Below are 287,671 nucleotides of genomic sequence, written 5' to 3' on the forward strand. Positions count from 1 at the left end.
TGCAGCCTAACATGGATTAGTCTACATGAAGACCCCCCCACCTTCGCTTCAACGATATTCTTCCATCTGGAAACAAGACTTCAAGCACAAATGCAAAAGCCCTGGCAAAGCTGCTTAGAATTTGGCATTCCCACAATTCCATTGTTTGGTCCAATCTGGGGAGGCCAGAGGAGGAGAGCTGAGAGGGGCAGAGGGTTCTGAGTTACAAAGCCCCCAGCTCCCATTGTTCCCAGCGTCGGCTCCCTCTCTCCTCTCTCTGAAGTGGCGGGTCCCCTGACACCCTCTGCACGCCCCTCCGTCTTTGAAAGGCTTGGGCATCCGCTCTGCATAATGTTGTGGGAGGGTTATTTAGGCTCACTGAGACAAAGGGCCGGGCAACTCGACGCCCTCTCTGCAGGACTGAACATCAGACAAGAAAAGAGCCAGCCTGTCCTGAAGCCCTCGCCCTGGTGGCAGACTTTTAAATAAAGTCCTCGGGTGTCTGCATCCCTTTGGACTCCGTCAAATGGGCTAAACGTTAGTGGTGTCTTTATTATTGGTCCCCGCTCCCCCAGACAGCAGCTTGGAGGGAAGCAGGGAGGAGACACAGACATTGATATCCTTTACCTCCCCTCTCGCCCAGAGCTGCAAATCCTGACAGTGGAAAAAGACAATTGGAAAAGAGGGCAGCGTTCTGCTTTGTCTCCCACAGCCATTCAGAGGTTGATAAGAGAAAGGTGGAGAGGCATTTGAATGGGGTGAGACCCAGCCTATGAATGGGAACCATTGCAAAGCCATAAAACCTTCTTTGGGGGTGCACGTCATAAAAAGTGGACATATTTGGGAGTCTTCTTGGAAAAGGCTTTCTGAAGGTCAATGCTGGGTTTGAGACAGATGTTGGCAGTTTGGCTGAGTGTTTATGAATTTTATAGTTGGAAATAGTCGATGGGGCCTGAAAGCATTCTAAACCCCACTGTTAACCAGGAATAAAAGCATTACTGATTCTCAAGAGTTCTCTCTCCTAGCAAAGAAGTCCTTTGTCAGAGGGAAAGATATATAGATAAATATATTTATCACTTGTCACATTACAAAATTCCTGCTGACTCTAAAGGAAAACTCGTCCACTTTCTTTGCCCAGTTAGCCAGAAAACTGATGCGCAAGGGGAGGGCTCATGGTAGGACCTATCAAAGGTTGGCTGACCTTGGCCAGAGATTCTTTAAGTATACCAACCCGTTTCTCTTTGTTTGGGACAGACCCCAAGGTAGTGACACTGGGGTGGCTCTGAGGGGTTTCCTGGGAAGTGAATAGACAGGAGTTTGTGACAGACCCCCAGGGGCCTTTTATCTGGACCTTCAGCTGCCTGTAACCAGCCAGCCTATGAATGACCCGGGAGGCCAGCTGACGGTACAGAAGCCAGCTAGAGGGTGAGCGGAGAGCCAGCGCCCGGGCTGTGCCGGCCGCTTCAGCCGCCACGGGGCAGCTGAAATTGAATACACGGTCCTGTAAATTGGTTACAGAAACACAGTTCAGAAGGAGAAAGCAAGTCAGAATGATCAAAAGCAGGAGGGCCTAATACCAATGGACACCTCAGTAAAACAATTGTAAAATTTGAGCCACTGCCAGGAGCACAGAGATGTCTCAGCATCTCAGTTTATACACAGGGCTGGAGTCTGGAGAGCGGGCCATGAGGATGGTTTTGTTTTTTGGGTTCTGGTTTTCAATCTGCCAGTGACAACACATTATTATTTTTTTTTTTTTAATTCTGGGGGGAAGCATCCAGCTTATAACATCTTCAAGACTCTCCAGATTCTTAATACCAGTTCCACATTTTTAATTAATAACAGTATAGCCCATCAGGTGTTTAAATTACAGAAGAGGAACGTGTGAGACAAACGTTTATTTAATTTTTAATTGTCAGAATATTTGGTGTTCTTCTCTGGCGGAGAGGAAGCCGGAGGGAGAGCCCGCTGTTGCCACCCCAAACCCTCACCCCCAGTGACAGTGAGGCCGACCCTGTTCTGAGACTGGGCAGGCACTTCCTGGGAAAGAACTGCTCAACCATGTGAGATGAATTAACTGTTTAGGGCAAAGGAATCTGATACTGTTAGTTTCTTCACACACCAGAGTGGGGCTGTCAAATTGGAGTTGAGGGCAAGGCAGTGACCCATATAATTTAGAGATGGTGGGGGAGGGAAAAGATTGTTTGGATGTATATTTTATAGCTAACTACCAAACAAAGGCTACCATCTAAGGCGGGATGGAACAACGAGCAGCTAATGAATTAAGAACGTTCTGGGGCACCCTTCTATTCTGAAAGATAATGATTTCTTTAAGGAAACTGGAATCTGTTGACGGTAGGCATCAGCACTTGAGAATGTTGACTCAGCCTGCTAAATTTAAGACTGTAATCTGTTTCTGGGAAGACAAACGGGTCTTCCCTTCCTTGTGATCACTATTGTCCTTAAAAAGAAGCCAAACAGCAAGTCAATCATTTCTTGGTTTCGCCAGAGCCAACACCATGGAAACAGAATGTTAGGTGTGCAGGGACCAGGCATCTTATTTTTCATTTCCTGGTGCACTAGTTCATGGGCCATATTTATTGCTGATCCACATACTTTACTGACTTTCCTGTTTGAAAGGAGAGTTGCGCCTTCTTGCCTCTGCTGGGAAGAAGTGCCAGAAAGCCTCTCCTCCCCCACCTCCTCTCTCCCTCCAGGTGCAATCTCCCTTACAGTTGTCACCTATGTTGAGGGGTCCTCCTTGACTACTTCTATATCCCTTCACCAACAGGATAAACCATACCCTCTCCGTACTTTCAAAGCACCCTTTATTAGTGGTAGATAAGTTACTTTATCTCTCAGAGCCTGTTTCTTCATCAGTAGGACAGAAATTATGCCTTGCAAAGGTGATATAAGAAAAAATACATCACACGGAAGACAATAAACACAGTAACGCGTGTATACTATTTATTAAATGTGGTTTCCTCTCTTCTATCTATATTACTATTATCAAATATATGTTTTACTGTGTTCTTTTTACCTGTTTCCCAGGATTAGTTTCTTGGGTGCAAAGAACATGTCTTTTGTTCATTTTTGTATGCCCAGAATTTCGCATAAATAGCCTGCAACACAGTAGGTTCACAATGTTGGATGAGTGGATTAAAGGATGATAATGAGCTAGTGAATTTATCTGATAAATATTTATTTCTCTCCTACTGTGTGCCGGGTAGTTTCCTAGGTATTGGGGACACAGTGGTGAACAAGACAGAGACAGCGTGTACTCTCACAGAAGTTAGCCTAAGGGATGTCTGGGGAGTGAGTAAGGACGATAAAGAAGCAGCATACAGTGACAATCTGAGGAGGGCATTCTTATATACAGTGTTCAGAGACGGATGGACGGATGGATGGGTAGATGGAGGGAGGAAAGGAAGGATCGAGGGACAGATGCTAAATGAGAATTTTTGAATGAAGTTTTAAAAGGACCTACCTAGTAATCTTATATGAGCCCAGGGAAACTAAACATTAAATCTGGATCTTCATGTGCCCCTCGCTGCCAATTACTGACACTATTACACTGCTGTCTTTAGGGACTCACGATTCATACAAAAGCCTTTCTGGAAACGAGGACAATGTGCCAGTCTTTCCTGGTCTTCCTGCTGCCACCACTAGTGGCAAGCCTCCCCCCTGCCCAGGCTCACGGTGGCCTTTAGTATGTCTGCTGGGTGCTCTTTCTTGCTTCTCTTACTCCAGAATCTTTCTTCCCTCTGCCCCAGGACCCTCTGTAGGATCAATGAACATCTTCACCACCCTGGCCAGTTTGAGTAAGGTGAGTAATATACTCCCCTCTCTGCCAGAAAAGGGTGTTTGAGATGAAATTTCCTGGGTGTCAACGTAGCTCTCCCCAACTTGGCTTTAAATCACCAGATGCTAGAGGGAAATTCACTGCCAGAGAATAGCTGACCGCTTTCAACTCACCATAGAATCACATCCCCAAATAAAACGAGAAACGCTTTGTTTTATTTTTAAATGAAAGAAGTGCCTTTTAAGTCCAAGATTTCTAAGTGCACTTAGAACATGTCCCATTTCTCCCTCCATGTAAGGGCTTTTGTTAGCAGAGAAGTACAGCAAAGTAGCTTGATCAAGGGAACAGTTAGTGTCCTTAGCAGACCCCACAAGAGAAAAAGACCCAGAACGCCCAGTCTGACAGACCCCTCCCAAAGTGATGCTCAGTTTCAATTTCTGTCTCATGATTCCATGGTCCAGCTCCACCCGCCGCTCTGTCTCCAGGTACCACTGTATCCCTACCTACCTGGTCTCATACCCGACTCTACTCTTTCAAGAACTCCACTTGAGTCAAATGAGAGCAGCCACATGGCTCAAGCAGACCTTAATCTCTCTGCCCACTCACCTCACTACTTGCATCCTTTGCTATGTGCCCCACATAAAATGCCCTCTCTCTCACTGCCTGTTGAATGGCCATCTATCCATCAAGGGCCAATGCCAAGGTCATTTTCCCTATGAAATCTTCTTAAATCTCCCCAGCAAGCAAGCATATTTTCCCTTTGTGTAGAATTTGTTGCACTAATTATATGGCATATTCCTACCTGCTTTGTATTAATGTTACTAATTTATGTGCCTTGAATGATCACTAAGAACGCTGGTGTCAAAAACGGTCTCAGATAGTCTTTGTATCAGTGGAGCTTAGCATGATGCAAGGCCGGTAGACACTGCACACAGTAAATGCTTTTTGACTGACTGAATGAATGAATTAATTAATGAGTCACTGTTTGGGAGGGCTCATCTCTGACACAGGTTCTCCTCCATCACAAATCTAGGAACTATAAAGATGAGGAAGTTAATTTTTTTTTTCACCTTTAGGGTTTAATTGTAAGTCTCTTGTGCTAAGTTTTCCTATTAAAACACCTTTCAAAAGTCCCCTAGGCTTTGTTAATAAGACTAATGGAAATTTCACTTCCACCATTGCTACCTGCTAATGGAATTTCTAAAAGTCCTTTTCTTCACTTTTTCCGACAAAAGACTATTTTTATTTTATATCAATATCTTTAAACTTTCAGAAACACTGATTCTAATGCATAACCAAAGCCAAAACTGTCATTTAAAAATCTTAAATCTCAGAGATAGTGAGAGAGAGAGCTTTAATGCCATTTCCCCGTAATTAGGAGATTTCCAATGAGCTAGCTATTTGGCAAGCTTTACAGAGATATGGGAATATATTTTACTTCTGAAAATGGAGGCCAGGTGAGCTAATTATTAATTTACATTCAGATTTTAATTCCCTGAGACTCTCTCTGGCCAACTTTATAGTCAATAACTCATTCCCTCACAAAATGAGTAATTAAAGAAACAGGGAGAGGTTTTATAAAGATGGACTCCTACAGGCAAGTCGGCAACATGGCCTCTGGGGGTCACCTTTATGTTAAACACCCCCCCTACTGTATTAAAATGCCGACACTTCCAGCTGTCTTTTTTATTTTATTTTGAGAAAACTAGATCTTATCTATTAGGAAGTCTCTTTGAAGAAAAATTAAATGCTATGAGATGTGTGCTATATCTAAATTTATCTGGGTAGTTACGAGGAAAGGAACTATCTACTGAAATCAAAGCTTTGATCTAGTTTCTTTTGTTTTCAAATGGAATCGGCTTGGCTTCTCAGATGGCCTGAACCAGATATGCTGAAATAGATGAAGAGGGTCCCTGTGATCCCCAGTAAGTTCTCTTATCTGCTTCCCTGAGCAATTACACATACCAGGTATTTTTTTTCCATTGAGGTAGAATGCAGGAAATTTATCGTCTTAACTGTTTTAAAACATACAATTCGCTGATATTTAGCACATTCGCAATGTTGTGCCTCCATCACCTCCCCCTATTACCAAAACATTGTGACTATCTCTAAATTAAGGAAACCCCATTCTTGTTAAGCAGTCACTCCCCATCCCCCCAACCCCCACAGCTCCTGGCAACCAGTAACCTACTTTCTGTCTTTCTATAGATTTGCCAATCCTGGATATTTCGTATAAATGGAATCATAAAATGTGTGACCCTTTTTGTCTGGCTTCTTTCACTTAGAATCATATTTCCAAGTTCATCCACGTTGTAGCAGGTATCAGAACTTCATTCCTTTTTATGGTTGAATAATAGTCCACTGTGTGCAAAGACTACATTGACTTTACCCATCACACCAGGCAAGTTCTCTTCTGTGACCTGTTAACCATGCGAAGGGACCCACACTTTTGGGCAATGGAATCATTCCTGGCTTGGAAAATGGGAAGAAGGACCTAAAAATGGTGTTCCAGGGCCTGAAGCAAGCTCACCAAATGACATGTTTACTCCCATCTAAGAACAAAGAGGTCAACAGTGGGCGCTGACAATTTGACATGGTGCACCAAAAGCCTAGAACATGTTTATACTGCTTCACTCCGTCAGTACACATCTAGAAATTCATCCTAAGGAAATAACAGGTGAAAACAAATATTATGTCCCAGAGTGTTTATCACTCAGTTATTCATATTAGCAAAAAATTGAAAGTAACATAAGTACCTAACGAAAGGAGATTGGCTAAGGAAACCAGGGCACATCCTTTCCATAGAATACTCTGCAGCCATTAAAACAATATTCTCAGAGAGCATTTCAGGCTATACAACAATGCTCACAATACATAATTAAATTAAAAAAAAACACAAAGAACTGTTTTTAGTACTACACATCCTTTTCCAAAAATTATGTGTGTAGCTATGTATAGATACACACATGCATGTGTAAATAAATATACTCAAATGTTATGCTAACAGAAGTCATCTCAGAAAGGCAGGATTATGAGCTATTCTTGTCCTTTATAATTTTTTTTGTTATTTCCCTATTCCTATATTGCACAGGCATGACTTTAAAAAAGTCAACAGACATGTGTGAAACCAAGGACATGACCCCTAATGTACCGATCCCTCCCTCCCCATCCAGATCATCTATTGGTTTCTCATCCACAGCAATCTATTCACTATCTACAGTATTCAACCCCTTATCTCAAAAAATCATTTTCCAAATAAAATACAGGCTCAGAAACATGACCATGGTTTCCCCCAAGCATCACCGTTCTCTACGGCTTCTCTACTCCTCTTTCCCAACCATGGTCCATTCCCCTCCTCCTTCCTTGTCTTCCTGTGACTGCTCACCTGACATCCAGGTCTACCCCTTCCCCCCTCCCCAATCCCCATTTCCAGATCCCCCTGCCCAAGGGATCTCCACCCCCTTGAATTCTGGTTCCCTTTTCTGTTGGAGCTATCAATGGGATAACTTCCTAACACTATTTTTGGGTGGAAATACTTGGGTTTTATGTCCTCATTAGATTGTAAGCTCTGAAAAGACAGGATGGAATCTTTTCTTGGGGAGGGTAAGTCCCTTAGAAAACCAGATCCAGTACATGGCACACAGCAAACATTCACTACATACTTGTCCGATGGACAAATGGAAAGCAGTTCTTCACAGCCAATTTTGTGTACCTTTAAACAGCACTTTGGAAGACAGCTTGGCAGGATAAAAATATTTTTTATCCCATCACATAGTAGACAACTCAGAGACTCAGGGTCAGACTGCTGCTTCACTCTTCATTTCGCAGTGATTTCTTCTCCTGGGGTGATCTGGCCAAGCTCCCTGTGGACCTGGGAAGTGGACCTGGTGATCTCCAGTGGACCTGGGAAGAGGTGGAAGAGATGCTTGTGAAGCTGCACTTTATTCCTAGTTCCTCATTTGGAATCTCTTGATAAGAGTCTCAATGAAGGCCTCTGTTTGAAAAGCTTGAGACTAGCATTTGGCTCAAGGACCTGAATGAGAACAACTATTTTTCCCCCTGAAATCTGTGTATTTACTAAAGAAATACGTATAGAGAATTTATTAACATGACAGAGATTTACTGACATGAGGAAGCATATGAAAACAAACTGAACAGATAGGCTGCAAATCTTTCCAAAAGATCTACTCTAACATGAGCCTTGTCCTTCAGGGGATTTATTTCAGCACAATAAACAGCAGACACAGGATGACTGAAACAATAAGACAGTAGTCTCCCACCCACCCACACTCTGCAAAGTGATTTATATCAGCAACAGATTTAGAATTCCTCTTTGGATTCCGTACAGAGAGGGATATTTTTATTAAATTGCCTTAAGGACATTTTATTTTCCAAAGTTGAATCAGAACCTTCATGGGAACCAAAAAGGAGGTTCCACTCCTCTCCTTGTGGAGGTAAGAAACAGCTCTCTCCGTGAGACAGGCTCACTGCTTCCAACACACCGCCTGTTATCCTGGCTTCAGTGTCTGGTTTCTCCACCCTGTCTCTCTGCATCTCTGCCTCTGGATCCAGCCAAGACCTTCAACAGATCAAGCTCTGTCTTATATCATGACCTCTGCATATACCCTTCCTTCAGCCTAGAAAGTTCCTCCCTCTCTCTTCTCTGAACAACTGTGGCTTCAGTTCTCAATTTAAATGTCACTTCCTGGGAGGGAGACATCCCTTGGTGTCCCCCCCAACTCTGACAATCTAAATAAGGTCCCCCAGCTTCACTCTCTTGAGCATCCTCTCCTTAATTGCAGGAGCAGTTATCACAGTCTGTAATTATATGTTTGTGTGGTTGTTTATGTAAAGTTTGTTACCCCCTCTAGAATGGGAAGTTTGTAAAAGTGGGAGTCTTCCTGTTTTGCTAATCCCAGCGGCTGGCAAGTATAAAGTGCTCAGTAAATATTTGTTAAGACCGAAGAATCAATGACGACCTCCCAAACCTGGACCCAAACACTCCCACTTGCCCTTTCCATAAGCCTGCTCTCTCTCTCTTCAGCCAGCAGGTAGCTCCTGACTATTTCCACTTCCTCACCCGCACATTTAATAGGAGGACAGACTTTGCCCACCTACCGGGGCGCTGCAGGACTCGCGCAGGTTGACTGGAAAACCCTGAGACACTGCAGAAAGGCTCAGTGATTATGAATGTGCTTTCCAAATTTCCAAAATAAAAATATGATCACTCAGAGGTGATGTCCTACAAATGTATGTACGTTGGAGCAGAAGTGCTCTCCCTGGTGTGTTTATTTCCTGAATGTTACGGTTCTTTCGGAAACGCAAACGAGCCGCGAAGGGGGGTGGGGGGGGGGGGGGTGGGAGGGGCTGATGCACCTGCATCCACCGCTGGGGGCGCGTGCGCCTGCGCAGTGAGCCCAGCGCCCGCGCGACGCCCTGGTGGTGTGTTTCCATTCGAGATGGCTGCCGCCGGGAAGGCCGGGCCGGAGCTGTTAGGCGTTTAAATGATGTGCTTTATACGGATGATCTGTGTTTCTAGCCCACTCTGTTTCACTAGATCTCCGGCAAATAATTCCTTGACGTCTGCTGACAGTTCAGTATGCCCTCTGATAGTGTGCTCTGGTGTCAGCAGACAGAGCCGGGAAGCTTTGATCTCAACGCGGTGATTGTCACCAGTGGCTGCACTTTGGAGATGTTCCCCCTTGGAAGCCCTTCAACAAACCGGAGCATTCACAGGGCGAGCGTTTCCAGTGTGGTCAGACTCTAAGGCCCCTGCCCGAAAATGGGCCTAAATGGCTTCCACTGAATAATGCCAGATTCCTGACAAAAAATAAATAAATTCTCCCCCACCCATTTGCCTCTCTCCTTCCCTAATCTGTACCCCTACCCCTCCAAAAAAAAAAAAAATAGAAGAAGAAAAGAAAAAGGAAAGCTTGCAGCTCTGCCAAAGCCTTTTAAGAACCATTCCAAGGAGCCTCGGACAACTCTGGCTCTCTAAAAGGATACCATTGTAAAGGCGAGCTCTCATATTTCAATGACATACGTATATGTCTCATAGAGACCAAGGTTTATGTGTCTCAGGCTTTCTCCTTAGTTAACCACAATTGCAGGGAAATGGCACCACATTCATAGAGTTAAATGTGGTAGCAATTAACTTTGCTGGCAAAGGAGAAGGAGGGTCGTGATGGCCTAAGTCCTACGAGTCAGGATTAAATAAACGTGTCTTTTAGAGTTACACTGATAACTTGGAACACTCTGTCTAGGCTGACTGTTCGATGCTGCAACTGCTTCAGGAACCAACATTTCTCATACACAAACCCATCCTGACTTGGCCAGAAGGCATGTGGGACAACTGCAGAATAAAAATCAGTTTAAAGAAAAAATTAATACACACATGATGTGCATATATACACAAACACATACACTGATTGAGAAAACAACTCCAAAATAATCCTCAACTTGTAGATTATTAAATACTTTTAGATATCAGGAAATAACTTGAAAATTGCTTTTCCTGTATCATATTTACTAAAATGGCACTATCGCATACTTTAGGGAAGGAAAGATATGGGTCGGGTAACCTGAGCATTGTTTAATGGTCACTGATTTTACTAATGGCCAGCCAGGCTCTTTTGGGTTTCATTAGAACACAAGAATGCGATAAGATTCCTGTGAGCATGATAAAACTAGATGGCCATTTTCAAATGCAATATGGTTTATGTTTAAGATCCCAGTTCCAGCTGGAACAGAAAATGATTCTCTTTCTGTCTTTCCCTCAGTGGTTAGAATACCCACACACGAATAATTTATACAAAGAGCTTCACAAGTCAACAAAACATAGAGGAAATATAGATCCCATCACTTCTACCAGTCAAATGCGTCAACTCTTGGACTGGAATGGAGAGGCTGTATATAATAGAACACAGCAAAAGAGCAAGTCTGGGAGGAAGCATTTTTCCAGCATGAGAAATGGTGGAGAAATCAGAAGTTTTCTCCAAACTGGGGACAGCAGAGATACTGAGTTCAGAACGCCAATAATCCCACAAACTCACCAGTATGTCTAATAGCCTTGGCCAGCCAGCCTAACGTTAAAAAGCAGTCCTCAAAAAGAATGCCACAAAGGAAATAGGTGAGGTGGCCACGAGGTGTTGTAAAGAGCAGAAAATTTTCTTAGAGGGGGAAAAAAATGTCCTAAAAGAGAAAGGTATTTTTAGATAGATAGGTAGGTAAATGGATGGATGGAAGACGGATGGATGGATGGATGGATGGATGGATGGATGGATGGATAGATACATAGATAATCTACCTATTTAGACAGATACATAGATAGAGCTGAAGATAAAAACAAAAGTTTTATTTATTTCCATTTTATCCCAGAGTCTAAGAAGTAGAAAAGTGTTTCTTTTCTATAGATTGACCAACTCTGGTTCCAAAGAACTGTTTTCTACAAATTCCTTTTGAGATCAAGTAGCTGTGACTGCCTTTAACATTTACAGAGCCCAGAATAAGCATAAATGCCGTAAACCTAAACACTGTAAAGGTATGTATTATGATCGCAAACTGTTAAAATCAGTTCTGTCCTCCTACGTTGACAAATACACCTTCCTAATGACTTGAAAGGCTGGGTTCAAATTTAGGATTCTCTGGAGTTTCTTGTGAGAATGTTGAGGAAGAGGCAGATGAGCCCATCAGCCTGGCTCTCTTCTCTTCTCCATCCCTTTGCACACCATGGGGGTCCCTGTGAGCACACATGTCCGCCCTAGCCCACACATCCAACTTCTACCCACAGCTTCAAGAACAGTCATCCCTTTAATATCCACAGACCCGCATTTGTTACCAGCAGCATAGTTCACCTTTGGAAGGTCAAGTCCAGGGATGATGCCTCCAAGTCCTGGAAGCAGGTCTGGGTTCCTTTGGGCAGAGAATCCCAGGTACCTGGATAGTTGCCCTGTGGAAATCGGGCAGTGAAGGCTGCATTCCTCTTGGCCCTGCAAATTCTTAGCCCTTTGAAAGAGACATGACTGAGCTCACTAAAGCATGGGGCCCAGCACAAGGCATCACTTGCCCAAATCAAAGACCAATGCCTCAAGCAGCCATGTTCTTGATTAGCTAATGTCATCTTTAGAGAGTAGGAACAGGGAAGCGATGAAGTTGAAGGAAGGTAGTCTTTATATTGGTCATCTATTACTGTATAAAAACTTAGCCCCCAATTTCACAAATTAAAATAATAAACATTTATTAGATCAGGTTTCTCTGGGTCAGGAATCTGGGAGCAGCTAAGCTGGATGCCCATGAGGCTTCAGTCAAGCTGCGGGCTGGGGCTGCAGTCTCACCTCCAGGCTTGACCAGGGATAGGTGGACCTTGCCTCTAGGCTCACTCATGGTGTGGTTGGCAGGCCTCAGTTCCTCACAAGGTTGTGGCTGGAAGCTTTCATTCCTCACCACGCAAACCTCTCCATAGACTGTGTGAGTGTTCTTGTGACATGGCAGCTCCTCCCCCAGAGTAAGTGATCCAGGAGTGTGAGGACACACTCATGATGGAAACTGGTCTTTTTATAACCTAATCTCAGAAGTACCATCACCTCTGCCACTTGTCACACAGACCAACCCGGGCAGAGTGTGGGAAGGGAGCACCTACAGATGGAATGCCAGAAGGCCGGCGCAGCGGCGCCAGCGGCCCCACGGTTTGGGGCTACCAACTTTGGCTAGAGAAGCCCGAGTAAATGCTTTTGGAAGAAAGGAGGGGAGGAAGTCAGTCTCCAGTGCTTAGACTTGGAGATGGAATGCCTTTTCCTACCCATCCCCGTATCCTTCAAACCACTGCTCACTCCTCAGTTCCAGCTCAAACATCCCACACCCCTGTCTGTGAACAGTTTCCTGCCTCCCCAGATCCCCTCTGGGCTCTGCCCTCCAGCTACCATGCGCCCTCTGTGGCACTTTCCATATTCTATTGTAATTGTTGGGGTTTGCTCTCTTATTAAATATCCAGCTCCAAGGCTCCGTGCTTGGGTGGCAGTGGGGCCCTTCCCAAATGAACGGGGATATTATCACAAATCCTGTGATGTCCTCTCCACGTGGGGACCTCTTCCACCCTACCCCCAGCCACTAGATCTCCAGTCCCTGTTTTGTGCAGGTCAGCCCTGCAGGGCACCAGCCCACTGCTCCCTCCCTGAGCCAGATCAGGGCTGCATAAAATCTCCAAAGCCCTGTGAGAGATTCCTGTGGAGGCAGGCCCAGCTCCAGCCCCAGCCCCACCCTAGTGCCACAAAGGAGATTTTAGCCTAAAGAGGAAACATCAACTTTCTCTTTTCTTCAAATTTCCTTCCGTCTGTCCCTGCAACTCTCTTCCCAAAATCACACTGGAGTACAACTTGCGAGCTTTCTGGGAGTCACACAGAAAATGGCACTGCCTGTCTGAGTTAAAAGCCATGCTCTGTGTAGCTTTGTACTGCCCCAACATCACAAAAACTTAGATTAATGCCTAGAAGTCGTTTTAAGACATTTCATTTCACTAGAGCCTTTAAAGATATAGTCACTTAAAAGCTTTTTTCTCTCTTAAAAGTATAGTCTTTCCCCCCGAGTATGACAGCTGACTGTGACAATATAAGTGATCCCTTACATAGGAAAAAACAGCCGGCAGAGTTATTGATTCTTTACTTACTCTCTACTTCATTACATTCATAAAATCTGTTATAATTTTTAATAAAATCTCAGGCAACTTATGCCACTACTGACTTACTTAGCAGTTAGTAAATCATTTCTGATTTCTAAGGGTTGCTCGGTGTAAGTGTCAGTTCAATGGAAGCAGAACTGTTTTAAGTTGCAGTTACGATCAAGTGTAACTATTGCTGTCTCTCCCATCCCAGCTGATGGGCAATAGAATGCAGACCTTCTGTTTCTAAGAGCTGAGACACATCTGGTTCAGGTTGCTAGTGATCTGCAGTGGCTCATGTTCATTACCATCTAACAGCCGCTTGGCCATTGTCAGGGCTGTCTAGAGTCCAGCCTGAGACCTGAGACCTGAGACCTGAGACCTGAGACCCACATCTGCTGCAGATCTTGGAATCCCTGTACTTGGGACCCTCTCGCTGGCTGCCACGGTGTCAAACGCACAGTACGTCAAACGACCAGTCTTCTGACTTAAAAGTCCCGGCCATCAGTGCTGAATGGGACCTCGGAGATCATGGAGTGAAGCTGCCGCTGGCAGTAGACAGGAGGGGTGGGGCCACCTGTCCCAGGGCTCCAAGTCTGTGGACAGAGAGTAGCTGGGAGGGTCTGTGCTGGGGGAGGGTCTGTCCTGGTGGAGGGCTGCAAAGTCTAGGGGGTGGGAGAGCAGACCCAGCCAGATAGCTTGGGCTACAACACCCTGATTCTTCTGCACCTCAGTTTCCCCATTCACCAAATGAAGACAATAGAGTACCTACCACAGGGTGGTAGTGAAGATTGAATGAGTTTATATTTGTAACACCCTTAGCATGGAGCCTGGCACCTTGGAAATGCTACAGGTGTTCGTTGAATGGATGAATGGATGGAGAATGAATAAGGAAAATGCTCTTTTAAATATACCAGTGGTTTTGAATTTTTGCTGAAGGCAAAGTATTATTTCTTAAAATGAAATCTTACACAGAAGCCATATATATGTACTTTACACACACTATTTACGTGTATACAACAGAGATCTTTATAATTATTAAAATCAGACATACTGTGTATGCTGGTACAGTATTATCTGAGATTTCTATACATTTCACTCTGCTTTGCCAGATGAAGGGAAGCTCCTTCAGCTATGGTGTTGGCCCAGGGCAGCTTCGGGGCTGAGGTCTGTGTACAGAAACCCTGGGCCACTATCCACCAAGTCTGAAAGCGCTGAGGATGAGGGCAGACCTCAGCAGAGAGGAGGGGTGCAAGGGCCCTGATCTGGCCAGTCCAGGAAAGTCCTAAGGGGAGTGACCGCTTTGCCGGATGCCCTTGGTCGTCTCTGAAGTTCCCACAGACACCACCGGAGGATGTGGCTTCTGTCCTGGAGCCTATGAGCCAATATGGCAGCCAGAGAGACTGAAAGGACAGTTTACCCTTTTGCTAAAAACCCAACATCAAGGCCACAACTGACCACGGAGGGTGTCTGGGCGAGGCTTGAATCAGCCTGTCACCCCGGTAACAGGAGTCTCAGGGCCAGGCAGTTGTCAGGTAGGGTGTCTGAGGAATTTCCTGGCAGACTTAGAAAAATAGCTCTGGGGGCTGGGGTGGAGGGGGGACTTTGATCTCAGAGGTGGTCAACACAGCACCTTAAGGAGCTACATATTCCTTCTTTCTCCTTTCTTGAATGTGATAATACAGGGGAAAAAATCAAATTAAATTTTTAAGCTAAAAAATTAAAAAAGAAAAAAATCTAGGGATCTGTTTTTTCTTTTGAAGATCAAGATTTTTTTTTCCTCCTCATCCCATGACAATTGGTTTTGTTCATTTGTTTGTTCAGCAATATGAACCTTCGGAGCCTACTTACTAAGAATCAGGTTAATTCAGACAGAAATGTGACAAATTAACTTAAGCATCACTCACTGAAAAAGGACCTGCTGTGCAGATGCAGGAATTGCTTCTAGGCCCATAATTCACACCATGGCTGGGGTTTTGTTGATTTCATGGAGGGTGGGGAGCTTTATGGATTGTGGTGATCTGTGTTGCGGACCACCCAATGTGAAAATAAACTCAACCACTCATTCTTTCAGCACACAGCCAAACTGAACGATACCAAAAATTACAGAGGGCAGGTCATCCTTCGCCACAGCTGAGAGGCAATATGTGTGTCGGGTCGCACAGCAGTTGATCTGCTGCCCCCACCAAGACCCACTGGGTCTGTGGACAAAGCCCACTCCTCAGAGGCAGCTGAAGCACTGGGTCCAGTGTGAGGTTTTGTCTTCTCAGTCGTTAAGATCATCCATCCTCTTAAGAGGTGACAATCTATTTATTCAACATCTGTTGGGACGATCACTCAACATTCATCCACTAACCATTTTCCAAGTACAGAAAAAGTCCAAAGTGAAGACAAAAAAGAAGGAGAAAAAGATAAGTTTCCTGCTCTGGAGAAGTCCTCAGGTCTAGGGAACACCCGACAAACTAAGAAGCCTGTACGGACTAGAACCTGCTAGAACCTGCTAGAACCTGCAGTAAAGACCATCTCAAAGAAGCACGCGGGAAGGGAACGTGACGCTTTCTCAGAGAAAGTGATGTTTATAAACGGGGCCTTAAGGGACAGGAAGAAATGCACTTAGAATTTAAGAATTTAAGAATTCTAAGTAGTTAAAGGAGAAAGTTCTAGATAGAGGAGACTGAGTAAACACTCCTCAGAGCACACAATAGGTGCCCAAAGCATCTGTAACTGAATAAATATTAAAGGGCTCATTCTTATCACCAAGGGAAGCAGCCAGTGTTCCAATGCTTAGAGAACCCGGAACACTCTTTGAAAGCAATAAATCAATATCTGAAAGAATATGACTCATTGAAACCTTATCAGAAAAGCTCTTTAAAGTGCTATCCACCAGGGGTGAAAACCTAATTTAGATTCCACTTTATCATTGTTTCACTATATCGTTGAAGTGAATATGTATCAGTGGAATCTTATCTCCAGACCCCAGAAAACATTCCCTTACTGTCCTGTCAGCCAAACTGAGATAAGGCTCACATGATAAACTGTGCCACCTTTAGATTTCCCGTAGACATTTCTTTCAAATAAACTTGATTAGGAGAGTTAAAAGATGGCTTTTTTTTTTTTTTAAGTACCAGGGAAAAGGCATTGTATCAGGAAAAATGCTGGAACATTCCCGGTAGAAATCAAAGGAGAAGGTAGTCTTTGCTCCACTCCAAAGGAAATAAAGAGTTCGTTTGGCCGAGCAGATTTCATTATAAAAAAAAATTAATATCTCACCGGTCCACAAATCTACTTATCTTAAAGGTCAGTGCTTAGCTCATTGAGCAAGTGCTGAACAAGAGGCAGGTATAAAGTTTGGAGTCAGTCACTTTCTAACCCAACTTCATGAGTGCGGTCTACACAGGTCTCCTTGAAGACATTCACTGGAAGTCCTAAAGGACTGGGAAACACAGGGATTTTACTTGGAAAACATGAGAGAGAGCCAGAGAACATTTCAAATCACCGTTGCGTGAAACAAGAGGCTTGACACGTGAAAAAGAAGGCTGCCTAACTCCCCAGGGATGAAGAGCACAGTCTGCCCGCCCCCTGGGAGCAGCAGGAGAACCAGCCCCATGACTCTGGACTCAAGTCTGAAATGAACCCAAACAGAAAATTTTGAAATTCGGAAAGTATCACTTCACTCTTTTTTGTATTATTCTTGAGTTCTGCACATCACTGCGTTTCCCTGTTCCGGCCAACCCTGGCCAAAATACACAGGGAAGGCTATTCTCACGGTGCTGCCGGGACCAGGAGCAGGAAGTTCCAGAAAGCCTTCTTGTGAAATCAAAGCTCCATTTGCAAACCCAAGAGATTTAGATAAAGGTCATGTGATGTCCTCAAGTTTTAGGTGCTTCTCAGAAGCCCAGATGTACATACCAGAGACTTAGCCCAGTTCTGTAAGTACCAGCCTGAGTCACTCCTTTCTCCCCAAGAAGCATCAAGAGCCCGTGAATAAGGCCCTGAACCCAGCCGACACAAGTTCTCCATTTACAGAACTTCCTGTATAGATATTGCTTGCATTTTAAAAGGGAGGGGTGTGTTGAATGAGACAAACAGCACCAGGCTGATAATAAAAACATGAATATTTTTCATCCCACACTCACCGCCGTGGCAGCGACAATGGTTCGCATGGATTTATCCTCCCATCACCCTATCCGACTGGTAGGATTATTACTGCCATTTTACAAACGAGAAAACTGAAGCTTAAAGAGGTTACAAATAACTTGGCAAAAATACGTAGTTAGCAGGTAAAGAAGCCGGGATTCAAAGGTATTTATCCAGAGACTGTCCACTTAGCTCCGCACAAGAGGGGTTGTGAGGTTTTATTTAAAAAGGCAACCCCTCGTCTCTCCAGTCTGTGTCTTACTCTGTCCACATTTACACAAACTACAGCAGGAGCTGAAATCCATGAGGTTAGAGGCAGGGCACGTCTTTTTTTAATCTCATTATGTTCATTACACTGTGCCATCAGGAAGGAGATTCTACCATCGTAAAGCCTTTTTCCAAAAAGAATGAAAGTTTCACAGGCTTCCTGGTTGACCCTCAGAAAGCTAGATTCTGGACAGTGCCCATGCCTGAACTCTCCCACTCAAGGACTGAGGACCTCTGGGGTGGACACTTCCCACTGCGCTGGGCATTTCCACGTGACTACATTTCACACACCAGCCAACAAAAGTCATCTGACCTCTGGCTCCAAGCAAGGACTTTTTCCCCTAACCATTAGCACTCCAGCAGAGGCACCTGAAATGCAATTACCCAGAGTGTAAACACATAAAGAGGATTTTCTATTTTATTGGACGTGAACTAGAAGACCCAGCTTTCCCAGGCCATCATGCTTTTTCTCTATGATCCAGGGTGCCATGTTCTCGTGTCACTGTGCGGAACCATGCTGGGGAGCCAGGGAAATCCAGCCCTGCATCCCAGCCAGGAGAATGAATCTCTTCCCAGCAAAATGAAATCCTCAACATGGGTACAGAGTACTGAGACAAGAACCACGGAGTGGTTAAGATGCGGGACCAAAAAAGATTTGGGGAGATCAGATCTCTCTCTTCCCCTCCCATGCTGTTCCCACCACGGAACTGACAGCACCAGGTGGGCTGCAGCAGAGAGGGGAGAGAAATGACCGCAACCTAGAACAGTCGGACAGGATGGGGTTTGCAGTCCATCTGGAATCTTCGGGCATCTGCCTATTGTTCACAACAGTCTTTTTCGTTGATGTTTATGTTGTAGAGGGCTTATTGAGGGCTCTTTGCTTACTGGAGTTTGTAATACTTGGGAGCCTTTTATACATGCGGAGGTTGTTAGAGATTTTAGCAGGAGTGAGGAGGTATCTTCCTATCCCTGGGGCTTTCTCAAACCTCTAAAAAAAATTCCAAACTTTCTTAAGTCCTTAAAAATAGCTCTTCATCTGGAGACACATACACGCGCGCGCGCACAGGGGCCACAATAAATGGGCATCTGCTTCAACTGAACAGCAGCGGGTGTGGCAGTGGAGGCTGACTCCACTATCAGAGGCATCTCATCTTTTGCTGAGTTGAAATTGGTCTCCCTCTAGCTTCCACCCACTTACCCTGTTTTCCCCACCTTTGGCACCACAGCAAATGTAAAAGTCTTGTTCTTTCGTCAGGATGATGGCTCTTGGTCTCTGTCCTCCACAATGCAGCCAGCCCAGCTGGGTTCAGAAGACATCTGATGTTCAAATCAGACAGAGGGACAGTTTTACAAATAAGCCATTGAGGAAGGAAAACCACTCACTCACCTGCCACAAATCACTCACCCTATTCTCCTACAGAATCTAGACTATCAGAAGACTTTGGTTTTTGTTTTTTTTTTTTAATTTTCTCATGTTTCTTAATGGTTGAGTTTTTCTTTGGCTAATCAGTGTATTCCTTAGGATGTTACAATGTCAGAGCAAAAAGGAGATATGATAGAGCCCATTTTACAGGGAGGGGAGACTGAGCAAAGACACCAAATGTCTTACCCAAAGTCACACTCTCTGGAGTCAGGAAAGGCAGGCAGCAAATCCAGACCTCTTATCTCCCAGACCTAGGCTCCTTCTATGCCTCGTGTTGCCTTCTGATCAATAAAAGTGGCATTGGTCCTGAGTTTTCTATGACGTCAGGTCTGGAGTTTTCCTAGTTACCTGTGATGACCGTATGTCTGCAACCAAAAGCAAGGGCATGTGGACAAAGGTGAGTGAGCTTGGGGAGGCAATGCAGAGTGTCTGGCACCGGGACTTTTCCAGGTAAAGTGAGCTGCTCACTCACGCTGCAGGTTAAGACAATAAACTACCTTCCCTCCGTATTTCACACGATCGGATGAGAAGTCCCGGAGAGAATACATATAAGAAAATGTGAGGGGATCTGCGAAGCATGAAGCATGTCCTGTATCTGACTGCCCAGTCCCTTTTCCCACTCTGTCCTTGCACTTAGAACAGCCTCCTCCTCTCCATCCTTTTTCACATAATCAGACAGATCATCAGAATTGAGACCAAATGCCATGGCAGTTTAGGAGTCCATCTAACACGGATTCAAATCTGAGCGCTACCTTTTAGTGGTTTCATGGCAAAGAGCAAATTACCTCTCTGAGACTTGGTTTTCTAGTTTATAATATGGGGATAATAATTGTTGCCTTTAAGAATTAAACTAGCAAATCCAAAATTCCAAAATTACAGGGGAATACACTGTAATTTCCTCCAAAGGACTATGTTCCTACTTAGTTAACAGTCCACACACAAATCACACCAGCATGCTGAGGGTAGCCTTTATTTTCTCAACTCTTTATCTGTAATTTTGCCTTAGGTCCTGCCCTCAGGCTGTCTTCTCTTTGGGCGGGTAGCACTGTCTGAGCCTGCGGTAAGGAGGATGGGCAGGCAGGAGAGAAGTGAAAGAAAACGTAGGAGATAATGAATTTATGGAAAAAAGCCAACTCTGTGTCCTGGGTGCCTGGCATACAGCAGTACTTAATAAGTGCTTCTTTTATTAACTAAAAAACCCTGAAAATTCAATAGGGGACTATAGGATGAGGGGGAGGCAGGTGGACCCAGAAAAGAGGCATTTTAGCTGAGTTTTGAAGGCTAAATGAGCCAATAGAATGTTTGGGGCAGAACGTAGGGGCTGGGAGTGTTGAGGATGGATCCTGGCAATTTCATACAGAGGTAAGGATGGATAATGAAAAAATATATATACAGGGCAGGCTTCGTGAATGTGGGATCCGTGAAGTCACGCAGGGCCTCGCACTCAGAAGGCCCCCCATACTTGGTTACACGCTCTGCTGTCGCCATCTTGAAAGTCTTACTACTTTTTGAACAAAGAATCCCATGTTGTCATTTCACACTGGACCCTGCGGGTTATGTAACTGGTTCTGAATACACAACAGTGTTTCTACCGCTTACCCCAGAAAAGCATATAAATTCCAGCCTCTGGAATATTTATACAGCCTAGTCACCCCCAGACTGAGTCAACTGATTGACGCTATGCTCAGAAATGAAATCATGACTACAAGGAGGAGAAGGGTCGTGGACAAGGGGAGGGAAAGCAAGTTGAATCTGATCTTCCTGGAGAGTCTCTCTGATGCAGGAAAACAGTCTGTACTAGGCGACAACTATCCCAGCTATTTACCATAAGCTGGGATAAAGCAGAAATCCCAGTCATGGGGTAAAAGCCACAGGGTTAGGTATTCAGTGACATTCCAAGAAGCATTATAAGGTAGCTCACTCACATGATCAGGATCTAAGGGGTTAACTTTTTTACATATGGAACAGCAGAGTCTCAAAGAAGTTTTACACTGAACAAAATACACGTATGTGCACTATGATAGCAAAGGGGACCAGCTTTCAAGTCCCTATGTAAACATCACGGCCGACTTTGGAGTTCTGGAACTCTTACTCCTAAAAATCTTTATATTTTATTTTCAAATGGCATCCCCCCTGCCAAGAAGTTACATTTTTTTCCCTTCTTTAAATAAGCAGCAAGGGTAATGGCATGATGAACAAATTTCATTTCTTCTGTTCAGCTTTTTCCATCCCGAACGCGGCCTCCGTGAGGCCAGATGGCACCACAGCAATTGCTGGTAAGTCAATACATCTGGCGACATTCCTGAAATGACACATCTGATGGAGCCACGTCCAGCGCCTACACGAAGCCTCTCTCCAGAGCATTTTCACTGGTGCTTGTCTGCTATAAGCAGAACCTAATGTGTGAGAACAAAGTAAAACTGAGCTCTTTCACTGCCCCGTGCTGAAGTTCCGCTCTCACTGCTTTTATTAACGCGGCTCTCCCTGCCCCTCCTGACACCCCAGCCTGAAACCGGCGAGCATCCTCTGTCCGACCAAGAGGGGCTGCCCACAGCCTCCAAACGCTGACTGCGCTGGACCCGCGCTGAGAGTTCAAAGCCGAATACAATGACCCCATTGGTCTTTGCGCTGTAAACTTCAAGCTCATTTAGGGAATTATCTGCTGAAAAGAACCACTGTGAGAGGTGAGCTTAGGAAGGAACTGGAACCCGCCCCCATGCCAATCTGTCACCAGTGGAGTTTATGAGTTAGGCCTTGTGCGTAACCTCTGACTTTCAGCAAGACAACAATCTGTTAGGGGGCTGCTGGTGTGACCACAAAAACTGATACGATATGAGAGTGGGGAAGTGTGAAGAAAGGAGGCCTGCAGAATTTAGAGGTTTGTAAAACTCAAAGTCACTTCCCAAAAAAATCATTCAGGCAAGTCCACCCCATTCAACCTATTTTCAGCATCATCCTCAGAGCAGCCTCCACTTGGTATGGAAGTGGTCATCTGGTCTACTTCTTTAGGCACTTTTTTCTCATAATTCCATTCAGCTAAAATTTATTGAGTACCAACTAGGTGTTAGACTCCAGGACAGAATAATAAGCAAGATAGACATGGTCTCTACTCCTGGAAGCTCACAATCTAGTCGGAGACAGATAATCAACAAGAAAGAAAAGGAGTATCTAGACCATTCCAGTAGAGACAAGCGTGATGAACAAAATAAACAGAGGGATGTAATAGGAGAGAGAGTGACAGGGGTGGAAAGGAGGAAGATCAGGAAGGCCTCTGACTCAAACCTAAAGGATAAGAAGCAGCCAGACAGCCATGCGAAGATCTGAGCCAAGCGCCTTCCAGCCTGAGCTGTCGGCCCTGAGTGGCGACCCTTAGGAGGGAAGGTGCTTGGCGCAAAGAACAGAAGGACGTCCTGAGCCAGGAGAGGCAACTGGAGGAGACATCAAAGAGGAACCAAGGCTGTGCTGGCCAAGCAAAGGAGTTAGATGTTACTCTAAGTCGGTGGTTCTCAACAAGAGGCAATTTTGTTCTCCAGGGGACATTTGGCAATGACTGGAGACAGTTCTGATTGTCATGGCTGTCATGAGATGGAGCGAGAGGAGCTGGTGCCACCAGCATCCAGTAGGTAAAGATCAGGACTATTGCTAACCATCCTACAATGCACAAGACAACCCTAAAGCAAAGAATTACCTGGCCCCTAATGTCAACAGTGCTGACATTCAGAAACCCTGCTATAAGTGTAGTAGGGAAACAATGGGAAGATTCAATGAGAGAAGTGGTGTGATGCTGCAGAAAGAAAACTCTGGAAAGCAAAAGATGATATGAAACTCATCCCCAATCACTTTGAAATGTTAACTTGCCGAAGAGTGCATTTGTTCTCCTTCTGGAAGAGAGCCTATAACATCTCGGTGCCACATTCCCACTCCCCCACATTCCCCAAGCACAGGCACCACCAACGACCAAACTTGCTGGAGTGGCTGCCAGCTTGGCCTCACTTTATTTCTTGGCCCCACTGGCCAGGTTCCTCTGGCAAATGTGCCTTTGCTTCTCAATTCTAAGTGACATTTGCGCTCTGTCTACACAGGTTGTCTCAAACTGGTGAAACTGTAAATGGCAGGATGCTCTTTTAGGTTTACAGCTTGGTTCCGGGGCTGGACTCAGAGGCCCTGGCAAAATTCACAGACAGGAAGCCTGTCCCCAGAGTTGAATGGTTAAGTTAAAAATTCTGGTTATCCCCGGCCATTGATTCCACTTGGTAGAAAAGAAGGCAAGAGTCACTTTGAAATGTCGTCCATGCCAGCAATATTCTATTTCCTTTCTTCAAGAAGGTACAGATTTAGAATCTTCCAGCATCGCCAGGACTTATTAATCAACTGAGGTGAAGATAATAAATGGCACCTCCTATCATACATGTGAGTTTCCTTCTACGACCATTAATTTCCTACCGGTCCTTCAAAGCGAACTCTACCCTGCTCCACATCTCTTATTCCTTATTTCCTCCATCATAAAATATAGAAAATGCACCCTCCATATACTTGCTAATATGTTGCTATGAAACTGTTGCTTAATCATTTTACGTCAAATAGTCCATCACTTACAACTAGATTATCAAGTCCTTAAAAGTAAAAACAATATCTGGCCATCTTCGAAATACTTTCCAGCTAGTTGTGCTCTGTAACATCCCCTTTCCTCTAGTTTTGCTGTGACATGGTAAACCCTTCCCATGGTTCAGACTTGTTTTAATAATACGAAGCATTTCTCTCTTTGAAGTAAAACACTGCAAGAATTTACTAAAATGTGTGGGGTATTTGGTGTCTGAGCAATAAATGAAAAACATATTCAAAAATCAGAGCAATGGGAGGTCTGGATGACAGGTCCAGCAAAACTGAAGCTATGCTTTAAAAATAAGGGCACACCTACACTGCATGTGACAATAAGTTAGGAGGCTGTCTGAAAGTCAAAACTGCGAGACTTGTACTGTTTCAGTTCAAATGTTGTTAAATGCATCTTTCCTCATTTCATTTCATCCATTTGACACAAATATTGACGGTGGTTTTTGAAAGCTACCACACTCCCAATCCAAAGGTACAAACTATGGAAAAGCTATTTTGGAGAATAATCTGTCAATACCTAATAAAGTTAAAGATGTGCTTCCTTACACAGTCTATATTCCAAGAATTCCGCTTGTATAGAGAGTCTCACACACACACACACACACACCCCACGTGCAGCGTGCAAGCGTGTTACGGCACTGCACAAGTAGAGAACCAAACTGTCCCTCAGGGGGTGTATGGGAAAATCAACTATGTTTTAGCCATGTAATGGAATTCCATTTAGCTATTAAAATAAACTAACTGGGGGCAGGGGTGGTGGTGGGCAGAGCTCAGTGGCAGAGAACATGCTCAGCATGCATGAGGTCCTGGGTTCAAACCCCAGTACCTCCATTAAAAAATAAAATAAAATAAAACAACTAGCTATATGTGTATCAACACCATTCAGATAAAATTTTAAAACACATTAACATTTATTGTTTATGGATATATACACATGTGGTTAAAAACATAGAGAAACAGATACAAGCACGATGTACACTGGACGTGAGGGCAATCTGGCTGTGACATCTGTCACCCCACTGATTGCCAGGGTTGGTTCAGCTGCTCCGGCTGCCTAGGCAGGTGTCCCCTTCCTCCCTCTCCACTCCATGTGTGTCCCACCCAAAGCTGCACGCTTGGTCAAAGAGGATGACCTTCCCCGATAGAGGAGGACTGGTCTTCGGTCAAGGGTATACCAGTAGCCGTGCTCCCCTGCTAAACCCTCCAAACAAGCTCTCAAGAATGACATCCATCAAATCCAAGAGGTAGAACTGTGAACTGTGCTCTGGAGGCGCTGAATAATAGCAGCAATAAGATTAATACTGAAAAGAAACAAGTGGCATTAACTTGGTTTTTTTTAACAAGTAAGCCTGTGACATCTCGACGTCACCTTTGAGAGAGAATGTGAGGGGGTGGGTGGATCAAGGACTTGACTGCAGCCACACCTGTGCTATGTTCTTTCCTTTTTTTCAATGGGATCTGAAGCTAATTGGATAATGTTCGCTTTTGATGTTGGTATAAAAGTAACTGTTTTGTTGTTTTCTGTGCTCTTATATGTTTTGAAAGGAACAATAAAGTTTTCAAGTGTTTTATAAAGCTCAAACAGAAGCCAAGTTTTGAAAGTTAGATGCTGCCTTTGTACCATCTGGGAGCAAAGAGAATAGCTCTACTGATTGCAATTTCTACTTCCCTAGCCTCCTCAGCCCCTGACTCCGTAAATGAGCATATTTACCCCAGCCCATCTCTTCTGCCTGAAACCTACGCTGGAACGCCCACATACCAGTTCAGAAGATGCTCCGTCTACAAAATAAGTGATTCATGGGGGAAGCCTCTGAGAAAACACAAAAGCTGGATTGCCTTTAGTCTTTTTAAAACCTGTGCTAGAGTGAGCACAAGTCCCTCCAAAGATGTGGAGCTGTGGTCCTGACGCCGTGGGGAATGGAGGTGCTGACAGCAATGTGAGTGACCGCCTCTGTCACGGTGAGCCCCAGCTGTGTGCCAGGACTTGACCCAAGTGCCTTCTAAGCACCTGAGCCACACACTAGATGGGGAAGGCTCTCTAATTATCCCTCCTTAAATGATGAGGAAACTGAGGCACAGAGAGGTTAAGTCACTGGTCCAGGGTCACACAGCCAGTAATGGTGGCAAATTCTATTGAAGATTCTATCAGATTAGCCACAGAATCTCTCCTCCCTTCCATTCACCCTGAGCTATAACCAAGTCGGTTAAACTGTTGACTGGGTCCTTTAGCACTTTATTTTTCAGGCTGCTACAGATAGTTGGCTGATACCAAGGATTTGAGTCTGGACACGCTGCTACTGACCTAACACTGACCTGTCTGCAGCACCAGCATTTGGAGCACAGGTCATTTTTCTCACGACCAGGTACAAGACTTTGGTCTAATCAACACCAGGGTCAGGTTCTATGGCTCAGCCCAGGGCAGGATGGAGGTCGGCTCCACTCCTAAGCACAGGAGAGAACAGTAACTGAAAGGGAAGGTGCCTCAGCTGTTAATCCAGGTGATGCCGCTGGAAATGCCCACATAGGAGTCATCTTGTGTCCATGTCCCGTGGCTCCACACTAGGACAGGGAAAAGGAGCAACCCCACACTTTGTCTGGCCTTAAATACAATAACAATAAGTGCTGTTAACTGGGCCCCTGCCGTGTCCCAGGCACTGTATGAGGTATACGCTTTACCTCGTCTCCCTGAATTGTACAAAAACCCTGTGAATTCGTCATCATCGTCTCCACGTCACAGATGAAAGACCGCAGCTCAGAAGCTTAAATAATTTGTAGAGCCTCCCAGGAGCAGAGCTGGGATCCGAATCAGTCACTCTAATCCCACATCCACGCTCTTTCCCCCACACCTTACTGCCTCTCCTTGGTGAGGGATCAGGCCGAATAGAGTTCCCCTCAAAAAGGTGTATTCAAGTCCTAACCCCTGGCACCTGTGAATATGACCTTTCCCGGAAATGAGTCTTTGCAGACGTAAGTAAGGACCTCCAGATGAGATCACCCTGGATGTAGGGTGAACCCTAAATCCAATGACTAATGTCCCTATAAGAGAAAGGAAAGGGAGATCTGACACCCACAGGCACAGAGGAGAAGGCATGGAAGGACCCACGTGAAGACGGAGGCAGAGACTGGGGTTAAGTTGCCACAAGTCAAGGAATGGGTCCACCGGAAGCTGGGAGGGAAGCATGGAACAGCTTCCCCCTCAGAGCCTCCAGAAGAAGCCAAGCCTGCTGACACCTTGACTTCAGACTTCTGGCCTCCAGAACTGGCAGCAAATACATTTCTGTGATTTTCAACCACCAGGTTTATGGTAACATGTTGTGGCAACCCTAGGAAACTCATACTCAGCTGTTACAGGATCCAGGGACTTCATAAGTTTCATCACGAAATCCCACAGACAACCATTGAAAGACGCATCCAGCTCAACAATTGAAGTCCCAGCTGGCTGTTAGCAAGATGCCCATCATTTTGCTCTGTAGACTCTCAAATGCGAGCGAGAACACAATGAAAGTGTGCGTTTCACAAAGAACTTGCAATTTCTGCACAAGAGATTTACAATTTGGTATAGTTTGGGGCTCTGCTTTCAAGAGTCGGACAACTGAGGTGGAGAGAGTCTGACTTATGAGGCTGTCTGCTAAGATGCATCATCGACACGCCCAGATCTCTCATGCCACTCCTCTCCAGACCAAAAGGGGAAGGGGGGGACCCAATTATTTGTCAGCACTGTGACACATTTTCCTCATGCTGCGTTCTAAAACCTTCGGTTATATTAGCAATACTATCAGATGGCCTTTGAATTCCAGCAAATCCACGTGGCTAAACATCATTGCTTTGTGCTGAGCTCCAAGCTGCCGAAAAAAAAGAAAATGTCGGAAGAGTTTGGTTTCCATGGTGGGACCACGTGGCCCACTTGGACTTCACTCTTACAAAAACAATTCAAGTCACCCCGAGCTCTCCCTCCGATGGGGCCTGGGCCATCACCACAATCACAACTGTCATCCTCACGTGGAATATGGGTCTTGTGGGGCCAGCCTGCACAGAAAAGTCAACAGAAGTGGGCTTGGTGGTGACTGTGGCCACTTGTCATAACAGCAGAGATTACGTTTTCATAGTCTAAACACTTTCAAAATTAGTGTCTTCTGGATATTTTCTCATACCCTTAACGAGGTGCTGGGTTATTAAGTGAGGGAATTTTTAATGACATTGTACCGACAAGCTGCGGACAATGTTTTCTGCACCCAAAATAGACTTCGGGTGAGGTTCCTAAACGAGAACTTCCCTGTTATTGAAAGATATTTAACTGACATCCCAGAGATGTAATAAGGCTTCTCTCTGAAACCCCACTTCACTAAAACTAATTCTTCTGTTTCAGTGTTACATGAATCTTTGTATTAAATGTTTGTGTCCGTATAGGATGCTCTACGTGTGACAGGACACTCCTAGAGATCCTCCTTGTCCCCCACCCATTAGGGCCTGCACAGTCGCCATGAGTTGTCCAAACTAATTCTAGTTACAGCCTGGCGCTCTCTCCTACAGGGCCCGCCCTCATTCCCACACAGACCCCGGCTGAATCCATCTTCCCACCATCTAAGATCAACCAAAAGGGAATGGTTACTGTTCTTGATTTTTCTGATTAATGCTGTGAGCAGTGATGGCAACCACTTCACTTCTCTGTCCCTGTTCCCACCCTCGAAGTCGAGAGAAAGGCATAGATTGACTGTGGGATTCCAGGGCATCTTAACCTGAGTTCACAGAATTCACGGGGTCCACCAACAGTATATCCGAACTACACTGACCTCTAGCTGAAATTTGGCACTCCCTGTAATCATGAAAGTCAGAAACAAACCACAGTAATATTAGCAAAACTGGATATCACAGATATTTCACATCACGTCAAAATATCGCAAAGATTTCATTTACACTCATCACTACTCCAAAATTATGTTGATAAGTAAACCTACCTTTAGTTTGTGTGATTCATTGTCCTAATTAAAAGTATATATATTGTGATTTTTAATTTTTTTATTTTGGTAGTTTTAATTTGGTCAGATCAGTTTCCCTTATGATTCTATGCACTCGGTTTCATGCTTTTAAGGCCATTATCCCAAGACTGCCAAGGGGTCGATGGCAAAAAAAAAAAGTAGGTTAAGGACCCCTTTACCAAACAGAGCTTTGGCCCAGTTTCAGCTGTGCAGGCATCATTCATCTCTCAGTGCTTTTCGTCAGCCCCACTGGGCTTCCTGTTAGAGTCACCCAGCACTTCTCTCTGGCCCACTCCCTTGCCCTCACATTTGCCCCTCCCTCTGCGGAACCCCCTCGTCCAGCCAGGAAGGCACACTCTTCCCCCTCCTCTGATCCCAGAAGGCCTTTAGTATTTGCTTCCTATTATTTATATCATCAAAACAATCTAACTTTTTTTTGTTTTCCAAATATAAAATATCATAACATTGAGTGTACTTTAAAAAAAAAATCATGGCCACTGTTACCCCCCAGGGATTCTGTTACAGCTCTCTGCTCCCCACTAACAGCAGGTCCTTCCAACCTACCACCACCCCTACCCTACCAGCTCCCCACCCTCACCCCACCTGGCGTCAAGCTGCCGCCCCTGCATCATAAACACTCCCTGCATGAACCACCAGTGTTTTGCCTCCACTGCAGGCCCACTGAGACGCCCACCACAGGAACCTCATAACTCCTGCCCCTTCCATCAAAGATCTGTGTCCTCACTCCAATGCTGCCTACACACTGAAGTGGAGACTGCTCAGGATGGTAGGAAGACCTTGTGAAAGGCACACAGCATCACCCACTACACCTTCCCACACTTTCCCACGCCTGCATCCCAGACACCTGAGTTAGCATCCTTTGTGCCTTCTCCTCCTGGGTCTCCAGGTCCCCACACACCACCTATGGAAGTCACACCTGTCCTTCGAGCCCCGACTCCCATCCCCACTGTTCCAAAAAGATGTCCCCCATCTCCTTGGTTGGAATTAATCCCTCCTGCCTCCAAATTCCCATAACCCTTTGGGCATAGCTTCCTTCCAGCACCTGGAAAGTCGGCCTGGCTTCATATAGCAGAATCCCAACACAGGTCAAATAACTTCTGTCAGCTCTGTGCCTCAAACCAAAAGTACCTGTGTGAATTCACGAGGCAAAGGATAAAGGGATGGTTCAGGGACTCCCCCACCCAGTCCACTCGCTAGGCCTCTCTGTCTCAGAGGGAACTTCAGGGAGACACAGCTGATCCCACGTGCCTCTTGTCCTGTGGACATCTTCCTGCTCTAGGAATCACTCTAGCATTTAAGGACCCGTACTTGGAGAACCACAAGGCCAAGCACAAGCCAACCTCTCCAGCAGGAGCATAAGTGAAAGAACAGTGGTCTCTTCCCAAGCGGGAAGACACGTGGGCTGAGCGGGACCTGCTGAAATGGCACATGGCTCTGTCGTGTTTTGACTCTGTACAGGTTTTGTCTGTGGACTAACTTTAGAACCTCACTTACGTCTGAGATATGGCTCCCTCTCTCATCTATTTGGTTCCTGCCCTGGACTTTGGGTCCCTAGAGCACAGAGAGATGTGCCTTCCATTTCTACACCCACAATGGTTCTCAGCATCTCGGAAGGGCATAACACACCCCAGGGTTCATAGCAGCACTATTTGCAATTGCCAAGACATGGAACAGCCTAAATATCCATCGACAGATGATTGAGTAAAGAAGATGTGGTATGTATAATAACACGGTGGACTACTACTCAGCCATAAAAAGTAAAATTGTGCTATTTGTAGCAACATTGATGGACCTAGAGATTATCATATTAAGTGAAGTAAGCCAGAAAGAGAAAGAAAAACAAAATATGATATCACTTACATGTGGAATTCTTTTTAAAAAGACACAAACGATCTTATTTACAAAACAGAAACAGACTCACAGACATAGAAAACAAACTTATGGTTACCAATGGGGAAAAGAGGTAAGAAGGGATAAATTGGGAGTTCAAGATTTGCAGATACTAACTACTGTATATAAATTAGATAAACAGCAAGATCCTACTGTATAGCACAGGGAATTATATTCAATACCTTATAATAGCCTATAGTTAAAAAGAATAGGAAAAGGAATATATATATCTATATCTGAGTCACCATGCTGTACACCAGAAATTAACTCAACATTGTAAACTGACCATACTTCAATAACAAAAAAAGAAAGAAAGAAAGTGTATTATGTTGGGTGCCTCCGAGAAAAGGGATCAAAATAAACACCAGCCCAGGCTTCATAAACTGTAATACTGTTTGACTCATCTTCTTTGATAAATATAGACCTCCTAAAAATGCTTTGGATGACATACATGCTGATCCACAAAGCTGTCAATTTTCTAAAATTCCCTAATCTGACATGGCATTTTTTTTTATCAGATCAAGAGTCCCAGTCTCTTGATAAATACACTGATTAAGACATCAACAATGACTCATCAGAAGTTTTGAATTTATTTTCAAACTAGGCTCTCATCTTCCCCGCCACCTGCCTTGGAAACAACAGGTCCTCCTTTATTTCACCCCTCTGGTCTAAAAGCAAAGCGAACCAAAAAACAGTTACAATGAAATATCACTACATTAACTGCAAAAGGAAATGAGCTTTAAACAAAGTGAATGCTGCAGGCGACGAGTTGCCCCCACTGTGTTCTGAGCGTTTCAAAGGACAAAATAGAAAATTGGAAAAGATCAATATCAAGGCAGCAGTGATCTGCAACAGGAATAAATAAAGACGTCTTTCAAGGCCCATTAGCCACTAATCACATCTTGGACCAAACCTAGGAGAACAGCTCCTGGCTGTTTGAAGGGGCTGCCATTGAGCTCATCCTGAAAATGAAACTGGGCGGTCTGTCCTGGGTTTGTTTCATGTGGATGAAACCACCACTGTTGTGGTTGCTGGTTAGGGGGATGGAGGATCTCCTAGAAGTCCTAAGCACATCCTCTGCAGGGTGGACTGGGTAGCTCCCTTCCAACCTGCAATTACACCATGTATACAGTGTAGATGCTGCAGAGAGAAATGACAAAAGCAAACAGGATAAATATCAGTCCTGAAAAGAGCTTACTGGTTGCAGCAGTATGGATTACAGAACTGAGTTACACCTTGCTAAGGAGCTGGATTTCACGGACTTAAGCGGTGGCCCCAGGCATCAGGGGCAAAGCCTCCCTCTGCTTTGGGGATGATAATAATAATAAATAATAAATAATAAATAATAATAATAATAAAATTAAAATAATAAAAAAAAAACAAAAAAGGCCTGGCTCTAGGGAAGGGTCCTTCAGCATCACGACAACCAGTCAGTCCTAACAGCTGAAACTATTCAACAAACACATCCACAGACTTACTCTCTGGGATGATCTAGCCTTGCTCTTCCAATTACGGTCCATGAATGAGCATCACCACCCTCATTTGGGAGGTGGTTAGAGGTGCAGACTCGCAGGTCTTCCCCCTCCCAGACCTACTGAGCCATAATCTGCATGTTGACAAGATTCCTGCGTAATTTGCAGACAGAATTTGAGAAATGTGATACAGTCCAGCTGTTCTCGCGGCCAGCCGTATATGAGAATCACCTGTGAAGTTTGGGTAGCAATTGTTTAATATTGTTGTCCAGGCTACAACCTCAGAGATTTGAAATGGACTCAGGTCAGGTGCAGTCATCAGTTCAAAAAAAAAAATTTTTTTTTTTAAAAAACCACAAAATTGCCTTGAAGATAAGTTCAGACAAATATTTGCTGAATGAGCTGCACAAATGACCTGACTGAATAATGCACTCAATCACCAAACCCCTGCCTGGACTTTCTAGTTGGATGAAGGAGGAAGCAGAAAATGATGAGACAATTGAGAAGGGTTTTAAAGAACAGTGGCTTCCAAGTGCTGAGGTCAGATTTTCTTTTCTTTTTCTTTTTAAAGAAAGAAAAGGTCAACATATATTCTTCAACAGAGTTATGACCCCAGACACAGAGACTGAAAGTTCAAAAAAAATTTTTTTTAATTCTCCCTGTCTTAAGACAGCTAATCCTCCCTTTGCCTCAGTGCATCACCTGCAGAGAAGAAAACATGTTTATCTACTCTGTAGACAAGCCTTAATAGCAAAGACTTAAGGTGCCTTCCTATTCAAGCGACGGGCTTAATGCCCGGCCTCGGAGCCTCTTGGTAAAGGAACATCTGTAGATCACACGCAGGTGCTCACAGGTATGTGAATATGAGATTGTTACAAAAATCATTTGTCAATAATAGGTGTGCGCTTCACCCCGCTGGCTAGACTATTGCAGGAATCCCATGAAACGGGGAGTAGTCAATCCATTTCCTAATCAGTGGCCTAATCCAGACAGTTGATTTCCACACCTGGAAATCTAAACTGAGATTAAACAGGGTTAATCGTGGTGTAGGACAAGGCTTTCTGTCTATGATCCAAACCTAGAGGCAATGAAAGAAAAATTTGACAGATTTGGATATATAAAAGTTTTTTTTTAATTATTTACGGCATTATTTGTTATGCAAAGTCAACTAACAAATTGGGGGGAAATATTCACAATATGTACCATAGACAAAGGGCTAATATCCTTAATATACAAAGACTATAAATGTAGGGCAAAGGAACAAAGCTCAATAGCAAAGAAAGGAAAAAGACATGAACAGAGAGTTCACCCAAAAAAGATCTAACAATCACCCTTAAACAAATGAAAAAAGGCTCAAACTCACTCATAATCAGAAAAATTCAAATTATAACATTCATGAGATAATATTTCTCACCTACCAGACTGGCAAAATTTTCAAAATATGACAACATATTCCATAGTTGAGATTGTGGGGAAATAGGCACCCTGTACATTTCTAGTAGGAATGCAAGTGGGTATGAGCCTTCTGGAGGGAAAGCTGGCAACACTCAACAAAACTGCATATGCACTCACTTTTCTACCCAGAAATTCCACTTCTAGAAATCTACCTTGAAGATAGGCTTCCAACAATACAGTAATACTTATGCACAAAGTCATACATCACAGCATCACTTGTAATTGCAAAAGATGGGAAATGACCTAAATCCTTACGCACAGGAGAGTAGTTGGATAAACGACGGTACATCCATGTACTGGAGTACAACATAGCTACTTCTTTTTTTTTTAAATGAGGAAGTGTCTTGGAACCCAGTCCATATGGAGATCTTCCCACAATTCTCCCAAAAGGTGTTCATTCTGATTCTGTACCACTTACCAAATTGTGTTCTATATGTCTGCTTGTTCTACGGGCTCCCCAGATAGGCTAAGCTCTGCAGAGACCAAGAAACTTATGAAACCAAACCTGAGTTGGGACAGGTAAGGCCTATGTCCTCCAGCCCATCATGCACAAAGCCAAGTTCACCATCAGGCTGACTTGGCACACAGAGTCCAAGGCCAATGTGTGGGCTTCCAATATCTCTGTCCCAGCCTCCTTCCTGGTCTCTCCATTCTGACCACAGAGACTTTGCTTTCTTCTCAGTCCAAGCTGCTCCAGTTTTCCAAGCCTTTATTCCAATAACACAGGGACTCTGGTTTGCTGTGCCCCACCTACCACCCAGGAACCAGAATCCAGCCCCAAGTCTTCAGTGGAAACTGCAGCCCTATTTTCTTACAGACACGGATTGAGGGTACCCAGGTACCTTCCACCTCTCCAGGTCTGCCCCTTGATGCACAGCACCCCTCCCTATCACCCCACTGCCTCCTACCCCTGCTGTCCCAAGGCCCCTGCCCTCCCATTCTTCTGGGATAAACTATCTAGAAATCTAGTTTTGTTAAAAACTTCATGGACTCACTGTTTCCCAGAGAGCAGGTAAGAGCTCTCATAAAACTTCTAAATGAATACAGTCAGGATATAAATGCTAGACACATTCACATCTTCAGCCCTGCCTTATTATTAATTCTCCACCATTATGTTTGCTTTGTTCCTGATTCCCAGTAAGAAAGTCCTAGACTCACATAGACAAATTGTAGAAAAATCTGCCACTGTCAACAACTTACAGCTTTTCACTCCTTCCTTTGCCCTCCCTGATAGGTGAGCCAAAGTGAAAAATACTGGTCCTTGTGAAAATGTGCAGTGTTTTGAAGTAGAAGAATGAAGGGAGGGAGGGAGGGGAGGAGAGAGGATGGGAAAGAGGATGCTGACTTTGTGAACAGACTCCAGCCTGGGCTGGCCCACCTGTCTGGTGGGCTCAGCCCAAGAACTGATTTCCTCTTCCTACGTATCTGCACTTTTTCACATCATTTTTTTTTTCTTACTGTTGAAAGTTACCAATTAAGGGATAATTGAGATTAATAAGCATTTTCTTTCACAAAGGTAAATGCACAAGGGGAGCTCGTCTCTGGGGAGCGCTCAGTCATATTTATATGAATTTGTGTGAATACATTAAACCAGGTTGCATTCTTCCTAAGCCCTAGCTAATTGAGATCACGGGCACTATGGGAATAGGAGTCTTACTGTGTGATGGGAGGAGAAGTAGCTGTAGTAATTTTAGTTCCGAGATCACTCGGGGGGCTACAGAAGGATGGATAAAATGCTATGACTATAGCATTTTATAATTAGGAGATTATGAAAGCAATGAGTGAAGGAACACAGACATGCCCAAAGGGTATAAAAATGGCATGGAGAGTTCAGACTTAGTGGGGAGCAAAGACCCACAGTGAACTTTGGGGGAGCTCCTTGGCCTAGAATCTACAAAAATACTCTGCTCAATATGTAAAATCAAGACACAATTTCACACGCGAGACAGAAGCCTAAGAACTGAAAACACGAAAAGCCCAGAACATACAGTGGACATATCCCAAGGTTACAGTCATGCAATTTTAGACAAGAAGAAAGGTTACAGATGATCTAGTCCAACAATCTTCGACTTTGAGTAAAGAGCCCATATTTTAACGTCAGAAAACTTCATAAATTCCCTTCATAACAGTATCGTCTCTTGATTGAAAAAAATGTACAATAGAAACTTACTATTCATTCAGAAACTGAGCTGATTCACACGTGTAATTCCAAAGGCATCTCCATAGATCTAACAACCAGAAGTACATATATGCATAAGCTCTGGTGCGCATATGAATTCAAAGATTCGTTTTACTATGAGATGCCCCCCCCACCCCCACCTCGCACCATCCCCAGGATGCCACCACTGCCACACGTGGGAACCACAGATCTTCATGGTCTGAATCAACAGAATTCACTCAGCCCAGCCTGGGAGGGGAGTGTCATCCACAAAGCAACACATCTGTAGTTCGACTTCTGATGCCTGCAGGTACCTTTCTTTGGAGAGAAAAATAAAGAGAGCAGATGCCTTGTTTTATCTTCCGTGAAAGAGGTGGTGGCCAGGGCAGTTTCAGTTTTGTCTGGAACAGCAGAGTAGAGAAGTACCTGATGCAATTTCTAAACAGTTTCTGATTTTTGGCACAGAAAATGAGATATTGCTTCCCTGAGACTGTAACATATGCTCCACTCTTCCCTCTGCGATATTTCCGTTTTTATTAACTATGCAATTTGCTACATGATTGCCAAAAGTGCTCCTTCTTTTGCAAACAGCTAAATGAGTCCTTTGAGAGCATCTGTTCCCTGGGATATGTGAGGTAGCGTGCCCTGTTCACAAGGGGCCCTGATCTCTGAACCTTATTAAATAAAACATTCTGGAGAGCATGCGCAGAAGAGAGATGAAAGCAACCGGAGCTGGCGGGGCGGGGGAGGGGGGTAGGGTACAGTTTGATGTCTGTGCCCTGAGCCAAAGCACCTTAGTCTCACCTGAAATGTCTGCAAACAGCCATTCAACCCTGTCTTCCGCTGGCTGGTGGGTACACAGACATTCTTAATTTCTTACACATTTTGTCAGTGTGTTTAATAACTGATGGTTAAATTTTTCTTTAAAAGGACTGAAAGAACAAAAACAAAAATAGTATAACCAAGAAAGGAAAAGATATCTCTAGATGGCAAAGTAACTGCCCAAGGGCAGAGTTAGTAAAACCCAGTAAATCATCATAACGAATAAAAATGATTCTGAAAGCAGCTGCCGGCTTTGTTCAACTATCAGAGTGAGTGCTTTGCAGATGGGTGATGATGTGGACTGTATGCCAACACTTCAGCAGGATTAGAAAACTGGTCTGAAGTAACTAAGGAAATTTTTTTCTTATCCTCCTTTCTTATCCTTCCATCCTTTCTTAAATTTCAGCTTCCTCTTCTGAGATACGCTAAGAACACCTTGACCAACAGTTTGTTACAAAAATGAAATTACACAAAATGTATAAAACAGGTAACATGGTGCATGCTTCATGGGAAATGCCTTATAAATAACTATTATCTGCATCTTATTTGGGAGGGGGTAGTATGTAAGAATCACTAGTGCAAAAAAAAAAAAATTACTAACCTTAGTTGTTTGCTATTGTCACTATTACTATGACTTTTGTTTTTTTCAGCTCGGCAACTTGAGAGCTCAATGCTCACCTCAGACCAACTAGTGAATCAAAATCTCCTGTCTAGGATCTGACAATGTACATCTTTTTAAAACTCTACAGATTTTCCAAGTAAGATGGAGTAACAGGAATTAGATTTACTCCCTCATCCGAAACAACCCAAAATCCAGACAAAATATATAAAGCAGTTATCACGACACTAGGCATTAGGCAATAAAGAAATATGATCCCCTAAAAATAGGAAACCAACAAGGTAAGCCCAACAATCGCCTTGAGAGGGTGTGCAGGGTGTAACAAAGAAGGCGAGACCAAGGCACGGCTGCACAGACTCTCTGAGTTCAGGAAACAGAGCTAAGAGTCCAAGAAGATGAAGGCAGCTAGAGGTCATAGGACAAACAGGAGGCAACTTCACAGAGAGAAAACTCCAGAGATCTGTAGAAGGTCCTTTTCAAAGATTCAGCCGAGTAATAATCAGTGCCTGTGTGAAAGAGAACTACCCCTGGGCAAGGGAAAAATCCACTCAAAATGACTAGAAGCAGCAGTTCCTGGACCAAGTACAGTGCTAGTTCTCACCAGCCAGACCGGAAAAGCTCAGAGTTCATGGAGTATTTTGTTGAATATTCAGGAGGTCTGGCCTCAGTGATGGGGAATAATCGGCCTGAGAGTGAGCACTGCCATGGATCAGCTTAATAAATCATAAAAAGCAAGACTCAAAGAATTAAACTGTTTCCAACTCACTTAACTGTACCCCAGGACCAAGGCCCAAAATATTTAGTTACATAAAAATTCTCAGCATCAAACAAAGTAAAAATCACAATGTCTGGCATCCAATTGAAGATTACCAGTCATGCAAAGAGGCAGAAAAACATGACCCATAATGAAGAAAATAATCAATTAATTGAAAGTGACCAAGAACTGACAGATGTTAGAATTAGTGAAGCAGGACACTGAGTCAGCTACTATAACTTTTTGAATGTATGAAATTCAGTTAGCTAGAGACGTGGAAGATATTTTTTAAATCCCCAAATTGAATGTCTATAAATGGAAAATACACTGGATGAGATTAATGGCAGATTAGACGCTGCAGAAGAAAGAAAATTAGTAAACTTGAAGGTACAAATAGTAAAGAAATTATCAAAAGTGAAACATTTTTTAACAAAAAATCCAAATAAACAGCACATCATAGGCTGTGGAACAATTTCAAGCCACCTAATACATGGATAACTGGAGTCCCTAAAGGAGAAGATACAGAGTGGGTGACAGAAAAAAATATTTTAAAAAGTAATGGCTAAAACTTCCCAAACCTAATGAAAAGGATAAATCCACACTCCTAGAATCCCAACAAACCCCAAGCAGAAGAAACATGGAGAGAGAAAAAAAAAAAAAAAAAAAAACTACACCAAGGCCCATCATAGTCAGATTACTTAAAATCAGGGAAAAAGAGAAAATCCTAAAAGCAGCCTGAGAAAAACAGATGTCACGTACACAGAATAGCAGATTCATCACTGGAAACAAAGTAAGCAAGAAGACACTGATGTGACATCTTTAAAGTACAAAAGGAAAATATCAGTCAACCTAGAATTCTATATCTGGCAAAAATATCTGTCAAAATAAAGGCAGCAACAGGCGGAGGGAATAGCTCAGTAGCAGAGTGCCTGCCTAGCATGCACAAGGTCCTGGGTTCAATGCCCAGTACCTCCATTAAAATGAATAAATAAATCTAATTACCCTCCTCCAAAAAAATTTTTTTTAAAAAGGGCAGCAACAAAATAAAAAACATTGTATTAGATTATAATCCAAAGCATAAAATAAACATCCATGAATCCATTGCTGATATAATAAAATGATTGGAGGCATAAATAAGTGGGGAATAATTTATGTAGAGGTCACCAGCCTAAGGAGGTGAAATACAATTCTCTGCTCCTTAAGTGTGGACTGCACATAGCAGCTGCCTTCCAAAGAGCCCAGTATGGAAGGGAAGGGGACAACTTCACAGTGGAAAACCCTGACAGAAACCAAACATCAGCAGTGATAAGTCATGTTAATAGTATGAAGCCTTGATATTATGTAATGAAAATGGTACTTTGCCTCTATGATCTTCCTCCCCAAACCCCGTAAATCCAATCTAATCATGAGACAAACATTAGAAAGATATATCATGGAGCATCCTAAAAGATGTCTGACCGGTATGTCTCAAAACTTTCAAGGTCATAAAGAACAAGGAAAGTCTGAGAAACTGTCACAGCCAAGAGGAGCCTGAGGAGACATGATCCAATGTAATGTGACATCTTGGAAGAGGAAAAAGAACACTAGGTAAAAACTAGCCAAGGACGTACAAATAAAGTATAGACTTTAATAATACTGGTTCATTACTTGTGATAAATCCACTACAGTAATGCAAGATGTTAACAAAAAGGGAAACTGGGTTTGAGGTATTTAGAAACTCTCTTTACTATCTTTGCAACTTTCCTGTAAGTCTAAAATTATTCTAAAATAAAAAATGCATTAAAAATAAAATGAAAGCAAAATAAAGACATTGTCAAATATACAAAAGTTAAAAGAATTTATTACCAACTCTATACTTTATAAGCTTTACTCTATAAGAAATGTTAAAAGATGTCCTTTCAGGCAGAAGGAAAATGACCTTATATGAAAATCTGAAGGTACACAAAGAAATTTGGATCCTTGGAAATTTGGGTCATTGGAAACGAGGTGTGTAAATATGTAAGATTTTTTTCCTTATTCTTAAAGTCGCTTTAAAAGATAACTGACTTTTCATTCCACTGATGTGGAGCAGCCCCACTGCTCCCTGATCCTCCTTCTTACAACTAAAGAACCCCGGACATAACTACAACTAGGAAATGAAGAGCGGAAGCAGCCCAAAGCAAGCGAAAGGAAATAACAAAGGTAAACACAGAAAACTGATAAAATTGAAAACAGAGAAACTATAACAAAATTCAATGATACAAAAAGCTGATTCTTAAAAATATAGATCAATAAAATAAATAAATCTCAAGCAGGACTGACAAAGATAAAAAGAGATAAAGTACAATCAATAATACCAGGAATGAAACAGAGGATGTGATTGTATATCCCTTACCAGGAAAACAGGGGAATACTATAGACAATTATGCCCATACATTTGACAAGTTGGAAGAAAGGGAACAATTCCTTGAAAATCACAAACTACAACAACTCAATCAAGATGAAATAGACAACCTGAATAGTCCTATAATCATTTAGAAAACAGAATTTGTAATTTTTAAAGCTTCCCCAAAAGAAATCTCCAAGCCCAGATGATTTCACTGGAGAATTCTACCAAGCCTTTTTAAAAAAATTAACTCTAATGAAAAACAACTTAACTCTTGAAAAAAAAAATAGAAGGAATATTTCTCAACTCATTCTATGAGACCAGTATTATCATCATACCAAAATCAGTCAAAAGTAGTAAAAAAAAAAAAAAAAAATTATAGACCAATTTTTCTCATGAACTTCAAAGCAAATATCCTCAGCAAAATGTTAGCAAATCAAATCTAGCAATATATAAAAATAATTATGCACCATGACCAAATGGGGTTTATTCCAAGTATGCAAATCTGGTTCAGCATTAAAAAACAATCAATCACTATATTTCAACATAAAAATGTGATAAAGAATAAAAATTATATGATCATATTAATTGACACCATAAAAGCATTTGAGAAAATTCAACACACAATCATGATAATTCATTAAAATTCTCAGCAAACTAAAAATAGAAACTTCCTCAACTTGAGAAACAGTACCTATAAAACAGCTTATAGCTAACATCACACTTAATGATGAAGGACTGAGTGCTTTCTCTGTAAGACTGGAAACAGGGCAAGGATGTCAGCTCTTATTTTTATTCAACATAGTTCTAGCCACAGCGATAAAGCAAGAAAAAAAGTAAATAAAAAGCTTACAGATTAGAAAGGAAGACATAAAATATCCCTCTCTGCAGATGACCTGAGTGTCTACATAAAAAAATCCCAAGGAATCTACAAAAAAAGACCCTTATAACTAATAAAGGATTTCAGCAAGATTGTAGGAAACTTCAATACACACCAAAAAACCAATCGCTTTTCTATATAGTAACAATGAACGTGTGGAAAACAAATTAAAGACACAATGCCACTCCAGATAAATCAATCCAAATAAGGTGTAATACTAGGTATAAACTTAGCAAAATATGTATAGGAGATGTGTGCTGGAAATTTCAAAATGCTGATTTTAAAATTCGAAGAAATAAATGGAGAGATATACCATATGTTCATGGTGTGGAAGACTCAACACAGTAAAAATGAAAATTCTTTCCAAATTGACCTTTAGGTTTAATATAATTCCTATCAAAATCCCAGCCAGTTTTTTGCAGGTATAGACAAAGTTATTTTTAAATTTATATGGACAGCCATAGAGCCTAGTATAGCTACAACAATCTTAAGAAAAATTAAGTTGGGAAAAATCACTCCATCCCATATTAAGGCTTATTATAAAGCTATAGTAATCAAGACAGTGCGGTACCGATGGAGGCGTACACAGATCAGTGAAACAGAATAGAGAATCCAGGAATAATCCACACAAATATGCCCACTTGATTTTTGACAAAGGTGTGAAGCATCTCAATGGAGGAAGGACAGCCCTTGCAACAAGTGGTGTTAAAGCAACTGGATATCCATAGGCCAAAAATTGAACTTTAACCTACACCTCACATATTTTATAACAATTAACTCAAAATGGATCACAAATTTAATGGTAAAACATACAACTATAGAACTTTTAGAAAACAACATAGGGTAAAGTCTTCAGGATCTATAACAAATTAAATCAGAATGAGATGTCACCGCATACCTATCAAAATGGCAAAAATAGAAAGTAGTGACACTACCAAATGCTGGCAAGAATGTGGAGAAACTGGGATCATACATACATTGTTGTTGGGAATGCAAAATGGTAGAGCCACTCTGGGAAATAATTTGACAGTTTTTACAAAACTAAACATGTAGCTACCACACAACCCTGCAATTGCACTCTTGGGCATTTATCCCCCAAAATAAAAACTTATGTTCCCATAAAAACCTGCACATAAATGTTCATAGTAGTAGTATTTATAATAAAGCTTTTCCACAGAAACTGGAACAACCCAGCTGTTCTTTAATGGACAAATGGTTAAATGAATTATGGTATATCCATTCCATGGACTACTACTCAGCAAGAAAAAGGAACAACATACTGATATACTCGATGATGTTTATGAATTTTCAGGGAATGAGGCTACATAAAAAAAAAAAAAAAAAGCCTGTCCCGAAAGGTTACATACTATTTTAGTCCATTTGTATAACATTCTTGAAATGGCAAAATTATAGAGATGGAGAACAAACTAATGGTTGTAAGGAGGAGGGAGGCAGAGAAAGGTGGGTGGGTGTGACCATAAATGAGCAATAGGAGGGGTCCTTGTGGTGATGGAGATGTTCTGTATTTTGACTGTATCTATGCCAGCATCCTTGATGTGACATTCTCCTGCAGTTTTGCAAGATGTTACCACTGAGGAAATTGGGTAAATGGTCTATAAGACTTCTTTGTGATATTTCTTAGAATTGCATGTAAGCCTACAATTATATCAAAATTGAAAGTTTAATTTAAAAAGTTAAATTTAAATGGGTCATGGTCCTAAACATTAAGACCTGAAACAACAAAACTTCAAGAAGAAAACATAGGAGAAAATCTTTGTAACCCTGAGCTAGGCAAATACTTCTGAGCTCAAACAGCAAAAGCAAACAGCAAAAGTATGACCCATGAAATAATAAATAGATAAAACGACTTCACCAAAAATAAAACAACTCTTCAAGTCATTGTTAATAGAATGAAAAGACAAGTCACAGGCTGGGAGGAAAACTTTGCAAAGCATTTTCTAATAAAGGACTTGTATCCAGAATATATATATATATATTTTTTTAAACTCTCAAAACTCAACAATAAAACACAATTTTTTAACGAGCAAAGTATTTAAATAGAAATTCCTCAAAAATGACAAACATGAAATTCATATAAAAGATGCACAATACCACTTGTTATCAGAGAATTGTGAATTAAATCCACAATGAGCTACCTATTAGAATGGCTAAAAGTTTAAAAGACTTATCATGCCAAGCGTTGGCAAGAACCCAGGAGAACTAGCGCTCTCATACTCTACTGGTGGAAATGGAAAATGGTACAACTACTTTGGAAAACCATTCGACGGTTTCCCAGAAAGTTAAAACACATGCCTACTATGTGATCAACTATTTCACTCCTACATGTTTACGCAAAAGAAAAGGAAGTGTATGGCCATATAGTTGTACATGAATATCTACAGCAGCTTTAAGAACCCCAAATTGGGAACAGCCTAAATGTTCAACAGATGAGTGAATAAATTGTGGTAGAGCCATAGAAGGGAATACTTCTCAGCAATAAAAAAAAAAATCCATGAATTACTGATGCACACAACAGCATGGGGTCGGGGGGCAGGCAGTGGGTCTAGCCCAATGGTTAGTGCATGCTTAGCATGCACGAGGTCCTGAATTCAATCCCCAGTACCTCCATTAAAAAGTAATATTAATAAAATAAACACATAATAGCATGGATGAATATCAGAATAATTACGCTGAGTGAAAGAAGCTGGGGGGGAATAAAGACTGCGGGCTGTATGATTCCATTTGTACAGATCCTACAGAAAACAGATCGGGGGGAAGTGGGGGGAGGGAAGGACTGAAGGAAAGCAGCACAAAGCCCCACAAGGAAGCTTTCTGGGGTGATGGACGTGCTGTGACAATTTCAAGGGTGTCCTTGGATGTCAAACATCTAATTATACACTTTGTGTACCGCTTACTGGATTACCAATTACGATTCAATAAAGCTGTTCAGAATAAAGATAATATAGTTTTCTCATTAGAATGTTTTTGTATGTTAACATATATTGGGCTTATTTTTTTAATGATTAAAAAATAAATATGGTTCAACATTTCTCTGCTTTGCATAACTGACAGATATAATCCTCAAACAACTGTTCTTACGGGGCCTCCGTTTTTAGGCGGATAAAGGGGCCTTTGACCAAAAACTGTGAGAACTGCTGTCCTAGGGGACAGCGATGTCTTTTCCTCTTTCTCAGCATCACCAGCACCTACAACAACCCTGGGCACTTGGGGGGCGCCCGACGGGTGTGTGCAGAGTGACGCAGTTGTCTGATCCTTCTCTTTCCTTCACTGGCTTCGCCGGGCAAATAGGTTTGAAGAGCATTGAACTCTATCTCTTCTCAGTGAAAAAGAGACGCTCTTTGAAGCCATTTCCCCCAAGCTCCAGCCTTCCTGGCAGCAACTGTGGGCCTGATTTCTGTTATGCTCTCCTCACTGCTTGCTCAGATGAACAGACCCTCCCACAGTAAAGCCAGACCCTGTGCCCAGGCCAGCACAGGTTGCCAGACACTGGCCATGGCAGCTTTAAGGGACACTGAGGCCCCAAAGGAAAAAACCTGAGCAGAACATCCCTGGTCTGGGAGTCCAGAGACACCCCAGTGTCCTCACCTGTCCCCTTTAGGGGAGCAGTTGACCACCTTGGCGTCCCCCCTCCACAGCCCCTCCCCCTCAAACAAAGCCCACCTCCTCAGCAGATAACTCCAGAAAGGTTCCAGGGCCCAGGCTTCCCTTGCCCAAGAAAAACAGGAGGAGTGGGTGTGCTGCCTTCAGATTGTGAGGTGCTCTCAGATAAGCCTGGCACTTAACAAAGAGGGCCTTCTATGCCATGGAGAGTGCAGCTTTCCATGTGTGCTGCTTTTGTCCCACGGGCTAATGGGGGGAGGATACTAGAGGCCACTATGATTACTACAGGGTCATGTCCTTTAAACTCAGTGGCTCCTGGGCCACAGATCTGGATGGGAAATTATCTGCTCTGGGGAGGAGGGAGACAAAAGAGGGCTCCTTCCTACAGCATGCAAGGCCCACCATAACCCCATCCCATCTCTTTTCCAGACTACATCACTATATATACGTGCAGAACGCCAGTGAATACAGGCATCCTGGGCTCCTGGTTTCCTGAAGTTCCCAGTTTGTAGCCTCTGGAGCCCAGAGCATCCCCCCCCCCACCTTCCCCCCGATTCCCGGTCAGCTGCCCATACCCGGGGAGCTTCTAAAGCACCCATTGCTGGGCCTCCCCCTGGACGTAAGGAATCAAACTCTCCAGGGTGGACTGAACATTCCTATTTCTAACAAGTGCCTTCTACCCATGTGACTCCAATGTCTTCACTGGTCTTGGGAAGCATTATTTTGGGAATTTGCCCAAAAGATTGGTTCTTCCGGGCTTTGCCAAACAGATCTAAACTTCTAACATAGCCCTGGACCCCATTCAACGTAACAAGCTGTTTGTCAGTCATCACATGACATCTTGAGTGACTACTGTGCCCCATGTACTGATCTCTAAAACGTACAAAAATAAGCAGTAAGAAAGTGCACGTTGGCCGTATTTTAAAATGGGAGAGCATGGGGTTGGGGGAAAAAAAAGAGTAGAAAGGAGAATGGATAAGGAAGAATTAAAGAGGTGACTTTTTTTTTTTAATACAATGGGGGAAATGAAATAAGGTGAGTCAATAAAGAATCTCTTTGGAAATACCCAGGAAGGCTTGCCCACAAGAATAATAAGTATGCTTCCCTTCCCACGCCACCCCTGGCCCACTTACTCCTGGGGGGGTTAAACAAACAATTTGTTTTGTCTTCTGAAAAGGGGTGTAGAAATCATCACCAAGGGAAAAAGTGAAATAGCAGTACGCCAGCTGAGACGCTTCCAGTAAAGATAAAGGCCAAAGCAGAGAGGAGACAAGGATGTGGATGAGCGTGATGACTGAGTTTAACCTGTAAGTTACCTGCCAAGCCCAGCCGCGGGGGCAGGAGGGTGAGGCCCGAGGAGCCAGCAGGGAGGGCAGGGAAGGTCTGGCTCCTTGAACCACAGGTAAACCAACAGCTCTGGAAGCATTGTTCTGGATGGAGTCCTGGGTGAGCACCAGCTTAATAAATAGGAGTATTGTAATTCCTTGTTTACCTGTCACTCTCCTCCGCTAGACCGTGGGCTCCTGAAGGGCTGGGACTGCTGTCACCTAGCCCCTGGCTCCCAGCATCTGGCCCAGATCAGCTGGCAGGAACTACCTCGCCAGTGGCTCTAGAAGACATTTTCTGAGGCCCTGTGTAAATAGCCTAGTCTTTAGAAGGGACTGAGAAAGTTACATAAAATGCTGGCTAAGTTAACACATGCCGGATGGCAGAGGGGGAACAGGGAAGTTCCATTCTCTGAAAAGCCTCTCACCGCACTATAAGCTGTGTAGTCAGCTGAGTGGCGTCCTTCAAAAATGCACGGCCACCAGGATCCTCAGAATGGGGCCTTATTTGACAATAGGGTCTTGGAAGATGAAAACATGTAAGGCTAGAGATAAGATCTTATTAGATTCGAGTATATTCCAACCCAATGAAGGTATCCTTATAAAAGAAAAGTTTCTTTAAAAACTAAAAATAAAACTACTATATGACCCACCAATTCCACTCCTGGGTATATATCTGAAATTAAAAAAAAAAAAAAAAAACACTAATTTGAAGAGATACATGTGCCCCAATGTTCATAGTGACAATAGCCAAGATATGGAAGCAACCTAAGTGTCCATCACCAGATGAATAGATAAAGATGTGTATATATACACACATAATGGAATACTACTCAGCCATTAAAACAATGAAATTTTTACCATTTGCAGCAACATGGATGGACCTGAAGGTCATTATACTAACTGGAATAAGTCAGATAGAGAAAGACAAATACTGTATGATATCACTTATATGTGGAATCTAAAGAGTACAACAAACTCATCAGTGTAACAACAAAGAAGCAGACCCACAGACAGAGAGAACAAACTAGTGGTTACCAGTTGAGGGGGAGCTGGCAATACAGGGATGGCGGAGTGGGAGGTACAAACTAATGGGTGTAAGACAGGCTTAAAGATGTATTGTACAACATGGGGAATATAGCCAATATTTTGTAATAAGTGTAAATACAAAGTAGCTTATAAAGTTGTAATAAAAACTTAAAAAAAATTTTTTTCTGTTAACTTTTTTTTAAACATTTTTTATTGATTTATAATCATTTTATAATGTTGTATCAAATTCCAGTGTAGAGCACAATTTTTCAGTTATACATGAACATATATATATTCATTGTCACATTTTTTTCTCTGTGAGCTACCATAAGATCTTGTGTGTATTTCCCTGTGCTATACAGTATAATCTTGTTTATCTAGTCTACAATTTTGAAATCCCGTCTATCCCTTCCCACCCTCTGCCCCCTTGGCAACCACAAGTTTGTATTCTATGTCTATAAGTCTGTTTCTGTTTTTATGCTTTGTTTGTTTTTGTTTTTGTTTAGATTCCACATATGAGCGATCTCATATGGTATTTTTCTTTCTCTTTCTGGCTTACTTCACTTAGAATGACATTCTCCCAGAGCATCCATGTTGCTGCAAATGGCGTTATGTTGTCAGTTTTTATGGCTGAGCAGTATTCGATACCACATCTTCTTTATCCAATCATCCGTTGATGGACATTTAGGCTGTCTCCATGTCTTGGCTATTGTAAATAGTGCTGCTATGAACATTGGGGTGCAGGTGTCATCCTGAAGTAGGGTTCCTTCTGGATATAAGACCAGGAGTGGGATTCCTGGGTCATACGGTAAGTCTATTCCTAGTCTTGATCTCCAGAATATATAAGCAGCTCATACGACTTAATAAGAAACAACCAAACAACACAATCCAAAAATGGGCAAAAGACCTAAACAAGCAATTCTCCAAGGAAGACATACAACTGATCAATAGGCACACGAAAAAATGGTCAATATCACTAATTATCAGAGAAATGCAAATCAAAACTACAATGAGGTATCACCTCACACCAGTCAGGATGGCCATCATTCAAAAGTCCACAAATGACAAATGCTGGAGAGGCTGTGGAGAAAAGGGAACCCTCCTACATTGCTGGTGGGAATGCAGTTTGGTGCAGCCACTGTGGAAAACAGTATGGAAATTCCTCAAAAAAAAATTTTTTAATGGAGAATATCTTGAAAAAGAGAGAGAGAGAAAGGACAGCCAGAGACAGAGAGGAGGCGGCCACGTGAAGACAGAAGCAGAGATTGGAGTGAATGTGTCACAAGCCAAGGAACACCCAGAGCCATCAGAAGCTAAAAGAGGCAGAGGAGGATCCTCCTCTAGAACCTTCCGAGGAAGCAGGACCCTGGTGACACCTTGATTTCAGACTTCTGGCTTCCAGAACTGGGACAGAATACATTTCTGTTGTTTGAAGGCACCAAGCTGGTAGCAATTCGTTGCCCTGGGAAACTCATGCAAGCTGTACCTGCACGTGGAGTTTAGTGCTTCCAACCAGCCTGAGAGGTGAAGGGTGCTACCCCCGCTTCACAGGTGGGCAAAGGAGGATGGCGAGTAGTGAGTGTCACTCAAGTCAACCTGGCCGGAGACAGGCATCAAAGAGTGGTGGCTTTCCTGCCCAGTCGAATACAATTCCAAACAAGGGGAAAAGGAACACCACGATGCAGCCAGGAGGGTGGATGGAACACAGCCTAGAGAGGGGAGCTCCCGAGACACCCGTCTGAAACACGCATCACTGATGGTTGTCAACCAGGTAGCGCCGGCAGCCATGCTTCTCCGGGCAACGCTGGCCAAGATATTTCTGCGGGGCCACAGTGTTTATAAGGGAAAGCCTCACCTTTTCAACTACAAAGACCTAGAGAGACAGAACACGTAATCAAAAGGAGCACATGAAAGAGAGAGACACATATGCTAACCATAACGTGCTATTTCTACTTAGAGAAGAAGAAATAGTCTACATTTTTCAGAGTAAATGTCTCATGATTCTGTTTCAAGATGATAGTAAAAAGCTATTTGCCTCTGACACAGGCATGTTAAGATCTTAAGAAGGCAAGAACGTAATAAGGGAGACATTTAAAAAAAAAAAACGCTTTTCTTCATTCTCATTCTTCTTGGCACTTCCTTTGAAGAGTATTTAAAGTGGCTGGAGCCCTGGAAAATATGGGCTTCCATATTCGGAATTCCTCTTTTTCTTTTACACAATAGAAAATGCTGAAAACTGTAAGTGACATCCTGCTTGCCCCTGAGGTTGTCATTAAAGGTTTTAAAGCTCCTGAAATATAATGGATGGAAAAGAGACAAAATAAGCCCAGTGTCAAAGAACCGGCTTCCCTGTCTCTCAATAGGGACATGAAATCAGAGAATCTCCCGTCTAGCATTCAGGATACTGGGGTGATGGAGTGCAGAACTGGTTACTTTAAATGCTAGCTCACTGGCATAGGCAACCGGGAAAGACTTTTGTTTTTAAATATCTATTTAAATCGCAACTTTGCATATTCTGAGCATTTCTTTCTCCTCGTCTCAGGTTTTATGCCATCTCCCATGTCCTTCACGGAACTTTCCTTGGATGGAGGACCATCACAGAAGAAAAGAAAGAACAGGGGTTTGGGGAAAGGGTTGCCAGATTTAGATTGTTACTTAAATTTGAATTTCATGTAAACAACAGAGAGTTTTAAGTAAAAGTACATACAGAATAATGCATAGGACAGACTTATACTTTAAAAGATTATTTCTTGTGTGTCTGAAATTCACATTTAACTGGGCATCCTCTATTTTTATTTGCTAAATCTGACAGTCTTAGTCGGGGATGGGCCAGACCTGGTTTTGCCTGCCAGTTCTGCTGCTAATTAACTATGCAAACTCGGGAGGTTAGCTCACTTCTAGGGGGTCTGTCTCCTTTGCTGTGTAATGTGGATAATGCCTCACCACCTCCAGGGTAACACCCCAATCATCAAACAGGGCTACCAGGGTCCCCATAATAATTCCTTCCAGCTGTATCTCTTACCACCCGCACTTTATGGGATGGCAATTACAGGATGCTTACAGAGCTCAAATATCATGCTTCTCTTCTCATGTTCTTGTTGATGGGGTTACATTTGCCTGGAACAGTTTCCCTGCCCCAGTGCATGCACACACACACACACACGCACGCACACCCCTACATTCCCACCCTTTGCTGGGCTAACCCTTTAAGACTGGGCTCTGGCATCAGTTCTTCCAGGGAGCCTCCTCAACTTCACTCTCCCACCCCCTTACCCACTGCGGGTAGAGGTGGGTCCTCCACGTTCCCACAGCCCCTGTGCTCACCACGTTGTTCTTTATTAGACTCCTCTTTGGGGGTCTTGGTCCCTCACTGAACCAAGGGCTCCTTGTGACTTCCCTTTGCTTCGCCCCGAATCAGCAATCCTGGGCAGGAAACCCCCAGGGCTTGTCTCCAGGCTCACAGAAACACGCCGGGCGTTTCTGCCATTACAGACACGAGCTCAGCTTTCGGGTTGTAACTGTGCTCAGCCTCCTTTATGTATTTTCCCCATTTTCCTCAGGCTGTTTACATGAATCCTGCAAGCCACTCAATCCAACTCTATGCAGGACAGACTATGTGATGTGCAAGTCCCAGTGTAAAATGAAAATGCAGGGTCCCTTGTTCAAAAATTATCAAGAATTTCAAGATGACAAGAGCAGAGACTGTAAGTATGAGCCTTTTCTAAGCATGAGGCAGCTGCACGGGTCACAAGGACACAAAGTCAGCCTGAATCCACACTTCGCAGTTCTGTCCCCCTGGGCTACTGATGTGTCCTGCAGGAACTGGTCTCCTGCCTCCATCCCAAGGGATTCCCTGAGAAATCTCTAGGGCCTGCCTGTCCCAGCACCCTGTGGGCCACGAGGGAGGCTGTCTCTATCCACATGGAAGGAGCGCTTGGTGTTTGAGGGTGCTCGTAAGCGGAGAAGCCAAACCTTTTGGTCAACAGTGTCAGGTTCTACTGAACAAATGAGAACACAGTCAGGTACAAATGCAGTGGTAAAAGGGACCAAGGGACAAACAGCTCATCTTCAGCCAGAACCCTCGGATCAAGGGCAGCAGATCCCAGTGTGAGTGGACCTCATCCAATCCATTAAGGCCTGAGCAGAGTGCAAGGCTGAGTGAGAGAGAATTCTTTCTTTCTGCCTGACTTCAAGCTGGGACACCTGTCTTCTCCTGCCTTTGGTCTCAGACTCCGACTGAAGTTATGCCACTGGTTCTTCTAAGTCTTTATTTCTCAGCCTCCGTGATCACCAAGAGGGGCGCTCCTAGTTAGAGATTTATCTGGATGTTTATACTCACCAGAAACACCCTCACAGACACACCCAGAATAATATTTAGCCAAGTGTCTGGGCACCCCCTGACACAGTCAAGTTGACAAAAAAATTAACCACCACAGGGAGAAAGCAAGGCAGAATTCCAGGCTAGCCCCCAGATTCCTGCCCCCTGCTGAACATACCCAGCCAAATCCCCTCCTTCTGGGGAAGAGGGGAGGTGACCAGTGAATCTGATGAGCTGTCGCTCCCTTGATTAGGTCATATTAGACCGCAAAGGTTATGGGATAGTCCCTCCTGTAATTAAATTACTCTATATAAGGCTCCTTCTTCGCAGCCTGGAGGGAGGGACTTTCTTTGGCTTGAAGATTGGCCTTAAAAGAAGTGAGCTGTCATGTCGTGGTCTGTCATGTCATGTCGAGGGGCCTCGCCCACACCGCAGGCGGCCTTTCGGATTCCAGCCGAAAGACAGCAAGAAAGTAGAGACCTCAATCCTGCAACCACAAGGCGCTGGATTCTCCCAGCGACCCCACGAGCTTGGGCGAGATCCCTGAGCTCAGGAAGAGAAGAAGCCTGGTGGACACTTTGACTGAAGCCCTGGGAGACCCAGTCAAGCTGCGTGCAGTGCCCTGCCCTACAGAAACTGTGAGATGGCTGTTGCCTTAGGCTGCTAAATGGATGGTGATTTGTTACACAGCAATAGAAAGTGATACAACAGCAAGCTTAACATGTTTCATGTGAGAGCACTTTGAAGAGTTCTATCTCCCAAACTTCAGCCATCTGCGGTCCGTCCTCCCAACCTCCGCCACGTGCCCCTCCTGCCTGGGCGCTGCCCCTGTTAATGAGGTCTGTGCGTTATGGACCCCAGAGAGCTTCTCGCTTCAGTCTCCATTTCTGCAGCAGCATCCACAAAATCAAAGCTATGTGAGTTTTCTCAACCGAATATTTATACTTGAGTAGCTATTAAAGTAAAGAAGTGCTTATTTGTGTCACCTCTAATGTCACCACCATTCTCCCCCCCCAACCCATGTGAGCCCCATTCTAGAAGACACAGTCATAGGTAACACCGTTGCCTTCAGTAACTCCTGGGAGGGTCTTCGGTGGCCTCCACTAGACACACCCTAGGCCTTGTCACAGCTGTCAAGGAAAGAGGTGTTCATTGTTTTAGCTAAATTGTGACACATGGAGTCACACACAGGGTCACTCCGCCATCTGTCCATCCTTCCAGGTCTTCTGTCACTTGCTGTAGAATGTTCGTCACTGCCGTTCTTTGTCACTTCACAAATGTATCCTTCCAACAACTTGAGAGCAAAACCAGAAGCTGCGCGCCCTGTGCTCATGTGCCCTGTGTAACTTTCCAAGGTGTGAATTTTCATTTTGTACACTGCGAGGCTGGCGAGGGTCTTAGCGGATCTCTGCACTCATATCTGTTTATGGCCTAAGTATTTTCTGCTTATCATATTAAAAACTTCTAGAAAAATGACCCTGAAAAGGAAGGTGGTTGCTAATGCTTATGATGGAGTTTTACAAAGTGTGTGTGTGTGTGTGTGTGTGTGTGTTTGTAAAAATGAGATTGTGGAAGAAACAGCAGAAGACAGAGTTTCTAAAGGATTTGAAGAGCAGGGTGGACAGCTCCAGTTTTTGCTGTCCTATTCCTGTTTGCCTTCTGATAACAGTCCCCATTTCTTCCAGAACTTCTGCCTTTCCCACTCTCAGCCTACGGACTGTCAGGTGAAGTTGATCCTGCCCATGACCTGGGCGGGTGACGAAGGCCTAAATCAAAGTTTCTCATTTCTCTGGGATCACACAGCTCAGTTAGAGCCAAAGGAAACAATGAATCTTGCTGGGACCTTTGAGGGAACTTCTCCTTTTACTGCTGGGCTCGAACAGTGGAGACTGTGGACCTGAAACTGGTGGCAGTCCTTTTGCTGTCTCTTGGAGCCTACACATGAAGTCAACTCTGAGCAGAGCAGACCTGAGTGATGGAGAGCAGCCAGGACTCAGTAACATCACTGAGCTCCGGGTCAAGCCGTATCTGAAGCTTACATTTCCTATCTTTTACTTACTAGGCCAATGGATTTTTTAACTGATTTTTTACAGTCATTTGCAACCAAAAATCACTTATTAGAATAAGAAGTCCCTTCAGTTTTTTAGTAATGCTTTGTTGCATTTTATGGGCCTATAATTGATCTATGAAACTGGGATTAATCAAAGTCTCAGAATGCATCTTTCATGAACATCAGAGCTGACTATTCTTCTGGAGAATTAGTCACTCTTCCCTTGTTTTGTTCTAATTAACAGTTAGAACAATTGTTCTAATTAACAGTTTTTCAGTTAGGAATGCTTTCAGCTACAAGAAACAGAATACCTAACTGTAAATGGCTTAAATTATTAGCCTCTCATAACAATTATGCTGGAGGTTAACCTTCCTGGAGTTGGTTAGATAGCTCAACAATGCTACCAAAGACCCCAGCTCTTTCTGTTCTTCCTCTGCCTGGCCATTCTCACATATTGGTGAGTCTCCCCTCATGGTTACAAGATGACTGCTGCAGCACCAGACATTGCTTCCTCATGTGGCACTGTCCCATGAGGCAAGAAGGAAGAGTGTGGGAGCAAAGGGCTTCTCCTCATAATTGCTCTCTGCCTCTTATTAGGAAATCACTCACAAACTCCCCATTATTGGCCAGGACTGGGTTACACGTCCCCCCCATAAACCACTCAGTAGCAAAGGATAGAATTTCCATGGCTGGCTTAGACCAAGCTTAATGGGTTTAAGCTTATGCAGGAGGAAGAGAGACTAGCTCTTGGGAGGCAACTACCACCAAGGTCTCATTAATCTACCTTCAGAGAACCAAGGCTAACTTTAACTTATAAGAAGAAAAAGCACCAGGCAGGTGAGTTCCAGTTTTGCCCAGCCAAGCTCAGCATTCTTCTTTGCCCTTAAAATGAGATCAGAATAAGCGGGAGGGAAAGGCACTAATGTTCATATCTATATTTGGATCCCCTAGAGCTGGAAGAGATGAGGGAAAGCCAGAGGGCTGGGCCTGGCCTGTGCACAATTTCATCTGTCCCCCGGCAATGAATTCTAAAAATATAGACATTTGACAGTCATGCATTTTAAATAGCAAACTCCACATATATAATCTCTACTCTTTCCTTGCTACAAATTAAATTTTCATGACGAGGAAGGAATGACAGATATGTTTTGCTCTAGTAGAACAAATGAAGGTGACATTTTGAATCTTGGAGGGTGCATTTCCTATCCATGTGGCCTCGGGCAAGCTAGTCCCCTTCTCTGTGCCTCAGTTTTCTCATCTGTACTACGGAGGTATTAGTAATCTTGACCTCAGGTGGGAGAGCTGCAAACAAGGAAGTTTGGTCTTTCCCAGTTATGAGGTTCTTCTGGGTAAATATCTGTAGTCTCCAACAATTAGATGTCAGTGGGGCTCCAGCCTCCTCCCCACAGCCTCCCTTCTAGGTTACAATGAAAGTTAGTTTCAGACCGATTGTGCCTCGGGTATAAACATTTATTAGCAAACTGGTACAAAAATGGTCACATACCTAGAGGTCTTGGCTGTTCTCCATTCACATGCTGCAGTTGCACTTGCATGAAAGGTCAATGTCACTCAAGGTTGATGCCCAAGGTCAATCCTTGGACACAGGCAATAAGAATCCTCCAAAGCACTAGCTGGATGGGGTCAGTTCTGAATCAAGCTTGGGATGTCATCCCAAAGGGCGCAGACTGCCTGTTGTACCCCTGGTACATTCCTCTCCCTGCTCATGTAGAGGGGAGATGTTGGTTTAACACCGCAGGCCAGTCCCCACACATCAAACGTATAACTCACCACTGGAAAGCAGCTTCACTCCTCCATCATGCTAGTAACAAAAGCCCCCAGTTTTGATTGTAGGTAAAGATGATTAAAGCCTGCAGTATCTACCTGCAAGGAGTGCCCTTAGGAATAACGTTTCAAATACTAACTGATCAACTCTGGGTGTTATCTGCCCAAGTAAACTGATCGATTGCCCCTAGGGTGTGGGTTATAACTATGTGGTCCACACGTTCCTACCTAATGGTCTAGGTTGAAGTATTTTAAATTACATTAAGACCACAAACTAGGAGATGACTAGATAAGGAATACGAGACTGCCGGCACATAGACAGGAAGAAAAGAAGGAGAGAGGCAGGACCAAAGCCACCCCTCTTCCTTCCCATCCTCCCACTCCCATCCCAGAATCTAGCTGAAGCCCTCATCTTCCAGCCACTGCATTATGTCTTGAACAGCAGCATTCATCACATGCTCCTCCTCCTCCTCAAAAACCATCTCAAGCTCCCTTAGATTCTCGTTCAAGACTCTCCACAATCTGATCCAATCCTGTCTCTCCAACTCTGCCTCCTGCTACCCACATCAACCGGAGAGCTACCTGTGCCTGTGCCAGCATCATGTCCTCTAACCAGAATGCCCTTTCCACTCCCACACCAGAAGGCTGCCCGGCTTTGGGGCGCCACCTCCTCCATGGAGCCCTCCCTGATCCTGCAGCCAAGGCAGTGTTGAGAGCACAGGGCCTGAAGGGAGACGGCCTGGGATTAATCCTGGTTCTAACACATACCTGCTGAAATGACACCTCTCTGGCCTTCAATTTATCTGTAAAATAGACGTGATGAAAATACCTGCTCCACAGAGTCACTGGGGGTTCCTATGAGATAATATCTGTGAAATGCTTAGCACTGTCACACAGCATTAAGAGCCCAGGGCATGGTCAGTATTACTGAAAACAAAAGGCAAAAGTGGATTCCTCTTCCTTCTCACGTGAGGGAACTGTCACTGCTGGCTTGTGCTCCTAACCCTCTCCTTTTCCCGTCTCTCTTTCTCAACTGATGAAATTCTTTGTCATCTTATTGATGTGAGTTTTTCTCAACTCTTGAGTAAATCAGAAATGAAACAGACAAACTCTCAGTTGCAAAATAAATGAGTCACAACATGAAATTTAATGAAGTTCCCCACAGTGTGGGGCATATAATCAATAACTATGTAGTATCTTTGTGTGGGCAACAGATTGGAACTAGACTTATCAAAAAAAAAGAAGGAAAGAAAGAAAACGTTTATTTATAAGTAGAAATAATCCTAATGGAATCATTAAGACTCTCATGATCAAAACACATTTTAGCCTTCTTCTCTTTTTATAACCCAGTAAAAATATAAACTTTGAAAATTTTCCTGTGCCCACTTCAAGAAGTGGCTTTCCACTTTTGTATCATTTTTGGGAGGTTAGGGGGAGGTAATTAGGTTTATTAGGCTTATTTATTTAATGGCGGTACTGGGGATTGAACCCAGGACCTCACACATGCTAAGCACGTGCTCCACTACTGCATTATGCCCTACGCTGCTTTCCACTTTCCACTTTGACCAGACTGAGGAAGTACAGGATGGTGGCTAAGGCCACAGATGCTGGACCCCTGTGCTGGGTGCAGATCCAGCACTGACCTTCCGTATGCCTCAGCTTCCTTGTCTCTAAGCTTGAGATAACAAGAGAAGAGGTTTAAATGTGATGGAAAGTGTTTGTGAAGCTCTTAGAAGCACCCCTGGCTGGAGGTGCAGAGTATTCCATGGTCTACTGCTATTATCATCCACAGAAGCATCTCTTACAGCCAAGCCAAGTACAACATGCAATGGTGGAGGAAGTTCTAGAGAAGGAATTGGGGGTACCAGGGGCCACGTCTTATCTTGGCCACCAACTTGCTCAATATCCCGGAACAAGTCACTTTGGTCTTCATTTTCCTCCTCTCTAACCCAAGAAAATTGAAATAAATGACAGGTAAAGTCTACCTAGACTGACATGTCTATTTCCACATGTCCAGAACTGCAGAGGGTCTGAGACTTTGCCCTACTCACAAGCAGACCCATTAGCCTGCTGCAGCTTTATGAGTGCTGGAAGAAGACACAAGACTCCTGAGTCAGAGACCAAGGAAGTTATCGCTCACCGCACAGCAGACAGTATGAGCTTCATTTTCATAACAGGCTACAAGTAAAGCTGCCTGACCTCTGAAGCAGACATTCTCTTTCCTTTGCTGGACAGCAAACTTACCTTCTGTTCCAGAGGAAAACATTATCTCATCTCCCAAGTCTGTTCACCAAACATCCTTGAGAAGAGAGTCTGCTCAGATGGGTAGAAATGGCAGAAACCCATGGAGAACATTTCAGTTTCTTCCTGCCTCCCCTCAAGCTTGACAGTTCAGTTGAGCTCATCCTCCTGCCCTCAGAATAGTTCCTCTTTACATTTATGTTTCTCTAGGTGAGACCACTCACCTCCATTCATCTCCTCTCTTCCCTCCCAACTACCTCCACCTGCATGGACAGTCGTGACATCTATCCTGAAACCCAGACCTGCATTTATCAGGTCTCTCTTCCCAACCCATCTTTGCCACCTGCTCTCCAAGAGCGCATCTCTGTGTCACGCCCCTGATCAAAAACTGCCTGTGCCTTCTCACTGCCTCCTGGCTTAAGTTCTTAACTCCTTCAAGATCCTACATTCCTTATTAAATAGTGAGTATCTCCTGTATAGCACAGAGAACTATATTCAATATCTTGTAGTAACCTATAATGAAAAAGAATATGAAAAGGAATATGTATGTACGTGGATGACTGAAACATTATGCAATACACCAGAAATTGACACAACATTGTGAACTGACTATACTTCAATTTAGAAAATGGAAAAAAAGTAGTATTTCCAGGAGAGGGAACTTAGGTCTTACCCGCTTTTCCAACACTTAGAAATAAATATACACAGAATAAACTGCCTGAGGGGCTTTCTAGCTTTCTAGTCTTCAGATTTAAAAGATGTTAAGTGTCTGCTAAGCATGGGATATATTAGAGGAAAATCACAAGCAAGAATAAGCCATTAAACAGCAGATTCTCCTTTTTATAAAAGTTTCTTTAGAGGTTTTTTTGGAGAGGGTGGAGGAAAGATGTGGGTGTTTGCATTTGAGGGTTTGGATCATTTATTTATTCATTAGCTACAGAAAACTTTGTTCAGTCAGAATCTGCCTCAAACACCCAGAAGGCAGGGCTGCTCCACAGGCGGGTCAATGGACTGGCACTTGGCACCCCCCTCCCCGTGGTTGGTGGAGCTGGGAGGTGGGGGGAGCTGCCCCTTAGGACTCCAAGGCCCAAAGAGGTGAAATCCTGCACTCCAAGGAAAGGTGCCTCCTAAGTGGATCTAAGTATCACCCTTGGTCTGACAAGCATGATTGTACTTTGCAGGGCAATGGGAGAAAGCATTTTAATTCAGGTCTGGTCTTTTAAAAAATGTCAGACATATGGAGCAGCGGTCAGGAGATCCAAGGGAAGCAACAGCCATTCCTTTCGAGCAATCTTCACCGGCTACGAGCAGGACGACCCCATGACCCCTGGTGATCCTGTTACTCGGGGTCAGCTCACACATCGTTAAAAAGAGTCCGTTTCAAATAATGGGCACTTTCCCCGAAAGACACAATATTTTTGTGCCATTCGTCTCTTGTGTTGTCCAGAGTCCTCCGGGCTTACTGGAATTTCTCTGAAACATTTCAGATTCCTCAGGAATCATTTTAAAACATTGGAATTTTAAATCCCAGCTTCAGGGGAGAGTGGCCTGTCTCTGGTTCTCCTCCCCCAGCCCAAGTCTCCTGCCACCTAAAACAGCGTGGCTGTCAGCTCCCATCTAGGGAAGGACAACCAGATCAGCTGCCCTGCCTCCCCTTTTCATCCCACATCAAAGCCACAGAAAGAGGGGGAGGGGAGAGCTCCGTGGTAGAGCGCATGCTTAGCACACATGAGGTCCTGGGTTCAATCCCCGGTACCTCCGTTAAAATAAATAAGTAAGTAAATAAATAAACCTAATTACCTCCCCACCCCACCCCCAACAAAATTAAAAAAAAAAGCCACAGAAATAACAGACTGGGTTGTTACAAGCAGGGCTAGGCTGGAGCTGGCTGATAAGGCTCATGAGAACCCATCCTGCCTCTCTCTTCCCAAATCTGTGTTCAGTGGTATCACATTGGAAGCCTAAAACCAGCCACAGTAGGAGTATTTACACCATGGAAATCAGCAAACACCAGGGCTCTCCTCCACCCATCCCCGGAGCTCCTTGTGAAACACTGACCAGCACACCACTGTTTATTTAACAACCAGCCACAGCCTTTTCTCATCTCTGCCTCATCAGCACCGATAAATAGAAACTCGAACAGCCCGTGATTTCTGCTGTGCTGCAGTTACAGTAAAACCTTCATGAATTCCACCAAATTAAAGAAGCATGACCTCTCCTGTTGAGAGCTTGGGCCGCCTTCCTTTTATCAAGCTCTGTCCTCTAGAACCATCTCTCATTTCACCCATTAAGGCACTTCCTAAGCCTTCCCCCTAGAAATGTGCAATAAAACAAACTGGGCTTTATTGCTGTCTCTCTCCAGGCCCCCTTGAAATTACATTTTCCAGTCTATAGCCATCTCCTCCACCCCGAGGAAGCCTGGGAGGGGAGTGCCAGGTTTGATCAAGTTTCACGCTGTATTTTCATTTGCAGTCTTGCATGGACTCCCATTCAAGAACTACTTTGCTCTCCTGCTCAGAAGCCTCCAGTTGTACGGGCTTGCGGCGGGCCCACCAGGAGGTTACGCTGCCTGATGGATTCCCGGTCTCTGCAGCTTCTTTCTGGTAATGAGGGAGGTGCTCTCTGGGCAAAGCAAGGACACTGAACAGGCTTTAGTGTGTCCCTAAAGGTCACGGCCTCTCCCTGGGACCTTGCCAATCTGAAACATGCTTCCTCTCCGCAGAGAAAGAGACACAGTAAGGAGTAAACAGGCAGGAAGCCTGAGGTGGGCACTCGCCTGATGGTCGTAACTCAAGCACACCTTCCAGGAAGCCCCAGTCCCTCTACCCATGAATTCCCAGCCTGCTGGGAGAGCACATTGATCTGTCATCGGTGCTTACCTGGAGCTGGAGTCTCCTTTTGCCTGTTGCAATGAATTCAGCAATCCACATGGCTGTTAAGAAGCAAAGCGGTCCTCAGCCCCCTGCTGCCCTGCTCCCCAGCCCCTCACTCGTGTTGTCTGATGGATCCTAGGTATTAGCTCATAACAGCTTGAACACATGCATCTTCCTAAGAAATTCTTGGTGACCAAAAATCTTTCAGAACCCACAGGAATGGAGCTAAGCAAGTGGACATCCGTCACCGTCAGGCAGGTGGGATGTAGGAGACGGGCCCTCCCAACTCCTCAAATCACGCTACGTAAGTAACCTCTCCAGCCTCACGTGACCCACCTGCCCCCACCCCACCCCGTGAAAGACGCCATGTGGTGAGAATTGTTTAAATCCCAGCAGGCAGGCAATGGACTGTGTACTTCAGCTCATCAGAGGTCCGGTTGCTCCGTGGTCAGGGGTCAGAAGGAAGCCTCAAGGATGGGCTTGACATTTCCCAACCAGCAGGTGTGAGTCAGACCAGCCTTGACCTCCCCCCTTCCTATGGGTGGGCAGAAGTGGAGGTTGCTGGAGTGGAGAGGCAGCACAGGCGGCCGGGGTAGGTGTGTGCGCACGCCTAGGTGTGGGGACGTGTGTGAGTATGTACGCAGATGCGCTGGGGGAGCTGCGGCAGGGAGATCCGACATGGGCTGAGCTGACGGGTGGACGAGGGGACACAAAGGTCACTCGCTCCCCAGTGAATCATCAGAAGTTCCAACTGCGTCACCAACTGAAAGAGGGTAGAAACCTCTAATACAGCGAAAGCCACAGTGAAATGATCCTTAGTCTTGCTGGAAACCAGCTTTTCAGTAAAACCTCATGTACTCATTTGTCTCTGAACAATATCCAGCCCGATTTTTTCCATTCAAAGAATTTTCAAATCCATTTCCTTTTGCAAAGATCATTTGAACGGGTGCATGGTGTAGATATTATACTGGTGGCCATGCTTTCTGGTGTGTGTGTGTGTTTAATCACAATGCTTGCCCTTTTCCTGTGCTTCAAACAACCTTTTACGGGCATATGTACACAAGCCAAGTCACAATTTGGCAGCCCCGAGGAACAGTTTAGCACCCTGATGTACCCACCCAGCTAAATTTTGCACCACCAGAAAAAAAAAAAATAGCTCTGTACTTGGTCCTGAGCTTTGGGATGAAAGCAGGAATTTTCTGACCCACAGTACAACCTCAGAACCACAGTGCCAAGTACACAGGGCAGAGAGCAGACATAGAGACTTGATTGATCATCCTCAGTTGGTAAAAAAAATTAGAATTCTGCTGGTCAGAAGAACAATCTGAGCCCTAAATCCCCATTGTTGCAAAACTATTTAAAAGAACTCAGGTATCACAGCTGCAGTTTTAACAGCCTTGGCCAGGGCTGTGGAGATCTTCTGTCCATGATGGTCATATCTAGAGCTGAAGGAGACTTCAGAACTGTGAAGACCACAGCAGTTACATCTGGGGGAAAAAAGGGGCAATTCAGGGGAGGGGTCAAAAGTGGCCTCTGGGTGTCAGCATTATTTGATGTCTTGACCTGGGTGATATTGACACCGTAAACCCCAGTGTTTGCTCTGTGGAAATTCATGTGTTCTGTGTGCATTCCTGCATCTATGTTATCTTTTTTCTAATTTTTTTTTCCTTGTTTAGTCCCATCTCTTCACATTGCAGAGGGGCAAACTGAGGCCCACACAACCAGGCAGGGAAGAAGGCGAAGAGTTAGATTTGAGCATTCTCATTACCAGTATAGTTCTCTGTCCACCATAATTTAGCACTTAATACATGGCCGTCCATGTTATATGGGTTCGTTGCATTTTTCCAAAAGTCTGAAGCTTCGTGTGGCACATAGATCCCTGCACATGCATGTGCGCGCACAAACACACACACACACACTGGGCTGAGATCACGGTAGATACTGTTATTTCATCCTGGCCTCTGCACCACGCTGAGTGCTCCCCACTCACTCTGGTGAGCATGTAGGGGCAATCCTGCTCTAGCCAAGACCCCTGGCTCTGCCCTTGAGATTGCTGCCTTCTTGTCTCCCTGACTAGTCTCCTGCCTTCGACATCTGCCCATGACTCCTTCGGTTTGGAGACCTACAAGTTCCCAATTTATCCGCACTCCACTGGCTCCTGTGGGCATCCTCGCTGCCTTGGATGAGAAACTGCTCACACCGGCCCAAGTCCCCTCACTCAGGTCCAGCCAAGACCCATCCATTTCCATGGGTGGGTGTGGATGAGGGCAGAGAAAAAAGATAGGACATTCAGTCAAGTGATGTATCAATAATTGGAAACCGATTAGATTCATAAGCTAGCTGGACAACTTCAAAACTAATTCAGTAAATGTCGAAGACGCTGGACCACTGGGAAAATCTTTTCAGGAAGCACAACACAGGCTGCTTAAGAAAGAAGGGGAGAAAAGGGGGGAAGGTGCAATGGGAGTGGGAAGGAACTGACTGGCAGAGCCTCAACCAGGAGGTGTGCTGAATGCACTGTTGGCTAAAGGGGTGGGGGGACCACGCAGGACTGACCATCGATGCCAGTCAGAATCCCCTCCGCTCCAAAACTTTCCTGCTTGACTTCATTCCCACCACCTGGGGAGTTGGGCTCGATGAACTTGAAGTTCCCCTCTTGCTCTCAGGATCTTCTTAACTCAGCTAAGAAAATAAACAGTGAATACCACAAGCAATCAAGAAAATGTGCATTCCTAGCAAAGAGCTTTGCCTGGTCTGGGGGGACTGCATGCCCCATAAAGGATGGATTTCTGGAGGCTTATTCGTGTAAAATGCAGGAAAACACTAACTGCTATACTTGGGATTTTCCACGTACATACTCTCATACAAATGCCCTGATCAGACTTTCATATACCTGGGCTTTCTTCAACCAGGGCTTGCCTCTACTTAGGAAGGTCACCTCGGATGCTAGGAGCTCTTAAACAGAAGCTAAATGTTGGCCCTTACACCCTAGTCTTTACATGCATATTCAGCTTTTTTAAGTGGCTCTAGTCCCTTGAAATGCCAGGTTAATAGAATCCAGGAATTCATGCCTGACCTCCATGGAGCCAAAGACCACAGCCCGATTTTGGCCTGGGTTCCAGCAGCGAAATTCAGCAACAATGTTGACATTCGAGATTGCTACTTCTGCTTTCTGTTTTCTTAGCAGTGAAATCCACAAACCTTCCATTTCTGAACCTTTGCCCAGGTCGGGAAGCTGAACGATCAAACTGAACTTTATCTTGTGAAGGTTAACCGGTTTGAATCCAAATATAGCCGTCCTATATACCTACCAAGATTTATTATCTATTTATGTCCACGTTTGCACTGACATAGTTTTAACAGCCTCTGTTTTACCAGAAACCATGCAGACCCAGATATTGTGGTTTTGACAACGTTGATATTGAAAAGAAATATGTTATTTCTCCAATGTTGTTCTGGAATGAAGTGACCACATGTGAGTCTGTTTCTTATAAATTTAGAGGTTGCTAAGGGTAAGAGGAGGCCTCAGCCGGCCCCTTCATTTACGAAAGAGGATGCATGCTCAATGTCACACCTTGTTACTGGGGAAGGGCGACCAGGACCTCCATCCAGAGTGCCTCGTGCCACGCCACCCTGCCCACTCCACCTAACACATAAAAAGCAGAGAAAGGTATTTGCCAGAGGGTGTGGTGCCCAGCAGTCATGCTCACAGCCCTGTGGAGGCAGAGGAGGGTCAGGGAGTTTGGCATCCAGCCATGTGCACACCCCACTCCTTACCTGAGCACCCAGCAATCTCACAGAGAATATCAATAGTTCTACCTAGAAGCTCCATTCAGCATCCCACAGAAAGCCCTGCCTACGGGGCAACCCTAATGCAGTAGATCAGTCCCCAACATCCATTGGTACCCAACACCCATTCTGTTCTCCTTCTGAGATGCCTACTTGAGTTGCAGAAACTAGAAAGCTAAAAACTACGCTTCCCAGACTCTCCTGCAACTGGGATGCCAGATGTGAGGTAGTCCCAGCCAATCAGAGGCAGGCAGGTATGTTAGGAAGATAGAAGGAGATGGAGGTAACACTTTGTTGACTCCCCCTGCTGATAAGCTGAGCCCTGGCGCCGCTGGGCTTCCAGCAGCAGTGCTAGGAGCTCTAGCGTCACAGGTGTCCAGAAGCAGGGTACGTTGCATCCATGTCGCTGGTGTGGCCTGGTTCTGGGCTGATGGAAGCAGCGACAGCCTCCTGGAAGGGCAGCTTCTGGACTGCAGGATCCAATGCCTTCCTTTTTATAGAAAAGCCCAGGTTGGTTGGCAGTCAGTTTTGCGCTGTAGATTTGAGACTTGTTTCGGATAGTCAACCTCGAGCCTGTTCCCTCAGCCTTCTCAATAATTCTGTAAGTCACTTAGTACTTTGCGGAAAACAAGGCAAAACACTACAGAGGTCCCCCATCCAAAGCGGGAAGCTGGATCCCACGAGGTGAGCGTAAACAGGTCTATCGATCCTTTCCAGACATGCCAATGTTCAGAATGAGATGTCAGACTGACCAGGACCCTGCCAGTACTGACAGGTTCGGATACCAGCTGCAGAGGTAGCCGCAGTGTGACAACAGAACCCTCAGCTTGGAGTCTCTGGGTCTAGATGTCACTCCCAGTTTTGTCCCTTCCTCTTGGGTGACCTTGATCCTTAGCCTCTTAAAATCTTTGTGCCTTCGTTTCTTCACTTGTAAAAGTTCACATTCCTGTCCTCACAGGCTGTTCTCAGATTAAATGAGAAGGAAGGACTCAGCACAGCTGCAGACAGAGCACTCCAGTCAGCAGGCTCCTCGTGGCTGAGGTGACAAAACCCCATTTAACGTGCGTCAGCAAAAGCTCGGTCCACTGGTGGCGGGGCTTTGAGGAGAGTCCCTACAGCGAGCCCAGGAAGTGCAGAGATGAGGCTGGTATCTCTCCATCTCCCTTCTCTGCCAGGGTTTTTTCCACATCAGCACTCTCTCTCACCCCAGACTAGCTTAGCACATCAGTCACACAGAGGAATTGGCTTTAATGCCCACTCCGGCCGCGAGTAGCCAACTGTCTCATTTTGCTGGGGACTGAGGGGTTTCCCAGGACCTGGATGTTTTAGTACTAAAACTGAGAAAGTCTTGGGCAAACTGAGAGAAGGTGATCACTCTCCTCCATTCTCACATTCAAAAGTAAGGGACTGATTGGCTCAGCTTGGGCGCAAGGCCACCCAATACCAACTGACAGTGGCCAGCAGTACAGGTCACACTGCAATGGCCATGTGAATTCAGGGGACAAAAGGTCTCCAGATAATAAGGGAGGGGGAGACACCAGGCAGAGAATTCCATAAATGTCCAGAGCAGAGACTCAGTGAATGAAGGGTCCTGCATTGTTTCATGTGTTTCATGCCATGCATTACAACAGCCTCATTCATGTATCTCTACAACACAACACTAAGGAGCCCAACGGAATCTTGACCCCAGAAAAAACGCAATGGATTTGCATTTGAGATTTGGGTTTCAAGGTCAGAGAAAAGGTAAAAGTCACACAGAGTCAAAACACCTCGCTACCTCTGAGCCCTGGCATCTCGCTCAGCACAATGAGGTGCTCCCTTCAGAGGGATGAGCAGGAAACAGGGCCAGATGAGGAACGGCAAAGTACCCACTGCAAAGTAAGGACACGGACCCACGGGACCACAGGTGGCAGACAGGCCTGCACAATTGAAACAGATGTTTCTCCTTTGCCCCGAAGATGCAGGCAACCTGGTGGTTTCAGATACTGGAAGGTTATGAAATGTATTTAAAAGATTAAGGCTCTTTGACCTGAGAAGGGCAGACAGGCAGAGTTAAATCGCACTCAGCCTTCAGAAATAAAAATCATTTAGATGGATGAAATGGAGCATTTATCCTCCACAAAAGAAAGAATTTTCTTTTTCGGTCTCTTCCTAAAGAAGAATTTCCAATGGCGATTTTACATTATTCATCAGAACAAGCCACCACAGCCAATAACCTGTACAAACAGAGACAGTGAAAAGCCTTTTTTGCCTCGTTGAAGGCACATCATTCATTCCTATCCAAACAGACCTTCGGGCAGCAGCACACACAGCAGATATTCAGGCTAACAAAGAGGATGCTTAAACAGCGGAATGCAGATTGGAACAGAAAAGCATCACCGACAATTGTAACTCCTTTCCTTACTGCAGCTGGGAAATCAGGCAATTCCCCAAGCTCTTTCAAACAGGGCTGAGCCACGAATTTTACAGAAACTTTTGAGGGCAGTTTACACTCGGGGTTGGCTTTTGCTCCTCATCCCAAGGTACCTGAACAGGTAGGAGGGAGGTGCCAGTGGGCTCCTGCCCATCCCCAGCTCTGATCTGCTGCCTTATCAGAAACCTATTTTCTAGCGAGACCCCTACTCCCTAAAGCCTCATCTCAAGTGAACTCTGGTCACCTTCCACGCTCAATGCAGCTTCCTCAGAGACCTCCTGGACCCTCTCCAGGTTTCCCGACCACCATCAGGTGAATAGCTTCGTTCCAGCTTTCACCTCTCCTGCCCAGTCCTACCATGAATCTGGTCATTCCATCACTCTCCCTCTCTAGCCCAACCCCACTCTTACCCTGGAAGAAGCTTCACTGGAGGGCACTGGAACAGCCCTCTTACACCTGCCATCTCAAATCCTTGACCTCTTATCTCCATTGACTTTATTCTTCACTCCTGCTCAGCCACCCATGGTCCCTCTGCAGAATGCTCCGCCTCTGAGATCACAGTTGGATATTCCTCTCTCAGATCCCGGCTCCCCTTCCTTTTAGCTTGCTCTTTCCACGACTTCCAATACCCCATCTATGTGCCCATTTATTGACGCCTGCCCCCCGCAACCTTTCTTCATCTCTTTATTTCCCTCTATATTCAACTTGGGTTCAATGATTTATTCAAACTTCCTGCTACCAGCCCCCTAACTTCCTTGCCCATTCCCCCAGTCGGTGCCACCAGGTGAAAGGTAAATGCCAGGTCCACTCAAGGCCATCTTCTTCCCACGGGCACCCGGACTGCTAAGCATTGCTGGAGTCAAGGGGATATCCAGACAGATTGGTGCCATCGGGAAGCCATGCTCACCAACAACGCCTGGGCCTCTCATTCTCCTGGACAATCCAGCTATGTCTCCTTGATCAGCTCAGCCTTCCCTTCCCCGTAACAATTAGTTCCAACTTGTCTTCTGCTCAAATTTCTTACCTACTCTCTACCCTCCTGACTCTCAGCAGGCGACAGAGAAACAACAGCCTTGGTAAGAGGAGAATGTCCTTGACATCCACCAGATCGCCAAACCTGCCTGTCCTTCCCATCTTTCTGCCTCCCATCCCAGGTGAGCCTCTGCCCCCAAGTTCTAGGTTCCAGCCTCTTCCCCACGCTATCAGCTCAGCTCATCACCCTGCACCTGCCCTGCATCCGCAACCTCTCCTCTGCTAATGCCTCTCCTTTCAGCACGTAAGCTTCTCAAGTCTCTTGTATCTTAAAACAAACAAGCCCTTCCCTCAGCCCTTTGTCACTACCAGCCACCACCATACTCGTAGCCTCACTCATGGCCACACTTCTTAAAGGCAAACTCACATCTCCCGGCCCTTGTCTTCAGACCACCTGAACCATAATTATCCAGGAAGTTTTAACAAATACATAGCAGAAGAGAAAGAAGCTAGAAACCAAAGACTAGATATTATATTGATTCCACATACACGAAATCTCTAGAAAAGGCAAAGCTGTAGAAACAGAAAGCAGATCAGTGGTAATCGGGGGTGGGGGCATGGGTGAGCAGGGACTGACTGTGAGCCGGCACAAGGAAACACTGGGGGGTGATGGAAATTTTCTAAACCTGGATTGCAGTGAAGGTTGCAAAACTATATAAATTTACTAAAACTCATCAAACTGTATACTTACAATGGTTGACTTCTATGGTATGTAAATTATACCTCAGTAAAGCTGTTGATGTGTGTGTGTGTGTGTGTGTGTAATTTTTTCACTCAGAAAGCAGAGGAAAATGAAGTCCTAAAACCTCAGGTCTGAGGGGACCAGGTTGAACCATAAACAGAGAGTTTGCATGAAAACAAGATGAGTCCTGCCCTCCATTCTGGATCAAGATCTCAAGCTGAGAGAAAAGGAGAGTCAGAAGGGACTCAGGCTAGGCAAAGAGTAGGGAGCCTGAAAGGAGACTGAATGTCCCAGGTCTGCATGTCCCAGTGAATCAAAGCCAAGAACTTTATTCTTCCTACAGTAACAGAAATGACATAGGAGCCTCTGAAAGCAAGAAGGACAGTCAATCCTTAGCACTGAGGGTCCTTCCTTCTCCTACCAAGTCAGGCTTTCTACTTACTGGGTGTCACAGAATGCGGGTGGCTGGGAGAGGAGAGCATTATCTAGGGGAGATAAGGCAGAGCCTGGGAAAGCAGAGATAGAACGGGCCCCGGAGACAGCGTGCAGGGAGCTGGCCTCTGAGGTCTGCCCTGGCCTCGGCTACAGTGGCAAGAGTCTTACCCTGAACCCAGGGCCCCCAGCCAGGAGGGATCCTGGCCCAACTTAACCCACAGCCAGTCTGAGAGCAGAGTTGCTTGGGTGAGAGCAAGGGTGAGCCAAAAGCACCGGTCACAAATGCAGCGGCCCGGCCCTCCCACCGCCGACCTCAAATGACATCCTGAGTCCTGAGCAGGTGGGACCTCAGGGTCCCAGGGCAGCAGGAAGAACCTGGGATGAGTTAAAGCAGGGAACCGGGGCGCGGCACTGATGGTCACATGACTCTGGGCAGGTTACATCCCCTCCCAGCCTCAGCTTCCTCCGCAGTTTCCCCACTGCTGGTAACGGCACCGGGGACAGGCATGGGTCATACATGCAGCTCCTTGGAGCTGAAGTTCCGACTCCATTTCAGCCCGGGAGTTGGCCGCTTGCACCCCATCTCTAAAGAAGAGTTTGTCCTGTTCTCCCAGACACATCTCTCCTCTCTCCTCTGAGAGTCATGCTCTGAGTGCTCAGAGCCATGTGCCCCCCAGGAAACCGCTGCCTTGTCCACCCTTCCCAGCCACCCAGGCTTTGGGGAAGCTGTTTTCTTCCCTTTCTACACTTTGTTGTCCAGCAGTTATGCTGGCAAAGCAAACACTAAAAATATTATCTTTTCTCAGAGAATACATTGATCGAAAGGTCTATTTCCCTCTTCTGAGAAAGAGACCAGGGGTGAGACACGAGGGCTGGAAATGGACTTTTAACCAAAATGATACAAAATCGACTTGGACAGTCCCAGCAGATGAAAACAATTCCCCCAGCAAATAACTTTTTTTTTCCTCTTATGAGAAAGCATCAAGGCAACCCAAATACATACCTCGGGTCTTGGCAATTCATTAGCACCACCTGCAGAGCCTTGAAGCTCTGGGTCTGTCTCCCTGCGACCTGAAAAATCAATAAGGAATCAACAGCTGGGCTACAAGGCTTCCTTGGTGAGTGGAGAAGCATTAGTGGGGCTTATCACTGGGGAGCTGGAGCCCTGAATGTAATCCTGATTCTAACCACAAATTCCAGCGCTAGAGGACACACTCCTGGGCACTTCCTTTACTACCTTCTCTGGGTCTTCTTCCTTTTTAAAACTAGCTTTTTTTTTTTTTTTTTTAAAGAAACTTGTACTATTTCACTTGGAATTTTTGCTCCTACTGTGGTTTGGACATTTTTTTCTAATTTTCAGACAGCAATCATAACAAAAATTCACACCAGCACGGGGCTCCTCTTTTGGCCAAACAATGTAATAATTCTGATGGACTCAGACTGCCGAAGTTGAGATTCTCAAATGGTCTAACACCCACTTCGTTAACATTAGAGCTAATTTCTTTTGAAGGGAGTTTAAAGCCGCCAGGACTTCGATTCTGGGGTTAATTGGTCTGTTTGCCACTGTTTGTCAGAACTGTCTTTAAAGAACATCTTCAAAGACTGCTCTGATACTGGCCCCCACCTTGTCTGACATGCCTCAGATGTCTTCATCAATGCCAAAAATGCAGTGAGTGAAAGGGCTTTTTACTTAATTATTTCTGAAAACCAGAAAGGGAATTCCATGTAGACAGATAATGAGAATTGACACAGTGAAATTAAAATGTGTGTTCAGGCAAAGAAAGCCAGGAGAGCTGAACTTCTAACTAGAGCCAGCGCGGGGGGTAGCCTGTCCTGCCAGCCCATCGCACCAGAGCCCTGGTGCTGCGTTTCATCTCTTGAAACAGTTTCCGTTTTAAGGCCCGTGCTGATTGGGTGGTGCAGGTCGCTTAGCAACCCACAGGCCAATAGTATTTGGTTTTAAAATGCCAACATCTGTACAGCATTCGAAGTACAATTTTTAATTCAAACACTAATGTCTGGAGACAGGGAAGAGCATGTATCTTGTAAATATAAAACAAAATGCATTTCCTTATACAATTCTTCCCTCCCCCCTCCCAGCAAGCACTTCCTGGTTTAAGTTGCTGATTTCCACAACTCCATGTCTGCATTCCTATTTCTGGTTTCTTTTTTGGGTAGAGATGAGTAGAAAGGAAGAATAAAGTGGGACAGTTTTTCAGGTATTCAGAGGAAAAGTAGGAAAACGTGCACTTTATTTTAAAGGTAATTAGGAACATTTCTTTACAGAAAAGAAAAATCGTTTGGTCTCCATTTTGTTGAAAATTAGGGTAACTGTGGATCCAAGTTTCCTCCCAAGTCAGATAAGAAACAGGATCTGTCCCTTGATGACTATCCCATGATAGGATTTGGTCTACACGTTTGGTCTACGTGGAGACACGATTTGCTGCATCTGGAGGACTCAACACTAACTACTTCCTTGACCCCCAAATCACTGAACTACAACCCCCAAAGGAAATCAGAGAAACCCACCAGCAGAGAAACTCATACACTTTGTGATCTCTGAACATTGATCCCTTTTGAGGATGTTGGCCTCTATTATGTTAAACCCATACATGCCTGGGCTCTGTTTTTGGCCTCATCATACTCTGGCAATTGCAATTTCCTGTTCTTGCCACTGTCTAAATTCCCAGGTATCAGTATATTTGCATGTTGTTTGGGTAACAATGCAACAGAAACCCCCTCAGGGAAATCAGATTTGGAGAGAGTAAGGGCAACTCCAGAACAACACCTTTCTTTTAAGAAATCCAAATGGCTTTGCAAACTGATGCTATCATTCCACTGGCCTCTGCTCCACTGAATACATTAGCCCTCACTCCTTCCAATATAGAGAGGTCAAATTACCTGCTGGAAAGCAAAGGAAACCCTAAATCATCTGATGCAAGAAAAAGTAGCCAAGAGAACCTGAGCACGGAGGGGAACTTCAGATCTCGGTTTAGGGGAGGGTCCCTTCAACCGGACAGCTTCTGAAGGGCTTTAGCCAGGAGATCCTCTGGCAGAAAAAAGTGCTGGGTGCTTTGATAAAACAAAAACACACAAACACATTCCCCTCAACTTTCAACATAATACCCCAACCCGTTGTTAGATTTCGGCCATTGGTTTTTGCCGAGAGCATGAGATCTGATTGCTGTTATCTCTGCTTGCATAACTACAAATGTTATCATTACTGCTCAACTGATAGGCTCTGTTTTTACAAACACAAAGGAAGGCTGTATGTACACTTGCCCTCTCACCAGAATGGCTGATTTAAAAGGAAAAAAAAAAGGAAAGAAAGAAAAGAAAAGGGGGGGTGGCTGGGAACCAACAGGGGCAGGCCTGCTGAATGAGCCTTTCAGAAAGAATTATGTGATAGGTTTTGTGTGTGTGCTTTTTTAAAACACTGCTGCCAAAGCTAAGAATTGAAAAGTATTCAATGGGCATCATGTCAGAAACACAATGATTTATTTTGCTGGTTCATTTTCAGACATGAGCTTTCTCCTTATTCCCTGAAATTTTGTTTTGGGCCCGCATCTTCAAAATGCGAGGAACAGAAGTTATGCGGAGAGCCGAGTCTGATTCAAGATAAACAAGGATTTGATTCTAAATATGACAGTGGCATATCCCTGGCCTCCAAAGAGCCTCGTCTGCCCAGACTGCAGGCATTTTCTCCAGCCCAACCTGCCCCGGGTAGAATTGAGGGCCCCTCTGGCCAGCCCCAACCTCACAGAGGTGTGGTTTATAAGCACCCCCAGCTCGACCATCACCTGCGGTGTCCAGGGGAGGCCTGGTCGTGGAGCTCCTGTTCGCCAGAGCTTGAACACACAGAGCAGGTTTGAGTCTCAGCTCTGAAAGGCGGGACTACAAGAAATGAGACTGCTTTGTTTTCCTTGTGTCACCCCACAAAGCTGAAGCCTTGTCACCATTCATTCCCACTCTTCGTCCAGGATTGCCTGGAAGAGCCTGAAGGCTCACTCAGGCCCGAGTATGAGAGGCAGGCCAGGGAGGAAGAAGGATCTAGCCCTCAAGGGGCCATCTCTCCAGACCACAGCTCCCAGGGGACAGTGCTGGCTGTCCCTCTGTCCATGCCTCTCTTGGCCACCCTGGGATCAGAGACTAAGGCAAACACAGAGTTGCTTCGGGCCCTCTCTTGTTTGGCTCCTTCTGGAACTCTGTGTTTGATATTGTTTAATAGTATATTTTTAAAATTGGGATCTAATTCAAAGGGGTTCCATGGCTTTTAGTGTATTTGTGAAGCTGTACAACCGTCACCACTATCTCGTTCCAGAATATTTCATCACCTCCAAAAAGAAACCCTAGCTATTCCTAACTTCGAAGTCATCCTTTTGAATTCTGTCTTCTAAAGAGGGTCTCAAATTGTTTACGTTTCAAGCCCCACAAAAATTAAATTCTTCCCCTGGAGTCAGACACCTTCTGCAAAGCAACCTCAAGCTCCCGCTGGGCAGCCATTTCTACTCCAGAACCAGCTCCACCGTGGGGGAAGGCACAGGTCCCCTGGAACTTAAACCCCTCACCTGTCTGGGGTTTCTGGTTTTGCCATTCCTTCCCCCAGGGCACTGGGAGGCTGGGGTCCCTTCTAGGGACCCACCAGAACCTCATCTCTCTTCCTCTCCCGGGGTCTCTCCCCAGTCCCAACTAAAGCTTTAGCTCTTAATCCATTTCTCCTTTTAAAAAAGCTCAAAAGGCAAGAGTTTGCCTCTTTTGTTCTCTGACTTGTGTTTCCCTTCCCTGAGGCTGGGGAGAGAAATCAGCACCTGCTTCATCAAAGGTCACAAAATAATAGAAAGTGATCGTTACCAAAACCCCATCAGGGTCAGTTCACCCATCACTGCCCGACACCCAGGAAACAGCACAGTTCCAGGCCTTCAGAAGCTTAAAGGTCACCGCCCAGCCGCTTCTCAGAGGAGTGTCCAGGGTGATGTCAAGTGATGTCCGCGAGAATCATGCTCCCTCCCCAAGTAGAAAGGTAGCTTTATTATCCATATTTCAGAAGAAGAAGAAGAAGAAAAAAAAAAAAAGCCGTGTTTCCTTGCCACCACAAACTGCTGAGAGAGAAGGGTGCCAGGAGCTGTGCTTGTGTAGAACAAGCCCTACTTAGAAAGTCAGGGCCCTGGGCCCTGGTCTACCAGGAAATCACTGGGGTTACTGATTCACTTTCTCACCCTGAACCTCAGTTTACCACCCACAAATCACCAAGCTCTGGTGCTAACCCTTTGTGAGATCTTATCTCCCTTCAGGGCTACCCTTGATTTCTGTTTTTATTTGATTTTATTTAATTTAAAAGATTGAGAAATGGATGGTGGCACAAGAGAGCCAGAACCACACACACCCCACCCCCTCCACAAGGGTGGCCGAGGCCAGACACGTGAGGGTCACCACTGGCTCCCCTGGCTCCCCTGGAAGAAGACAGGCCAAATGATGGAGCTAGTCCAGGTGGAGGAGCCCAAGGCCAGCACTCTCTGTGTTGGAAAGGGCAGACCTGAGGTTGGAGCCATCACAAAGTGGCCGGATGACGTTGATGACAGTGACAGTGACAACGGCAGCAGCTCTCCCTGTTTACTACTTGCTGGACCCTGTGCTGAGGTTTGCTTACTTCACATCACTATTCTGTGATGGTGTTATTATCCCCATTTTGCAGATAAGGAAAAAAACACAATAGAGAGGTTAAAAATTTGAGCAGGGTCACACACTTAGGTATTGAGAAAGCAGCATTTTATCCTGTCTGCATCTCGAGTCTTGCTCTTAGTCATGAGTCTGTGCTTCCTCAAGCAAGCAGAGCCCAGAAGAATGGGGTGACCTCTGCTTCCAGGACACAGAGATGCCCTTCCTAGCCTGGACCAAACACTGAGGTGGGTTTGGGTCTCTCTCAGGTCAGGACCAAACTTTTATAGCTTTGTTTGTTGTAGGGCACTGAGGATATATGACCTCAAAAGCAACTATCTCAATTATCTAGCAAAAACAAATGAATCCCTACCTCATACCATAAAACCAAATAAAGTCCAGCTGTACCACAGATTAAAGAATATTTTGAAAGTATAAAAATACAAGAAAAAAAACATAAAATAATACTATAATAGTAGAATGGGAAAGGCTATTATAAGTAGCCACTTAACAGAAATATCTTAAAAACAAAGAATAAAGCACTTTTTCTAGAAGGGAAAAAAAAAACATTGTTAATAAGGCTGAAAGGTGGATGACAAGCACATTACAGACAGAAGCCTCATTTGCTTTCTGCATGGCTCCTACAAAACAGAACAAACACCATTAATCCAATGGAAAGTATAGGCAAAAGTTATGAAAAGTTCATAGCAAAGAAATGACAAAAGGCTCTTAAAATACATTAAAAGTATACGATCTTTCTCCTAATAAGAACATTCCAAATTAAAACTACCCATCTTGTTGGCAAAGATCTACACGGTTCAGCAAGAATGTGGGGAAACACATCCTCACCCAGTGCTGGAAGGTATGCACATCCTTTCAGCCTCTAGGGCAGCAATCAGGCAATCAATCTTTGATCCTACAATTCCATTTTTAGGGACACAAATATGCCCAGATGTATAGGACATAATTATATACAAGGATATTTATTATTTTATTATTTTTAGTAGTCAAAGATTGGAAGTAACCCAAATATCTGAGTAGAAAACTAATTAAATAAATATGGAACAGAATGCTATGCAGACATTTGAAAGGATGCAAAAGGATGAAATTGGATCCTTACCTCACACTATATACAAAAATTATCTCCACATGGATCAAAGAACTAAATGTAAGAGCTAAAATAATTAATCTCTTAAAAGAAAATATAGGGGTAAAATTTCATGATCTGGGATTTGGCAATGAATTTTTAGATATGACATGAAAAGCACAAATAACAAAAGAAAAAAATAGATAGATTGGACTCACCAAAATTTAAAAGTTGTGTATCAAATATATTATCAAGAAAATGAAAAGACAACCCACAGAATGGGAGAAAAATATTTGCAAATCATATATGATAAGTGTCCAGTGAATACACATAAAGAACTCTGCTGATTCGACAACAAAACAACAATCCAATTAAAAACTGGCAAGGATCTGATAGACATTTCTCCAAAGAAGAGACACAGATGGCCAAAAAGCACATGAAAAGATGCTCAGCATTCTTAATCATTAAAGAAGTACAAATTAAAACCACAACAAGAGTCTATTTCATACACACTAGGATATTATAATAATAAGTAAAAATGGAAAACAACAAGTACTTGGCAAGGATTGGAAAGTCTGGAACCCTCACACACTGCTAGTGAGAATGTGAAATAGAACAGCTGCTCTGGAAAACAGTTTGATGGTTCGTCAAAAAATGAAATATTTAATTACATTGAGATCCAGCAATTCCACTCCTAGGTATGTACCCAAAGGAGTTGAAAATGAGTCTTCAAATAAACTTTTGCAGCAAGAATGTTCAGAGCAGCATTATTCATAATAGTCAAAAAGTGAAAATGATCAAAATATTCATCAATGGATGAATGGAGAAACAAACTGTGGTATATCCATATGATGGAATATAACTAGGCATTAAAAAGGAAACAAATATTGACATATGCCACAACATGGGTGAACCTTAAAAACATTATGTAAGTGAAAGAAGCCAGACACAAAAGGCCACACATTGTGTGAGTCCATGTACATGAAATGTCCAGAATAGGCAAATCTATAGAGAAAGAACATCGCTGGTTGTTAGGGGCGGAGCAGGTGGAGACGGGGAGTCAGTGTTTAGTGGGTATAAAGCTTCTTTCAGAGGTGATGAAAATGTTCTGGAATTAGTCATGATGGTTGCAAAACATGGTGAATGTACTGGAATCCATTGAACTGTCCACTTTGAAATGGTTAAAATGGTGAATTTTATGTTACATAAATTCTACCTTAATAAAAAGAAGGCCGAGGAAGTCCTCTGTGTATCAACAGACATAATCCCCAAGATGTATTTTTAAAGTAAAAAGAAAAACAGGTATGCCACTGCAGAACAGTGAATGTACCTGCTAGCATTTGTTTTCTTCTAAATGCATGGATTGACCAAGTTTTCATATCACTTCCTTCCCTGGGAGCAGAAGCAGAGAAACAGACCCACACCTGGGCCATCTCCAAGCTCAGAGGAGGAACACACCTTGTTCCAAGGCAGATGCAGCTTGCCAAGGTGGAGCGACCTTGTTTGCCCTGAGTGCAGCATCAGTCAGGCTGCTCCACTCACCCACGCTCATGCTGGGCAGAGAGCAGCAGCCACTGGCTGGGGCTCATTCCCTTTGGCACAGCCCCAGAGGCCCCATCATAACAGGGGGACCTGGCTAGGTGACCAGTAGGGAGCCCTGTCGTGTACATTTTCTCCACAACCAAAGCTGAGCCCTCAGCCAGCCAGTCCAATCCTCTGCAGTTGCTTCAGCTCAGAAGAGTTGCAAGTTCCACTTTGTTATAGGCTGCATGTGTGTGTTCCCCCCAAATTCATACCTTGAAGCCTTAAATCCTCATGGGATGATATCAGGAAGTAGGGCCTTTGGTGGATGATGAGGTTTAAGTGAGGTCTTGAGGCTAGGGACCTCTAGTGGGTTTAGTGTCCTTCTGAGAAGAGCCGTCTCTCCGTATGCCATGTGAGGACACAGAGGGAAGACGGCTGTCTGCAGACCAGGAGGCAGGCCCTCGCCAAACACGGAATCTGCCAGCACCTTGATTGGACTTCCCAGCTTCCAGAAGAGTGGAAATAAACTTCTGTGTTTTAAGCCACCCAGTCTATGGTATCTTGTTATAGCAGCCCGAATGGACAAGGACAGCTTGTATGAATGGCCCAGAGAGGGAACGGAAGGTGTCACGTTGCACCTGGCCAGCACAGGTGTGGGGCCAGCATGAACTGGGAGCCCCAGCCCTGCCCTTGGCTCCTGGGTAGCCCTCTGGTGTGAGCATCTTATCATGCCAAGGGCCAACGAGTGTTAAAAGAGAAGCATTTCCCTATAGCATGGCCCAGAGACTTGTCCTCAACTGAAAAAAAAAAAAAAATGTGATCAGTTCCAACACTGAAGGAAAAACTGGCTAAATAGAACTTTCTGAAAGATAGCACAGTACTGTCTTTTATGGGCACTTTCAGGTATTTTCGAGGGTGATTTTATTCATCTGTGATTCTCGCTTCATGTGATTGATGGCTTTAGAACCTAACCTGTGAGTTAGATGTGACTCCACTGTAATAGCAGAGCAGGACTGATTTCTGCTCATAGAAAATAAGAACCGAGAAATGGGCACAATGGCACAGATGCTACCCAGTTTCCCCAAACACCTCCTGCCGTCCACTCCTGCAAGCAGTTAGTGATCACATTCATTATTATGCAGGTAGCACCAGGAAGAGCCTGCATGTATTTAAAACTTACTGCGTTCCTGGTGGTCTACATACAAATCTCATCGAAATTACAACGTCTATAGAAGGTAAGAAATCTTGTTTTCATTTATGGGTGGGGAAACTGAGGCTCAAAACGGCTAAATAATTAACTGCAGGCAAGTGGCGGAGACAACGCGAGCCCTCTAATCTGAGAGATCAAAGCCCTGGTTCTATCTCCTCCACCACTTTGCCTTCTTATCCTGATCAAATCACACTGATTATCTCAGCTCATCTGCTTTTTTGCCCCTACACTGATTTACTTCTTCAATTTACATCCAATTTAGCCCCTTCTAATCAGGCAGCTTCCTTGTCTGCAAATGCTCACTGGGGAGATCTTAAGACTCACCCAGAAATGCGTTAACCCTCAGCTCATGCGCACGTCCCCAAGCCGACTTGCTGGGTGCCTGAAACTAAGCTACGGCATTGTGGACGGCTTCCTCCAGGAGCTTCTCAGCCATTCCACTAACACTCCTAGTCTCTTTCTAACCCCATGCTATTCCCAATACTGCTCGCTTCCAAGACTACCTGTGGCTCTTACTATTTCATTGATTTCGTGCTGGGATTTCTTACTACCCAATACATATCTCACGCTTTCATTTCTTTTTCTGTCCTTGGAATCTGAAACATCTCCCAATTTACTACCATCTGCTACCTTAATTAATAGGCTGTTTACTTCCCCTGGAAGACCTTGCAGTGATTCTCTTGGACTCCATCCCTAACTTGGTGCACATGGCAGGCTCTCATTAGTCTTGGTTTATAATCCAGTTTTCAATCTATTTGACAGCTCTCATCTCTAAGCCAATTTGAATTACATTGTTCTTGTAAGATTTCACAAGGCACAAAGATGCTTTTGAGAATCTAGAACAAATTACATCTACTACATTCCCTCTGTCCACTCCTTTTATAATTCGAAGGGCACCCAAAATAAGTACACAAATAACATCAATCTGGCTGGTTTGATATCAATTCACGGGTTCTCTCTCTGAATCGAAGCCTCAGGTTTGCATGACTATCTCCAAGGAGTTCTCTCTTCCACACAGTGTGACTTGAGACCTTTCTCCAGCCTCCCCTTCACCCAGGTACCATCCCTAGCAAACCTGAATTGCACACAGGGCAACTGTACCCAAATGGATAACCAAAGATGTAAATGAATAAAGTGAATGGCTTTATAGCCTGAACTGCCAACATCACTTACAGCCAGAGTGGCTGGTTAGTCATTCAAAATAGAAAACAACCCATCATTAGAATTTTTGTTGTTGTTACTTGGAATGGTCCCTGTTGCAAGTGGTCCTTAAAATGCAGTCATCCTCTGTTCATAGGTATAGTATATGGAAGTGGAAGGAGGAAGAGAGAAGATGTGCATTTATTAAACTCCCACTCTGTATGAAGTCCTGGGTTAGGGCTTGGCTTATTTGCTTGATTTCAGTGATGAGCTTTTAAATCTGGCTTCATCAGCATCATTTGAAGATTTTGGTAAAGATGCAGCCTTCCAGAGCTCCCTCCTAGATATTCTAAGTCGGCAGTTTGGGGTGCAGCTCAGGACTCTGTTTTTCAAAAGTGCTACCAGGCACTCTTTGGATAACTAATGAATTTGGAAAGCACCAAATTCTCAAAGCAACCCAGAAATGTCCATTTTTTCTCAGTCATTTGTTGCATGAGGAAACTAAAGCTCACAGAGATTAAATAATTTGCTCAATGTCACAGACTAAGAAATCACAAACCCAGGATTAAAGATGAGTCTGTAGGATTCTGAAGACTGTTCTTTCTCCGTGATCCCACAGAGCCTCCATTTTGATGGGGAAACATTTGTTGTTATTGTAATTGGTGATGCCACAGCACCATTTCTATGAAACTGAATTTTTTAATATATTTTTTATTAAAGTACAGTCGGTTTACAATGTTGTGTCAATTTCTGGTGTACAGCACAGTGCTTCAGTCACATAGGAACATACATACATTCGTTCTCATATTCTTCTTCACCATAGGTTACTACAGATATTGAATACAGTTCCCTGTGCTGTACAGTATAAACTTGTTGTTTGAAACTGAATTTTTATTTAGCACTGCCAAAAGACATTTGGTGTACACTAATGTTTATAGATGCATTATTCACAATAGCCAAAATGTGGAAACAACCCAACGTCCATCAACAGGTGAATGGAATATATATAACATATATGATATATATATTTATTTTTTATATATATTTACATATACATTTTTATTTATATTTTTTTCATATATATATACACACACATATATATATGTGTGTGTATATATATATATCTCCATCCCCAGGGTCCCTGCCACACAGGCTCTCACAGAGGCTTCTCCTGCTCCCGCCACCTCTTCCCCAGGGCAGCAGGACTGGCAGGAAGGTAGGAGAGAAATGCTCCTCACAGCATCCTCTTACCCCTTCACCCAGCCTTTCTCCAAGGTTTCTGTTCTCATTTTGTGGCCCCTGGGATGTGAAGGACAACCTTTGGAGCATCAGCTGTGCACACTGGATGTGTAAACACACACACCCAAAAGGGGTGAGAGAGAGAAAGGGACACATTGGGGACAAAGACAGACTCAGGCCTCAGGAACAGGACACAGAGCCAGCAGGACGGTGACTCAGAGGAACAGGGCAGCAGCTTGAGGGCGTGTGTGGGGACACTGAGACGTAGCCAGCGGGATCTCAGAGACACAGGCAAAGAGGTGTGAGCCTGAGGAAGCTCAAGAACAGACCAGGTGCACCAGAGAGGCACCGGCATGCATATAGCCTTAAAAAGGAATGAAATTCTGGCACCTGCTACAACGTGGATGAGCCCTGAAAACATTATGCCAAGTGAAACAAGTCAGACACAAAAGTATAAATATTTATGATCCCACTTCTACAAGGCACCCAGAACAGGCAAATTCACAGAGACAGAAAGTAGACTAGAGGTCACCAGGGGCTTGTGGGACGGTTATTATTTAATGGGTACAGAGTTTCTGTTTAGGTTGATGAAATGGATCGTGGTAATGGTTATACAATATTGTGAATGTAACGAATGCCACCGAGTAGCACACTTAAAATGGTAAGTTTTATGTTATGTACCTTTTATCACAACTTAAAAAGCATACAAAAGACATTTGGGAAAAACAGGAACCCTCTGGAACAAACCCCACCTGTGAGATTGTGAAGTAAGCTCCCAAGAGCTTACACAATGTACACATTGTGAGATGATCACCACAATCAAGCTAATTGGCATACCCATCCCCTAACGTAATTACCTTTTTGTGGGTGTGCGGTGGGAACACTTAAGATCTACCCTCTTAGCAAATGCAAACATACAATGAAGCATCACTCACTGGGGTCAGCATGCTGTACCTAGATGTCCAGAACTCACTCATCTTGTAACTGAAAGCACGTACCCTTTGACCAAAATTTCCCCATTTCCTCCAGCCCCAACTCCTGGCAGCCACCATTGTACTCTGTGCTTCTGTGAGTTTGACTCTTTTAGATTCCACATGTGTGCTCAGGCAGCCTTTGTCTTTCTGTGTCGGGCTTATTTCACTTGGCATAACATCCTTCAGATTCATCCATATTGTCACAAACGGCAAAATTTCCTTCTTTTCAAAGGCTGAGTAATATTCCATTATATACCTGTGTATATATCACAATTTTTATCACATTTATCAACAGACATTTAAAAAACAAAAACAAATTCAAATCCTATGATCCTGCAAAAGTCATTCCCTGCCAATTTAACCAAATAAGAATTTTTCCTTTGTGACGTCTAATTCAAAAAGATACATGCCCCACAATGTTTGCAGCAGCACTATTTACAACAGCCAAGACATGGAAACCACCTAAATGTCCATCAGCAGATGACTGGATAAAGAAGCTGTGGTATATACACACAATAGAATACTACTCAGCCATAAAAAAGAATAAAATAATCCCATTAGCAGCATTCACATGGATGGGCCTGGAGATTATCATACTAAGTCAAGTAGGTCAGACAGAGAAAGACAAATACCATATGATATCACTTAGATGTGGAATCTTAAAAAAAAAGACCCAAATGAACTTATTTATAAAACAGAAACAGACTCACAGGCATAGAAAAAAAACTTATGGTTACCAGGGGGGAAAGGGGAGGGTGGAGGGATAAGTTGGGAGTTTGAGATTTGCCGATACAAACTACTACATGTAAAATAGATAAACAAGTTTCTTCTGTATAGCACAGGAAACTATGTTCAATATCTTGTAATAACCTATAATGAAAAAGAATATGAAAAAGAATATATGTATGTATACGTATGACTGAAACATTATGCTATATACCAGAAATTGACACAACACTGTAAACTGACTGTACTTAAAAAAAAAAAAAAATCCCTCCTCCCCCCAGAAAAGTTTTCCTTTGTGAATGAAGTGTCTCATCTAAGATCCAGGGTGGTCAGCACACATGATGCCAAGATGAGAACAGAAGATAGAGACAGGAGAACTGTGAAATAGTTCAAAATCATCAATTTATGTTTTTAATTCAGTTTGAGAAGTTACTTAAGGGTATTTTCTCCTCTTCTGTGTTTTTCTAGATGATTTATATCTCCAAGGAAAATGTGATTGCATCCTGCAGATCAAAGACACTGAAACAGGATGCCTGTAAAAGAACATTTGAGGCCCGTGGAAAATTAGGGCTTGTGTAGCTTCTGCAGTGAAAAATGCAATCAGAGAAAGAGGAGAGCAAGCATCTCCCATGCAGGCCCTGCATTTGGTTCCAGAAGATGGGGTTACAAATTGGAGAAGTGCAATGATTCTTGGTCCTCCTGTATCTTGAGGTGGTGAGGCTGTTAGATCCTAGCAGTCAGTGCCATGAAGGACCTCCATCTTGGGGTGGAAAATGAGCAGCCTCATTTAACATCGCAATAAGTAAAACACCATGAATCTAGGCCTGGAAGTGAATCCACAGGAGATGCCCTGAGAGCCAGGAAAAGAGCTACAGCTTATAGTAAGATGTGCTAAAGTGGTATATTTATACAATGGAATACTACTTGGCCATAAAAAATAATAAAATAATACCATTTGCAGCAACATGAATGGAACTGGAGATTGTCATTCTAAGTGAGGTAAGCCAGAAAGAGAAAAAAAAAACCATATGATATCACTTATACGTGGAATCTAAAAAAAAATGACACAAACGAACTTATTTACAAAACAGAAACAGACTCACAGACATAGAAAACAAACTTATGGTTACCAGTGGAGGAAGGGGGTGGGAAGGGCTTAACTGAGAGTTCAAAATTTGCAGATACTAACTACTAAATATAAACTAGATAAACAACAAGTTTATACCGTATAGCACAGGGAACTCTATTCAATGTCTTGTGGTAACCTATAATGAAAAAGAATATGAAAACGAATATATGTATGTATATGTATGACTGAACTATTATACTGTCCGCCAGAAATTGGCACAGTATTGTAAACTGACTATACTTCAATTAAAAAAAAAAAAGATCTGCTAAAGTGGCAGGAATGGCATATGTAGGCTTTAAATAAACTTCAGGTTTTGTTATAAATACTTTTCGTCCTCTTTTAATAGTTAACCTGACCCCAGCTCAAGAATCTGAGATACTGAGGAGTCTATCATGCACCTGGAGAAAACTTTCAAAACCTTAATTACTTATAATCTCGGTTTCAGCAATCATCTCAGTAATGCTGGTATAAACCCTCCTCTTTTACAGCTCCCAGATGCTCCAAACCAACATATATCTTATCTCCAGCAGGAGACTCTGTTTTTTATGATTTTAAAACATAGCTTGAAAAAGGTCTCCATCTTATCTCGGAGCAGAAGTGGTGTCACTCGCCAGCCCAAATATTCTAGGAAGATTTTCCCCTCTCACTCAGCTGCCACAGCTGCTTCTTTCAGCCCCAGCCAGGCTCCCGCTGAGAAAAAAATACAACTCAATTTAGGTCAATGATTAAATTGAAAGTTATAATATTACCGATTAAGTTTGAGCAAATAGAGAACGGGGAAAAAAAAAAACCAAAAAATTCCTTGAGAGGGGGTCACCTTGCTACCTGTCCTCACAAACAGCACCCCCGCTGCTCCCCACCAGAAGGCAGAAGTCTGCAGAACGCACTGAAGCAGCCTCCCCTGTGCCTTGCTGCAAGTGTCTCCGCTTTCAATTGCAAAACAACCACTTATTGTCTCCTAAGCATGTTTTATCTGAGAGCCTGTGTGTTCATTGGGCTGTGGAAGAAACCTTCCAGCGTCAAGCTCATTTCCTGAGACTGCTAGCCCCGAAGGAGCTGGGGGAAGAGGCACTGGGGAAAGCCGTGGAGGAGACCGTGCTGAGAATTATTTATAGTGCAAATGACTCAGGCGTGGTGGAGACAGGCAACACTTTCGAAGATTAAAATAGCTATCAAGGTAAGGCGCCCCGTAGGACAGGGACGAGGGCGGGGAGAGCCAGGTACCTGGGGTTTCAAAAGGCTCTCACTCTCGGATGCCAAGTCTGGATTTACTGCACCTCCTGAAAAATCGGCCCCATGAGTGCCTCCCTGCCTCCCCCGTCCCAGCCCTGGGGTCCACATATCCTCAGAAATGACAATAACAGGTTCTATTCTCCCAACTTGGCTTGTTTAAAAGAAGGCTTAGTGAGGGCCGGGGTGGGGTGGGGGGGCGTCCTTAGAGCAAGCCAAGGTTTGTCTGCCAGAGTTGGTAATCAACCCACAGTTCGTACACCTCGGCCAGCCACATCCTCTGACCCGTTCCGCAATCACCAAACATCTTCCTGTTGAATTCCCGATTGGTGGGGACAGAAGAGCTGGGGCTCCCTCCTAGATCACACTGCGGGAGATTCCCCAGCCATAGACGCACAGTGTTCTTGCCTCATTGTGCTTTAGAGGGGCTATTATCCCTGGGATGATGGACTGATAGTTCTCAAGTAATTAAACAACGCCAGGAGTCTTTTAAACAATCCTCTAATTACTAGTCTCACCGCCAGAATTACACCCTCCAAATCCTAGCTGATGCTACTGTAGAATTTTGGGAGCTACAGACGATGGGAGAAAGATCCCAAGAGAACGTCTTGTCTGGGGTCACGATGCATGAGTGGGTCCAAATTTCCCAGGGTGGTAGCACCATCAGGACAGTGGTTTCAGGGGTTTTCTCTGGGTCATTCCAGCCCCCAAACCACAAAGATCCTCTGCTAAGACCCAGATTAGCAGCGATGTTTTGTCTTATTTTAAGAGCAGTTTTAGGTTTACAGACAAATGATCAGAAAGTACAGAGAGTTCTCACATCACCTCTCACCCTCCCCTCATCCCCCAGTATTATGAGTATCTTGCATTAAGTGTAGTTCATTTGTTAAAATCGACACACTGATACTGATGCATTATTATTAACTAAAATCATGGTTCGCGTCAGGACTCGCTCTCGGTGTTGTACACCCTGTGGGTTTTGGCGAATATGTAACGGCCTGTATCCACCATTATAGAATCATACAGAGCATCTCTCCTGCCCTAAAAATCCCCTGGGCTCCACCTATCCCTCCTTCCCCCAAAAAACCAACAAAAAAAAAAATGTGTTTTGATTCCCAATTTGCTAGAGAAATGTGTATATATTTCTCTTCAAAATTAATGGCGGTGATTCACTCAGGTCATTGGATCATCATCAAGCTGAGCTCGCAAGTTCTCCTGAAGCCTGGTCAAGAACATGCCGTACCTCCCATGTCCCCTGTTCACGGAGAACCTGGGCTACTCACTGGACCATGGCAGCCTCTCTCCAGGAGCCCAGGCAGAGCCAAGCTCAGTGGCTGCCCTTCCCTGGCAGTAAAGGAGGGGTGCGGAGGGCCCAGGTGTCCTCTTGCTGCCCTCACGTTACCCAGTGATGGATGGATATGCATGCAGTCCAGACTGTGCTGAAGAGGACGGACAGGTACCCGGAAACTGTGAGAATGCAAAGCGAAGACAGAGCTTATCAGTCCAGAGCTGTGGTTCTCAAAGTATTGCCCAGTCGCCCCTGGGGATCCCCAAGACCTTTTCAGGGTTTCATGGGTTCCAAATGACTTCCTTAACAATACTAAAAAGTTATTTGCTTTTCTACTCTTATTGTCTCCAAAGTGTACGGCGGAGTTTCCCAGAGGTTCCATGATTTGTGTCGCAACAGTTTCACCGCATAAGCAGGTACAAGTATCCAGATGTCCTCCATGAAGGCAGACAATAAAGTTTTGCAACATGTAAAAGAATGCCACCTTTCACTTTTTTGTTTTGGGAAATATAGTTAATTTTCATTTAACAAGTTACATGTGTTATGTAATAGGTTGATTATTGTTATTTTATGTGAAATAAATACTTGTGTTTTTTTCCAGTTTTATTTTCTAATATGATATATTGATAGATATAACCCAGATTAACAAAGGATTTTTGGAATCTTCAATAATTCTTAAGGAAGTAAAGGAGTCCTGAGACCAAAGATCTTGAGAACTACTGGTTTATAACAAATGATTTAGAGTCAGGCAGACCTGGGATGAAAACCCAATTCTGCCATTTGGACGAGTTATTTTTCCACCCATCCCCCCACTTCCCCACCCCACCCCCGCCCCAGAACCTTGGCTTATTATCTGTAAAATGCTGATAATAATGTTTACGTCATGGGATGGTTGCAAAGGTTAATGACCTGACATATAAAAAATCACCTATGGTCCCTGGCATAGTTGAGGCAGTCACACAGGACAGAGGAGAAGGAAAAAGAAAGTGTAAAACTGAGCTCCCATCCTCAAAGTGAGTATCTAGTGGATTGTTCACGTGTGGTTGGACATGGAAACACCAGTAAATATCAAAGAGGAACTTCTCCCGCTCTGCGTGCTACCAACGGTGGTAAGCTGAGGCTGGTGGGCCTCGAAGGACAGAGGAATTTACACGAGCAGAAGGAAGGGCTTTTCTCCTCTGTTTTTATGGGAGAACAACATAAACAAGGGCTCAGAAGGAGCAGTGGGCAGAGCCTGTCTATGGGACAGTGAGCAGACTATCCAGCCTGCATGTACACACACTCACACACGCCACACACACCCATGCACACATGTCCACGCGGAGTGCGTATATATCCATGAAAGTGATCACATCCAAAATCAAGCTCCTTGTGCAATCGTAATGTAATTAACAGGACCTTAGGTTTCCACGGTTACCAACCATCTCCTCTGTTGCTCTTCCACCCTTGTCTGCTCATCCTAATCCCAGGCCCCACCCAGAGGTCTGGATACAGTGGGTCTGGGAAGAACCCAAGCATCTGTATTTTTAGACAAGCTTCAGATGTGCAGACAGAGGAGAGTTCTCCAGGACACTCTGGGCAGACACCCAAGAAAGACCTGAGCGGTTCTGCCTTTAGAGAGCATGCCTGTAACAGAACTGGAAAGATAAGGCCTAGAGGAGGGGCCAACTCACTCTGCTCTGAGTGGAGAAGGCCACGGCCCAGGGAAACAAGACCAGCAAGATAAATCACAGGAGGCGAGAGGGAAGGAGAGACCGCTGTGGACTAAGGCATCATCGGGACCTCGGCAGGAACCAGATGGCAGACTTAAGATAGGATCATTCTGGAAGGGTGTGGAAGGAACCCAGTGCAGAAACATGGCCACAGCACACCCCTTACCACCTTCAGGCACAGTGACTGTACCCCAGGGGAGCCTCGAGTGGGAGGCCACCTTGAAAGGAGCAGGGGCCTGGGGTCAAGCGGCAAGGCCAGCCTGAGGTGACCTCACAGGGAGGTAGCTGGGGATGGATATGGAAGAGATAAATATCCCAAACTCTCTCTTCTGTTCCTCTGGTCCCACACCCAATGGAGGCCAACAACTCACCTGTGTGTCCATAGGTGTCAGCTTCTGGGGCAGAGAGAGGTGGAGAGGGTGGAAAGTGGTCCCAGAGGGGCAAAGGGAGATGTCAGCCCAGCTCAGATGGTCAGAGAAGGGTTCCGAGCAATTCTCAGACATGTGTCTCAGCAGCCCTGGAGGAGGTGATGTGCTGACCACACTAGAAGGTCAGCAACCCTGACCACAGCCCATGCACGCTGAACTCGGGAGACTGGCCAGCCGGCGCCAGGTGCTCCTCCAGCAGCTGGAGCCCCCACAACCCAGCCAAGCAGAATGTGTTATATGTGAGCACTAGGCTCTGAGAAATTAAAAAACCTGCCTGAAAATGCAGAGCTAGACACTGACCGGGAAGGACCCAAACCCAGGTCTACTATACAAAAGCTTGAACTCTTGAGCTCCGACCAACCTCTCATGCTGTCTTTTTCCCAAAAAGAAAGTGTGTGTAAGTCTCAAATAAAGAGAATCCTCCTCGGGAACTTGTGTCCTAAAACTGATAAGGAACTGTATTAGTCAGGAGAAGTTAGGCTATGAGACAGTAACAAACATACCCCATAGTTTAGAGGCTCAACCACCCAAAAGTTTATTTCTCACTCCTAGCATCATCTAGTGCAGGGGGGCAGGGCACTTTGCTCCTTGTAGTCACTGGGGGACCCAGGGATCCATCTCAATATGTGTTTCCACAGTGGCTGTGGGAGGGGAAGGGAATATAGCCGAGTACAGAGTTCTCAGCTACTAAGTCCCACACATCTCTTCTACACATAATTTATTGGCCAGAGCAAGCCCTCTGGCCCCACCAGAGTTAGAGGAGGGTCGTGCCCTGTCCTAACGACCTCCGTGCTAACTTCCCTTGGACCCTTAACTACATGCCAGGTGTGGTGCTAAGCAGTTTGTACATATCATCCTATTTGAACCCCACAACCACCTATGAGGTAGAGTGTATTTATAGCCCCGCTTCACAAATGAGGGCAACAAGACACAGAGAGGTTAATTTGCCAAGGTCACACAGGTAACAAGAAATAGGGTCATGGTTGAATCCAAGCCATCCAGCACACTGAACCCCTAGATTCTGATCATTTGTTGATCGTCCAACAAATAATTGTTTGTGCAGGGCCTAAATGGCAGGAATTGAGGACCTAGTAGCAATCTGGAGAGCCGAAGTCCCTGCACTGGTGGAGGTACAGTGCGAAGGACCGTGCACTCTGATGGACTTCATCTTTATAAGGTGCTTGTTAGGATTTTTAACCCCAAATCTCAAAGCTGGAAAAACACTGAAGAACCCAAGTCTAAATGACCCTCTACCTCATCTTCATCCCACTTGGTGGGGGAATTCTCTCTGCAGCACCCCCTCCTCTTCGCTGGGGCTCTACAGTGTCTCTGTGTCAACACTGCTCTCTGCGGGGACCGCTCGCTCAGCTTAGCACACCTTCATCCCAGCGTTGAGCTCTCCCCATCCAGGGCCCCAGAGGGAATCCAGTGACCTTCTTCCTTGCGGTATTCCCCTTTTACACGTTGGAAAGTGTTACCACATTGTTCTCTGGATAAGAATCAGATAAGGGGGCCACATTATAAATGCCCCATCCTGCTCCTGGAACGAGTGAGTTTCTCTAAAGAAAAGCAAATTTCCCTGCATTTCCCACCCTGTCCTCCACGTGGCTATCTTTATAGATTCTGCCTCCACTTCTCCAGATGCCAGAATGTCCCCACTTTGCTCCTTTGTGCCGGGCACTCCCTGAAGATAACATCAGTCAGGCCACCCCTCTGGGCCAGGTTTTTCTGTGGGTGGGGAATTCTCACTTCGCAAAGTCAACACGTGTTTTGTTTGGGCCCTGTGATAATGTTTGCTCACCCTCCTGGAAAAGGATGGGAGGCCCCCCCTCAGAGAATTATCTAATCAGCTCTAGTTTCCCAGGCCTTTCTTGTTGGATTTTAACTACATTTTTAAGAGAAACAGCCAAAGACCACAGGTTACTAAGTTTCTTCCTTCTCTTTTCCTTTTTATCATAAAGATTAGGTCCAGGCATTAAGACTTGAATTATTCTATCTTTTCTCAAATGGACCCTATCACGTGGCCTAATACCTAGTATTTGCTCAGTACTTAGAGGTTTGTTTATTTTTATTTGTTTCTCACTTACTTCTGGTGAGACAGACATCAGAATTCTATCCATTTTACAGGTCAGTAAACTAAGGTTTAGTGAAGTTCAGCAGCTGGCCCAATGTCACACAGCCTTTAAGTGGGAGAGCTGGGGCTTGAACTTCAAGTTTAAACTGACCATGCTGCGACTTCCACTATGTGCTTGCCAAATTCTACTTCAGTGAAGCATAATTTCCACTTTTGATGATTTTGTGGCCCCAGAATGGAACCAAGATGTTTATTCAGCAAGTGTATAAAGCATTTCTGGGCAGATGCCATTTGGGATCGTGCCTAGGAAGGGAAAGTGGGTGGGCAAACACCAGGGGTCCAATGGAGAGAGGGTCCAATTCATCAGTTCTCACTGTATGCGGGTGGCCCTACTGAAAAGCCAAAATATGAGGCGGGCCCTGGGCACTTCCCTCTGGATCTGCAGAGACCGGGTTCCAGGGACAGGGTTGCTGAAGAGGCTTCTGAACGAGAAGGGTGGACAGGCCTTTGAGCTGGGACTTGGAGGACCAGGAGGAAGGTTTGAACAGGCGTAGAGGAAGGTCACTGGGCTTCTGCACAAGAGCAGCCGAGGCCCAGGTGGGAACGCCAGTTCCAGGGAATTTTTTTTTTTTTTGGTCTTTTTTTAAAAATTGAAGTACAGTTGATTTACAATGTGTTAATTTATAGTGTACAGCATAGTTATTCATTTATATATACGTATATATATATATATTCCTTTTCATATTATTTTTCATTATAGGCCATTACAAGGTATGGAATATAGTTCCCTGGTTACACAATAGGACCTTGTTGTTTATCTGTTTTGTATACAGTAGGATCTACAAATACTGCACTCCTGATTTATCCCTCCCCACCCAGTTCCCCTCCGGTAACCATAACTTTGTTTTCTATTTCTGTGAGTTTGTCTCTGTTTTGTAAATGTTTTTTTTTTTTTTTTTTTGATTCTAAGTGATACCATCTTCATTTTCAAAAGCTTTGGCTAACCTAAGAACATGGGGCCACGGAAAACATCACAACCATCCATCTCCCCCCAGAAGCAGGCACCCCATGAATAACCCCAGCTCCCAGCAACACCTGACAGGGAGGCAGAGAAAGAAAGGACCCAGACTTCAGCCACACTGGCATGCATGCGCGTGCGCACACACACACACACCAACTTCCCTCTGGCCTCTTCTGCAGCTTCTGTCTCTCAAATATTCTAGCTTGACCATTTTTCTCAAGGCAAAAGTGCAAGCCTTTGGGGCCATCGGAGGCCAGAGAGGCAGCCACCTGAGTCCCTGAGGTAAAACCCTCCACCTCCAGGTGTTTATTCTGGTTTTTTGTTTCCTTGTTTCCTCTTTATTGGCTATAAACTCCCTGAGGGTAGAGAGTAGGTTTATCAGCTCAGGGCACCCACAGAGCTGCACACAGCAGGTGCTGAATCAGGGGTGGTTGGTAGACTGGGTGATGGGGGGTGGCCCCAGCAGGGGCTGGGAGGACGCCCTGGGTCAGGCGATGGTACCAACGTGGGTGCTGCCTTCCCCTCTCCAGCCTCAGTTTCCCTCTTAAAGTAAAAGGTTTGGGTGGGTCATCTCGAAGACCTCTCGGGCTGTCTTCCTCCCTCTCCAGCCTGGGACCCTATCTTGGTGGCTGAGGGGAGGTGCAGTTTTGTTCAGACCCCACTCATGCTCTCCTGACCCTTTCTGTCCCAGAGCTTTAAAGTGTGGAGAATGGGCAGGGAGCCCTCATACTTGGTGCGCATGACGTTCTCCCCAACCCCCGCCGTGGGCCCCACGGCTGCAGCTTAGCTGGGTGGGGGGCTGTGCTCTGGATCAGGGGCCCCAGCTCCTTGAGGCTGTCATCTCTTAGCCCTATGACCACAACTGGCCCGTCTCTCAAAGCCACCTTTCAGAATCACCCATCAGCCTAGAATCAAGCAATGTCTTCACGTCTTCCTCACCGAAAAAGGTGCCCAGGCCTCAGGGATGTCCGTGAGAGGAGGAAAAAGACTCACCCCACAGCCAGAGGGTTGGAGGCTGTCTGGGCTCCTCACCAACTCCCAGTATCATGTGCGTTTTCAGCTTTCTGGCATCCAACATCCACTCTCCCCGCTTCTCCCTCAGTAACAGTGTCCTGATTTCCATTTGGAATCGTGCGAGCAGTCTGCCGAGGCTGTCATTCAAGATGCCCTGCTCTCCCCAAGCCAAGAGATGGCACTTGAGCCCGGCAGAGCTCACATCCGCAGGTCTTCCTCGGACTCTGAATCGCGAGCAGAGAGAGAGACAAAAAGCAGGAAACTGTCGGTGCCCTTATTCCGGGGGCAGCACCGTGGAGACACCTTCCATCGGCTTCTGCCAAGACTCTCAGAGCAGCCCGTGTGCCGGTTCTTCTGCCCTGGCTGGTTGACTCCTCTCTGATTCTGTCCCATCACTTTCAATTTCCTTTTCTGTTGCCCGCATCCCAGAAGCCCTCCCTATCTCATTCACCTTTCAGATCCTAAGGAAAAGGGACAGAGATCATACTGCTGGTTATCTCGGGGTGGCACAGCAGGACCCTGCCTCTTCCCAAGAAGCAGGACCACTAGCATGGCAAAACCACAGGTGAGACCAGAGCTCCTGTCCTGATGCCACCTCTCAGCTGTGTGGCCTAAGGCTCCAGACTTGGCTTCTCTGAACCTCAGTTTTCTCATCTCTAAAATGGGAACGTTTGTCTACCTGGTAAGACTGGGGTGTGGGTAAATAAAGTGCCTAGAGAGGCCCCAGCACAGGGCTGGAAACATGCAGGACACTGCGAGGGTAGATTAGATTCTGATTCTCTCCTTCTGATCAGAAAGTCTCATTGCTTCTCATCTATTAACCGCAGGATGTATTTGAGAAGCGCAGTCAGCTTCTTTCTTATTCACGTGCACTGAAATCATCACCTTTTTCAGTTGCCCAAACCATTGGGTCACCAAGAAAAGCCTTTCCAAGCCCCTTTTGGGAAAGGACTTCTTTTTCTAACTTGAAACAAGAAGGAGTCATTTGCCAAACTGAAATAGCACGTAAACCTTAGAACCCACAGATTTGAGTGAATTCTAATCTTGGCCAAAACTGGCAGGAGTGAGAGGGTGGGGGGGGAGGGGGAGGATGAGTCAGAGATTCCACCCTTCAGAGGGGGCAGCCTAATATGGCAGTGGGGAGCCACGAGAGACGACTTAGGTATGCCTGGACTTTCAGACTGGAGCCACGACTCTGGCCAGGAACCAGCTGTGCCCCCCGCCCCCCCCCACCTACCCTCACAGACACATGGAGCAGAGCCTTGGGTGGCAAATCAACACAGGGAGCCCAGATCAAGTTGGAAGGAGCCAGCCAAGAGACCAGGACCTTGACCCCAGGAATGATGACACCTACCTTTCTCCCAGCATGCCCTGGGTCCTGGGCCAAAGGTGGACCTGTCTCTTCAGGCAGGACGTGGTCCTCACCGACTCTAGGTGTCCTGAGTGCAGCCGATGTCAAGTCCGTGAGTGGGCACATAAACATGGGAGCAACAGTGAGGCTTCCCTCCGCGTAACCTCAGAGCAGGTGAAATTGATTTTCATCCCTGGAGGAAGACAGGTAGGGGAGAAGCTTCAAAGGCGAGAAGAGATTTCTGTTGCGGATACTTTTACAGTTTAATGAAAACAGAGATGCCTCTTACATGGTGTGAGTGGGAAGCACAGCCTTGTTCTAGTCCTGGCTTGGATCCTCACTACCTGTGTGACTTTGGGCAAATCACCTTGCTTTTTTGTGCCTTTTTTTTTTTTTAATCATCTGTAAATTAAATGAAGATGTGGTTCTCAAACTGGAGTGTTCATTAGAATTACCTGGAGGGCTTGTTTCCTGGGCTCTGGCCCAGAGATTCTGATTCAGTAGGTCTGGGGTAGGACCAAAGAATTTGCATTCCTAACAAGCCCCCAGGGTTACAGAATTGCTCAGGCATATTCAGAGGGAAAAGAAAGTCTCACTTTCCTGCATTCCCAGCATAAGTCCTCTGACTGGACTGGCTGAGGCCGCATGTCCACTCCTGATGAGAATGTGCTGCCTGGCCTGGCCGACTCCCGGCTCCATCCCTGGGGCCAGCAGGTGAATCCATTCCCCCAGGCCACCAGGTCATCAAAACAGAGAGTGGGGATCACTGGGAAGGGTCAAAAGAGGGAATGATGCTGGAGAGACGAGCCACCACGCCTCCCTTGGTGTCAGAGCCGCCCGGGGACCCCGGGGAGGCCTGGCCCAGCCCCTGGTCTTCCCAGCACACCTGCCTAGAGAGTGGACGAGGCCTGGGAGGAGTCCTAGCTCAGGTCCCCACCTCCAGGGAAGACTGTGCCTAAACATTCCAGACAGATGAATGCCATCTGCACCTTCCAAGAAAGCAGTAATTAGATCTCCTGGCTGGAGTTCCCGGGGAAACTTCAGCCACACGCTCGAGTCAGGCTGGGTCATTCGTGTATAAACCTGTGTCCTAGACAAACATCCAGAAAACGGTCATTCGCACCTGGGCTTACAGGCTGGCACGGTGTCTATTTGCTGGCTTCAGTGAGAGTCCCAAAGGACGAGGGTGACGATGAAGGGGTCGGTGTGTCTCCGCCTTTGCCCATGAGGTCCAGTACTCCCTGGGAGGTGTTCGTTCAGATGAGGAGTTCAGGTTTTAGAAGATTTGTTCCTGAAGGTGAGTCAGCCACTTACCAGCCTTCCTACCGAAGCTTCCCATGGCTCACCCAAGTTGAGGAGCTCAGGAAGTAAAGAGAACAGAGATGAAGCTTCTGGTCTCCAGTCTGAGATGACAATCTCAGGGCCAGGAATGGATCCTGGTTTGAGTCCCTACTGTGACCTTCACCTCAAATCTATCCAGAGGTTGATCAAAGCACTTGACTTGGGACGCATTCACTGGAAAACAGAATGATGTCAGGATTCAGGCAGCAGACAGGCTGGGTGCTCAGGCAGACTGAATGCAATCCAGGCTGCGTGACCTGGGGTAACTTCGCGTGACCGCTCCATGCCTCCGTCGAATGCAAATGGAATTCCAAGAGCGCTTATACCTCAAAGGTGGTTATGAAAATTAAAATGTACGAAGCACTTGAAATGGTGCCTGGGGCACGCTGAGCACTTTATAAATGTGAGCTATGACTATTCAATTCACAAGGCACTGATGAAGCCCCTCCTATGGGTCAGACACTGTATTAGGTGACAGAAACTCAGAGATCAGTAACAACCTGGAATAGTGCCTTCAAAGTGTTCATGGTCAAAGGGAAGATAAGAGCCAGAGAGAGAAAAACCACTACACACAATGACAAATACTGTTGCTCAGCTTTGAATAAAGTACTAACTCCACCTGCAGGAGACCAAGAAAGCTCTTCAAGGGCTGTGATGCCTGACCTGGGCCTTGAATGAGTTTGCCAAAGACAGGCGTCTGGGGGAAGCCATCCTAGAGATAGAACAGAATGTTGATTTGGGGAGAGGGCCTGGCTGTCCATGGAATGATGGGTTCCGGGTGACAGGAGCATGAGGTCCCTCAGTGGGGAGTGGCGTGTGACAGGCCTAGCGAGTTGGTTAGTATGTCCTGCAGCAGATTTTGGACTTTCTCCTGAGAGAGCAGGAACCTACGAAGTTTTTAAGCAAGAGCATAGAATGGGATGGGATGTGACTTTGTTAGGACTAAAACTGGGAGGAAGGTGGAAGGTGGCCTGGCTGGGAGAGACGGAGACCGGCAGGCTAGTCAGGAGGTGAAGCCCCAGCAAGCGACAGGGAGGACAGGGACAGGCCACGGCTGTGGGGATGGGAACAAGGGGGACAGAACCAGGGTATTTTCATCAGGACAGAGGACAGGAAATGGTGGCTAACTGGATACTGGAGAGGACAGGAGGGAGGAGTCAAGGCCTCATCTACAGTCTCCAGTTTCAGAGGCTGATGGACGGTCTTGACCAAGTTAGGGAATAGGGAAGTGGAGGGGGCTTGAGTAAGTCTGCATGAGTGGACCAGATGGACGCATACTGTGGGCCACCTCTTTGCACTTAAAATATCAACTAGCTCTTGAAAAAAAGTAGTGAATAGGTGATACAGAGTAGATTTTCAAAATTTCTCCCCAAGAACAATCACATCCAGCCTGGAACTCTATTTCCTGATCGTTAAAGCCATCAAGCTAATCAAAAATACCTGCAAAGGTCAGGCAAGCATCAAAACAGGAGTAACAAGCAGAGCGCTGCTGGGAAGGCAACCTCCTCTTAATTCGTAACTGAATCGTGTCCGCTGACTTTTGTCGGGCAACGTAAATTAACACACTTAGGAGACACCCGCTCTAGGAACTCTGCCAAGGCCTCCTGTCAGTGCAAACCCCAACTGGGGATGATGGACAAAGTCCTCTTTTATGCAGTCCTCTTCCAATAGAAAAAAAAAAAAAAAAAAAGACCCATTTTAACCATGGAAATAAATAGAGGAGATGATGGCTTTAAAATTAAAGGTTGGAAAAACGTCATGCTGCAAAATCCCAAACCCCAAATGTGGTCGAGGACGCCACAGACTTTCATATTTGCACTTCAAGAGTGAAAGATGTTTTGAAAGAGTCCTTGAAATAGAGATTCCCAGGTTCCACTGGGGGAGGACCAATTTTGGTCCAAAACACATCTTTATGGCTGAGTTTTAAAGCCCAGGAAAGTGTTCCTAATGGAAATGCTGACCAGCCTGTCCACACACCACCCCAGCGAGATCGCGGCTCTTTAAGAAAAATGAGATTTTTCCCTTGCAACTAGGTCAACTGGGAAAGAAAACAAGCGTTTCTTCTGGAAAGTTTGCAGTTTTCAAATGGGACGCTAAGAAAATAACTTCATTATGGAATGGGAGGCTTTATTGCTTTCACTTTTACCTGAAGCCAGGTTAACTGGTTTAGAGAGCCAAAAGGCGGAAAACCAGGCACCACCTGTTGTCCAGGCGTGTTGTCTGACGAGCTGGGGAGAATAAACCTTCCTGGATAAGCAAATTCTACTCAGGAGCTCAGACATCCACTGAGGTCTGGCAGGTGCATCAAAAACTGAGGCCAGCCAGATGTGGGCTGACCAGGTGGACTCACGTGCCAGGCCTAAAGGGAACAGATGCTAATCTGCACTGGCGACGGTGGCCATGTGGCCAGTAGCCACTAACATCTGAATTTCCAAGGGAAGATTGAGATCTGCGTGTTAAAATTCAGAAATCTTGCAGGATCAAGGCAGAATTTCGACACTTCAAGAGATGGAGAGGGAAAGAGCGGACTTGTTTGTTACGCACTGTATTGGAAGCCAGGAGTCTTGGGTTCCTGTTCCAGTTCTTTGACCAATTTTTCTGTATGTCACTTGGCCAGCTGCCAGCTGCTAGCCCCCCTTTTCCAGGCCTGTGAAAAGAGGGGCTAGGATGAGGTGAATTCCAAGCACTCAGCCACCTACAGCATAGGACTCTACGCCCTCAGCTGATAGAAACCATTCAACGTGTAGGAGGTGATTTCTGGAAATCAGAGGCGACCTTAAGTTAATGGTGAGTTCAGGAATTCAGGTTGGTGCAGCCCACAGTTTTCTTTTCTCGGGTTTCAGGTGGTTTTTCAAGAGGAATCTCCCTAACCTCTGGGAGGAAAGAGAACTGATAAGCTGAAGTCACAGTGAGGGTCCAGCGATAAGATGGCCGGCACTCCCAGCCCCGTGAGCCCCACAGCAGCTTGCATAGGCACCAAGACTCTTGGCAATATCACCACTCCTCAGCCTCACAACAAGCCTGGAAAGTGGGTACCCTTGTCCATTTCTTTGTCTGCATTTTGAAGATAAGGCAACGAAAGCTCAGAAGTGTTAAGCATCTTACCCAAGGTCACACAGCAAGTAGAAGGCTAAGAGAAAGCCACAGTAAACTGAGGTTGGTTTCTGTGAGGAAAAGCTGAGCTGCTCATTGCTAGGCACTAAAAACCCAAATACTGCAGGAAGAGAGGGTCTCAGTTAAAAATGGGCCAGTGTCAGCATATTTAAACACTCCGCCCCTTCCACAGCTTCCCCGGCCACATGAAGACAGCTGTGGGCAGCTCTGCCTTAGGCCTGACATCACAAAGTCTATCCCATCCTGGATCACATTTCTGTTGTTTTGGAAGACTTTCTTCAACCAAGTAGCCCACCCTCCTTCTACATAACTCAGTTTAAAAACAAATCAGATTCGTTACCTGGAAAGAAAATGGGTTTTTCCCATTTCTCTTTGATGGTATTTTCTTTCAAAACCCAGGATGTGGGAAAAGACAGGGTATCATCCATGTCTATTTGACAAGTGCAGGAGCCAGGCCTGCCGAGTCACCCTCATCCCTGGTCCTGACATCAGAGAAGACATGCAAGTCTGCCTTTGTCTCCAGAGAAATGACATTCCTTGTGCCCTGAGAGAACTGGGCCTTTCTCCAGAACCGTGAGTCTCAAGCAGCCAAAAGAGCCAGAGAAACTTATGCCATGTCTACAGCAGAGTCACCACCCACGGCATGGACACTGACTAGGCCCCAAGACCCACCCCCTCCTGCCCAAAGCTCACCTGTGAACCTGGGTCTGGACCAAGGCATCTTCTCCTGGCCCAGATGCTAAGGTTTCTTACTTAAACGCATGCTCACAGTTACCCTTTGGACCAGTTCCTGTTTTGCCTCCCTCCAGGGCTTCTCCCAAAGTTCCCTGACAACAGCTGTGTTGGGGGCGGGGCCAGGGTTTATACCACTGCTCCCTTTAGAAGGATCTCAGCCCTGCTGACACCTTGGTTTGAGTCTCTGGCCTTCAGAACAGTGGCAGAATGAATTCTGGTTGTGTTAAGCCACCAAGTTTGTGGTCATTTCTTACAGCAGCAAGAGGAAACTATAGGACTATTTCAACCCTCCATCCCTAGTGCAGTGCTGGGCCCACAGCACATAGCTCCTGGCTGGCTGGCTGGGTGGAGCCTCGACATCGTCCCAGAGGTTGTCTCCTGACAAAGCAACTGCACAAATGTGCTTTGCAACAGTCTTATTAAAGAGCCATCTCTGAAGGTACCATCCCCCTTTCTCCTCACCCAATGCCGACTCCACCCCAATAGCCTTTCCTCCTCTGGAAACATGGTGTGGCCACACATTTCTAGAATGCACCGTGACCCTTGGTTCTGTCTCACGGGAGCTAAGTTAAACACTCCACTGGAGCCTCCCTTTGCACAAACTCTGATAGCGTTTCAGCTGTGCTGGACAGACGGTGCACCGAGCCCTTCGCGTGGAGCTTGCCCTGAGCCAAGCCTCCAGGCAGCTCAAGGAAGGCCCAACTTCTTAAGGGACAGGAAAGGGTCCTCCACGTCCCTTCCTACCTGTGAGGTGGAAGAGTAGGGGTGGTTAGGAGTGGCTAGACATTTGGTCCGGCAGACTGCTGGGAGAAGGGCTTAGAAATGAAACTGCTCAGGTTAACTGGACTCTTGGAAGTGGCCGGGGGTGGGAGGGGTGGCTTGGGGAGGTTTCAGTGCTCCCTGTCTGATCTCCAACCCCTCAAAAGTAACAACAACCGCCAAAACACGTGATATACATAAAGGATTACATGTGCTTGCTATGTAAAAGCAGCTTTAGATCAACTCCCCAATTCCGCTAACCCTCCTCCATGCCAATTTCAGACCCTCCACCCATTCTATGAAGAAATTCTGGAACCATCCATGCCCTCCCACCTCTTTTTGGGGGAGGAGTAATTAGGTTTATTTATTTATTTTAAATGGAGGTTCTGGGGACTGAACCCAGGACCTCATGCATCCTGAGTACGTACTCTACCAGTTGAGCTATCCCCTCCCCCCACCACCTCTTCCTTTCTTAATAGCTGGTGTGGTCCTCTCAAGACGTGGAGCTGATCTGAACTCTGCCTAAGATGTGCTTGGGTCATACGAGATCTTAAATAACCAGGAGGCCCCACGTCGTGGGGCCACCAGAGGAATTCTGAATGTTTTTATTTTTCTAAAAAGCCGTGAAAACCTCATCTACAACGGTGCGTGTGCACACACCCACATGTAACCACAAATCCTTGTCTGGGCGCTGCCCGGGGGCCCCTTCTCAGGTTGTCTTGGGTCTACAGGTGTCATGTAAATCAGGTCAGGCCAACAATGTGTACCTTTCAAGAACACCATTTACATCCTTGCCTGCTCCCTCACACCCGCCCCGGGCTGCCGCCGAGCAGCTACGTGGGCCCGGGCTTCCTTCCCCAGGAGTCCCCTTCATCTCACATCTCCTGCCCGTGACTAAACTCACCTGCTTTCAGGTCAGAAAAATAACGGCTTAGTGCTTGATTTGCTTTAAACCTCATTTAAAAGACAAGGGGAAAGCTGAAACCAAACCGAAGCATTTTTATTACCAGTCTCCATTACCTGTATACATTGACTGCATATGTGGTTTTCTGTTGGTTTGTTTTTTTTTTTCCGGATCTGTGTACATGGGGAAGTTGCTTGCTGATTTATGGGACAGGGGCTCTGTGATTTCAAGCCTTCAGTGATCTGACCTTTAGAGATCATTTTAACTCCAGCTTTAGGGAAGCAAATAGAAGTCACACTCAGTTACGGGTCCAGGGGAACTCACACAGCTCCAGCAAGATCTGTCCTGGGATGGCCTTTGAGTTCAGGGAGGAGTTTGGACCAGAATGCGTGCCTACCATCTCGTCCATGAAACTCTTAATGCATGCAAGAACACCAGAGTGATGGAAAATAAAAGCCAGCCAACAAAATTGTAAAGCGGGACGTCCTGCCCCCTGAACGTGGTGTTCCAGCCCTGCCGAGGAGCACAGAGTGTGACGGCACAAAGGTGCTCCTTCGCTGGGGGAGATCAGATTTACTTCCTGCCAAACAAGCATCATTCAAACCCGAATGTCAACCTCTCACCTTCCCTCCTTCTGGAAGAACCACATTATTTATTTAGCCTTTGGTTTACGGATCTCTGTGGCAACCTTGTTTGGAAGAGTACCGGCGCATGTTGGTACACGCAGCTCCCGGGGAGAAGCAGCACCAGGAAGGCTCGCCTAAACACGTCACACTGGCCACTAACTGTCCCCAAAGGATTTGAGAACACCCTGCTGGGGCAAAAGGTATTTTTCATGACTTTCATCCCCACCCTCAGGCCTTTCAAGTGGACCCCATTCTTGAAAGCATCCCCCAAGATCAGACCCTTGTTACCCGCTACTGTATTGACCACAAGCCACCTGCATGGGGCTGGCATCCACCTAGTACGTCATTGTCTAAACCAGGGGTCAGCCAGCTTTTTTGTAAAGGGTAACAGATAGTAAATATTCTCAGCCTTGGGGGCCATTTGGCCTCTGTCGAAACGACTCAGCTCTCCCACGTCACGCACACACAAGAGATAAATGAATAAGCATGGCTGTGCTCCAATAACACTTCATTTATGGGCACTGGATTTTGAGTGTTATGTAATTTTCATGTGTCACAGGATTTATCTTTTTAATTTTCTTTCAGCCATTTAAGAACGGTGAGCTCGAAGCCAGTACAAAAACAGCAAGTGGGGGCGCTGGCTTTGGTCTGTGGGCCGTAGTTCATCCACCCCTGATCTCCACAAGAGGAGGACAAGTGCCCCCACTAACCACACCCCTGGCCCCAGCGATATCACTGCCGTTTTGTGGTTTAGCATTTTGCCTTTGCCTTTCTCATTCGCAGCACTGGCTGCCTCTTGGGTGATGGCCAGCGACGAACCGGGAACTTCTGTATTTTGGTTAAATCTAAATCCACTATGAAGCACCCAAAGGGCTAGTCTCACGGGGAGGAAAGACCATGCCAGGAAGGAGTCCAGGTTTCTGGCTTCCTCTCGTGCTGTGTTAGTGTATGCAAAGACACAGTTAGCCTTTTTTTTTTCAGAAGCAGCAGCAAGAGTCAAGTCACAAAACAGTGGTAAAAGGAAGTGCTCGCTCTGCACGAACGCTCCCACCATCTTCCCCCATTTAAACTTCTGCAGTAGGATTGGCAGGAATCAGAGATGCCCGTCGATGGCTAGAACGTCTGATGAATGTCCCCACAGAACTGAGAGAGTTTATTTCAACCTTTCTAACCCTTCCTGGTAACTTACACCAGTTGCCCAACTCCTGAAGAGTCACGGGGACGGCCCCTGCACAATTCAACTCGCAGTCCTGGGAGAGCACTGTTGCAGGTCGCCTCTGTTTTTCCCATGTGGTATTTCCTTTTGTCACGGTACTCATTTTGATTCGCTTGTTAACATCACCAGCAGAGCCAGAGAGGCGCTTCCCTTGCAGAAACCTTCCTGGAACTTTTGGTCTGGACTGACTTTTTGACTGGGGTACTTAAACCACTCACCAGCTTGGTCAAGACAGTTCTGAAAGCAGTGAATTTTCCCTTAAAAGTCATACGGGGCGTTGCCTAGCAGTGTTTATAGAGCGAACGCTTGTTTAAAAAGAGGGACGTTACAGGTTGAATGTTGTAAACATATTTGCATGCTTTTAAAACAGTCTGATCATGACTTTCGCTGACTTAAAACTTATTAAATATTGTTTTGTTCACAAAAGTGGGGGAGACATGATCCTTGGGAAATTCACAACAGACTGCAATTTCTTGAATCTGTTTCTTTAGTAATAATGACAATTATAAATATATACACATACACATACATGTATTTTTCTTTGTGTCTTTCTCTACGTCTACGTCTACATAGAGAGATGACAGATACATACATATATAGACAGATAGAGACAAAACAGCACCTAATATTTGAGTGCTATGTAGCAGACACCATGCTTAGTGCGTCCCAGGTAAAATCTAATTTAATTCAACCATCATTTGAAAAAGGGATCGTTTGTCACCATTCCATTTAAAGGCCAAGAAAACATTTCCTTCTTTATTGTTAATTTATAAATCCATAAATCTATCCCTTTCCAAGTACATCACGCTGAGGATTTTGACTTGTCAGGGACGCAGGCAAGGTTCACCTAAGTGCCGTCAGCGAAGGAATTAGGACAGGAGAAGGAGACTCAAGAGACACAATCCAAAAAGAGGCTGTGGTCTGAGCCACAGGAGGAAAACTCACTTACCTGCATATGTTTTTGTTGTTGTCATTTTATTTTTTATTGAAGTCTAGTTGATTTACAATGTTGTGTTAGTTTCTGCTGCACAGCATAGGGATTCAGTTATGTATATACACATATATTCTTTTTCACTATAGGTTAGTACAAGATACTGAATATAGTTCACTGTGTTATACATTAGGACCTTGTTTATTTATTTTACATACAGTAGTTTGTATCTGCTAATCCCACTTCTAATTTAGCCCTCCCCCCTTTTCCCTGCATCTGTATTTTAAGCCTAATTCCATCACTGAACCGCTACACACCCTAGAATTCAGCCCTGCAAATGAAAGAAATCCACAGCCTTTTATTTCAAAGGTCCCAGGAGGATGACAAGGCCTGCTGGCGTTTCCAGATGATTGGCACTGACTGTCCCCGTATCCACCATCTTCTACAGCACCTCATGTGACCCCTGAGACAGGACTTGGAGGTTAATTTTGAGGAGCTCATCAAAACCCCCGGAAACCCTGAGGAAAAGAGGACGCGGAAGGGCCCCGTTCCAGAATGTCACTTAAGATGTGGAAGGCTTCTGTAGTCCCTGCCCAGCCAAGTCATTTCAAGGCTTCCAGGGGATGAAATGTGAGAGAAGATAAACTTTGCTTTCATCTTCAAAAACATCAAAAAATAAATAACATCAAAATGCAGGCTGGATAAGGAGGGCTCACTGTGCATACATAAGTGATCTTACATTCATCGGTCCCAGCGGACTGCTCAAGCTCACTACAATTTATTTGCTTACGGAACTGGGGACACAGGGCTGAGAGGCACTCAAGGATTCCAGCTAGAAGGAATCTCTACCCCTCTGTACCACGTGGCAGGGCCTCCTTCCTTTCTCACCCAAGAGGAAAGAGATGGAATCGATCAATTTCTCGGGCCCTCCACTCCACAAGGCTGCACCGAGGTCTCTTAGCTATCCTGGCCATTTTATACGTGCAAAAGCCAGGCCAATTCACTGAACTTATCTTGTTCTAGAAAACCCAGCAAGGTATTACGTACCTTTGATCCATGATCTAAGTAGTATTTCCTCAGCTATTAAAATCTTATGAAGACAATTTACACCCACTGGGCTATAATAAAAATAAAATATGCACCTGAAACTAACACTGTAAATTGACTAGACTCCAATAAAAAATAAGAATAAAAAATATGAACAGTAACAAGTTAACAAGTGTTGGCGAGAACATGGAGAAGTTGGAATCCTTATACACTGCTCGTGGGAATGCAGAATAGTGCGACCACTTTGGAAAGCAGCCTGGCAGTTTCTCAAAGGTTAAACACAGAGTTACCATATGACCCAGCAACTCCGCTGCTAGGTACACAACCAAGAGAAATGAAAACATATGACTACACAAAAACGTGTACACGAATTGTTAACAGCAGCACTGTTCCTAAAGCCAACAAGTGGAAACGACCCAAATATCCATTAACTGATGGATGTGCAAACACAATGTACATCTATCCACATGATGGAGTAGGATTCGGCAATAAAAAAGGAATCAAATACTCACACAAGCTACAGGATGGATGAATCTTGAAAAAATTACAGTAAGTGAAAGAAGCCACACACAAAAGGCCACATATTGAATGATTCCATTGGTATAAAATGGCTAGGATAGGCAAACAGGAGACTGGTGGTTGCCAGGGTTGGAGGAGAGGGTAGGGGAAGGGACTGCTAATTGGTAAAGGGCTTCTTTTTGGAGTGAGGAAAATGTTCCAGAATTAGATGGTGGTAATGGTTGCACCATCTTGTGAAAATATACTTAAAAAATCACAAATATACAAAAAAAAAATTCTTGGGAACCGAAAACTGGTTGTTGAGGATGGTCTGCCAGAGCTAAGCTCCTACGGGTGGCCCTCATGCCTGGTAAGACCATGAGGCTGGTGATACAGATTTACAGGTGAGGGAATGAAGGTGCAGAGAGAATCCACGACTTGCCCGGCATCACCCAGCTGTAAGAAGTAGACCAATCCAGTTCCATCCCAATCCATCATCCACCCTCTTCCTCCTGGACTGCGTAAGGCTGCAGCCTTGTTTACTTAGACCATTTCCCAGCCATGTGACCCTCAGGAACCTCAAAATTTCTCATCTGTAACAGTGGGGGGCGGGGGTCTCTGGACCTCACCTTCCTAAAGCCTCAATCATACAGTACAAGCTAGCAGACCAACTTCCTGTTTCCAGAATGGGAGCTGGGTCCTCAGTCCTTAGCTGTTCAAGTCTGCCAGATGTTTCACTGTAACTGCACGTGTCAGTTTCCTGTGTATGGGATCAAGGAACCTCCCACAGGATCTGGTAGAGGGGAGCTCCCTGAGGTAACAAGGTGGGGAGAAGCTGAGAGTGGATAAGGGTACCTGGTTCTTGGGGAATCCACTGCATTCTCCTTAAGGCCCGCCTTCTCTGCCCTGCTCCTCCAACCGCCCAACCTGCCCAGGCCACCACCAGCTGGACTTGGACATGGCCTTTTGAATGTACCCCCTTCCTGGTTGGAGACAGCAGAGCTGGGTACTGCTCCTTCCTCACCAAGATGCCTGCGGCTTTTGGTTCTTGACGTCTCGATGACAGTCACACTATGGTTCAACTAATTCCCATTGTTTCCTTAGGTCCCGGGGTGGGAAAAAGCCATATGTTCTAGGGTTCTGCCGTGTCTGTTTATTTGGGGCAGGTCTCAAAAAAGAAGTATCCCCTGTCCTTCTCGTGGCCATGCTACCTTCCTTCCCTTGATGACAAATCTAACTCTAAAGCTAAAATGGCCAACAGCTAGTATAGGATTTTAACCTACCTTACCTATTTACAATGTAATTTACATTGTAAAAAGCCATAAACTGCCGTTTCAGTCTCAAAAGTATAGATGATGCACCAGGGATGTTCACAGAGAAGAACCTGCATGGACCTGGAGCTCCAAGTCCTTCCTGCAGCCTGGCCATGGGCATCCCATGGGTGAAGACGGCCAGAACTGCAGAATCACCTTCCTGTACACTTGTGACTAAAGGCTGCTTTCACTTATCTTTTAAATCACCTTCTTTTGGGTGTGATGATAACCCTGTTTGGATAATAAATAGCACAGGAGATTGGAAAATGCAGAATGAGGGCTGGAGGCCACTCTCCAGTTGGCTGGTAAGACCCTCACTTGCTGCATCACAAATGGCCTCAAACACAACAAAGATGCCAAGGATGACATCTTTCTTTTTATTTTTTGAAGAGAAATTTTTATTTTATTCTGAACTAAAAAACTGAGTTCTGGCCAAGGACGGCACTTTTTAACCACCAACAGCCCGAGGAGGTTCTGAGCGCACGCTGAAGTTCAGGAGAAGTCAGGCTGTTTTTGTCTCCCTTTCCTAGTGTGGAGGCTGGCAAGCAGATATAATGAAACCTTGAGTCAGAGATTCACATTTTTTTAAACAGGTAAAATGCCATCTCCCTCTTTAGTTTCTTGGCAGCATGGAAATAAGTAAAATTATTTTAAAAATTTGTTCAAGTTGTCTTTTTGAAAATTTGAAGCAAATTCTATTCTCCCCATCCATGATGAGGAAGCTAGCCTAAAAGCTTTCAAGGTGCCCAGTATTCAGATCTCCTGAATATCTCCCTTCTCAATACCTCCCGTCCTTAGGACAGCAGCTTGTTCCCAAAGCTCCTTCCCATGCCATTCTTACTTGCTCCTCTGGGAGAGCTAGGGCCCAGAAAGGAACACAGACTCCCCTGGGGTCCCAGGAAGCAACCGAGCCTCTTCTGATTTTCCACTGGATCCCCCATCCCAGATACTGCTGGTCCCGGCCAACCCCTCCAGCAAGTCACCTGTTTGTAGGGAACAACTGACCTCTCCAGCTCGGCCTTCTTTTAGGCAATCACATCGCACAGCCCTGAAGTCAGCACCTCCGAGCACAGGAAACCATTTGGTGAGACACGAGTATTAAAAAAATAAGCTGCGTGACATTTATTTTGTCTTGTTAACATTAATATCTGTAGAAACATTTTTATTGTCAGTATAAAAATTAACAGGTTTTATTAAATACTTTCTCCAATTTTGTAATGCGTAAAATCAGTGTGATCTGCACTCATGTCACATGGCTAGAGCAGAGTGAGGTGTTTCAAAAGCAACACACAATACTTTCAGTACAGAATGAACAACATGGCAGTGTTTTTTGTCTGACATTGGCATCGGGCGGGATCTTTTGGTGAGGTCCTGCCAGAACGAGGTGGAAGCAATCCCTTAAAAGGATGGAAGTATCCCGAAAACTATCAGCAGAACAATTCGGCGTTTCAGTTTTCTGCGATGGCATGTGAAGGCTTCTCCATCGCCAGTGAATCTGGAAGCCATTAGGAAGATTCGCTGAAGAGAACACAGGCTAATCTGATAAATGTGCAACTCAAGAGGCAGCAGGCCAGCTGCCGGAGAGCAAGGATTCTGCCGTCATCTCAACGAGGGTCCCTCCTTGAGGAATGGTTAAGGCATCTTTTTAAGAGAACGTTGGTGCCATTTCTCTTGGGGAGTCCAGTTAAATGTTTCTGGGACCAATGACAGAGCTGCACACCCAAACCAAACACCTTCTTATGAACAGGTTCTTTGAATGTGGGCATTTAGGTGGTTTAAGAACAATCATCTGACAGCAGAGTTTAAACACAAATAAATCAAAACGTCATTTTCCCCAAATTAGTCAAATTCTGTAAATATTTCTCTTTTCAAAGGGTCTGATAACTAGTTAAGTCCAAGCAACAGATTAACTAGTCCGATGGGCTGCCTGCATAGAAATGTCACTTAAATTACAAAAAAAAAAAAAAAAACCTACTATAAACGATTAATTGTTTTGTATATTACCAATTCATTAATAAATTAATGTTATACCATTTTCCCTGAAAGCAAAAGTATTTTTCCACCTCTGCTGGGTGAAAATTAAGAAATTCTGTGTAAGAACAGCATCTAGCAAATAGCTATTAAAAAAAGAGAGACCAATTTTCTGGGTGCATTGGGACATCCATTTAAAATCAATACAAAAAATAATTCCTTGTAAATATATAATATATATTTATACATAATTTGAATATATTTACATACATCCAGCACCTATATACTGCAGTTGTGCTCTGTAAGTGTGTGCTGACATATATTTTCTCCAATTATTACAAAATTCACAAGGAAGGCAGACCATCTGTTTGCCTTGAGTCCGGCTGGTCCACAGCCAGTACCCAGAGTGGGTCACGGACACGGACGGGGTGGCCCATGAAAGTCCACTGCCCCAAACATTCTTTCTTCTCCTGGTGAAGATTCTAAGTTCCAACTGAATAAATTCTTTACACGTGTGCCGATTACGTTTCCAATTATTTACTCCTCTGATTCATATATACAAGCCGAGACAACAGGCTCCTAGAGGCACGGCCTCCCTGCTCAGTACAGCCAGGTCCTGACACTGCCCCAGGTGGGGACAGGAGGACAAGCTGGTTCATGTTCTAACACTGCCGTTTCTATGTGGATACTGAGGAAGGCAGGGTTCATAAGGCATGGGGTCCGGAGAGAAAACAGAATCATCTCCTGAAGAGCAAGAACTCCTTGTATCAGGGTAACTAGGTGAATACTGTTCGAGAGGCTGACTGAGGTCCAAGTATTCCTGAAAGAAGGGAAGAGAGACGTTTTATTTCATCGCGGGTCAGGATAACAAGGTGAATACGGTTCGAGAGGCTGACTGAGGTCCAAGTATTCCTGAAAGAAGGGAAGAGAGACGTTTTATTTCATCGCGGGTCAGGATAACAAGGTGAATACGGTTCGAGAGGCTGACTGAGGTCCAAGTATTCCTGAAAGAAGGGAAGAGAAGACTTTTATTTCAAACGCAGGCTCTGAGACGCTGACATGGGAGTTGGGGTGGGATGGGGGCACCCCCCCAGCAGGCTGAGACCCTGCCCGCCCTGGTTCCCATGAAGACCTCCTTGAGACCCCAACGCTCTCTCCTCTAGGCTGCCCTTAACTTTTCTTCTACATCTCGAATAACCTATTGGCAAGCAGGGAACGCTAACACCCAGCTGAGCGGTCACCTCGACCGGCAGAGACCCAAGGACCTCCCGGCTGAGCACATGGTTCAAATCCACATCCAGCAAAACGGAAAAAAAAAGATGCTGTGGATGCCCCGAACCCCTTTTCATAGTTGAGACCATGAATATTTATTTTACAAATCACGTTTTACTATTGTAGCTTCTAGGATAATTTAAGGGGAATATGTCTTCATTCAGCGAGTAATTTCACAGATGTAATTCATTACTCTCAGAAGCTCTCTGAGTTGAAAATGTAAACAGGTTCAAGAAAAGCTTGGATACACTCGTGTATGTTAAATCCATAATGGACTGTTAAAGAAAAGTTTAGAAAAATGCAGGTTACGTTTCAAAGTTTTGAAGGTTTGAAATTCCAAATCTGCTCCCGGAAGCATCCATTGGTGTTGCTGTCGGAGAGCCTGGCTGATGGCTCCAGATAGCGTTTCTTCCGACTTATGACAGGGGAGCGCCCACCACCTGCTCTTGTGTCGCCCATGGACTAGGGATGGTTTTTAACATTTTTAAATGGTTGGGCAAAATCAAAAGAAGAATACCTCATGGCATTAAAACTACATAAAACGGTGTAGAATTTATACAAAATTTAAATTTTAGGCTCCATCTAGTTTTATCCGGGACACAGACGCATTCATTTATACACCATCCGTGGCTGATTTCCCACTGCAACGGCCGAGTTGAGTTGTTGCTACAGAGACCGAACAGCCCCACAAAGCTGAAAATATTAAATGTCTGGCCCTTGACAGAAAGATTTGCAGGCACCTGACATTTGGTAATTGTCAAAATGCACTTTTTTTTAAATTTTCTTTCTTTTCCTTTTTTCTTTCTTTTTTTTTTTTTTTTTTTGTGCAGATGATTAAACAAAGTCTTCCCTGTTTATTTGGTGCAATGAAGTATAGCAGATGAAATGGGGGAAGGGGAAATTATCACCTTTCACAAGATTAAGTTTTAAATGTTTTTATATGTATTTGAATTGTTAAATTGGTTTTGCTGAAATAGCATGTCACCTTGAGATACTATTTGAATGTTGGTTTCAATAAGCAAATGTTCAAAATGTTGGTTCTTGAAATTGTTTAAAAACAAAAACAAAAACCTCTGAAACTATGAAAAGGTTTCTAAACAGGGGGACTTCTGGGTCTCACTGCCTCAGTTGGGTGAGCAAGTTGGGGTGCTTCTGCTCACACCCCCAGAGGCCAACGAGTTGACTACGACACATGGTTTTTGCTGAGAGGCGGGCAAAAAGTGCAGACCACAGCACAACCAGCTTCAGTGTTATCAGAAAAGAGCCCACAGAATGTTGGCGACTATACATTTTAAAAGACAAAGATTAAAAAAAAAAAAAAAGAAAGAAAGAAAGAAAAACCAAACCACTGCTATAATTCATCACCAGGGTTGGCAAGAGACAGAGTCCCTGTCCGAGAATGGGGGATGTGTCAGTTCCAACAACATCAGCATGAACCGCACAACTGGAAACAAACACGCCCACCACATCAAAAGAGAACTTTTTGCTTACAATGATAAAAATGAAATTTTGTCCTAAATGGAACCATTTTTCTCAACCATGTGGTAGTGATTTTCAGAAGGAAAGAAACTTCGATTTTTATATCCGTTAGACAATATGGCATTCTGCTTTTTTAGTTTAGGATGCTAGATGTAAATTTCAGTGAACGGGCCCACTTGAAATGTATAGATATAAACAAATGGCATCGACCATGGATATGGGATCACTAAAATGGAACTTTAGTGCTTTCCCAGTTTCTAACTGAAGCCATAAACGTTCAGATCTGATAGGGAAAAAAAAAAAAAAAAAAACAACTAGGGGTATCAGTGGATTCCAAGTCTAGGGTTAAAGGAACTTATACTAGAAACAACAATTTTGGCAGGAGAAGAAAGTTGGGGTTTTTTTCCCCCTTGAACTGTTCCTTTCCTTTCAACTTCTGAAGGTCAGCTGTATTCATTTAAATGCAATCTCTCTCTTTATCAGCCACAGTCAGACACACAGATAATATTCCTGGCTTAAGACCGTAAATCACAACATTTGATTATTTTTAAAAAAATCACTCTGAAACTATTACATGTATTATTTAAAAATAAATTAAATGTATTCTTTTCCTTCTAAAATATTTACACAATTTTAGCCTTTTATTGTTGTTAAGACAATTGTGGGGTTTTTTTTGTCCCCCTGTTTGGAACTATTCTGCATCTTCGTTAAATATCTTGAATTCATTCACTAACGGTTTCTCTCTATTGTAGGGTTTTTCTGGCCTTGATGGGTTTACCATCTTTCCTGCTCTCTGCACGGGGAAGCAGTCACTGATGTGGCTGAGCTTGGACAGTGAGTGACAGAAGAGTGTTTCTTTTGTTGGCGTAGATTATAAATATTTCATAGAAAATTAATATTTTAACAAAAGGTAGAAGCTTTTGTCTGAGTCTCTCATCATCAGGAACCACGTGTACATTTACATACACAGAGAGGGAGACAAGCCACAAGCCATGACCAGGCAGGGGCATGGAGGTCTGTGCCATGTGTACGACAGAAGCTGGAAAGGCACAACTTCACAGCAGCATCACTTTAAGCTCATTGGTAGCGGACCATCCGCAGCCCTCACACTAATGACCAGGGTACGGAATCCAACCGGCGCAGAAACCCCAGCTCCCTTCCACACAAACCCCAATGCTACAGTTGGACCTTTCTTTCTCCTCCCCACCCTCCTGCACATGCACCCTGAACCCACCACCCACAAGCCACAGGGAGGAGCAGCCTCAGGTGGGGTCCTCGGTCTCTGGTTTTGTGAGTCAGAACTCTCAAGATGCAGTTCCAAGAAAAGTCAGGATTTGGGAGGAACACATAGTTTGACTCAGTCTGACCCCTGGGAACAATGATAAACTATACCACAGACTGCAACGGGGGGGCTACATTTAAAAACTCACACTGGCCTCCCAAGCAAGGACCCCGGGCTTCTGAAAGGAGGTTCTTACCTCATTGGTTGTGAGTGTGAGAATTCGATCCAAGTCTTCGACCAACTGTTTGAAGGTGGGTCTCTGTGAGGGCACTGCATGCCAACAGTCTCTCATCATCATATACCTAGAAAAGATGGATGCCCTTGGTGAATTAATTTCTAAGCACTATGCCATGGCTATAAGTCAGTTTTAACAGGCAACAAGGAAAGATGTCCTAAATTATAAAAATGTGTCTGAACTTCCCTAGCAACTCAGGTGGGAGGTGGTGATTCACTTTGCCAAAAGATGCATTGCATGGTTCCTCTGAAAGGCACTTTGGCTTCCAAAAACCTCACTTTATCCAAAATGTTTTATGAAGGTATCTATGTCATTAAGAAAGACACTTCTGTGTGTCCTCACGGCTGACGTCTGGTCTCCCTGTGGCAGTGATATATGACAGGCCATCCCACTTCCATGGCACTTTGGGACACTGTGGGACGAGCCATACAGGGGCAGGCCTTCCCTCACCACACGCCCCTGCCTGGACCAAGGCAGCTCGACTGTTATCTGCCTGACACTTTGGACAAAGGTTCCTTAGTTTAAAAAAAAAAAAAAAAAGAGTCGGAAAACCACAACTTCAAGGCAAGGTTCTTATGAATTAATCTGCCGTCGCTGGGCTGCACCTTAACTTCCTGATTAACTCTTGGATAGGCCCAGGTTCCCAGGCCTTATCTTGATTATGGGTTTCGACAAACCCTCTATATTAGTAAAAGCACAAGGGATGACAAGGAGCACAATAAATGCCTTTATATCATATACTATAAAATGTGGCCATTCATCAACGTCCAGTGTACACCGAAAGCGCTCATGGGATTACAGACATAAAATCCCCATGAAACGATACTCAAGAGACCCTGGTCTCTGGGACAATCACTCTTCTTAGTTGGTTCTGGGACTCCTTTTCAAAGCACTGATTTGACTGCACAAAATGCATGTCTCCAACACAATATAATTCCACTTAAAGCACCGGGTAGGTTTTGCTAGAAACCAGCTCATGGTTTTATAGTCGGATCAGGAACTCTAAGGATGGCACCTGGACAAATTTTTAATTCTCTGCACTAAAATCTGGGTAAGATATACGTAACCAGGCTGTGTTCGTTCGCTCAAAAGGTGGTCAGGGTCCCTCTACAATAGCCACTTTCAATGGTCACAAAGAGACTAGAGAAGCAACCATTCTCCACTCGCTGTGCAGGTGCCAGGTACCCTCGTGATGAAAGCGAGCACCCCACGGTCTTCAAGCTTGTGTTTGGGGGAAGGCCCGATGTCCCTTCCTGTCACTCTGAGAACGGCCAGGCACGGCACAGTGGCCCAGGGAGGTCACCGGGCGCGCCGTGCAAAATCGGGAGCCCTTGGCCAGGCAGCCCGGCACCTGCTGAGGTTTAAAGCTCTCTTCACACACTGCAGAAGGACGTCTTTGCTTTTGGACGGTCAGGGCCATCAGTGCAGCTCTCTCTCAGTTCTGGGGTTGAGCCCAGAAAGCTTCAGCAATTCTTCTTCTTAGGACATGTTTGGACAACCAGGGACCTTTGAAAAGCAAACCAGCCAGGAGAAGTGTTACTGGGGGCCACTGGGGAATCGGGAGAGACAACAGTCCTTACAGTTCGTTAGTGCAGTTTGCCGGCTTATCCATCCTGTGTCCTTCCTTAAGCAGCTTAAAAAGTTCCTCCACCGGAATCCCTGGGTAGGGCGAGCCCCCGAGAGTGAAGATCTCCCACATTAACACCCCAAAGGACCAGCTGCAAAGGAGGGGAGAAAACAGCATCACTAACTCATCTGAATCACAGAAACCTAAACACCCAGTTAAGAAAATAAACGCCCAGTCACTTCTTACGTTCAAAGACGAATGACCGAGACCCTTCTGCCGTTCCTCCGACATGCCCCTTCCTGCCCCCAAGAGCATCCCCAAAATGACGATGATGAGAGGCTGTTCCGATGGAATTTTCCATCAACAGACGACAAGGGATGGTTACCATCACTCTTTCTTTGTGTGTGTGTGTCGGGGGAGGGTAGGGGGGTTGGTGGAGATTCAGGTGTTTTTTTCCCTCCTTTCATCGCTCTCAAATAAAAGTATTTGTCTTGATGCAGCGTCGGCAGCGTGAACTTCTAAGCTGTGAGGCTCTTTGGGCTCCTGTCTGACTCTTCTGTCGGCCTGTGTGCCTGACTCCAGGGCTGTGACCTACAGTACGGGCAGTTAACAGAGAGGCCACCAAGGAATTCTGCGAGGTAACAGCTGCCTAAGGTGCCCAGTGGACCATCTGAGGGCACAAAAGGTTCATGACTTACTCTGGTCACCGGGCAGGGATTTGGGTGGAGGGATCCTGTGCCCCAGATGAGCTTCATACACAGAAACTTAAAACATCTCACAGGGCACGATTTATACCTGGCCGTGAAGAGACCCACAGCTGGGTCCTGAGCCTTGTTTAAGAGACTCATAGTTCCTGAGCTAATCAAGCCGAGAATCCTGCATTTACCTGTGGTGCTGGCTTAATCACACCCTGATGGATTCTATCAGGGTGAGTTTCAGGAATGAAACTGCCTTCAGTTTTGTGCGGAGCAAGAGGAGCAGCATGGACTGGCAGTCTGCTGACTGCAAAACTGGGAACCTGGACGCCTTCCTCCTGGGATTGCCGAAGGGGACCAATTAATGCCTGCCCAGAAACCCTCCCACCCACACAAATAAGAGGGGCTCAACTGATTGGTTTACATGGTTAATTCTGAGAAAATTATAGATTCACAGGAACTTGTCAAAAACAGAGCAGAGAGAGCCTCTGTACTTTTCACCCAGTTTCTTGCAATGCTAATAGCATCTTTCAATCACATTTCCAAACCTAAAAATTCTAAAACACCACTTAGAGCCTGGCCCTAATGGTATTTTTAAGCATATCATAATAGAAATATTGCATTGTCTTCAGTCTATTTCTATAACGTTATCAAAGATGCTAAGACAAGATCAGACTTTTTTCAAAGGATAAACAGGGAGCAGTCCTGTCAAGATCACCCGAGTGGACCATGTCCCACTCAGCCTCCCCCTGTAAGAACAAACCTAGGATGGGGGAAATATGCAAACCACTCTCAAGTAGGAAAAGTCTGAAGGCCCGGAGAACATGCCAACAGCCTGGCAAATTAGAGAGCAGCTTTGGACTTGCACATCCGTGAGTAAGTTCAAGGGGGAAACTTCCGCTCTGGCAGGAGTAGGTTAGCGACTCCACCTCCTGTGCGCTTTGAAGCCGGGCAGATTAGTAACAGAGCATTGGTTAGCAGCCTACCATAAAATCCGTCCTTTCTCAGGCCGGCTCCTGCACCTTCTATGGATGTGTGAAATGCAGCAGGCGCCAAAGAATGAAGGGAAGGCAAAGAACGTGTGTGATTTCTGCAACTCAACCCGAGGGAGAAGACGGAGAGGGGGGAGCTACTACTCACACATCGCTCTGATGGGTGTACACTCTATCGAACAGGGCTTCTGGGGCCATCCACTTGACGGGAAGCCGCCCCTGCAGGGGTGGGAGAAAGGTAAAAGCCAATATATTAAAAAGCGGTTTACTTTAGCAGGTTCCACCGGGCTGTGCCCTGTTTATTTTAAGAGCTGACACCCTAATGGTTTTCACTGGACACTCATTAGAGCAGAAATGAGCTCTAACCGGCACTATACAGAGTGTGTGAGATACACAGACCTGGACACATTAATAAATGTCATTTCCTTGGATCCTCACGATCATCCATCTCCCTAGCACCCAGACGTACCCCGATCAACTTCTAGGCGAAAATTAGCCCAGAAACTCGCAAGCTCTCATCTTTGCTGGGAAAGGTCTTGATGCAGAGCCTTATGAAATCCCAGAGGTTGCTGATTATAAAGACTGTTTCACATTTACTGCAAGTATCTTAACTAAAGCTTAAATCTGCTTATAGGGAGGTTTGTAAAGAGTAAGGCAAAAGAATAGGAATAAAAAAGCACTGGTCCTTCTAGCTCCGAGCATCAGCTTTCATCTGGAGCATTCCATGCCACCCCTCCACCCCTTCCCACCATAGCATCACCACAGACTTACATTCGTGGTCTTCTTGTAATAGTCTATATTGTTGATATCTCTGGCCAGTCCAAAGTCGGCTATTTTCATCACGTTGTTTTCTGTTACCAAAACATTTCTGGCTGCTAAATCTCGATGAATACACTGAAATTGAGAAAGAACTCATTTCAAAATGCTTCTAGAGTAAAAAGAAAACATATTCCTTCTCAGAGCACAGACAGAGAAGACATCTTAAGTCAAAAATTGGTTTCCTTTTCTAACTTAAAAAAAAAAGCCAAGGCCCTAATCATTTCCAAGAGCAAAGGTGGATAAGAAAACACATTTCCCTTTACCTGCAGGATCTGTGTTTAATGACCCTAAAATCTTCTGTCTCAACACCTGCTCTCTTGCCCTTGACAGCCAAACTTTCAGAAGAGCTGATTAAACTCCAACATCACATCATCTTCCCCTCCTGGTCACTTCTTGATCATTCTAATCTGTTTCCATCCCTGTTCCTCCTGAAGTTTGTGAAGAACTTCTTGATGGACCCAAACAACCTCTCCTCCGTTTTTCCCTCTGCAGTTCCAGACACTGCTGATTTCTTGCTCATTTCTGAATCTGTTTCCCTGCTGAGTTCTACCCCAATCCCCTCTCTTGGTTCCCTCTCTTCCTTTCTCCCTGCCCCTCCAGATCCCTTGGCTGGCTCCTCTCTCCCTCCGGCCCTCAAGACAGAGGAACTGCCCCATTCATCTTGTATATTTCCGTGTATCTTCATGGCTTCAATTCTCAGATACACATGAAACGTGTGCAAATTCCTATCTCTATCCTGACCTCTCTCCTGGGATCTAGATTTTCATTTGTAACAAGCTCTGAATCATTTCCACATTGACATTCCTTGACACCTCAAATTCAAGGTCTCTACTCCCCTAATTCTTACCTTTTTGGTCTTTCTCATGTACACCTGAGGTATATACACCAGAATTCTTTACACACTCCTCCCAAGTTCTGTTGATTTCAATTCCCAAATGGCTCTCCAGTCTGTCCGCCCCATCCCGTTCCCACTGAGTCCAGAGCCTCATCACTGTCCACACCCCAAGCCACACAGACGGCTACACTGCCGCCCAACTGATCTCCGTGCTTCCAGACTCAGCCCTATTACATCTTCTCTGCTACCCACAAATTATGTTTCTGAAGGAGCTGACCCTGTCCTTTCCTGGCTTATATCATGGCCAACGCCTGTCTACCCATATTCTCCATCCAGTTCTCACCCAACACCTGGCCCCCACCCAGAACCCGACCTATGTCTGCCACATACATGGGGGCCAGAGGCTGAGACGCTCACCACAGGGCAGCTGATTTATAGTTCTTTTTAAGTTTTAAAATTATTTTGTGTTGGGGATGGCTAGGTTTGTTTATTTATTTATTTAAATGGAGGTGCTGGGCTTGAACCCAGGACCTCATGCATGCTAAGCACGTGCTCTACCACTGAGCTATGCCCCTCTGCCTTGATTTATAGTTCTGATACTAACTCCACAGTCTCAGAACAGTCTAGTCACTATAACTACCATTCTTTCTTTTTATAAATGATGCACTTGTAAGGTGTTAGAAATGTCTTAGTTATACTTTAATATATCAACATTTCATCATGATACATGGTCATGAGGGCCCCAAATCATCACCCCCCAATGGTAAGGAATAAGTGAGCAAGCATCCTTGTCACTTTTACCCAGGTTCTCGGCAAAGACTATTATGTGAAGGAGTCGTATCAAGCTGTGTGACACAGATGAAATGGGGCTGATTGTAGACATTCCATGAAATAAGGAGCATGTCAAACTTTCTCTGAAGAATAAATGAGGAATAACTTTTTTCTGTCCACCCCCCCAACTAGTCCTTGTGTTTATACGCTTCTGTGGCCCCCGGACGGGCTCAGATCATTGCGCGGAAAGCAGGAGAGCCCCACAGGCACACATGTGCCCCGCAAGAATGGAAACAGGAAACGTGAGCGCTCCCAGAAGCCGCCTGGGGACCCCGCCGGGGCGGGAACCGGGTTCCTGGTTTCAGAGGCCTCTTTCAATCGAACCTCTAAGCCCTGGGCCAGACTCTCCCAGCAGTGTGCTCCCTGCCGACACGACTCTGCACGTCTGGCAAGCCCTGCTGTCAGGGGACTCTGACTCCCCGTGTGCTGGGCTCCGACCACACATCAGGGCTCAACTCAAGAGCCACCACAACGGCAACCTCCATTTTCACTGTGACGGCCAGAATCCAGCAACAACCTCCCGCATCCCAGGGCACTAGGAAACACCAAAGCCCACCCTCTGGGCTGAACAAGAAGAGACTTGGAACCAATACTCAAGAAAAAGGAAATAATCAAAGTCAAGCCAAGTTCCCATCGTCTGCAGAAGTCTGAGCTGTACTTCAATGCAAAGAGCTGACCATCTTACATAACGCGGGCTCTCAAACTGGTATTCCATCGTAAAGAAGTGAAGGTCAACGGGTCACTAGGGGAAGGAAGATGATCTATGACCCCGACAAGTGTGCTGGGTGTCTCTGCACAGCTGATCACGTTAAATTCCATGGCAACCTAGGAGATGGGCATTATTATACCCATTTTACAGATCGGGAAGCCAGGGCTTGCTAAAATAAAAAAAACCAGGAAAAATAAAAACCAACCTGCTCAGATTTAACACCTTAGAGGATTAACTGGTTTTAAGGTTTGGTTAAAAAAAAAAAAGAAAGAAAGAAAAGAAAAAAAAATGAATGTATTTCGAACTAAAAATAGCAAGGCCTTCATAATTTGCATAAGGCTCAAATACCACACCACATAATCGTATTACTGTACACATCACGGTGTTTCTTCACTTGTCCAACCCCAGTGTCCCCATATCAAGGTCAGGACTGCAAGTTCATTGCTATGTTCCCAGCACAGAGCCTGACTCAGTAAACAGTCACTGAGCTGAATTCCTAATTACAGTCCATCAGCAACAAGCCAGCCGTCTCTCTCAGCACAGTTCCTCAGGCATGTCCCTAATAAACTCATCACCATCCACCGGGAGGGACCCTTCCCCTGCCTCTTCATTCTCCACCGTCAGGAACAAGCCCTCCATTTTTGGAAGCAGCTCCACTCAGGGGACCGTTCTGAAGATTTTCATCTAGAACCTGCTTCAAAACTGTTCTTGGTCCTGAACTGCAGGAGGCCTTCAGCAAAGAGCTTTGAAAACATGACTGCAAAGCCTTAGGAAACAGGAGTCCATCCCCTCCACCCCACCCTGGGTTAGTGAACAAGGCCCCAACACAGGGCATCTCAGTGTTCCTCTCCTTGGTCCAGAGAGGAAGGGATTACCTAAGAGCAGGGGAGCTGGGGAGTGGGATGTGTGGGCGGAGAACCAAAAGGCCAGGTCTGGGACCAGACGCTTGACTCTGTCTCTGTCTCATAAAGGAAGACGGTGACCTGCTCAAAGCTTTCCTGGGACCAGTCCTCAGCATCCTTATCCATAAAATGGGATTTAAATACCCCTGTTTTTGAGTTGTTCTGAGGTTGTGCACGATACTGTATGTAAAATGCTTGCCCTGTGCCTGGCAGACATGAAGCTCTCAAGAAGTGGTAGTGATTAGTAATAAGGACAATTGTTATTAACACAATGCTATAAATAAGGGTATTTTCAGACTATCATGCTAAAATGTATTCTTTGCCCCATTTCACAAAGTTCATCTGATTCTCAGTCCTCCGTCACCAAGCAGTTCCAGAGCAGGAAGGGTCTCGTCCTCGGGGCCAGGGTGCAGGGGGGGAACCACCCAGTGCTCCCTGAGCCAGACCCACCCACCGCTGACCACTCCGCCTTCCCAAGACTCCTCCCCTGGCCCCTGTGAATCACATCCTGGGTTTCCCCTTGCCTCTCTGACCATGTCTCCTCCGTCTTTTCCTGCGCTTTCAGCCCTTCTCCAGATTTGAGAGTTTTCTCAGGGTTTGACTCCAGGCTTCTGTGCATCCCTCTCAGCCCCACGCTCCAGCCCCAAGAGGAACTCGTCCATTCCCATGGCTTGAAACTACACTTCCTTGGCTGGCGCTGGTGTCCAGCCCAGCCCTCGGAGCTGAGCTTCAGCCCTGGTTGACACCTGCCCTGGAATGACTCTCAGGCATGTTCAAAATGCTCCTTGGATTTTCCTCCAGAATCTATTCCTGCCACCCTCTCCCCAGTGCCCTCCAAGCCACCCCCCATCACTTCTTGCCCCACGTCTTCCTCCTCCTGATCCGTTGCACCACCTTCTAACATCTCAGGCTGGAAATCCAGGGGTCACCCTTGATACCTTTTTCTCTCTCTCTCCCATATCAAATCAATCCATTATCTGCCCTGAGAGCAAAATATATCCTAAACCAATCAACTTTAGTGTCTGTCGGAGCCAATCAACCCGAGCCCAAAGCACGACCACCTTTCATAGGACTCAGAGCCTCCACCCGCTGGGCAGGCAGAGCAAGAGTGAGCTTCACAGCACAAAGGAGATCACATCTCCCCCCTCGGCGGCTTCCCAGCACCTACAGCGCAGTGACGGAGCAGGGCCTGGCCGTCTCCGGCCACGTGTCACGCCCTCCGCCCACAGGGAGGGAGGGAGGTCAAGGCAGGGAGGTCACTTGTCCTCTTCCCACCCTAACCTCAGCTCTTCCTCACCCCACAACGTTGGTTTCCTCCACAGCACGGTTCTCAGCCTTTCACATACTTATTTTTATTCCCACATTTATCGCTGATTTCACCTGTTCCCCTGGTTCCCACTCCAAGAGGCCAAGGACTATGTCCATTGCAGCCACCTGATCTGGAGCCTGAAGCATCCGAATCAGGAACACTCAGGAATCTTTGCTGAAGGATGAATAAAACGATCAGGCCAGCCTCTCACCACGTGTGTATTAGCAGCAGTGCCCTGCTGAGTCCAGAAAAATTCTTTCCCATTGCCCACACCAGGAGAACACGGGGTGACCAGGACCAGAGGGTCAGGGTTTCGTTTAGGAATAGTTCCAAGGTACGGAGAAGGCAAAACAACGGATTTCCATGTTTGCCAGATGCACCTGTTGTGTTTACCTGCTCCTTCTCCATCCAGCCTCCCCACCACACACACACACTTTTCATGAACATTTAAAAGTGAGTCGCAGGCCTCAGTAGCATGTATCTCCTACCTCAACCAGAAACCTCTATCGTCACCCCTAAATTTAACACTGATGCAGTCACATTCCCTAATATACAGTCCATATTCAAATTTCAACTCTTCATAAACGTCCCTTATAAAAGCTGTCTCCCCACCACCACCCAGAACAGGACTCAGCCCAGGATCACACACGTGCATTTTGTTGTCACATCTCTTAATCCTCCCTTCATCTGGAACCGTCTCCCCAGCATTTTTTGTCTTTTGTGACACTGACATTTTGAAGTGATGTCTTGTCAAATGTCCCACATTCTGGATCTGGATCTGATTGTCTCCTGGTGCCAAAGATTTGTCAGTTGGCGAACCTCGCTGGGCACATGCGTGTACACAAGTGCAGAACTCAACACTTCCGGTTTCCTAAAATCTATACATGGGGAGATTTTACAGGAAAGTAAGAGATCTGAAAAATCTTGAACTCTGGCCTCTCTTGAAAACAGAAAACAAAACAAAACAAAAAATCAGAACATGACGGAGCTCTGGCCATGTTCCCATGTGGCCACAGACAGCAGGGGCCGAGGTGCGGCCAGCCCTCCCGGAACCCCTACCCTGCGTGATCTAACAGGGGCCACCTCACTCTCACGTGATTGGCATGGCCATGACCCAGCCCGGGCCACAGGGTGACAGAGGGCCCACGCTCCCCAGAGATCCTTACTTCTTTGGGGACCCAGGGAATTCCTAAGGCTGCATTAAAAGAGGAATGACCCACCTCTGCTCAGGGAGGTAGCACGTCACCTCCCCCAAGCGTGGGCTAAGGAAAGGTGTCTTGGGTCATCCAAAATGCCCCAGGGGACATCTGGGCACCTGTCTAACTGCTTTCAGAATAGCTCAGATGTTTCAAGTTCCACCGCATGTGGCATGCTCAGAATGCAGGCGATTCACCTCAGGGGACCTGGCCAACTTCTAACCGCAGAGGGTCACCCCGCTAAATCAGACAGACCCAGAGAACACCCCGCACTCGATGTCACCAAAATAGCCCTTCGCTTGATCTTTAGTCTTGGAATCTTCGATGCCGTATCAAACTGAAAACCATAAACACAACACCGGGAGTCCAGGGCCAAAGACTCAATAACGACAAAATGAAGAAAGCCCCCAAATCATCAAGAATTCAAGGTAGCGCCCCTCCCCCAGCTGCTGTCTCCCTGGAGACCTGACTCCCCGGAGGGCCTCGCCCAGTCCTGCCGCAGAGAAGAGGCATCTTTTCTGCTCATCCCTGCGGTGTCACTACAGGTTTATGAAGCTGCTTGGGCTTCTAAAGAGTTCATTAAACCCCGATGTGAATCATGCAGTGAATATTTTCCAGGCTGTACAAGGCAGGCAAGGGCTTGACTCAGCAAATGAGGACACCCAAATTGCCTGTTTTCTTCACGGTTATTTTAAACTGGAATCCACCCAACCAAGGGGAACGTGAAGGACTCACTTTTTGGGAAGCCAGGTATTCCATGCCCCGGGCCAGCTGGTAGGTGCATGACACCAAGTCCTTGAAGGTCATCTGCTCCTCGGGAACGCGGTTGATGTCGTAGGAGTACTCCATCCCGGGCGGCCTCCGGGCGCGCAAGTATTCCCGGAGGTTGCCTTTCGAGGCGTACTCGACTATGACGTAGAGCGGGCCTGGGGGAGGAGAACACGAGCTGGAGAGGCAGCGAGCCCCGGATCTGCCCTGTGGCGGCTCAGCCAAGGAGCTGAAGTGACTACAATCCAGTACTTTATTTACTTTTTATTTATATACACAGAAAAAGCACCCACAAATAGGACACCTGCCTTCTAATCTCCCCAAAGTGACACCCAATACTTGGTCAAGACAGTCGTAAGGGTCTTTAAGAAATAAAACAGATTCAATTAAAAAACAAAATACAAAAAAAGAAAAAAAATACAAAAAAAGAAAAAAAATACAAAAATACAAAAAAAAAAGAAGAAAAAAAAACAACAGAGAAACACTGAGTGTCCCTTCCCTGAGAGGCCACTCTCACCTGCGCCCACTTGGAAAGCACTGGCTACTGTACATCGGCTCCCTCTAGTTCACCGTACTATTTTACATACACATAGGTATCAATAAACAAGGTATTATTTTTAATCAGATCAATGGATACTAAAGGTAAAGCTTTGCAATATTTTGCCCCTACCTATTATCCGACTGGAATATTATCCCAGCCAGGTTGATAAAAATATACCCAGATCATTCCTTTTAAGAGTTACACAGATTCTATCATATAAATATACCACACTGTATTTATCTGTCCCCCTTATAGGTTTGCTTCCAGGTTTGGGCGACTGCAAACAGTGTGCAATGAACACTGCTCTGCATGGCTCCGTATAGACACATGCAGTAGTGTCCCCGTGGTATGGACTAGGGATTGGCAAATGACAGCCCGCAGGCCCAGTCCTGCCCACAGCCCGTGTGTGTGTGTAAATGTCACTGGCACACAGCAAGGCCCATTCATTTCTGTGTTGTACGTGGCTTCTTTCTCACTGCGGCAGCAGAGACGAGTAGTTGCCACAAAGACCCATAAGGCCCAAAAGCCAAAATATTCACAATCACCCTTTACAGAAAAAGACTCCTGGTAAAGACCCCAAAGAGAAACTGCTGATGCCAAGACAGGCATTTCCCAGTTGATTAGTTATCACCAAACTGATTCCCAAAGTGCCTCAGCTATTCCATGAGAGAAGCCAGGGTCTGTCTCCCATAAGGAAGACCATGCGTCCCTTCCTGCCCGTCTCTCGTCTTTCAGGGCCCTCTCGGGAGCTCAGCCTCACGCTGCCCAGATCAAGACACGGCTTCCTCAATCCCCATTTTAAGGGAAGAACTTGTCAACCAAAACGCAGGCTCTTATTTTGAGAAATTGCTCTTAGCACTTCCAAAACAAAAACATAAGGAGACTCCCTTTTCCAAACACCCTCCAGACTGTGCCCTAAAAGCAGCAGAGCCCCGTAAGCCTTCCCATCCAATGTTGCCCAACCAACGCCCACCTTCCCCTCAGGCACGGTCACAAAGTCTTCTTTGTGCTCACAGCCAGGAACGCCTTCCTGAAGGGGTTTTTAAGGAAAACCTGAAACACGCACTTGAGGGGCCCTAGCACCAAGACCTAAATAAAAGTCCAACCGTTTCTAAAATGATGCTGACACTGGACCACGGGTTAGTGCATGAAAGCACTGCTCCCTCCACTCACCATCCTGAGTACAGGCTCCGAGGAGATTTATGATGTTTTTGTGCTTTCCAATCATCTTCATCATCTCCATCTCCGACACCAGATCAGAAAGGTCCTTCTCTGTGGCGTCATCTATGAACATTAGGTAAATTACAGGTCAGTTTCCTCTAACCTATTGGTTGCCACTGTTAGTTCATGAAAACTTAGCTGGAACAGCATGCAACTGAATTTTAGAACCAGGAAAGACTTTCTAAATCACCTCCCTCATCTTCCTGGTGAAGCAGTAAAGGCCCAGACAGGGAACTGCTCTGCTCCATGTCAAACAGCTGATTCTGGGTCAACAGGGTCAAAACTCAGAACAAGAACACAGGCCTCTGACACTAAGGCCAAGCCTTTTCCAGCAAACCTCACAAACATGGCATTTTTCTCTATCAGGAAATAATTCCATCCTCTGGCAGATCTGAGATATCTCAGAAAATCACACCGAACTTCATGAGAGCAACTGTGAGGGCTTCCAGGGAGGAAGAGGAGGAGGCGGCTGGGGGCCCTTTATATCACTTCGGACTTTCCCTGGACCAAGTGCTGCTAGTCGGAGCCCTCGCAGCCCTCAGAACGCTCGCAGATGGATTCAGAGGGCACCCTGGAACCGCAGACAAGAGGTATGTGCACGGGCATCTCCAGGGGCCAAGGCTCATACCTTCCAAAGGGGCTGCAATATCCATCCCCCAAAATTAAAGTTTTAAAAACCTCTACTCCACTCAAAAACAAAATAAAAATGAAAACCTCTGCTCCAACATTTCAAGCAAGAACAGCTTACGTCCTGCACACACAGGCTTACAGCTTCTAAAAAGTGGCAAGATTCTTTCCCAGGTGCCCCACTTCAATTTTCCCCTGTGGGAAAATCTGGGCTTACTAAACGATAAGCAAATGAGACGAGGGCATGGAAAGAAGCCAGGCTGCAAGAAGCTCTTTGACTTCACAAAAGGAAGAGCGACACAACTGCCTGGAGTATAAAATCCATGTGGACGGACGGACGTGGAGGACTGAGCACCAGCCCCGCAGAGGATGGGGCACCACTGGGGTCACAGTGTGAGGTCTTCTCTAGGCTCTGAGCCACCCACTGGCTGTAAAAACAGCCACATCGTAAAGGCTCTGTGGCTGATGTCTTTCCCTGTCCTAAGGGAAGGCCAGCCTTGGTATCACCAGAGAAAGAGGACACCCAGACTCCCTCCCTGAGCTCCACAAACAAATCAGAAGCTCTGCCGAGAGGGACCAGCCTTCCCCACGCTCGGCCCTGGGCTGCTGAGGGTGGCTAATGCAGGGCACACAGCCCACTGCACCTGCCACTCAGAAAGGCGAGGAGGCAGGTCCAGGCCACGCAGGATGCAGGCAGGGGGCTGCCCCTGTTGGTGGAGCCGAGACTCGCCCAGTAAGAGAGCATAGTCCTCCCAAGCATCAAACCCCCAAGGTGGGAGCAGCTCAAAACACCATACTATCCCCTTGGGAGCCATCTGAATCCAGAGCTTAAAAAAAAAACAACCCAACATCTTCCTGACCATTTCCACCCCGCAACCTCCCCTCAGGGAGAGATGTGATGACTGTCCCACAAGAACCCACAAAAGAAAGAAAAAGCCTAACTCCCCAGGCATCCATAATGTGCCAGGACCCTCACATCCCAAGAACAGATCTCTCCACCAGGAAATGTGGGAAAAACTCAGCTTGGGGTGTCCTTTCTGAGATGCCTACAATAGGATTTATAATGCAACCGTTCCCTATAACTCCTCTCATAAAAGAATACTGCAGGAGGATGAAGTTAATGGTTAAAAGTTTAAGCTTCTTGGACCTAGGCATGAAGCAGGGTTGGAAGGTTAATGCAGAAACATTCAGACTCCCATGAATGCCACGTGATGTTTACATCTCTGAGTGGTTGTTCACAGGTTCTAGAAGGTTCTGCACCAGCGCCAATCCAGTTAGTTCCCTTTTAGCTTCCCAAGTGACTCCCCAGACCACTGTCATTCCTGCTTTGGTCCTTTTGTAAAGGAGAAAGGGTGTCCGTCCTTGCTCCCTCCAAAAATGCCAATTTTTCTTTATTTGTAAGTTAAGGTTGGGGTCCTGAATCCAATGCACCAACACTCATCTAAATTAATCAACTCTATGCGAGTGGATACTTTCTAAGCACATACAAATATAAAAGGAACAAAGACTCACGGTCATTTCCAAGGAGTCGAAGAATAGCACGATCTAGGAGGCTGCCGCTTTCCAGCAAAACCAGCTTTTCTTTTTCGCAAGTGCACACAGCTCAAGATAAATAGTCTGTCCAAGATGCTGATTTATACTGAAAACTTCTCAACCCCTAGGTCAACTATGTGCTCTCTGACCCCCTGCCAGGATAGAGTTCACATGCCACAAAAGGAACATTCTTGATAAGACGCCCCCCACCCCCACCCCCCTCCCCTCCCCACTCACCTTTCAGCATCTTCACTGCCACAGTGACTGCCTCCTTGGGCTTCTCTTTGTCAATTCCCACTGCTTCAGCCATGACCACTTGCCCAAAACAACCTTCTCCCAGGGGTTTGCCCAGCGTCAGCCTAGACGTGTAAAGAGAGGATTAGCGCACAGCATCTGGTGAAGGGGTGTAGTGAGGGAAATTCCAGAACTAAATATAAAAATCTTTCAGCGGCTTGCAAAAGCGTGGAGCATTGATCATATGGAACTAATGAGACTTGGGGTGCACACGCGCTTGACTATTTTCTTCGTGACGTTTTAGAGAATGTCAATTACTGCTGGAACAGCTATTAAATTTCACATTTGTATTCTTGATTTATTTTCTTTATGGAAGGTATCCTTGCGAGTGAGGTGGTCAGCTTTCCTAAGTGCTAACAATGAGGAGCTTTTGATCTTGAGCCCGTTGAACACTCGTCATTTAGAATGTCTCAAAGAAAACCGTGAAAGCTGTTCTTATTTTTTGTCTCCGAGAAGTGATGTCTTTAAAAATCGCTATTATTCAAATACCAGTGGATTTTATGATCACATTCCGGGCCAAGTTACATGACATGAATCTTAAAACACATTTCAAGGAATCACTAGTTTTTGTTTTTTTTTTTTCCACTAAGGGAAAAAGAAAATTCTAGAAATTGAGGGGAATTTTTTTTTTGACACAGTGGTTTAGAAATTCTTATGATTACCCAAAATTAACAATGAAGAAAATCCAAAGTGAACACAGCAAACTAAATGTCTAAGCCCAGAAGCTCTACACACATCATACAGCCATACAGTCTCCTTGGGCCCAAAAGAAAGGAAGAGACGCTGCGATACGTATGAATGTGCTTTTTTCATTTAAGCACAACACGAAGTACTGAGCTGCCACTAGCAAGGAGTATTTCTGGTAAGTACGCAATGGTTTGCAAACGTTAAGCAAAGACCGAGGGCAGTGTGTACTATGCTGAGGTCATTCCCTTTCTGTCCTGAACTAAAATTAAACTTAATATCTTGGCAGAAGATAAACATTTGCATTGGAAAAATGGCTAATTTATGTCCCATTGCCCTGCTACTACAAGCAAAACAATCCTTTCTTTGTATAATGTCTGCCTTCCATCTAATAAACTGCTTCTAAATAGCCTTCATTCATTGGAAGTCCGCTCCACCTACGGTTGTGCTAAACACTGTTTTGAAATGCTTAGCACTCAGATTTTCCGCACTCAGGGTACCCCGGGTGGGAGCTAACAGTTGGACACAGACAGGCTCCCACTGTTGCCGGTGGTGTCACAGGTGTGGCAAAAACTAAGGATTGAAACTGAGAGCTGCAATTTCTTAAAATATGATCCTAGCTCCCCAACTCAGTCCTACATCCATAGGAATGTGCCATGAACTCACCTACTAGCTTAACCAAACCAGGGAGCTGGGAGGGCTCACGAGAAACACCGCTCTACGTTTCCCGCATTTCCACATTTCCACGTTCTACAGGTAAAGAAACCACTCTTTCTTCCCTGGTGTCTTACTGGTAACTGTTCAGTAAACAAGTCCTGAATAAACGAAGAGCCCACAAAATAAACTGGAAATCACTTCCATTAACACTCTAACAGAATTACGCCGGCACAATAATGAGGTTCTAACTTACGGTGCATATCAGCACCTCTAAACGAGCTGTTAGGAAGCAAAACTGGTTGGAGTTGTGTGTATCAAAATGACAAGTGCCGTGTGAACCACCTCCCCTTCCAAAGAGAGCTCGTCAGATCCAGTCTCTGGGAAAGCTTATCTCTGTACTTCCACATTTGTATATGAGTTCCTTTCTCTAGACAGAGAAGAATGAGACACTTCTCCGACATAATCTCAGGGAGATAGCGCAAACGTCAAGACAAATAGGGCAGCTGTATATAAGCAAGTCAAGAGCTTATTCCAGTTGATCTGATGCAGACGCATAGGCAGCGGTTTCTACCTTCCATTACTCTCAAGCTGTTTGGACTCTAACTACCACAAGAGGTACCCCAGAAATGACCGTCGTATTCATTTCAGAAGGTGGGTCAGAAGGTGGGTCTGGGCGCTGGTCCCTGGCTAGAAGCCAGAAGTTGTGCTCAGTCCCAGGAGGTCTGTACCATGACCTCCATTTTATAGAAATGAAGTTCAAAGAGAATCAGGAAACTCACAAGGTTGCCACTGGCCGGCAGAGCCAGGATTCAAACCCAACCCAACAGAGCCCAAGGACATGAACTTCAAAGCCAGGCCAAGAGATATACAACTGCCAACAATGCCTTCCCCAGAGCCCCAGTGGCCACACTTTGACTGAACGTCTGATTGGAATACCTCTTTTTCATCCATTACGGACCCCAGAAATTTGATGTCAGGTACCATACTCGAAGCATTTCTGCTCAATACTACATTAATAACTGTTAAAAACAACAACACTGGCTAACGAGTCTTAGGGCAATTTATATTCTAGACCTACTTTCTCTAAAGAAATGAACTACAGAACAGTCACACTGGAACCAGCAGTTGGAATGTCAACTATGTTTTATAAATGGGATCATAATACAGCCTTTATTCCATTTGACTGGGCTTCAATTATCTAGAAAGTTTTAAAAATGCTAACAAGGTACCATCTTGTTTGGGGACCAGCCACAGCTTAGTAGCTCTGTTTTAAGAGAACTATTAAAAAAGAGGGAGAGAGAATCAATTCTTTGCTTTTCCAGGAGTTGCTTATTTCGAAATATAATCTTACCCAAACTATAGCTGATTTCATCTCAGCAAGACCCTGGCAGTTAAGGGTCATAAAAAGAAAATGTCAATCCAATCTCCCCATTTATGTTTAAGTCCCCATTTGGGGATGTGCCCCATAGAAGTACTCACTTATCTCTTGGAAATTCCCATTTTGGATCTTCCGGCAGCTCATACTCCGAGACCCCCGCCAGCATGGGGGTGTCTGCTGTTGAGGAGAGGCGAGTTGTAATCCTCACCAGGGGGGTGTTGGAGTTCATGGAGGAGCTGGACTCAGCAGAAACCTGGATACAAAATGCAAAGACACAGATGTAATCCTAGCTCCACCTGAGAAGCTGGAAGGCCGGCCAGAGCCCAGCCAGACGGTCAGCTCTTTGGAAGGAAGAGAGGTGGGGGTTGACCAAAGTCATGAATTCAGACCCAGACCACTGAATTCAACTCCTCTGTCCTCTCATCTATGCAGTACGTACAAAATTTCATCCAAATTACATGTTCCTAAGACCAGGTTTCCAAACAGCGTTCTTAGACAGTGCTTGATAAAAAAAAAACACGCATTCTTTCTGTCCTAACTCCTCAAGGCAGTCACTTGAGGACACAGAGACAGACCCCTCGGGCTCCTTTCTGGCCTTGTTGCCTGTGCCTGTCCTGCAGCCCCAGATATCAACCTCCTCCCCGCAGACCACTCAGGTCTTAAGTCAATGCTGTGCTTACAGAAGTCCATCAAAACTTCTGAAAAATAAGCTTTCCAATCAGCTCTACCTTTTGAAACATAAAGCAGAGCACCTCAAGGAACAGGCTCTAGGGTTTGAACGTGAAAGGCATTCCCGTAGCTTCAAGTGTCTTTACTCAAGGGAATCAAAGCCCAGACACTGGGGACCACTGTCTGCTTCTCCCTAGTCCTTCTGTGAACTGGTTGGTGCCCAGGCCATTTGGAGAAAATCAGATGCCCCTTATCAACTTCAGTTTTAGAAACTAGTGGCTTAAACACAGGGGATGAAGTCAGCAGAAAGAAAACTACATCTTTATTCATAATCTCACGGGAAAACTCCTCTCCCACCCAGCAGCAAGGGGGGCTTCACTGAGTCTTCTCATTTACCATTTTAGTTTGCATTTGATAAAGTGATTATTTCTTAAATATATCATTTTCCCTGTGCTGGTTTCTATACAGGAAAACACCATCACGGGCTGCTTGACCACCACCTTATTCTAAATTGTGAACAAAACTTTGGCCCGAGAGTTGGAACATCAGGTAAATGTGACCCATCAAACGTGGTTCTGTCCCCTGCATGACTGACCACGTCAACCCTTCCCTCCAGCTGTGCTTACAAACACTTTTTAAATCCATGTGGCAAGGACTGAGTGCAGATGAACAAATTTAACGAGGATGAACTTCCAAGGTGCAGCCTGGACCATTCCCACAGGGAACCAGAAGTCCTCTACTTTCCCAGGAATGTCCTATTTAAAAAAAAAAAAAAAATCTGGATTCTCTCCTTAAACCCAGACTGCCCTTAATGCAGGTAGGAAACCTAAGATGGCCAAGAATGGATGTGGGGTGGGGGTGGGGGGTCATTTTAGGAATAGGAAGTTGGTTTCAGTATTAAAGTATTAAAAATAAAAATTAAAAAAATAAAAATGCTCATGAGAACATTTCTGAGCCTTTTGAGCAATCTTTTGGCAAAGGGAGTTATTCCTAAATTTTATTATACAGACAGTATGAGCAATGTTTATTCACTGTGAACATAGTAAATAATTGCTTTTTTAAAGGAACGGAACAATCCTTAATTTGGGAGATGAGAGGGGCCTCATGTGGCTCCAAGAGGCTGAGATCTCTCACCCAAGTATCTGGGCTGCACAGGCAAACCGCAGAAGCAAAGAAAAGAGGAGACCTCAGCCGCTGGGCCCACCAGTAACACCATCAAGGTCTCCCAGTCTCCACTGACCACAGATGTGTCTGGAGCTCCATCTGCAGAGAAGGGCTCAGAAAGATTCAGAAATAGGTTTGGCCAAAACCACCTCCCCAAGTCCTAATGCCCGGCATCACATCAGGTCATGCGCTGTGGAGGCAACAGGAGACTGGTGTTCTCAAAGACAAAAAGGTCTTCTCCCACAGGAAGAAGCAAAAATCACCACTCACTGCAGTAGGGACTGTGCTTGAAGAGCACAGGCAAGAAGATTCAGAAAACAAGTAAAAGACTGCCCTGCAATGAGACAGCACCAGCCCCAACCGGACGAGGTCTGGCAGGTTTCGTAGCCCCAACAGCCCCTCCCAGGCCAGCAGTGCAGTCCTCTTCACTGGACCACGGGGTTCCCAGAACTCCACTCTCAGTGTGTGGTGTGCTGGGATGGTGGCAAGGACAGAAACCCACGGGGAGATGGTAGGGGGAGTGGTTCTGGGTGAAGAGGCATGTCTGGCCTTCCCTGCCGTGACCTCGCAAATCACTGCCCCCATCAGTGAGGCTTACAGGACGTGATGTGGGGAAGAAGCCTTCCCACGGTGAGGTGTGAGAACACAGGCACTGAAAACAAGATTTGGGAAGGAGATATCAGAGCCTGAGCAGTGGTCACCTTTGGGGAGAGACGTTAGAAGTTGAGGGACGAGGTAGAAAATGTCTTATTTCAGAACTTTCTAAACTGTTTGAACTTGACTCCCATGCGTGCATATCTCTTTTACATTCTAGAAAAACAAAGTACTTTCTTCAATGATAGAAGTATTTTTTAGAATAAAAAGGATCTGAAGTGAGGCATGTCATGGGAGGTTGGAAAATAGGGCATATGCTTGAAATACACTGACTTCTGAAACGAGTTGGAAGTGATGAGATCATTTCTCTCGCTCCTTCCCTGTGCTACAGGCTGGGTGCTGGGGCATCTCTGCATCCTTCCGTGTGGGTACCCAGTGACTCCCCAGAGCTAAGTGGCCAACCCTAGTCGGTGCCTATCCCCCGCAAACCATTTATGACGCAGGGCCCTGAATCAGGTGGTGGCATCCTGACCGACTGCACCATCGTGGGGCTGTGTGGTCCAATGGTCAGGATTCACATCCCTGTTCCAACACTGGCCAACTGGGAGAGCTTTGGGAAGTCACTTGACCTTCCTAAACTCTAGTTTCCTTATCTGTTAAAAAGAGACTAGAACAGTTCCCACAGAAGTACTGTGAAGGTAAAATGAGGTCATACCTGTAAACCATTTAGTGCTGAGACTGGCACTTGCCTAAGAGCTCAGCACACGTCTGCTACGAAAACCGCGATGATTTTTTTTTTTTTTTTTAAGAGTCATTTGCTGCGCAGATCCAAGGGTGCTTATGTCAGCATCTCCCTCTGGGGAAGCCTGAGGACTTGGAGCTTAGGGTTGTCCTGAGTGTGAGATACTGTCCCACGTGTGCAATGGGGCAGAAAGAAATCCTGCTGGCGTTCAAGGCAGGATCTGTCTTAATGGTTTGAAAGATGAGAGCCTCTGCTCACAGCCGCAGCCACGATGGGCTGGGGCTCCAGTGAGCAAAAGAGCAAACCCCAGAAAATTAAGGATGCAGGAGTCAGGGGACGGTCCCAGGGCAGGAGGCAAGCTGGAGAGTGAGGAGGTCCTCGTGACAAATAGGCTGCGAGGCCGCTTAAGAAAAGGAAACCTTCACATCCAGTCAAAGGTGAGCTGCTCTGCGGCTAACCTACGACCCAGAAGGAATCCCTGCCCACACAGCCACGGATAAAGTTTACACTCACGTACACCTTCTCCCCAGTGTCTCAAACAAGGCTTTAATGTGAAAGCTTTTAAAATGGAAAACATTTCCAAACTTCGTTGCTGTCGTTACGATTAAAATTATGGAAATTCTGTTCAGATTAAGGGTAGAGGTTTAGATTCGATGTACAGATCTGGAAAGTACTTTTGTAAAAAGTGCAAAGAGGAGAAAGGTAAAGTAATGCTCCAAGAAACTACAGAATTCAATCACTCTGTCTACAGAGGTATATCTCAATTTTGCATTTTTACTATGCTTTTAAAACCCCCTCAGGGACTGTAAAATATGACTGGCTTTCTCTTCACTCCGTTCTACTCCGAGTGCTAACGTGTTTCCAGGGCTGGCATGACCCCTCGCAGGCGACTCCTCGGTGGAACACTGTGTTTCTGGCGGGTCTCTCCTGCGGACCACGCTCCTCCAGGAATCCCACTGCCCACCCCTGCAACCTCCTTCTGCAGCACTATTTGGCACAAAATCATAATCTTCCCTATCAGAAGGCTCCTTCAATTCCAGGTTTTCCTTTTGATCTAATGTTAAAATATTCCACCGGCAAAGATCATTTCGTTATTTACAATAATAAACATGAACACTCTAGTAAGCTGTCTTCCCACTCCCAAATCCTGGCAGGCACTTTTTTTTTTAGCAAGTTTTTTCACAGTCTCAATTCAGTCTCCATACTTTCCAAAATCTCTTGCCCATAAATTCCTCGAGCCATAAATCAAGCCTTTAACTAAATGTGCTTTTTGTATATTTCCACAGTACATAAAGGAGATTAAGCAAGGAAGTGGTTTTTTTCTTCCCTTTTTAAAGGGCCACCAAGAAACTTTGTTATCTTTTAATACTAGATTAGATTCAACAATGCGAGGGGTCCCACAGAGGACAGAGCAGGCAGAGAAGTGGGGCACAGGGATGGATATTCATGGGACTATTATGAGGACTCACAAACGGACCACAACCAGCAGAGAAACCCTCCGATTTAGTCTTAGGCGGACGCATGTTCCCCAACCAGAGCACAAGGCCCCGGAGTTGACAGTTTTGCTGTTAGCCCTGCCCACCACTCCCCGATGGCAAACAAAATGCCTTCACCACCTCAAGACGAGTGGCTGAAATAAAGGTGCAAGGGGCTTGGGGGAAGTGGGGTTTTTTTTTCCTTCTGTAACAAATCTTAGGTCATGAGACGGGGTAGTTGATCCGACACTCACTTTCTCCCTTAGCAAGTCTCCGCCTCCCCGAACCTCCCCACAAGGCTCTCCCGAGTAAATCTATCAGACCTGGACCAGCTGGTCATCGTAGAAGACCACATCAGCCCAAATCCAGGTCAGACCTTAGACAAACTGCCGTGTCTTCTGGAAGCTGAGAGGAGAGAATGGCCGAATGGGGGCTGGGCCAGGGGGGCCAGACGCCCGCATGAAAGGGCAGATTCCAGTTAAGCCAACCATGACCGTCTAATTACCCAAATGCTTTCTGGAACCAGCGAGGTTTCATTAGACCACTTGATTGACCAAAATACAGAGAATGTTCCGAGATCATGCTGTTAGGCTACTAGGGAGTAAATGAGCTTTCAGGAGAGGAACTGCCCTTCACAGAATTCGGCGAGTTTAATAACCACTAATATGTGGCCCCAAGAACCGGCTCCCTCCTGAATCAGACATGCCAGCCCTCCATCTTTGTCTTGTTCAGGACATCCCTGGGAACGTGCCATTTGCCTCAAAGGTATTGTTATAAAACATGACTTTGACTGCCCTTGATTTTCCTCTGGTTTTCAATCTCCCTGTATCAGCAACCAAGAGGGTGAAACTGAAGTCTAGGGGGAAAAACAAAACAAAACACAACGAAGCCCCTTCTGAGATGCTGCTGCTGCTGGTGGTGGTGGTGGTGGTTGGACAGTGTGGGCTCCGTGCACCTGTATGTCCCCACCCAGGATCTGGGTTTATCTGTTTACGGAGACAGCTACATCTCCACCCTGCATTACGAAGCATCTGGCTCCAGAGCAAGAACCTGATGGACTCACTGAAAAACCAACTCAACAAACCCAGCAAAGCCGCATGCTCCCTCAACAGACATCCTCAACTGCCTTCACGCCCCTCCCCGTCACCACCCAACCAATTCGTACAAAACACATGGCATGTAGCCCTCCCTGTAACTCACGGGTGTGTGAAGACAGCTTCACAACGGCCACGCTGTCCATGAGCAGCCCCGGAGACCTGCACAAGAGCCGACAGTCACGCGGACGCCCCTCTCTGGGCTGGCTCTTGCTGGTCCCTTTGATGCTGGCACGGTGTCTGAGCCCCGGCACTGGATGTGGGGTGACCCCGGTCAAGGGAAACCAGGAGACGCCACATGCCACTCGCCTCTCCCCCACCAAAAAAGTGTTTCTCTTTCCCCAAGCATCAAAGGGCATAAAAAAATCTCAAAAAAAATTCATGGTGACTGGGAAATGATCGCAAGGAATTTCTTCTTAGGTACTGGAGGAAAGTATTTCTGTCTCAAAAACAAATAAACTGAAATGTCTGTCTCACACTGGTAAGTCCAGGTCAGATGACTAAATGTCAATAAGGAAAAATTCCCAATAGGATAAAAAAATAAAATAAACCTTCTCTTGTTCTACAAAGGGAGCAATGATGGACTGAGTGAGATGCAGTCTGTATGCACGTCTTGGGAGGGGCAAGGATCAGAGCCAAGAAGATGAAACTCGGATACCATCATGAAGACACTGAGTGCTACCTGTGCGACAGAGGAGGCTGAGCAAACACAGTGTTAAAAGTGGCCTCATAAATGCCTAGGAACAAGCCATCCTTAAGACATCTGATTACAGGCTCACCTGTCGCCAGGTAAAGGCATGCTTGGCATCCCTGTGGTATGCTCTCTGTCATCAACATATCTGCCCGCCTTGCTGGGGCTTTTCTTTCCAGCTACAGTCCAATAACCCTCTTTTATCCAGGTACCTGATAAGCATCTCGTCCACCAAAGGGGCCGTGCTTGCGGACGAACTGGTCTTTGGGAAGAATCAGCATGTCCCATGTGAGCAGCTGAGGTGCGTCAACATTTCCCCAAATCATCTCCGAGAGTTGTTTTTCCAGGGACTGGTCTGTGCCCACTTCCCTCTGCTTCTCTTACACTATGTGACCCCACCGAAACACAAGGCCATCTCAAGCACAAGGCATCTCCAGTGAAGGCCCCCAGATAACCTTGGAGCCACGGGTGAAGGTAACAGGTCATGTCTTACCTGGAACCTGGGTTAGATCAAGCACTCAGAAAATTATGAAGGAATGAAGGAAGGAGGGAGAGATAAAAAAGGAGGAAGAGAAACTAATGTTCCCCTCAGTTACACAGGGGAGTAGGAGAAAGGACCAAGTTAGGTGAAGACGGACAATGAAGGAAGGCCAGTCAGCCAAAGAGAAATAAAAACACCATGATGACCAGGGTGGAGTCAAGGGGACTTTAAGGGCATCTGCCTCTTTTATATTAAATAAAAAGAAGAACACTGTAACACCTGCAGAAAAAAAAAGATGATGAAATAATTACAGGACAATGGTCTAGCTACACCAAATTATAGGTTTCCTCTAGAGGACAGCATTTTTCTCTATTAGGAAAAAAATAATAATAATGATAGAGGTGGAAAAACCACTCCCTCTTTCAATTCTCTAAGGCCAGGATCTCAAGACGGTGGCAGTAAGAAGGGCCAGGAGGTGACTGGTAAGGAGCGGGCGTTGGGGAGGGGTGGCCACACCACCTGACAGTCACTGAAGGCACCATCCTGTAGGAGTCACCTTTGTCCTGGACTCTCCCAGAGTCAGGCAAGTGGCCTCATCATTGCTTCCCTGGTGCCAAGAATGACAGTGGTGCCATTTTAATAACAATAGCATTCTTGGGGGCAGGAGGGACCCGGTGGGCACCTTTCTCTCCTCGCTCTTAGGGCAATCTGGGATTCATCTGCACTTGACGCACACTCCAAATGCTACCCTCAGCCTCCACAAAGAGAGACCTGCTTAAAACATGGCTTCAAAGAAGCCAACAAGGACCCATTCAGCCCGGAGTTCGGAGCTGGGCTGAGAACAGACGGATCAATGCCAAAACTGCTGCTGGCCAGCTGGTTCCTAATCCTTCCTAATGCCTTGTCCAGAAAATGTCATCGCCACCTGAAGTCCCAGGAGGGGCAGAGCGGGGATCAGCCCAGAGTTTCTCAGAGTGCATTTCAGAATCACCCGAGGACTTGCTTAAAATGCAGATTCCTGGCCTTGGTCAAGAACTACTTTAGTAGAATCTCTGAGGCTGCAACTGAGGAAGCTACAATTTGGACAGGTGCCCTGTAAATTCTACTAAAACACAAAGTTTGAGCCAGTGAGTTAGCTGTTTTCCTTGCTGTTTTCAAAATAACAAACCTTTATCGGAACCAAGTTCCAAATACTTTTGTAAACAGCACATTCACACCCTCCTTCCCGTCCATCTTTGTGAACTCGAGGGTCAGAGGGCTTCCTGCTCCATCAGCTTCACAGGGCTGTCTCTGGTTTAAGGCAGAAGTGTAGGCTCTACACTTGCCCCATCCGCCCAAAGCAAAATTAAACCAGTCAGGAGGCACGTACAAAAAAGTAACCACCGAAGACCAAGGATGGGGTGAACAAAAATCTGCTGCCTATTCAACATAAAAATCATCCCATCACCGAACTGACAGCCACAGTATTAGTGCGAACAGCTAACAATAACATAATATATGCATACAATTCTATTTGAAGACTCAGAGCAGTAGAGCCAAAATTCAGTTAAGATAGACATCATGGGCCAGTTTCAATTAAGCAGTTCAGCCACCTCCAGGCACAGGTTTCTGATTTTGATTTAAAGTAAGTTCAAGAAAACTAGAGTCCCTCTTTTACCAACTAGTGGCATAAGCTTGTCTTAAAAAAAGCATTAGATTACAGGGACAACAGTGGCCCATGCACCGAAGAGACCCCTGCACTGGAGTCTCAGGAAACACACAAGGGCACTGAGTTCCAGGTTACGTCCTGAGGATGCGCTTGGGGTCTCACTCCATTGTGCTTCCTCACCCTTGGAACTAGACTCGGCGGACCCCATTGATGCATCAGGCCTTGACCCTCCAAGCTCCAAACACTGATCAGACGGCCACTAAGGGGCAAGTCCAAACTGCTCACACGGGGAAGCTCCCACAAGTAGACGGCATGGACACAGAGAAAGAGACCCAAGAGCTGGCTGGGCTTGGAGGAAGGGTAAACTTCTTCAAACTCTTTATCTACTTTCTGTTACCTGTCTCCGCAGGGGAATGCGCTTGGTCAGCTTGTGCACAGCCGGCTGGCTGCTGAAGTCTGGCTTCTTGGTTGTGGTCTTCATCCGGCACAAGATGACCGTCACCACCATACAGGCAATTAAGAAGACCCCTATGCAGTAAATGGCTATCTCCAGGTAGTCTGGGGAAGCTGTAATCTCCTTTTCTCTTACGGGAGCTGGATTGCAGATCACAGGAGAGGAACAGATAAGCAGGCCACAGAGTTAGGACACCGGATGGATGCATTCTGGCATAACTAAAGGAATCAAAAGGCAATGACCATTCCCAAGGCCAGATGGGCTTCCCGACAACCCAGTGCTGCAGGACGGCATGGGCTATGGGCCTGCTGCGCACCTCTTCCAAATGAAGATGAATATAACCAAGGGGTCCCCGCTTTACCACCAGAGCCCAGGCGGCCACTATCGCTAACCTCAGTGGGCCTCTGCAATCTGGTGATCATGATGGATTGGCTGCCACCAAGGTACAAGGCAGGTTACAAGGCCACATTCTGTAAGACATTTGGGCAGACCAAATGTCTCGACAGTCAACCATCCCTACAACAAAAGGGAACTGTCTTCTACCATGATGGTCTCTGATGCAAACCATTTAAGCATTCTTAAATATGAACGGTGCCCACTTTTGTTTCAAAAGGGACGGTGCCTCAGTCTTATTTGGGTAAGCTCTTCCAAAGGAAGATGCAACAAGGTGGTTTCTCCCAGACGAACACAGTCCCATATGAAATGAAATAAATATTCATCTAGTAGGCTGGTCTGAAAAATTTCAAATTTCTTACTAGTCCAGTGCATTATTCAACCAAACAAACAAATGCATTTAATCTAAAGACTGAATTGCTCATCGTATAGAATCACTATGTCCATACTATAAAAAGTTTGTAACATTCCTTAATCAATAACAATTTAAACTTTTCTGTATCTGGTTATACTGGTATGTTACTACTTTTCTCTTAAAGAGAAAACAGAAAAGCTATCGCGTGTGAGTACACATACAATTACTTAAGTTAGCACATTCTTATACCAACTTCCAATAATATCTGCTCCCTCCTTAGTCCTCAATGGTCAATCTACAAGCAGTGTATTTCCAAATGGCATTTTTCTCAAACTGCATTCTTAGTTAATGTGCTAGTAACTGTCAGGCAAATTGGTTAAGAAGTGTCAGTTGGACACTTGCAGAATGCAGTACTGCAGGTAAAAAAAAAAAGCAAGCTCAATACCAGAGGCATCTCATTGTTTCAAAGCAAATATTCACAGAGCAGATTCACAACAAAAGGAAAAATGAATGCAATGGTATTATTTAAAGCTTATACATTTGAGTCAGAAAAAAATATTTGCAAGATCGTCAAAACTCTCAGCAGCACAGCACAAAATGAAACGATCAATTTATTTTTACTAGATATAAAATTAGCATGCAGGTAGGCACTGCACTCTAAACATGAGGAATTAATAACTGGAGTGGAACATCATGAGCTAGCAAACCACAGTCTACACAGCTTCACAAAGGAAATGGCAGAGAGACAGGTGCATTAGAGCAGGTAGCAATTATCAAGAAAGCTTGTCTAGGATAGAGATGTCGGTTAGAGATTCAGACAGCGGCAATGTTTAGGCAAAAGGGCTTCACTGATGTTGATTTCTCTGCAGGGTAGAAATAACATCAAGCCCAAGATGGCAAGAGCATGCTTTGCAGAGAAAGCAAACTGAGAGTCCGATCCATTACAACATGCGGCAAGCCACCGATTCCCCAGGTAGGCAGCACACTGCTTCTGTACACCCTCCACACAGAGGTGCTCCTCCCTGGCACCTCTGCATACGTCCATCTATTTACGTCTCGTTAAAAATAGAAAGTGGAACGAAAGTAATAAATAATAAAGGGACTTATGGGATTTCAGCAAAATGGAATTTGAACGGAGAAAAAATTACTTTGAATTTTACAAAGTAATTTCAACTTTCTTCCTTAAAAGAAATGGAGATGGGTGAATTCATACATTGACTCAGTGACTTACTAAAAATACAAGATCCCTTTGGGTTTTAAGGGGGAAATTTCACTTGATCATAAACGTGAGGGTGGGATCTCAATGTAAGTGAATTTCCAAGGCAACTTTCTTATCCCTGGGGGGATAATTTTAAACATTTTAAAAAATCTTTATGCAAGGGTAAAAGGGGCCATTTCTGAGAACAGAAGCTGTGTTAATTTTATAGCAATCAACCAAGAAAAGGAAAAAAACCATGGAGAGAAAGAGCAGTATATACCTGGCAGAACTGTCAACCATGCAGAGTGAAAGGATATCCCAATAGAATTACCCGCCAAGCACGTATATTCCCCAGCATCCTCAAAAGTTACATTCCGAATATAGAGAACCTCAATCTCTTTGTCCGTGGTATTAACACCGGCAGCCTAGAAAACAAGGAAAGCAAGAGAAAAGGCTAGACGACACAGGAATGATTGTGGAGGGGGCCGTGGAACCACGAGGCATCACACCGGGGGCTCCGGCGGGTACCGGCCACCAGAGGATTCCGACTGCAGCCCATCCACAAAGCCCACAACCGAGAGACACTGAGCGACACGGAGTAGCTCACCTCCACAGGCCCGTCACCACACCGGCTTGACCGCCTAGACATACATGCATGCGATCAAATGCATGGAAAAATCAACCCACAGAGATCCGTTCTCTTGGCCTTTGCTTTGCTTTGGAGTTAGGGGTGGTTTTCCAAAAGTATGGCACCCAAAAGTCCAAGTTGGGTTCTGGTCCTGTTGGCTGCAGGCTCCCATCTTGAAAAAAGGATGGTTCTAGCTAAACTGTCATGTTGTAAGATAACACACCACAGTTAAGCCCAAGTGGACACTCTGTACCTCCTTGCAGGCCTGTGGGAACCACCAGGGTGGAGTTCCGTGTTGGTTACCAGGATCTGGTTATTCTGCCTCCTGTATAACTCTCCTGACATACATAACACTGCAAGAAAATGGAAGAAAGCACGACCCTGGGAGCAAAGAAACTGGATTTTTCTTTTCTCTTTTTAATATAACATTTCAATGTGAGTCATGACAAATTGAGAAAGCTGACCTATTGCCTTCAACAGCATCAACAGTACATTTAGTCAGTGAGACGGAATAGCCTCAAATTCGGGATAACAAGGTCAAGGACAGAAATCTCCTAAGTATCAGTTATGCAACCAAGAAAATGCTGCTTTGCTGAACCAATTATACTATGCCATTATTTCTCTAAAAATCTGGGGCAGAGGAGGTATTTTGCTGCTATGCAAACACCACAAATGCAATAGGCCTGCCGGTGTGTGTGTAAAATGGAGCTGATGTGCAGTAATGATGGGAGGTGTGCAGCCCAAACAAGATAAACCAGAAGGAACAACTTAAAAACTGGGTGGGGGTGGAGGGCACTCTTTAGAAGAAATTAGAGCGAGCACTTTGAACATTGTGGGCATTTTTCCATGGCTGCTGGCATCATACCAGCTGCATCACCGAAGAAAGATTATGATGAATATACCAAGACCACAGAGTTATCCGATAAGCTGCCTGCAGTCTCCCAAAGCACCAAGTCTTTCCAGCTTCTATATCCAGCCTTCTTTAAAAAACAAAACAAAACAAAACAAAACAAAAAAAACCCAAAACAAAAACATTGTTACCTTGCTGTTTTGGCAGGACAGTGAGCCAGGCAGACTGGTTGGCCTGCCCTATATAATTGGAGACCTTACAAATATACTCCCCAGCATCCGCCTCAGTCACATTGAACAGAGCCAGCACTTCTGCATTGGAACTATTTATCCCCGAGTGCTGGAACAGACACAGGAGAACAATATAACGGCCAACCAGGAAGGACTTCGCACGGCCTAGGGTCCCACCACCAAGACACCACAAAAAAAAAAACAACCTCCGTCTCATCTAAACAGCAGCATTAAAGGGCTGTGGGTTTGGAAAGAACAAAATGAGTCAACTGGTGGACAATGGAAGCGACCCGGTGGAGAGGGGTGGGAGGGTGCAGAACAGGTCAGCAGTGCCCCAGGCTGGTCATCTTTTCCAGCTTTTCTGATCTTTGGTATTCTCAGCTGGAGAGAATATCTCACTGGTTACAAGTTCTGAATTGAACTACCCATGGTTCTACTGGAAGACTGTTCTCTCTAAGGACATCCTCTGGGAACAACTCAAGATGGGAGACACAGCAGCAAACAGCGGTCTGAGAAGTATTTATACACACTTAGCTGCCATTTGCTATCACCATCTTGAAGAGCAAGACAGATCTAAAAATTAAAGAAGTGGGTGGAGGGATAAATTGGGAGTTCGGGATTTGCAGATACTAACTGCCATATACAAAATAGATAAACAAGGCTCTACTGTACAGCACAGGGAACTGTATTCAATATCTTGTAATACCCATAATGAAAAAGAATACATAAAGGGATATATTTATACATACATATATGAAAAACCAAATCACTATGCTGTACACAGGAATGTAACGTAACATTGTAAACTGACTATACTTCAATAAAAATAAACAAACAAATAAATAAATAAGAAAAAAGAGGCTGGTGCTATTAAAACAGGGTCTTCCACGGAACCAAATAAGAAACACAAGGGGAAAGAAAGTTTCCCTGTTCAACATTTGACTAGCACAGCAATATCTTCTAAGGTTTACTATTCTAAACCACGTGTGAATGAATGTCAAAGGTTAAGGGATTATTTTTAAAAGGAAAATCTACATGGTTTCCCAAAAGTGGCCACTAAAATTTGATCCTAACGTCATACTGAGAGAAAACAACGTCAGTGTAACAATAAACGCTGGTACAGCGCCTGGAGTTTACAAAGTTCCTTCCAGCTACCCCATCTCATTTACTCTGTACAACGCCCTGTAGGGAGATATTACCATAATCCCCACTTTTATAGATGTGCAGCTAAGCCTAAACGTCTCATCTAAGATCTCAGGGCCGATAAATAGCTCAACCACTCTGACTCCAGCTTTCGTAGTCCTCCCACTCCCCCCACCTCCCTTCTGAGATTTTATTAGCAAGCCTAACGATCTGCTAATTCCCAAATACACGCTGTACTGAACAAACAAGAGAACCATCTTCTCTCGGACTCAACAGGAAATCAAAGAACCTGTGGCCAAACCCCTCGAGGAGACTCCAGTTGTGGGGATCTCTGGATTCAGAAAGTCCTCACCTTCAGAACCTTGAGGTAGGGCAGCCCATCCGGCCCGTATTTACTGCCGTTCTTTTCCACGTGTTTGATCCACTGGATGTGGGGCTGGGCATCACTGTACACCTTGCAGACAAACTCCACATCACCTCCAACCACGGTGGAGGCGTTCGCTGGCAGTCCGGCTTGGAGGATGGGCCGGTGCGGGGATCGTTCTGGTGGAGAGAGGAAAGAAAGCGGGAGCGGGGAGGGGAGAGGGAGAAACGAACAAATAAGTTGTGTTGTCCAGAAGGCTGTTCGTGAACTCAAGCCAAAAAGGCCTCGAGTCTGCTGGCTGACTCCTTTGAAATAACACCACGGCCCAATGCATCACAAAAACGACTTCAAAGGAGATGGCTGGAGCACGACCCTTGTAAAAAGAATACTTATTTAGAAAACTGAGAAAAGAACTTAGTACATCTCAAGTCGTTGGTTGTCCATGGCTACCTAGTGAACAAGGGCAAAGATTTTATTTTTACAATCTAAAAGACAAATGGTGGTGGAAAGGGTGCCTCTTCCCTTACTGTACTTGGGATAATACTGGAAACTCACACTGACTGTAAGCGTAACATCCCAGGTAAGTGACAAGACTCAAAGGTCACCATGAGTTCCAAAATGGCTCCTTAGGGCAGTATCTCCTGATATATTTTTTTTTCCTAATAATTTTTGGGGGGTGGGGTGGGGTTAGGTTTATTTGTTTATTTATTTATTTAATGGAGGTACTAGGGATTGAACCCAGGGTCTTGTGTGTGCTAAGCGCTCACTCTACCGCTGAACTATACCCTCCCCCCACCCCCGCCAAACATTTCTAAGATGCTCCGGTCAGACTTCCATCCCCGTTTTGTTTTAAAAAGAAAATAAACTAAAAACTAAAGCCCAAAGTTATGAACAGATCAACTGAACAACACAACTGGTTTCATCTCTTTGCTGTGGAATTTATGCTGTGAGTTCATTCCCTGTCCAATATCTCCATCTGTCTCCTTGATAAGCATTCAGTTTAACTGTGCGCCAAATGCTAAACACACAAGCAGACATTCCTCGGCTTATTCAGATGTGGCACTGAAAGAGACGTAAAGCAACACGGGTCCCCAAATCCTGGCAGTGTCTTAGACTGTGTCAAAGGAGGCCCCACAGAGGGTAGGCTGGCAATTACTTCCCACCCTCACTTGTCTGCCTCCCTCTCTAGCGGAGTCTCCAGTTCAGAAGTGGTCTCTGCAGAAACCCTGTAGAGGCGACCCCATCAAGGCGCTTGAACAACTACACACCAGGCATCTCAAGAATCAAGTAACAGACCAGCCTGCCATGTGACCTTGTCCGCAAAGGCACCGTAATCACAGACAGGAACCTTCCTACACCGTCAAAAGTCACACACCCAATTATCCAACGATTCACAAATGTCAGCCCATCCCCCCACACCTATAGGTTCCAGCCATCCTCCCTGTCTCCTTCCCCACACTGTGGGTACCACTGCCTTTAACCTCCAGCCTAAAAAGTCTCCAAGGGAAATGAGGAGACCCAAGTGGCCCAACACACCCACGGATGTCTCTATGCTACACCTGAGTATCCCTGTGCGCTGGGCTGGAAACAGCAAGTGAGAATGATAGATATCTAAGCTTTTCTATATTTGGGCTTTCAGAATAAAGTGTCATTGAGCGGAATTTTTTGGACAAGAGCCAGACCATGTGCAAATTGATTTTACTGCTTAAGCCTGTCGCTAGTATTTAAAAGCGAAAGAAAAGAGAAAGAAAAGAAGAGAGTGCTAGCCGTTACTCCTAGCACATTTCATTCCAGAATCTCGCATTACGCCACAGACACCTACATTTTCACATTAAAAAGAGAAGGATTTCAGAGCCCCAAAGAAGTCATTCATTTGCCCCAATATCACCCACAGTGGCTAAGCAAAGAGCACAGAAGCCGAGGCTCCTACTCTTTGTGGGCAGAAAATCTCAACGCTGGGATACTTTCAAGCATCACTAGAAACACTCACTCCTTGGCTGATACACCATCCCAGCGATGGGCCACTGCGAGCCTCCGCGTCAGGCCTGCCAGCCAGCTGGAAGCCACAGGGACCTGCTGGCAGCTGGCAGCGATGAAGTTCTGATTTCACCCCGGCGAGCTTCATCCACATGAGAAGAACTAAGTTAAGTCCACACACACTCTCCTCCCCACCAGGCCTCCTCCCAAGAGACTTAACAGCCCAAGGGGGAGCTGTCATCCGGGCTGGATACTGCCAGCCAAGCTCACAAAAGATGCTCCTTTGTACCTCTCAAATATTGAAGTAGTTTACTCCTTCCCACAGAGGAGTGAATTTTCGGTATGAGTTCATTCTCTGGCTCAGCTTTCCAGTCTTGCGTGCGTGTGTTTGCGTGTTCAAAGATAAATATTTACAGTGGACCTAAATATTTATTCTTAGAAACAAAAGTACTATAAAAATCTTAAATGTCATAAGCCAGATCAACTGAATTTCAAACCGAGTTCTCTTTCCCATAAATTGTTTCACAAGCAAACAATGTGCATGTAATACCAAATAATGACGCTGCGAACAATGGATGCTTTCACATGGCTCGACAGCTCTGGCCCGTGCCAGCCTTCAGCAGAGAGAGCCTCGTCACTGGGGCAACACTGGCAGGGCCCACTGTGGAGCTGCATCTTGTTTCACTTGTGGTCAGCGTGCTGCTGCGCTCCAGTTATTAAGTTATTCCATCGCTATCTGGGCTATTTTCACACACACACATACAAAACCAAAAAACACAAAATACCTCTGCAATGGTTTCATATTATTACATTTGCAAATTACAGCGTACCCAATGTTACCACGTACAGTCTTGAGTTCATCCTTCCAAATTTTCTCACCTTATACAAAATAAGCTCTTAATCACGCCCCGGCTCCCCCTCGGCCCTTTCTCACTTTGGGTACAAAAACTGCAAGCTGGATCGCTCTGTAATCGAAACCTTACACCGTCTTCCAAAACTTATTACAGCTGCCTTCAGCATGAAATGAAACCTTAAGAGAATGTTATTTAAAATGTTTTTAAAAAGTCAGGAGGCCTCATGTTTCGTTTCTCCACATCAGGCTTTGATTTCCTTTGCAACCTTATTCTCTGCCCTTAAACAAGTCGGAGAACGAGGCCTGAAACATCTTGGAAGAGGTCCCGGGATGCCCGCATCTGCCGAGTGCGGCCCCCCTTGCCTGCCTTCCATCCTTCAGCGATCACTCTTCCCTCGGTGTCCATCAGACCCTTAAGAACAGGGATCATTAGTGAGGGGATGACAGCACGTGGACTCCTGTTCTAACTTCTGAAAAACTGGGGTGAAAGCAGGGTGCGATGGCAGCCAGGAGAGCAGGCGGGACGGCAGCTCCCAGGACCGGGCAGCCCCTCCATGGCCCGGGCCAGCGGGCACTTAGGAAGCACTGCAGAGACAGAGCAGCAACCGTGGGCACGAAGACCCTCCAACCTCCAGCGTGCTCTCCTCCGCCCTGGGCACCCTGAACCCCATGGGTCTGCAGCTTTTAGGGCAGCAAGCTGATATAAAAAGAAATCAGTCGATGAATTAGCTCCAGATGAGAGACTAAAACCCAGAGCTGGCCCTTCTCTTGTTCTTGTTCTTCTACGTGATAACAAAAGTTCCATCCTGTCTACCAGGAAGGATTTGGTTTTAGGCAAGCGTCTCTTAACGGCACGTTTAAGTCTCAGATAGTGTACAAAGCAGGTTTCTCTCTTTACAGGATGAGGGAAAGAAATATACAGAAAACAGAAAAGCTGACAAGCACCTGGCCTCTGTGTTTTTTACTGAAATGTTTAAAATGATACATTCTGAGTTCAGCAGGTTGCAGATGTATTGTTCATGGACCCACAAGAGGATGAGAACTTTTAAAACGGAGATTCGAAGCTCCCTGTGTGAGCTCGGAATTAATACAGGATGGAAGGCAGTCCAGGGTGTGCGGCTGCTGCCGATGGGACAGTTGGCTGCTCTGCTGGAATGAGGATCCACCAAATCAGTGTGTAGTAAACACAGGCTGGAGTGCTTTAAAAAATATATTCTCTCCCCCGCGTTCTCTCTCTCACTCCCTTTTGTCAAGTGCTCCAAATGAGTCCACTTTACTGAACCAAGCAGAAGGCCCAGCTGCTGAGAGTCTTAATGCCAAGACGGCCCCTCCAGTCCTGCTCTGAAGCTGGGAGCCACGACCAGGGCGGCAGGAAGAAAACAGTCTGCTTCATTCCAAGGGGTAATTATTGAGAAAGAAAGAGAGCGAAAATACCTGAGTGACAAAGAATAAATCTTTGTTAATTGACCATTTGAAACTTTATAACATGCCAGTCCTCCTCTGGACATAATAATATGTTTGCTCATAAGAGATCTACAACTTCTGCTCTGATGTAGCAAAGGCCATAAAAAAAAGTCCACCGGCCGGGGAGGCCTCACGTCTGCGAGCTCAGTAAATACGCATCCTGGTGATCAGAAGGAGAACCAGGTTCTTAAATTACACCTATAAATTAATCAAGCCCAGAGTTGCCGGCTTCCCAGCCCACACTGGTCTTCTAAGTATTTCTCCCCAAAGTACAGCAGCGTTGGCCACAAAGAACCATTTCAAAGCCGCGCTTTCCAGCAGCAAAATGCCAAGAGACTCAAATCCCGTTGAGTGCCCAGGACTGATCTGGGAACAGCAAGGCTCCTGCTCTCAGGCACCCATTCATTTCAGGAACATGAAGAATCTTGCCTGCCCCATCTTTAAATTAAAATCCGAATTTAATTACCCTTCCTCTAAAATGGCAGTTTCTTAGCAACTCCAAGGGGCTGAATAAGGAAAAAACATTCTGCGATTGGGAGGACAAGTGAAAACAACGGAGAATTCTTGTTTCCAAAGCCCAGCCTCGCTTGTTTTTCTCAAGAGTAGGCGGTGGTAGCTTTTGTTGTATGAAAACGCACTAAACCAGTTAGCATGAGGCATGGTTATTAAGGGAGCTGATCAAAGCCCTCTGAAGTTTGAGGAGCCCCAGAACTTGCTAAAGACCTCACACTAATTACAATTAGTAGAATGAGTTCATTGCCTTGTCAAGACTCTGCCTAATGCTCTCCAACGGACAGGCTACATCGAGCTGGGTTCTGAGCTTTGTTCTCCCTAAGCTTTCTCCAGCCTCTTGAGTTTGGCACAAAAGGAGGTCCCAACCAAAACTGATGTGGAGGAGAAGGTACAGTTAGGATATTGGATGAGAAGGAGCACCACCCCCTCAGACAGAGTCACAGTGTCTGTATCCAGGAGTTTGCTTGTCATCTAGAACAGACGAGTGGCCTGAGGATGCTGGGTACCTGGAATTACTGTTTTTTTTTTAAAGGAAAAATGCATTTTGGTAGAAGGTGGCTGGTTTGCTGCCGTCTCTCTGTCCCGTGTTTAGCCTCATTTTCCCACTGCTTGGACATCTGACCCTGGAAAGTCTTGCAGAATTGGGCTGGGGATCCAGCTTCCTCCAAAACACACACGTTTCTCTGCAGAAAGAGCAAAGTCAGGGGAGCAAGCTGGTTTGGGAAAAGCCAAAATGTCTTCTCTCCAGCACCGAAGTTCCTCAGTGACCTAGGGAGGCTGCCCCACGTGAAACGCTAGAAGCAAAACACCACTAATTCTTTTCTGCTTGCTCGACGAGGTGGAGAAGCTGAGTGAAGTGCTGGCTGAGGCTGCACGGCCGGGAAGGACGAAAGCAGGCGGAGGCACAGTGCCTTCCCTAATTAATGTCATAGACGGTATTATTTGGCTGGGAGTTGAGTGGCTTCTACCAGCTGGGTGTCAATTTAGGTCTTCTTGGGCAAATTACAGGAGCAGGGCTGTGTGTTATTTACACCCCAAGTGTTTACGATACCCTGATCTCTGTGCCTTCAAAAAGTTAAGCCAGAACTGAAGACTCTTGGGCGACCACAAAGTTTGGCCAATTTTTGGTTCCAAAAATGCCTTTCCTTTTATTAAAAGGAGACATGGCTTTGGAAGGACGAGAAAGTCCTGGGATGGAGAGCGGTGATGGTTGCACAACACTGTGTATGTACTTAATGCCGCTGAACTGGATATTCAAAAATGGTTAAAAATGGTACATTTTATGTCGTGTATATTTTACCACAATTGAAAAGAGAGACATGGCAAAGGTGACAAGATCACAGAGTGAGTAAGATATAGTCCTAGAGTCATGGAAAAGCTGCCTTCTCAATTAGCTGAGCGTGTTTATCTTGCCCAGTTGACTAAAAGAGGGCTTTTCTCTCTTTTGACATAAAGACTCTGCACAAGGTCCTTCCCTGTATTGTGCTTGGTTTTCAAGCTGATGCAAAACTCAGACGTCAGTCTCCCCAGGCTCCCTCCTGAGGAGCTGGGGTAAACACAGCTGAGAGCAGTCACGCCGGGGAGCTCCAGCACAGAGCCTCAGCACCCCGCCACTAGCCAGAGCGGGGGCACCATCTCTCAGGAATGCAAGATGGTCAGCTGGTGTCTGCAGGGCTGGGTTCCCTTCACAGGAAGAGTACGCTGCAAACAAACGTTAAAAAAGAAAAAAGCCCAGGAATTGAACATACCCTCTTGTTACACAGGAAGAACTCTGAATTAGGATAGCTTTTCTCAAATGATTTGCAAAGCAGCTAAAAACCAAACCACTTAGGGAGTCCCCTAAGACAGCAGCACTCAGAATGAAGCTGTTTAGGGTGAAAATGGGACCATCTATCAAAAAAGATCCAGTGAGTCCACCGCTAGAAATATGTCCTAGAAAAATATCCACTCAGGTGCCCAATAGGTATGTGCAAAGCTTGTCAGTGGAGCTTCTCTTGTAACTGGAAAACAGAGGATGCACAGAGGCAAAAACCCAGCAACAGCGGGATGATTACATAAATCATACGATGTCCGTGACAGAGAGCATGCGGGCCACGAGGAAGAATGAAGCAGAGAGATACGTACAGACGTGGAAGGATGTCCACGCTAATGATGGCGACAGTTTCATCAACTTTCACCATTAAAAAGCCTTACTTCTAGAGGAAATCCAGAATAATGTATCACGCTGATTCCTCGGATGCCTTATTTTGCTCCTGGGGTGGTTCAAGTAGAAGCCAAAGCTTTCAGCCCATCTGAGCAAACAAAAAAACACCTCCCCCTTTGGTAACGAACCACAGGAGAAGTTGAACAATAAAACCTCATTTGTTTTCTCAGAGGCAAACTCAGGCCCTGAAAATAAAAGTCATTCTAGATAATTCCTTGCTATAAGCCTCATCTAAAGAGAAGCTTCAAAAGAGTCGTCCGGATCACAAAAGGTTCCCAGTCTGAATTCCACTTCTCTTCTCACTGCCCAAGGCAGACGGGCGGCCTCAGGCTGGCCTGCAACCCTCCAACTGCCCACTGATCAATGGGCGATGGTTTCACATACAGAACAGTTTTGTTTCTTTTGTCCGAAAGATAAAATTTAAAGGACTAAATCCTTCATCTTTCAGTCTCAGTCCAGAATGTATACTGAACCAAATACAATGAGGAATTAATTCCTTTTTCAAATAAAGTACAATGACCCAAAGATTCTCCCAGAACAATACCCAATGCCTGTCTTGAAAAAGAGCACTTCCATCCTGGAATGACAGGGAAGATGCCTGGGGCATCATCTGACCTGTGATTTGCCCATCTATTTGAGATGGACTGGCTTCCTACAGGCCTTGCTTGAGAGAATTCTCTAAGGGGGAGGCTCTGGGAAGAGAGAAAACATAGTTCCATCAAGATCCAGGAATCTTCATCCTTCTCTACCATCTTCTCACTGTGGCAGTTTGGGGTCTTTTGTACCATGACCTGAGGACCCTAAGAGGCCAAAGCCTGTTTCATTCAACTGATTGTCTAAAAAACACCCTCTGGCCAAGCACAGGATACTCCATAGAGAGAGGACTAACATTACAATACAATCAACAGAATCCCTGTTGAGCGCTCAGTTCTATCTTCTCCCTCCAAAGCCAGGCCATGTCCTCACCTCATCATCTCTTCTCAGAAGGAGAAACAGAAAAACTTCCCCATAGAAACAGCAACCAGAACCCTCCCCTCAGCCATCTCTTTCCCCACCTTCCACCTGTGATGACCTCACTACTGTGGAAGAGGTGTCAGAACCTCTAGACGCCACCTTCCCAATTCAAACCTGCCCTGTAAGTCAGGAGCACATCCCTGTTACAATAGGTCACTTTTGCCCTACCTTCACCTGACTGTGAAAATAAACCAAACATGAGACCTGAATGCAACTGCAGGGTGTTCCAAGGACGAATCCATAAAAGCACTCTGGAGGACGTACCATTCGGAAGGGGAAGAACTTATCAGCATTTCTATGCTCACCTTCATGAGAACTGGCATAATACATTCCAACTGGGGTCTTTCGTTAATAAAGGTGACAGTTAATTGAAGCTGTATACGTTTAGAAAGAAATTTGGAAGATTCCCTGCGTTAGAATTTGCAATCTGTTAGAAACCACAAACCCCTAAATGTAAGCAACTCAAACCATTTTTCTATTATTTCAGTTCAGCCCAGGCTTATCAAAATCTTGCTACATTCTAGTTCATTACTGGGCACTCTGAGTGCCACTGACGAATCCAAGCTCACTTGCCCCCACACTCTGACAGCAGCACCCTCCTCTCTGCCCTCTGCCCCCACCTGAATTATTTCCAGGTACGGTGAAGAGACCCTCTTCTTACAAAATGCTGTAAGTCATTAACTTGTCTGTAACACTTCTGCATCCCCTTTGCCCAACTCAATGCCAAAGATTAGACAAGAGATCAAATATTAGCCCTCTCCCAGCCACCTCAGCCAGGACCCCTGCCAGAATCTAAAGCAATCAATAAGGTTTCCTTCCTCAACTATGGGGCAGAGGGCAACTGATGGCATGCAGAGGACATGGCAAACATGCTGATAAGGCAAAGTTCTAGCATGCCCCATCCAGGCCAGTGTGTCTGCTCCAACCCTGGGAGCTGGCACCTACAGACATCACCTGCTCTTGGTGCCTGGAAGGAATAACTCCGAGCTGGTATTAGTCCTGCAGGAAAGCATTTATCTGCTAGTCAGTACATTCAGGGCTGATGCAGCCACCCACTGGCCAGCTTTCACCCCTTGGAATTCCTGTTGTGAAACAGGTATGAAGAGCTGCTCTGTAGCAACCAAAAAGCTCGTTAAACAGCAGCCACCAAAGGAGGTTGTGAAATCTCTGTCCCGAAGGAAACGAGAGGACCCACCACTCCTTTCGCCAGGGCTGGGCTGAGTGTGCGTGTCTTAGGCTAGAGCTATGAAACGAAGTGTGGGACCACCTAATGACAGGATGAGCGATCACGTGGGTACTGTTATTCAAAAGCACCGCCTGCCTACTGCATCCTCCCGATGGTGTTATGAGAAAACCATGTCATCACCCGCATCTTACAGACCAGACAACTGAGGCTCAGAAGTTCCATCACTTCCAAGGCCACAGAGTTGACAAATGATGCAAACAGAATTTGAACTGCTCCCCCATGTAATTCCCACCAGAACCTCCAGAGGTGCTACCCGGCAAGGAGCGGAGACCCTTGAGGGGTGATATGGTACATACATGGGTTAGGAAGGAAAGGAGGAACTGGCTGCTGGAGCCACAAAAGCAACAGCTGAACCTTGCTTCCTTCTCAATCCCTGTTGCAGCTCCATGGTTCCATGTCAACCGAACAAGCCCACTGAGGAAGGCACCGCTGTGCCCTATTACCTGGGCATGGCTCTTCCATCCTTTCCCAATAGAGGGGCTTTCTGCCTCCCTCCAGCCAGATTTCACGTCGAGCTGGCACGCAGAACCAGTATCAGCATAAACACCGCGTCTTAAAGTTAGAGCAAGAAATGGGAAAGAATTCGTTGGCAGCAAAATCATGAATCTGGAAAATCAAATGAGGCCTGGCCAGGGAGCTTCTAGGTCAAGATGCTTCAAGTTCAGAACCCCAAGAAGCTCTGTGGAGCCGAGGCCTGGAGAGCCCCAGGGAAATGCCCGGGAGCTACACCTCGGAAGGAAGGTGAGAGGCAGGGGTCCACTGCGCTCACAGCTCCAGCGGCACGGTATTGTCCGGCTTCGTGTTACCTGCAACAAGGCAGCGTCACACAGAGAACCCAACGCTGCGTCTGGGAGCCATGATGGGACGGAAACTAGGACAGAGGAGGGTCTTCCGTAAGGAGCAAGCGAATGGGTATTTTCCTAACTTCAAGAGCCTCAGTAATAAACCAGTTAATTAATGAACTAGACCACCATTTCTTCATTTATTTAAATGCTACTTTGTTCCAATTACTACCACCCCCCACCGCCAAAAAAAGAATGCAAAATTCACACTGGAGAAGTGTGGTGTCAGGGACTCTGACATGCCTCAGTCCCCTGCCTGTGGCTCAGGGATCACACTGGGTCCTTTGTCTTCCCAGGATGGGGCTGCCACCCAGCAGCAAACAACTGACACGACCCCTTCTCCCACCGGGGACAGGCTGCCAAATGCTCAGCGCTAGGTGTCAGCTCCACGGTCAGGCTTATCAGCCTGTGCCTGGAATAACAGACTTCTTTCCTCCCAAACACACACCTGAGGGGCAGTCAGCACCAGGATGGATTCCTTCCTGCTTTCGGGCTGAGTCCTATCATGTCCAGAGCGGAGTTACAGCGGATTTCTGTCAAGGGCCAGTGGACAGCACCATCCTGGTGCCGAGCTGTCGAGCAAGTCGGGGCTGGCGAGGGGGCCTGAGTGATCCCCACGCAGCCAGAAGGGACGCCTGGCCCCTGACAAGCTCCCAACCATCCACGGAGACACCGTCTGCCGCTTACAGCTCTGGTCTCGGGAGGACAAACTTCTGGAAAGTAGATGGGTGGGGAGAAGGCACAGCTGGCCTCCGCAGATACAGGGGTATGTATGGTCCCACTTCTGATGCACTTTACTCCCCAAAATATCCATTGCCAGGTGAAAAGCTCACAAGTTATCTGATGGTCTCTGGGAATGCAGGGCTGGACACCAGAAGGAGAAAAAGTTCCTAATTCAAGGCCAAAGAAAGGGTCTATGTGAGTAAGAAGTAGCAACTGGCCTTCTGAATACTTCCACATCTCTCTTTCTCTCCCCTCTTCTCTCTCTGTCTCACTTTTTGGGGTTTTTCGGGCAACAAAGAGCTGAACATGGAGTTCCCCTTTCTAGATGGGCTGCAGCAGCCACTGCTGGTCTACACCACAGAGTGATCCTGAAACAGAGACATCAGAGTGAGGCGCACGCAGCATTAACCTAGACTCAGCTGCGGAGTTCCTTCAAGTCCTTGGCCAGTCAGTTACCCGCCTGGATCCTGCATTTCCTCAGCTGTAAAATGGGGTGAGAGGTGGAGGTAATGAGACCAACTCCATGAACTTGAGTCCCGGGACATCCGCGATGACAGCATTAACCACAGGTGGAAACGTCAGCAGGACCAGCGAGCGGCAGCAGTTGGCTGGTTCTGTCAGTCCCAACGCAGCATCCAGCTTGTTCAATAAAACTCCCAGGTGAGTCCATGAAAGCTGTGTAAGATGTCTTCTAACTGCCACAGGAGTTTCCAGGCTTGGGGAGGAGGAAAGCAGCACCTGCCGCTGGCTGCCCGGGGACCAACTGGATGTTTTCACCTGTTAACCCAACAGACTCCTCACAGTCACTGCAGGGGGCTGAACTGTGGCCCCAGAAAAGACAAGCCCACGTCCTAACCCCTGGAGCCTGTGAACATGATCCTATTCGGAAATAAAATCTTTGTGATTAGGTTAAGGCTCTCGAGATGAGATCATCCTGGATTTAAGGTGCGCCCTAAACGCAATGACAGGTGTCCTCATAAGAGAAAGGCAGAGGGAGACTTGAGAAGACCCAGAAAGGAAGGTCACGGGAAGACAAAGCTGGAGATGGAGTGATGTGTCCACAAGCCAGGGACTGCTGACAGCCACAGAAGCCAGGGCAGAGGCGTAAACAGATTCACCCTGAGAGTCTCCAGAAGGAACCAACCCTGCGGATCCCTTGACTTCAGACTTTTGGCCCTTAGAACTGACAAGAGAATGAATTCCTATTGTTTTAAGCCATCCAGCTCACGATGATCTGTTACAGCAGCCCCTAGGAAACGGATACAACCATCCCAGGGACGAGGTACGCACCATCATTCCATGTTACTGATGAGCAATTCAAGCTCAGAGAGGCTGAGTCGTTTGTCCCAGTTTGCTGGGTCCCCAGCGTGCGGGCTGATGGACCCACTACGCTCACAACACCAGGCTGCCTTGGTCTCACGTGAGTGAGTCTCAGCGGCTTCGTTGTTTAGACACGAGGAGAGTGAAACCAAAAGTTAAGTGGCTTCTCCCAGGTTGCAGCTTCTTGGTGGCAGGGCCCCAGGCAGGATCCAGTGCTTCAACCTCATTCACTGATGAGCTAACCACTTGCCACCCCCCGGAGCCAGCTATTTTGAGAGCCCGTCTTATTATCACCACAGTTACCGAGACGTGGAGCTTCACACTCATTTTCCCTTTGCAACTAAATGGCTGAAAAGTAATGGTGTCAATTTTAATGAGGATCAAGCAAGGCTCCTAAAAGGGCTCCCATAAACAAAAGCATGTCCCTCACATACAACAATGGCTCGCTGTTTAATTCCAGAACACAAGAACGTCACTTAAATTACACGGCTTTTACATTAAAGTGCTTATGGGAATGCCTTTCCAAGGAAGAATTTCAATAAAAAGATCTCCCCCGGTTTGATGCTTCGTAATATCTGAACTCCAAGCCTGTGTATCATAGCAACAAAAATAAAACCTCGGAGAATGTGAACCAGAATGGACCTCACTTTCTCTGGGAAAGAGTCTCCGGTTTTCTGTGAAACAGAGACGTGGCTGAGAGGCTGTTATGACGCAGCGATATGTTAAACCCAGACCTGAGAGCCACTAGAAATTCGCTGTTCAAGCCTGAATCCCTTTTGTTTGACTTTGTTGAGATGTTCAGAATGACTGTCAGCCAGCCTTGTAAGTCTGCACGAGACACTCCAGCCCGACTCAATTCTTATTTTATTAGTGCTTCTCAAAGCAATTACTAGGGTTTTGAGCAAAGATTTCACACCTCCATCTTTCCTGAAAATGTCTTCTGCTCCACTGACTTTTGGCTTCTATTTATAAAGAAGGTTCAAGGCTTGGAAAATTATTGGGGTTGAGCTTTAATGGATATTCCCAACCAGCATTGTGTCATTATTGGCCCACGTTTAGCTGGGCGATCTCCCAAACTTGTGACATAATCAGGCCTTTCTCTGCATTTCTCCATACACTCTCTGCTCCCTCAACATTACACCACTGAATCATACGCTGTTTTCAACAAGACTGATTGCCAGGGGATTAACATTAGACAGCACAATTCCATTATTCAGCAGCCCGATTCAAATCCAGCCCTAAACTCTAAGAGAGATTTCAGGGCTTCGCAGAGACGAGCTGCCAAGCAAGCTCAAAGGGGAGGTGGGGCGAGGGGCTTTTGAATGTTTTACATAACAACTCAACCTAAAATCTGCTATGAGCAAGACCCCCGGCTGAAGTGGCCGAGATACGACTCCTGATTCCTGGAATGGCCCCAACCAATCTTACTGCACAATTTGTAGACCTCTGCAAAGCCATGATCCCCAAAGACTGCTGCAGCACAATTATTTTATTCCCACAATAAATTAGTTATTTTCAGAATTAAGTATTTAGAACTTTTAGCCCCAAATCTTTCTTTCCTTAAATAGAAACACTTTCATGTCAAACTCAGGATACACGAGGCCCAAAGTAAAATCCAAGTCATGTGCTCTGTGATCAATAGGCTTATGGTACGTCAATGCCAAAAGAAACGTTAACTGTTTTCTTCTCGTCTTTGAATGTTACTTCTCTTTGTGTTTGTTCTGTAAAATATCTGTACATAGTGATTCTCACTAAGAAACATTTCACAAATCTGTGAGAAAAGAGGGCTCTAAAATTTAGGTTTTTACAAGTATCTATAGACTCTCCATCATACAAAAACCTTTCAAATTTCACAATAAAGTGTCTGAATAACAAATGCTACTTTTTCACTGAATACTGCAAATGGAAATAAAGATTATATCATGCTTTCTAAGGCAGAGTTTCTTATGGATTTAATTTAACTTGATAGGAAATTAAAATGGTTTTCTATCTAATTTTCAGTTAACCTAAAACTTCAATTAACTTCAAATCTATGTAGTGCGGTTAATCAAGTTTTTGCAAAGTATTTTAATGGCTCTTTGGGCAATTCAAGTATCTATGGGGTCTCTCTCCTCAAGAGTTTATATTTTATTGAAGGAGAAGAAATGCCCACATGTGAAACAATACTAGGGACACGTGTGCAGGAAATGATGGAGGAAAAAAAGGCTTTGTTTATAGATACACAGTGGGTGGGCATGAGTTTGTGCAGTTAAAAAGGGTCACATTAAGGTGAGATGAATCAAGGTGAGCTTTGAGCTGAGACCTTAGCAGGAGCCAGCAACCTGCACGTGGAGATGTGTAAATCGATGAGGTCACCCACAGCAAGGATTCAAGGACAGGCGGCCCTACGGAGAGTCAGGGTAGATGACAAAGAGAAAAGATGGCTTCTACAAAGATCTCAGCCCACCATCCCACAACGAGACACATCCTACACGTAAGTTTATCAATCTCCCAACAAGACAGAGAAGCATTCTTTCTTCATCAGTTACAACAAAACCCATCATAATAGACCAAACTTGGGAAGACATTCGAGTTTCCAGGATAAGCTATGTGGACTCTTAAGATATTTCATTAAAATAGCATATTTATCTCAACACTTTGATTAAAAGGTATTCATAAGCCCATAAAAAACTATCTTTTCATAGAAGAAATAGCTTCTAGGAACAGACATCGAACTTGTAGTGCCCAATGACTTTCTTCCAATGTAACTGAAAGGTCCCTTAATGTTAACCTTCCTCCAGCCAGCTATCAGCTCAGTCATTATAATGACTTTTTCCTTTGCTCTACAGTCAGCATTCTACAGTTGCCCTTCTTTCAAAAACAACATTCTCCTACAGCCTAAGTGTACCCTTTCCCTGCGCACACTAACATTCATTAGAGTAACCTCAGCTTCCAGAACATCGGCACATCTCACACCACATCCTCGTGACGTAGGGTGACGCTTGCCCCCATGGGGTTTATGCATAACACAGAAAACCTGGCTAATCAGGGAAAAGAAACACTGTCAAATGATAGAAGAATCTTTCCCAAATGACAGCTTGTGTTTAGAAAAAATGAAAACAAACCAATTCTCCTCAAAGTATAGGGAGGAACAAGACTCACTTTCATAATTTCAAATGAGTCAGGCTGCAGCAGGCTGGCGTCCGGCTGCCACTAGGGGAGAAGAGACTCACCAACAACATCGAGGTGGTACGTGTGATTGATGGACCCGTAATCATTCTCCACCACACAGGTGTAATTCCCTTTGTCGGACGGGACCACGCTTTCCATAATAAGGCTCCAATGCTGGTTTCGTACCTGAAAATATAAAAGTAAAGGTAGTCTACTGAACAATCTTAGTACAGAATACCAGGTGCTTTGCTTTCTTGATTTAAAAAGAAGTTGAGGGAGGCAAAGAAGGTAGAAAAAAAATTACTTGAATTCTAAATTTTCCTTGTAATAAGTACTCAGAATGGTGACAAAGGAAAACAATAATTATCACCAGGGCAGATGTCTGGCTAGCTGATACTGACGTGTTCAGATACCAAAGAACGTGTGGAGAGGGTCTGTCACTGTCACAGGTTGGAAGGTTCCCCCAGGAGCTGCCAAAGGGCCGGGAAACCAGAACACTAGCCTGCACGGTATCAGTGTTCCCGGGCAGGTGAGCTCCCAGACTGCTCATCCACTGGGAACCCTCAGCCCCTCCAGCACCAAGGAGCCACGCAGAGCCCACGCCAGTGAGCTCATCCTGTCTGCCAGCCCCTTGCCCTGAGTGCTCCTTCCCACCTCAGCTAATTTAACCTTGACTCTCCCAAGACGCCACAAGGCAGGTGCTGATATCGCTCCTGGAGCCTTCGGGTTGAAGGCCTCTCAGATCTTTCCCCACAGCCCTCAGAGGCAGTCGGGACATCTCAAGAAGTTTCAGCTGAGAATAGAGTCTGGCCTCTCCCATCTCTGGTGGTGACTGAATAGATGCTACAGGTTTCTTAGAGATACAGGCAGAATTCCAAATATGGGAGCAATGAATCCTTAGGAAACTTAAGTTGTGTATCTATCTGTTTACAAACTCCTTGAGACTTTTCAAAGATAAGGAACACATGCGAAGAGAAGTTATTGTGATTCCCACCCCAGTTCTGTCAACAAGAAAACAGGCTAGATTCTAATATTCCCACCTTGCTTTTAAAATATTTCAGTAGACCCAGCTTTTCAAGTAAGCATGATTTTTCCTTATTAAGACCAAAATGCAGGTTTCATCTTTCAGGTTCATGGCTTTAATATTTCTCTTCCAATCCAAATCATTCTTTCAAGGTCTTTTAGACAAGGCATTCTGGAAAAATGGAAAGGCCAAAAAAAAAAAAAAAAAAAAGCCAGGGCCTATGCATCTTAACTATCATTTCAGGAATTTCAACTGACCTTCTGAATGATTCCCTGAGCACTGCAAGTGTTTTCTGGCTTAATCACATAAAACCCGATAATGCCAGCAGAGCCTTCGCAAGCACACGAGTGATTCAAGGAACTAAATTAGAGAATAAGAGAAAATCATCTCATGGATGCTCCGTTGTAAAAAGAGGAGGGCAGAGCAGCTGTCCACGTTGAACAGCAGAGCCGACAGAGGTAAGTGATTAGAAGAACACACTATAGCACAACTCTTCGTGTCAGGCGTTCAGTTCAGCACGAGCCATCACCGCAGAGTGGAGTCAGGGATGCTGAGTCCAAATACAAGATCGCTGCTCATCACTGACAGTCTTAGGGAGGACCACACGGGTGAAGGCTGGACTCCTCTTAACAGAGCACAAGCACTGAATTAAGACTGAGTTCTGGGCTGTCACTTTGCTTCGGCTGCTGTCTGAGACTGACGCCCCCAGTACAACCATGGAGGTGGCTGCAGAGTCTAACGTCATGGAGCTGGTGGTGGGGAGATCATCTGTCATGGGTGACATGCCTGCCAGTAAGTGAATTCAAAGGCAACAGACCTACAATGGAGTTTACTCTCTACATTGGCAAAGACTTGCTTTCTGCTCTTGGCTGGGCCACAGACTTTTACGAGAATCAAAACAAGAGGCTATGTTTCCTCCTAGGTGGGACAAGCACCTTCTTGGTAGGAATGTATAGAAGGAGTGTTCAGAAGGAGGACAAGATGCGGATGCTAAAATTTCCAGGGCAAGGAGAACTGTCTATCTAAATCCTGGCCCCCTGGGGGCTACCCAGGGGCTGTAGGCTCAGAGTGTGGAAAAGGCAGGTACTAGCTCCTTGATTTAACCACAGTGGGACCCTCCCTCTCCCCAAGTTCTCAGAAATATCAGGAATGGGACCCTGGGGCCTCTGAGGAACCAGTCACGTGGACGGTAACTGAGGCCCTAACGTCACCAAGCCACGTAATCCAGCATTTAGCCCTGCTGTAAATATTCAGTTCTTTGAGCCCCCTCTCAAATGTCATGCCCATAAGCCCTTAATCATGGCTAGTGCCTGACTCTGGACCCTTTCCAAACTGTCAATGTCTTTCTTGTGCCTGGATCCAGATCTGGCACAGAGCGTATTCCAAATGGAGCTGACCTGAACCACGCAGGGAGGGCAGCGTCTGCCGCGGCCCGAGACATTAAATCTTGGCCAGTGCAGCCTGGCATGCCGCTGCCTTTTTTTTTTAACCCGAGGGCACATGGTCAGCTCCAGCCTTTCGCCGGGGCTGTGGCATTCCACGGTAAGATCCCTCTCCAAGGGCATGTGTTCCCTGAGTGTTTACTTCCTAGAGATGCACTACAATAATGTTAATACGTCAGCATTTATAAAATGCTTTCCCAATGAGAAACACATTTACCGAACAGGGTGTTTCTGCCCCTTCCAGGGACCTTGGTACTCAATCAACAGTGCCCCACACAGCCCTGTTAATATTTATTTTCTTACACCATGGCTCCAGGATTTGATTCCTTGACATACCACCAATCCCAAATTTTATGAGCTGTGGCATTTTCCGAACGGATGCCCTTGGTAGCTGCCAACAGGGAGACAGACACTTTTGCAGGGGACATCCTACCATTAACTAGCGGTTGCTTAACGACAAGCTACAAACAGTAACTCTCCAAAGATGGGGAACAGAGGCGCAAAGATCTCTGTGTTTTTATAAACACTCTGTTTCCACGCCAAGATTCAGTGTAAACCTAAAGAAACTGCAAAAAATGTTAAGATGTCATCTTCAACACGGTTTTTCTCAATTTCTCAGCTTTTTAATGCTCGGTTTGGTCAAATAGCACATAAACCACCTTGGCTTTCACAGAAGAGGGAATGTAAATACCCAATAAACATATGAAAAGATGTTGAACCTCATTAAAGAGAAGGGAAATGCAAATTAAAACAATGATGAGACACTGTTATTCACCAGCTGATTAACAAAAATTAGAAAGATCAACGTCATTGAGTATTCGGTGACGGTGGGGGGGAACAGAGACTCAAACTGAGAAGAGGAACAGCAGGTGAGAAAAACCCTTCTGTAAAATAATTTGCTATATCTGTTAAAATTAGCAATGCACATTGTTTTTCGGACCCAGTTAATTCCACTTCTGGAAATCAGGCCTACACAGAAAATAGCACGATTACTTCAAGGCACATAACAGGACTGATGCTTCAAGCATCAGTTTGTAACAGAGAAAACTGGGATCTATCAAGAGGAGACTCATTAATAATGAAGAGTTTATTCCAAAAGAAGAGCATACAGTCATTAAAAAGAATGAGGTATTCTTATGCTCAATCCTGGTAAAACACTATTAATAGTTATTGATAAATAAAACAAGTAGCCTGAATACAATTATATATACCCCTGATTTCATTTTGTGGAAGAAAAAAAAAAATACACACACACACAACCATATAGGTACCCATAGGCCCGAATCTGTAAGCATGACTTGTAAACACACAGGTAAAATCAGAAAGAAAATATATTAAATCATTAGCAACACACTTTATATAATTAAGTAGTGGGATTACGGATGTTTACTCTTTGCATTTTCACTTCTCAAATTTAAACAGATATCTCGCGCACGCACAACAAAAAAGTGAAATAAAACGTCTCTCTCCACCTCCCTCGGGCAGCAGTCGCCCTGCAGCATCTCTGACTTCTCCGGCCTGGCCGACTGAACACGGAAGCCAGGGAGAGGAGAAACCCTGCATCAACCGACACAGCGCAACTCCTTCCTTTCATTCCTGCTCAGGGCCAAATCTTTGTGGAATGCATCAGTATTTTTTCATCTGCCAAGGACCAAAACGAGAGAGCGTGGGGTTTCAAAACTATGTTCACTAAAGACTTTAAAAAAATACACTTCAACGCTGCAACCAAGCCAACAGAAGCTAATAGCCTAAACTCTCTTACTTGTAATAAAACTGAATCCACAAACATTCCACCTGCTGTCATTCTAAAGACAAAAGGTGGCCCAGACAGGTTTCTTTGGAATTCCTGTTACCTAAAGCCTCCCGGTTGCATGTTAAACCCCCAGCCTTCAGCTGACAACTGGGAATGTCAACTGAGTCTGTGTGACACCAAAAGGTGAAAGGTGGGAGGCCAAAGACCCAGCTGTCACCTGGATGTTTGCTTTCCACGTTGCAAAAAACTCTGGACATTTCCAAATACCCAGGTGTTTGATAACAAGCAGAATAAATATCCAGAAGCTGGATGGAAAGTTTAGCTCTGGGCCAAGGCGATGAACGCTGTGTTCGTATGATGGTAATCCTCCTTCCACCAGCATCAGGGCCCAAATTATGGAGAAGGACAGCAATCCCTTTACACCCTGGGCTTTATAAGATGACCCATGAACTACAGTTCAACACAGACTAGTTGTTATTAGAATGCATTAAAACCTTACTATCCCACTCCAGACCCCTATTTTCAGCTGGTTCCTGGGGGACTTCAAACCATCACTCCAGGATGTGTACACACCACCTGAGCTTACATGTGCCAAGGGCTGTGGCACCAACTGCTGCCTATCACCACACAGACGTGGAGGCAAATAGCTGTTTAATGCTTCAACTCCAAGAAGTTTGCTTTTCAGGAGGTGTCTGAACAAGAGTTGGACGAGCTCTGATCTTCAAGGATCAGTGGCAGAAACTCTTCCCTCTACTCAGTAAACAGTGGACCAGGGGAGGTGGGAAGTAAATTACAAAATGCAAGGCTGTTCTTAGATGCCTGTTCCCTGGCGGTGCCCAGAAAGGTGCATCCACTGCCTTTTGAACTTAACTCAAAAAATTTCATGGCCTTCCTTAAAAAGCTAAACAGAATCACCGTGCAATCCAGCAATTCCATTCGTAGGTATTTATCCAAAGGAATTGAAAGCAAGGACTCAGATACTAGTCCACCAAGGTTCATAGCTTCATCATCCACAACAGCCAAAAGGTGGAAAACACCCAAGTGTTTATCAACAGATGAATGAATAAACAAAATGTGGTATATCCATATAATGGAGTATTATTCAGCCATAAAAAGGAATGAAGTTCTAATTTATACTATAACATGGTCAAAACTTGAACATACTAAGTGGAGTAAGTCAGACACAAAAGGACAAGTTTCCTGTGATTTCAAATATATGAGACACCTAGACAGGCAAATTCAGAGATGGAAAATAGATTAGAGGTTACCAGGGTCTGGGAAAGGGAAGATTAAGTAATTAATGCTTAATGGATACAGAGTTTCTACTTTGGGTGATGAAAAAATTTTGGAAATAAGTGGCAAATTTTACATTATACTTTTACCACACACACACAAATCTCACCAGGTCATGGAAGCTAGAAGAACAGCGTCACACCACCAACTTTGCTCTCGACAATATACCTTACACCAATGGGTATCTGTATGTTCTTGGGAAGCCATTTACTCCTTCAGTGTTTTTCATTTATTATAATGGTGGGCTTCTTTTTTTTTTAAATAAAACATGGAACCACCATTTGAAGAAAGCAGTTTAATAAGACCATGAACTTTGGAGCAAAAATTGCCTGGGTCCAAAGGGCAGCTCCACCACCTAGAAGCAACATGACAAGCCCCATCTCTAAAACGAGCAAAAGAACAGCGCCCCCTTCCTTGGGCTGTGCAGGGGACAGAGCGCCATGATACACAGCAGGCACCCAGAACAGTCAAGACCCAGGTAAGCGGTCAGTACATGTTGGTGAATCCCAAATACACCTGCTCTTCATCACAGAATGCTCGATCTGGGATTAAAGCAGAAATGTCTTGACTGAAAAAAATCTCAACAAAGTATATTAAAAAGTATATTCATAGTGATTTTTCCAAACAAACATCCTTTGGTGTTAAGCATAACATTTAATAACTTAGAAAATATAAATCTAACCAAGGCATCAAAACAACCAGTTTTGTTGTCACTATAAGAAATTTTTTTGAGTTGTCTTTTCTCGGACCTGAAATATACTTGGAATCTAACAGTCCATACTCTACAACGCTTCTCTCTGCCGAGGGGCTCCATGAGAATTCTAACCTCTCGGATGCCGTGGGCTCTTGTGCCAATTTCAGGGCCATGCTGAGGGAGAGCTTCATCCCGTGATCTCTCTTGGTTCTTATGCAGTTAGTTAAGTGGCATGACAGTGGTTTTTAGCAAAACTCACCTCCTCTATGCTAAATCATACCTTACCTAGGAAAGAGTTAGGGATTGAGGTAATCTATTAATTATCTCAGTCATCTTCTTACTCTTCTACATTTGATTGTAATAACTATTCAGAGCCCTAGTAAATATCCAGCCTGAAAGGCAACCTCTGTTAAAAAGAAAAATACATGCTGTTGTTTAAGATGAAAAATGGCTGATGCTGGGTTATGGTCATGCTACTAAATCACAGGTTTTAGTGCTGGAAAGGATCAGACGATGGAGATTTCCTATCCCACCTTCTCATGTTAAGGATAAGTGATGTGAAGCCCAGAGCTTAAGCAACTTGCCCACTGTCCAGACTGATGTAAAAGCCCAGGAGTCAGCACAATTAGGGAGATATAGTTTTGCTTCAAGTCATGCTTTGTCATTATAAATAAATTAATAACATCCAGCCAGCCTTTGCCCACATACCAAGAAAAACAATAATTTGACTCTTAATCACCTAAGAATGGCTCAGCATGAGTTCTTTGATAAATAAGACTGAATCACAGGACACCAAAGAGCTCTATGGGCCATTTTAATTAAAATGAGCTTTCTGTCCTAATTCATAGTTCTCTTTGACTTTGTTTTGGTTTTTTGTGTTCCTTCTCCCTTCAGTGGCCACATATACATAAAGCAGCAGACCAGGGCCAAAGTGCCCGACCCAGAAACAGGCAGAAGGGGCTCGACAGACAGCTGGGCCACCGGAGCATGACCACGGTTTATGGAATTAGATTTATGAAGAAGGGAAAAAAAAAAAAAACCACAGAAATAACACATTTGTTTGTGGAAACTTTCAGGTCCTGCTTTCTGGAAAAATACATCTTGGAAAACTTGACACTTTGCTTCTTCATTAAATAAGCAGGCTAAGGGCTGGCAGTGAGGGGAGGGGACATTTAGACGTCACTCTGGCCCTTCAGGTGACAATTAGGTCTTGCTTTGGAGTAAAGGGCTACGGAATGGAAACTACAATTGTACGAAATGGTTCCCTCACGTCAGGTGATCGGAGGCACGGTTCTTTCACCGTGTGTGTAAGTAACAAAGCAAACGTCAGAGGGAAACACCCCCCGTCAGGACCTTGCTCCCTGCTCTGCCCCTGTTCAGGCCCCATGAGCCAAGGTGGGCAGGAGGGTGTCAGCCTCTGTGACCTTTAGTGACTTCACGACCTGGGGACCTAGGGAGGGTCTAAGACATCATTAACAACGCTTATGCTTTAGGTAACTATGCTTTCCCAAGAGATGATGGATCTCTCTTTTTCCCTTTCAAGTCCCAGAAGGCCGTGGGGCTCAATGGAATTTCTGAGTGTCCAGTATTCCCAAAACAAATGCCCGGCACGACAACTGTTGTGAAAACCCCTTACTGAATCCAGGCTACCTCTGCATTGTTGGGGCGACCACCACCCCACCCACCAGGCCACTCAGGCCCACTGTCCCAGCCTCTTTCTCCAAAGAGAAAGCCCCGCCAGACAAGAGATGCACCCTCATCATGGCCAGCCAGCACCCCATGTTCCTAAGAACGTGTGGTACTCCCCTCCCCTTCGCCCTTTTCATTTAAAAGCAAAACAGATTTGAGATTTTTGTCCCCACACGAATTCCACTTCTCTTTCACTCCAGAAATGACTCCAACATCAAACAACAGAAATACTCTGGTCATCCGTGCCTCCTTGGGGAGAGGCTAACGGTATTCTGCTGGAGGTTCCTCGTTTTGCTTTTAGAGCATAGCTGCTCTTCATTTAGCAGAATGTTGTCATCAATAATCAAAACTGAACTGCACCTGTTAAAAATCAAGCAGCATTTTCTCATTAGGCACCTTTAGTCTTTCTGCGTGTTTGTAATCACTAATTCAGATTTGCAAAAAAGCTCCTTACCCATAATAATGATGTTGGTCCTATTTATTTTGAGACCAGGAGTTTCTGGAGGCTCATCGACCCTTTGTACTTATTTCCAAGGCTGTCTTAAGGAAGGAAATGAGTTAACCACCAGGATTTTGACCACCATTCTTATACTTATGTTGTATTTAAATAAATCATTGGAACTGCATCAATTATGTTTTCAGAGAACATGTGGTGGTTAGAACAATCCCAGGGGCCCTGATTTGAGGGGTTTAACTCTTCCTTTACAACCAGCATCACCTAATGAAATCTTTGTCTATTCATTCTTTAAAAAAAAAAAGAAAAGAAAGAAAAAGGCCAGCCTCTGATTTCACTGTATCAGTCAAAGAACTGAACAAAGAGACAAATCATCCTCCACCTACTATTTCCACCAATGAGCAGGAGTCATGGAAGACAACTCCAGGACTTCTACTCCACAGCTTCAAAGGCATCCACCTTCCATATGGGCTTCCCATCTGTTTCACACACAAACTGCCTACACGTGCTCTCAGAAATTTACTCGTAGGCTTTCCCAATTATCCTCTGGGTTTTGGCCTCTAGAAAGTAATTTTTCAACGTTAAGACAAAAGTCAAAAGTCCTTGCAGAAGAAATGACTAACGCTCTCAAGATGAGTTACTGGGGATGGTATTTCAGGAAAGGGCTCCAGGACCTATTATGCAGAGAGAAGCATTTGAGCACAGCACCAATGGAGGAGGGGCTCACGTGCCATCTAAAGTGATGATAGCATGTTAATACAGGTGAGAGGTACACCAAGGAAAGTCTTCCTGGGTATCACACTGCTGCCACCAAGAAACCCTCCCCTACTTGGCTCTTAAGGACCTAGGGCCTGAGTTAATGAATACTCTGTTGTACCCACTGTGCAGGTTTCTCTGATGCTTCCAGTAATCCCCATGTCCCCTGATACACATGTCCTCAGATAATCACTGTTCTTGGTGACTTGCTTAACAGTAGAACCCATCAAAAGTAGTGGGATGGCACTTCCATGATTAGGTTACAAAGGCTGTGACTTGTCTTCTTCAACCCTTCTCTCTGGCCCGTGTTGTCTACTCCCCATCAGGAAGCCAGCTGCCGTGCTGTGAGCCACCCTACGGAGAGGCCTACGTGGCAAGGAACTAAGTGTGGCCTCCAGCCAACAGCCAGCGAGGAACTGAGGCCCCTAGTCCAACAACCTGCAAGGAAGTTAAACCTGAAAACAACTACAGTGAGTGAGTCTGGAAGCAGATCCTCCCCGGTGACCCTTCAGAGGAGACCCCAGCCTTAAACGAGGCCTTAATTACAGTCCTGTGAGAGGCCTTGAGACAGAAGTCCAGCTTAGGGGCACCTGGATTCGTGAGAGAGTCAATGTTGTTGTTTAAAGTTATTAGGTCTTGGAGTAATTTGTTACACAGCAATAGGTAACTAATACATCTGTTCATGTTTCAAATGCACCAAAGAGTTTCTCAGTAAGTTTCCTTAAGTCTTCCTCATATACTAAATTCAAGTTCTCCCTTTCCACACTAAATGATTTGGAGAATTCACATCACTCTTTCTGAGACAACTCTCCTTCAAACTCAGCCCAGAATCCTTTTCTGATGTTCTTCATCTTAGTACCACAAGGAGCCAACACCACTGCTCCCTGCACATCCATGGGACCACACATTCTTCTAACTTCACCCATATCAGTGTCCTGATTGCCAGTTTTTTTGCCTGCCTTTCTGTCAGACAAGGAGCCCCAATGAGCTAGTGCAGTGCTCTGCCCAGAGCCTAGGACGGTCCCTGCCTGAAGGACACTCAATTGACATTTGCTGAATGGATGAACAAAGGCATAAACAGGCATCTTCAGGGAGATGGTTGTCAATTGCAGCCTCAACCAGAGTGATGAGACTGTATTTCACCACATTCTGTAACAGTCTCTTCAGAATCCTTGAGGATGGAGGACAAGGAGATTGCCTCTGTCATCTTGGAAGCATTCTCTCTTAATAAGTAATATTTCACACTCCAGTCTCTCATCCAAGTCCAACCACTATTCATACAATCCTCCTTGAATAGGGCAACTGTACTTACACTTCTCAAATTCTGCTCCAGTTTTAGTTTTACAGACCATAAAACATATAGAAAACAGACTCTCAACTTTCGACCTTTCTGTTATTAAACTCTCTTCATACAAAGAACAATGTAAATGGGGATTGTACTTTACAATTACATGCAAGTCCAGGAACTTTCTAGAAATATCAAATATTGAAGCAATCAATTATGATAATTACTGACCTTTTAAAAAAAATTCCTTCTAGTTTCGGCTAACATTTGACTACTTAAAAAACGAAGAAATAAAAATTTAAGAAATAGATTATTTTGAAAGCTTCATTCTACCTTATAGCCTCCGATGCGATGTTCCTGCTTAAATTCCTTCCCGTTTTTCAGCCACCTCATAGTTGGTGTTGGACTCCCCCCAGCTGGACAACGGAACTTGACAGTGTTGGCTGCAGGGACGGCGTGAAGCCGTTTTTCCATCTTTTCCGTGTTGGTCCAGTACGGTGCTCCTGTTTTGGAAAACAACATCATAATGTATATGGATGGAGAGCTTCATACCCATTATAAACTCCTGACAGGTAAGATCACTTTATTTTGTAAGTGAATGACCCAATGTTTTCAAAACCTTTGGGTAATGTTTACATTAGGGAAACATTTTCTGAAGTCTGATCCAGCTGGCCTCACAGAAGGTCCCTGGAGATGGGCTGCTGGATAGTTCATGTCTATTAACAGGGAAAAAAGTGTTGGAGGTACCTTCTCACCCTTGTTCTCAGTGCCAGAATATAAATTCAAGAATCATGGTTTAAAATGCTACTTTAGACACACAGTGACAACAAATACAATAATAACAGCAGAGTCCTCCAAAAATATATCATTTTAGATTGCTCCGCCTATGGAATGATTACATTTACACCTAAACAAGTCATGCTAAAAAGTCAACTTACCCATTGGCACTTTACTTTAAAGGGTAATCAATAGTATAACTTATCATCTCAATAGGATAAAATAATTCACGGAGGCATCGTTAATTTCACAGTACTTTATATGACAGGCCAACAAACCATATTACTAAACATATTTCAATTTTTTTAATGAAAAAAAGGTTTTTTTTTTTCCCTCTCTCCAATGGTGGTTGTGAACGTGGTAATTCTACCACCACGTCTAGGGGTATAACTTAATAGGCGTCTCCCAATTAACACTAAAGATAGCCCTCAAAGACAGGGGTAGTAGTGATTTTTTTAAACCCAAAGAAGGAGATAACTTTTTGAATTACCAAAGGAAAGACATTCTTTCTAAATAAAAGTTGTAACATCAATCGGAAATACAGCCACAAATTCTGCAGGCCTGCTAATAACGGCGCATGACCACTATTGACTGAGTCCTTCTTATTGGCAGATGTGGCGGTAAAAGCTCTCACATGTTTAACACATTAAAACTGACAATAATCCGAGGAGAAAGGCACTGTTATGATCCCTGTTTACAATGGGGAAACTGAGTCACGGAGAAGTTACATAATCTACCCCAAACCACAAAGCTAGGAAGAGGCACCACCAGGATTTGAGTCAAGGCAGTTGGCTGGATTCCAGAGCCCACTGTCTCCCCTACTTTTCACGGCTAGTAAAAACCGGCTTCTCCAAGGCACTGGAATCCGTATCTTTAACCTCTCTGCATGGAGGCCTGGAGTCCAGGACAGACAACCTTGACTGAAGGCACACTGCCTCCTGCATTACTGCCCAGGACTTCCAGTGAAATCCTGTACAGCGATGTAACTCTTCACATGTATGTTTCTGTCTGAGCCACCAAAATCCCCGTGTTCCCGTCTAAAGCATCCATCAACAGGGCCATAAACATTCTAAAATATTGTGGAACCTTCTAGAACACTGAAATTCTAAAAGACTGATCCACTACTGCTTATTTCTGGTGCAGGCTAGACTGAGGAATGGCACACACACTCCACAAACCAGAGGCAAAATGGGCGTACGAAGGGGCTTTTGTCTCCGATGCGGATTTAGAAGTTTCCTGCTCAGTTCTGTGGATGGTGCAGCTCGTTCCTGGGGAAGCGATGCCCTTCACTTAACAGCCAGGCTGTTAATGGTAGAATTAGGAAGTGGAAAAACCGCTTCCAAAACACCCTACCCCTCTTTGCCTCACCCTTGCTCTTGAAACCTGCTGTAAAATGCAGAGCCGGGATTTCTTAACAAGGACGGTTGTGTCTTCTTTATCCTTCTGCTGATCTAAGTGTCAAGGTAGTGGGGTATAGGTGGTGTCGACATGATGCCAAGACAGAGCAAAGTGAGGCCAAAATTGTCAGTCATGCGTACCAGACAGAGAAAGACCAGAGGGAACGTGGAAGGGGGGACAAGGGAGAAGGAACAGGGCTGCGTTCTTTTGTCTGAATCCAGCTGCATCTGTAATGAGTAAGCAACTTGGTACCCACTTGACTTGGGGTGTCAAACGCCCATAACACACCTATTCTTTTGAGGGTTCCCCAGGGAGTACCCGATTCCTATTTATCGCAAGTCTCCCAGGGTCTGGCATATGCTGAAACAATTTCAATCACCTTTCATTTTAAAAGCTTCTACTTAGAGCAATCCATCCACAGCCACGAAAAAAGAAAGCATTAAGAGCCCAAAATAAGTAATGAGCTTTGTCACTACACAAAGACTTTTACAAATCGGACCTAAATGAAAAGCATACCTCATGCTGTCAGGTGTCTGCACTCATGTCATCTGTTTGAGTAAACACAATAGCCTATTCATGTGAATTAGCTAAATATTAATGTAGTAACTCTTTCAGATAGCATCAATTACGGCTGCAATGATCCTGTGGAATGTCTTTTCTTTTTTACATAAAAGAAATCAATAGATAAGTGCGCACGTACCATTAGGCATGCTTTCTACATTCCCGAGGCCGAAAAGTAGGACTGAGCTTTAGGAACTAGGAATGTGGCTCTGTTCCCCTCTCGCTGGGCTAAGCTGCTGGGTGAGGCTGTAACCCGCAGGGGATCACCCCAGACCACATGAGCCCGGACGGTCCTGGCCTGTGGCGACAGCGCCCTGGCAACCAGCACCTTTTTCTTGGCGCCTAAGGAATGATTTAAGGACAAGGGTGAAAGAATTCTGCTGGAATTTCTGGCAGGTAGCCACTTCCCCAGGGTGAAATTTCAATCACCCAAACTGCACCTATAAAACCTGCTTGTGCAAAACAGACACACGGCCATGTTCCTCATCTAAAGTCTCAGAGATGGCAGGTGGGCGGGGCGCCACAAAATCTAATCCACGATGCAGGAACCAATCACTAACATGACTATCGCTCGAAACCCGAATTCACAACATTCGCCTTCCCTGAATAATGATAAATCTCGACTCAACAGAAAGGGCTGTCAAGCCAAGTTTTCGAGGTTCCACGTGTGGCAGTGTTGGGTCACCCCCAACCCTTTATCCAACCTCACTCGGGGTGAGTGCTAAAAGTCACACAGGCACAATGTGCTTTTGTGATGAAGACTTCCTCTACGATGCCAAGCACACGAATCTTTTTAAGAGCATGGTGCTAGAGGGGGAGGTTATTTTATTATTTTACAGTGGCTCTTCCTGAAATAAGCTAGTTTTATGCAAAACTTGAAGAACCTGGAAGAGCTACAAAAATAATCGCACTGTAGGCACAGCCCTGCTGTGTCGCCGCCATCAATGGCCCCATGTCCTCTGCAATCTCTTCCTGTCTTCAATATTTCCGGCTCTGCTTGCAGTCTGGACACATGGGAAGGCCAGGTCCCTCCTAAGAAGGACAATGGAGCTGGAGAGAAATAGGGAGAAGGCTCCTGAAAAGCTTCTCTGCCTAAGGAGTCATCTTTCATCCCAAGGCTGTGAACCACATTAACAACCTTCATTTGGAGAAGAAACTCACCGAACAAATTAATGATCTACAAAGAGATGACCCTAACACACAGTAGGTGCTCAACAGGGATGGCCAAGGTCACACCACACTGCTTGGAAGACATGTATGACATCAACTTGGTCTTCCATAATGTTAGGGACATAATTAATAGAGAAGGAACTGTGGTATAAATCCCTGATGGCATTAAAAAAAAATGTATTATACTTAGGAGTAAATAATTTGACCTGGAGGATCGGTATGGCCCCTTCTGCTCTGACATCCTCAGATCTCCTGATGCAGCAGAGGTAGCAAAAGAAAGATGTACTTACTCATAAAATACTAAAAACAAGCAAGTGAAAGGAACAGTAAGACCCAGCCAAAATAAACCAGTAAAATCCCATCACCAAGGTTTGGCATACCTACTCATTATCATGTTCTACACTGAAACAGGTACTGTACACTAGGAATAATGCTAAGTAAGTACAATTTTAATTTAATACAGAAGTCTCAAGATGCGGCTGGCTGAGCAGATTAAGGAGAAGATTCATTATTCCATCTCTGAGCCACCTCTTGGTTATTTATGCGTGATTCCATCAGCAGGGTGTTTCCATAATGAAAAGCACACTCCCTCAAGGTCTGCTGACCAACAAGAGTGGATCACCTGGACGGTGCAGCCTGAGTCATCTTCAAACCATGGAGCAGGAACTCTAGTGTGATGGATGGATGGATGGATGGATGGAAGGGTGAACCAGAAGGACAACTATTAAAACCCTGAGCTATAAAATGAGGGAGTTGAACTGAATGTGCTGATAAGGCCCCTCCCAGTCCTAACATTCTTTCCAAGTACCTACATTCCACACAGATACTGATTCTGTCAATAAATGGCCAGATAAGAGGATTTATTTTGACCCTGCAATTTAAACTTCAGGGGAAAACTTGGGCTGTTGAGCCCACTGCCACAAAGACTCTTACTTGTCCCGACACTGACATCTAAGGTTTACGGTCTTTTTTCCTCCTCTCTCTCTCTCTAACCAAAAAGAGAGGCTACAGCCCAGCAGTTTAAAGGAAAAACACAGAATCATATTACCACTGTACCAGAAGAGACCCCAGTGACCATCTGGCCCAACGGCCGGTGTGGTCAATGTCATGCAGAAAGGTTAAGTGACGTGATCAAGGTCGCACGGCCAGAGGCTGGGCTGAGGCTAGACCCAAGTCCCCAGCTCCCTGAGCAGAGCTCTTTCAACCACTCCAGACTGCCCTTTGAACTCTCCCATGGAAATTAAGTCAAAAGCTCAAGATTTATGTGCGCTGTGGCCACTGATGACTGCCAACTATATTTTTATTGGTGCAAAAATAAAAAAAATAAAAACACAGCCTGTTTCAGCTCCTAGATTAAGTCTCACAAACTCCCCAAAGCTCCACTAAGGCCTCTGTCTTAAGTCTATAATTAGGGCCTTTAAAAATATCACTAATCAGGACATTTCAATGCTTTGACCCCTGATGAGGGAGGAGATGTCTCTGAGCGCTCCATCCCATCCCTCCCGCAGACTGCAGTTCGTCTGTTTTCAGTTTTGCATACAGAAAGAGAAAGCAAATCCAACAAAAGATGGAGATGTGAGTGGAGGTGTGACTGGGGGGGATGGGGATTTCTTTATCTGAGACATCTCATTAAAGCAACAACATGCTGAACAGCAGGTCATTTGATAAGAAAGACATTAAAACAACCAGACAAGTGACCCACATGTGAAGTGCCTGAGTCCCCTGGGAGACCAGCTGCCCGTGGGAGTTCCCACGATCTGCCTTCAAAAGAGAACCTTCCAGTCGCTGGTGATGCTGTTTGACCAGAGGGGAAGCCGTGAAAGAAAGGATTGTCAATCCGGCCGAATGGATGGAACACCATCACCAGTGTTTGTGATAAACAACCTAGCCAATGTATGATGAGGTTTTCATTCCAAAGACATTTCAAAAAACCATAGGAAGCTGGTGCATTTTTTAAAACTTTGTTTTCTTCAATTCCTGGCAACTGCAACACAGTGAAAAAAACAGCATTTGCCAACTTAGACACAATCTCTACCAAGTAAAATCCCAATTATAGCAAAGGTGACTGTGAATTATTACTATTAGCAGGACCATCAGTGAAAGTTCAGAATCTCAGGCCAAGTACCATCATTTTCCCTCGTTACTTCCAAAAAACAGACAGAAAAAAAAAAAAAATTGCCTTCTCCCTGACGCAGAGTACAGGCAGCTGCAGGTCTCAACAGGAATAAAACCAAAATAGAAAATTACCTTCTCTCTCTCTTCACTCAACAGAACCACTCCAACAGCAAGAATCCTGGTACAGCTGTCTTACCATCAATTCCTTCCAGTTAAGCAGCCAACCTGAACTTCTGTCTATCACGATCTTCCCAAGAACTAAGTCTCAAGCTCTTCAGAAACAGTAATACTTAAACACAAGCTAGAGGTCATTAAAAAGTATCTTGAAAAAAAATGGACAGGTCTACGTATTTGCTGCTAGATAACCCATTAAGATACCTAGTACCTGGGGAAGGCAAGGACTAGTTAAGTTATGCTTTCCTATGCTAAAGCATGACGCTTGAACCTTTCAAAACCCTCAGCCTGGATGCATTTCAAAAATTAGCATTTGAAATTGCAACTTTCTGTCCAGAGAAAATCTCTTTCACCAAAGGGCATATGTAGCAGCATTATTTCCTGGCAGCCAGGCTTGTAATGACATCACAGGATTGTTCCGCTCAGGGAAACGTCTAGCACTGGTAAGGTGTGAGGTCATCAGCTAGTCAGCTGCTAAAATATGACCGGAGAATGCCCTCCACATCTGTGATGGAAGAATTTGACTCAAAAGTGGTGGGGGTAGGGGTGGGAGGTGGGGTAGCCAGATCAATCAAATCAGTCCATTGCAGGGATTTTCAAAGCACGTGCAACAGGATGCTAATAGATGCTACATTTTAAATAGGGTCTTATGGTCAATAAGTTTGGAAAACCCTGGGAAAGGACAAAAAGAAACAGATGTTTTACTACAGAACTTCTCAGAACTTGTATTATGCTGATAGACACTGGAAGTCCCCAAGAAAGGTCACAGTATGAGGTATTTTCCAAATTCATCTCAAAACACAACTCATTTTTGGCAGAGAAGTATTCTGTACTAGGGTTCCAAGGGATACTCTTTGAGAAACACTGGCTTATTCTCTTTGTGTGCAGACCAAATCTGAACACTGCTCTGTTTTCAAGGAGCTCCACAGAAGATACGTGTGAGGACGGTGATTCCACAAAATACTCATTCAAGATCCAGAAGCAACCTACTGGCAAGGCAGGTCTGAGATACTACGCAATACTGCTCATGAGACAATGGAACACTCCCAGCCACTCAATCTGCTTGTGCAAACGAGGAAATCCTCTCCAGAGGAGCCCACTTTTAAGCTGGGTCTCCCAGGAAAGAGTTAAGGTCAACCTAAACATTGCAGGACATTCATAAAGAAATCAAATCAGACTTGGACTTGGATGTTAATGGATACCAGTTTCATGGCCAAAATTCAACCATCCTGCCTTAATTTTTGACTTTTTTTTTTGCCATTATATTTGGCTACCTTAGTTTTTATTCTCTATAGAATCTAAGAAGAACTCTACCAGGAAGATAAGCTTGCCTTCTTCGAGTTAACCACAAAAATTAGATAAACAGTAACACCAGCAGTGGGAATACCCTGGAATAGAGTTTTCAAGTCAGAAGATGTGGAACTAACATCAACCAATCCCAAAAGAGAAGAACCCTTTTCGGAGAAGCTCAGAAATGTCACTGTCAGCACAGGGTCACTGGAGCATCATCTGTTAACTTCGCTGACAGGGAACTTTCAAACACACCCCAGTGGCATTTCCAGACAATCAGAAAACACTGAAGGAATCAATCTGGACACACGAGTGGTTTCCAGGTGGCTGGAAATGCAAAGAATTCGGTGCTTCTACAATTTTCCCTATTAATCAGGTCAGGCATTTGACACTTGAGGTGGCAAAAAATTGTTTTAATGGCAACATCCCCTTCACCGCCTTGCCAATTACCCTGGCCATGGCATTCCTCTGTCCACACAGGCCACAGCTGCTTAATCTCAGCTGCCCCAGGCTGCACCTGTGAATCAGACCAGCCTAATCACACTAACAGATGGCAGAGGCCAAGTAGCCAGCTAAGAACTGCTATCACTTTAAATCGCGTCTAATGTTTCACAGGCACCAAACAGAGGCAGTTCCCGACAGCAGTATCTCCCTGGTACAGCTAACACCAGCCCTTAATCACTGCAGAGCATCCATTTCGGGGCAGAGTTGGTGTCATTCGAGAGCTAATTACAAAGAACCCTGGTCGCAAGGTGAAGGCGTGGCAATTCACTCAACATGGGCCAGCATTTGTTAAGTGGAGCTCAGGACTATCTGGCCTTCACCTGGACACTGGGCAGTCAGGACAAGTGTTCAGGATGAAAACCCGGAGGTCCACGGCAGGTGTTCCTGCTGAGTCATCACAGACACATTCACTCAGCCTACTTGTTACATAACCTATACCTCACTGTTACATTTTATTATTTCCTGCGTATTCCGTGGTAACACGCTATTAGGCAGGGTACCGATCACCAGGACAACGCGGTTCCAAGGCATGCCAACGGAGCTGAGCTGAATCTGATGTCACAGTCAATAGCAATGGCTCCCACACACGGGTACCACTTTAGAGCTGTAAGCAACGGCAAGCCTCCTCCCTCCACCCACATCATCACCCTGGGTATTGGCAAAGGGGCCTGTGATTAGACATGCAACAGGCCTACGACTCAATTGCGGCTCTCTGCTTTTTGTTCCCTGAATCACAAATTTCCAATCAATAAAACACAAACAACGCCTCTTTCCTCCTTATCTAGTGGTTGCGAGCATGGACTGAACCAGCAGCCAGAACAGAGCCTGCCCAGAGCAGACCTCTTCATCACTGCCAGAGCCAAAGAACTAATAAGAAGTGAGTGATATCTTTTAATGTACCAGTGTTTTATTACTAAATACCAAAAATAATAACAACCACCTCATTAGAAGGCTGGTGCAAATCACAATGGAAGACACTCTCTCACCTTATTACCCACTGTATTACGGATAAGATCTCTAACAGTAAACTTGTGTTAGAGGCAGATCTGCCTGTGTGAATCCCTAAGCCAGTAGTTCTTACACTCACTGTGCATCAGAATCACCCCCAGAGTTTTTCTAATTCAGAATGAGAATTGTCATTTCTAGTAAGTTCTTAGGAATGCTGATGCTAGTGGTCCAGGCCCCAAGCTTTCTCACCAAAGAGTGAAAAGTATATAAGCCAAAAAATTTCTTTTTGCCCAAGCTGCTAGGAGACTCAGGGACAAATCCAATGCCCCAATTCAGCAAACCATTATCCCAGGTACCAGCCAACATCGATTTTAATAACAATTTGTCTTATTATTTAGGTCTTGTTTGAATTTATTAAACTGACAAAAGTCCTTCGAGAAAATGTGGAACATAGCATCTAAGCAAAGAATGCCAGTGGCCAACGTAAAGCGCTCTGGAAACATTCCAGCCATGTTATTGGAAAATACAATTCATTTGATCTTCTTTATCAAACGCTCACGAGTACTTTTCTGAGCACTGTACAAATACAAGCTCATCGTCATAACAACCCCATGAAATACTGTTATTATTCCCATTTTACAGTTGAAGAAACTGAGGCCCAGAAGTTAAATTACTTGCCCAAGGTGGCCCACCTCAGAAGTGGTAGAGCAGGATGTGAACCCATGCTGCCCAGGTCCAAGAGGCCACATTCTCACTCACCAAGTAAAGACCTCCTAGGGTCGGTGCTCAGTGTTAACTGCCCTTAGATACGCAAACAGCATTTGTTGTTCCCCTTTTCTATCTGCAAAATAAGGCACACTTCCCTTATTTCTGCTCAGGATGCAATAATGTTTTACCAGGCCATCGTTTCTCAATCTCAGCACTATCGACATTTTGGACCAGATTATTCTTTATTGTGAGGCCGTTCTGCACATTGTAACGATGTATATGAGCAGCATCCCTGGCCTCTTCATAGTAGATGCCACTAGCATCCCCCTCTCCCCGAGCTGACACAACCAAACATCGCCCAGTGTGTCCCCGGGGAGGGAGAAGGAGGAGAATCACCCCCAGTGGAGAACCACTGGGTCAAGCCAGGCATCCTCAGTGGTTATGAAGACGACCAGGATATTACATGGCTCTACTGGCTTTACATCTCCGAACAGTGAGAAACCAGAGGGAAGAGGAAGACCAAGGAAAGAAAATTCATAACTGCATTCAAAAGAAAGAGGCTACTGACACAATAAGAAAGGACAAACAGGAGAGAAGGGTGCACAGAACACTGGTTTATTCTCAGATTTGAAAGTCAAGAGCGTAGACAGAGCGGAGAACGGTGAGGACCGCAGGCAAGAGCATCCCGAAGAGTGGACAGGAAGACAGCTGGGAGTCAGGACTGCCCACCAGGCTCTCCTCTCTCGGGGACCTCCGGAGACAGCAATTACTTACTCTTGCTGTTACTGTTCTCACTGACAAAATCCTCCGAGCCATCTGTGTCGTCCTCATCATCTCCGGATGAGATGGCATCTGTATTCAAAAGAACACATCCATGGTTGTGTTTTTGCAAAAGCAAGAGGCTGCAATCATCTACAACTCAATCCCTCTGGATAGGGAACTCGACGACCCAGGAACCCAGGCGCAAAGTCTGAGACCATGTTTAGTTAAGATGGTTTTAATGGCTTAAATTTTCTTTCCATGATGACAGTTGGTCTCTATTACAATTCTCAATCTTTTCTGCTTTCACATTATTTAAACATGCTATAAAATTGGATATACTGAAAATGGATTTTAAGCTTCAAACAGTATTCAAGTCTCCAGCAAATTTACTGATTGTGTAATAGCCAAAGATTCTTTCCAACACAATCTTTTAGCACTCAGGGTCTCCTTCAAGAAAGGAATTAGTCCACAGGAAAACTGAGGTCCTGTGTGGCCTTCTGACTGTTTGCTAATATTCTGAAAGCAGAGCTTTAAACTTGGTCACAAAAGGGGGGCCTGTGCAGCACCCCCATCACTGCATGGAAAAGTCAAGGTGAGAAACTCAAATTTTCATAAAAGGAATTGGAAATCTTCAGCATCCAAATTTCCATCCTGTATTCTACATGCCAAGGATGCCGGTTGCGGGGGTTGTTTACTTAAATAAAAGTGCACTGTCTTAAGAGAAAAATGTTATCTGCACATGAGAAACCCTGTCATTTTGAATGACCAGCCTCTCTCTTGATATACCAGGTCCTGCAGAAGAACTTCAAACACAGATGGATCACAAACCGTGAAGCTCTGCACCTGGCATGCAATTAGCAGATCCCACTGTAACTTCACTTGTCCAGTAACACTTTACCCAGAAAACGGCTACAGAGAAGAGAGCAGAGGGCTCGCTGGACGACTCACCTGTGACATTGACCATGAAGTAGACAGTCTCACTGTCTACATTCCTAGCAGCAGTACAAGCATAGAGGCCGGAGTCTCTAGGCGTGGCACCTTTTATCTGCAAGTACTCCCCAATAAGCACTGTCCTATTGTTGGGCCCCAAGTGTACCCCATCCTTAGTCCAACTGATCATGGAGGCATCTCGCAACAGGCAGCGCAACTCTAGCGACTCCCGGGGTGCAGCCACGTACACTTCCGGTTGGGAGATTTGGTATTTGGTTGGTGGCTCTGCAGAAAGGTGGGAGAGAGAAGACGGAGACAGATGGGAAGGAGGAAGAGGAGAGAACGTCCAACAACGGTCAGTGGAGGCCCCTTGACTCCCAGGAGAGATGGTTCACATTTTGCAAACGGCCCCAGAGGGTATCTGCCTCTCCCCGCACCCCAGGAAGCTGCCCTCACCAAAGAGCAGAGGAGCACCTGAAACCAACCAGAGGAAGCACCCAGCCAAAGCTGCCCTACTCGGTTTCCACAAACTGGAGGGCGTTAAACAAACTCAAAACCCGGCACGGAAGGATACCGGATATCGTACAAGAAAACTTTGAAGTCGCTTGCCAGTCCAAATCCTGCTTGCACCGTAACACCCAGGGAAGTCCATCACTGCAGCATTTGTCACTTGTAAGGATGTGTGTCTTACAAATGGTTTCATTCCACACACACACACACACCTTTATTTATTTTTGCTAGACTCTGCCTGTGGTCATAAACCCGAGCTTCTTAAAAAGAAATCCTCAAATTCCCAGGCCCAGATGAAAACATTGCTGGTCTAGAAATTTAACTCTGTACTGGGTAAGCTGAAACACACCATTTTTCTTAAAATGATGAAAGCCTGGAGGCTTTAACGTCAAAACCAAAAAGGGGGAAATGCCCCAGGCAGCCAAGAGGCGGTCCCCATTGCACTTAAATGGATCATGAAACGAAGCTGGTGACGGCCACAGGCCTAATATGCCATTTTAAAAGCTAGACCCCTCCCTGCCACCAGCCCCCACCGCACACCCTAGTCCCAGCCTCCTCAGGCCTCTGCCTTTGTCTCCTAACTGAGGGCTGCCCCTTCTTCCCTCACCCCCACACCAAACCCAACCCATCCTTCAAAGGCCAAATCACGCAGTGCCCTCCTGGTTGAGAGCTTGCCACCAGCCACCCTGGCCCAGAGTGAAGCGGATGTCCCCTCTCGTACGTCTGCCCACTTCACGCACTCCTAGGGAGGGACCACATTCCTGAGGAGCATGTCCTGTCCCCCGAGGAGACGCCAAGATCCTAGAAGGAGGGCTCAGGTTTCCTGGCTCCTAGTGCGCCCCTCCCCCGCCCCAGGCACACACCTAGAAGGTGGCCTGTGTGGAACAGGATCACAGTCCCCAAACACGCAGGGCAAAAGGGGACCCAGGAGGACCCAGCCTCTGCAGACAGAGTGAGAGGGAACCATGGGCCTTCGAAGAGAATAGTCAGAGCTGCTGGCTGGGACCCACCAGGGTCCATGAATCGGCTTTCATCCTTCACAGTGAGAACTGTGAATGGTACCCGGAGTCCCAGGCCCAGAAAACACAAAGCTTCTCAGCTCCGGGACAGCTCCAAATCTGGGCAGCGTCACAAGGCAATTGTTTTGTCCTTTTGAGTGTAGTCTGGACAAATCTCCCACAGAAGACTGAAATAAAGTCACTTCGTGTTTCAGTCCCAGCATTGAAGGACCAGCGAGGGCTGCCAAGCATCTGGCTCCAGAACTCACCCTCCCCCTCCCCGCCACCACCAGCCCATTCCCCAAAGGGGCAGCCCCCACAAGGCATCCACGCCAAGAAGGGCCCAGACAGCCAACAGGATGGCAACACAAAGAGATAACCACAACACAGGGAAGAAAACAGAATACAAATTTAAATATGGAAAAACACACCCCGAAACAAGGGCAGAGAGCCCCAACTGACAGGCGGGTTACTCTTCAAAAGTTTGTTTTTCTCATTCAACAATTATTTACCGAACACCTACTGTGGGCCACGCTTTATTCTGGATGCCCAGGAAGCAGCAGGAAAATAAAATATTCCCTGCACTTGTGGGATGTTAATTACAGACAACAAATATGAAATCTACACAACTCTAAAGTGTGTGGGGTGGTCCTAAGTGTCAGGAAGAAGAACACAGCAGGCTAGCGGCACATCCGGAGATGCAGGCTCAAACTCCGGCCCCCAGGCCAAACCCAGCCAGCGCCTGTTTTTGTAAACAAAGTTTTACAGGCTTGCAGCCAAGCTTGCTCGCTCACTTACACATTGTCTGGGGCTGCTGTGGTGTGACAATGGCGGAGCTGAGTGGTTGAACCAGGGACCTGATGGCCTGCAAAGCCTAAAATATTTACAGTCTTGCCCATTACAGGAAGTCTGCCAAGCCGTGTTGCATAGAAATGTCAGAGAAGGCTTCTCTAGAAAGAAGTGAAGGGCAAAGTGATGTTTACAAGATGCTTTTGGCTACTATATTCGATATCTTGTAGTAGCTTACAGTGGAAAAAAATATGAAAACGAATACATGTATATTCACGTATGACTGAAGCATTGAGCTGTACACCAGAAATTGACACAACACTGTAAACTGACTACACTTCAACTTTAAAAAAAAAAAAAGATGCTGCTGGGGACCTGGTTGGACAGTCCTCAGAGGAGGCCTCTCAAGGCTATTTAAGTCATAACAGCACTGAACTCAGTGACTAACAGACATATTTTGAACTCTGAATCCTGAGCAGAAAAGGGAGGGGAAGAGAAATGCGGGGAAAGGGGGAAAAGAAAGGAATCAGTTTGGCCCCAAATCTCAGACCATCTCCCCCTCCAGTATCCCAGAGTCAGCGTCATACAACATCAGAACCGACAGGCTCCCAAAGGCCACCTGGCCTAACCCAACCCCGTTTACAGCTGTTCAAAGCGAGGCTCAGATATCGTTTGGGGTCCTGGGTCTCCAACAGCTGATCACTGAAACAGCACCCACAATGTTAGAATGTATTTACACTGGCTTAGCCTGGGTCATAAAATGATCGATATTTATCGCGACCACATTGCACGGTCAGCAGGTCACCAAGAATGTCGCAGCACTTGCGTCCCCTTGAGCTGGAACCGGTCATCCAGAGATTACTGAGCAGGGAAGCAGCTGGACAGAAGCAGCAACACTTCCTTTAAGTGAGAGCCTGGGACCCATGCAGCCAACCTGCTCTGTCCTGGCCCTCCAACCAGGGGAAGCCATGTCCCTTTTTTGCGGAGGCAGTGGAAGGCCCTAAGACTGCTGGACGGGGACAGAACAAGACACTGGCATATGTGAAGCAGAAAAAAATCTCTCCAGATAAAGGTGGCATTATGATTTCTCCATTTTTAAAGGAAAGCATTTTTAACTCAGAATCCTTCATCTGAAATAGGTAAACCACAAAGTCTTGCCGAAACCAGGGGTATCTGAGATGCTGGACCAACATCACCAGAAGGACACCTGCCACCTGCTGCTGTAGCAAGAGGTAACACAGCACAGTAAGGACCACGTCCTATTCAGGCTGGACACGCAGGAGATGCTGGTTGCCTGGGCACTGCCTGCATGAGGTGAGGGTGAAGTCCTGAGCTCCAATTCCACTCTGCTCTTGCCTAACCCTCTTGGCTTCAGCTTTCTTACTGAATGACAAGAAAGAATGTCTCCAAACAGGGTATTATTTTGAGGATCCAACAAGCCAACTATTATGAACCAAATTCCAACTGTAACTTGCCGGGCCCAAGACTGTTATTCTTCAAGGCTGAAGACACTACCATGATCTTGAGCACCACTCTCTTCAGAGGACAATCAGAGTCTACTCAGAGTTGTATCTCCATAGATAACAAAACAATTTTAGTAATGATGGGCTCCCAGCTCAAAGGACTCATAAAATGACTTGAGGTCCTAAGAGTGGTTTTTATTTCCAGTAAAACCAGGTCAAAACCATCACCCAGTTTCCCAATTAGATGATAAGCCTCACAGATAGTAAAATAACTCCCCCAATACATCAACAAGATAACGACGTTCACCCACACAATTAAGCCATCTACCTAAGCCACTCGAAGTCTGAAACCAGTGACTGCCGTGGGGAATTCAGAAAGCGCGTGTGCCTCCCTCCCCCAGCTGATTATTTCACAACAGGCTCAGCTGGGGGACTGAGGCATCTTTGGGGAAACCCAGCAGAAGCCAGCAATCTCTACGCATAAGCTAGAGGGACTTCAAGTGCATCTTAGGGAGAATGGGTGAATGAATAGAAAGAGGGGGAAAGGGAGAAGAGGTTGGGGAGAAAGAGAAGAGAAGGAAGAAAGAGGGTCAGGGAGGGCAAGTGGGGCACGTGGTGGGGAGGGGCTGAATGACACACCCATCCTCCCCAGGCCACCCAGCGGCTCCCGCGGCCCCGTGTGTGGGTTCCTACATCACAGGCATCCTAGGCCAAGACGCGAAGAACACAGACACTTAGCCTGGGGCCCAAACCACTTGCTCGGTGGAAGCAGCTCTGTCCCTGCCCCTCCCGTGCGGCCACTGGGGCTTGGTTTCTCTTCTGTGCTGCCATCCTCCGGGTGACCCCCTGCCTACGTGTTCTCCAGTGCTCTGTGTCCACCTCCATAGTGGGACTGACCTCACCTTGTTCCGTGGGGACAACGGGCCAGTCCCCTCTGACATCAGTGACGCTGTCTCTGTGGTCCCCTAACTGTCCCTCTAACTTTGACTTGATTGCCTTCCAGTGTCACAGGCCAGTGCCTCCCCTTGGCTCCACCAAGTCGCATGGCCTGCTCAGTAAAATATGACAGTTGACACGGGGCAAAGTACTCCTTGGGAGATTTAAACAATACCTAGCAACATTAACGTTTCCTGCACTTATTTTTTTCTGGTCTGTGGCAGACTTTTAACCTTTCTCACACAGAGAAGGGGAGAAATCCATGCTGAGCACACAGCCCAACACTTTCCTCATCAGTTCTCACCAAAACACAGTGGGAGGAAGTTTCCAGAAGCTGCTTTGTTACACACCACGTGCTCCTTCAGAGACATCTACAGACAGAATACATTTCCTTGTATCTTTCATAATGCAAATTACAACCCACAAAGGAGCGAGAAGCATGGAGCGCACACACCAGTGCTGGACGCTCTGTCACTGTACCTCAAAGTGCTAAACAAACAAGGCGTGGGTTTGCTTTCCAGGAGGACGAAAAGGCACTTGCTTCTATGTGCTGAGGTCGCGCACCGGCGGGGAGAGCTCGGCTGTGCCGTTCTTTCACTGCATCAATTTGAACTTTCTCCCCACAGGTTTCAAACACCCGAATAGCGCCAGCAGCATTTTGTCACACAGCTTCTTTTCAATAAATGGACTAGTTTGACATTAAAAAATGAGAGATGGGCACCCTTACAGCTCATCAACAAGTGAAGGGTTTGAGTAACAGCCACCACTGCATACAGCGTGTGTGTGATTCCTGTCCTAAGCTGCGTCTCCTTCCCGCCCCTAAGAAACTCCTGAGCTGTGATCCCTGGGGAGCTACTGGAATTTAGAACTGAGGGGCCTCGACTGGGGAAAGGAAGAAAGTGAGGCAGGGGTTGCCTGACTCTTCGAGTCCCCAGTACTGCAGCAGATCATGACCTCTCAGGGTGGTGTCATGCTGATGTTACCAGCTTTACCTCCCAGGAAATTAACGCAGGGACCAGCAGTCCTTGCTGGAGGTGAGCAGAGCCTTAGGAGGGGGAAGTCTTGCAAAAGTCAGCAAAGGCTGTGGTTTCTGTGCCTTCACTGCGCACGTCCAAGCCGAATTCCTCCCCAGTGTCATCAGGAGGCTGTCCTGAGACAATTGAAGCAGCGAGAGGGAGTCTGGAACAGGGAGCTATTTCAGGTAACACTTTATGCTGCCAAGCCAGCCACAGCAGCACTTCAGACTGTCACTTTTTATAATGTTTGCCTATAAACTTCTCCCATGTGGTTTTTGAAATGGCGCCCAAATGCAAACAGAGAACAGATGGGAAACCCGCGTCTTGCCCTGTCCAATCGTTTCAGGGAGAACGGATGACAGATTTAAACTGTTAAGGAAGAAAAAAGCAGAGTATGCCACGGGGACAACGAATGACGTCATGTTTCACAAATTCAGCCTTTTCTGGGGTTTCCTCAGGATCAGTGTTCTTTCAAAGGTCAAGTTTATCGCAGCTAAGAAATGCAAACCCCAGCTCCAAGGACGCATGAGAGAGGTCACCCCTGGAATGCACCCCCCCACCTAGGTTTCTCTATCTCAGAAAGTCAGGGGTGTCCAAGCCCTAAACACGTTCCTCCAGAAAGGAGAAGAAAGAGAGAAAGAAATCCCTAAACAACTCCCTCTGCGAGAGGAGGAGGGAGGAAGAGAGGAGAGGAGAGGGGAGGAGGAGAGGGAGAAAACCGGCAGGTTCGCGCAGACGCAGTGGAGGCTCTTCCTGTTGCGACGGCGTGGCCGGCAGGGACTCCCACGGGAATTCTTAACACCAGCATTTGGCGCGAGCATAGTAAAACAGCCTCGGTCTCCTGGTGCCCTCCAGACATCCTGCCACCTTGCACAAGAGGAATAAATATCATTGCTGTGGGGCTGCCACTGTCTTGACAGAAGAAACACACAGAATGAAGCTGCAAATGTCACCGCAATGTCACAGTACACGGGGCACGTAGCAAGAAGTGTCTGTTCCAGTTAGCGTCGACTCACCCTCCTGGTCTTCAAGACGGCCCGTAGTGGCCACTACCCCATTTTAACTGGCCAATACCCCATTTTCTGTCCACAGGAACGGAATGCAGACTCCTCTGATACACAGCACTACCAAAGTCCTTTTCACCAGTTAGAATCGAGGGAGTCTGGACCGACGGACACCTGGTGTTACTTTTCAGTAACCCATGGGGCGTAGGGGCTTTGGAGGAGCGAAGCCCCCACTTTTCTACAGCACAGTTTCTGTCTAGGTGGCATCAAAACTTACCAGTAGAAAGATATAAAGCTACTGGGGTCCCCGCCATCAAGTCAGAAATGACCACCCTTGTGTGTCCTAGCACAGGGGCTCTGCAGACACCCAGACGGCAGGGGCCGAGCTGGCTGCTTCAGCTCAGACAGCCTCAAAGCTTCCCTTTTACAAGAACAGGCTTGCAGAAGACAAAATCCGGACATCAAACAGAAGCCTTATAAGGCATGGGTACTACTTGTTCTTTCGGGGGGTGGGGGGGAGACAAATACTCTGCACAATATAAAGATGAAAGTTCTCCACCTCAAGAAATACTGCCAACATAAAAATGGGGGCCTAAAAGAAGTCAGAGCAATGAAACACAGATAAGTAAACAGGCTGAAAGGCTGCAGCTTTCTCTTCCAACCGGTTGTCGAGTGTCTTGCAGACTCAAGTCAGGACTTACAGTCCTCCTTGTCGGTATCACAGGGGCCAGAACCACTAACAGCTACCTCTGACACAGTAGCTTGACTGTTCCAGAAACTCTAGACTGGCTCGCATTCCTCACCATCAGATGGGATAATGGTTAATGCTTCCAATATGGTAACCATTTAGAATTATATATTTAGGCCCACCCCTCATATAATTTAGGTCTGCCTTTGAGAAACACGGCAAACAGCTCTGAGTCTGAAAAGAAATGATGTTGTTGCCCATGAGAAAATTAAAATGTCGAAATAGTAAAATGCCTAAGAATGCACCCTTTTAAGAGTGAGTCACCATTATCACCCAATATTTGAACCCCAAAAGTGGAAATATTTAGCTCCTATTTTGTCTGCATCCAGTCTCCCTTTGATGTAGCATTTTAGTCTGTTAATAATAGTGTTCTCCAAAAGGGAGAAAGAGGGTCACAAAAGAAGTTTTCTCCTGGTCACCATAGGAGCATCAAACTCTGATGTTCAGAGGAACAAAATTCCCACTGGACCACCAGGATGCAGGTACGGGACAGGACTATCTTCATGAAACCCCCAGATATTGGCGACTTTGCTTGAGCAAGAACTTCAAATTTGAGCCCTTTGTTTAAAAACTGTTTCCCAAAGAGATACGCCATTAGATTATCCAGCGCCCAGGAAGCAGAAACTGGCAGCACAAGTCATGTCAAAGTGGCCCCACGACCCCAGGTGGGATGTACAATGAGTTTCTGTGCTCAGTCACCTGATTATCCAGGCCCTGAGCCTCCTGTCTCCTGGAAACAAGCCTGCCAGACATGGTGAGAGGCTGGCGCTTCTCAAGATCTTCTGGGCTTCCTAGGGCATGCTGTTCCAGGGAAAACCACAGCATCAAAAAGCTGGCTCTGCTGACAGACCGAGACCACTGGGAAATCTTTTTCTCTGTGGAAAGATTTTGTGCTCTCTGTATCCCCACAAGTAGGAAGGGAAAAGGTGGGGGGGTGGACAGGGGCCTCAGGAGGAGGTAAAGGAATGAACAGGATCTGCCTGAGCTTTATCAGCACAGTCTTAAAGGTAGAGAGTGGCCTTGCAGAAGCATCGCCTGTAAAATGAACACACATCATCTCCAGTGCTGAAAACCAAATCCTTTGCCCCCAAGACATTTTTGTCCCCGAGTCCTGGTGACAGCCCTAGGCCGCAGGCAGCCCTCTTCATTGTACAAAGTGGGAAGCCACCTGTCTAATCAGATGTTCCTTAAATTCCCTTAGCTGTCCCCCCAAGCCTTGCATGGTATCTGAGCATGAAGTCTCACTTCTGTCCCTCCCTGGTAACTCTTCAAAAGAGGCAAGGACAGGCTGGGGATGGTAAAAGGCCAGACTTAGAACAGGCCTGAGTCCCAGCTCAGCCACTTAGGAGCTGGGTGACCCAGGACAGGGCACTCGGCTTTCTAATCACTCGTTTTCCTCCCCTGCAAACGAGGAACAGTGATACCTGAGACAGTGCCCAGAAGGCGCCGTGCACAACGCCCTGCACTTAGCGAGAACTCAAAGTGCACCGGCCATCGAGAAGACCTGGTGGCTGAACTCATGGTTCCTCCGCTGCAGTGGGCTAACCGTGAAAGGAGGAAACTCCCCCTAACCAGGTCTTCTCAACGTGGAAGGATGGGGATGTTAGAAAAGAGAGAGCCTCTAACGCACATTTTAGTGCCTATTGGTCCACGGCGGCATTCTGTTGTCTGCTGGCTTGCGCACGTGTTCCTAAGAACAAAACTGTGCACGGAGGTCGTCCTGCCTCTGGGAAACGCCTCTTCTCCCTCCCTCCCCCGTACGTGCATATGCTCTGAATTCCATCCCTGGCTCCTCTGTTCCTTTTCCCTACATTCTGATCTCCATCTCTGCAGTTTTTCCCACCCCCTGCATGTCAGTGCCACTCAAGTCCCAGCTTGCAGGTTCATATTTCCACCTGCCGGAGGGAACACATTACCTGGACGTCTACAGAGGTCCTATCCAAAACAGGCAGACGACCTTCAACCTCCTCCTTCTGCGCTGGCCTCTCGCTGAGCGCAGTTACCACGTGACATCAACCCCAGCTCCAAATCTGCCCTAAAGCCCCTCTTCCTCCTCTCGCTTCTCATCCAGGCAGTGCCCACACCTCCACCCTTACTCACTCTGTCTCCGCAACAGCTCTGGAAAGAAAGCAAGGGTGGATTTCTCTCCCACAGGCCCACCCCAGGCCTCTGCCATCTCTCCAAAAGACCTCTGCAACATCCCCTAACCATCACCTGTGGGCCGCCCTCTGTGTCCACATCATGGGCCACCAGAGTAATTTTCTGGAAAGCAAAACTTATCTCTACTTAAAAAAAAAAAGTGCAGGCCATGCCACACTCTGACAGGGGAAAACCCGAAGAACATCACCCACACTGCAGCCTTGGTTGCTCCCTGGCCCCAGATCCCTCTCCACCCTCTCCCTCACACAGTAGGCATGTCTGTTCACATGAGCACTATTCCCTTTACCTGCATCCTCTGTCCTGGTCCTCTGCCTGGCAAGCTCCTATTCAGCCTTTAAAGCCCAACTTAAATTTCATCTCTGTGAAAACTCCTCTGATTCCCATTAAGAAGCCTGCATTGCCCGCATCTCCAATTCACTAGCTCTTTGTTCATCCATCTAGTCATAGCCAAATATAGTCTGCCCCCCTGCCCCCTGCACTCCAACTGAGAGCTTCTGAGGATGGGGGGGACTGTGCTTCTCAGCCTTTACTTTGCATAAAGACCATCCAGACAGTTTGTTAAAACACAGCTTCCTGGGCTCCACTTCCAATGTTTCTGGGTCAGGAGGCTTCAGGTGGGGTCTGAGATTCTAGATTTCCCATACGTTCCCCAGGTAATGCTGATGCTACAGGTCCAAGAGTCACCTTGTGGGAAGTTCAGCTCCAGTGTCCAAGGACAGGTTTGAGACCTGCTGCAGCAGCGATGAACCCTGTTGACTTGGGCAGTCTCTTCTCATCCCTTGGCCTAGAGTCCTGGTTTGTAGAACAGGCTGTCTCCGGGCTACATCAAGGTCGCCATGGGGACAAAACCAGAGACTGCCTGGGGAGGCCTCTGTAAAGTGGGGGTACACCTGAGAGAAGCCCCCTACCCCCTACCAGGCAGCGGGGGTCCCCTGCCTGCCTACTGCTCAGAACTGGCCGGGGTGGGCCAGGCTCCTGCTTATGGGTTGTAGCTTGACACTAAATGATCAGCAGATTGTTCTTTTCTAATCACGTGGGAATCTCAATTTGCATTTGTCTGATTTTAAAATAGAGTTTTCTTTCAAATGAACAAATCTCTCACATCATATACAACGTAAGTTACCTAAGTGGGATTTCTGGAATGTTCCCAAGGATCTTGTGAGAGTTGTCACTATCAACAGCCATGTAAAACACCTGCTCAATTACTTTCATGAGGGAAGTGGCCTGTGGCTTATTAAAATACCATTTATTACTCATCCATCCAACAAATCAGAGATACCTGATACTTGTATGGGGGCATGGGAAGCCCCACAGAATTCCCTAGAAAAGAGGATCTCAGTAGGGCTCAGGGACAACTCACCACAACCACACACCCTGCCTCAAAAAACCCTGAACACCAGACCCAGAGGCCACAAGCCTGAAGACCTGGGCTACAATGAGTAGGGTAATTGGCCTGCGTTCCAGAGAGCAAGCCCCAAAGCCAGCAGTCCGACTGCATTCCAGAAGCGAGTTTTCAGGGGTGGTTGCCTTTCCACACTTAAGTGTTACCTGTGGCTCCTAGAAGCTGCTGGTGGGACCAGCTCACATGTCCCTGTCACTGGCATAAACAGTCAATAAATGGTGCCAATCCAAGGGGATACATTTGTCTTCTAAGTCCCTTAAAGGTCAGATCAATGTCCAAATCCTTTCTGACATTTTCTCCAGCCCCACCCTCAGTGAGTACTTTCTCAATACATGAATACTTTCAAAGGGGCCCCAGCGACAACAGAAAGGGGGAAAAAGGTGGGGGATGGGGAGGAGAGGGCGAAGAGTTAGTCACTCCTTGAGGGCAAGGCTGCCTCCCGCTTTTTCAACTCCAGACCTTTTGGGGGTATTGTTCAGCAAGTTTACTTAAAGGGCCGGGCCTTTCTTCTCCCAGCAGGACCCCAACTCCAACACCCGTTCAGAGCCTGCAGATGTGTCCCCAGACACCCCCCGACCCACCCCCAGCAGCATCCCAGTCATTTGCAAATGAAGGGACAGCAGCTGGATACTGGGAAGCAGATGGGCCTCCTCATTTGAATGGGTTTGATCTGGCAGCCAGGCCTCCGCAAGTTCAGGCCCGGCCAGGGCTGGAATCGTGTTCAGGCCAAGGCACAGATTCATAGCCCGAGGGGTCTTTAGCGAGCAGCTGGATCAGAATGACCCCTTGGAGAGGTGTCCCTCTAGTCCGAGGGGGCGGGGAGCCTCAGCGGGGGCGGGGCACGCTCCCAGCTGGTTCGGCCCAGCAGGACCCAGAAAGGCAGGACGAAGCCACAGGGATCACTTTTCTCCGGTGATTTGCAGAGAAAAGAAAAATCCTCCCAAGGGGGGTCCTGTGCCTGAGGACTGAAACCACATGCACTCAGGAAATTCCAAATTAAGATAGGCGCCACCATGGTTAACCTTTCTCCCCAACTCTAAGCCGCATATTTGCATAGAAGTAAAACCTTCGAGAAAACAAACAAACTTTGAAGAGTCCCTACCTCCCAATAGAGCCCCTTTCAGAACCTTCGGGAGCATCTGATCCTGAAAAGGCTGTGCACGGCGGTGCATCTTGGCTTCCCAAGACGTGGACAGGGCCTAGCAAGTCCTTTCTTAAACCAAGATTGGAGAGAGGAGGGAGCCTTATATGACTCTCTGAGTCTCCAAACAAGCCCCTCAAGAGGAGAGCAGAGTCATGTTCACTCCCCAGCGGGAGTCCACCGGGCTCCCCTGGACACCCTGCCCTCAGGCCATCCCCCCACCTCCACGGTGGCCTGGCAAGAAACTGCAGCTCCAGACTGTCAAGAAGGAGGATGAAATGACCCACTCAGTGCCACGGTCAGCTGCCCATGACCTCCTCACTTGTACCTCTCAGGCTGGGCAGCCCTCACCGACGGCAGAGGCATGGGGCAACCCAGCTGGCACACTGGCTGGTACCAAGTAGGGCCCACGCAGTGGGTCTGCCTGTGAATCAAGATGGTGCCCACTTCCTTCCAGACCAGCCTCAGGAAGTTGTTGCAGAGTTGGAGGACCCAGAAAAACCCTTAACATGGCCCCCCGGCTGCCTCCAGCCTGGCCTGGCCTACTTCTCCAGTCGCATCCCAGGCCCTCGGTCATCACTCCAGCACACTGGCCTCCTCAGGGTTCCCCGAATCCCTCCGAGACACACCGCACCTTTACTTCCGAGCACCTTCCCATTGGGTTCGAAGTGGCCCCTCATTTTTTGGCAATTCTTTATGACAAACGCCAGTCCCCCGACCCCGTCAGTCCCCAACTCAACAGGACTTGAGAGTTCTCTGCTCACCATTCATCCCCACGGAGCAGGGCACAGAGTAGGGAGGAGCAGGGTCTCAGACAACTTATTTGGGGAAACAAACTCAAAGCAGCCACAGAAATTCTGCCGCGATCTGTAACGGCTGCTAGAGCAACGACCCTGGCTCTGGAAGGTGTCGCTGCACCAGGGAGGCAACTCCTCCCCAATACGAAGCCCCCACCCCCCAAATGCCTGTGGCCCTGCGTCTTCTGCGTCCACTGAGCAAGTGACCGGTACAGAGTTTGGCTGATGGACCAGCCCTGACTCAGCCCCACATCTAAGTGGAACCACTCAGAGTTAACTTTTTTTTTTTAAACCACCAAACTGAACTTTGTTTGCTTTAAAAATGGGCTGTGCCCCTCGGCCTCTTTTTCCCTCAGGATACCCTTCCTGGCCAGGGCTAGAGGAAGTGTAGGTGTTGCTGCTTCTGCCCTTTCATTCTTGGGATTTTTTTCCCTTTTCTCCCACCTCCCCCACCCTTTTATTTATTCCTTTATTTATTTTTGGCTTTCCTAGACTCCTGCATTAGCAGGCCCAGCATTTGTCATTTCCGTGAGCACAGCTTGCAGGAGCCCAGGGTACGCCAGTCTGCATAGGTGGGCCTTGACTCAATCTCAAAGCAGAAACGCTGAAGGAAAGCCTGACACCATAGCAAACTGACAACCCCAACTGAACGCTGAGTAACTCAGGTCCCAGGCAGACCGCCAGAAGCACTGGGGACAAGGAAAAACGGGATGGCCTGGTACCGCTCCTTGGGCCAGCCCTTCCGGTACTGACTCCTGCACATGACTCAGCCTGGGTCACTAGCTGAGACTCAGAGCAGTCTCCCTCTGGTCTCCCAGGCAGCAGAGAGGGTCAGCTCCTTATCAGTAAGTGACAGACCACCAGAGGCCATTCCAGAAGAATCACAAAGTGGTAATTATTGGAACGGTTTTATTGCCTGAGATTTTCCTTCAAATAGCTTTAGGGGAATAGACGTAGACAGATGAGAAGAAACAGAATCAGCCAGCAGTGCCCTTACATGTTGAAGAGTCAAATGACAGGTTCAGGAATGAGGGAGCCACCACGGTGTTCCACAGAAGACTCTCCTGTCCTGAAAGAGGAGTCAACTGGGAAACCTCTGTTGCACCAATAAATTTACCCAAAGGCCTGGGTCCACGCTCACTAATGATGGGGTCTTGGAAGAATCATTTCATCTCCAAGAATCCCAGTCATGAGTTTTGCCCATAAAATGGAAACATGAATAGCTGGGATCAGCTTCCTTACTAAGATTAGGAGGGAGAGGAGGAACTGGAAGAAGGTGCTTCAAAAGGTAGAAACTTTCAGTTATAAGAGAAATAAGTACTAGAGATGTAATATACAAAGTGATGGCTGTAGTTAACACTGCTGTATGGCTGGTATACACAGAAGTTGTTAAGAGTGTAAATCCCAAGAATTTTCAGAGCAAGGAAAAATATTTTTTCTTTTCCTTTTTTTGTGTCTATATGAGATCATGGATATTAGCTGAACTTACTGTCGCAATCATTTCACAACATACGTTAAGTCAAATTATTATGCCGTACACCTTCAACCGTGCTGTATGTCTGTTACATCTCCATAAAACTGGGGGGAAAAGATTAGAGATAATATATGTCAAGGTACCGAGCACAGTGTCTGACACATGGCAGGCACTCAACAGATGGGAATGTTATCATCATCACCTGCATCCTCATCCTCTCAAGGAATGGGCTGAAAGAACACGACCTCATCCATACTGACCACCCCCATCCTTCACTCCTCACCCCACCCGTCCTATCAAATAATCTCCACAAGGGTATAACATACAAACGACTACTCAGCTCCCACCCCTCAGAACTGTGGGTACCATAACAATCTCCTTGAGCTCCCTTCCATGAAGCCATGGAAGCCCAGCACCACTTAGGCCCAGGAGATGTCCCTAGAAGCCAACCTGGCAGGGATGATCGACACATGCTAGGGAGCGCTCCTCACTGGCAAGGACAAAAGCCGAGCATGAAACACCCCACTTCCCCCACAACCAGTGCCATAACCCTCTCTTCATCAGCCTTCATGACAATCTTTTGGAGCCTCAAACAGAGAACTCCTTGCCGAAAATACATTTCTCTTTGTGAAGTACACATCCCGCCGTTCTTGCATGGCTGCAACTGACTTTTTTTCAACAGAGAAAAAAATGTCAACCCTGAACCATCTGAACTGCAAGCAGCAAGATGATCACATTTCTTAAGTCCAGACTTGTAAACGTCTAAGATAATTTAAAAGGGTTGGATAAAACCAGGGCCTAGAGCTCCCTTTCTATTTTAATTAATGGAAATGCCTCTCATCAGAAGATCCGTCCTTATATATTACAGGGTAAACTTCCCTGAAGTAAATCGCCTTACACCCTATCTCAGGTTTTCACCTTGACAAGGAAGTGGGGTGGGGCAGGAAGGAAACTAGCCTTACTGAGCACCTACTGTCTGCCAGGAACTACTGTAAGGGATTTACATCCACATGCATTTAATCTTCATGGTCCCCCTTTCAAGACAGATATTATCAGATCCATTTTAAGATAAAGAAAGAGAGGCTCACAGAGGTTATCTAATTTATCCAAGGTCACAGCATCAGTAGATAGTGGAGAGGTGCAAACCCGACTTGCCTAGCTGCCAAGGCCAAGTTCCTTCTGTGAGTCTGTAACCCCGGAAAACACATCCCATGCCATTCAAATTGATTTTATTCATTTATATGAAAAAATAAAATGTCAGATGCAGAACTGAGGCTAATTAGATAGAGGATTCTTGGTCTTTTAAAGATTTGAGTAGTGATTTTTTTCAACTTGAAACATTTGTGACACTTAGGATATACAGTCCGTTGTGCACGTATCTGGGTCAGCTAAGAAGACAGCACGCTTTGATGCAGGTCCAGGGGGGTGAGCGGCACGGGAAGGGGGCGCCCTGAAGGCAGTCACACCCCTCTGGGGCAATCTCACTGTCCACTAACAATCTGAAGCGTAAGGCTTTTCAAAGGGTTTAAACCCAAAACTCAGCACTACAAAAATCTTCATATTCATTTTATAGCACCTCCCCACCTCCCACTCCCCTACGCACAAAGTTGGCCTTTTCAATGTCTTGATACTTTTACATTACAACTGGTCATGTATGGAAAAACTTAACAGCAAACTGGCCTTTAAAAAGAGGTCACACAGTAACTTAGAAGGAGTTTTAGTGTTAGGAAATAATCATGACAATCTATATGGGGTTTATTTTATTAATGTCAGAGCTCAGAACTGGATTCTTGCTTTCATGTAAGGTGCTATGTATAAATCATAAAATACATACATCCTTTGTCCTCAATTCTGAATCTATCACTATTTTCCCTACAAGCAATTTTTTAAGCTCCTCATTAAACATGTTCACAACAACCTAACATTCTATGTATGTTTATTCCATTCAGACATGACTTGGAATTTACCATGCTTCAGTTGAACAAGGGGTTAAAAGGAAAGAGCAGGTGACACCTTAGTTCCCTGACTCAGTACAAGCAAAAAAGAATCTGAAAATTTTAATATTCACATGAAATGGCAAAAGTCCAGAAGGGGACATAATTACTTACAGTATTCCAAAGTGGAATGAGTGACAACAGCTCACACCCAACATCTTAAAACTCCATCATGGTGCAAGTTTCCTAAAACCAAAATTAATGAAAATCTAAAGCATGTCTATTTTACTAGATTCTCCCTCTTTAAGGACAACCATGGTCTGGCCTGATAATTAAATACCCTTTTGCATGAATATATAAATGGTAAATGCTTGAAGTTATATAAACAGAGGCCAGTGGAAGCCTAAAACCGACACCCACCACTGATGCGGCTACCATTTTGGATTTCCTATCGTGCCCCAAAATGGGGTAGTTACAGTCAGAGCAAGGCAGGAAAAACTTGGGAGAAGTGTAATGTTTGTTAATTCCAGTAGAAGACATCACCAAGACATGTGGGACCATCATAATGAAGAGGCCAGCAGCTAGTTCAGCCAGACTTCTCCTTTACAGAGCTTGGCCTCGGGCTCCCTTCCCTACCTCCTCACATTCCTGATCCAAGAAAGCCAGAGCTGAACCTGGCTGGGTCACTCCAAGTCTATCTAGGTAAGCAAGAGGAAGTGGCCAGTTTGGAGAGACTCTCAGGCTGCCAGGAAGCCTTAAGGCTTCCCATGAAGATAAACACTGTCCCCAAAAAGGAACACAAGTTACACATAGCTTTAAAAACTCAAGTTCAAGAGCCTCTAGCAAGTTACAGCTGAATTCTTCGGCGTTTGTTCATCTTGGATATAACGATCGGAAACCCACCTCTCCGAATTGAGGCCAAACTTTTAGACCTCACATTAGGTTCACGATTCAGTCACATATGGCCTTCAACAGTCACCACCAGTTAAAAGAAACTCCGCTAAGAAGTTTCAGACAGAAGGACAGGGGTGAGGGTGTGGCTTGGTTAACCGCATCAGGCATCTCAATGCCAGGAAAGCTGGAAAAGCAGAGCCATCTCTAAATCTCACTTGGATAAAGCAAAAGTATACAAAGAATGCAAAACCTAAGGCAAAAGTCATCCCTCCAGGAAAACAAAATAATAACAAAGACCATAGGCATTTTTTTCACAACCACATAAAACCCACTCAACCAGAATCATTTGTAGGATAGCCTGAAAAATTTTCAAACAATTGCTTCTGAATTGCCTACTGAGACAAGTCACCCTGCTGAGGATCAAACCAGCACAGTGGAAAGTAGCACACAGGCTGTATTTCCCACCGAACTGAAGACACTGGCACCCCAAAATCAATTTCCCACATTTTCTTTTAAAGACTAAAATTAAACAGCATTTTTAATGGAAATGTACAATTAAGCCAGACTCTGATGAAAGAGGGAGGGTAGCCTTGTAGCAATTACCCTGGATAAGTAAACACCCAAAGGAGAATGCAAGCAAGAGGGCTACTAGACACATTTTATTGAGAATGCAGACATTAAACAAAACTCTTCCTGTTTAAACACTACCCCGGCTATTTCATAACCATATAATTATTCATTAAGTCTGATAGTGGAAACATCTCCTATTGGACTGGTCTAGTTACCTGAATTCTCACTCTCAACTGGGTGGGAAAGACCTGACAGGACCAAGTCTTCAGTTATGGCCTAGGGTGGGGCCAGTCACAGAGTAGGTTTAACCAGTGTTCTAACTGGTTAAAATAAAAAGACAAAATACACACACATACAGACTTCGAATTCAGATGAGAGTAAGCCAATATAGAAAGTGTACAAATACAAATTCTCTGGGCTTGCCAAATTCTTTGCTCTAGAAGTAATATTAAACACAGCTCTTTGTCTATGAATTGTGAAATACTTTATATACTAATAAAGAATGTGTACTTCATTGTGTATTTAACTGCATAAGCCTGCATTTGGTTTAATTTACCAAGAATAAGTCCTTGTTCCTAAGCTAACTATCAAGTTACAGTCAACTCTTAAATATTAACACTCATATTGAGGAACAAAGATGCAGATAATACAAAACAGAAGATTATTTTAAATCATTCACTCTTGGTATGCGGATATATTCTTTTTTTTTCTTTTCTTTTAACTTGCAATTAAATGCGTATGGCTGATATTATAGCATTTACAATACTCCTAACAAAGGACTTAAACCATGCTGGAAAAATCTGACTTAGGGAGGTCTCTGTGTGGACCCCTTACTGAATTTCTCTGAGCTTTGGACCATTGGTCCAGGACAGCATCATCTCTTAGGAGGTTGCCAAAAAATTAGTTACCGGAAACGAACAAACAAAAAAATGCAAACTACTTTCTTCCCAGGTTGTTTCTTTTCAGAATCACACTTTGTGGGGGTGGGAAAGTAATTAAGGGTTTTGGGTTGGAAAAGCCCTTTTATTTTAGCTCCTACTGGGCTGGTGTAAACAAAGATGTTGCTAATGTCAACAATGACTTAATTAACCAGCATAGGTGACAGTGTCAGGAAGAACTTGAAAGTAACGTCGCCTCCTGCTCAGGGTAATCAGGCTTGACTATACTTTAAATAATTAGAATCTTAATCAGAACGGTACTTGGCACCGAGGACTGGCCCCCTTGAGTCACACCCTTCACAGCTGGTTCTCTACAAAAAAGAAAGACCAAATGAAAATACTCACTTTTAGTCTGGAATATTAACAACTAAAGTCTTTGCTAGAGATTATTTTCTCCTTCTCTAGTCAGTCGAGTAGAGTCAAACCTACTGCTACCATTTCAGAAAGTGTCCAGAAGATAAATGGTATATAACAGACGATGGGTATGATAGGAAGCTGTATGGTAGATGAAATGATGTGATACGTGGTATGAAGATAGATGAGATAGGACAGTACAAAGCCGAGACAATTGGAAAAGATTCTCTAGTGTTAGGGTTCAGGCTCCCTCCTGGAACTTAGTCACGTTTTAATCTGGGCACATTTTTCTCTGGCCCAGCCCAATAGAGGTTATCTGAACGGAGCTTCCAAATTAGCAAACCAAAAAGTCTTCCAAGCTAAGGCCGGATGCAACAGGAGGTCAAGGTTGAATTTATTTTAACCAAAGCTATAGTTATATTCACCATGCAAGACAAACAGGGACTGCCGGCCACACATGGACGGGGGGCTCTGTCTGTCTCTCTCCAATTCGCCAAGACCACAGCCTAAACTGAAGCCACTCTACTTAGTCTGTTTCCAGTCGTTCAAAACTCCTATTTCTCATCTATAATTAATACCCTCCTAATAGTCTCTGACACCAAAGTAAGGTTCTTGGAATGGAAGAACTCGTCTTAGGGCGCAAACCAACACCAACGTTGGACTAACAGACAAGGGAAGAGCAGACTCTACAGAAGGCAAACACAGCTGCCTGGAAACACAAAGGGCCTCCTTCGTCAGAGAGAAACTTTCTTCTCAATTGTCTCCAAAACCCTAGATGTTTCTTGACATTGTGGCAACTGACAAAGCCAGCCCACAGGAGTGGGAAGATGCATGTGCCCAGCTCCCTGGGAACAATGATGCTAACATAACCCAGGTGCTTATTAGATGCCAGGCCCTGTTATATCCAGGCACACTTAAATCTCCCAGCAAGCTTTGGGGGTAGGTTACCTGAAGGCTTCTGAGGATATTAACATTCACTTAACATTAATGAAGAGACCCTGAAGATTGTCTTGGCCAACCCTCAGATGAGGGAAGAAGAAACTGTAGTCCAGGGGTTTGCACGCTTTTCCAAAGCTGCCCCCCTCGGCAGGGTTTTGCACCTTCCACTTTTTTAACATCTCACAACTCTGGATGCAATCCTCAAAGGAGCTATGAACCCAGAAATACGCACAGAAGGAGATTCGCAAAATATGACCTACCATTTCAGGGAATTCAGGGACCTCCCCTCAACCCCCAAGTGCGGCCACAGATGCCAGGTTGGGAAGACCTGCTTCCAGTAATACTCACATTGTTGGATACGTGTTTTTACACGAAGAACCCCTGTGGGGACTTCATCCCTGTCCACTGTTTTTCCCTGCTCTCTGCCACACCTCTTTCCTCCTGTCTGTACATGCATATTTTAAACTCTCTTCAATAATTAAATACGATAAAAAGAAGTCCTCCAGGACCATTTTACACTTTATGTTGAAATAAACTCCCAATAATGCTGCCCCAGAAGTCTAAATGAAAAATGACAGTTTCTTCCTAACCTGGCCCATTCCTGGGCTCACACTGCAGGAAATCCCAGCCCGGCTGCCTCGGTGTGGCTGGGCCATGCATGCACTCGGGGGAAAACCAGCAATTAGAGAAACATCCATTTTAATTATTAGCAAAATTAAAGAAGTACAGGCATGACTTTCAGAAACCGGGAGTCTTTTCTCTCGTATTAAGTCCTCTAAAAACGCATCCCCCCTGCAAACGACATTCTTGCTTATGTCACAGCACATGTCACAAGGAGGCAGTCCCATGACCATCAGAGCTAGAGCCTGTGAAAGCCTCAGACACGATTCCTACCAGATTCCCCTTCCCGGAGACCCAGAAGCTGCTGCAATGTCACCACACCTGTCCATTACAAAGCCTCCGTACAGCTCTGTAAGAAAAAGGGTACCAGCCTCATCTCAGGTCTCCATCTCAGGTCTGCTTCTGGTAAGCAGTGCTTCCGCATTAGAAAAAGATCTGCCTTTATCCTTTCATGGCTCAGGGTCTCAGCGGGCGCTCCTCTCAAGGACTCTCATCTCAGATGGGGACACAGCCTTCCTTCCCGTATGGTCCTGGACGGGCTGGCTTCCTCTTCCGTGCAGGGTGCCTTTCCAGAACAGCTGAGCTGACCCCAGACCACTCAGGCCCGTGGAGGGCCCCCAAAGCTTACCAGGCACCAGGTGGGCTCTCAGCAAACAGGTTCATTAAGTGGCGATGAGTGCTGAGATCTGCCGTTTTATTCTCGGATTACCACTCGAAAAATAACTCAGCTACCAATATTCCCTACTGATGACAGATTTCAGGGCTGCACCAAGTCGAGGCTTGGCTACCGCTGTCTCGGAAGGACCTGGAAAAGAGGTTCCAAATCTGCCCAGTGGGATAACTTGGCCCTGTTCAGTGCTCGCAACTGCCGCTGTGCCTTTAAAATTCAATTTCCGAAGCTGAAACAGCTATGCAAGCCCTGTTAGATCTGGAAGTTCTCACCGATTCGGGAAAAGCCCAGGTACATTTCAAATTGCCCTAAAATAGAATCTGCCTCTCTGTGACGTATGGCTGAAGTATTATGAATTACAATGGCTGAAAAGAATGTAATGTGTCAAGCCTCTCTGTGCTGAACTTCAGAAGCTGCTTTTTCTCCTTAGACAATGAAAATAAAATGTCAGCATTTCAGATGTTGGCAATTTCCCCGAGTGGCTCCTTTCATCAGAAAATAGCAATTCTTTACACTGTGTAAGCAAGGCTCTCTCCAGTAAGCATGCTACTGCAGGGAGCTGGCGATGGCATTCGTCTACAAGCTCCCCTTCCACAGCTCTCCCGGGCACTGGACAGACACACTGCCGCTGCCCCCCTCACCCCACACAGAGAAACGCACACACCGAGAAACCACCAAACTACACCACTCTGCCTGCAGTGTTACAGCCAAAAACCTTCTCTGCAAAATCTGACTTAAGGGAATCAGAGAGCCGGCTCTCCCTTACTTTTAGAAAACTCATTTACAACGCAAGGGCAGCTGATTCTCAAATGGGCCTTGACCCACGTGCCACTTCCCCAGACAAACCCTGAAACGAACTTGGTACCCTGAAAGTGAAATTAAATAACTTACCTTCCGGCTCCACCGTGGTATCCTCAACTAAACTGAAGGAGGGCCGGGCCAGGGACAAGGTTGCCATGGTGACCACAACCAGGCAGATGAAGCGACCCCAGCTGACCATGGTTACGGTGCCAATCCCCCGTCCTCTGCCATATCTCCGTGTGGACGTTAATCCCATCTGCACACTTCCTCTACCAGCATGGACTGCCAGCAGCAATGCCTTCAGCCTGCGGTGGGCTCAGGAACCAGGGTGCCGCGGCAGCTGCTGCTGGCCTGGCTGCTCCTGCTGCAGCCTCTAGAGGAAAGAGATTCGGCGAGTCAGTGAAATCTTCCCCAAAGCCAATTCGTTTCAACCCAGGTGGGTTACACAGGTCTTTTTCATTATCTGTAAATACCTTCCATCCGCACCTCAGTCCCAGGGGTTCCCACCAGACCGGTCCATGGCATGTACTAGGTTGATCGTTTAAAAAGCCTACTTTTAAGAAACAGAGATAAAAAACTAGCTACAGGACACAGATACGTGCGGCCGGCCACTTCAGCTAGGCGAAGTGTACTCTCTTCTCTTATCCACTGTCACCTCTCCCGCCCTCAAAAAGCAGAAGCAACGTGACCTTAGTTTCAAGGGCAACTACAAAAGCAAGTTAACAATGCTGGGCTGGCATACCCAGCCTCATTAACTTCTCTTAGGCCAACTGGGTTTTAGAGGTGTCTGCTTCTAGGGGCTGGAGCTGAGCAGGTTGCTCCGTCACTGGAGCCCTCAGGAAGAAAGGAGACCAGCAAAATAAAAAGAACCCCAGGACGGCGACCAAAAATTCCCACCAGTTTACACTTGTCAAGATTCATTTTCAAATGCAGAAATGTATTTCAATCTTGCGCCAAGCAGCCACTTACAAAGAATGAATGGAACTGCAGTACATTCAAAGCAGCTGATCCAAAAAGAGATTCAAAGCCTGAATCCCCTTCCCCTGCGAGTAACGGCAGCCCAACCAGTGGGTTAAGAAACGGAGGAGATGCAAACTCTGATGAATAACACGGGTGTTTATTAATGACAATGACGCTGACAATGATACGTAAATTATTGTCAAGGTATGTGATTGGGCCAATAACTTTCAATATGCTAATCTATTGGCTAAAATTTCAGAGTACAAGTTACAATAATGCTCGACTGACTATTTCATTCACCCATTTGACCCAAAGGCAAAGAGAATTTTCCAAGATTAAGATATTCCAAATAACTTTTTATTGGTTCAGTATTAATTACCAAGTGTAGAACTGAACACAGAAAGTTTAGAGAATTTGATTCAAACAATCACAGATTCTGTGAACTATATATGAATGAACCACATTTTATAGGATTAGGGGTAGGGCTTGGAACCTTTGATATAAAAATCTCTGAACTCTGCAGTTTTTGCATGCAGACTTGATGTTTCAAATTATAATGTAGGATTCCAACACTGTTAAGCCTCCCCAAAGCTACATCAGAAAAACTTTTAGCCTTGACTAAGGATTAAAATGGGCAAAGGAAAAGAGGATGCTGTACCATTTCCAGAAGAAGAATAAAGACAATGTCTGCTTCAAGGAAAGCACATGTGAAACAGGGTGATTCACGGCAAAAGCAAGCAGTGTGTGCGCTCACCCTGTGTCTTCAGATTGCCTGCAGGATGTCTTGGCCAACTTTTCTCTCCTCTTAAAAGTTAAGAGCCTCAAAAGATAATTCCATATCTATTTCTACATACGTGTGGGAGGAAAGCACACAAACATTCTCACTGATTTACTAAGTATTTCCAGAATGCATGGGAATTTTCTGTCTCTAACACAACTTCAGGAACAATCTAAAATCCTAGCTGGACAGTGGGCCCCAGGTTCCTTCCCCGGCCCCCTCACTCACCTGTCCCAGCCCAGATGAGCTTCCTTTGCTAGGACAGTGGACTGTGAATGACCTCAGCTAAATCCCAAGCCATTCACTCATCCCATCAGCGTAACCCAGAAACTTGAATTTTAGCCATCTCCGGGTCCAGGACCCGCAGCCCCCGCCTCTCCAAATCTCTGGAAACTGGAGGCCTAGGGCAGCAGGTCTGCACAGCTCCTCACCAGGGTGGACAAAAGTATGGAGGGACCTCCTAGGCGGGATAATTAGGTCCCCAGGCTCAGTGTTGGGAACACAGGCCCAGCACGCTGCTGGCGGCCACAATCCCGGCTTCCTGCCTTCAATACCATAATCCTTCCTGGAGTCTGAGCCTCAGTGAAAGCCCCAGCGTGTTTATTTTTCCCCTTGAAAGGGAACTCTCTTCTCCGCCAGGGCGCGGGAGGAGTTGTCACCCTCCCTGTGATGGATGGCTCTTCGTGGCCACCCGTTCCCCTGGTCCATTTTCACCTCGGCACAAGCCTGCCCTCAGATAGTCAAAGCGACAAGCGAGCAAGCCTGGCTAGAGAGTGGTCCCTAAGCCAGGTCTGTGCTGGGCTCCTAGGCTTACTAGAACATTCCCGAACCCCCCAGGCTCCAAGAAGGCAAGCCAACAGAGTGCCCACCTTAACCGAGCTCCTACCCCTACGTAGTTGTCTGTTGGCCGGTGGGCTCACCCAGGCCGAGCACTCAGGCACTCTGTTCCCAGGAGATTTCATATCAGCCAAGAGTGGGGGATGCCCAGGTTCCCCAGAGGGCAGATCCACCTCCTGGCTCAGAGCCTCCCTACACTCTCTTCTCCCCAGAGCTGAACAGGGAAGGGAGCTCTCAAGGAGTCAAAATTGGGGGTGCTGGGGAATTCTTCAACATACTACAATCTCAAAAATACAAAATACAGGCTGAATCAGGACCACCATCCCTCCCTGGTAAAGCTGGCAAACCAATGAGAACGGGCAGCAGCTTGGGGAGAAGTCACCACCACCAACCCGGCTTCATTATAGCATTTCTTTCATTTGTTTGCCTGGAATATCATGGTTTTCTCCTCCTCCCCGGCACTAAAGAACTCAGAGAAATCTGCATTTTAATTGACATTCCAGGGAGAGGGAGAGGGGCGCCTGATTGCTTTTCTATTCAAACTAAACAGGCTTTTCAGATGAAAATGAGTAGAGGCCAGTGAAGATTTACAGGGATTTGGGACCAAGGGGACAATGGGGTTTTAAATGTTGATAGCGTTTCACACCAAACACATAATGGGTGAAAGTAGGTTTGCCTTTAAGGGTAGGTTTTATTGAACTGGGCGAGAGGAAGGAAGGTCCAAAGAAGAGTTTACAGGGAAGCGGGCTGCAAGGGGAGCGGCGGAGGCTCATCGCTCTCAGACTCGAGCCGGACCCCTGCGCCTGGCCCTCTGGCCGCGAGGGTCCGAGCCAGCGCCGCGAGGGTCCGAGCCAGCGCCGCGAGGGTCCGAGCCAGCGCCGGGCTGGGCCCTGGGCTGATTCCCTGGCCCGGCCCCGTCGCTGAAAGAATGAGCGCGCAAGTTAGAACTCGCCTGCGCTTTCGACATCTCCGAGCTGCTGCAGGCATAGCAGGCAGCGAACTAGAAAAAGTCGGTCCAGTTCGCCCCCTAGCCCCAGGCGCGCTGCGCTCCCTCCTGCGCCGACAGCGGCTGCGGGCTCAGGGCGCCCGGCAATCGCGGAACCGGAGCAGCCCTCTCCCCAAAGGTGCCACCCCCGAGCATCGCCAACCCTACGGAGGTATCACCGGCCCCACCCCAGCGGCTCCCTTCCGGAGAACAGCCCTCCGCTGGGGCCTGGATGGGACGGGGCGGGCGCTCCCCGAACCCCGGAACGAGGCACCCCGAATGTGTCCCTCCGAGCCCGGACTTGCGGAGCTGGCCACCAGTGAGGCAGCACCGCCGCTCGCCCGCCAGCTCTGGGGTCGGAGGATCGCGCTGGCCGGAGTTTGACAGGGAGGTGGGTGTCAGGGCCAGAGGCAGATGTCAGCATCTGGATGGGGGTGGGAGAGGAAGAACTTTCCAAAAGCCAGCCGTCAGCACGCACCCAGCTCCCCCATCACCTATGCAGCCAGAGAAAGGACAGGGAACAGCCTCCACAGTGCCAGTCCTCCGCTCGGGGGACGGTGCACCCCGCGTCCCAGGCTCCCAAGACGCCCACCTTCCCGCCCCAAGAGGCTCCCCAAGGCGCCTAACAAGGCGATTACCTTGAATGGCAACGCTCCTTGGCGATCGGTTCTGTCCCCGCGCCTGGCGTGCGTCGGGATGGAACAAGCGACGAGATCTTCCCCAAAAGTGGTCCTTGGGTCCTCGCCCGCGCCAAGGCTCCGAGGCTTCACGCGCACGCCAGGCTGCGGAGGCGCGCGGGCATGACGCCCCTGGGCTGCGCTCGGATTTGGGGAGCGAGAAGAAGAAAGGACTCAGGCTCAGCGTTTCCTCCACCAAACTTTGCTCGCAACTTGCGAACGCTCGGAGCGCGCAGGAAAACGGCGGCCTCGGGGCTCCCCGGGCTCGCGGCCGGGCCCCGCCAGCCTGGAAACGAGTCGCCGCGCCGGGCCAGCAACGCCGCGCGCAGACCCGGCGGCGCCCGAGCTTTGCGGCCGCGCTTGCTGGCTCGTCCGCCGCTCCGCACCCGCCGCCCGCCCGCTCGCTCGGCTCTCCGCGGCGCTCTCCGCTGCCGCAGCCGCCCGCGCCGCCGCCGCCGCCTCCCCCTCTCGGCGGGTCACGCCCCCGCTGAAACCCGAGCCGTTTCCTGGACGGCGGCGCCCGCTCTGCCAATCAGAGCCGCGCACCCGGCCGCCCCGACTCCGCGCGGCTCCCGACGCCTCAGAACGGCCCTGAGACACCGGCCGGGAAGGCGAGGGACCCGGCCACCACCGGGACGGAGCCAGGCAGCAGCATCCTCTGTGAATAAGGCCCGGTCCCCGCGCACCGGCCCCCCGCCCCCTTCCCTCCCTTGGGAGTTAGCCTGACTGATGGTTTGCCGGGTGGTTGCGTTACATTGTTTTATTTCAAGTCAAAACAAATGACAGAATGCCTGCTCTACCCCCTGAGAGAGACTTTAAAATGCGTCTACGTGGTATTGGGGACGGGGGAGGAGGGGCGGGTGGGGAGATGTAATGCAACTGAAACTTTGAGAGAAGAGGAAGCAACTTGGCAATGCTTTCTGGACGTGGCACTTCTCTGTCCTTTAAAACAACAGCAATGAGAAAAGAAACGAATACTTGTGGAGGCCCTACTATGGGCGGGGCCATACATCGAATAGATTATCCCTGTTAATCATCACAGCCACCCTGCAGCGTAATATTCCTAATTCTAGTAAGGAAACTGAGGATGAGAGGTTATCTGTCCAGGGTTAAACAGCTGGTTACTGAAGCAGAACCCGACTTTGAATCTGGCTCTGTTAGAAAAAATCCAAAACTTGAGGGGGAAAAAAGTGGTGTTTGGTAATATATATTTGGATCAATAAAAAGAAATTTGGAAGATTCTAAAGGCTCAACTCTGCTATAAATAGCTGTATGACCTTGAGCAAATCAATTCCTCTCTCTGCATCTTAAGATTCTTCAACTAAATGCCATGCTGTAACTGGTTGAAGTTCATATTTTCCATTTACCTTTTCCACTAGGCTGTGTCTACGGGATAATTTATTCTTTAATATACTTTCTCTCCTTCATCACTCTTCCAGCTCCTAAGCAGTGGTGCCTTAAGTCAAGACAATACAGATAAAAAACCTTAATTGTTTTTCCTTAGAAAAGGTCATTAAACCCAGAAGTGCTTTTGAGTCCTGAAGATGGATGGAGCAGCAGTACCAAACTGACCTGGGAAATCGACTTTTCCTGCATTTAGAAATACAGTTGCTCATGGGTCACTGACACTGCACACTTCACAACATTTACGAAAATATTTTTTCAAGGTGCCACATCATTAGAAAATCATTTTTCTTCACGATACATCTTAGAGAACTTTTATGTAAAATTACCTAAAAGCCAGGAGTAACAAATCCATTGAAATGGTTCAGGCAAATGGCTCTAAAGTTATATTTTGGAAATTTGACAGCAAAAGTAATAGCTTGACTCTGAAGCAAAGTTATCAGTCCACATGCTTGGAGGAGGGCTATGTTTTTGGGTCAAATCTTCTAACCTGGCTCAGTTCCAGAACCTTTTAATTCACAGACCCCTCAGCCAGGTGAGCCTCAAACATCCACCACACCTGAGTTGTTCTGACCATATCAATACCTTTCAACTGCTCAGACCAGGAGTCACGAAAAGAGACACGGCTAAGTGTCTGCCTGCTCGGACGGAGGCTGGCACTTACATCTTTATATTCCCCGCCAGTGGGAAACTCGAGTGTCTCAGGGCAGAGTCCTTTCCCATCCTGCAAGGAATCCATCAGCCATTGAAAATGCCATTAACACATTCTCACATAAATTACTGGTGCAGGAAGCTGTCGTCCCTATCCCCCATTCATCAATGGCTCTATGCACGCCCAATAAAAAGGAAGCCTTCTGCTGAAAATGACAAATAAGAACACCTACTTCAATGTCCAGACACAGTTTGCAGAATTTATTCTTTATGGGGATGAAAAGACACCAATCCATCAAAAGCCCTTATTCCCTGAAGAATGTCCATTTTTAAGTGAGCAAAGCCCACAACAGCAAAAACTCCTTGGTTTTGAGAAAAGTAAAAGCATATTTGGAATTTAAAAAAAAAAAAAAACGATTCTGTCATCATATTTAGGCTTCAAGTGACCTCAGAGGGTCTAGGGAAAGCTTTCACACCAGTGGAGGCGTCTGAATGAGAAAATAATCTCTTTACAGTTTTTTTCTCTTCCCTCTTCAAGTGGCTGGAACCCCTTTTGTCAATGGCCTCCCGTGAATGGTGTAGCTAATAAGCCTATTAATGAGCTTCCACGGCCGAGTGTGAATAGGTAAGTAAGCCCCAATCTGCTGAGGTTCAGGGCCGAGGGCAGAAAAGCCAGCAAGAACTAAAGGTGACAGTTTGAACTGAACCAAGAACGCCGGCACCAGGTTTCAGCTGAAAGGACCGCCAGACAAGGCCACATTCACAACCCCTCCACCCCCCGCTGAGGTCCCTTCTCCTCACAATTTTCCCCCCTTTACAAAATTTCTTGAGTAGTCACCCATTTTTTTTCAAGAGCCCTTGAGATGCCCTTCCTTTTTCACTCTAGTAATGATACATCAATGGAAGGAAGAAAAATGAGGACACCAAAATTCCGATGCCCCATGAGTTTCAAGAAGCAAACTGCTGCTAGCCCATTGGTTCCAGGAAGAGAAAGGGGGAGGAGGTGGGAACCCTGGCTGCCCCAGGCCCCTCTCCTTTAAAGATTTGGAATTTCTCTTTTAATAATTTGTTTTTTAACGGGTGGGCTGTTCCCTCACCCAATAGAAAAGTCCGATGAATAAAAAGGCTACTGACATTTAAGTGCTAATGAGCCCTTTTAATGTGGTTCTGAGCGCCCTGTAAAACTATGAATTTCATTCTTTAAGCTACATCTCAATCATGTCTGTAAGGTAAAAGCAGCATTCGAAAGGAGAAATACACAATAGTCCAAGGACTATGGTGAGAGTCATTCTTCTTGGTGTGGGGAGGGTGTGGGGAACGGAAAGCTTGGACCCATCTTCAGGGAGCTTATGATATGTGGCCTGAAGCAAAATCGTGAATCCCAGCACGGACCATTATCCATGATTCTAAACTTAGAACAGGGCCAGAATCTCAAAGCCAAGACTTCCCTGGAGAAAAACTTAAGTTATCTGAGTTTTCCATTTTTTGAGCTATAAAATTAGGAAAACAATGGTGCCTATCTTGTAGCAATTTGCCAGGGTGACACAAAGCATTAAAAGATTTAAGGTACGACACACATGTAGACCTTTTTATTCAGATGCTCCCCACGATTCCAGAGAAACTCTTTGGCGCGTGGGAAATGCAATGTGCTTCCTATGATTGTTATTAGCTGTTATTATTATTCTCCCTTCCTAGGATTACTGGAAGAATTAAAGTGATTCAGTGAAGAGCTGAGAATCCACTAGCAACACGTGGATATTATTACGAACCTGGTTTTAAGAGTGTCTGGAGCCATCACTGCTGAATTCCCCATCTCCTCTCCGCCCCAGCTGACAGGCCTGGTGGTGCCCACCCAAGACCCCCCTGAGATGAAATGTGGCGGGGAAGGCAGCAAGTCACACAAATGGCCATCCAGTTAGAAGGCTTTACAACGTTCACTGGTACCCACTGCCCAGAAGCAGCCCCCAGGAATGGTGAGGGAGGCAGAGGGGGGAGTGTTGGGTAGAAGACACTTTTAACACTGGTGAACAACTTAAGAAAGAGTTTCTTTGACAACACGGGGAGTATCTGAATAAAAACGGCCACTATGCCCCGCTCCATTGGTTCACTGGATTCCCGAGTGGCTTGAGTAACAGGGGTAGGTCCTCCTAGGGAGGCCAGGCCCAAAGGTGAGGAAGTGTGTATTAAGCCATCCTGTTGACTCCCGAATTTTACAGGGGGGGATATCAGGATGCAGAAAGGGGAAATATGGGCTCAAGGCCACCACACTGGTTAGCAGCAGTGAAACCCAGAAATCTGGTCTCCTGATCAGGATGGGGTTCATTCCAGTGGCCACCAGAGCAAGTCAACCACTTTCCCCTGTTTGTGCCAGGTAATTCAGCTTTTTCTAGGTGATTCAACTCAGTAGAGAACTGAGATATTTTGAGTAGAATTCATTGTCAACCAAAATGTTAGTATTTTCAGAGAAATTACCTGTTCAGCATGGGTTTAGCCCATTTCTCCATCAAGCGCTCCAAGAGGAATTTGTGTGAGGGTTATTATTACTGTTAATGTTTCAAAGAACCTTCAAGTTCAGGTGCTTAAGACTTTCCGACATCTCTTTCACACACCTGCAGTTTCATCAGTTGAATCTGTACAGTCTCCAAAATAGAGGAAGAATTAACGGCCAACATTTGTGGTTCATAAAATGATTCTTATCAGCGATATTATAAAAACCAATGGAAATGGAAGATTCTGAAGAATTGCTCAGGTTTGCCTTTGAAAAGTTAAGGCTTACAAATCTACCACACATTTGCTATTTGCAACTGGGTAACCAGGTCTGTTACTCAAAACGCAGTGGAGGGGCAATTTGGGAACCTTGAGTGCATTCTGGTTCAAGAAAAGCAAAAATTGCTATAAAAGATAGTGGGAGGGGGAATAATTGGGAAAATGTTACTCTCACCTCAACACTGTCCCCTAGTGCCATCCCACCACCCCCCACCCCTGCCATGCTGAAAGTTTCTGCCTGCCATCTGCCAGTCTGAACACATGAAGGAAACCTGATTGGTCAATTCACTGGCTGGCCAACCCAGCCAGATGTGACATCTACAAAGCCCAAAGTCACAGGGCATCGGACAGGCAACCTTGTGCCGTGGAAACAGCAGAAGGCCAGGGCGCCCAAGACCTGGGTTTTCATCCCAACGTGGTCGAGGGCTAACTGTGTGATTCTGGCAAAGTCATTTAGCATGCCATGCCCCCTACCAGCACCCTGGGCATACCCCTCTTTTGCCTAATTGAGGTCTCCCCTTTCTTGCCGAAAAGATAAATATATGATCTCCAGCCCCTCCCAACTCTGAGCATTTCTTGCCTCCCGAGAAGCAGAGAAGCAGAGAAGCTGTCATTTACCCATCAGTGAAGAGCAAACTGGTTACAGGAAGTCAACATCCACTTTAACGTATTCTGAAACCATAGTCTAGGAACCCTGCTGTTGACCTCTGTCTACCAGTAATGGTGTCTACCGGAAAACTCCTCTAACCCCTGGCCCACTGCTGCTTAAGGGCAATTTATGGTGTGTCCCTGCTTGGCTGCAAGCCTCCGTGCCCTCCCTCCATCCCCACCCTGCACGCAACCACCGCCTCCACCACCGCCACGCCTCCCAGCAGACTGGAAAGAAAACAAGCAGGTGGTTTTAGCTGGTGTCGGGCAAACTAGGAAGAGATTAACCGTGATTTCCTATTGCCCCCTCCTGCCCTCTCCCCATCCAGGCCCGCCGTCATTGCCTAGAGCTCTGCTGTCTAAAACAGCAGCCACTGGCCAGTGTGACTACTTCAAGTTGAAGTTCAGCTGTTCAGTAGCACCAACCCCATTTTAAGTATTTAACAGCCACCACATTGGAGATATTAGAGGAAACTGTCACTACGGCTGAATGCTGTAAGGATGGACTTCAATGGGGAGTTCCCCTACCTTCCCCTTCCTCCTGCAAGATGTCCTGAACCAGCGGAGTCTCCAGGAACTGCTTCTGCCTTTCTCCCCGCAACTCCCACGCACTCTCCATCATCTGGTGCTACCAGCAGGGTTTAGGAACAGGAATCGACTCTTCGGAGATGCCCAGGATAGTCTTTGATGGACAAATACAGAATTACCGTTGGCTGGATGAAAGTGATGAGGTGCCTGCAGCATCACCTTCTGATTCTGGGGCCCACTTGAAGCAGCCCTTAATCTTGGCGGGAGTTTCTGGAGGACCTAAGTTCCTCTCCGTGAGCACTGCAGCTCCCTCCAATCCCCAGGAACTCACCGCTGTGTGCTCAGAGCTGTGAACCCAGAGGGAGAAAGGCCGGCTGAACCAAGACGGCAATGCCCTGGGAGAAGGCCCAGTCGAAACTGACCTTGGACAACAATGTGGGGGTGGGTAGAGGGGTTAACTGGGGACGACTAAATGGTAACACCTAGAAAAGGCCAGCCTGTGTCTCCCATCTAGACCTCCAAGGCCTGGCGCAGTGCCTGGCTAGTCGTGGGCAGCTTACGAGCTGCCTCTGTGCCCACAGGCCCTCTGTAGATATTTGTTGATTGATGGTGATAATAACTTAGCCTCGTCTGGGGGTTCCCTAACTAAGGAACATTTACATAGGGTTTTGTCCTAAGTCCATTAAGTATATTTAGAAGTTAGAGAATAAGAGCCATTTTCGGGCAAAGCCAACCTGGCTGTGCAGTGGAAATTACCTTTCCTTGCAAGACCTGATTTCCATGAGGGCTCTCTCCCTCTTTTCTCTTGATTTCTGTGTTTGGATTGTTACACTGTTTCCCTAGGGCGTGTGTCTCCTTCGACCAAATGTGAAAAGAAGTTCACTTTAATAAACCGAAGAGGGGAAAAATGATGCGGCCGGGATCCTGGTAAACTTGGGGAAGTTGACGGAGAATACAGAGCAGAACTCATCGTAAAACCACAAACCCAGTAACCCTTTTAGAGTCCCAGTGCTCTTGTATTTTGTCCCCAGGCTGGGGAGAGAGGCCATCAATGGGGGGAGCGATTTCTTTAACAGATTTCCAAGAGCGGCACTGACCAAAAATTAACTCCTTCGCTGGGACCGGATGCCAGTGGGGCTCTCCGCCCGCGGCCCCCGGAGCAGGTGGCTCCAGGTGAGGAAGGCCGAGGTCCCCAGGGCTCCCTTTGTTCTCCGGGCTGCGCGCAGAGGCGCGCGGAGGGTGCCAGCGCCCCCGTGTGGCCGCGGGCGTCCCGGGCGCGCACAGAGTGGGCGGGCGGCGCCCAGGGCGCGGGGACAGCCGGTGCGGTGAATGAGGGGGGCCGCCCCGCCCCAGCCCGCCCGGAGCAGGGGTGATCTTGCCTGGGCCCGGCCTCCCCTCCAAAGTCATTCGGTTTGTGGGGGTGATGAGCGATTAATGTCTGCAGCAGGAATCCCGGTGCTTGTTGAAGCACAGATGGGACAGAATGTTTTGCCTCGACGGCTAAATTCTGCAGGGGCGGGGTGGCAGCGGCCTCTACCCTGGCCTAGTGTATCCCTACCTCTGCTTTCTTCTCTGTCCACAGCGTGGCCTCGCCCAGGGGCTGCGACCCCGACATTTCCAGTTCCTGGAGGCCTCTCTCCACCTGGATCAACGAGCCTGAGAACCCGACTGCACCCTCATCCTTACACCAGCTTCGACTTCCTGTCCCGTTTGGGCCCCTGGCCCCAGTGTCTCTGGTCCCTCCAGGGTGGGGATTTCCAGCTCCCCTCCCACCAGGGCCAGTCCATGCCCAGATCTAGGCTGTCTTTTGAAAGCCACGCACCCCCTTCCTTTGTGGGGATTTTTTTTCCCCTAGTGTCACTGCAGCTGACCTGGCTTCCCAGGGACCTTTAGATTCTGGGGCAGCTTCTGCCTCTAGTTTCCCTTCTCTACCAGCTGCTCTACACAGAGGTGGGGACCACAGCCCTGCTCCTTCATCAGGTCACTCAGAGCCTTGGTGTGGCTCCCCATTTGCAAGAATCATGACAGCTGCTCTCTGAGCACAGAGTGGGTGCTTGGTGGCTGACGTTTACGGGGTGCTTCCTCTGATCATGGCCTCTGGGTTAGCACATATGGATTACCAGGACTCTGTGAGGTAAGTACCACTCTGACCCTCATGGGGGCCACGAAAGATCCAGGGTGGGGCAGCAGCTTCAGCTGAGGAATGGAAATGGAGGCCACTGGGGCCAAGTCTTCTGACTCTTCCAGAGAAATTAGCCATCCCTTTCCGATTATCACCATTGTGTCCATTTTTAGACTGGCTCCCCTTTCAGTTGGCCTGGGGGTCTGCAGGCTGCATCCTCAGCGGTCGTGTAGTGGCCAAGAACATGGGACCTGGAGTCCAGCTCTGCCTGCCGCGGGCCTCCTAGCTACACCTTCTTACCACATCCTCCTCTATAAAGTAAAGTAACACTAATGTTTGCTTAAAAGAATTTTTGCATGGATTGAATGAGAGGCTTCAGGTAAAGTGCTTGGTTGATGGCAAATGATCAATACAAGTGAGCTGGTATTATTCCCAGGCTAGAGGCATTCAGACTTCCCTCTTTGTAGCCCCGTCCTAACCGTGGCCTTCTTTCCTGCCAGTTCTCTTTGCTGTGTAACCATGGGAAAGTTACTCACCTTTCTGAGCCTGTGTCTTGATTTACAGGTGGTGAATGCTGGATGTAACAATGTTCAAAATTCACCTCTAGTTCACCCTGGTTCCAGCAGCAGTTCGAGCTTACCAAGGCAAAGTAGCTGCTCGCTGTCTTCTACAGGTCTTCTCAGTAGCACACAGAAATTCACTCCAGTGTTGGCTCATCATGACGATCAGCAGATTCTTTGTTTTATCCAACTGAGGCATCATTTTGTCCCATCTTCTGGGGACAAGGAAAGGACATTTCTTTGTAAAAATCCTCCATGTGCTTCAAAATAGGAATCAAGACATTTGTTAGCCTTCTCCAAATAAGATAAGACACCACTCAGAACACCACTGTGTTAGGGGTGCCAGATTTAGCTAGTTAATTAAAATACAGGACACTCAGTTAAATTAGGATTTCAGGAAAAAAAAAAGAGTACTTTTTTTAGTATAAGCATTCCCCAATATTGCATGAAAAACTATTGCATGGAACATACTTATATTTTAAAAGGTATTTGTTGTTTATCTGAAATTCAGATTGAACTGAATGTTCTATATTTTATATGGCAACCCTACATTCGGTAAAAGGCATTCCCACAGGCTAACTGGTTGGGACAAGTCCAAGAGAGTCGAGTATTCTTTCCAGAGATCATGGGGACCTAACTGCCTTCTCCTCTCCTCCTGGACCTGACTGATTTATGTGTTGACAGTGCTATTTGAATATCTGGTGGAAAAGGTAATCATCTATTGTAAAACGATGCTTCCTCTTGAATGAAGTAGTAACCACAGTGTTGACTGTGTGGTTGGAGAAGATAATGGTGTTTGGTCATCAAGTGTGTGTGTGTACAGTGTGTGGCTGTGGTCGGTCCTGGGCAGAATCTTGTCGCAGTGGAGTGGTCACAAAGCCTTTGATGACAGCTCTCCCAGCCTGTGTTTCCTCCCTTGATCTCTGCCATCCTACGGGGAGTTAGCTGATGGGGCAAATGGAACTTTGGTCCAAGACGAGAGCAGATAAACCTCCTGCTACAAATATGCCCCCGCATACCTGGGCCATTTTTCTGGCTGCTGTCTGGTGCTAGCCCCGGCTCCTCTCCCTGGCTCCGTTTCTCAGAGCTGATTTTCTGCTCAAGCCTGCTGAATTCCCAGCAATTTCTCTTGACTGCATCAGTACCCGCCATCCGCTGCGGGTACCACCCCATACCAGCCCCCTAGAGATCAGGGATCTCCCTGCCGCCCCCTCCCATCCCCTTTGCCAGCCCCTGTCATCTCATGTCAAGTGGCATTCTGTATCAGGGCTTTCCCTGCCGTCTTCCTGTGTCACAAACGCTTTCAGTCCCAAAAGGTAAGTCGTGGATGTTGGTTTCGGTCAGGCCTGCATTCCCTGGTCAGTTCTCCACTGAACTGCCCTCTGAACTTGGACAAGTGTTCTGTGTAGCAGTTGCTACAACTACTTTATAGATGGCGTATTAGTTACGGTGTGTTAGTTTCCTACTGCTGTTATTACAAATCACCACAAACTTGGTGGCTTGAAACAATGCAAGTTTAGTACCCTAGCATTCTGTACTTCAGAAGTCTGGGTGGGCTCAGCTCAACTCAAGGTGTTGGCGCAGATGCCTTCCTTTCTGGAGACTGGGGGGAGACTCTGCTTCCAGGTTCATTCAGGATGTTGGCAGAATTTGGTTCCTCGTGGCTGCGGGTCCTGTTTCCTGGCTGGCCATGTGCCAGGAGCCTCCCTCGGCTCCCTTCTCCCGTGGTCAAAGCCAGCAAAAACACATCAATCCTTCTTGCACTCAGAGTCTGTCTGACTTCATCCTCTCCTGCATCTCTTCTGCTCAAGCCAGAGAAAGATCTCTGCTTTTAAGGGCTTATGTGATGAGGTTGGATCCACCCAGGTCTCCCTATTTTAATGTCTATCACTTTAATTCCATCTGCAAAGTCCCCTTACCAGATTCTGGGGATCAGAGGGTGGATGTCCTTGAGGTGAGGGAGGGGGAGGCAACATTCTGCCCCCTGCGGAAGAGTGATGATGTCGTAGGTCAGACAAGGTGTGTTCGGGTCCTAGGGCTGCTGTCAGCGGAGTGCCACAAACTAGGTGGCTTAAAACAACAGGAGTTTAGTATCTTGATTCTGGGGTCTGGCAGTCCCAAGTCAAGGTGTCAGCAAGCCATGCTCCCTCTGAAACCTTAGAGGAGAAGACTTTCTCTCTTGTCCTAGCTTCTAGTGGTGGCTGGCAGTCTCTGCCTCTGTCGTCACATGGCCTTCTCCCCGTGTGTCTGTGTCCACAGTTCCCCCTCCTTATCAGGACACCAGTCATACTGAATGAGGTCCACCCTAACGACCTTGATTTTCCCTGATTCCATCTGTAGAGATCCTTATTTCCAAAGGAGGTCGCATTTACACATACCAGAGCTAGGACTTCAACATATATTTTGGGGGGACACAACCCAACATGAAACACAAGGTAATGCCGGAGAGGCACCTGGCGCAGGGCCTGACTGCTGGCGGTCCTTAATCAGCAGTAGCGGTTGGAATGGACAAGTCTAACCCCAGACACTCTGGGGCTCCGTGGCCATAGACCAGGCAGGCTGGTGGGCATGGGGCAAGAGCCTAGAAATCGTGCCTCCTTCCGTCCTGCCTTCCTGACCGTCCCCTTCCCGTCTTGTGCTCAGCTTCACCCCCCACCCCAGCCCTGTACACAGGCTGCCCCCCTGCCTGTGATGCCCTCTGCCTTCTCCTGGGCTGTCCAAATCTACATCTTGGCCAGTCTTCAAGCCTCACCTGTTCTGGAAGGCCTCCCCTCGAGTGGCTGTGCCCATGGGCAGGATGGGCCAGCTAAAGATGGAGACTAAAAGGACCATGCTGCCTCGGAATTCCACTGCTCAGCCAGCTGGGGAAAGGGCCTTTCTACCAGGAAATGCCGGCGAAAACTCAAGTGACAAGCGAAGAGAAAGCTAGGTGCCTACTTGGTGGCTGAAAGGTTCAGAAGACAAGTAGTTTTCAGGCAAGAAATTGCACCCTCTGCCTATCCTGGGCTGATGATAATCCGTCTTGTAAATGTGAACTGCTCTTCCTAGAAAGGAAACAGTAACATCCAAACACCCTGGCCCAGTCAGCCTCCAGGGGCCATGACTCTTCGGGGGTCTGCAGGTCGCACAGGACACCAGCTATGGCCGATTACCACCCTTGGACATTCATTACAATTATGCTGACTTGACTTAAAATGCAAAAGAGGAAAGGTTTGATGGATTCCATCAGCAGTCCAGGAATCTCACTCCATTTTTTTAGTAACTCCACGTTTAATAAATTAGAACACGTGCAAACACAGAGCAGCCCCCAGCCACAGCAGGGTCTGTGGCGAGCAAAGGCCTCAGCAGTCCCTCTCTAGGGTGACTTCCAAGCTCTCCAGCGTCCTGACCTCTCCTCGTTTCCGGAAACGGTCCTTAAGCTCACTTCCCCCAGCACAGATGGGAGCAGAGCTGGAGGACAAGGGACAGCTGTCGCTTTTGGAGGAATGGACGAGGCAGGCGGGCTCATCTGGGGTTGAAAGGTACCCCAGAGGGAGGTCTCCATTCTCCCTCAAGACACAGCCCCTCAAGGCTCTCACCTTCGGGGGGGGGGCCGGTCCCCAGGGCTGGGCTGATCACCTTCGCGACACCACGATCTAGCACAGGGTCTGGGAAAGACCACTATGGGCTGGTTGAAAGAACAAATCAACGAAGACCTGGGAGTGATTTGAGGCTGCCAGACAAGATTCTGGAAGCTGCCCCACCTGCAGTCAAGAATTGGTCTCAGCCCCACCCTGAGGCCCAGAATGCAGGCCTCCGCACCCTACGAGCATCGCCTGGCCTGGCCCAGGGCAGAGCAGACGAGAAACGCTACCACCTTTCAGCCGCAGAGCATGCAGGCCGCAGGTCAGCGCTGAGCCCCACGGCCGCACGGAGTGGGGGAAGCCATTTGCAGCTGTTTATCTGATGTGTATCTGGTGGATAAATAAACTTCATTTTCCAGGGCTGCCAATCCCTAAACAGGCAGAAATACACATTCACTCAGAAACTTAAAATAAAATAAACAGACGTGGTGATGTTGGAATCTTTCTAGTGTCAAGGCCCGGGGTCCCGAGCTGCTCGCCTTTCAGCTGGTTAATAAACCTAGTTTATGAACCCCTCCCAGGGGCCTGTGTGTAAAAGTTCCGCTCGGAGGAAATGCTCCCTGTTAGGATGTGGGGGAGGGACAGCACAAGCAGCAGATCCTTCCAGGATGTCTTCCTGCACAGCCCAGGCCGGTGACTTCACAGGACCCAGGAGGTGCCCCCAGCATCAGCTGCCATGGGCCTCAGCTCAGCCTAACGCAGGGGAGGTCAGATAAGCCAGGTGAGCAGCCACCCAAGTCTTCTAAGCTGGGACCTCCTCCTTACTGTGACACTCAGGCACCGAGGACAGGCCTCTGCCTACCTCCCCTGCCTCTGCCCCCCGGTGGGACCGGCAGAAGGGGAAGGAAGGAAGGAGAAGATTCGGTTCTGGGCTTCGCCCCTTTCCAACCTCAGGCTGGAGGAAGGAGATTTCATCACTCCTCCTTGATCTGAGCATCACGAAGACACTTCACCTATTCTCACGGTCAGTTCACAGAGCGGGTTCCCCCAGCAGCCCCCTGGGGGCCCTACAGGGTGGCCATCTTTCATGCCCTCATTCAATCACTGGTGCATCGAGTTATTGAAGACCCACTTAGGACCTGGTGCTGCTCCTGGTGCCCACTACATGCTGGCGAGAAGACAGTAGCTGCCTGGAAGGGGCATGCATTCCTGGAGACACAGAGGCCAGGTTTCAGAAAATAGAAACCCAGAGCACTTTTGGGGGATCTGGCCAAGGTCACAGTGTCAGCACCTCCCGGCCCTCAGGTGAACCTCTTCCTCCTCCTCCTTTTTCTCCTTCTTCTCCTTCTTCCAGCACAGCTCCAACTGCACACTGAGCACTACCTCTGGTGCACAAGGACGTGGAGACCAGCTCCAGCCCCGAGGACAACCTGGTGCTGGAGGACTGATGGAAACAGCGCAGTCTCCGACCCCTTCTCCAGAGATCTCTGGGGGTCATTTTGCCTGAATTTTCCCCTTAGACCCTAGCCCCTCCCCCTCCACACGCACCCAGGCAGCAGAGGCCGCCCGCCAGGCCCCAGCTCCCAGGACGACGCCTGGGCCTGTGACAGCCCCCTTTCATTCTACCTGGCTCTTTGCACACAGCCAGGAGCACCTCAGGAAACACATCGCTGCAGTGGGCACGGAGGGGGACAGCCTTGGGACCGTTTCCTTGGCCTCTGTGAGTGCCGGCAGCCACGGCCCTCAGCTAGGCCCGCATGCGGGGAGATCCTTCCCCTTCCCACGGTCATGTCACCTCCCAGGGTGGCACATGTCCAGTGACTGGTCATCAGAGGGGTGACCCACTCCCTTGCAGACTGAAAGACCCACATGCCAGGAGCCCGTCAGTCCCATGACGGTTGGCCAGCATAGTGCTGGGGTGGGGTGGGGCACCGAAGGCCTGGCCCCCCCACCAACGAGAAATGGCTCTGAAGGGCCCCAGAGCTCCAGAGGTGCCCGAGGGCTTGGCTGAGGCCTCGGCTGACTGCAGCACAGTTCACCTTCACCAAGTCCTACCTCCCCCTCTCCTCCACGGCTGGGGGTCACAGGGACGCCCCCAACAAGCTTCCTGTGTGCCTCAGAGTCCGTGTCAAGGGATCCGGCCCTAAGACATAGCGAGAGTTGAATTTTAGTCCAGCAGCGCCAACTGAAAGTTGTCACTCGCCAGCTACCTCTGGAAGGACGACGTCATTGGTCACTGCGGTCGCTGACCTTCAACACCCCCTGAAAGTTCAGGGCGATCAGGAAGGAGGCACTCTGTGCTCTGGGAAAAACTGGCAGAACAGGCCTTCAGATAGTTACAGATTTTTCAAGATTTATGAGCCAAGTTTGCATCTTCTCATATCTAGGAAAGCACTAACGTCATTAACGGTGACATCTGCTCTCCGGGACCAGCAGCAACCTTCTGCCAAAATGTGCGCTTGCCTGCATGTGCCCTGCCTTCACTAAAACCACGTACATCCTGACCTTCCCCTTGTCTCTGCCGAGCAGATCCTCGGGGCTCTCTGAGAGGCTATCTCCCAGGCTGTAGTCCTCGTTTTGCCCCAGATAAAGCTTAACTCACCACCCTCACGTTGTGCTTTTTTTTTCTTCCCAGTTGACAGCAGCAAGGTTGTATCACAGATGTCACTGCAAGGCTCACCCCCAGGGCAGGAAGGCAGGTGAGATTCCTGGCCTGCGGTTCCCCCTCCAAGAGGCTCCTGCTCCTCCCGCAGTGCCTCCCCGCCCCCGCCTTGATAATGCGGGTTTGTTTGACATAAGAATGGGTTAACTTTTAGTCCATTTAGCTCTGAGCTGGCCACCCTAGAACTGGCAGAGACATTTGGAGTGTTGCTAAGAAGGGGTAAATGAGGAGATCGGGATTAACAGATACACACTACTGTATATAAAATAGGTAAACAACAAGCATCTACTGTATAGCACATGGGACTACATTCAATTTTTGCAATAACATATAATGGAAGAGAATCTGAAAAATATACGTATGTATATGAATATGTATAACCGAATTGCTTTGCTGTACACCTGAAACTAACATTATAAATCAACTACACTTCAATAAAAAAGAAAATTAAAAATACTGAAAATAAAATGGACCCCCAGGTGCGAGACAGCCAGGAACAGCACTGAGGTTCCGGGTACCCCAATCCTGCCCGACCTTCCCTCACGTCAAAGACAAAGAAAGACAACCTTCAGCATTTTGTGGCCACAGGCACAGAGTTTTGACTTAAAGAAGCATCTCGATGTTGCTGGCTGGTTGGCAGTGGGGGCGAGGAAGGTATGTAAATACCATGCAATCCATAATACAAACACAGCTTGCGAAGATGGCCAAGGGAAAGAAAGGCAAGAAAGGCTTCTGGATGCCAAAGTGAGGGCAGGGATTCCCAGGTGACACTGGGACAGCAGCGTCACTGTCTGTGAAAGGCGGAGGGCAAGGCCTACGCGAAGAATGTGCCGCCCAGAGGCAGTTTTCATTGGAAACCGACATCCTGGCTGAACAGCGCGCAGCATACGAAATGGGGAAAGCACTCCCAGCCGTCAGAAACCTTGTTAGCGTGCCCGTCTTTGGGTGGTTCAGTGATCCATTATTGTGTTACCAGAATGTACCAGCCTTGAAAGGGACAGACCAGAACCCTTAGTTGGGGACGTGAGTGAAGGTGGCTGAGAGCCAGCCGTGGCTCGTAGGTCTAGGGGGTTTGGTGCAGCACAAATGGATTTGCAGCAGTTAGGGAGAGAGACAGCAATTGGGAGTCACAGAGAAACCTCGCGTAAACATCACACAAAATCCGTGTCTAGAACAGGGCCTGACACACAGCGGGCTCTCCTGAAATGACTGCACGTGAGCACAGAACCGCATCTCCCCACCTCTCACCATCACCCTCCCACGGATCCTCCAGGATCCCTTTGTCTCCAAGTCCCTGTGTCCCTGTGTTGAGGTTAGTTGTACCTGAAAAGCTGTGCTGTCTCTTTAAGCCCCTGGTAGGTCTCTCTGATTTTCTCTGGCATCAGGGTTGGGCATCGCTGGGAATCTGACCCACATCTGGGTGTGATAAAGAACCATCATCAAGCTGAAACATGCCCAGCACCAAACACACCTACTTAACTGGTGCTTTACTTAAGCTAACATTTCACATTATTTGGGCCTCCCGAAGGCTTCCAGCTGAAAAGGCAAAGCTCGCTTACTGAAAGATTCCTTGAGGCCTGGATGGGCCACGTATGCACAACACGTGCGCAAAAGCCTCCAGTGTGTGTCGTGGGCGCGGGCCTAAGTGGCGATGCTCTTACTTACTAGCAATAACCACCTTCACATGCAGGGCTTTCTGAACTTGTTTCCAGAACCCTATTCTGAACCACTGGATAGGAGAGGGTACCAGGTACTCTGTAAACACTTGCTGAGTGACTGAACAACAAGGAGGCAGTGAAGCACAGTGGCTAAGGGGGCTTGAGACACGGGCTTCAGATAGATCTAGGACCTGGGTCCGGGTCTCGGTTCTGTTGGTCGTTACTGGTGTGACCTTAAGTTCTCCACACCTGTGTCTCTGTAAGCTTAAGTGGTTAAATGAAAGTAAAATGATTAAACGGAATTGCATTTATAACGTGCGTTATCTGGCAAGGAGTAAGTAAATGTTAGCTATTAAAGATGCCCATATACCCTACTGCCCAAACAGGGACACTTTTGGTAGCAGAAAGGGAGCTATAATAATTACCCCAGAACAGCAGGCATCAGCCAGGACTGTCCAGGCAACTGAGGGCATCTGGTCTTCCTGGCTGTTCTTGTCTGATACAGGAGATCCTCAGAGAGCCTCAGATCCAACCTGTTTATTTGACACGTGGAGCTAGTGAGCTAGTGAGCCCTGGGGAGGTTAAGAGTGACCCTAAGTAACACCGCCCAGTAGCAGAACAGGGGTTCAGGGTCATATGGGTTCAGACCCCAGGTTAAGGGTCACACAGTGGGTGCTGAGTTCCTTACCCTGAACAACATGAGCGCAGAGAGGCGCTGTGAGGCGCTGGGCTCTGTCCCCGCGGTTCTGCAAGGTCCCATTTTTGCAAAGGATGACAGTGAACCCCAGAGAAGTTAAGAAACTTGCCCAAGGCCACACAGCAGTAAGTGCAGGTGTTGGGGCTGCAGGCTTCTTCCCAGACTCTCTTCCACAGACGTGTCAGTCATCACTCCATGGTCTGTAACAGCACGAGTGGTGGTTACCAGGCCGATGTCAGTTGTGATGCCAACAACTTTCAGTTTTCCTGTCTTCTCCTGGTGTGTTTCAGAGCTCCCCGATTCATCCTGATGACTGGTGTTCGATGCAGACACCCCGGTCACAACTCACTGCTCCTCCACCTTGCTCCCGTACGTCTCTATCAACATATCTTCACACCTGTTCACGTGTCTGTTTCTAAAGACCGCACTCTGTAGAGAGGGATGCTGGCCACAGTGGCGTTACGTGGCCTCTCACATAGAAGTTTGCCGAGCGTCATTTTCTCAGCATCAGTCACGCTGCTGACAATCCAACAGGAACTGCCCGTGATCCAACTTCCTCAGTTTTCAAGGCAGAAGAGGCCCCACAGGTCCCCGCTGAAACACCCTGCCTGCAGTGCAAAGTGATGGGTGGCGTTTCCTCTGAAACAGCTGAGCCTCGTGCACACCTGAGAGGCTCCTCACCCAGGCCTTTGTTCCTTGTGCACATTTCCATTTCTCTCTCCCTCTTTTTTTTTTTTTTTTGTTTATTTGTTTTGAGAGGGGGAAGTAATTAGGTTTATTTAGTTAGTGATTTCAATGGAGGTATTGTGGATTGAACCCCAGACTTCATGCATGCCAAGCATTGCTCTAACCCCTAAGCTATCCCCTCCTCCACCTCCATTTCTCTCTTAAATCCTGGAGAATCACCATTTATCTCATACATGTGATGGAGCCAGCTTATCCTGGCTCCAGAAGCCAATTTTGTGCATCTGTTGCCAAGGCCACATCCAAGGAGTTCACAAGTATGGCTTGACCTTCGCCATGACTTAAACATGGAAGTATCTGCACCACAGAAATTGGCAAACACTATAAATCAGTGGAGAACCAGTGGTTAAACTTTGACAGCACCCACTGCATATGTGGCAGCAAACCCTGCCTGACTGCACCTGTCACATGCTCTTTATGCACCCAGTCCTCCAAGTTTCTACCAAGTCTCCCAGTTCTCTCAATTCCTCTGTCCTCCCCTGGCAACTATGGACAAAGCACCACTGTTACAAAAGATACAAGTGTCCTATCTTGTGGTAACCTGTAATGAAAAAGAGTATGAAAACCCATATATGTATGTACATGACGGAAACATGATGCTGTACACCAGAAACTGACACACTGTAAACTGACTACACTTCAATTAAAGAAAAAAAATACAAATATCATCTAAAACAGAATCTTTTACAACCAAGTTACCCCCCAGATGAGTCCATTTCTGTGCTGCTTGTAAAACCTGTGTTTACAGAATTTTTTTTCTGATCTGTGCTTGACGCATGCCTTTACGTGCTAAAAAATTATCCAGTTTCCCACCCCTTCCCTCTCCCACGTCCCACACAAAGTGTGATCATCACATTTTTTAATCTCCAGCATGCCCTGGGTCTTGTCAGGGGTCCACATATGGACTGAGTTTCCTTTAAACAGGCTAAAGTTTCCCAGCTCTCAAATCTGTCTTTAAGGATCTGAAGAGGGCGAAAGGCACACACCACTTCCAAGGGAGGCTGCCAAGAACAGACCCGGCAGAGCCCCCCACCAGCTGAAAACATCTCCATTGGCAGAACGCTGATTTACAGAATTAAGTTATGGCCTGACTGGACGGATGGCCCCAGAATGTGGCAAACCTCCGCAGCTGAAATTTGAGCTGCTGTTTTGCAGCAAACGTTGTGATCTTTAGCAAACTTGTTCGAATCTTGAACCCCTCATCTCAGCACTGCCTTCCATTTTGGTCAGTTTCCATGGGTAACGATACATCAAGGCTGGGCTTCAACTGCCTTTCTCCCTGAACGAGTCTTTATGGCAGTTTTAAAAACCAGAGATTAAGTTTACCTTGAAGAGAGGTCTTATATCAGGCGACTGCCCTCTCTCCTGGTTCTGTCTGTTAGGAATGACGGGTTTGGGGCCCTGCATATGTTTCCGTGAGACGACGCAAGTCTCTTAAAGCAATGAACCGATCACTCCTTATTAACTTAGCTGTAACTCAATTATTTTGGAAACAAAAAGAAGAGACTGGAAAAGCTTGCTAAGAATCGTAAGTCACTGCATTGGAAGAGCTGGTTTTAAGACGATTAATTATGCAGCAATAATGTTCTTAATCATCTCTAAAGGAAACTATTTGCTCATGGCACTAGAAGGAATCAAACAAGGACCTCGCCTTAGCTCCGTGTTCTAAACTCCACGCAAGGTCATTTCAGGCCGGTTTTTCCCTGAGTCTTACGGAGGAAGTGCCTGATGGGACTATTGGAGGTGGGAGCCATATTTTGGCCACCTGGTATCATCGAGTAGGAAGAATTCAAGCATATTCTTTCCATCATTGGCTTCCTTCCGTGGAGAAGAAAGCCCCAACACCTACCCGATTGCCCCTGTGAGGATGCACAGACAGAGAGATTATGCTTTAAGGGATTCACATGTGGGTAATAAATTTGGGATCCAAAGTGCACACGCTCCTTCAGATCACAAGCGTTATCGTAATTCTTCACCATCATCTGGTTTCAACACTTCACTACTACATAGATGGCTTGCATTTATTGACTGCTTGCTGCATACCAGGTGCGACTCTAAGTACTATGTGCACTTATGTCCCTGTTTTTATTTTTTCAATTATGGTAAAATGTACATAACATGAAATTTACACCAGACATTTTTAAGTATATCGTTCATTGGCGTTAAGGTCATTCACACTGCTGAGCAAGCATCACCTAACTTCAGAAACTACTCATTAGCCCTGGGCAAGAGATTTGAATGGATATTTTTCTAAAGAGTATGTATAAATAGCCAATAAGTACACGAAAAGATGTTCAACACTATTAGTCATTAGGGAGATGCAAATGAGAACCACAGTGAGATTGCTAAAGGGTACAGAGTTTCTTTGGGATGATGAAAATGTTCTAAAACAGGGTGTGGTGATGGCTGCACAACTGTGCAGGTACTAAAACCCACTGAACTGTACGCTTGCAGTGGGCGAGTTGTTTCAGGTGAATCATATCTCAAAAAAGTTGTTACCAAAAAAAAAAGAAATTATTTATTATCTCAAAGTACACTACCCTTTAAATCCTGTGAGGTAGGTTATCATTATCCCCATTTACCGATGGGGGAACTAGGCAGAGTAGTGCAGCACCTAGTCCAGTGTCCCACAGCTCCGAAGTGGCTTTGCTAGACGCAAACACAGGCACTGTGAGTCTGGGGCCCACACGCACCCCCACACCTCTGGGTAGACTGTAGCCCTGGACTTGCTCAAAGCCACCCAGGCCGTTTGTGGCAGAGCTAGACCCCCAACGTCACCATCTCTTTCTGTCCCACCGCTCTGCCTCCACCAATGACACCTTGAATTCTGAGATGCCTGAACATGGGGGGGAACAGAGGTTGTGAATCAGTGTTCTGATTTAGCGTTGTGCCCCCCTAAAAAAAAGCAGCAGATGTTATGTCTCTAAACCAGGGCTCAGCAAACTTTTTCTGCGAAAGGCCAGATAAGAATAATTTAGGCTTTGTGCATCTGATGGTCTCTGCTGCCACTGGTCAACCCAGCTGTCGTAGCCAAAGGAGCTGCAGTCGATCCAGCCGTGAATGGGTGTGGCTGTGCTCCAATAAAGCTGGATTTACGGACACTGAAATCTGAATTTCACATAATTGTTTTATTGTGGTAAAATATGAATAACATAAATCGACCATTTTCACCATTTTGAAGTACACAGTTCAGTGGCATAAGTACATTCACTTTGTTGTGCAACCAGCACCCCCATCCATCTGCAGAACTTTTTCATCTTCCCAGACAGAAACTCCATACAAATTAAACGATAGCTCGCCATCCTCCCTCCCCCAGCCCCTGGCACCCACCCTGCTGCTCTGTCTCTGTGAGTCTGACGATCTCAGTACCCCGTGTAAGTGGAATCGTACAGCATTCATCCTTTGTGTCTGGCTTATTTCAGATGCGACTTTCATACAATTTTTGCATGTCACAAAATATCACTCTTCTTTTGACTTTTTCAATGATTTAAAAACTTAAAAACCTTCCTTACCTCACCAGCTGTACAAAAGCTAGATTTGACCCGTGGGCCAGAGTTCTAAAGAAGGTTTTCACAAATGCAAGTCTGAATGGCTGCCCTTTACCAATCCTGAAACTAAGGCACAGAGAGACCTAGCGACCTGCCCACAGTAACACAGCTACAAAGCGGCCTGACTCAGATCAGAGGCTGGGAATCTATACCCCCACCACACCATTTGGTATGGGAACAAAGAGGTAAACTTAAGATCCCTGAGTTTTTCCCCTAAATGTGGTTCCATGCTGAGTGACTTAGGGGAAGTTACATTGTTGCCGGTGAACCCACAGAGGAGGTCTCCACCAGCTGCCCATCCTGCGGACAGACTGGCAACGCATCAGACACTCTGCCTGAGCAGAAATGTCAAGTACGCACTCGTCCTTCTGACTGTCGTTCAAGTCAAACACACCACGCCAGACGGTGAATAGTCAGCTTTATTCACTCATAAGCCCTCCTTTCATTGGAACATGCATTACTTTTAAACACGGTGACTTGCCAGATGCTTAGAAGACACATTTTAAAGAATAACAAATACGCCTCTGTTCCTTTCTGGTGGCAGAGGGGATCTTGGATTTACAGCACTGGGCTCCCTGCAAACCCAGCTTTCTCCTGACTTTCTCCCCCCATCAGTCAGATTTCCCACGTGGGCTTTTCCTCAGGCCACCCCTGTTGGTGGGACCGTGAGCAGAGGAACCAGACAGGGGCCTGACGGGTGGAGGTCGGCCTTACCCAGGCCTGCGCAGCGATGCAGAGCGCGCTGATTGTTCGAGTGGGGCTGGGGACAGTCCGAAGGCCTGCGCTTCTAGGTCAGTGCCAGCGACAGGGGCAAACGGAGCTCGTGTGCAGGAAAAAAAATCACTCGGGTTCATTTTCAACAGCTGCCTTTCAAAAGCTGGAAACAGAGGACACAGGGCAGGGGCAGAGGCATGACTCTCTCTTGCTGTGTCTTCCAAATGGTCCCACAACTTCCCTTCCACAACCTCCCGCCCCAGGAATGGAGATGGCAAATCTCTCAATGGAGGGAGCTTGTGTCCAGGGTCTTGGATCGGCCTCTGTAGTTCTGTCGTAACCTTCCCTCCGTGACATTATAAAGTGGATCCTTGGAGTAAAGTGTCCTCAGGGCCTCCACTCAAGCAGAACACAAGCTTTCCATTTTCATTTAACTATTGCATCACTTTTGATTGACAGTCCTGGCTGGTCCTGTGGACACTGATAAGCCAGTGCTATTGTGAGCTCCTGTCTGGTGTTTGAGTCTCAAGAAAGCCTAGAAATAAATAGAACTTTGGATCTCTTTTTCGTAATAGATAACCAAGAATCCTGATTTACAACAAATCTCATCTTTGGAACAAGAATGAATGGCTGGGAAAACCCTGTTTCTTCCAAATTGGATGAACTACGTGACCAATGAAGCCAACTTTGGGCAAAGGAATGTGTCGGCATCATTACCACCATGATGAAGAGAAGGCGAAGCAGCAGCAGCAGCTGCTCATCTGAAAGCTGTAAGATGAACGTGGTCACGTGATCCTGGAAGGCATTCGTTCTGCAGAAATGCTTGTGCAAGCCAAGCACTGCGTTGGTCGCTCGATGGGCTCCAAAGATGAGATTAGCCTGCAGAAGGGTCGCAATTCAGGAGGGGAGAGCATACCCGTACATGGATAACCTTAACACAAAGCCAAGTGTACCGAAGAGCAGGCCGGTCAAGTGCTTTGGGGGCCCCAGAGAAGGGGGAGATGACCTCAAGCCTGAGTCAAGACAGTTTAAAACCTATACGTGTTAGGTCTTCAGAGCCCTTGGCTAGCGGCCTCTGGGCTGACCACCCCTGGTGTCTGGACCTGGGATGTTGCTTTGTTCCTCTTGATCGAGGTTCCTTACGCCTCCCTGTCAGCCCAGGCCCCAGCTCATGCCCTTGGCCCAGGGCTCTCAGGTGACTTCCCAAGTTCTCCAATTACAGTGTCGCCCTGCCCTGCCTCAGTGTCCCAAGGGATGAAGTCCAGATCAGGGGCCACATCCCCGGGGGGCCCAAGCCTGCACCTCCCGTCTGCAGGAATGTCGACAGGCACCTCCCGCCCCATCCTCAAAAGGGCTGCTCCTGCAAGACTCTTGTTGGTGCCTGCTGGCAGCTCCACCAGCCTGGCAGAGAGCCCTGGTCCGCAAAGGACAGGCCTCATTTCTGATCACTCCATCCACAGGTCCTGGTCGGCTGCAGGTGCCCCAGAAGAGAGAAATGGATCATGGCAGGTCATCAACAACCCGGCACTGGGAGAGATGAAAGCAAACCGCGGTGGAACCAGATGATCTGAAAACTCAACAGAAAAAGCCGGGCTGGAGGGTCAAATTCGCAAGGTCAAGTGCTTGAGTTTTTCCATTCCCATTGTAACCAAATAGAAACTTCTGAATGTTATATTATACACTTCCCTGATGTTTTTAAGGAGAACTTTGACAAATATGGTGGCAGAAAAAAATAAGTAAAAATTCTGTATAAAGAAGATCATAATCAAAATTAAGTATCAAATCAGGAAAGAGATTTATAAAATATACAATAGGGGGTCACTATCCTCACAACCTAAGCAGCTATTCCAAAACAAGAAGAAACACATGCCCATTTTTTTTTAATGGCAAAAACCATGAAGATGCAGTTCTTGTAGAAGTAGAAATGACAGATACATAATAAAAAAAATCAACTTCCTTAGTAATCAAAGAACGTGAAAACATTAAAGCAAACTTCAGACACATTTTCTTACTGATCAGAAAAGGTTTAAGAAACCAGCAGGATGCCTTTTCAGCAAGTTGTAGGTAAATAAAACAGCCATATACTTCTGGTGGGACAGAAATTTGGTCAGTCTTCCTACATGGCAGTTTTTGATGTCAAACATCTTTTAAATATATCTTTAGCTTTTGTCCCAGCAACTTTATGTGGAAAGAAGTATGGGTGTGCACAAAATTTATTTATAAAGCACACTCACTCCTTTACGGATTGTAATACTGAAAGGCAAGAAACCATCTAAATGGCTAAGAGTGAATTAACTAAAAATAAAGAGCCAAATCATAAAACAGTACATAATCGTTAAGCTTTAGGAAAAATTTAATGACATAAAAAGATGTTCACAGTAAATTAAGTGAAGAAAAGCGTATTGCAAAAGTGTCATATTGTGACATTTTTGTAAAAAAAATCACAGCTGGTATGTACATGGGAAATCATCTGGAAATACGTGCTTCCAGGAAGTTGTTTTTGAATAGGTGGAATTGTCTGAGTTTTTCCCTTTTTCTATATTTACGTTACCTGATTTTTCTGCAATGATCATGAATTTTTATAAAGAAAAAAGATTATTTTAATAATAAAAACATATGTAGGCAAGACTGGAAAAAACTGTTTGCAGCCAAGAAGAAACAGGTTGAAGATGGCAAAGGTAGAAAGAGCACCATACAAACACACACGAAATGGGAAATTATGCAACAGACATTTCACCAAAGATTAATGTAGTCCTAGTTAACAAAGATACGGCACACGGTCAGCAGCGTTGGTAATGAGAGAACTGCAAAATTAACAAACTAAAGGGAATAATTCTCCCATTTCCAACTAACTAAAGCATTCAAGTTTTTAAAAAACACATCCACTTTTAATTGAAAAGTGTTACACATGAGCCTGGTAAAAAGCATTTAATCAATATGAAAGGTTCAATGACACACCTCCAACCCCACTACTGAGGAAATCGTAGTGTTAATATTTGGGCGTCATTCCGAATTTCTCTAAGGCTACACAGGATGAGTAGAAATAAGTTTATAGCATTTTTGTTATACAGATATCTAAGTGTGTTGTGTGTTATGTAATTATACGTTTATATTACTATAAATGTTATAGCATGAATTTCACACATAAATATATAAATATCTATATGTAACATGCTGTTCTTTTTTCCCTCTTCCGTCTCCTGAGCGCCCAGAATAGTGTCTGGCACACAGAAGGCACTGTATGTTTGTTGAATGCATAAGCTGAATTGTATCATATCATTATGCCATCTTAAAAGAATTTAAATTAATTTTAAAAAGCTGAAGAAATCTCAATAAATGCTTGTAGTTCGCTGAATTTCCAAAAGAAATATTAGCTCTTATAGATTCCTTCAAAGTTTAAAAAAAGTGATTAAAGTCATGAAGTGATAAGAGCCATTGAGTTTTTTTCCCCCAAATTTTTGTTTCAATTTTGACTTTTAATTCCTAAAAATAATAGGAAACTTGGACTTGTTTACTGCCACCTCCTAGTTCATGTTAAGTGTATTACATTGCCAAGTTCTTCATTGTAATCTATCTTTTTGTTTGGCGGGGCTCTTTCCCAGAAGAGCATGTAGGTGCTAGAATTCCTAAATTCTTTCTCACCTCGGTGTCTGCCTGCTGCTCTTTTGCTTAAATGACAACTCACAGCAGTTTAATATTTCTGGATTTTGCTTTCTTTCCTTCAGAACATTCTAGACATTGCTCCATTGTCTTCTCTTAGTGCGTCTGGGATACCTATTTTCCCCTTGCAGGCTTCTTCTGCTTGAATGTCTGAGAAGTCTTTGTTTATCCTCCAAGTTCAATATCTTAACCAGGATACGGTTTAATGTCAGCACTTACATATCATTCCCCCCGCCGTGGCCTTTTGATCTAAAGGTTTGCACTTTATTTCTGATGATTTATCTGAGTGTTTTTTTCCCCTATTTCATGTGTTGGGTCCCTAATTCAGAGACATCAATTATCATTATATTGGATCATCTTTGTCTTTTCTTGCTTTATCTCCTCTAACCTACGTTAAACTTTGCCCCTTTCCTGTTTATTTACCATGAATAATTTCAGTAATTCTTCCTTGTCAATAATTTGATTTTTCAGTGGTACCTTTATTATTCCTTACATCTCATGTATTAAGTCATCAAAATTATTTTTTTAAACTTGGTATGTTTCTATTGCACTGAAATCTTTTTAAATCTCCTATTATTTCACGTCATCTTGCTTTTGAGGTCTTGTTTTACTGGATTTATAGTCTTAAGTTCTTCTATTATTCAAAATGTTCATAGGTAGTTCCTGGAATATGTTTTCATTCAGGACAGGCCCTTGATCTTTTTTTCCCCCCAGCTGTGTTCCCTTTCTTTCACCTGTTGTTGTTTGCTATAATGTGTTTGCATGGTGGGCTGTACCACGTCTCATATTGTTCAGGTTTAATGAGTGCAGCTCTGCACATACCTGTTTACTCTAAAGGGCAGGGGAATTTTCCTTGACCCCCATTTCACATTATCTGGGCCTTGTTGTCTTATAGGCTATAGCATAGTGGTGGATTTTACTAAACTCTCTACTCTTCCATAGTCCAGGGACACAGAGATGGGGAAGGGAACAATCATGGTGTAGGAACATGGCCACTAGCCTTCTCTTGGAAGTCCAGGCTCTGCTCTCTCTTTGGGGGATGCCCTGAGTATCATAAATCAAGGTTCACTCCACCCAGCCAAGGCTGTATCACACTTCTGTGGTTTTTGGCTTCCTGCACAATTGCAATCCTTGGCAACTTACTCTCTCCTGAGGTTTCAAGGTGACATTTAGGACCTTCCAAACTCAAGGGATCTTTTCACAGGGTTACCTATTCTTGCCTTTTCTGCTAGAGGCCCTGTTTCTCTCTAAATTGAAGAATATTAGTAGAAATGCTGAATTTTATCCAGCCTCTTTCTTTTCTTAGCGAAAGAGTTTGGGACTCGGGAGCTGCACTGTATCAGAATTTTCTGGTTCTTTTCAAGGTCATGGCTTTTCTAGACACAAAAGGTAATTCCTTGTTTGGTTACTATTTGTGCTTATTTGCTGTTGTTTTGCTTTTTAAATTTCTGTTTGTTTACTAATTTATTTCATTAGCAATAAACAAATTGGAATTTGTTTATTTCATTAGGAAGTGGGAAAGATATACACACCCTTATAGCTTCTTTAGCCAGAAATCCCACCCTACCTTCTTAAGCAAAATGCTATATATGCTAAATATAATCATCTTTCTTGTGATTAGTGACCTCACTGAGATCAAAATCAGTGGAATGTCCCTTAGATGTAGCTGCAACGCCAGGTAATCGGGGAAGGTAGAGGAGTGAGGATCCTCTGACAGGACCTAGTCCCTGATGCTGGCAGTTGCTCCTTTTCCTCTGTCTCACATAGGTGAGACCAGCCTGTAAAGCCACGCACCCCTGATAAATCGCCTGTATTGAAGGGTGATCAGTGCTGCTGGTCTTACTAAGCCAAGTAGCAAGCAGATAAGTCCTACCCTACTGAGACTCTGTGAGGGAGCCTCTACCAGTTAGGGCTTCTTGGCTGTGAAGAACAGATAACAATTCTGGTGACTTAAGCAGAAAAAGAATTCACATGGAATTATGGGGTACCCCATATATTCAAAGAAAGACTGAGTATCTAGACCCAGAAAAGAGGGCCAAGGAAGCCCCAGGAACCTGAGAAGGAGGTCACAGAGGACAATCCCTTCTTGGCATTGCTGTTGAAGTAAACAAGACCAACCACCTTCAGTCCCAACGTCACTCTACTTGAGACTTAGAGTCACAGAGCGAGGGTCGGCTTGGTCCACCTCCTGACTATGCAAGAGAAGAGCATCTTGGGGAGACAGTTCTCCAAAGCATCACCAAGTTTCTGCTAACAAAGGAAGCGGGCCTAGACGCAGGGCAGGCAGAATCCTCTGCTGTTTATAGACTTAGCACTAGAAGACAAGGGTCTCCTGCTGGAATACAGCCAGGCCATTTTCCCTTGGAAAAAACATGTGCCTTTTAACAAAATGACAAACAGACACACATACACACACAATAAAAACTGCACCTGTAGTACATTATGTGATGGGTCAACCTTCCTCAGAAAATTCTAAGCTTTAATAATAATATAGTCTGGGGGATGGTATAGCTCAGTGGTAGAGCACGTGCTTAGCATGCATGAGGTCATGGGTTCAATCCCCAGTACCTCCATTTAAAAAAAGGTAAATAAATAAGACCTAATTACCTCCCCCCTAAATAAATAAAAAATTAATAATTAATAATAATAATAATATAGTCTGAATAATGCATTCTGCAGCCTAGGTTAAAGCAGGAGGTAACTCTGAAGGCAGAGGTAAGTTAAAAACCCACTAACCCTGCCTTTGTAAGGGTAAACGTAAAACCACCATTTAGCGTTAGAGTAGCTTACCCATGTAAAGATAAGGCGACAGTCCTGTAGAGGAAAGAACCAGGCAGAGGCCAAGCAGGTGATCGACTGGCCTTGCTACTCAAAGTGTGGTCTGCAGACCAGTGGCATCTGTATCATCTGGGAGCTTATTAAAAATGCAGAATCCCAGGCCCCAGCCCAGACTAAAATGAGCCAGAATCTGCATTTTAACAAGACCCGTAGGTGATCTGTGCAAACACGGAAGTCTGAGAAGCACAGATTCGGACTCTTAAAGCAAACTGCCTGGGTTAACATGTAGCTGATGTGGAAAAACTCTGGAAAACAAGCTTAGCTAACAAGTACAGATCAGAAAGACAAGATTAGAAAACCAGTGTTTTGCTATCCCATATGATACAAGGGACCTTGACTGCACTCACTGATGGCTGCTTAGATGGATGAAAGATGGACGGAGCTGCATCACGAAGTGACCAGGCTGACATCATCTGAACCCAGAGAACAACCTTCACATCATTAAAAACTGAATCACCAGACAGCCTGTGCAGTAGAGAGAAGGAGTGGTATCCATGAGAGACTTTTCAGAACATTAAACCTGAGTGGAATCCCACCTCTGGTTCTAACTCCCAGTTTAAAGGGAATATAAGAGACAAAGAAATATGTTAAACGATACCACTAAGATATAAACGGCAAAGTCCAGACTACTTTGCAAATAAATGGCATGGGGAGGGGAGGTGGGAAGTAGGCAACAGCTCTAGATTAGAAGACAAAAAAACATCAACCAAATGCAATGTTTGGTGGTCGCACTCTGATTCAAACATACTAACTGCAAAAGGACGTTTTGGGGGCAATCAGGGAAATCTGAACTTGGACCAAGTTTTATATGACATAGAAGAATAATTTGGTGGGAGGTTTTACAGCATTACTGTCATACAAAAAAAGGAAAAGTTCTTGTCTGTTAAGTAAACTAGCTAATGTATTTACAAGTGAAATGACATGCTACCCAGGAATGAAATACTCCAGAAAACCACAACAAATATGGGGAAGAAAGATGAAACAAGATGTCAGAATGTTGATAAATGTTGAAGTGGGTGATAGACACATAGAGGTTCATTATTTAATTCTCTATATTTTTGCATAAGTTTGACATTTTCTGAAATAAAAGTTAAAAAACAAACAAGCAAACCTCTCTGGGCTCGTAGCTCAGCTCCAACACTCCCTGGCTGTGTGAGCAAGGGAAAGTTACTGAACCTCTCTGGGCCTCAATGTCCCCATTTATAAAATAAGAGTAACAGTGCCTGCCTCATGCGCTTGTTGTGAGGATTCAGGAAGTAATACATGTAAAGCATATTCAAAAATGTCTGGCATATAGTATGCACTCAATAAACGTCCACCATTGACTCAGTGTTTATGTACTAGCTCCAATTCTGTATTGCAACAGAGCACGATGCTGTGTCTCTGGAAGCCCTGAGCCAATAAAATCTTTTAAAGACAAAGGTCTGACCTTATGGGGACATTAGCAAATACAGCAACTGTGAGCTTCTCCTGATTCCTCTTGAAAACAGAGGTAGTAGCTTGAATCCCATCCACTATCAACAAGAAGGGAAGAAGCACTGTCTCCACATGCTGATTCCAAGCAGTTGTAAAACTTTTCTGGTCCTTAGTCCACGCTCAGAAATTAGGTGCCTCACAGAATCTACAGAACGCTTCTAGAAGTTCATCTTGTGCTGTTTTTCTCCATTGAGTTTTCACAGATGCTATGTCTCAGGTTTTAAAGTCAAAACGATCCTTTCTGGAAAACAGCCAACACCACAAAACCCCAGACATGTGGCTCTAACTAAAAAGGGCCCCAGAATCAGCTGATGGGCTTGGTGAACTGAAGACTGCTTACATATGCATTCCTGGGGCTTCCAGTGGCTAAACCATGGCATTAGGAGATTGCATCCTTTAAAGGGACCTCAGTTTTTGTATCTGTAAAATGGGCATGAAAACATCTCCCTTGCATGATCCTTTGAGGATGAGCTGAGTTGACACACCTGAAAAGCACTTGCTCCAGGAAAGATTCTTGGTGACAGCTAGTTTCTTCTCAGAGGTGATTTCTCCCACTCCTCAGCCTATCCCAACCCTACTCTCTTGCTCTCCAAAGAAACCCCTCATTTCATTCCCCATCTGGTGCCTCCTTTTCTATTTCCACCAACAAAGAAGGCATGTATGGGACCAGCATCTCACCCCAGCCACTCTGCTGGCTATCTCCCTGAACCCGCACATACTCCCGACTGCCTGGCAGACCCTGGCCCTGGCACCTCTGCCCTGAATTTGAAGCCTAGGAGCTTTGAAAGATGCTTCAAAGTGGCTCTTTCCACCACTGGCCACCAGCCCCCCTCCTCCACACTTCAAAATTTCCAGTTGAGGCTGAGTCACATCTCACCCTACAAGGTGTGTCTGAGATTCACGATACCAAATGGGGACACACGTTTGATTCCTTTTCCAAGAACATTCCTCTTCCCCTTGAAAGAAAGGGAAAGAACAAAATATATGATTTCTGGCTCTCCATCCCATATTCTAAAGGAAACTATTGCCCCATAAATTATGAGAAAACATTAAGGTCCAAGGCCTAGTGGCTGCCAGTGGTACCGAGGGTGGGGTGACAGGCCTCAGGGCCCCAGCACTGCTCAGCACTGTCCCACCTTCTTTCAGGGTTGGGGTGTGCATTCTCTTCTGTTCTCAGAATATTCCAGATGCCTTAGGGCACTCACAGTCTCAGCCATGTGTCCGCCTTCCAGTAAACGCTGGCCCGCCTGGTGCCAGATAGGGCAGGATCTGGCTTGGGAGGACCCAGGAAGGGGAGTCAGTCCTCCTGCAGTGTGGCTGCAGCCCATGTGGCAGCAATTTGACACCTAATGTCATACTAACAGTTGACAGATGACTGAGAGCAGAGACCAAGGCAGGGTAAGAGAGGCCCAAACTCCCACCAATCCAGCACACCCCCTAGAGCTCTGAACTTGATCCCCAGCAGCCTGGCTGTGCCCGTGGGGCAAGAGCTTGGCTTCAGGCTCAGACCAGCCGACTAAACAGATCACAAGGGCACCTTCTGCAACGGGTCACTGATCATCAGCACAGCAAGGCTCCGGCCCCTCCTCTCATCAGCCAGGCTGGTCTCTGCTGCCAGGATGCCGTCTCCTAATGTCATCAAGGAACATGGCTTTCATACCAAAGGAATGGTGGAGATACCCAGTTAGGAATTCTCTAGAAGGTCCCGTGACGGCCTAGACAGCACACACACACAGACTAAGACGGGAATTAAGCGTGGAGGGCCTTGCTGCCCTTGGGGTGGTTGGAGGACCAGCCACCATACCTCACCTGGGAGCTTGTTAGAAACGCAGGCTCCCACACTCCACCCAGATGTGCGGAATCAGACTCCACATCTTGACGAGGTTGGTTTGTAAGCGCACTGAAGTTCAAGAAGCACTAGTTTATGACGCCTGTTGGGTTTCAGCCAACCCACCCAAGGTTACAATCAGCTCCTGGTGTGATATCATTTGAGAAGTTGGCTCTATCCTCAAAGCCACTTGGGAACAGGATGTGGGGAGGGGGTGGGGAGGAAGTACAGTCTCTGGTTTGAATCTTGTTAAATATGGACCCCAAACTGGTCTGCAGAGCCCAGCTTCTCTTGGTGTCTGGGGCTGACAAGGAGGTGAGAACACTGTGGTTCACTGTCAGGTAGCCACAGGTGGTGATGCTTCACTCCAGAAATGACAGGTGCATGGCTTCCATCTCAAACCCACACAGGGAAACTGGGAAATTCACCCAGCAGACAAGCCAGTCACATTTTTGTATTGCTATTTCCAATGCACTAAATTATAGTATTAATAATTATTGCTATTATTATTATTCACAACTACTGAATATTATTCAATTACTGAAAACTGACCATGAACCAGAAACTTTGTGTAATTAATTCGTGGAATTGCCCCAGGAACTCTTGTTCGTGAACCCATGAACCCCATAGATAGTTCATGCTGGAGTCCAGTGATTGGAACCCTGAGGAGGGTTCTGATGAGCACTGAAAAGTTCTGCGTGGCAGGTGGAGGAAAAAACAACCTGGAACCCAAAGCTGGACAATTAACCATGGAGCAACTCGTATGAGGGATGAACAGATTAGAAGCTCGGGTGTGAAAGGCAGAAAGGGCCGGGGGCCCAGCCTCACTCATTTCCTCTGCACAGAGAGGCGAGCAAAGCCCAGCAAGGAATGGTCTCCCCCAACTCTGGGTGCTGGCGACTTCACCTCCAGGCTGGGCACAGAGCTGCTTCCGGGTTCCATCCCCAGTGCCATCCCCGCACTAGCCAGTTTTGTGTGGGTTCACTGGGCACATGGTAGAACGGGATCTCCACTCACTCCTGACCTCCAGTTTGTCTCTTCAGGGACTTCTCAGTGTCCCTGAGGGAAGCCACCGTGCAGTGGGCTCGGTGAGACAGAAGTGAGTTTTAACCAGGCCTAAGTGACCTGCTCCAAAGGCTTCTGCACGGAATGTGATGTCCCAAAAAAATGAAATGGATTCCCATCGTCTTTTTAAAATGCCTCCAGACTGCATAATCAGAATGTGATGATCCACACAAAGGAATATTACTGAGTCACAGAAAGGGATGAAGTACTGACACCTGCTACCAGGGTGCACCTTGGAAACACTACACTAAGTGAAAGAAGCCAGACACGCAAGACCACAAATTATATGCCCCCCTCCACACGACATGCCCAGAGCAGGTAAATCCACAGAGGTGGAAAGCAGTCCCACGCTCCCCAGGGCTGGGGGAGGGGAGCAGGGACTGAATGCTCATGGGGACTGGGGTTTTCTTTCAAGATGATGAAAATATTTTGGAATTTACATAGCACAACATTGTGAATGTACTGAATGCTGATGAAATGTACATTTAAATTGATGATTTTTATCTTATGTGAATTTCATCAATTAAAAAAAGAAAATGGAAGGAAAAAAAAGGCCCCAGAGACCATATATTGAAATTGAAGAGGGTGTTTGTCTTTGAATGGAAAGTTCTTCCTGACTTTGGCTCTTAAGAGCCTCTCAAGACCCTCCCTCGTAAGTCATGACCTGACGGATGCCCCTGAGGCAGGAAGGGTGGAGGAAAGACCATGGGCTTGGCTTCTGGGGGTGACTTTGAGCAAGACATTTCATGTCCCCAAGCCTCCATTCTCCCCTCTATACAACGGGGTAATAGAGTTGGGTCCATCTCCTTCACAGGTGATCGTGAGGAACAAATGGAACAGGGGCTGTGAAAGCCATCCAAATACTATGTGTAATTACGAAAGCAGGTTTGCTGTAAGGCAAAGAACTAGCAGTAACCCCTTTTAATGACTGTAGATGAAAACTTACACAAAGTGGATCATAGCACTTAGGGGACCCCAAGAAGCCATTTGGGCCATCCCCCAGCCTCTTGGAAAGAATGGCCACGCTAGGCTACGGGGGCTCTGGCACATTCACTTATTTAAAAAGCATTTGGGGCACCAATTCTGGGCCACACCCTCTTGAAGGTGCTGCAGAAACAGAACAAAATGGACAGAAATCTCTTCTCATGAAAGTTACTTTCTGACCCCAGGGATGAGCAGTTGATTCACAGGTGCAAACACGTGGCTTCACTCTGCACTCGCCCACTCATGCCTTCGCTGACACTCGTGCTAATTAGAGAAGACAGGGCCCTGCCAGAGGCAGCACTGGGTGTTTATGTGGAGCTACCCAATCCACCTGCCCACCTTGCTGAAATGCCACTCTTCTGAGACCACCATTGTCCCTTCAGGCTATGTCACTTAAAATGCAGAGGTTCCATGAAACTAGGAGCCGTAGCCATGGTATGAACTAGTTTATCAATCGATTAACCCAGGAAAACGGAAAGGTGGTGGCAGGTAAGAAGCACGTGCACATAAGTGCTCAGAAGGCAAGGAACCCAGAACAGGAGATCTGGGCCAGAGTATACTGTCCACCCCTGGCCAACTGGGCTTAAGGAGGTAGAACACCTGCTGGGTCCCTTGGAAAGCCAGGATGCTCAGCCTGATGAGAAAGGGGCAGACAGAAAGCCACAGGGCATCTTCCCTGAGACCTGCAGCTGCAGGATCAGGACAAGGAAGAGCCCTGATAAGGCCACTGTGACATGAGAGGGAGAAGATACTGACACTGACTCCAGTAGCTGCATCGGCCCAAATGAGCTCAAATCAACCAGATAACTAGTTCAGTAAACAAGTCCTTGGGCCAAGCACCCAGCCATCCGTCATCCACCCAGCAGGGTTCTGAGGGCGCTGGGACCCAGGACAGGTACGTTCTGATGAGGGGCGGGGAGGGAAAGCAGATGAGGTAAGGACTAATCTGGAGACAAGGGGTGCAGGGTGCTAGGCTGGGAGCTCCAGCCAGAGAGGAGCTAGTGTGAGGGGAGGTGAGTGGGAAGCAGTACACACCTGCTCAATAGGCTGGAAGGTTGTAAACAATAAGAGTGGAGGGGAAGAGGGAGAAGATGGAGGGAGAGAAAGGCAGGGGGTAGGGAGGACAGAAGGAGGGAAGGAAGAGAAGGCAAGGAAAATGGGACAGAGGAGATAGGCCGCCTACGGACCCAGGAGCAGCCTGTGCCAGCCCAGTGCCATCCTGCTGAGTCCTCGGCTTCCCCCACCCGCGCGCCCCACAGCCCATCAATGCCTCTTCTGTGATTCAGGTACAAGCCCCAGCCCCCTCCTCTGCTGCCACTGGGGAGCTCAGAGGCCTCGCATCATCTGGTGCCCCACGCGCCGGGGCGTAGGGCAGGGAGACAGCCTCTCGCGCTGGCACCAGGGGCTGCAAACAACCAACTGATCACTGCCCCTTTGTGTGGGAACAATGGGGCTCCCAAGAGCCCCACGAGCCAGAGGGAGGAAGTCTCAGGACAATGACCGCCCTTCCCCCATTTCCTAGTCTGCATGGAAATGTGGGGATGGGAGACATCCCAGTGTGCGCAGTCTCGGTGGCTCGGTGACCCCGGCGGGCCCAGGTCCTCACCGCACGTCGTCCCCACCACCGAAACCCGCCTGCCGGTCCACCGCCTGACCCCACACCTGCCCCGTTTCCCGGCCCCGCCGGCGTACCTGCTCAGCAGTCCCCTCATCTCCACGCCCCCCGCTGCCGTCCTGGCTGCGCCTGCGTCCCCCGTCTGGCCTCTGCCACGACCTCCCGGCCGTGCGCCGTGGGCCCTCTCACCGCCCCCTCCTCCATCTTCCTCCGCCAGCCGCCGGCGTGGGCTCCCTGACAGTGCGCACGCGCGGGGGCGCCGCGGGCCGCCCCACCGCCTGGGGCTTGCAGACGGGACCGTATCCACCCGCAGTTCTGCAGGCTCAAGTCCAAGGTCAAGGCATCGGCAGTTTTGGTGTCTCTTTGGCTGCAGATGCCACCTTCTCTGTGCCCTCTGAGCTCATCCTTTGGTGTCCCTTCCTCTTCTTATAGGGACACCAGTCCAGGAACACCAGACATAGGGCCCTACCCTTATGTCCTCATCTAACCATAATTACCTTTTTAAAGATCCTAATCTTTACATACAGTCACACTGAGGGTAAGGGCTCCAACATACAAATTTTAGGGAGACACAGTTCAGTCGTAACGGCATCTCTGTATCACCAGTGTCTCCTGTCACCTCCCAAAGCTTCTGAGGGTAGCTGATGGCATTCCCCACACCACAGCCCTCATGGGGCACCTCAGTCTTACCTCCTGTCTTTCTCAGAACTCATCACTGTTGGACACTACAGCACATACTTATCTGTTTGTTGTCTAACTCTCTTTACTGAAATGCTACCTCATTGGAGGCGGAGAATTTGTCTCATTCAGTACAAAATTCCCAGTCCCTGGAACAGGGCCTGGCACTTAGAAGGTGCTCAATACATATTTGTGGAAGGAAGGACTCCCCTTACTTCTTACACTGCATTGTGCTCTCTGCACCACCACCACCCCTTAAAACTCTGAGCTCCACTCATGCTGTTCCTTGGGTCTAGAACACACTTCCAACCCCTCCTTTGTCTGAACAAGCGTAATTTATTCTCCAGCCTTCAGCTCTAGGGATTGCCTGCTCTGCGGCTCCTGTGTGGGCTCAGGACCTGGGTACAGGCTATTGACTTTGCTGTGCTGTGCTGAAATTTTCTGCTTACACATGACTGTTTCATCCAACTGGACTGGAAACTTCTCATGGGTAGGGCTGTGTCTCTCCCATCTTGTTACACCCAGTACGTAGCACAGAGTCTGGCTCTCCAAAGCAGTATGAATCTTTTTTGATGTGCACTAAACCTTGATGTCTTGCCTCATTTGCTCCAAAACCTTTATCCGCTCATCTATTTGTTTCTCCAACGTGTTAGTCAGCACCTACGTAGAGTGTCTTCACCTGGGGCCCATGAATTCAGGGAGTCTGTGAACTTAGATAGAAAAAAACAATGACACCTTTCATCTTCCTAACCTTGAAGTAATATTCAGCATTTCTACCAATGATGAACGCAGGCCCCAGACCACAGTAAGTATCAGCAGTACCTGTGACTTTTGTCACCCACAGAAATCTCAGGTAGCTTCATATCAGATGTTGTAAAACAGCCCCTGCCATCACCATCACCTTGAAATGTGGTCATTACAGTAGTTCCTACACCCATATTGAACTTCAGTATTTAATATATTAAAAAGAAGCATCTATTTTGTTATATCAAACACTTTTAATGTTGTGATAACTGTTTCAATTCTATTTCAACATGCTTGATTTTCTTTGTAATCGAATGTATTTTATTTTATACATTTAAAAACATTGTTCTGAGAAGGTCACTGAACGGCCTGAGGAGCCCCTGAACTCCCCTGGGGGTCAGCCCAGCTCCAGGGCGTGGGCTCTGACAATGAACAAGGTCAAATGAATCCCCCACAGAGCTGCACTCCAGGGGGTGAGACAGAATGAGCACAGATGAATAAAGAGTATGATTTTACATTGTGACAACTACTGTGAAGACAGTAGGGGAGAAGGGACTCTTGGTGGTGCAATCAGGAAGGATTTGGGGGAGGCAGGAATATTTGAAGAGACCTGAATGATAATGTGAGCAGCACAAAGAGCCAGGGAAAGAGTGATCTGGGCATCAGCAGCGGTAAGTGTAAAGGCCCTGAGGTAGGCCGGAGAGAGGCGTGTTGCAGAGTGGCTGGAGGAGGCCAGGGTAGGGACAGAGAGGGAGAAGTGACGCTGGCTGGGCCAGTCCTATAGGACTCTGCAAGCTGAGTAAGGAGCTGGGGAGATGGAAATCAGGGCCAGTGAAGAAGCCATTGTATTCATGCAGCCAAGAAACAATGGAGACTTGGACCAGAATGAGAGGGGATGAAAAGTAGTTGGATTCAGAATATATTTTGAAAACAGAGATGTCAGGACTTTTGATGGACTGCAGGAGGGTGAGCAGGATGCGTAGGGCTGAAAGAAGGAACTCAAGCTACCTCTTGGTTTGGGGCCTTAGCAACTGGGTGGATGGCAGTACCCAGATGGAGGTGCCAGGGAGGGGAGCAAGTAGGGGCAGGCTGGGCCCCTGTAGCCCGGCTCCTGAGTGCACCCCGAATAAAACTCCAAATCCTGTCACCTGGCTTGAAATCCCCCACACCCGAGCCTGACCTGAGTGCATCTGCTCTGCTCTTAAGGCAAATCCTCTGTCCCAGCCAATTCCTCTGCTTGCTGCACTGCTTGCAAGTGCTGTCCCCACCTCCACTCTCGTCTTGACTCCCTCAGTCCTCCAGCCCCTGTATGAAGGCCCGGATCCCCACAAGCCCGCATTCCCCTGAAACCCTACACTATCGAGGCCTCCTCATCTGACATTCGGCAGGTCCTGCCTGCTTTGCTAGTCATGTTTCTTCCATCCTCTCTCCGAATGATGTCAGTCCTTGGGTGAATGGGGAAGCGGCGGATTTCCCACCCTGGTGTCCCCTACGATGCTCAGTTGAACACTGTACTCTCCGAAGGCGCTCCAGGGCTAGTCTTGATGCATCTCAGATGTTGATCCACGTTTAATCTCTGAGTGTCCTTGGGTCTGCCAACAGCTGGGGCCACTTGTTTTGAAATCTTTGAGATTTAATAACTTGAACAGTTAGTTTAAAACAACTCATTGAATTGTTACGAAATGTGACATTTTAAAGTATCTGTGAATTTCTGGGATTCCTTCAAGGATATTCCAGAATGATTTTAATCAGAAAACTTACCATTGAGGTCCACTAGTAGCACAGATAGACGCAAAAAACAACGTACGGCTTGGTTGGAATTTCTTAACTAGTTTTCAGGTCACGTTGGCAAGACAAAATAGGGGAGTTTCCTTATAAAGCCACACTTACGTGCCCACGGCTCCCTTGTGGTAAGGAGCGGGGTAGATGGTTCTCTGTGTCTCTAGGACTGTTGGTTTCATTTCCTCTGCTCAACCACAACACACGCTTCTGGCAATTAGTTCCATGTAGCAGTATGTAATCACAAATGTGTCTCAGTTTCCCATAAACATTGCAACAGGCTTTGCATTCTCCTCACGAATATTTCCAAATGCCTGTCAGATTAGGAACCTGCAGCTTGCTCTCAACAACCCACTGCTATTTTCAGGATAAAATACAATGCTAAGAACTGGAATGCCTTCAAGAGAACCTGTAAGTTCAAAAATAGGTTCTGTTTATATAATAAAAACTCTCTTCTATCCCAAGTGTCCACGAAGCTCTGAGCCAGCTTTGCTCACACAAATGGAAAGCAAGCAGCTTCCAGAGATTAAAGGGGATAATGTCGCGGCGGCTCTACAATTGTGGTAAACTGAGGGACGCTCTCACCGGGTGATCTGCCCTTGTCTTTGACAGAGGGAGAGGGCGATTCTAATGAGAAGTGATCCCAGGGACATGACCAAGGCCATGTTTCCGACTTAACACCGTGGTTCCGACTGGCTTTCAAACTCTGCTTCTGGAAAGTGAAATCAGCAGCACAGGTTTCCAGGGAAGACAGAATCGAATCTGAATCCCAGCCAAGGCACTAAGCCACTTTTTGACTTGGGTGTGTTTATTACCTCTCTGACCCGCGGTTTCCTCATTTGTGAAAGAAGGACAATACTTTAAGGGCTTGTATGAGAAAAAGGGAGAGGCATAAATGGTCCTGAAGTTCATAGAACCATGCCTGGCACATAGCAGTTGTTCAATAAAAGGTAGCTATAAATAATATGAAGCAAGACCCAGTCATTGGTAGACATTCACCCCAGGGGCACATCAGAGGGAGGACGGCAGTGTCTTTATTAGGGCAGCCACGGAACAACATGCCTGGAACTATTCCCAAGGAGATGCACCTGCTCAGTCTTTTTTGCCACTCGCTCCTGGTATCATTTCACAGGCTCCTGTGTTTGCAGCTGTGAACTGACCTGCAAGCCCCCCAGACGTTTCATCCCCACCAAGCTGTGCTGGGCGGAGGGAAGTGTGCATGTGGGGAGAGAGGCATTGATGAATGTGAAGGAGACCAAGGAAGAGTTTGCAGGCTGAACAGATTTTTGCAGACTATTGATTTTGGAAGCCCACTTGCAGAATTCATTTAACGGCTGATCCAGGAGGCCTGTCTACAGCGCGGCGCCTGGAAAAATGAAGCAGACCACTTGCTAATTCCTTCTGTGGCTCTGGGGCCACTGGGCCGTGCCAGCCCCTGCTCCATCCACCACGGGCCTCGCTGGGTCCACACCCTTGCTCCTCAAGGCCTCTGGGGGCCTCAATGGGGAAGCTGATTCCCTGCCCGTGTTACAGAAGCAGGAGTGTGTGGACACACCAGGGAGGCGGCTGAGGCCAGTTACATAAGATGCTCTTAATTCTATTTTTTTAATCTTCATTTTTCTCTCTACACAAAAATATGTATCTTAATGTCAAGAGATGGATAGGACAGTGAGCCTGGTGAATTATGCCAAATTTTTCATGCTAGACTGTGCACCTGTTGGGGGAATGTGCACATTCAAATCTATGGAATAAAGAGGCTTGCCACATTTCCTGACCTGGAGGAATATTCAATACATATGAGGATCCATTCTTACCGCACTCTGGTTCCCGTCCACAAAGAAATCTTGATAAGATTCCTTGTTTGCAAGCAACAGAAACCAGCTCCAGTTGACAGAAGGGACTGTCTGGAAGGATGGAGTTGCTAACAGAACTGAAGGAAAGGCTGAAAATTCACACCTTGGAAAAGAGTAGAACTAGGTCAGTTCTGGAGATCTAAGTTACCAATCCATTTACTCAGGCCTGATTCAGGACAGAGAGAGGCAAGGCAGCGTGAGCAGGAACCTTGACTTGGGGCTGTGGTGGTGGGGGAGAAAAGAATGACTCATCTCGGATGAACCGTCTTCTGGATGTTCCTTGACCTCCCACTGAGGGTGCCGTCCCACTGAGGGAAGCCCACGGGGCCTTGCCAAGCCACTTCTGATTCCCCTTGAGCAGTAAGGAGAAGCCTCACTTAGCAGATTCAAATGATGACCACAGGCAGGCTGGCTGCCTTCCATGTCTGTCTGGAGCAGGATAGGAAATAACATGGGCTAAACAGGTTGGCTACAGAAGTGATCAACTGTCCATAGATACGACCTTGAACACCCAGCACTAAGGGGCTCCATGCAGGGCCCTCAGGGGAGCAAAGAAACTCTCTTCCTGGAAGTAGCATGTACCTAGGCAAAATGGCAAGGTGTCCTTCCGGACTTGGCTTGGGGTCCCTCCTCTGACTCTGTCCCTGACTTCCAGCTGGGTGGAGGGTCGTCTGCTCTGAAGGCATTTTGTACTTTGCCCACTTTTCACATGGTACCTTTTCTGTTGATTGACCTGGCTCCCTCACCGTGTTAGTCAGGGTTCTCCAGAGAACCAGTAAGATATGTGTGTGTGTGTGTGTGTGTGTGTGTGTGTGCGCGTGCTTATACAGGGAGAGAGAGAGGCTTATTTTAAGGAACTGGACTCACATAATTATGTTAACCGGCAAGTCAAAACTCTGCACAGTGGTCCATCAGGATGGAGACCTGGGATGAGCTAGTGTTGCAGCTGAAATCTAAAGGCCGTGTGCTGGCAGAACCCCTCCTGTACTGGGGAGGTCAGTCTTTGTTCTACTCAGGCCTCCCACTGATTGGAAGAGACTCACTCGCTTTGTGAAGGGGAATCCGCGCTTTACATGAAGCCCACCAATTTAAATGTAAATCTCATCCCCAAACCCACTCTCGTAGAAACATCTAGAATGATGTTTGACCACATAGCTGAGCACTGTGGCCATCCAAGTTAACACATTAAATCAACCATCACTCTGTGTTGTGGGGACTTCCCTGAGAGCAGGAACTGGGAAATTTTTCACTTTGTTGCTCTGGTAATTATGAGCTGACTACATATGAATTGAAAATAATGAATGGCAGGCCAGGGGTTCAGACACCTGCTCCCCGATGTCAGAACAGGGTGCAGCTCCTGGGGAAAGAACTTCAGGAAATCTTCACGCGGGAGGAGAGCTGGACCTGGGGTTTGGAGGGGTAGAAAGCATCCGTCCCAGCTGGAAGGGAAGCATGTACGCCACACTTGTTTATCAGGGGCCCACGGTGTGGGGTGCTGTGCACACAGGATCCGTGGCGAGGCTCTCAGGCAAAGTGGTGTAAGGTATGAACAAAGGAGTAAAGGCCAGTTTCAGGAAGGTCTTAGTATAGGCTGGAACAAGTCCCCAGTTCTTGTGAACAGAATCCTGTCCAAAGCTCTAGAAGGTCTGTTTGGTTATCCTGGCCCCTGCTGTTCATAACCTGGGGGTGGCCAGTTTATTGGGTGGACCTCCAGGAGCTGGTGGCATTGACTCTCTGGGTGGTTCCTGCCTCCAGACTCAACGTTCAAGCTTAGCCAAGGCGAGTGCGGACACTGACTCCCACCGCAGCCTCTGAGAAAACAAAGGCGAAGGACCAACTCCCGGAACGGAGGGGTCCCTGGGCAGGAAGGTGCGGTGCTGGGAGGCCTGGCGGGCAGCCAGCCTGCTTGGTGGGATGAAGCAGCCGAGAATTTCCGCGGGGAGAGCCAAGTGTGAAAGCCGCCCTCCAAGCAGCGTCTCCTCCAACTGTTTGTGCAGCCAGGGAGCGCGGTGCCAGGGGCAACACTGACCGCGTGACCCAGACGAGTATCGGAATCAACACTTGGCCCCGGGGGGCCTGGCCACGGGTCAGCAACAACACGGGTGGAAGTGATAGCAGGAAGGGAGCCCCGGGGTTCCGGAGGGGGGAGCGAAAACCCACATCCGCTGGGCCCCGGCCCCGCGCGGCTGGTACAGGCGGAGAGATGGAGGCTCCAGCTCCCTTCCCCAAGAACAGCTCCATCTTGGTACCACTTCCAGAGTCACGCAGCACGTCCGGGAGCACAGGTACTGATCTCCATGGGCTCTCTGGGGGCAAACTCATTTTCAAAGGAAAAGTGGTTTTTTGCTGCAAAATGCTATGCCTGCTGGTCCGATTGAAATGAGAAGTGACTCCTTTCAAGCACAGGTAGCAGTAAAACTCTCCTCTGATGCCCTTGCTCTGAGGCTTGTGCTAGTTCGGGTCTTTCTGTGTAAGGCAGAGGCAGTCCAAACCCCTGTGGCCATGGCCACCCACATGCGCAGCATCTTGGTCCTGGGAAGCCCCACAGAGCCAGGCTTAGCAGAGGAATGGGGTCAAGGGCAGGGGGTGCTTTTTAAGCCACATCCTCTAGAAAGTCACAGAACTCTTCGCTTTGGCTTCCTGAAACCTAGCCCCTTTTCCTGATTCCTCAGCTTTGTTAATTCAATTTAATTTAACCGATATGTATCAAGTCCCTACTATGTGGCAAGCACTGCTAATGGGTTTTGGGGATACATCACTGAACAAAATGGATCAACATCCCTGCTTTAATTGAGTTTGCATTTAGCTGAAGGGTGGGGGTTGGGGAGACATAAAATAAACAACATAATAAGTGCCTTATATAGTGTGTTAAAAGATGATAAATGCTTCGGGGGAACGAAGTAGAGCCAGGGTGTGGGGCACTGGGGGTCGAGGGGATGACAGGGAGGAGAGAACAGGTTGCGTATTAAGTAGGACAGGCAGACATCACACTGTGAAAATCCGTGTGTCAGAACTGGGCTCTGAACTCCACCTGCCTCAGGACAGCTGCCCATGGGCTACTCACAGGGCAGCCCCTTCCTGGGAGACACAGGGCTCCTCCAAAGGCACCTTTAGCCAAAGACGCCCCCACGGCCTCGCTGAGCTTCCCTAGAGCTGCATGGCTGATTAGGACACCCCCCACCCCACCCCACCCCGTCCAGCCTGCCCTCCTTCCCTCTCTCCCCGACCAGGCTCAGAGCCACAGTGAGGTCTGATGCCTCTCCCAGCCTCTCCCTGCTCCACTCACCTCACTTTTTCTCATTGGAGCTGCTCCTGATAAATCTCTTACCCAGCTAATCACCCCCATCTTGGCATCTGCTTCTTGGGGGACATGATGAACACAGCAGGTCAGGTCTCATCATGAAGGTGAATTTGGAGACAGAAGCCCATGCACAGAGGGGAGGGACTAACCAAGTCCTAGGGTGTCACGTCCTCCCAGCCTTGAACCTCAGAGCTGTGCTGAAAAGCACTTGCTGGCTCCCTCCCTCTGCTCATTAGTTGGCAGATCATCACCTCTGAATGGCTCTCGCATTTAACCCTCCGTGCCTATCCCACTGTCATGTCCCACTAAGTGTCCTGTTAAGTCCCCTAGACCACTGCCCCACCCCTTGTCCTCCTCCTCACCCTGCCGTCCTTGCTCTGATCTTGGCCCCCCTGCTTAGACATTCCCAGTGACCCTCCAGAGCTTCAGGGTAGACCTCAAACAGCTTAGCCTGACTTTCGAGGCTGTCCAGTCTGTCCCAGTGGGTCTTCTCAGTACCAGCAGAGAAAGCAGCCGATCTTAGAGCCAGAGGAGTCAGGCCATCGAGTTCTGCCACTTCTACATGACTCCTCGGGACATCTCCCAGGCACTTGTCCAAGCTGTGCTTGAATGCCTTTAGTGACAGGGACCTCACTCCTTCCCAGTCCTCTTCTGTCTCCCTGAAGAGTCAACACACTGGCCCTGGTTCTGCTACTTCGTATGCCAGCCCTGGGAGACCCACACGAGCGTACTCAATGCAGAGGGGCCAGCACGGTGAGGGCCTTGAGACCATTTTACAGGAGACACAGCGGGAAAGCAAGCCGTATCCACCTGGAGGGAAGATACTCCTCTTGGACCCGGACCTGGTCCTGCAGTGTCACATCCCTGCCCTTCCTCCTTCTCCCAGCCACACCTCACCCAACCTCAGATACACCCCTGCCATGGGAGTCCCATTCCAGATGCCAAACAGGATGTGGCCGACGCTTGCCCCGGGAGAAAGTCGCTGGGAACCCCCTCCAGACTAACCAACATCTCCACAACCACCCCTGGGCTGTGGTCCTCCAGCTGGAGAGCCAGCTCCCATCCCATCACCCAGCCCAGGCTCTTCCATTGCCTCCTGTTACTCCCGATGCCCTCCCATCCAGGCAGGCCCACTTCCCGGAGCCCTCTAAACACACATCTGCCTTCCCCTTGCTGGGCTTTGATTCGAATGGGTCTACTGGAAACACTCACCCAGCATAGGTGCCGCTCAAGAGGACAGGCTCTGGGCTCCAGCTACCTGGGTTCTTACCCTCTCTGGGCTGCATTTTCCTCATCTGTAAAATGGGAAGAAGAAGAATTTCCTGGGAGTTTTATGAGGATTACAGGAATCGACACGTGTGAAAGGTCTAAATATGAGTGCTTCTCTTACTGAGCACTCATTCTATGTCAGCTAATGTTATGAGGCAGCAAAGCCAAAGGGCGCAGGGTGCAGCTCTGGAGCCAGATGCCTGGGTTCCTGCTAACTGCTGCAGATCCTGGGCAATTGATGTCACTTCTCTGGGCTCCAGTTTTCCCATCTGTACAATGGGGCGACTAGGACAGCACAGGGCTGTTGGGAGGATGCAATGGGTTAATGAGGCCGAGCCCTGGCGCGGCGCAGGCACGATCAGTGTTTGCTGGCCATTGTTGTTAACGCTCTTTTCTCTCCCAGTTTCTGACTGTTGAAACCCGAGCCCTCCTCGGGGACCAGCTGCAAGGTCACCCCAGCCAACACTTACTAAATCCCTCCTCTGCCCAAGGCGCCGTGTGGTTTTGTTTTTAATTTTGAAATAATTTCAAGCTTATGGCTGAAAAAAAAGTCACAAGAGTAATACAGAGGACGTTTGCATACTCCTTACCCCCATTCATCAGGTTGTAACGTTTTGCCACATTTGTATTCTCCCTGTGTTTTTGTTTTCTCTGAACCATTTGAGAAAGGTCGCCTCTGCTCCATGTACTTCCACTTGTGTTTTCTAAGGACAAGGAGATTCTCCGAGGCAACCCCAGCACTGTTCTCAAACTCAGAAGATTAACACTGATACTTTTACCCAGTCCACGGTATACATTCCAATTTTGTCCATTGTTCCAACTATGCCTCTTACAGCACTTTTTACTCTAGTTCAGAATCCAGTCCAGAATGATGTACTATATTTAATTATCATAGGTGCTCAGGAATTTATGATTCAGCCACAAACAGGGCGAAGGGTCCTGTCCCTAACATTTCCAGGACCCAGGCCAGAGCACTAAAGGACACCCACGTACCACAGGTCTAAATATTTAAAGGTTATTTTTGCAAAAATTGTCCATTAAAATACGTCCTCTCCTCCTCCCTTGACAAATATACCTTCATAACAACCGGAGGTCTGTGTTCCAATGTATAGTTCTTGGATGTAGAGTTCTTGGACACCCTGGGGCTCTGTGTTAGAAGGGGTGGCCTGGGGAGAGCAGACTCCTGTCCCTGGCCTGTAGCCTGCCTGCTTGGTCCCTCATCCGATTCAGTCCCACACGGTGAGGAGCCTTGCATGCACACAAGCGGTCAGCCCTGTCTGCACTTCCGGGTTCCATCCACACCCTATAGATGCTGCCCTTGGACTATGGCTTAGGCTCAGGGATGCCCACATCGGTGACACAACCCACTCTTGGGAGGGTCCACGCAGGAAAGAGGACTCCTCAGGTCCATTCGGGCCTGGCTATCTCTGGTGTGAACTAAAAGAGAAGGAGGAGGCATAGGCTCCAGGTGACCTGTCACCTTGACCCCACAGATGCCTCACCCGATGGAGAGGGGCTCCACTGAAGGAAGGTCAGAGCAGGGCCCTGAAATAAGGGCCCCAGAACAGGGATCTCTCTTGCCTAGGTCTAAGGGTGGTACTGAAAACACAGTGCCCGTGCTCAAGTGTGACAAAAAAGACACACAGATCATCGTAATCCCACGAGTCTGGGCTCAGGCAGAGCTGAGCCCACACTGCTGCTACCCGCTCAGGGGCCTCGTCTCCCTGCAACCCGGCAGTCTTTACTTAACGTGTCTTATGGCAGTAGCTCTGTCATGTGAGTATGAATACTTGTACATGTCATTGCCGTCCTCAACTTGTCTTGATGGCAAGAACCAAGCTTTTTTCCCCTCTGCATTTCTCAGCACTCAGTACAGTGTCTGTCACAGAGTAGGTCCTTAGAAAACAAGGACTTGGGTGAATGAACAAGTGCACGGCTGATTTACCAGAGGGATGGATGGATGGATGGATGATGGATGGGTGGATGGATGATCAATCTCTGATCTTTCTTGAATAGCTGGTCAAGGGAAAGACAGTGACAAGGACTGTCAGTCCCAGGAGGGGGCCTGAAGTGGTTATGGGACAGACCAAAGCCAGCAGAGGATGTCAGCAGCAGAGCTGGAAGGAGAACCTGATGGCTTTGACTCTTTGAATCACCATTTTGCCATGAGATGGTACAGCTTCCAACCCACGGGCATTGTAAAGCCTGACCCTCCCCTCTGGACTTGTACAGAACCTCCTGCCAGAGTTACTGGATGGCTTCCTGGCGGCTGTGCTTGTAACAAGCCTGTCCTTTATATTCAGCCCAAGCACCCACCTCCTCCGGGATCTTTACCCATCACCCTCCTCTTGTGGGCACCCACAGTAGGTCTGTTGCGTTGCTTTTCTGAACTTCCACTTAACATATACGACCTTGTCGCATTTACCCTCCCCATCTACCTGCACTCAACATATTTCCTCCACTCAACAGGGGCTGTGTTGTCTGTCCCTACAGCACCTCCCAGGAACCTATCCCGTGCCCCAGGCAGAGTTGCCATTCAATAAATCTTTGATGATTGAGCTGCAGAACCAGTCATGTCAAAGCACTTTATAGTGCTGTGAAATTGGGTCATCTACAATTAATCTCTCCAAGTTTTCATGTGAAACCTCTTGCTACATGCCTAAGAATTACAGCACTTTAAAAAAAAAATTTATTTCTCATCAGCCATCCCTGCTGTCTCAGCTTTCAGCAAAAACTTAGAGCATAAAAGCCAATTTACCACATGCTTCCAAACGATTCACAGATTTGAAACAGCAACAAAGACAGGGAACTAGCCACATGCAAGGAGGGAAAAAAAAAAAGGACGGCAAAGAAGATTAATTGCCTTTGGAAATAAAAGATAATCACTGAGAACACAATGATAATACGTGCCAGTGGGAAAGCATTTTCAGAAATACCATATTAGTCGTCGCAGAGAACTGGGCCGAAGCCTCTGCTGTGACATCAAAGGGCCGAGTCATGTGGCTGGTAACTGGGGTGGGGGTGGGGTCCTAATAATAGCCCTTTTCTTGCTAGCGCTGCACATTTTGACATCAAAATGTCCTCACCATGGATTACCCTGGGGAGGTCGGCAGATAGCCAGGTGACTCTCACCTGGAGATGTACTCAGCTTTATGGGGCTTCCTAAGGGCCGGGGAGGGCCTTAGGGCCTCTCGGGGAGCGGGTGGCCAGTGGCTAAGCATTTGACCCCGAGGGAGAGCAAGAGAGAGACAGAACACACTCCAAAGACCCCCGGATCTCCCGGATCCCCGGGCCGGGTGCCCCGACCCTCCCACGCCTCCCTCCTGCGGGGACTGGCAGCCCGCTCTCCAAAGAGCTACCAGGACAGGAAACCCAGCAGGTCCACAGCTGGGTGCTGGAAAGCTGGCCCACAGGAGGCTGAGGATGGGAGGAAATTTGTCTTGGAAGTGGGACCCAGATGGGGGTGGGGGGTGGGGAAAGCGGAGAGTGAGGCAAGATAAGAAGATGCTGTGATTTAACTAGAAGGGGAGGGAGGGGGTGTTCGGGGCTGAGTGTTAGATCTCTCTCACCGCAGCTGCAGAAGCCACCTTTTGCTTCTGCCAGGACAGCTTGCATGTGCTCTCCAGACCAGCTCAGCACAGGAACATCATGATCCAATTGATCTATGGTCTTTAACTGCCCTACCCAACACGGCAGCCACCAGCTGCATGTGGCTATGGAGCCCTTGAAATGTGGTTCGTCCAAACTGAGATGTACGGTAGGTGTAAAATACACACCAGCTAGTGTGAAAAAAAAGGGGGGGTGTACAATACCTCATTAATCATTTTTGCATTGATTATATATTGAAATGATACTATTGCATACAGGGATTAGATAAAAGAGAAAAGCATTAATTTCACTGTTTCTTTTTACTTTTTTACATGGGGTGACTGAAAATTGGAAATTACGAATGTGGCTCATAGGTTTCCATTGGTCAGTGCTGGTCTGTAGCCTTGTTCGCTGCTTCCACCCTCAAGTTCCATAAATACCTGGGGTGCAGAATGACACTAAGGATAAAAAGATGTTCTCAGAACATTGCTGCACTTAGAATCACCTGTTGAGCTCTTAATACTCCCCTATCTTGGCTGCACCCAGACCAATTATGTCAGAATCTCTGGGCGTGGGACCCCACGCATCAGTGTTCTTTTAAAGCCCCCCAGGGGGTTCCAACATGCAGTCAGATTGAGAACCAGGGGCTCACTATATGGCCACCGCCCCTTGGGGGCTCGGTATTAAATGGGACAGAGGTGTCTGGAATACTATTGTGTAAAGCAGCTTGGGATAATTAGTCAATGTGGGAGATGCCAGGGCCATGGAGGGGAGGGGAGAATAGGAGCGGGAGGGGAAGGGACAGGGAGGGGAGGAGAGGAGGGCACAGCTGCATTTGGGAGTTGGGGCAAAGCGGGGTTTGAATATGGCCTTGACTTGGGAGTTGGGCGGAGGGTGTTGGTGGGTTTCCAGGCAGAGAAGATGCCACGGCCAAATCCCAAAGCAGGAGAGGCTCTGGGTGAGGGACAGGTGCGCTCAAACTGTGCTTTAGAAGGTGACTGACCTGGTGGCAGATTTGACGGGAAGAGGAGAGGAGAGGGAGGGAAGGGGTGCCGCCGGCATTGCTCGTCTGCTGCACCTGCTGAGGTTCGGCCGGCCTGGCTCTCCAACTGCACGGTCACCGCCTGTGGGTGGCCCTGCCCTGGCCTAGTTCTAGGCAGGCCCACAGCAAGCATTCAGAGACTGAACTAACGTTCTGAGTCTCCAAGACTGCTCATAGTCTGCTCCCGCCTGGCCACCAGAAGGAGTGGGGAAGGTCAGAGCTTCTTCTCAGTTTGCCATCTTCAAGATGCCAAGAACAAGATGCTAAGTTCTCCATCTTATTCCTCCAGGAAACAGCCCTTGAAGGCACTGGGGTTTCCACACAGTGATCTGCATGGTCAGCTAAGGGTCCAGGTGGTTCTAAGGAGCAGGGCTTACAATGGCCCCCTTGCCCTCCAAGCTGTGGTCCCCACTGGCTGCACTCGGCCAGGCTGGAACACCTAAATTTCCATTTTCCAAGGCCTGGGCCCACTCTCCCCACCCTCCCCGCTCCCTCTCTCCCCCAGCGTTGTGTGTTCTTGCTTCCCAATGTGTAACAAACAAAAGCATATAGTGCCACCAAATAGCCCACTCGAGTCTTTCATGCATAACTTTTACGGCAATCAAGACCTGAAGCAGGTGATGGCACTTCTCTGCTTCAAGAGGTGGAAATATTTAGAACTGCATCTAACAGGTGTCTAAATGCTGCTATCTCTCCACCTTGGGGCAAGATGGACAGTGGGCAGCTTGGGCTGCCTCAGTGTCCAGCAGCCTGAAGGCTCTGGGCTGGCCCGAGTAAGCAAATGCCAGATATCGGGGTCAAAATGATCTTTAATGAAAGCTTGTGGCTGTAACCCATGGTCTGGGTTCAAAGAAATATCTATTGATGGTGATTCTTCTGCTAAAGCCACCATTCCCTTTTGCAACAGGCTTTCTGCCAAGGAGGCATTTTTCATTTCTTGAATGGCAGGGTTCCCCTGAGAACACCTGGGTTTCTTTCAGAAGGAAGCCAAGCGTTTCTCTCCGAAGTTAGCCCCTCTGCCAAGCGGACTGTAATCTGCTTCCCTGGGTCTCCAGCGCCTGAGCAGAAGCCAGCTCAAGGAATCAAGTCCTAGGGGACGCTAATAGGATGCAACCTTAAGAACAGAGTCCTTGCTCAGGATGCTAAGATCTCGTCTGCCTCTCTTGGCCTCAGCCCACCAGACTTCTGATTTTTCTTGCTTCTTTCTATCCCTTTAACACGCTGGCTGCTGCAGCAGAGAATGACCAAGGCTGCAGGGGGGGAAACTGAACTGTAACCCACTAAGCTGTGGAAAAGAGTAAAGGAATCTATGGGGAAGGTTGGAATGATCAGCTAAAACAGGGGCAGGGGTGACCTGCAATTCCACTGGTCCACATTCTGCCAGTGCCAGAAACCTCGAGGCAGAAGGAGCCAGCCAGCTCGTCCCAGCGCCCGAGACACAACCTGATAAAACATCAGTCAAATGCCAGGCTCCACTTGCCCCAGGGAAGGAGTTTAAATGCAGGTAGAATATAGTTAATTTAGTGAACTTTCCTGGAAGAGATCTGCATATGTAGCTGATTCTTAGTCTTACTTTATAAATGGGGAAATAGCCTAGAGAGTTTTAAGTGGTTAACTGAACACAACACAAACGCCCCCCGCCATTCCAAATCAACACGTATTTGCAAACCGACGTGATGCAAAATTGTTCCTGTAGTTTCAACTCCCTCCCAGGTCTTTTTTTTTTTTCCTGCTCCATCAATTCAGTCAATATCTAAGGGCATCAATTATGCTCACTTCTACAGGATACAGTGTCTAGCAGGCAGTAGTTGCTCAATAAACATTTTTGAATGAATGAGAAGAGTTACTCTCGAGGGATTCACAGACCGGTGGGAAGGGGCAGGTAAACAGATCATGGCAACGCAGCATGGAAAGTACCAGAGTGGGTGATGTGATTGTGGCAGCCTCCAAGGGAAGACAGGTAGGCTGTTCAGAGGAGGTGACAGGAGCTGGGTGTTGAGGGTACTGTAGGAGTTTGCCCTCAGGGTAAGGGGGAAGGGCATTCAGTGAGAGGAAAACAGAAGAAAGTCCACTGGGTTCATTTCGAGGGAAGGCAGCTGATTCCAGCTCGTGATTATTGACTGGGGTCACCTTCCTGGGCGCCCAGCTCGTGGATGGCACTGTCACGAAGCTCAGGACCAGACCCGTTGAAGTTCAGGGCTACACTGGAGCGGACGAGGTACGCACCTGGTAACTCAGACTCCGGGGAGAAAGCAGTGAGCTTTGTCTTTCTAAGAGCAGCTCTGACGAAGCAGGCCTCTGCCTGCAGAACTTGCTGCCCCCCTGCAGCCTAGGAAACTCTCCCCACGTGCCCTGTGGGACCCTACAAACCCCACACAGACTGCCTTTCTGCCCTCACCTCTGTTCTCCCCTCTGGTGCCCTCGGACCCAGTCTTGCACTCTGAATCCCTCACACTTGGGCTGGTTACCCGACCTGCGCACCTTCCCCTGCTTCTTTGTCCACTGAACTCCTGTTCATCCTTCAAGGCCCACTGGAACTTCATCTACCCTCTGAATCTTTCTTAAACCCTCTAAAGCAGCGGTCCTCCACTTTGGTTGCACATGAGATTCCTTGGGGGCTTTTAAAACATTCCCAGATCTGAGCTTGCTCCGGACCCTTTGGTCAGACTCTGCGGGTGGGGCCTGGGTCTCAGGGCGGCACTGGTCTGCCAGGGCTTGCTAACACAGTGCCACCGACTGGCTGTCTTAAACAACAGCAAGTTATTTTCTCCTAGTTCTGGAGGCTGGAAGTCCAAGATCAAGGTGTAGGCAGTGTTGGTTCTTCCTGAAGCCTCTCTCCTTGGCCTGTAGACCATTACCTTCTCCCTCTCTCTTCACACTCTCTCCCCTCCGTGGCAATCTCTGAATCCAGATTTTCCCCTTTTAGAGGGACCCCAGTTATACTGAATTTGGACACACCCTAATGACCTCATTTTAACTTGATTACCTTTCTGAAGACTCTAACTCCAAACAGGTCACATTGTTGAGGCACTGGGGGTTGGAACTTCAACATATGAATTTTAGGGGGACACAATTCCACCCACAACAGGGCTGTAAGTGCTTCGCAGGTGCTGCTCACCTGCGGCCACGCTTAGGACCTGGTTCTAAGCTGACGGGCCAGCCGACCCTACGTGGACACACCTGACAGCTCGCGGCGGTGTGGGTCAGCCATCACGTTCAGCCACAAGTAACAGGACCCTGAGCACCGGGCTTAGCAATGAAGGGTCCCCTTTTGCATGTCCAAGTGCAGAGACAGGAGGCCTGTGGAGGTCCAGTTACACTTCCAGACCCCTCCCAGGTTTCCGCCATCTTACTTCATATTTTATATTCTTTTTCTCAAAGAAGGTCTCCTACATTACAAAAGCCTCAGACCTCATAAAACTTGGACCTGTCCCACAAAATGAGTCCAGGGTGGGCAGGGCTGCCTCATGGAGGTCCCGGGGGCCCGGCTCCTTCAGCACCTCTCCGCCATCCCTGGCACGTGACTTTGATCGTCAGGGTGGAGCACCGTGAGTCTGTTCCCACTTAAACAGTCTCCCCAAAAGCCCCACCCAAACTTGTGTCTCCATCTTATTGGTCAGAACTGGAACACGCAGCTTCCCTGGCTGCAGGGAAACTGGGGACTGAAGTTTTTAGCTGGGTTCACCTCCCCAGACACATAGTAGACAGTTCGCAGTGTCCATCATGGCTTTCCAGGTGAGTGGTGTCTGATTGGTCCCCTTGTCCATTTGCCATTTAGATCTGCTCATTCCCTGAGCAATGTGAGATCAGGGGATGTGAGCAGAAGGTGGCCTGCGGCACAGATAGGGAGGGAACGTCAGAGACAACAGGAAGGACATCTAGCGGAGGGAACAGCATGAGCAAAGGCACGGAGGTGGGAAAGAAAGGGTCAGGGAGGGGACCTGGTGAAGATCTCAGCATAGTTCCAGCACAAGGTAGTGAGATACAAGGTCAGAGCCAGCCAGGACGGCCCTGACCCTTCGGTAACCGAACTCAGCAGTGGGAGACACGGCGACCTGGGCCAGCTCGCCCTGAACTCTGAGTCCGGTGTTTACCTTCCGCCACATGACTGAGCCTGACAGCTTGTTCCGTCTCTTAGCTACTCCCTGTGCACCCTGTGTGGGAAGCAACCTGGGCTTCTTCTCTGTAAAAGTCCTGAAGGTGCATGTTTGGGAGAACGAGAGGGACTATTCCACGAGAATAGTCTCTCTACTGATTCTGTTACCCTCCACCCTTCCACCTCCTCTACACACACACACACACACACACACGCACGCACTTTTGGTGACTTTGAGTGCAGAGTGTGCCTCACCAGCCTCCGTGTGATGGCCTGCAGACCACCCACTCCAGTCAGCTCTCTTGGAGCTGAGCCCTCAGCAGTCATTTATGGCAGGAATCGTGGGAAGTTAAGACAGACAAAGAACACAGCTAGCAGGGCGGGGATGGGCACTGCTCTGCGTCAGTAGGGGACTGACCCCTGACATCATTTCCCCATCCCAGTTCAGGGGTGGGCCGGAGCCAGGTGGGTGCAACAGGAGGGAGCGAGATAAGAGCTTCTGGCAATCTCCCTGTGGTGGACGCCAGCCTGAGGCGAGCCGGTGAGGCAGGACACACATCTGAAAGGGAGGGGAGTGAGGCCAGAAACACACAGATCTGAGCCAGAGGCACACACGTCCTCAGGCTTCTTTCTTAAATTGTCCCAGCTTGCCAGGAGCCCATGGCAGAAACAGCCCCTGGCCCAGGCACGTGCCCCTAACCAGGCTGAATGCAGCCTTGAGTCATCGGTAACTTGGGTGTGGTTGGAAAGTCTCCCAGGATGCGGCCAAAGGCAGAGCCAGGTGCAGAGGGCTCGTGGGCCCCACTTCCAGCCCTCCGAGAGCTGCTTCGAGTTGGGCTCCTCCAGGAGGGACCAGGGGAGCTTCCCCTCCAAGCTGGCTGCTCAGAGCAGCTAGGAATTCATACACTGCTTTGGAAGGACACTGGGGCACTGGAGGGGCTGAAGGGGAAAACAACACCCCCCCCCCCCTTATGGGTATTTCTTTTATAGAACAGCCACAATCCCAGGCTGCTCCTGTGAAAACAAGTCTAAGGGTCTAAAGTCTATCGCAAATCTGAGCCCCAAGCAAAGGGGCTTCTCACCACCCTTAATGTGATAGGCTTCACAGTCATCAAGCAAGATGAAGCTGTTCCTTGAAGAACATCACTGGCAAAGGTGACCTTAACCATGGAGAAATCAGGGTGTTCTTCCTGGCTGGGTTCTTCAAATTGCCTATATTCCAGGGTCAAGGCTACTCTTATGCTCACCAGCCTCAGATACATTTGCTTACCCACATGGGAGGCCGTTCAGCATGAAAGTTACAGCCTGGGTTCAAATCCTGACTCTTGCTGTGTGACCCCAGACTACTTACTTGACCTCTCTGTGCCTCGAGCCACATTGAAGCCACTTGGAACCTCTGCACTGCAGGTTTAGGGATTTCATGATTGGTGTGGTGATGTCCCATTGTATTTTGCTGACCCCAAAGAGGCCCAACTCCGAATGCCAGGCTTGAGGGAGAAAAATAAATTAGGATCCAGAGTCTTGAATAGTTAAAGTCTATAAGGCAAGGGTTATAGATACAACTCCTGCAGGCTGGACACAGAAATAGGAGAAGATATTTCACAGGCTTCTCAGAACCTGCGGAAGATGACAGCCCCTTGCATTTGGAGCATGGGGGACGGAAGGTGGTTTTACTGCTGCCCAAGAAATTCAATTCCATATTTACCATGAGGCTCATGACTGGGTCTCGAAATGCTTACTACAACCGACCTTGCACGTGTCGGTCCGACCTCATTGACCCCCAAAGCCTTGTCTGTGCTTGTGTGTAGATGGTCTGTTACTCGCACCAGCCCCCACGGTCCCACCTCCAAACCTTTGCTCCTGCAGTTCCCTCCTCCTGGGGTGTCCACGAACCCCCTCCCCAGACACCCACACTTCCCCAGTCAGACTCCTTCCTTGGGGTTGCAGGAATTGAATATGTAAGTATACGTAAGGTGCCCAACGGGGCTCTAAAGGCAGATTCACAAGAACCCCGAGGTGGGAGGTGCAGCAGGCTTTGTGCGGGGAGGGGAGGGGAGTCCCAGGGCTGAACGTGCCCAGGATTTATGGGGAAGTGCAGCAGGCTCCTGGTGGCACCCAAGGAAGCTGTTTACAATGTCCCAGCTCCTGCGCAGAAAGGAGAACCCCCCCCACCTGCCAGTCTAGGAAAAAGGGGGACTGGTGCCAAGAAGGGGGTCGGCCTCCGAAAGAAGTGAGCACAGCCTTGAAACTGACCATAGACCATCACGAGGTTGGCCGGACCTGAGCTCCCAGCACAGAGAAACACACAGCGTGGCCGAAGGAGCAGCTACAGCACCCTGGCTTCTTAAACAATAGCAATAAAGAAAAAGAAAAAAAAAACCTTTTTATTTTGAAATAATTATAGATACGCAGGAAGTTGCAAAAATAGTGCAGAGAGGGCCCGTAGACCTTCACCCCACTTCCCTCATGATAACATCTTGTGTCACTGAAGCACAACATCCAAACCAGGAAGCCAGCCTGGGTACAATCCACAGCCCCGATTCAGATCTAAACAATGGCATTGTAGTCACCTCTTGAAATGGCTCTCAAATGCGATCTGACCAGGAATTTCAGCGCTGCTCTGAAAAATGACTCGACATGCAAGTTTATGGTACCAACATCATGGTTATTCCAAAAACTCTCATCTCCTCACTGGGCTCTATTCCTGATAAAAGCCCCCTAAGGCAGGTGGAAACACTAGCCCCTCCCTCTTTCCCTCAGTTTCCCTGGAAGCCAGGGAGAGGAGGGGAAAGCAAAGACACAGCCAGGCACGCAGGCCTGTTCGTGCCCCGTCCTTTACTGGACTCGCCTGGGCCTTACGAAAACATAATCAGCCGGAGGAAATGGGGTGCTAAGCCTCATAAAGAGTGGGTTGTTTGGTGTCTTACCAGCCCCCTTAGGAAGTTCCCTGCAGGCTGTGCCATCCTCGTTAGTGTGGCCTGGGCCTTGGTTTTCTCATCTGCACAATGAGGGGAATAACGGAACCGACCTCTCAGGATCATTAGGAGGAATCAGGGGAGTGAGGCTTGTAAAAAGCTTGGGACATGCCTGGCACGTAATAAATCTACAGACGTCCTTGATATATTAACAACAAAAATTAAAATTAAATGAAATATCTGTAAGTGACTTCATAGGAGACCTGAGCTAGAGCTCAGTGTTTTTTCCAAAGAGCCCAGAGTAAGTGCATGAGGCTTTGGGAAGCATGGAGGTCTTTGATAGAGCATTTAATTTAAATGGGGGATGCCTTTCGCATGTAAAATCGATTTGGCATGCAAATAAACCGGAGTTGATTGAAGATTATTAAGCACACGCTCTGAATCGTGTGGTTGTGTTTGAGAACCACCATCAACCCTACCACCAGCCTTGCTGGCCAGTAACGATTTCCACCCACCCCCCCACCCCCCCACCCCACCCCCACCCCCCATCCTCCTTCCTGGTCCCTGCCCTCCTCCCCGGAGGGATTAGTAAACCTAACCATGCCAGGCCTGCAGAGTCCCCATAGGGGTATCCTCAAGGCTGCGGTGAACCTGGCTGTTTCTTCCATGCTTCCTCATTTCTTCGTTAGGAATTCTGCAGGGCCTGAAAAGGACACAGTCTGAACGTTGTTGGGAGAATTTCTAACAATGAAAGGAGAATCCTTTCAGTGGCTGTCATTTCAGGACAATCAGCCAGAACTCCCTTTCCAGGATGGGAGGTGCCCCGGGGCACATCTGCAGATTGAGACTGGCTGGAAGGTCTGCTGGGCAGAGGCTGCCCTCTCGGCTGGGCTTCACTCTCCCTGGGGCCAGTCAGAGAAAGCCCAAATCCTTTTCTCACCAGTCCCCAGCAGCTGGGGCAGGGAAATAGGAGGTTAAACAGATTATGTTCTCAACAGCGGGGAGCTCCTAATAGACCTTATTCAAAGGGGACCTAAGACCCAAGGATCCTGTAACAGAATCTGGCAGATCCACAGCTCTTTATTTTATTATAGTGGTTGGAAAGGAAAGCTGAGATTTCTTTTTATTGCAGTAAAATATAAGTAACATAAAGTTTACCACTTCAACCAGTTTTAAGTGTACAGTTCCGTGACATTAATCACATTCACAATGTTGTACAAACATCACCAGTATTTCCAAAATTTTTTCATCACCTCAAACTCTGTACCCATTTAGCAATAACCCTCCAAACTGCCCCTCCCACCAGTCCCTGGGGGCAAACACTTACCTACTTTATCTCTATGAATCTGCCTACTCTAGATATTTCATGTAAGTGAAATCATACAGTATTTGTCCTTTTTTGTCCAGCTTATTTCATAATGTTTTTGAAATCCATCCATGTTGTAGCGGCTGTCGGTACTTCCTTCTTTGGGGAGGAGGTAATTAGGTTCATTTACTTACTTACGTATTTCTTTAATGGAGGTACTGGGGATTGAACCCAGGACCCTGTGCATGCTATGCATTCATTCTACCACTGAGCTATACCCTGCCTTTTAAGGCTGAATAATATTCCATTCTATAGAAACACCACATTTTGTTTATTCAGTCATCCTTTCATGGACACGTGGGTTGGTTCCACCTTTTGTGAATAGCGTTGCTGCTATGAACACAGAGGTTCAAGGATCTACTGAAGTCCCTGCTGTCAATTCTTTAGGGAGATATACCTAGCGGTGGAATTGCTGGCTTATGTAGGAAGGAAAGCTGCAATTTTTCTCCTAAACATTACTTGCTTGGCACAGGTTAAGGCCTGTCCTAGCCCACTGGCCAGATGCCACAGGAGCCACGTGTCACTGGGGCCACAGTACTAGCGCTCAATCACATGAATTAACTTGTGCCTTTATCATAGTAAATGGCACAGACCCTGTGCTTTGAGTGCAGGATGACTGAGAAAAGTGACTAAGGTGAGGAAGGAGGGAAGACATACACCTTCTATGTAGGAAGCCTCAAGCACAGAGGAATTCACCCAGCTTGGGGGAAAGCCCAGAGTGGGGGACAGAGCGGGTCTCCTGCCAGGGACTGAAAGTTTAGCTTGGCATAGATGCATCTTTTCCTTCGACGTTACTAATATTTGTTTTTAAATTATTATTATCCTACCAGCATTATCTGACACTTTTTTATTCCCCGTGACTTTAGGACAGCCTTTTTCACAAACTTCATTCATTGGTGCACCATCTATGATTTAGGCTGAGGGGTTGATCTCTACCTGTCACTGAGCAGACACACGCCGGCATTTTCCTGGAAATGGTAGTTCTTGAGGTGTTTGGGGACAGCGACACTGCCTTCGCTTGTATCCTGAAGGTTAAATTCGTTGACTGATTAGAAACACCTAGGATGGTGCCTGCAGGTAAGGGCTCACTGAATGATCTTAATCTGGAAATGAGTATTATTCAAGAGATACAAAGAGAAGCCTGGACCCTGCTTTCAGGGAGCACGTAGTCCAGGAGAGATGGTTTCAGGCCAAAAGTTGAGGAAGTTTTCCCGAATCACAGGCGTGGCATTCGAGCTGGGCTTCCAGCTGGTGGTGGAGGCAGAGATGAGGCCCAGACTCTGGAGCTGCAGGAGTCCACGCCTGGGCTTTGAGAGGGGTTGGCCAGCCCTGTGTCACAGCCCCGGTGCTCACGTGGGCTCAGCAGAGCGACCAGGGAGCTTGTTAGGTTTCCTTGCTCCGTCCCCAGAGAGAGCGCTCGGTGGGCGTGGAGTGGGGCTGGGAAGCTGCAGTTTCAGCTGGCCCTTCAGGGGGCCCTGGGGCAGCTGCTTCCCAGGCATGGCTGGGGGGTTGCAGGTCAGAATGGAGGGGAGTGAGTTGGGAGGAACTAAGTTCCAATGAGTCAAGACTTCAGAAGTTCTCGAACCAGACTGAAGATGGGAGTGGGACTGGAAGCTTGAGGGAGAGAGGACAACTTCAACCCCCAAACGTAGGACAACTATTCAGCCATAAAAGGAATGACATTCCGCCCCGTGCCACAGCATGCATGAGACTGGAAACATTCTGGTGCTCAGTGAAAAAAGGCACACACAAAAGGGCACAAATTGTCTGATTCCACTTATACGAAATATCCAGAACAGGGAAATCCATGGAGACAGAGGCTGATTAGTGGTTGCCAGGGGTTGGGGGAGGGGGGCTGGGAGGTGACGGCTTAACGGGCACCAGCCTTCCTTTAGGGGTGACAGAAATGCCCTGGAAGCAGATAGCGATGACATGGCACAGCCCTGTGGAAGCACTAAGTGTGGCTGAATCGTTCAGAGTAAAACGGCTAAGATGGTAAATTTGAGAGTATGTGTATTTTCACCACAATAAAATTAAAAGGCAGCTGAGCGTATATTCAATCGGCCATTTTCTAATGAGTAAAAGGTGACTTTTCCCCATTTCAGCATGGAACATGCAGTTGGCGGTCAACCCAGCAGTGATGAAGCGTATTTTTAATATATTACTTTGAAAGCAGTTTCTCAGGACCTCTGCAGGGGGCTTCTACAAAAAAACATTCAGGAGAAATAAGGCCTAAAGTGTAAGAGATATGCTGAAATGCACACACACCCTCTCTCTCTCTCCCAGCACACACTCGCCTTGAGGGAGGTCCCGCAGCAAAGTTGTTTCACTCTCTTGTTTGTCCTGGCAGGAGGGAGCAGGAGGTGGGAAGGAATAACAGCAGACTTCGGGGGCCTTCTGAGCAGGGCCAGCACTCCGATCCTGGTTTGCACCAAAGAGAACAGAATCCCGGGCGATGGAGGCCAGTCCCCAAACCTCCAGGATGTGGCTTACAGAAGTTGGCTCGCTACCGCCCGCAAGTCTCAGGGGCTGTGTCCCCTCTTTGAAGGGAGCAGAGCAGCAGAATCCATCCCAAACCCAGAAGCAAGACCTAGGAAACCAAACTGACCTCCTGGCCAGTTCTCGTGGCAGGTTCCCAGCCACCGAAGGAGCCAGCCAAGACAAACACTCGGGGCTTTCAAAGCAGTCTCTAAAAGCCATGCGCGCCCAGCACCCACTTCCCGTGCCCACCTGAAGGTGGGTGAACTCGACCCACCACTGCACAGACGCTGCTCCCCCCGACCCCATCCCCGGTCCCCAGAGGTGGGCTTCTTTAGGCAGGAAAGAAAGATGAGTTTAGCTGCGGGGCCCTAAGGGGTGAGAATGCTAGAAAGCGCTGGTGGGCAGAAAGAACTCGTGTTTTCTTGCTCTTTCCCCACTGTAAGTTGTAAGCTCTTATGGAAGGGTGGGCTTGGATCCCGCGCTCGCTCAGCCATCCTCAGGAAAGGAAAAGCCAAGGAGAGCCAGCAAAGCCAGGAACCTGCCATGAGTGGTGCCGAGTCAGCAGAAAACAGTCTTCCCTGGATGCAGAAAGACATTGTTGCTTGGGACTTACTGAGTCCTTCCAGAAGGTTATATTTTAAGATCCACCATGCCTGAGTGTTCTGCTTTGGTTCCAGAAACCAAGAGAAACTCTAGCTGTGCATTCTTTTCAGAGGTTCTCAAGCACTCCTGAAATGGCTTGATTTAACCCAAATTCATTCATTCATTCATTCAGTGTTCACTGAGTATGTTTTCTGTGTGTAGAACTGGGTCAAGTGTAGCGGGGGCTCAAACTCAGCACCAGGCTCAGTGCCCCATCAGTAGAAGACACTCAATAAATGTCTGCTGAACAAATGAATGAATGAACCTTTGTCTTGAAGGAATTCACAATCCAGTTTGGAATGGCAAACATACACGTGAAAGGCTAATTATATGTTAAAGTTTAATTTATTTATATGAAATAAGTAAAACTGCAAGAGAGAGTTAGGATTCAAGTGTGTATTGATGGTATAAGCTTGTGAACAGGAGTGAGGCTGGTGGTTGATGGAAAAAAGTCTTCATGAAAGAGTTTGACTTTAAAGGAGTTGCAGGATCAGAATGTGGGGAAGGGATGAGAGAAGGCAGGTGAGGATTCACACCTGCACGGCATGTTGGGGAAACATGAGTAGAACAGCCTGGAGGAACGGATGTGGAGAAGATTACTGGGCGATGGAATCAGGAGGGCAGCCAGGGCAAGAGTGTAGCTCGTCCTGCAGGTAAGGGGAGGCTTGGAAGCTTGGGGTTGTGGTACAAGACATGAAGAGCAGGTTTTAGATAGATTGTGCTAATGTAATCTACACGGTGGACGAGACAACAAAATTGGATGTAGGCAATTGACGGTAATGAAATTTTGGCAGGATTCAGACTCCTCCGAGAATCCATTGAGACCTATAAGCCAGCTCCCTGCTAAAAGAATCTCTGCATGTACAAAACCACGCCTGTCAGGGGTGGTTTGCAACCCTAAACTCCCTTTATGGACTTTCGAGAGTCTAGGACCCCAGGTTAAGTATCCTTCTGGTTAGGCAACCAGCCTTTCCTGAATGCCTGTGTGAGCCAAGCTGGATTCTCTATAGGGGGTTTTGAGAATGCTTTTTACATGAGGGTTGAGAGAGGAGGAGCAGACCCTAAACTCTAAGGATGAAGCAAGGGCAGCTCAGAGAACAGCCCACTGCGGCAGCAGCCATATCACTGGCTCAAACCATCAGTATGCACTGGCCAGGGGGAGGCACAAGCCGAAACACCATGGCTGGCAACTGACGACACTAAGGGACCAGTCATGCATGTCACCTGCAGCATGGAACTGCACGGGGCACTTTCTGTGCAGAACGGATTAAGAGCATGTTCCTTCAGTAAACAGAAAGACATCAGGAGAGCCACGCATTTTAGAAGGTAAAACTATTGAACATATTTTCTCTATGTCATTAAACCAATATCACTCTAGGTAAATGCTTTTTTTCAAATGTGATACATACATTTTTGGGGCGATTATTTCGTTTTTCAGAAGAGCCAAAAAAATCTATATGTTACTTTGGTTACTGTTTAATGTGTCTCCATGTTATTGGTGGCATTCGGGGGAATGTGTATGATGTGTTATGTCCAGAAATTAATTAGTGCAAAAGAATTCATTCTAAAAAGAAAACTAAAAGAACTTAAAGTTACATTACTTATACATAAGCCCGCAAAAAAACGTGATAAAAGAAGACCAATAAACTGGAATTATACACAAATACACACACACAAATATCAAATGGTTATGGTTACCAGGGGGAAAGGAGATGGGAAGGGATAAATTTGGGAGTTCAAGATTTGCAAATATGAACTACCATATATAAAAATAGATAAAAATCAGATTTCTTCTGTATAGCACAGGGAAATATATTCAACCCCTTATCTTATAATAACTTTTCATGAAGAAGGATATGAAAACAAAGATATGTATGTATATGTATGACTGGGACATTGTGCTGTACACCAGAAGTTCACACACTGTAACTGACTATACTTCAATGAAAAAGAAAAAGACTATTTAGAAACAATTTTAAAAAAAGATCAAACGGATCGAGCACTTGCTTTTTAATTTGATTTCACTTTTTCTTCTGTTTCAGAAGCTTGGGTCATATCATCTCACAGAGAAAGAAAAACTCCTACAGAGTTTCAATGCATCAGCAAGAATCTACCTCAATTTCATCTACTGTGAAAAACTGTGGGGTCTCATCCTGCCTGAAGGGCTAAAGAAGGAACAAGTTGTTATAAACACATCTGGGAATCATAGAAAATGAGTAATAGGAGAACCTTGGTGCCTCCACACTTGGAGAAGAGGAGGCTCTCGCCAGCTTTGTATCATGTCACAGGGAATCCACACGACACTTCAAGGGGAAGGTTTAAAGACAAGTTTTAAGAGAAAGTCCCCTCTGATAGAGACTGTGCAAAATGTGTTCTAAGAGCTGGTTCCATGGAAGACCCAGCTGCTTTTTTATACAGATTGTTCAGCCAGCAAAGCATTGTATAAGAGAAAGCACAGGAGGCCTTTGAAGTTGGTTGTGTTTCTTTGGGTGGCTTAGATTTTTCTGGGTGACTGATTTTCATATATCCATCTTCTGGTTCTAACTTGGCCTCCATCAAGCCAGCGACTAAGGATCTACCTCGTTGCTCATTAACCAGAAGGAATGCATACAGGGCTTTTAGGTGCTTTCAAGAACTTTGCCATTGTAACAGAGCTGATTTATGGTCCTGCTTTCACAGCTCCAACTTGGTTCAATTTGCCCAAAGAAGCGGAGGTTGCTCTCTGTACAATGCACTGATTACTCATGGGTCCCAAGTGAGACACAAAGGACAAGGAAAGCCGGCCACCACGAGGGCTGCTTCTTTCTCTCCCAACACAAGACTCTCAGATAAAACAGGGAGAGCAAACCTGGGTTCTGTAGAGGCCGTCACCCCAAGAGAGTCTTTTTCTCTTCGTGCACAACTTTACCTAGGCTGCAGGCTGAAGACTGTGGACAGTCTGTGCAAATGCATTGCCTCTACCTGGAGGCATTGCCAAAGGGATTTAAGAAGACACATGGGTGGCAATACAGAAATCCACACTCTAAGGCAACTGAGCAAAGCAATCAACAGGAAGAGAGCACTTAGTTATTACTAATTCTCGGAGAAATAAAGAGACACACGCTTCCCGCCAGCAGGAGGAAGGCACTTTTCACTTGCTCATTAATATTCTCTTCTCCTACTGCTTGTTACCCAAAACCTCGTCTGTTAAATTCCCTAAGTGCTATTTGCAAAGGGAGAAACAAACATGACGTACTTCTGAGAAGGGAGAGAAGCAAGTCTTCCCGCTATATATATATATAGGTTTCTCCTGGGTAAAATCAAAAGTTCAAGCATAGAAATCAAGGGAGAATCAGGTGTAAAAGACATCCTGTAACTACGTGGCGGGCGCTAGGGGTTGGGGGTATTGGCTGGGGTTGCAAAGCTGGGGTCTATGCTAGACCCATCTTGCTTCCTGCCGTGGCTTACTCTATTTATCCCATAATGGAAAAGGCTCTGGGATCTTTCAAAGATGTTTTAAGGAGTCTTGCTTACTCCTTTACTCCAAGGGAGCTGGGAAGACACACGCCTTCTGCTACTTACTACTGCTGTCTACCACTTACTATGATCACTGCCTTTTGCTCCAACTTCCTCTTGAAAATCTACATTTTAAACCTTTGCGTGTATATGTGCCACTTCCCAGCTTTATTTATGGACGTTATTAGAAATGGCCTCCTCCCCTCTTATTTTTTAAATGGTTGCTTTTAATTCTTAAAATTTGCTTGATTAAAACATTTTTTTTTTAAAGCACAGCATCGATCTCAACCTTGGACCCTGAAGGAAAAGCGATTGCACACGCAGCACTAACTCTGCCACGACCACGACCGCTCCCTCCCCCAGCCCTCCGTCCCGTGGTGGCCAATCAGGGACAGCGCCAGTTACTGCAGCCTTTACCTCCAGGTATGAGAGTCTTAAACAACTGCCCTTGTGGGCAAGTCTGAAAGCTGTCTGAGCTGGCCACGTGTTGAAGGAGAAGCCAGGGGGCTGCCAGGGCCCTCCTGGAGGGCATTAAATCGCAGAGGCCAGCACAAAGAAGGCTTTGCTTGGAGCACAGACCCCAGTACGCTTACGTTACGGCTTATGCTGCAGACCCCTTACCATTTTAGATTTTTAAAATAAATAGCCCTGAGGGGAAAGCTGGCTTTACATCAACACACAGAAATTTAATTTTAACTTCCATGAATACAGCTATTAACAAGCGGTCCCTTTCGGGTAGGAAGGGCTCCTACCAGAGGAGACCTTGGCTATGATTTGAGCTCACATGTTTCCAGAACGGTGCACTGTGTGTGTCTGAGAGTGTATGTTTTTAAAAGCAAAAATAGCACTGCACAACATAGTATTTTTTACTTCTCTCTCATTCAAAAAATTCTTTCCAGATCCTATCATCTTAAATGAGGAGACGACGAAGCCGCAACTTCCAGCGCTCCAAATGGAAAAGCCTGCAGCCTTCCACCTCACCAGGGGCCAATCCCAGACCACTGCATCGCACACAAGGTTTGATTAAGGAGTGATGGGCTCTAAAAGCAGATTGTAAAAAGATACAGCAGTCAGTAGCTTGTAATAACCTACAATGAAAAGGAATATGAGAAAGAACACATACATATGTGTAATGGACTCACTATGCTGGACACCGGAAGGGAACACAACATTGTAAACCGATTATACTTCAATTTAAAATACTTTTTTAAATGGATGTGAATATATGATGAATCAAATGAAAAAAAAAAAAAAAAAAGGAGCTCTACGCATGTAGCCCCCTGGCGAGCCAGGCCACAGCCCTCATCCAAATGAAACAATGGCTCCGAGAGGAGTTTGGGTGGAAAAGCGAGTGAATCAGGCTAAGAGGAGTGGATTTAGCAACGTCAGAAGTTTGTGTCAGAAAAGGCACAAGATATTTTTAAGGACGCCTGCATAGTGGAGAGACATTCTTCCTCAGCTGTATTTTCCTGCAACACTCCCCTGCTTTGAGTTTTTTAAACTTTCCTGAGCAGCAGGCAGAAGTTTCCCGGTAAAATCTGTAATTCATTTGCCCTTTGTTGAAAATGTTTTTTCTACAAAAGACTGATCCCTTGTACTGTGTGTCCCTTATTGACATCTCCTCTCACTGCCTGTCTTTTAAGAAATCGGTAACACAGTTGGCTGGGGAAGCCACGTCTACCCTGTTCTCCCAAGTCCTAGGTCTAGAGCGACCTCCTACGTAACATACCTTGGATGGGCTTGAACCGTGGCTGAAGCACCAGCGCCCTCATTGTCCCTTACCTGAATGTGATAGCAGGTTGCCCAACAAGTAGAAAAGCCCCTCCTCCCCCAGTTCATGCCACGCACACCAGCCACCTTTTCTTCTCTAACCCCCACCAGCACAGGCAGAAAAGCCCAGCTGCTTAAGCCAAGACCAGCAGTATCCTGACTTTCATCCCAATTTGTGGTCTTTCTTTATGAGCTTGAACAAGTTAATTGACGTCTTTGGGTTCTGACTTCACTTCTCTGCAAAACGGAGTCTTTAGATGTTTCAATCACAGACTGAAACGATTATAATGCAAATATAACACTTCCTTGTACACCAAGTTCAAACTTAGAAACGTGTGAGAATTATTTCTTTCTTCCCCAAACTGCCTGGCTCCAACCTGAGGCTCAGAATGGACCTCCTTTTCCCTTCTTCCTTTCTGTCCTCATCCTTTGAAGCTGGGAACATTTCTAAAAGTTTTTACTAACTCCTGTCCTGATGCCTAGCTTATGACCACACCAGCCCTACCCCTGGCATGGCCATGGCGTGACTGTAAGAAACGGTTATCTAAGCTAGACTCTTTATCACAGAAATCCTCTGCCTCCGTTTCCAGTTGTGTAAGGAAGTGTACAATAACCCCATTTGTGTGTGTGCACGCACATGGATACAGCCATTTCTACACTGGTTCTGAATTCCTTCGAAGATTCTAGGCTTTGAATTATTTTATAATTTTCTATTACTTGTGTCATTTCAGAAGAGGAGCAGGAGTAATGACAACAACACAAGTTGGGGGCGAGATTGTATGGAAGGTGATACCAATTACTGCATATCCAGATCACAGCTCTGAAAAAGTGGCGGAGGACAGGAATTAAGATGATGAAGCTTTTTAAGTCTCTTAAGTACAACTCTTTGAAACCCACTATCTTTCAAAAACATCGTAATGATCTTGCCATCATGACTTCAAACAGTCTTAATGAAACCCGCAGAGAAAGGCATGCATAGCTTCTCAGTGGCGAGGGGAAGAGATTCCTTTAGAAAATTAATAGAAAGTAGACAAGTCCTTACACGTAGCCATCCTGTTGCTACCATAAATTATCGCATTGTTGAAGGCTTTTATAAAATTAGATACCTTGGTAGCAAGAAAAAAATGAAACCCTGTCTCATTTATCGGAAGGATCAGTGGCAACTGAAATAACTCTATCCTGGGAGAGGATTAAATTTTAACCTTTCCAAAAAAATGTCATTGAAATGAAAAAGCCCATCTAACCTGGTGCTTCGTGCTGGAGCCTGAGCCTGCCTCGGAGATGGGTGCCGGTGATAGGCACTCTGCCTGCCTGTTCCTGCAGGTCTTGACGAGATGATGTCTCGCTTATCCATCTGCTTGTCTCATATCCAGGCTGGATGACAGCTAATAGCCAGCAGCTCAGAGCAGGGAGCAGCCTAGCTGGTCTGAACTAGTTGAAAACGACGCACGTAGCTTCCTTATCACACATTTTGATAGGTTCACGGCTCCCCTTACAGATACCTGGGGAAAAATATCTTTGGTATAATTTTAAATGCTCAGCTCCCTCCTTAAGGAGCATTATCAACCATCTCGATCTAATTAAGTTCCAAAGAAAACTTCAATTCCATTGCCCCCCCCACCCCTCCAGATCCAAGAGCATGGGGTAACTTTAGCTGGCTGGAATTTGGTTTATTTGCTGGTCTAGTCTGGACTAGAACTGTGCCTTCTGAAATTTTTTTGATGACTGTTATTCCTTCTTCTTGCTCAAAGGAGCCTTTGCTTAAGCAGCTGCCTTTCACATCCACGGTGCACAGTGTGTGCTTGACAGTACAGCTCACATAACCAGCTGGAGACCGTACCAAGGACCTCTTCGTTAATGAGTTTTCTCATAAAGCATCCAGGAAGACCTCTCCTGCTTCTCATTGCTCTACAGGTGAGAAAGCGCAGTCGAAAGGGCCCAAATCCAGGAAAGCTGCTGCCAAAGACCTGGTTCTCTTCCGGGAATATTAGCTGGAAGGGGCCTTAGAGATAATTCAGGCAGGCCTCTCATTTTGTGAATGAAGGAAAGAGAGGGACAGAGAGGTTTTGCAATTGCCCAATCAGATTGCACCCATCCCCTGCCCGGGCCCGTGGGTGGGTCCCCATCTTGGAAAGCTCCCTCACCGCCCCCAGCCACTGCCCGGTGAGAAGCCCAACCAAACTCCGCTGAGATGCCCGTGGAAGAGAGCTAGGGCCCGGCTCAGCGGCCCCGGCCGAGCCGCAAGCCAGCAGCCAGCAACAGCTGGCCGGCCAGACCAGTGAGCCAGCTGATGCCACGCGGAGCCAAGAGGAGCTGTCCCCAGCGGCCCCTGGCCAGACGGCAGAATCCCGAGCACACAGATGATGGTCTTAAGCCACTGTGTCCTAGGTGGTTAGCTACACAGCAGTCGATAACCAGCCACTCTCTGAAATGAGCTTGTTCTTACATTTGTTTACTTTCCGTGACCTGCCTCCCCTTCCCCACCCAAGTTTCCCTTAGGACGGAAGCTCAATGAGCTGATCTGCGTTCATCACAGGAGCCTGGGACTCAGCGCGGAGTCTGGCCTCCAGTATGCACTCAATAAATGTCTGTTGAATGAATGAATGAATGAGTAGGAGAAGTCATACAAGTTTTGACTGATTAGACCTCAAAGCCCAGTGTCCTGCTCCTAATCTTCATCCTGCTCTATTAGTTACCCCCAGGCCCTACCATGTGCTACTTTCTCTCGTGTATCATCCCCTTTGGTCCTTAGTAGGGACTCAGGTCCTAGACTCTGCCTGATCTACTCCAGCATATGTCCTTAATTCCTAAAAAAAAAAACATGCTCAAGGCGAAGCATACCTCTGGCCCATCAATCAGCGCTTGATTTCCCATGGATACTCGGAGTAATCAGAACAGACAGTTACTGAGCCAAGCACTGCCCTCAGCCCTTTACATGCAGCAACTCATTTCACCCTCATATTGTTCTTACAGAGCAAGACACAGAGTGGAGGAGAGAGTCACTAACCTGCCCTAGGTCACTCAGCTAGTGATTGGGAAAGCTGGGCAGCAGGTTGGGGCCCGGTGCCCTGCAGGGAGTGGGAAATGGTCCTTCCTCCTGCCTTGGAGAGTGAGAGTGTCCTCTGCTGGCTTTACCAGAACTGAACATGGTCACCCGTCTCTCCAGGGTCTTGTTCATTAAGGACTGGAGCCTGGGCTGGAGGTGATGCTATTATGGGACTCCTAGAATTGGGCCAGTCCTCTTACAAAATGATAAGGAAGGTATCATCGCCTTTGGTCCTTGGGAAGGTAATGGAGCAAATAGCTCATCTTCTGATGCCAAAAGCTTCCAGCAGAAATCCAGCCCAGCTGTGAAGACATGGTTGCCTTTGGCTGAAGCTGGTGTCTGGGTCTAAGGGATGATGTCTAGAATCCCAGAGGAATCCCACGAAATCTGAGACAGGTTCAGCCTGCAAAAAAACTGCCTGGCTCTCCTCTGTGGGGCCTGGACTGCCATCGACCACCCCACCCTCAGCTCAGTGCCACGCGCCCACCAGGCATCCAGCAAGATCTGTGTGCTGTGCCAGGTGAGAACTTCACCCCAATTGTCAGAAACATAGGTCCTAAGGACAGGAGGTGCCCGGAAGGAGGGGGTACTGAAGTGCCCTCAGATCCTGGACGACTTTATTTTCAAAGTGTATCTTAAAAAGCCGTGGGGTCCCGTACTCAGAAAGCAAAGACAAATTCTTTTCTTTGTCTTATTTTTCTGTACTCAGGCAGAAGACTCAGCTAAAGGAGCCCCACGGCCGTGGGGCTTAGCGTCTTCTAACAGACGCGAAACAACCATCTGGCCTGGCACAAGCAAGCAAGTTTCTGCTTCACAGACTCATTCGTGCCAACTTGGGTGCCTTTTCTCTCCCCCCCACCCCCAGCCATTGCCCCAAGGCCCACATTCTCCCTCTGCAGCCGCTTCCTGAGCCCTCGGGAGGAATGACATGCCTGGACGGAGCAGGGGTGTGGGGAGAAATGCTTCCCGCTGGGGCTTCGGGTGGTAGCAAGATACCAGTGATCAAAGAGAGAGCGGATGCCTCGATATGTCAGAGTGGGAGCAACAGCACCATGCTGAGAATGAACTGGCCCCAGGGCAGAGGAGCAGGCTCTGCAGATGCATGCTCACTGATGCCCTGGTCCACCAGCCCCTTCGGGTGGCGGGAGGGGGGGGTTATGAGAAAAACCTGCATTCCCTGATTCATGTGTGTGAACCGCCAGTGGAGCTGGAAAAAAATGGCTGCACTGGACACAGGTTCCCTTTAAAAATGGTTCCGTATCCTTAATTACAGTTTAAAGCACAAACAAAAGGAAGCAGTAATATCCTTGTCTGTTCCCTGATGTCGAATTTATAAACACATCATCCTGAGCCATTAACAGGTACGGCCATGTGCTCTCGAAGAACATCAAACTTTCTTCTTGATCACCTCCAAGTTGACCTGAGAAAACTGTGAGAGTTTTGAAATTTTTTACAGGTTTGAAAAGTGAGAGGAGACTTTTAACCCGCGTTTGTTATTATCGCCCAGCAGAGAGCTTCAATGTTGGGGCTCCAGAAAGTACTGGAACTAGGCTGGGAGCTGGCTGTCACAGCACTGCTGAGTGGCCCTGGCATGTTCCTTAGCCTTTCTCACCTGCAGGCTCCTTTTCTATCCTTTTCTACCAAATGCGGACGTTGTGTGGATTATGTGGAGGGCTTCGCACAGACTCCATTGTTTACTATTATTATCAGCTCTGCAGGCATTAGGTTAAGGGTGACATGAGGGCTCAGGGCAGAGAACAGACACGTTCACCACCATCCCTCGGGTGCACTTGAAATTTCACCTTTGAGGTTGGCATTACTGTGAACTTTGAGGTTGGCATTACTGTGAACTTCCTAAGTTAAGAGGAAACTGAGGTTCAGACAGCAAGGAGGGTTGGCCCAAGGTCGCAGTGCAAGTGAGGGGCTGATGGGAGCTGTAGAGAAAGATGCTGTTTGATTTCTAGACCCCAGAACAGCATCCCAGCTCAGGCAGATCAGCAAAGAGGAGCGGAGAGGGTGCACAGAGGTCAGCCATTTTAGAGATGTGCTTCTAATCCTCAAAGTCGTGCCCTCTGAGTAAGTGAAAATGGGTAAATTACTAGTATTGTTATTAACTTCAAAATTTAATTAAATGAACTCTAGAATGGCTGTAATTTGCAGATGGACTTCAGGAAAGTATTTCTCTCTCCTTAAGAATGGGTATCCAGGGTGGAGGGTGTAGCTCCAGTGGTAGAGTGCACGCTTAGCATGCACGAGGTCCTGGGTCCAATCCCCAGAACTCCCTCCAAACGTGAATAAACCTAATTACCTCCCCCCAAAATAGTAACAATAAAAAGAAAAAAATTTTAAAAAATGGGTATCAAGACTAACTCTTGTCCCTCTTTTTAAAAATAGAACTTCTGATGTTTACCTAGGTACACAGTTACTCAGAATAGAAACTATATCTCCCTGATTCCCTTGCAACCAGACACAGCTATAAACTAACTTCTGGCAAATAGGATGTAAGAGGAAATAGTGTGCAGCTTTCTTCTTCTTCCTGCTTCCTGCTTATTGGTAGGTGAATATGATGGCTGGAGCTTGAGCAGCCATTTTGGACCATGAGGTACAAGCTAAGGTTGGTAGAAAGGCATGATAGAAGGAGCCAAGATAATCTTGGAGCCACCACCTCAGCCTAGACTATCTATCCTTGGACCGTACTAGGAAAGGGAAATGAACACCTCTGTCATATAAGTCCACATTACTTTGGGTTTTCTGTCACTCACAGCCAAATCTAATCTTGTCCTCTCTTTCTACATATTCCTGATAGAATCATCTCCAACCACCATGACCCCTCTTCCCCTTGTAACTGGTGATCTCTCTTTCTGATTTAATTTTCTTCTCTCTCTCACATGTCTTTATTTGAAGATATCAAACTCTGTAAACAGTGGATAAATGGTAAACCCACACAGCAGTATTATATAATCCTTTATCCTGAGTACACCACAGCAATTCTCCTTCAGAAGTTTTTGTGGTCTTAAAAGAAAGGAGCACTGGAGATACTTAAATGAACAAGGAAAAAGAATCCATTTACTCTAACTCTTGGGGACAAGAGCTCAAGTCCTCTTAGCTCAGAGGTTTCCATGGTCCCTCCTTCAGAAGAAGTGAATAGAGCAGAGCCTGTTAAGAATAATTGCTATGTCCTCAACCAGAACCAAATCACCCTTGCCAAAAAGTTTAGGCATTTTTAGTAGATTTAGTGTTTGTGCTTTAAAGACCCCTGATGAGTTGAATGAAAAATCTTGAGGTTCATCAAATGTCTTAGAAAAATTTTTAATTTTCACCTAGTTTTTACATATGCTACGGAAAATACTCACTCATTGCTTGTGCTTCCCTCTGAAAATGAAAGGTTGGCGTGTCAGGTCATTTTACTGATGGGACTGAAACCCCCAACTTTCTCCCAGTCTCACCCTTCTTTTGCAAAACAACTACGTATCTGGATGTACCTGCCAAAGGCATAAATCTATCGACGTTTTCCCTTTGTTTTTGGATTTTTTAAAGATTTTCTGTGCTTCTGGAAGTTCATACAAACATCAACGGTATTTTATTTTAGCAAACAACTTTACTCCTCCCCCTATCCCTGAAAAAAAAAAAAAAAACACCCATAGTGACCTCACTGTCTCACTTATAGGGACAGGCTTCTTGGCCCTCACCCTGCTGTATGCCTAGAATTTTCCTCTAAAGTACTGCCAAGGAGATGGTTGCAATTTTCCAAAATGCAACCCTGACAGGAATTACCAAAAGACAGTCACCAAAGTAAACTATATAAAAAATAAAATGCAGGCGCTTAAAACATTCCAAGTGCCATGACCATTTATCATGACCGTCCTCAGAAAAACAAGCACAGAAGTAGCTCCCTGTGCATAATACGCAATCTCTCCACCACACGTGTGTGTGTGTGTGTGCGTGTGTGTGTGTGTGTGTGTGTGTACATGATGTTGTGTTTGCTTTGTGGATAGCAATTTGGACGAGTGCTTTAAAAGAAAAAAAAACTTTCCTGGGAGCTATTACAAGCTCTACCTTGGACTAAAACTCATTTTAGAATTCAGTCCTTAAGCTGACATTTACTCATCTAGTGACTGTGTTTATGTCCCAGAGAACAGAGTGTTTGGAGCCTCTCAGAGAAAATGACAAGGCTGATAAAAGGGTAAGAAAACAAGACCCAGGAAGAAAGGCTCAAGGTCTGCGGGGCTGATTTAGCCCGGAGAAGCCAGAGTGAAGGAAAACTCAGTAACAACCTGCCGGCTTATGAAGGTTTCTGAAAAGATGGAGGCCTGTCCGTTCTCCACTTGGGGAGAAGACGTTGACAATAAAGGATCTGGAGCAAGAATGAAAAAGTAAAGCCACACCAAAGGCATAATTTCCGAACCCATGGAATCATTAGTCAAGGGACAAGCCACTCGAAAAAGCAGCCCGTCTTTTAAGGAACAGAGGCCGCTCCCCGGGGCACAGAACCAAGGGTCTTGTGACAATGGAAAACCAGTTCTCCTTCCAGCCCAAGACTTCAGGTCCTGCATCTCCTCCGTGGATTCTCTTCTTTTTTAAATTTTTTTTATTGACGTATAGTTGATTTACAATGTTGTGCTGGTGTACAGCATAGTGACTCAGGAATATATGTGTATATATATATTCTTTTTCATTATAGTTATTACAAGGCATTGAATACAGTTCCCTGTGCTGTACCCTAGGACCTTGTTGCTTATTTGATACTTAGTGGTTAGTATCACTGGATTCCTCTTGAGGCAACATTTCGAAATCTCGGAAAGCATGGAGGTCAGAGGTTGAGTGATAACCCAGCATTGTTGTGGTCCATGAAGTCCCAATTCTAGCCTACTGGAAGCTGTGTGGTTCTGTCAACAACCACGGCCACGGTGATGCAGCCCCTGCCTGAAAGCGTTTATTTTAATGGAAAAGAAATACAGTTTGGTAAACTCAAGCAAAACGCTCTGTTAAGAGGGAAATATTCCATCTACTCCAATATCTTTCTGGAAACCGTCACTTGAAAAACTTGCCTAAAGACCTGTAAACCCCAGAGATCAGGGCATCCATGAATGGCAGCTTCTTTCCCTTTTAAACAGAGTTTGGGTTCAGAGAGTAAACTGGGCCACTAATATACAGTAACGGTTGATGCTGTTACAAAGACATAAAAGTGAGGAAATTCAAAGTTATGATTCCCATTGCCACAGTAACTCAGCCACGTCGCGCAATCTGTTTTTAACGTGTCCTACCGAACGTCGCGTTAACTTTTATGGTCTCTATTACATATGTGTGATGTGAAAAGGTTACAGTGGGAGAGGGAGTCATAATTCTGAGTTTTCTGATAGTTTTGACTTTAAAGTGAGTTTAAAATGGCTACTCTTCCTCATTTGGTTTTCTAGTTCTTGTTGTGTCTGTTTTTCATTGGATCTCAGATTCTCAGCACTGTTCTGGCAGAGTCTTCATTTCGATACAGATATTGATTATTTACTTCTGTTCAAAAAGGACTCGTTATATTCATCAAGTGTCTGTTATGGGAAGATGGGCAGCAGGAGATGCAGAGGTGACTACCCTTCCTGTTCTCAATTTCTCCGTCCCGTTGAGAAGTTACTATACTTGCAAATAATCATAGCAAACAGCAGGGCCATGATAGACCCACAGAAGTAAGATAGTATTTCCTGATAGGGCTTTAGACTTCATGGAGGGTGACAAAGGGAAGGGAATGAAAATGTATTAGCCCTCACTACATGGCAAAGTGCTAAGCAGTTTATGGACAGGATATTTTATCCTCCACATTTTATGAAAAAGACATTGTCCCATTTTACAGATGTATATACTGAGGCTCATACAGTTAATACTTGCTACTAGGAAGTGGAAGCAGGGTCTGAACTTAAGTTTGAGCAACTAAAAACTCATGCTCTTTTTTACCATCCCAAGCTAGTTCTCAAAGAATACATAGGTTTTATTTTTGAAATCTTTTTTTCTCAGTTAATAAAGCAAAATGTATTTGATATTTAAAAATTCGGGAAACAGAAAGTAGAAGGAAGAAAAAAATGCACGCAGGACCCCATTACCCAGAAACTGCCTCTCTGAATATTTTAGTGTCTTTTCCTCAAAAATTGCTTTCTGAACAAGAACTTTTATTTGTTTTCTGTCTATCACACAAGTATTGTTCTTTTCTACAAGTGTGTTCATGACTTTCTTTTTCATTTATCACAAACTGCTCCGGGTGGGGAGAGCACAGCAGGTGAGCACAGCAGGTGAGTGGGAGGTCGAAGGAAAGGTGTGGGAAGCAGGTGCAGCAAAGATGGAGGGATGTCGGCAAACCACGGAGCCTCTCAGAGCCGGGTGGGCCCAGGCCACGGAGCTCCTTGTATGTCAGGTTTCAGGGTTGGGACTTTGTTTTGTAAGCCACGTATAAGCACATCTCTAGCATATGGATGGCAGCCAGTAAACATTAACACACTTGAATGGGAAGATGCTGACGGCTTCGATCGGAGCAGTGACACGGTTGCAGTTGCGCAGGGGGGTCAGCGACTGAAGGCACGTAGGGTTCCAAAAACATCCACGAGCGAAGGTAAAGGGAATCTGAGGGAAGGTGGGCGTGGGGGGTTGGGAAAAGGAAAAACATGGGTGAGGGAAACAGACATTCCTCATGGAGCTATCCAAACATTGGATCCCAAACTCCAAAAGCAGGAGGCCAGCAAAAGCTTTGGGTTGTAAGGGCTGAAAACAAAATTGAACTTATTCCTGTTTGATCTTTTAGATTCTCTAGCTCTCTCTCTCTCTCTCTCTCTCTCTCTTTTTTTTTTTTTTTTTGTGGCGGGAGGGGAATTAGTTTATTTATTTGTTTATTTTTAATGGTGGTACTGGGGATTGAACCCAGGACCTCGTGCATGCTAAGCACACACTCTACCACTAAGTTACACTCTCCCCCTAGATTTTCATATGAGACCAACCTCAGGTAAGAAGAACCTACATTACCATCCTAAAACAAGTGTGTAATATATTTCATTAAGTTTGCAAGTTTTTAGCACCTCAAATGGATGAGCTAAGTATATACATGACCATGTCTTGGCAGAGAATTCTCTTTTCTTTCTCCGAAAATCCAGGGGCAGAAATGGCAGGTCACCTTGACATGCTGAGGCTGGGCTTCACCAACAGTGGGTGTGAGAGTCCAACAAACTGGAGCCGGGGAGTAGAAGGCTGGCGAACATCCCCACGAGGCTGCCTGAACTTCTGCCGTGTTCCCATCACCCGTGTCACAGTTGTTTATTTCCATATTTCACTCCTCAGTAGATTGTGAATTCCTTGGGAGCCATGCCTTCGTATTCTAAGTACCTTCCAAGGTAGCAAACAGAGCTGGCACTTGATAAATGGTTCCTCAATGAGGTTATCGACTGCAAGGAGTTGTGTGTGTGTGTGTGTGTATATATCTTCATCTATAGGTCAATGCGTAGATGTGTGTATATATTCATGTGTGTATATATATTCATCTGTTAAGTTGTACTTGCCTTCCAGTGTGGCAGGACTACCCGACTCCTGACCAAAAGCAGTGTAAGAAAGCAATCTTAGTTACTTCTCAGTGTCTTATCTTACTAAGCAAGCGCTTTGAAAGAAATTCCCTACAAATCAGATTTTTCTACATTAAATCCAATTCTAAATGCACCAAAAGAATCTTTTATTTAATGTATCTTTCACATATACTTCTGCAACATGTACTTTATAGAAAAGTTAATCATCCTTAAATCTGCCTGTTTTCAAGTCCAAGTTTGATATGTCAGGTCAGCTTACAATAGGGGCATGCCTGACCCCTTCCACTTCTAACTTCTCTCATCCTCCAGGGCGGATGGAGCTAGGATTTCCTTTGTTCACTTGTGCAGGTGGGGGAGGCTGGGTAGAAGGTAGCAAAGGATCCACCTGGGCCTTCAACTCGGGTTCCCAGGTTGCATAATAAGAATGAGTGTACCATCTTGATTATATATAGCACAGAAGTTTTACAAGATATTGCAAATAATTCAACATCTGCTCCATTAAACTCACCACTAACAACGTTAATATTGAAGAGGGACATTAGTATAGTGGAAGAGGTTGAGCCACTTGGAAGGGAGTTGACAGAAGCACATGCTAAAGCTGCTTTAATGGCAGGCCTTTGGTTTAGGATTGTGGCTTTTTTTTTTTTTTTTTTTTTTTTTCCTAGAGAGAGAGAGAGAGAAAGGGAGAGAGAGATTCGGGCCCATGGCCTAGGTTGTTTTGTTGGGCCTTCATACCTGCTTCTTCTGACACGTGGCTGTCAACGCCTCTAGTAGAATTGGAAAATAGCTTCGGGGGATGTACACTGTGCTAGGGCCATTGTAACAGAATGCCACAGTTTGGGGGGCGTAAACAACAGAAATTTATTTTCTCATAGTTCTGGAGGCTGGGAATCCAAGATCGAAGTGCCGGCAGGGTTGGTTTCTCCTGAGGCCTCTCTTCTCGGTTTGCAGGTGGCTAGGTCCTCACAGGATCTTCTCTCATTTTCAGCATGTGCATGGCTGGTGTCTCTTTCTGTGCCCAAATTTCCTCTTCTTATAAGGACACCAGTCAGATTGGAGTGGGGCCCACCTGAATGACCTCACTTTAACTCAATCACCTCTTTAAAGACCCCCATCTTCAAATGCAGTCTTGTGCTTAGGTACCGGGGGTTAGGGCTTCAGCATGTGGATTTTGGGGGTACACATTTCAGCCTATAACAGGAGAATACTAGCCACAGTCCTGAAGACAGCACCCTAGCCAACTGAAGGAGAGTTTCAGGACCAGGAGAGAGAAACACCTGCCTCCCCATTCTTTCTTTCCCTCTTAATAACCAACTGATCAGAAATAAAGGTCTTTTCTTTTCATGGTTCTTCCCCAAGAGCACGCCTGTGAGCCTGAAACTTGTCTCCAAGAGACAGAGTGTCCACCACTTACCCCGTGTAATTAATTCTCCACGCTGAAGCTACTCCCGGGCGTAGATTCCCATTGCCTTCTCCTCCCACCCATCTCTGGCCCTGGGTGGACACGGTCAAAAGCAGGTTGACTCTGACGGGTGATTATGCAGACCTATGAATTCATAATTCAAAATAAACCCATCAAAACATTTGCTCTTACTTTTAACCCCATTGTACCCCGAGTGGAAATGTCAAGACACAGCAGCAGAAGAGATAAATATGGCAGACAAAAGTTTTCCCACAGCCTTTAGCCCCGTAAACTTTCTAATCCCACTGAGGGCACTGATGCCTGGCCAAACACTGCGGCTGGGGGCTGGGCTCCCGCTGCCCCCTCGCAGCGCCCACCGGGCTTTGTAGAGACCAGCTGCCTGTTACTATGGTGATTTGGTTGCGGAAGGGCAACGCAGGGCACCCAACCCAAGTGCTTTTATAACCAAACCACATGCTTATTAAAAGAAAGGAGAAAGTTTCCATTAAAATATCTGGGCTGATTACATTTGGAAACTTAATAACATGTGTTGACTCAAATAACTCCCATTGAACCGAACCCCAGCAGGATTTAAGAGTTCACCAGGGGAACAAATACCGCTGATGAAACTTGGCATCTTAACCCTGTTTAACATTTTAATTAAGAAGGGAAAATTCGGTGTCATTTGCTTTTCTGCGGTCTCCAGGAGCTGCAGGGGACATGCTTGAGAATTCCTCCAAGAGCATGCGGAAAGAAATACATTAGCTAATTAGGGACGATGCGAAACATCTATACACAAGATATATATGCCTCTTCTTTGTTTCGTTGGCCAACTTTTCTACTGCCCTTCTTTTTCCAGATGGATTTCTGAGGGTACCTTCTTCCTTTTTTTAATACTGTTAATTGAGAGTTAAATTGTCGCTTGAGTCTTTTACTCTACACAGCTAGAGAAAGGCGTGGAAGGGGGCGCAAAAGTACAGCCTGCTCTTGGGAAATGCCCAGAATTTAGTAACTTTGGAAAACTCTTCCCCAAATGCTCATTTCATAGCCATTGAAACTCATCATTTTTATTAGCATTTCCTTTTTCTAGCCAAGCAGGCACCCTAGGGAAATTTTCTTATGATGGCCAAGTTAAGTAGAAAATATTATCTTCCCTGTTTGCAAATGAGCCTGTGAAAGGGACGTTTAAACAGCAGCCAGGCAGAGGGTCAGGCTCGGGGGCAGTGGTCATGTCTATGCACACGCAGCCTGGCTACTGATTTGTCCCAGTGCTGGGGAGAAAACCCAACTGAAATAAAATCGGTTTCACCAGAGGATGTGTGGAGATTTCCAGTATATTTCCAAACCAAAAAGTAGCCAGCAGACACTT

The 287,671-nt window shown here is 46.5% G+C and overlaps 1 protein-coding gene and 3 long non-coding RNA genes across 13 annotated transcripts; 2 read left to right on the top strand and 2 right to left on the bottom strand.

Moving 5' to 3' along the window:
- Positions 1-84,354: 84,354 nt before the first annotated feature.
- LOC105104069 (uncharacterized) lies at positions 84,355-86,675 on the top strand. The gene is made up of 3 exons (XR_838538.3): positions 84,355-84,734; positions 85,965-86,243; positions 86,429-86,675. It is a non-coding gene; the product is annotated as an uncharacterized LOC105104069 (long non-coding RNA).
- Positions 86,676-90,553: 3,878 nt separating this feature from the next.
- On the bottom strand, positions 90,554-94,015 carry LOC135321876 (uncharacterized). Its single transcript, XR_010382061.1, has 3 exons — positions 93,965-94,015; positions 93,679-93,868; positions 90,554-92,548 (listed from the first exon to the last, which is right to left on the bottom strand). It is a non-coding gene; the product is annotated as an uncharacterized LOC135321876 (long non-coding RNA).
- Positions 94,016-107,257: 13,242 nt separating this feature from the next.
- Positions 107,258-243,468, bottom strand: FGFR2 (fibroblast growth factor receptor 2). Of its 10 annotated transcripts, none has more exons than XM_064488494.1 (18): positions 243,366-243,468; positions 203,411-203,693; positions 181,180-181,446; positions 180,244-180,321; positions 170,158-170,327; positions 159,497-159,620; positions 144,118-144,308; positions 142,584-142,731; positions 138,912-139,108; positions 130,058-130,209; positions 127,181-127,302; positions 124,736-124,846; positions 122,989-123,179; positions 116,424-116,546; positions 115,801-115,871; positions 113,979-114,116; positions 112,360-112,465; positions 107,258-108,950 (listed from the first exon to the last, which is right to left on the bottom strand). In XM_064488494.1, exons 2-18 carry the CDS (start codon positions 203,574-203,576, stop codon positions 108,786-108,788), a joined length of 2,520 nt encoding a protein of 839 aa, XP_064344564.1. In that variant the 5' UTR covers positions 203,577-203,693; positions 243,366-243,468; the 3' UTR covers positions 107,258-108,785. The 10 variants fall into 10 exon arrangements, with proteins under 10 accessions (XP_064344564.1, XP_031317733.2, XP_010996040.3 ...); XM_031461873.2 differs by lacking the exon at positions 243,366-243,468 and adding an exon at positions 207,519-207,946; XM_010997738.3 differs by lacking the exons at positions 142,584-142,731; positions 243,366-243,468 and adding exons at positions 141,195-141,339; positions 207,519-207,945.
- Positions 243,469-250,424: 6,956 nt separating this feature from the next.
- LOC105104050 (uncharacterized) lies at positions 250,425-279,360 on the top strand. Its single transcript, XR_010382001.1, has 4 exons — positions 250,425-250,627; positions 271,085-272,960; positions 273,437-276,221; positions 278,063-279,360. It is a non-coding gene; the product is annotated as an uncharacterized LOC105104050 (long non-coding RNA).
- The last annotated feature ends 8,311 nt before the right edge of the window (positions 279,361-287,671 follow it).

The sequence above is a fragment of the Camelus dromedarius genome, chromosome 8 (genome assembly GCF_036321535.1).
Source record: "Camelus dromedarius isolate mCamDro1 chromosome 8, mCamDro1.pat, whole genome shotgun sequence".
Lineage (NCBI taxonomy): Eukaryota > Metazoa > Chordata > Mammalia > Artiodactyla > Camelidae > Camelus > Camelus dromedarius.

What these genes read in the sequence shown, in the direction of transcription:
- FGFR2 (XM_064488494.1), bottom strand. Translation starts at nt 203,576, where the DNA reads ATGGGATTAACGTCCACACGGAGATATGGCAGAGGACGGGGGATTGGC. An exon ending in TACACCCATCAGAGCGATGT is followed by an intron (nt 114,117 to 115,800) that starts GTGAGTAGTAGC and finishes CCTCCTTTGCAG; the next exon opens with CTGGTCCTTTGGGGTGTTAA. An exon ending in TCACACTCACAACCAATGAG is followed by an intron (nt 108,951 to 112,359) that starts GTAAGAACCTCC and finishes CCCTTCTTTCAG; the next exon opens with GAATACTTGGACCTCAGTCA.